This window comes from Rattus norvegicus, chromosome 6 (assembly GCF_021556685.1).
Source record: "Rattus norvegicus strain SHRSP/BbbUtx chromosome 6, alternate assembly SHRSP_T2T, whole genome shotgun sequence".
In the NCBI taxonomy this organism is placed as follows: domain Eukaryota; kingdom Metazoa; phylum Chordata; class Mammalia; order Rodentia; family Muridae; genus Rattus; species Rattus norvegicus.
Window position 1 is genome coordinate 124,040,227 of NC_141539.1, and position 288,358 is coordinate 124,328,584.

Genomic DNA, 288,358 nt, shown 5'->3' on the forward strand with positions numbered 1-288,358 from the left:
GTGGTTAGAGCATAGATTGAGCTTCCAGAGGACCTGGGTTTGATTCCCAGCACCTACATAGCACTCTAGTTCCAGGAGATCTGGTGCCTTCTTCTGACCTCCACAGGCATGTGTATGATACATGTACATACATGCAGGCAAAACACTCATACACATAAAATAGAATGAATAAATCTTTTAAAGACTAAGTGATAGGGCTGGAGAGATAGCTCAGAGGTTAGAGCACTGACTGCTCTTCCAGAGGTCCGGAGTTCAATTCCCAGCACCCGCACGGTGGCTCACAACCATCTGGAATGGGATCTGATGCCATCTTCTGGTGTGTCTGAAGAGAGTGACAGTGGAGTCACATACACACAATAGATAAATCTTTTTTTAAAAAAAAGGACTAAATGTAAGAACTGGGCAGAAAGGGGCTATGCACAGATCCCTTTTTAGCTCAGATGACTGGGGCCCTAGAATTTTGAGGAAGGAAGGGTGTTTAACCACGACTCCCCTCCCACCCTCATCAGCTGCTTCCTCATGAGCCAAGGCTCCTCCCACTGCAGCCGTCCCAGACTGCATTGCTTTGACTGTACCGCCTTCCTCACACTTCTGAACCTTTGTGCACGAACATCCTCCTCCTCATACACCTACCAGCCACACATGGACCCGGCAATCACTAGTTTCCTCAGGGATCTGTGACCGCATCATTCCTGCCAGTTTCTCTGAAGAAACTGCCCAACGCAGTCCTCACACCATCTGCCCACACCTCCCCCACCACACCCTTTCTCTATCGCTAGATGCTAGCACAGTGGGTTGCGCTGTCTGTCCTAAGGTACTGGAACACTTGCTTGAAAGGCAGAGACTTACTCTACTTATCTTTGAGCCGGACCACCCGGCACTCTGTCTCTGTCTTAAGGACAGAAAGTACTTATTGGTTCCTAAGTCCTATTATTTAAGTGACAGTATAAATGAATGAAATAAAATGACAAAAACCAGGGTCGTGTGTGCCTGTGGGTCAGTGTGCCTTTAGAATCAAGTAAGTGCACTAGGGGGAATATGGCTTGTGTAGACACAGAGGTAGACGAGTGGAAAGTGCTTTCTGGAGAGTGAGAAAATACTGTGAGCATTTGGGAAGGAGCACAGGGAGAGATGAGAGGACGATACTTTGGGAAATTACTCTTTTGCCACCAATGGGGGTAGAAAGAGACTACATACAAAGACTGGCACAGCTACTTCCAAGTCACTTTTAGCAAGTGTCAGGGACCTCGGTCACTCTGAGGTCAGTTTCCTTTGTTTCTAAGTGAAGGCAATAGTCTCCTTAAAGACTACTGGAGCTATCAGAGTGTAAGTCTATATACCAAGTATCTGGACTTCTTTGTACTTGGCTTAGAGTAAGGGATTAGGTCAATAGAGGTTCACCATTGGGGAGAGTAAGCAAAGACAAGAATTGCAAGGATAATCTGAGTAACAGACATGAAGGCTCTCATCACAGCTCCCCAGGGGACAGAACTCCTGCTTCCAAAAGTATGGGGGCAGGCAATGGGCACAGTGCAAAATAGCAAGTTTGAGGTCAACCTGATTCTCATAAACCTCAAGGGCAAAGGATGTAGCTCAGTGGTAAAGTGACTGCCTACTATGTACAAGCCCCTGAGTTCAACCTCTAACAACATTGGGGGGGTGGAGGGAGGAGGGAGGGAGGGAAGAGGGAGGAAGAGAAGAAAGGAAAGGAAGAAGGGAGGGGGGAGGGAGGGATGGAGGGAGGAAGGGAAGAAAGAGGGAGGAAGGGAAGGAAGGAAAGGAAGAAGGGAGGGAGGGAGGGAGGAAAGAAGGAAAGGAAGAAGGGAGGGAGGGAGGGAGGGAGGGAGGGAAGGAAAGGAGGGAGGGATGAGAGAGGGAGGAGCACCTGGAGGGCTGAATCAGAAGACAGACTTCCCTGACCATGCACTCATTTCACTAATTCACTTCACAAACAGGCTGCAGTAAAGTGCCCAACTTTATATACAAAGCATATTTCAAACTCCAGCAGCCACAAGCCATGGATCCTCTCTGTATTACCTGTATTTCTGATGCAGCAAGGCCACTTTTTGGGCTGCTTCTTCCAGCAGTTTTTCATCCTGTAGCCACCCCTGAAGGAGACACAGGAGTGAGCATGCTCGTTCTTTACCGTGAGCCACTGCTATGGTCACCGACTTCCGCCCTGGAGGCAAAATGCTGAACAAAAGCTTTGCCTTTGTATATGGCCGTGATGCACGTAATGAACTGAGTGGTTTCTGCTCAGAAGCCAAAGGACTTGCCCTGCCTTCTCCACTCCTCCAAGGGGGTGTCTCAGCTGAGTTTCCAGGCTGGAAACAGCCCTGAGTCAGTTCTGAGCTCAGCGTCAACTCACTGAGAAGGGCAGTCCATCCGGTGCATCACTGAGATGCTCACATCCAGTTTCTCAACAGCCACTTTAGAAAGCAGAGGTTTTAACACTGATAACAAGTCAACTTCATTCCAACATTCATGTTGTCAGTCTCCAAAACCAAAACCAAATCCCTCTCCTCAGACTCATAACCAAACGTGCAGCACAGAAACTGATGCCCTCCGTGTCTGTGAATTTTCAAAGATCAGGGAGACTACAGGGAAGACTGGCACACGAGACGTTCACAAGAGGGAACTGACTGTATAATGCCAGTCCTGCTTAGAACATCCACCGCGTGGGCCATCAGGGTGGCTAAGAGTACAGGAACAAACTGCACATAAAAGGGCCCAATGCTGAAAGAGGTCTTACCACAGGGAGCAAGGCGAATTTCTGAAGAAAATCTTGGGATTCATACTGATCAAAGTCGCCAAAATCAGCTGAATAAAACGATAAACATCCACATGTTAGTTACATTTAATTGGTAAAACACACTTGCACAACAAAAATCAGTAAGTAGTATGGATGATGTGTTTATGTGGTTCAGAAACCAGCTCTGACAGATAACAGAGCTTTAAGTCTTTAAGGTGTCTTTTATAGAACTATACGTGGATTCATGCACGCTGGCTTGGAAAAAATGTCTATGAAGTGAGAAGTCTGCCCTGCAGGTGACTTATGTACAAGTAAGTGTTGAGAAGAAACCAAGTGGGGCCAGGGAGCATGTCCCGTGAATACATATGTTCAGGCGACATACACAGAACTGCACACCAAGGTGACGGAGGTTTGTTACCTCAAGGTGACAGTCCATGCCGGCTAGGATCTGGAGGAACTTTAACACTTTTTCTTTTTCCTTTGTGTTTTATTTTGTTTTGGTACAGGGACCCACTGTGTGGTCTTGACTGGCCTAGAACTGGCTATGTAGAGCAGGCTGGCCTTGAACTCACAGAGATCCACTTCCTTGCTGGGATTAAAGTTATATGGCACTGTGTCCAGCTGAAGTTTTCTTTTGATTATATTCCAGTTTCCATGGTTAAACACCAGTTACCACTTAAAATAATGCACCAGCAGAAATCTCCAGGCAGCAAAGATATACACATAGACATGTGCAATTGATTTTTAAAAATTTATGAAGTAAAACCACTTCTATTATGAGTGAGACTGCTCTACAATTTAGAAGTTATTATTAGAGAAACCAAAGAGATGGGATGTTCTTTAAATATAAGTGAATATAATTTCATCAAAATTATTGATAGAAAAGTCATCCCTCCCAAAATTAAGTTCAAATTAAATCTTGGAACGAAATGAACACTTAGCATGTTACATGCTTAGATATATGTACATGTAAGTGTATGTTTGCTCCTTTGACACGTTACATAACTCGTCTTTCAGAGATGTCCACAAGTCTCGCATTTCACTGAAGTGATCCAGAGTCTCCCTACAGTCTCCAGATAAAAACCTAGTGTTCTGTTAATACATAAAATATTACAGCGATTCATGTAGAAAATCAGTTACTTACAGGATCCTATACTGTTTCTGTTTTAGCCAGCACCTTCCTCTGACAGAGCCCTCCTTCACATGCATGGCTTACCTTGAACAGCTAAGCCAGCCAGCTGAATGGCTTGCTCCAATGTGCAGGGAAGGTTTCCTTCCAGAACATCCTTCTTCAGCTGCAGGTAATACTGGTACCTGTTTTAAAGGATGAGTTTATGAAACCCACATAACTATAATCTCCAGCCAAGACTCACTCACTGCACTTTACCATAGTTTAGTGTGGGACCGGAAACTGTCAGGTAAAAGTGTAGCCGTGGGTATTTTCAAAAAGTGGAAAGAGAGCCACAAACAACATAAGCACACCATTTATCCCTTACTTTAACTATTTCAAAGTCTAAACAAGGGATCAGGGATGTGGCTCTGGGGTAAATGCTTGCTTAGCATGTGTGAGCCTGGCTTGATCTTCAGCAAGCCACATCCCCTCTGGGAAAACTGAGGTCAAAGTCCTCTCTAGAGGAGCTCCTCATTTGTCTTCTGCCTGTAAAACAGTCCTGGCTAACCAATCTATTCCTCACAGTAAGGAAAACACGCACTCCGTGACCAATCTTTACTCTTACGCCTCTCACTTGTAACTTGGGAGTAAAAGACTTTAGGTGGGTAGCTCTGTAAAATTTAAGGCGAATAATTCTTGATGATTCAGATCAGGCTATTGTTAAGTTTTCAAAGTACAATCCTAAAAATAACAATTCTAAGAGAATTTAATATTCTGTAACAGAGGTCCTGAGTTCAATTCCCAGCAACCACATGGTTTCCTCTTCTGCCCTCTCAGTGTCAAGGGGGCCAAGGTGTAAATTCTAGCTCTCAGATTTAGGATTGGGCAAGTCAGAGTTTGTAGATTTGCATGTTATTATCAATAAAATGAAGGGGCTGAAAAAGCCCTTACCAGCACTGGACATGTCCCAGTCCAGCAAGGGATTATCACCAATGCATTTCCAGTCAAGCAGCATCTCTCTATCAGGATAAACTCCAGAGTCAAAACATGATGCTTCCTTCTACTCCCTGAATAGGTCAGTGCTAGGGCCTGTCATTGTTTGTTCTACAGAACTGTTCTAGACACTGGAGATAGTGTGAGGTTTGGTCTAGTGACTCTGCCAATGAAAATTAGAATGCCATCTCTATGTTTGTTCTTTGAGCAGTCCAAGCGCAGACTGTATCTGAGTTCCCCAGAATTCATATGCTTTCTTATGGCAGGCTTTCAGCTTGGCTTTAAGTCTCTGCCCTTGGTAACCAAACGACCTGATCAACACTCCATCTACTCAAATAAAATGAATTTAGATCCAGCTTTCCCCTTCTACCAGCTAGCAGACAACATGCGTTTTTAGCAATCAGTGAATTGAATAGAATACTGGTAATTCTGGGGTATCAAAGGGAGGAAACCTGCAACTTTCTAAAAGGCTTTCAAAAACCAAAAGAGATGGTATTTACGGAGGTATATCTAGTGGGCATGTGCCACGAACTCCTCATTATTCTAGACTCTTTCCTAATATCAAGTAAAAACCTTGGAATGCAGCATCCTAATGCATAGAACAAACTAACTGGGGCTTGCTTCTTACCTTAGCTTTGAGCAGGATTTATTATAGAATATATGCTACAAATTGTTCATTGCGACTTCAATATTCTTTATGTAAAAAACCCATGTGGAAATTTCCTTGTAAATGACATACCAGGAAAGTGCCACATTTACAGATGTGTACTTCAGAATGGTGAGGCAAGATAAGTCTCTTCCCATTAACACTCAAACAGGCTGTTACAATACTGTTATAAGTAACAAAAAGTGGACTAGTGTAGTGACCAAGGGATTACATACTAGCAATTCATGAACTTGTAAAACTTCAATCTATCCGGTCATCATTTATTACCCTCAAAATTTACTATCTTTTGCCAACAACAATCCCCCTAAGGTCTTGTCATGTGCGTGAGTTTTCTGCTGCCTGGTTTTTGCTTGCCATTTCCCTGATGAGTCCTTTTGTGTTTCGGATTTCTGTTCAATGCCTTTTTTTTTTAATGTTTTTTTTTTTTTTTTAGAGGGGAGAAGAGCATTGTTTTCTAAGTGTGGGGGGGGGGGGGGACTAAGCCCAGAGCTTCACTACTGCTTTAACAATGAACTGTATCTACAGCCCTGACTGTTTTTTAAGACCTTTTTGAGGTATAACTGCCATGGAATAATCTGCTCCAACCTACATTTTGTCATATAAAAAACACATGACGTCACTGCTACAGGGTAAAGAGCCTGAGTACCAAGCGCCTGTAAGAGTTCCTTTGCCAGAACACTCTGTCCCCATAACTGGCTGAAAGAAAACAGGAAAACAGGTCTACAGCACTCCTGACACACAGGCTTATAGGACAGTCTAGACACTGTCAGAAATAGCAGAACAAAGTAACACTAGAGATAATCTGATGGCGAGAGGCAAGCGCAGGAACCCAAGCAACAGAAACCAAGACTACATGGCATCATCGGAGCCCAATTCTCCCACCAAAATAAACATGGAATATCCAAACACACTAGAAAAGCAAGATCTAGTTTCAAAATCATATTTGATCATGATGCTGGAGGACTTCAAGAAAGACGTGAAGAACTCCCTTAGAGAAACACAGGAAAACATTAATAAACAAGTAGAAGCCTACAGAGAGGAATCGCAAAAATCCCTGAAAGAATTCTAGGAAAACACAATCAAACAGTGGAAGGAATTAAAAATGGAAATAGAAGCAATCAAGAAAGAACACATGGAAACAACCCTGGATATAGAAAACCAAAAGAAGAGACAAGGAGCTGTAGATACAAGCTTCACCAACAGAATACAAGAGATGGAAGAGAGAATCTCAGGAGCAGAAGATTCCATAGAAATCATTGACTCAACTGTCAAAGATAATGTAAAGCAGAAAAAGCTACTGGTCCAAAACATACAGGAAATCCAGGACTCAATGAGAAGATCAAACCTAAGGATAATAGGTATAGAAGAGAGTGAAGACTCCCAGCTCAAAGGACCAGTAAATATCTTCAACAAAATCATAGAAGAAAACTTCCCTAACCTAAAAAAAGAGATACCCATAGGCATACAAGAAGCCTACAGAACTCCAAATAGATTGGACCAGAAAAGAAACACCTCCCGTCACATAATAGTCAAAACACCAAACGCACAAAATAAAGAAAGAATATTAAAAGCAGTAAGGGAAAAAGGTCAAGTAACATATAGAGGCAGACCTATCAGAATCACACCAGACTTTTCGCCAGAAACTAAGAAGGCCAGAAGATCCTGGACTGATGTCATACAGACCCTAAGAGAACACAAATGCCAGCCCAGGTTACTGTATCCTGCAAAACTCTCAATTAACATAGATGGAGAAACCAAGATATTCCATGACAAAACCAAATTTACACAGTATCTTTCTACAAATCCAGCACTACAAAGGATAATAAATGGTAAAGCCCAACATAAGGAGGCAAGCTATACCCTAGAAGAAGCAAGAAACTAATCGTCTTGGCAACAAAACAAAGAGAAGAAAAGCACACAAACATAACCTCACATCCAAATATGAATATAACAGGAAGCAATAATCACTATTCCTTAATATCTCTCAACATCAGTGGCCTCAACTCCCCAATAAAAAGACATAGATTAACAAACTGGATACGCAACGAGGACCCTGCATTCTGCTGCCTACAGGAAACACACCTCAGAGACAAAGACAGACACTACCTCAGAGTGAAAGGCTGGAAAACAACTTTCCAAGAAAATGGTCAGAAGAAGCAAGTTGGAGTAACCATTCTAATATCAAATAAAATCAATTTTCAATTAAAAGTCATCAAAAAAGATAAGGAAGGACACTTCATATTCATCAAAGAAAAAATCCACCAAGAAGAACTCTCAATCCTAAATATCTATGCCCCAAATACAAGGGCACCTACATACGTAAAAGAAACCTTACTAAAGCTCAAAACACACATTGCACCTCACACAATAATAGTGGGAGATTTCAACTCCCCACTCTCATCAATGGACAGATCATGGAAACAGAAATTAAACAGAGACGTAGACAGACTAAGAGAAGTCATGAGCCAAATGGACTTAACGGATATTTATAGAACATTCTATCCTAAAGCAAAAGGATATACCTTCTTCTCAGCTCCTCATGGTACTTTCTCCAAAATTGACCATATAGTTGGTCAAAAAACCGGCCTCAACAGGTAAAGAAAGATAGAAATAAAGATAGAAAGATAATAATAATCCTATCAGACCACCGCGGCCTAAAACTGATCTTCAATAACAATAAGGGAAGAATGCCCACATATACGTGGAAATTGAACAATGCTCTACTCAATGATAACCTAGTCAAGGAAGAAATAAAGAAAGAAATTAAAAACTTTTTAGAATTTAATGAAAATTAAGGTACAACATACCCAAACTTATGGGACACAATGAAAGCTGTGCTAAGAGGAAAACTCATAGCGCTGAGTGCCTGCAGAAAGAAACAGGAAAGAGCATATGTCAGCAGCTTGACAGCACACCTAAAAGCTCTAGAACAAAAAGAAGCAAATACACCCAGGAGGAGTAGAAGGCAGGAAATAATCAAACTCAGAGCTGAAATCAACCAAGTAGAAACAAAAAGGACCATAGAAAGAATCAACAGAACCAAAAGTTGGTTCTTTGAGAAAATCAACAAGATAGATAAACCCTTAGACAGACTAACGAGAGGACCCAGAGAGTGTGTCCAAATTAACAAAATCAGAAATGAAAAGGGAGACATAACTACAGATTCAGAGGAAATTCAAAAAATCATCAGATCTTACTATAAAAGCCTATATTCAACAAAACTTGAAAATCTACAGGGAATGGACAATTTCCTAGACCAATACCAGGTACCGAAGTTAAATCAGGAACAGATAAACCAGTTAAACAACCCCATAACTCCTAAGGAAATAGAAGCAGTCATTAAAGGTCTCCCAACCAAAAAGAGCCCAGGTCCAGACGGGTTTAGTGCAGAATTCTATCAAACCTTCATAGAAGACCTCTTATCAATATTATCCAAACTATTCCACAAAATTGAAACAGATGGATCACTCCCGAATTTCTTCTATGAAGCCACAATTACTCTTATACCTAAACCACACAAAGACCCAACAAAGAAAGAGAACTTCAGACCAATTTCCCTTATGAATATCGACGCAAAAATACTCAATAAAATTCTGGCAAACCGAATCCAAGAGCACATCAAAACAATCATCCACCATGATCAAGTAGGCTTCATCCCAGGCATGCAGGGATGGTTTAATATACGGAAAACCATCAACGTGATCCATTATATAAACAAACTGAAAGAACAAAACCACATGATCATTTCATTAGATGCTGAGAAAGCATTTGACAAAATTCAACACCCCTTCATGATAAAAGTCCTGGAAAGAATAGGAATTCAAGGCCCATACCTAAACATAGTAAAAGCCATATACAGCAAACCAGTTGCTCACATTAAACTAAATGGAGAGAAACTCGAAGCAATCCCACTAAAATCAGGGACTAAACAAGGCTGCCCACTCTCTTCCTACTTATTCAATATAGTTCTTGAAGTTTTAGCCAGAGCAATCAGACAACAAAAGGAGGTCAAGGGGATACAGATCAGAAAAGAAGAAGTCAAAATATCACTATTTGCAGATGATATGATAGTTTATTTAAGTGATCCCAAAAGTTCCACCAGAGAACTACTAAAGCTGATAAACAACTTCAGCAAAGTGGCTGGGTATAAAATTAACTCAAATAAATCAGTAGCCTTCCTCTACACAAAAGAGAAACAAGCCGAGAAAGAAATTAGGGGAACGACACCCTTCATAATAGACCCAAATAATATAAAGTACCTCGGTGTGACTTTAACCAAGCAAGTAAAAGATCTGTACAATAAGAACTTCAAGACACTGAAGAAAGAAATTGAAGAAGACCTCAGAAGATGGAAAGATCTCCCATGCTCATGGATTGGCAGGATTAATATAATAAAAATGGCCATTTTACCAAAAGCGATCTACAGATTCAATGCAATCCCCATCAAAATACCAATCCAATTCTTCAAAGAGTTAGACAGAACAATTTGCAAATTCATCTGGAATAACAAAAAACCCAGGATAGCTAAAGCTATCCTCAACAATAAAAGGACTTCAGGGGGAATCACTATCCCTGAACTCAAGCAGTATTACAGAGCAATAGTGATAAAAACTGCATGGTATTGGTACAGAGACAGACAGATAGACCAATGGAACAGAATTGAAGACCCAGAAATGAACCCACACACCTACGGTCACTTGATTTTTGACAAAGGAGTCAAAACCATCCAATGGAAAAAAGATAGCATTTTCAGCAAATGGTGCTGGTTCAACTGGAGGTCAACATGTAGAAGAATGCAGATTGATCCATGCTTATCACCCTGTACAAAGCTTAAGTCCAAGTGGATCAAGGACCTCCACATCAAACCAGACACACTCAAACTAATAGAAGAAAAACTAGGGAAGCATCTGGAACACATGGGCACTGGAAAAAATTTCCTGAACAAAACACCAATGGCTTATGCTCTAAGATCAGGAATGGACAAATGGGATCTCATAAAACTGCAAAGCTTCTGTAAGGCAAAGGACACTGTGGTTAGGACAAAACGGCAACCAACAGATTGGGAAAAGATCTTTACCAATCCTACAACAGATAGAGGCCTTATATCCAAAATATACAAAGAACTCAAGAAGTTAGACCGCAGGGAGACAAATAACCCTATTAAAAAATGGGGTTCAGAGCTAAACAAAGAATTCACAGCTGAGGAATGCCGAATGGCTGAGAAACACCTAAAGAAATGTTCAACATCTTTAGTCATAAGGGAAATGCAAATCAAAACAACCCTGAGATTTCACCTCACACCAGTGAGAATGGCTAAGATCAAAAACTCAGGTGACAGCACATGCTGGCGAGGATGCGGAGAAAGAGGAACACTCCTCCATTGTTGGTGGGATTGCAGACTGGTACAACCATTCTGGAAATCAGTCTGGAGGTTCCTCAGAAAATTGGACATTGAACTGCCTGAGGATCCAGCTATACCTCTCTTGGGCATATACCCAAAAGATGCCCCAACATATAAAATGGACACGTGCTCCACTATGTTCATCGCAGCCTTATTTATAATAGCCAGAAGCTGGAAAGAACCCAGATGCCCTTCAACAGAGGAATGGATACAGAAAATGTGGTACATCTACACAGTGGAGTACTACTCAGCTATCAAAAACAACGGCTTTATGAAATTCGTAGGCAAATGGTTGGAACTGGAAAATATCATCCTGAGTGAGCTAACCCAATCACAGAAAGACATACATGGTATGCACTCACTGATAAGTGGCTATTAGCCCTAATGCTTGAACTACCCTAGATGCCTAGAACAAATGAAACTCAAGACGGATGATCAAAATGTGAATGCTTCACTCCTTCTCTAAAAGGGGAACAAGAATACCCTTGGCAGGGGAGAGAGAGGCAAAGATTAAAACAGAGACTGAAGGAACACCCATTCAGAGCCTGCCCCACATGTGGCCCATACATATACAGCCACCCAATTAGACAAGATGGATGAAGCAAAGAAGTGCAGACCGACAGGAGCCGGATGTAGATCTCTCCTGAGAGACACAGCCAGAATACAGCAAATACAGAGGCGAATGCCAGCAGCAAACCACTGAACTGAGAATAGGACCCCCGTTGAAGGAATCAGAGAAAGAACTGGAAGAGCTTGAAGGGGCTCGAGGCCCCATATGTACAACAATGCCAAGCAATCAGAGCTTCCAGGGACTAAGCCACTACCTAAAGACTATACATGGACTGACCCTGGACTCTGACCTCATAGGTAGCAATGAATATTCTAGTAAGATCACCAGTGGAAGGGGAAGCCCTGGGTCCTGCCAAGACTGAACCCCCAGTGAACTAGACTGTTGGGGGGAGGGCGGCAATGGGGGGAGGGTTGGGAGGGGAACACCCATAAGGAAGGGGAGGGGGGAGGGGGATGTTTGCCCGGAAACCAAAGAATTATTATTATTAAATAAATTTTAAAAAAATAAAAAAATAAAAATAAAAACACATTATTTAAAAAAAAAAAAAAAGAGTTCCTTTGCATGAACCGTAATCCTCCTCCCTTCCTCCTTCCTAGAAACCAATGCTCTGCTTCCTGACTCTATGGCTGAGACCTAGAACCTGTCCAGATGTCTTACACTATGATGGGACCTAGTAAGTGGGAAGGAGATGCTGAGGGCAACAGGATGTAAGAGAAGAACCAGGCTTTGCGTTGTAGAGCTGTCACAAGTCTGCACGGTTGACCAAGAGCCTCATTTCAGATCTGGAAAGCTTCTTATTGATACTCATGACCATACTTCTAACTGATAGAACTTCTTATTGATTGCTCCTGATCAGGGAGCAGTCTGCTGGCTGAATCCAATCACCCCATTCCCTTTCATGCCCTTCTATGTATGGCTCATGCCTTTGTGAAGTAAGGTCTGAGCTCTATTCTAACAATGGCTCTCCACTGGTCTCCTGCCACTTCCAATAGAATCACAAGTTCTGTTTGTTTGTTTGTTTGTTTGTTTTTAATCTGTAATCTATCAGCTAATGTGTATGGTCTTTGTAAGATACAAATTGGATCATTCCGCACGATTAAAATTTGAAAAAGCCTTACTCACTGTACCATGTCTTTATGATTAGTACACGCCTGGTTTTTAAACATCTTTTCTCCTCTCCAGTATTACCCAAGACTTGCTTTTTCACCTGCTTTCCACAAGCCATTCCCAACTTGAAAATTTCTTCTAAAGCCTGTCAAGAAGTCAGCTCTTTCCCTTCCTAAGTCACATTCTCCATGCCCTGCCCCTAGGAACCTGGAACTTTAAATCATATGTTTGTCCCCATAGGATGCTGCGACTACTTATGTATATGAACTGCCAGTTCCACCAGAAGGCAATTCCTCCAAGATCAGATTCAAGGGACTACCCAACAGCTCTTAGATCACAGAATGTCTTTAGTAAATGTTTCAATGAGTGAAGCAGCCAGCTAGTATTTTTCCTCCTGGCTTCCACTTACTCTCTCCGATATTTACAATTTGGACCTGTTCCACAGTCAGTCTGCGCCCATCCCTACTAGCTGACCCTTGCTGCTTCCGTTTCCTGGTGTCTTCTGAAAATTACCTGGCAGATTCAAACAGCATTCCTCAAGCATGAGGCAGCAGCAATTCTTACTATCTGCAGGGCACTGCAGCTTTCAAATGGAAGGCAAAGCCAAGGAAAACATGAGCTTGAGATGTAGAAGGGAGATAAGACAGGAACACAAGTGACCATCATGGAGGCTGTGATACCAACCACCTCCCAGACGGATCTACAAGCAAGTCCGAGGACAGCATGGCCTGGGGCATCCCGGGGCTTCACTGAGTCAGGGGAATATGACTGGAGTGTGAGAGCGAGAGGGGACAGAGACAAAAGGTACATGAAAGGAGAAACAAAACCATGTAAGGGAACAAAGGGGACTGACAGGATGGGAAGGGACACAAAGTGGACACTAGGGGGCCGGGAAGGAGCATGACCAGGGGCATTCTCCAGCACAGGAAAGGGCCTTATATAACCAGGAGGATGAAACAAAGCAAGAATTCTTAGTCTCTCCCAGCCCTCTTCTACCCTTATACCCCTGAAGTGTGTTTACTAGCTAACACTCTGCCCATACACATCTTCCTTCTCTGTGTCCCCTCCGACCCCCATGGCCAACCCATCTACAGAATACAGCTTCTAGGGGAATAATTCTAAGAACCTGGCCAGCTCCTTGAGGAGAGAACACAGAGTTTAAGACTACACATTTTTAATCTCCACTCTCCCATTTCCTCATTACAAGGAACCAGAAACAAAACAAAAACATTAGAGAGGGTATCCCAGGAGTGCACGGCCCAGATGAACGTGATCGTCTTCCCTGGGCCTTTGGGCCATAATTCGGTCTGACACACCACATTCCAGAACCTCTTAGTAATCCAGGGACTAAACAGTGTGGGCCAAAGGGCAAAGTTGGTTGCAGGCCTTTATCTCGGGGACCTTTGACCCCAGCTCCGCTCTTCTGACCTCTCCAGATGACTTTCTATCACAGGCAGCAGGGAACTCCTCACCTGGTGATCTCCTGCTGCAGCTGGGAAACAGAGGGCACATAAAACACCACTCCAAAGTAGACGGTGGGCTCCAGCGCGTGCTTGTCCAGCTGCTTCTTCAGGGGTTTCTCCAAATCCACCCAGCGACGCTGATTCTGCTTGTTGTAGTACCAGAGGCTGAAGTACGTGATCTGGAAGGAAGGGAGGTCACTGAAGCAGGCAGTCATGCAGAGAACATCCCAAGGATCTCCACCCCCACCCCAAAGACCGGGGACCGAGTGGCAATGGTCTCCTGTGCCTTTCAGAGGGGACAATAGCCAAGACTTACAGGAAAAATAAAAAGAGGCAATGCTAAGCTCTACATAGGGAATAGGATTTAGGAAATGGAGGTGGGAAAAAAATTGTTCCCATTACCAAATCATTGACGTTACCATTATTAAAACGTATTAAGGAGTGTGTGCGTAGGGTTGAGGATTTAGCTCAGTGGTAGAGCGCTTGCCTAAGAAGTGCAAGGCCCTGGGTTTGGTCCCAGCTCCGAAAAAAAGAACAAAAAAAAAAAAAAAAAAAAAGGAGTGTGTGCACGTGCTCACCTGTGTGCACCAGTGTAGAGTTCCGTGGACAAGGTTTAGGAGTTGGTTCTTTGTACAAAAGGGTTCTTGGGAATAAAACTCAGGTCCTCTGGCTTGCATGACCAAATCATTGAAGAAATTTTACTCCCTGGCTGTGGTAGCAGCCTTATAACTAATATGACTTTAAAAGCCCTCAGGAGTGCTCTACCCAGAATAATTCTAAACCGTATGCTAATCCAGCTTTTCCCTATTCTGGGATTTGGCCTCTATAAATAAAACTACTTCATGTAAACGCCAGAATTTTAGTAACAGATGCAATCACAGCTCTTTCTTGCCCCTCAAAGTCCATTAGATAAAAATTCAAAGCAACTGGGATATTTAAATTAATTGTTTAATATGAAGAATGAACTTTGAATTAAAGAACAGAATGTGGCGATATCTCTCTCTCTCTCTCTCTCTCTCTCTCTCTCTCTCTCTCTCTCTCTCTCTCTCGTGTGTGTGTGTGTGTGTTATGTTCATTCTCTCTCACACAAACATACGCCCGACATGAAAAGTTACACTTAGTGCAATAAAGTGACCTAGGTAGGTTACTATGTCAGAGGCTGAAGCTTTGGACCAGAGCCAGGCATGGGGGCACATGCTTGTGACTCCAGTACCTGGAAGGCTAAGGCAACAGGCTGCTACAGGTTCAAGGCCAGGGCTATCTGTATACCAAGATTCTGTCTTACCCTGAGTCCAAACACACACACACACACACACACACAGACACAGACACACACACGTACACAGACATACACACACACAGACACAGACACACACACGTACACAGACACACACACACACAGACACAGACACACACACGTACACAGACACACACACACACAGACATACACACACACAGACACAGACACACACACGTACACAGACACACACACACACACACAAACACACACACACACACACACACACACACACACACACACACACACACAGTCTGCATTTGCTGTACAATAGAACTACTAAGGTAAATGGATAGCAGCCCTGGCCTGGTCAACCTGAATGGCTATGACAGCAGGCAGCAGGTTATGATATGGCTGCCCCTAGCCACTGACAATTTATCTTAAAATCAATTCACAGATCAAGGCCATTGGAAAACCACTGCTCCGCTATTCTAGACTCTAGAGCAACTGTCAAACAGGAGCTTGTGCAGTGAAGACATATTTGTGCTGTACAACAGCAGCCCCCGCCACAGGTGGCACCTGAGTGCCTGGAGTGGCTCGTGCCACCGGAAACTGCGCTTTTCAGTGTCACTCCATTTCAGCCCTCTCAAATGAAACAGTTACTGTTATCATAATGGATGGTTAGCACCGTGGCATAAGTCAAACTTAAAAATATCTGGGCTATTTTATTTGACCTGAAAAACTTATTAAAACAAAAATAAACTTTAAGCCAGGCAAGGTGCTGAATGCCTGTAATCTCGGTATTTCGAGGTTGAGGCAAGAAGCCTGCAGGGAGTTCAGGACCCATCTTGGCTGTGCTGTGAGTTGAAGGCCATCCTGGTGGGATACACAGTGCAAGCTGCCTCAAAAATTTAAAAAATAAGCAAGTAAGCTAATTAATTAATTAAAGCTGAGCATGGTAGCTCAGGCCTGTAATCTCAGCATTCAGAAGGCAGAAGCAGGACTGTGCCTCGGCTGTAAAGCGAGACCCAGGCTCAAGAAGAACTTTTGCTGGGCTAGAGAGGTGGCTGTGCATTGAAGAGTACTTGCTGCTCTTGCATGGGACCCAGGCTGTATTACCAGAACCCACATGGTAGCGCACAAGCCTCTAAATTCCAGTTTCAGGGAATCCCATGTCCTCTTCTGATCTCGGAGGGCACCAGGCAAGTGCATGGTGCTCTGCACATGTGCAGGCAAAATGCTCACACACATAAAATAAAGTAAGTTTAACAATTTAGGAATGTTTGGTTTTCCTGGATATTCACAATATTTATCTTGTTATTTTTTAATATTTTTAATTTATTTATTCTTTTACGTTATGAGTACACTGTTGCTGTCTTCAGACACACCAGAAGAGGGCATCAGATTCCACTACAGATGGCTGTGAGCCACCATGTGGTTGCTGGGAATTGAACTCAGGACATTTTGGAAGAGCAGTGGGTTCTTAACCACTGAGCCACCTCTCCAGCCCTATCTTATCATTTTTACAAAGGAAAAACTAATTTTTTAATGCCAGGCTATCACCATATACAAGCAGAAAGTTCATACTGTCCCATTATTTCTACAAACTAGAATACTGTAGGAATTCAAGAGGTTTGGTTGAATGAAGACTCTTCTTCCTGTCACCCAAGACATTGCAAACAAATAGTACAGTTTGATCTCGCAGATCTAGTTGTCCAAGAACCACAGAGATACTGCGTAGATGCCAAAGCGAGCGTCTCTCCAAGTACTGTCGGCAGCCCACCCCTACCAGAATTACTTAGAATGCTTTTGGGACCCTAAAAGGCTATTAAGTTCCTGGGTAAATCTTACACCATTACAGACTCCCAAGCATTACAGCACACCATACTGTCCCTCCAACATTACATAGGCAGCTGTGCACACAAACTATAATTTAGCCACCCAGGTAACACCTGAAGTCCAGCACTGCTGTAGGGGAAGAAAAAGGATCACAAACTGGAGCCAAGTCTGAGCTACTCAAGAGTTCCAGGCCAGCCTGAGCTCCAGAGGAAGAGCTCCCCAGCCCCAGCCCCAGTCCCAGCCCCGGCCTCCAACACACACCTACCCTTAAAAAGCTGCATGAATATCATTTTTTTTAATTCATGAACTTTAATAAGTCAAAAGTCCAGAACCATTGCTGTTTTCTGTAGCCCATGTACATCATTTACGAGAAAGCAACTACTGTTCTGCCTTCAACAATTTACCGAACAGAAAAACCTAGCGTAGCAGGCATGGCCTGATGCTTCTAATCCAGAGTTCTGGTTCAGTCTAGCAGGCAGATGATAGCTGGGAACCGGAAGAAATCAGTCTGACCTGTTTCTGTGAGTCACAACTCCAGCACAGGAGATGGATGGGGACTATATGAATGCACAATGCTATAAGAAGAACATTATATTTGTCTTTAATATTTTAATTAAATTTATTTTCATATAACATATTATGGTCATACCCCTCCCTATTTATGAGGGATGACTTAGTTTTGCCAACTCTGCCAAATGCCAATGAAAAATTGGTTCCTTCTTCCAAAATATCTTTCCTACTTATAATTTCAAGAATTTAGATGAAAGATGGATACAGTACTTTTTAATGCACGTATGGTGACTCCATCTCCCATCCTAAGACCCTCACTTTGGAGTGCACATAAGCCAGGCCTCATCTCTTATGCACACTACTTGTAGGCATTATTTATTCTTTTTTTTCCACGTGGAAGAGGTTTATTGAGGGTGACAGAGACAGAAGGGGGAGAGAGAGAAAGAAAGAGAAGCAGAGAAAGGGCTAGTCTATATTTACATCTATTTTTGTTTGAGAAAGGGTCCCACTATGCAACTCAAGATGACCTCAAATTTACTCTGTAGCCCAGGTTGGCCTCAAACTCACAACCCTCCAACCTCTACTTTGCAAGTCAAACATTTTTCCTATGCTGATATTAAGCTTAGGATAGACATGCTCTAGGACTGAAAACTGTTTGGATAATGGAAGAATATTTGCCCTTGGACTGAAGAGATGGTCATTGGTTAAGAAGACTGACTGGGTGCTCTTCTGGATGACCCAGGTTTAATTCCAAGAACCCACACAGCAGCTCACAACCATCTATTAACTCCAGTTCCACGGGGATCTGACGCCCTCTTCTGGCCTTTGCATGCACTGCATGCACATAACACAAAGACATAAATGAAGACAAAACACCTATGTACATAAAATAATAAAATTAATTTATTTTTAAAAATTAAGTGTGCCATCTCTTAGCCAGGCATGGTGGCACACATGGGAGGCAAAGGCTTGCTGATCTCTTGAGTTCAAGGCAAGCCTGTTCTACATATTAAATCCCAAAAATCCTGACTCAAAACAACCTCCTTAACCACATCCCCCAAATCCAAAACAGCATACCACCTCTTACAACTAAAATTAGAGGATCTTAAATTTATCCTGTGTGCATTACTTTACCCTTTAAATACAGCTGGACTTGGCTACTTCCTTGGCTATAAAATTTAAATAGTGGCCATATGCCTACAATTCCAGCACTCAGGAAGCAATAGGATATGGGTTCAAGACCAGTTTGGGCTACATAATGAGCTTCAGGTTAAGTTGGGCACAGTGAGAACTTGTCTCAAAATAACAAAAACAGTAGCAAAAGGAGAGGTAGGGAAATTTATAAATAGTTCCAGAGATTAGCAATGATATTTAGGAAAGTGATAAGCTGTACTTATTCTTCAACAAAGTTCATTACCCTGAGTTTCGTTTCCCAGAGACAGAAGAATGACTTGTTCTCTATCACACTTTACAAGACGCAAATTAACTACAGTTTCTTCATCTGTGACTACAAGCAGATTTTTCCCAAAGCCAAATACTCACTCTTTTTGGCTGCCTACCCTTATTTATGAGTTTTTGGAAAGCTTTGTCTGACCTCAGCATAGGAACTAACTATATTTTCTCTGAGGAACTGTGCCTCAGGGCGGGTAAGGAGCAGACCCCACCTCTGTTCCAGGAGCTGTGTCAACCAGCTCTTAACCAAGCGACCGCCTCAGCAAGCCTCAGTTTCCTCTTAGGGAAAGTAATGATCAGGAGTGAAGGAATGATCTGCCTTCCTCAGAAGGGCATGAAGAACACCACCATGTGACTTGCCAACTGTTCTTCATCACTGGCTCTGTTCGTGTCCCTTGCATTCCTGGTGCCCACCCTCCAAGAACTTTCTGGATAAGAACCTTTCCTTAATAGGAAACTCATTCAGGTGCTTACTCCTCCTGCCTGTGCTTACAAGTGAGCACCCATGGAAAACTCATTCTGATAGAAATCTCTCAAACACTGAATTTTCTGGAATCCTTACATAAATGTACAGTGATCATTAACTAGATTTCTATGAAGCTTTTACAGGGTCAGATATTTCACATTATCTTTTTCTTTTCTAGTTTATCACACACCCCCAAAAAGTCACAATAACCTTCAAAAATATTTGATGGCTTCTTTCATTGCTGTTTAAAAATTATCCCTGCCACTCTCCTAAATTTGTAGCTAACTGTCTGCTGTGTAACTAGAGTCAAAACAAAGTTAAATAGGGCTTGGCTTCTTTCCAGACAATATGGTTGCCTTGCTCTAAGTGAACAGACGCCAGCTGCTCCAGGCAGGTCCAACCCTAACAGACTGCCTAATTCCTGGGTCATCTCTTGTCTAATTATTTTAAGACTCTTTTTGATTGTACTCTATTTTTAAAATAGACCAGAGAGATACACAAATTAGCTGGAGGGTTTTTAAAGCCACTAGTGTATTATGTTTAATAAAAGTTAATCCCATGTAAAATTGCAAATATAATTTTATCTCAGTGCCTTTCTTCAACCTGCTGAAGTTAGAAGGCTTTCATCAGGACAGAGATGAGAGGAGAGAGCCCAAGATAAAGTCTACCAGGAGCAGAGATCATCTAACAAAAGTGGTTAACAAGCTCTAAGCTAATTCAAGCCCCAAGCTGACCTCCACACTGAGTCTGCCATAAATAATAAAGTATGGAACCTCTTCCTTTGGCAGATGGCAGTGGTCATATTGCCTCAACACAGCTCGTCCCTTTCCTTTCTGTTCAGCTTTTCTTCATTTTCTTCTCACTTTAATCAAATTACATATTCATTATTTTAAAGGCAATAGTACAATATATAATATCAAAACATTATCACATATAAATGAAGACTCAGGAAGGTAACAAATCTAATTATACTAGATGTATCAAACTGAAGTTCAAGTAATTGAAACTCTTTGTGTCCAAGTTCCTTCTACTGTGGCTTTAACATTTAAGCATAGTGGGAAAAGCCAACTCTGGAGACTTATTGCAATGAAGTTCAGGGAATGAACAGGACTACTGCCCACCTGGAGAAACCACTCTCATTTTTCCCATTCATAATCCCAAACAAACACTAGGAAGCACGTGATTACTGTAAACAGAATAATTTTAAAACTAGATTCTTGTGCATGAGAATTTAACTCCATGGTAAAGACCTTGCCTAGCAAGTTCTATCCGGGCACTAAAAATGAGAGAAAGGAAAAAAAAAGACATTTTTTCATGCTGGGAATGCAGCTAAGTTGTAAATCACTGTCCTAGCACAGAACAGGCTACGGGTTTGAGTCCTGACATCACCCATTAACTATAAAAATAAAACAAGTCTGCCAATATTTCTTAGATGTCCTGGATTTATATACGCCTTCAGCTCACTTTGACTGATCATCCCCTAGCTGTCAAGTACTATCCTGGGTGCTAGTATATAGCACTGAAGCAGAGAACACAGTTTCTGTTCTCCCAGGGCTGAGTCTTGGGTCCTGGGAGTGCTAAAAAAAAAAAGCACCATAGACCATACGCTGGTCAAGGTGCACTCTAGAACAGTGGATTTTAAGACTAAAATACCAACATGTTTCTAAAGAGGAAACTAGGATTAAATAGAAAATATTAATATGTATAAACATTTTATTGCCAAAAGATGATAGTCATTTGGGTTAGGACTCTCAGAACGAGGGCAAGCAGGAGCTTCTCGTTCTTTGACCATTAACTAGATTGTTCTACCACAGGGTCTTTCCTGTATCACAGACCAGTAAATGGGCCACAGATTTTTTTTTATTTAAATCTTATAAATTTGAGATGTGTTGGGCCTGTTTAGCAGCCTAACTCAAATGTATATGTGTTCTTCAAGATTCATTTTTGTATCTTATGTGCATGGGTGTTTGCTGGTGTGTGTGTACTGCATAGGTGCCTGATGCGAGCAAGCCAGAAGAGGCTCCTCTGGGACTGTAGTTACAGGGGTTGGGAGCTGCCACGGGGATGCTAAGAAAGCACACTGGAGTCCTCTGAAGTGCAGCGAGCGAGCATTCTTAACCATGGTGCCATCTCTGATAATATTCCTTACGACCACACGTGCTGCATGCGAGGCATGACGCACACCTGTAATACCAGTACTTGGGAGGTACAGGCAAGAGGATCGGGAACTCAAGGCTACTTTCTTAGCTACACACTAAGTTCAAGGCCAGCCTGGGCTACATGAGACCCTGTCTCAGAAACCAAACGGACAGGGCTAGCAAATGACCATGGGGTAAAGTCGCTTGCCTCGAAGCCTAGCAAAGTTCAGTCACTGACATCAACAAAGTAGAGGGAGAGACCCAACTGCCCCCTGCAAGCAAGCTATGGCAAGCACATACCCCACAAATGAATACACACATGAAGTAAATAATGTAAACAAAGGCGATCCTTTTTTTTTTTTGTTATTTTACCACCCAAACATAAACTCACTTCAAAAGGCCAATCAGTCATTAAGCACACAGAGCCAAGTATGTAACTATTTAAATAGTATCTGTGAATACGAAGTGTGAGGAAAAGAAAATTAAAGTTATTTGCAGCATAATATACATCAAACCTGGCAAGAAAAGAGATGTTTGGTGATCCGCTGTTCAAAAGCAGTGTACCTCCAAACTGACATCTTTTCTCTCCCAGTTGCCCTTAATATGTTATCACAATCAATACATTTACAAGATGAAAAGAAACCAGAAAAGCCAGAAGCAAGCTAACTGAACACTGACACGGTGAGTGTTAGTGTGTTGTCAGCCAACAAGTGCTCATCTGTGGCCACTTACTCTGGGTTCCAGTCAGCATATGTAAAGCTCCAAGCACGGCTTTGTACACAGCCAGTGACCCTAAAAGCTACCTTTCAGGAATGCAACGCAAAATCCGTCTCGCACCCAAACTCCACCTTGTTCAGTGGTACAAAGTTCAAGTCGTTGAAAATGCACACAACATTGAGATCGACTAGTCGAGTTGGAGTCTGAGCAATCTAAAGGGTACATAAATGAGTCGAACGTGGTGATGCATGTCTACAACAGCAGCACCTACAAGGCTGTGCAGGAGATGGCAAGTTCAAGGCCAACCTGTCCTGCAAAAAAAGGCCCTACTCAGAAAACAGAGAGAAACAGACAAGAGCACAAAAACGAAAAGAAAATGAAAAGAATCTCTGTCCCCAGTATGGTATTACTTGAATATTTTCTTAGCCTGCTTATTATTCAAAATGACTCCTCTGCCCACCTGTAATGAACACTGTAATAAACACTTTCTAGGGGATCTCACTTGGTAATGAAGAGAAAGCCACAAAAACTCTTGTGATCATTTATAATTTACATACTAACTGTTCTTTAGGATGTGGGACACCATTTCTGCTACTGAAATTAGCATTTTTTGGCATAAATTTCAATAGCCTCTGGATATTTTACTAGTCCGTTAGAAGGTAAGTGAGGATTAGGAATGGCATACGTCTGTAATCCCAGCAATCACCAGCCTGAGACAGAAGGATCTGGAGTTCTCAGCTAGCCTGGCCCTACACAGTTAACTTCTGTCTCAGAACAAACACTGGCCCTTGGAGATGGCTCAACAGGTAAAGACACTATTGCCGAGCTTGATAACCACCCAAGTTCAATGCCCAGGACCACGTGGTAGAAGGAAAGAGCCAATATGCACACATGCACGTACGCACGCACGTATGCACGTACGGACGCACAGAAATAGATGTTAAACAAAAAAGTTTAAACAAGCAAAAGGGCTGAGAGTCTGGAATTTCAGCCTTTAGTAGGCAAGGTGCCCAGAATTGGAGGCTAGCCTGGATGAGTTCTAGGCCAGCCTGGGCTACAGAGTAAGATCCCATCTGAAAACTCCAAAACTTAAATTAAACAAGTGAGCCAGGAAGCAGCTGGGAGCAACGGTACAGGACTAGTCTGCTCAAAGCATGTGTCTAACCCCCAACACCAAAGCAGCAACGGAAAGGAGAAAGGTTAGATAAAGACAATCTGGTCAACAGTTGCGAGTGCACAAGTTGTTTGAAGAACACAGTAACAAAGTATCTGCTAACCCATTGCACCCTGAGGAAACAATGAGACCCTGTTGTTAGAAGAGAAAACAGCAGGCGGAGGTTGGGAGCACATCTGACCAGGATGGAGTAGAAGGCTCAGTAGACTGCCCAGGCACTCGATTAATGTTTACATGACGTGTGAGTCACCAGTTCAGACACTGAAGATTTGTCACAAACTCACTGTCCAGATGGACACAAAAATGATGCCCGGGAGGGAAGTGATTTACAATCCTCCAGTGAGGATTCCCAGTCACAACACCCCCTACCCCCCATCTCTCTCTCTCTCTCTCTCTCTCTCTCTCTCTCTCTCTCTCTCTCTCTCTCTCTTTTCCCTCCCTCCCTCCCTCCCTCCCTCCCTCCCTCCCTCCCTCTCTCCCTCTCTCCCAACTCCCTCATCCAGGAGCTGTCACCTTAGCAGTAAGTTGCCCTATCAGGAAAGGAAGCTGATAGCATACCCTGACTTGGAGGCTGGCCTCCATTCATTCCAGGCAATCCTGGCTACAGAATGAGATCCCCTCACAAAACCCTAATAAATAGGGCTGTGGGGAGCTGGCTCAGTAGTTAAGGGAACTATACTAGCTGCTCTTCCAGAGGCCTGGGGTCCACTCCCAGAACACACAGCTCACAGCTGTGTGTAACTCCTGTTCCAAAGGATCCAGTAGCCTCTTCTGGCCCCCTGTTCTGCACACAAGTGGCACACAGACATGCATGGAGGCAAAACATCCAGACATGAAACAACTGAGATAAATAAATCTTTAAGATAAGCAAGAAAGAAACTGGGACTATGGGAACACAGGTTGGAGAAATGTGTTCCGTTGGTCTACAGACTACAGTCTACAGCCATCGACAACTGGTCTCAAAATAACCACATGAGACTCTGAAGGTTCACACGGAAACGTCAAATGTTTGAGGGGATGGAAATGCGAAGGGTCTTGACTACATCTTTCCACGTTATGTATGCATGTGGAAATACTCTAATCCAAAAATGTGTATCAGTTTTTAAAGAAGGTCAGGAGGTTCAGGCAAGAGGCTTGAGGGGTAAGGGTTAATCTGGGATACACAGTGAGATACACTTCAGGGACAAGGACAGAACTGAGTGAGCAACCCCACCCCTCCCCCATTCCCACACTCACCCCTAACCTTGGGAACTCAACTCTGGCCGCCCTGGTGAGCAAATACATGCTTGGCTACATAGAGAGCAGAGACTCTACCACTGGGGCATGCTAACGGCAGTAGACGAGGTCACTTTCGTTGTCTGGAACCCCAGTACTGAAGCACACGTCCTTTATAATGTCGGCCCTTTGCCTTTCGGTCTTTGAGGCAGTATCTCAAGTCTCCAGGCTACTAGGTCTTCCAAGAAGCGCTCGACCTTCTGATCTCGCCTCTGCCTCTCAAGGGCTGGGCTTACAGATGGGAGCCACCATGGTCAGTTTTATGCCTTGTTAGGGACTGAACCTGGGGTCTTTTGTGTGTCAGACGAGTACTCTAACAGTTGAGCTACACATAAGAGCCTTTAAATTTATTAAACATTAAACTAAAGTTGCATAACGCTCTTATCATCTAAGTAAATAGGCTCCTAATCCGATAATAACTTGTGCGACTCTGTGTTTAGGAATGCGTGCACATAGCCATGTCGACACATATGACTCTTACTGACTCGCCTGCTTCTTCCTTATCAAGATCAAGAGAAAAGCGACAGGATGGGCTGGAGAATTAGCTTGTAAACTTTGCCCACCGGTGCTGATGGTCTGAGTGGTGGAGAGAAGTTGTACCCTGACCCCCACACATTCACCGGGACACATGTATGCCCACATGCATACACGATGAATTTAAAAATCATTGAAAGTAAAAAGAACTCTAAAAATCCTTTGACCTTTGGCTTTTGGAAAGCTCCTCAGATAAAGAGATCAATCTAAAACTACATTTCCTCCAGAAGGTCAGCAAAATACTTATCTTTTTTATACCACAGTCTTATCCATTAGATAAAGATGTACCTGAGTTCAATTCTCAACGATTCAGCCTAAAACATTTGTATGTGGTGTACTTTTTCTTTATCATGTTTTGGTTATTTTTAGAGTCCACATGAAAGCCGGCAGGAAAAGAGAAAGGCATGTGAAATTCCCACGTCTTCTCAGATTCCAGGGGAGGTAAGGGTGGTGGATATCTGGAATACCCTGACAGGCTGACTGAAGATGGCATACTCCCAAGCCAGGAGCGCGTCCTAGTGCGGTGGGGAAGCTGACTCTGCCAGAATCAGAAACGTCCCTCGAAGCCAGAAGAACTAGAGTGCTCCTCATTTTCCAGAAGAAGCCCCAAAGTGAAAGTGAAATAAAAGTGCCATACGGCTCTTCCTGGAGTGATCCATGCTCCCATAAGTAACCTTTCACCTGCACTCTATAAGCAAGTCCAATAAATTCAGTGGCATCATCAATAAATAAGTCACAGGAGCTAGAAAGATGGTTCAGTGGTTTAGAGTGAGCTGGATTCCTAGCACCCAAATGGTGGCTCACAACCATGATTAACTCCAGTGCCAGGGGACCCCACCCCCTCTTCTGATCTCTGTGGGTACTAGACACACATGTGGTAACATACATACATGTAGGCAAAACACACACAAGTATAAAATAAAATTAACCTAAAAAATCTTTTTAAATAAGTAAGTAGATGGTGAGCTGGGCATGGTGGCCCGCCCACATGCTCCCAGCTACTTCAGAGGCTGAGGCAGGAAGACAGCAAGTGTGAGACAAGCCTGAGTGAGATAGAAAATAGAGCAAATGTGCAAAACCCAAATAGGGTAGAGAAGAGGAGGAAAGAGGGATAGAAGGAGAAAGAAAAGGAGATGCAAAGAAAAAGGAAAGAAAAGGGAGGAAGGGAGGAAAGGAGGGAGAAAGGCAGAGAGGGAGATAAGGAGGGTGAAAGAAAGATGGAGGAAAGGAAGAAGGGAGAAAGGAAGAGAGGAAGGGAGGGAGGGAAGGAGGGAGAAAGAGAGGGAGAAAGGAAGACAGGAAGAAAGGAAGAGAGGGAGAAAGGGAGAGGGAGAAAGGGAGGGGGAGAAAGGGAGGGAGAGAGAAAGAAAGAGAGGAAGGGAAGAAAGTGCTTTTATAACTAAGTACAAAGCTTTAGAAATGTCCCCCACTCTCCAGGAAGTAAAATCAAGGTGCGGAACAAAGCTACATAATGAACTGCAATCATACTTAAGTGCAAACAAACATTCTAAGTGTAAAACCATCTTGAGGCTTAAATTAAAAAGGATATTTATTCAGGAATGATATACAACAAGGTGTCAGGCACGATTTTAGATGCCAGAAATACATCAGAGAATAGCAATCCTGTGCCAATGGAGTTTACATGTTAAAATATAAAATGTTGATGTCTGTGACGAAGTGTTAGTTACAACACATTTCAGGAAAATCTATAATAAATCACAACCTTGTAAACAAATGCCCTAAGCCAGGAGTAAAACTGTGAGAGGTAAGATTTTGTGTGCACTATCCCATCTTCAAAAACGTGCTCTGAGGATGGTTCTAGAGGCTGCTGAGCATTTAACTCAGCCTCAGGAGTGCAGTCATGCACACAGGCATGCACACAGGCATGCACACAGGCATGCACACATGGAGTAACCAAAGGACATTTTTCCCTAAAGCACCTACAGACAGGATCACATGCTCAAGCATACATGCACGCACGCACACACACACACACACACACACACACACACACACACACACATACACACACACCAGCCCCCTTTCACAACTGCCCTGTATCCTGACTGGGGGTTTTAAAACTTTGAAAAAACTCTAAGCAAATATAAATTTAAGTCACACAAGGACCCTAAAATCAAGGCAAGATAGACAAGAAATAGGTTTGCGATAAACCTAGTTAAAGTCCATGGTAGTGGGGTTGGGGATTTAGCTCAGTGGTAGAGCGCTTGCCTAGCAAGCGCAAGGCCCTGGGTTCAGTCCCCAGCTCCGGAAAAAAAAAGAAAAAAGAAAAAAAAAAGTCCATGGTAGTGTGAAAAAATGAGATACTATCATTAAATATAAATTTTTCTAAAAGGCATACTCTAAAGAGAGTGATATAAACTGAATCCAGTATTTCATGGCCTAGGACTTGGCCTGAGCCTAATGAAAACTGACTCCATGTTTAAAGTTCTGCTGGTAGGCAACGGGAAAGGACACTGTACGAAGGGCTTTATCAGCTGAATGGAAGCAGTGATAGCAGCCGCTTCAATATTGTAGAAACGTGCACACCGTGTGACTACCAGTGGCTGCCAAGAGAGGATTCTATAAACGAAGAAACTAATCCAAAGAGAACTCAGCCGCCCGCCACATCGTGGGCCACAGAGGCACAGCACAGGCACCACAAACAAACATGAAAGGTGAGGTGGCTCCTGTGGTCCCTCACGCCTGGGATTCAAGCGCCAAGGAGGCTGAGGCAGGTTGTTTCAGGTTCTTGGCCAAACCTGGTGAGACTGAAAAGATAGTAAGTCTGATGAGTTTCCTAACACCGAGGGCCCTGGCTCGAGGTCACACAATAATAGTAAAATCTCAAACCACCACCACTATTTACCCCAGTGTGAAAAGCCTATAGATTAATAGTAATTTAATATTAGCAAGTGACAAGAACCGGTATCTAATCGGACCAGCCTGCAGACTGTCTCTGGAACTTTATTGCTTAAACACCCTCTCACGAGGCAAACTGATACACTGGTCCTCAGAAAGGGACTTTCCCCACTCAAAAGAACCTGGCTGGAAGGCAGTGGGATTCCCCCTATGAAGACGAAAACCTATCATTTTCCAGGCGATATCTTTTCCAGTAGGCTCTGCCTCCTCCCAGCTGGCTTCCTTTGGGGCTGGAGGTGATCACAGCCTGGCTCTTAAGAGCACAAAAACATGGGGCTCTTGGCAGTTCCGTGTCTCATTACATGTCACCGAACTGTCCTGGTTTTCTGTATCATTCTGATTAAACTGGGTAATCCTTACTTGTCTTGGGTTATGACTGTTATGGTTTGTTAAAAGTGTTGTCTGTTTGATTTCTTGAAGACAGGGCTGTAGCTCGGGCAGGCCTCAAACTTACATTTGAGATCCTAGGCTCTGCCAGTGCCTGACTGAGACAGATGCAGATACTCACAGCCAACCACTGCACTGAGCCTAGGGACCCCAATGGAAGAGTTAGGGAAAGGACTAAAGGAGCTGAAGAGGATTTCAACCCCAGAGGAACAACAACAGTGTCAATTAGCCAGAGCCCTCAGAGCTCCCCAGGACTAACCCATCAAACAGAGAGTACACATGAGTCGGTCCATGGCTCCCACTACATATGTAGCAGAGGATGGCCTTATCTGGCATCGATGGGAGGGGAGGCACTTGGTCCTGAGGACTCGATGCCCCACCATGAAAGGATGCTATAGGGGTGAGATGGGAGTGGGAGGGTGGGTGGGTGAGCACAGTTTTAGAGGCAAAGGGGGGGGGATTTTCAGAGGGAAGGGGGACATTTAAAATGTAAATAAATAATTAATAAAAAAAATGTTTTGAGATTCTTCTGCCCCAGCCTCCTGAGTAAAATACTAATGGATGCTAAAGTCCCTGACTCTAGCTTATGTGGCATTACTGGGAAGCCCTTACTATTGTATTACGGAAGCAAAATGGTATTTAAGTAAGCAAAAGGAGTAATTTCTTCCTGCAGCTTAGAACTGATAGCAGCCAAGCTCTTCACCCAAATCTACAACAATAATTCTAGGTTTGCGTCGTGGGAGCCTGGCAAGAGATACCAATACACTGGCAGTTCTTGCTTGAATCACACACATGCTGAATACACACAATCTCGGAACAGGTGTTACCCCACTCAGCTTATTTCTGAACAGTCATTCGGAAAGGTTAGGCCTGGTGATCGAGCCATCTGTTTACACATTACAGAGCAGACCTTCTCCAGCTTTACAAGCTAAAGTTTGCTAAACTTTCTAACTGTGACTGCTGTTGAATGCTGAGACAGCGGATGATCTTCCCAAATACAAGACCTCATTCCCCTAAGAATTATGCCTGCTCTCTCCGTGCACTCTGCTCTTGTGTTAAAATTGGCCTCAGAGACCAATCATGTGGTACGCTGCTTCAACCCCAACACTCTAGAGGCCAGGCAGGAGAAGCAATTCAGTCAGTTCCAGGCCAGCCTGAGCTACATGAGATTGTCTCTCGAAAATGGTAATAATTCTGAAGGAGGAGGAAGAGAAGGAGGTAGAAGAGGAGGAAGAGGAGGAAGGGGAGGAAGAAACTTGGGCTGAGGGCATAACCATAGCTGAATAAAGTTGCTGGAATCCTCAGGCTGAGCCTCTAAAAAAAGATGGCAATTTCCCTGGGCTGCTGCCACTTTCTTAAACATTCATTTATTTTATGTGTACTAGACTCTTGCCTGCAGAGTGCATGTTTATACACTATGTCCATGCCTGGTGCCCACAGAGGCCGTACAGTTGACTGTGAGCCCCCATTGTGGGTGCCAGGAATTGAACCCAGTTCCTTTGCAAAAGTAGTCAGTTCTCTGAACCGCTGAGCCACATCTCCAGCCCTGAGTTTCTTGACTAACAGAGGGGGAAAAAAGGAAGAAAGAAACAATGCTGGCCAGCAGTTCTTCTTGAGTTTAACCTTATGCTCTGGTTACAAAAATAAAGGCAGCGGTAGTCCTTAAGGAGCTGATTCTCTGGGGCTGTAGGGCGCACCTGGTGTAACTGGATAAAATTTGTGGGGAAACAAAAAAGCAAAATGGGGGTTTGGGGAACTAAAGAAGTGCACATGAGGGCAATCATGGGGGTCCAGTGACCCAGCTTGTTTTTCTTTTGGTTCGGTTTGTTTTTTCTCCAATCCATTAGATCTCCTCCAAGGCTCTCTCCTCTGCTGTTCAACTTCCTCCAATTCTCCTGGGAGAGCCTTACCTCCCTCCTGGCTATGCCTCCCGGCTAGACTGAGATCCCCAGGCCTCGTTCCTTCAGCAGAAATCTCCTGCCAGGCCCTCCGAAAAGCATACCTACCTACCTCTCCGTTCAGCGTCTCCGGTTAGACCAAGTAGTACCAACCGGCACCTCAAACCCAGTATTTAGTTCCCAAGCTGAACCCAGCTCTGTCATCTTTCCTCTCTTAATTACAGTCCCCAAAATCTACTGATAACCTGAGTACCAACCCCAGCTCCGGGCTAACTCCTCCCAGCAGCTGCTTCTTTGGTCCTAAATATCCCCAGCTTCCACCCCACTTCTCTCCACCAGCAAATGCAGGTGGCTACTTTCTGCCCCTGAACCACTTTTTAATCATCCTTGGGAGGACTGGCTGAGGCAAAAAAAAAAAAAAAAAAAAAAAAAAAAAAAAAAAAAAAAAAAACTTTGGTTTTAAAAGTCTATCTTATATTTAGATCATCAAGGTAGGTCTAAATCTTTTAAAAGACAACAAAATGCCTTTGTTACTTTTATTCAAACAGTGATTCGAAGCCTGATAAGACCCTAGCTCTAGCCCTGATGTCACAGATCAGATAGCGTTTTTGCCTAAGGAGCTTTACCTCTGCTGTTCCTCCCTCCCTACTCCTATTAGAGAAAGCATCATACCTGCCTTCCAGCTGGTCTCAACACTGGGATAAGCTACTGGTGGTTACATCTGAATACCTATGGCTGGCACTTACAGGTTTCCAATACTAAATAATCAACTGATTTTTTTTTCCTACAGCAAAGTTTATCTACTCCTGACATTTTATGAAGTGCAATATTTATGTGTGATTCCCAGCTGGCAACATAAAATGAGTCATTTAAGACCTGGTTTCAAGGAGCCAAACATGGGGAGGGTCCCACATTTAGAAATCTTTTAACAGGCCTTACAAAAGATTTTAAATTTAGGACTTCCCGGGGATATTTAAGGACTCCACAACTTTCTACTCAGTAACTGAGGATTTCCCAGGGCACAAGTTCCTATGATTACTGTGATAGATGAGAATTGGTGATTATGGGGGCTGGGGATTTAGCTCAGTGGTAGAGCGCTTACCTAGGAAGCGCAAGGCCCTGGGTTCGGTCCCCAGCTCCGAAAAAAAAAGAATTGGTGATTATGGTGAAACGTGTGAGAAGAGGCACCACTGTTAATCACAGTTCTGATGGAGAAACTGGGGCTCAGACCTCTCCAAGTAACGTGCCTAAGGCTATAGAACTAGTTGGTGAGAAAAGCAATTTTCAACCTTCAGGCAGTATGACTCTTGGCCCACGGAAAATAGAAAATGTTGTAAGGATGAATAAATACATACATGCATGCATGAAGACTGATCTGAACGACCAGAAATTGGGATTTAATAATTGAGAACTTGGATAACGCAAAATACATGCACATTTTATTCTCCACAGCCTTTATGAGAGACATAAGGTACAAACGCGTTCAAAAGCTACACTGTAAATTCTTTTAGGAGCATCCCCATGGGGTAATAATACTTTTGCTCTGATCTCTTCCTTCCTCACTGGGAGGTGGGCTTTCAGGCTCATCATCCTGCAGTCACGGACAGGAAGTACATGCTTCTGGTGTCTGGTTGACTAGAATACACAGCCACCATGAGGTAAGGAGTGAAGACAAGCCAGAAAAACCTGCAGCCTCCCTTTGCAGCTTACCTCTCTCAGCTCCAGGCGTTGGGCCACAGCTTCTAGGCTCTCCTGGCCAGTGCTCTCCACGGACAGAGTGAACTCCACAAACTCATTATTGAGCAGCTGGATCCGTGCAACCAGGCAGCTCTTGCTGGACACAGTGTAGCGCCGGGTGCGTTTCAATTTCAACCCAAATGGCAGTGGCATCTTCTCCCTTCAACAGTGGAAGGGCCAGGAAGGACCAATCCAGCAGTTATAGTGCCAAGCAAAAGCGACCCTCCAGTCAAAACAAACTCTAGTCATCCAACAGCCGCTGCTGCCATTAAAAAGCAACCGAGTCTCCAACGACCAAGCGATGGGAGCATCCACGCCAGCGCTGAGGAAAGACGAAAGTAAAAATAGGTGGAACTGAGTATAAAGAGTAACTTTTGCCTCTCCGCTGGAATAAGAAGGCTCTAACAAGAGCAGGGAGGTGGCAGGAAAGTCTATCACGAGGGCTGGGGGTGGGGCAGAGGGTCAGACCCCACCCCTTATTCTACCTCGCCTCTAGTGATAGCAGCCCTGGCTTGTTAGAATTAAATGAGATAATGCCCAGCACGTCTATTAACTAACTACAAAGCATTACTGCTCATCTTGCTAGTTTGGAGATATGGTTTTCTTTTCACAGACAATTCTTTTTGAGTTTCCTAGTATTCTGGTGTCTTCACTTACTGTTAAGTGCACAAGAAAACTAGTCCTTTAAGCAAATTAACTCTGAACTCCAAGTAGGGAGAATAATCCCCTCTGCCTAACATATGGCAACTGTGAGGCTCAACGGGGATAAAGTGCTTAACAAGCATTTCTAAAGTCCCTTATGGTTCATTATTAACATCAGTACAAAGATTTGTGTATAAACAAGTTATAAGCACCCTACTGATACTAGTTCTCGAACCATATAATACCAGTTCTAAAAAGCGTGCTTGAACTCCTCTCCTGAGCAGGGACACCTAAGGAAGCTGTGGGCGCTCACCTACAGAAAAGGGCCAAGCCTTAAACATCATCCTGGTTAAAGAGGACAGGCAAGGCTGGGCAAGCCCATGAAGCCAAGGGCAGCAGGGGGCCGCTGCTCGCAAGTCCTTTCCCCTGGGAGAAAAGCACAAGCGGAGTTGCCTAGCCAACAGGGAATGTCAGAGGCCCCGGAACCCTCCGCCTGCTGCCGCGTTTCCGGGCGGACGTGCTCCGAAAGGACCTGCCCCCACTGTGATCCGATGAGGGAGGACTTAAAGGGCCGGCGTTGGTCCTACAGGCAGGGAGAGATTGGGCGCGCATTTTGAGGCCGTATCCACATAACAGCACCCCCCTCCCCCAAAACACACTACTTTTTTTGTTGTTGTTGTTCTTTTTTTCGGAGCTGGGGACCGAACCCAGGGCCTTGCGCTTCCTAGGCAAGCGCTCTACCACTGAGCTAAATCCCCAACCCCAACACACTACTTTTTAACCATGCTTGTTGATAGTAACTTCTGCGGTGAATGAACTGGGGACGAACAACAACTCGGGATGTATGTCAACTAAAAATATTTTCCCCTTAACAATTTGACAAAAATCTCAGCTATTTCCATCCCTCACATTGCCACCATTCTCACCTCTGCCCCTTCCTCCGTGGATAAATCTTTAGCTGGGCTGGATCCTAGCCGATTACCTATTTGGGTGCGAGACTGCGTGATGGGACAATCCGTCCCTAAGCCTCACAGGACAAACCGAACGCAGGCCTCAACCGAAACAGCTTTCTTGGTTTCACACTAATAAGGACCTAACTATTTTGTATCTCCCTGGCTTTCTCTATCAGTCCCAGTATTCCTTTCTGTCCTGCTCACAGTCTGAGACTCAACCACAGAGGTCATGGGCACCCGGCTTGTGGAATGGCTGAGCTAGAAAATGAGGTTTAGTTATGACCCTAGACTGCCAAACTTAACGTCTTGGGATTCCATTCCACAAATGTACTCTGCCTCTCTGAGCACAAGGCTGTAATGAGCATCTTAGGAAATCTAAGACGAACCCTAAGCCGTCTCTGTCGTTAAGGAGATTGCAGGCATCTATAATTATATTCAGAGCTGTATCACTAATAGGGACATGGTCAAGGTTCCTAAAATTTTTGTTTTGCTTTTTTGGAGCTCTCTAGTGAGAGCTCCCCCTCTCTTTCCAGAAAGACAAGTTTAAAAAACTCGGGGATGAAGAAGGCCAGGGCGAGCAAAAGGGGAAGCCTATAGCACTATGTTAGTAATTGCTGGATGCCTTACTTGGTTAAAAGCCCTATTCCATAGAAGGAATTGGAGGTGTGGGGATGGGGTGGGAGTGTACTATAATAAAATAGAGTCTGTCGCAATATTTTTCAATATTCTTTGCTGTTTCTAGAGTATAAACAATGGAGCAAAACTGAAAAAAAAATCAAGAAAATGAAAATACTTTTAAAAACTTCAACAAGCTTTTAACCATAAGATACACTAATAGTGCTTCCCTAGACCTAAACAACAACGAAAGTGTAGAATACCAAGTATTGTCTCATAAGCCTGTAGGTTTCAGACTTCAAACCGTGGCAACTGAAACAGCAAGGTATATTTAAAAAGTTCTGCATGTCCAAAGGGAAGACATCTGATTTATATACTGTCAAATGTGTTAATTTCTTCACTATAAAGATGGAATTATGCCTTCAACACAGTATACTATACTATATAACTTAATTATTAACCTAAGTTCTGATTAGGCAAACTCAAAATTCCAGTTGTTGCTGAGATTTGGAATGTTTTACAGCATTGGGGAGGAGGAAAAACCAATGTTTTCTCTTTTTTATTTTGGCAACTGTTATAATTTGATTGTTATATTTGCATGCATTTTTCTCCTAAGAATGTCTGGTTTCTTGATTATTCGTATAAAGCCGACTGTGGCAATGCTTGATTAATATATATCTCAATGATGCCATAAATTATGTTTGCATATTACAGCCAAGAGGTAGAAATTTAAAATACTCTGGCGAGGATAGATTTAGGTGCCAACAAGTAAATGAAATGGAGTATTAAGAGCCTTTAAAAAGAAAAAAAGGGAACAATTTCTCTACAAAACCGTTCCATTATAGAATAAGGAAAGATACATATTAAATTCTGCTTCACAAGTTTACAAAAGGTGGTCTGCACTGTTATCGAGTCCATTTTTCTTAGCCATATTCCCTTCCAAAGATTTCCAACGTTTACCTTAACGCTGAGTCTCACCAGATACCACACTCAAGTCACTCACCACTTGTTCATGGAACACCGCACTATTCCTTTAACACTAAATAATCAATAAAAACAAAGTGTCTGACATTTTTAGAACGTCTATATCTTAGTGCCTTAAATCAATCCTATGTCTCTCGCAGAACATTTGTACATTGATAATCTATAATTAAATGGCCTACAAACAAAACAACTATTTTCAGTGTTAAACTGTTGTCTTGCTCAAAACTAAAAAAGAAAGAAAAAGGAAAACATCGGCTAGTAACTATTACACATACTGCAGTGGTACACTGGAGCTCATAAAGATTCAGAACGTGTTTTCTAACATTCTCTATTATCGTAAGGCTTTCTTGGCCGCGGGGGCTGGGGATAGGACAAGCATGCTCAGAGCAGCCAATCTAAACAGGGTTTGCAGAAATCACAAGTTGGAATTTGCAGATCCAAGAATTCTTCCTCCAGGAGTAAAGACGCCCTGCTCCAAAACCGAAACAAGGAGTTGCCAAACAGATCTTCGTTTTTTGTCCCTTGTTGCCAAAGTTATACAGCAACCTTCATACTCCACATATTCCGAGAGGCACAAATATGCCCAAGATTTCAAACCATGATCCAGAATTAAGCCGCAGCCATCCGCGGAGGAGTCCGGAATAGAAGTTCCAGACTCTTTTTAGAAATGACTAGGAGATCAGAGCAAGCCTGGCAAGGGAAGACTTTGCTCTTTGTTACGCCCCTGCTCCAGTCCCCCGCGCCTCACCTGCTCGGGCTCCCGCCTGGTCGGGGCCGCGCTCCGGCTCTGCGTCCCGCCTCCCTGGGTTCCGCGCGGCCGCCGCGGCCGCTAGCGCTCGCCCGCTCGTGTCCCGGACCCGCGCGCCGACCGCACGCTTTGCCCACACCAGCCGGGCGGCGACAGCACTCGCTGGGGGAGCTCGGGGGCCGGGGCCGGAGCTGCGGGGCCCGCGTCCCTCCCCTTGGGCCGGGCGCGCGGATCCGGGGAGGCGGCGGCGCGTGACCTCAGAGAGTTGGAATGCGGGCGGCAGGGCGCGGGGGAGGCCGGACAGCTGCGGCCGGCCGCCGGGGAGGGGGCGCGCCGCTGCTGTTTTTAACCGTGTGACCAGTTATTTTAAGTTTCCAAATAAAGCAGAGCTTTGAAGAAAAGAAAAAAAAATGAGGTGAAGGGGAGGTTATTTTGAGTCCAGGTAGAAAGGGTCGGTTGCATTATTAGGTGGTGGTCTGTCAAGTAACTGGGTTACTGGAGTACTCTTGTACACTGCTGGAGATCATTCAAAACTTTCTGCACCCCACCCCACCCCCTTCCAGTGCCTGCTCCTCTGTAGGAACTCTAAACTTAAAGAGAGGTGGGAAGCTGACCCAAATGGGGAGTGGGCTGAAGGTGCTGCTCCCCAGAATCCACTCTATAGGGATCTAGATCTCCCCTAAATGTCTGATAGCTCAGCTTTACCTTGGGGAACCACCCGGAAGGACTACTGCCAAGAGGTAACCATGCAAGTAGCGCTGAGAGAACTGAGGAGCTGCCCCACCAGGACTCCAGAGGATTAAGACCTCCTCGGGAACATGGTCCCCCAAGGAGAGCTGTAAGCATACTCAGTGCAGAATAGAGCTATTGAGGATGGAGGCTCTGGAGTCAGATTGTTGAGATTCAAACCCCAGCTCCAACTCTTACTGGCACATTCCTAGCCTCTGTGTGCTTGGGTCCTCTCCTATAAGCTGGGAATGAGGATCACTATCCAGTAAACGTGAGTAAAATATATGTGAAGCGTTTCCTCCATTCTAGGCCTCGATGCTGATGCTTATTATACGGTATTTTTGTTAACCCTCATCGTGGGCACCTGGCTTCATCTCCTCAGGGTTCTTTCCCTTTGTGCTACTCCCATGGTTACCTCTCCCTCGGGTTTGTCAGTCCTTCCCAGTGATTGCCCAAGGTGAAATTCAGCTACCAGACCTCTATGGGTGGTCTAGAATGCCTCCTTGGCCACTGTCACTGCTCTCTTCTCTCCAGCATGCCCTCTGCCCCCATCAAAGAGGGGACAGCCAGGGCATCCAGACCCCTTCCCATTGATGTCAGCCCTCCATGTCTCTCCGACTCAATCCAGAGCTCTACTTCCAAGACAGAAAAAGTTCTAGCCACCCTGTGGCTGCCGCTCTTGGCAGGAATATTATAAATTGTTTCGTGGAGGCTTCATTTATACCTCTTAGAATTCCGAGGGCAGTACTGGGCAGACAGTAGGCACTAAATAAAAACGTGTTAATTGAATTGGGAAGAAAATGAAAGAATTTTAAAAATAGAAAATGATCATAAAACCCAAGTGGTGCTTTAGACAACAGAGTTGAACTTCTTCACAGTCCACAGATGTCATTTACCAACCATGCACTTAAGCTCTATTTTCCCTCATTCATGTTAATTTGGCAGAAACATCCCCATAGCATGGCATGAGGACAAATGATTAGGTATGAGTTATTTCTGAATACTTCCTACAAAAGGGGGCGAGGTGACTTATATGGTTTAACCCCAACATTTACAACAAGATTGTTAAGTGAAAGTCTCCCCCTGCCCTGCCTGTTAAACACTCAGCTTTTCTGGAGGTAGTTACTTGGTTCCTATGTATCCTTACAGACTATTATACACACACACACACACACACACACACACACACACACACGCCTACATCTTATTGCCCAGAAAGTGGTGCATCACACACACTTCTATGATTGAAAGTAATTCTTACTGAATTATACAGTTAGAAAGAGGACTAGAGAGATGACTCAGCAGGTAAGAACAAGGGCTCTTCTTTCAGAGGACCTGTGTTCAGTTCCTAGCTCCCATTTTAGGTGGCTCACAACCACCTGTGATGCCAGCTGCAACACCTCTAGCCTCTCCCTAGCCCTGCACTTTGTGCGCACATACCCTCCTCTCCCGTGCACACATATACACAGAGTTAAAAATAAGTCTTCAACAGAACTGTAGAAAGAAAGCTCTGACCTAAAATGACATTAGACGAAGCGACAAGCAGGAAGGACACGGGTTTGGGTGATCCACTGCTGAGTGTCTAGAGATTTGTTTTTATGCACGTTTGTCTATGTGTGGGCCGTGTGTGCACACAAGTGCAAATGTCTTTGGAGGCTGGAAAAAAAGACACTGGACTCCCTACAGCAGGCCCAGTGTGGGCACTGGGAATCCAGCATGGGTCCTTTGCAGAAAGCAGTGCACACTCTTTATGACAGCCATGCCTCCAGCTCCCCCTCCTCAAATAGTATTTTCATAGGAGTTAAGTTAATCTGCTTTGGTATCTTGGTGAACATCCTTCTCATCCTCCAGTATAAATTACCATTCACTGTAAGATCCTGACTGTAGGAATTGCTTCACCTGTGCACTAGGCCTGAGACCTCCACAACTTTAGGAATGATGATTTTAAAGATCACTTCTCCTGGACCTCATAGAAATACTACAACAATGGTGTCTCACTCATAGTAAGAGTGACTGACATAAAAATAATCTCCAATACTTAAGGGTTCTTTGAAAACAATTTTTATCTATTGTTATTGGTGGTGGTCGGGAGCCATGTTGCATGTGTGGAGGTCAGAGGACAACTGTGTGGAGTTGGTTCTCTCCTTCTGCCTTTGCTTGGGTTCTGGAGACTGAATTCCGGTATCCAGACTTGCGTCACAAGAGGCAAATGCTTTTACTCCAAGGCCCCCAGCATAGAGACATTCTGATCCAAAGGCGGACATGCCATTTGATGGTCAGTACTGAAGAGAAACGTCTGTTCACTCTGTTTGTGTTAGAAGCCAGGTGTTGCATGGAGAAAGATAAAATGCATGCCCTGCCCTCTCGGGGACTCGTCTGTGAACAATAGGTGAAGATATGATTTTAGGTAAGGAAGGAAATGTACACAAGGGTATAACCCTAATGGATTGATAGGGCCTGGTTAATCATTCTGAGAACCCTCTGTTTGAATCTGGAAAGACAAATATGAGGTCAGTACGAGGAAAAGAAAAGCATTCCAGGCTGGAAAACCCCACCACCTCTAGCCCCCTCCTTCCACACAGAGTAGTAACACACACACACACACACACACACACACACACACACACACACAGTGGACATAAACATAAAAGCCTACTGAGGCACAGGGGTACCATTGTTAAGAGAACGTAAGGCTCTGTAGAGCCAGGGCTGGCGCTTGGGCCCTGCTAACTTCATGACCAGTGTTCTTTTTCAGTTCTCTCCTCTATTTGGAAGGCAGCCAGGAACCCTCTTAGTTGGCACTGTAGTTCATTGTGATCTGGCTTTCATACTGTCCCTTCGGAGAAAAATATGCCATTTGTCATGAGGCGGTTTATTCTTTTGTAAGACTAATCCTTCAGCCCTTCAAGGATGTGGATTGTGAAGCTCCATGTCACAGAGAAGCTCCTTGAACAGCCTCCTCCAACCCCTAAGTGCCATTGGCTTAGTGGGGTACTCTATGGCTCTGACCCCTCTTCATCTGAGATCTGAGTGTGTTTGAGTTCTCAAACAGCCTGCACTTCCCTGTTCCATAATTACAAACCGGTTGTCTAAAAGAGAACCCCATCAACCCTGTCTTCAGTACTTTAAATAAATTCCTTCTTATGAATAAAAAGAAAGAAAGGCTCTTGCTATGTAGCCATGCTGGTCTTAAATTCATGATGCTTTTGCCCCAGCTTCCCAAGTGCTGGAGCTATAGGCATGTGCCACAGTGCCTGCGCGCCCCTCTCTCTCTCTCTCTCTCTCTCTCTCTCTCTCTCTCCCTCTCTCTCTCTCTCTCCTCTCTCTCTCTCTCTCTCTCTCTCTCTCTCTCTCTCTCTCTCTCTCTCTGTGTGTGTGTGTGTGTGTGTGCCAGAAGTGAGTGCTGATATCTTCTTCAATTGTTCTCAATCTTATTTCCGAGGCTGAGCCTCTCACTGGACCCAGTTTGCTCATGTGCCTGGACTAGCTGACCAGCAAGCCCTACGTATCCTACGTCCAATCTCCCAATTCTGGGATTACAGGCACAAAACACACCATGCCTGGCTTCTTCATGGGGGTGCTAGGGTTATTCAGGTCTTAATGTACAAACACCTTTCTGACTGAGCCATCTCTCCAGGCCTCTGGATATCTTTTTAATGAAAATGCTCTTGGCTCTTTTTCACACAGGATGTTTCCAATAGTAACTAAATTGTTGGATGCCGACCTGTTTAAGGTGCAATGATGGTAAAAACATGTTCCTGTTCTTGGCTGTGGAATGGTGGATAAAGGAATAGAAAAGAAAACTTACCCGGCTTTGGAACTGTGAGATGAGCATAGAGACTTGGTCCTGCTCATCTGTGCGCCCCGGCTCCAAACGCAGTGTCTCGCTCGGTGCAGGCATTTAATTTTTAATCAACAGGCATAATGCTGCTGCGAGCCAGGCACAGCTCGAAATGCCCTGCAAATATTAACTTACCTCCACCTTATAAGAAATTTTTGAATGGGGAAGCCTGTTATATCTGTGCCACAGATGAGGAAACCTAGGCATGAAGAAAAGAAGCTTCTTGCCTAAGGCCTCAGAGAGTGGCAGAGTCGCACTTGAACCCAGACATCCTGGCCCCAGGGTCCCCGTTCTCTGTCACCTGCTCCTCCCTTTCTCATCAATGTTTCACGACTCTAGGGCCTCGGAATTTACCCAAGAGAAATGCTTTTGCAAATCAAGCCTTTGATTTCTTTTAACCTACAAGTATTTGAGAAATGTTTATTATGAGACTACCATTCTGAAAGAACTTCCATAGAAATATAAAAGGTGCGTGGTACTCAGGCCATCATTTTGCTAGGGAGGACGAGCGCATACATTGATAGTCACAGTAGAAAACCTAAGATATCATATCCATTTCCTCATAGATACCAGAAGAACTGTCACAGGTCAAGGGGCCTACGGCAGCCGGATCCCGGGTAGCCCTGTGATTTCTACTCTTCTACAATCCCTGGGAGTGTAGATTACTTAATTAATGGATATGGTGAGGACAAGGGATTATGGAGATATAAAAAAGGTCCTAACTCGGTTAAGCCCAACTGAATGAGACGTAAATCCTTAACAGAGGAACCAGGGTGTGTTTGGGGGTGGGGGTGGAGGCGGGGGAAGCACATCTTTATAAATTAAGAGGGCAGCCATATTGATGAGGCTCTTGGCATGGAACAAGAGCACAGCTTCTAGTCTGTAGCTGGCAAAAAAGATGGAGCCTTTGCTCCTAAGGGTCCCATGAAATCATTTCCTGCTAATGAGCCTGGAATGAAATTCTTCCTTAGTCAAGTTCCAGATGAAAATTCAGCCTGTCTGCCACCTCCGCGGAAGACTGCTGAGACTCTGAGCTTAAGACCCAAGGAAGCTGTGCTTGCATTGCTAGATGGATTGATAGAAAGTGCAGGAAAAGACATATGTGTGTCCTAAATTGCTACCTGTGGCCTCTGGTTATGCAGCAGGAGCTGGCTAGTAGAAACTAGTTCTTAAGAAGCTAGGCATAATCCACCCCTTCCTTGTCAGTTGGGACAGGGTGGCAGATGGGAAAGCTGGCCCTGGGACTATGAGAGTGGGACCACTGGCCCTGTCCCTCACCAGCTGAAACACTCAGGAGAGCTGGCCCTGGATGTGGGTGTTGTTGGTCAGCACAGCGTGAGATCAGATACCTCTCAGGCCCAGATCCAGAGCTTTGAATTGGCCTACTCCAAAACCTACCCCATCAATGAACTGCTGGAGGGTATGAAGGAACTAGTCCTACAGACCCAAAACTAGAGTCTCCATGACACAAGGCAACAACAGGATAGCTGAGAGGAGTCCGGGTGAGGTCCCAATACTGAGAGAGTAGCAGAAGCCAGAGGCCTTGTACTAAACCAATGAGTTATTCCAATGAACATTTACAAGCAAATAAATGGAATACAATGGGACACAATACAGCTTCTAAATGAGATTTTTTTCCCCTCTGGGGGGAGGTTGCAAGGGTGGAGGGCAGGTATGAGGGGATGGGGAGATGGGGTATATGATGTGAAATTCACAAGAACCAATAAAGATTTTTTTTTTAAAGAAGAATATGGGCATAGTTGGTGCATGTCTGAAATCCCAGCACCTCGGAGGCTGAGGCAGACAGAACAGGAATCTGAGTACAAACATTGTGGCCCTGCCACAAAGCTAACACTGAAATCAAAACCAAAACATACCTCCAAACCACTCAGAGACTTGGAGGAATGTGGGGAGAATGGAAACTTTTCTGGATGTCTCTTCTAGAAAAGGATTCTTCCATGTTTCTCATGGTTAGGAACAGGGAGAATTAAAGAAATCTAGTGTAGAAATAAATCTGAGTTGCAGGCAATAAAGATGAATTTACACTGAAAATGCTGGATTCAGGAGAAAATGAAGCAGACACAGTTATCTAAATTTTGGGAGTGGGTTTCAGGGAGAACATGTTAGAGATGGGAGTGTCAGTCATTGTTAGCATGGAGATGATAGCATGAGGTAAGTGAGGGGTTGACCTCTTGTCTCTATTGTGTGTCAAGTATGCTAAAGAACTTTCAAATCTGTTAAAGTCACTTCAATCGACAAATTCTTTCAATTTGCATTGTGAGCATGCCTTCCGATGTTCATTTTCTTATAAGCCAGCAATGTTAGGGTTTGAACAATTTGAACAACTATTAGCAGTCATTGAACTCTCCCTTGCTGCTCTGGATGCCTTAAATGAAGGAGTCTAACAAACAGCCAGACTGCTCCTAGATCAGCACCGACAGTCCACAGACACCTTGAAACATTTACACGAAGCCTGCAGTCCGGACGGATCGTCCCAGCTCCTGAAGGCTCGGCTCCAACAAGGGGCTGTTGGGAAGATTCTGTACCTGATAGTTTGTGATCTCGAGCCTTGAAGAACTTCAAACAAACCTGCAATTATTTCTTCCTAGGCCAGAGGGCAGGCTCCTCTCCTTGTGGTCTAGCAGAGAGATAGCTGTAATTGGTGCTAAGAGGCAAAGCTGTGATTAGTCCAACATATGGCTGGGCTTGGCCAAAACAAATAGCTGTGATTAATCCAAACATCCCATTGTGAGTCTGCTTATACAGACTGTTCAGGCCTGGGGGACACTCTCAGGAGCAGCTTTCCCTGTGGTTACAACAGTGGGCTTAACAAGAGGCTTCTCTCAAGCTCTCTTTTCTGACCCACTTTCAGCCCTGTGGGCCCAAAGAGAGGCAACAGATAGAAGAGGGAGGGAGCTGTTTAAGAGTGGCCAGGGTAAGGTAAGAAGCTGAGAGGGGCAAGGAGAGGCTCAGAGCTGAGAGTAGAAAGCAATGAAGTGCCAGAGAAGAGAACCTGCAGGTCCTGGTCACAGGGCCAAGTGTGCCAGGCACCTGGCTGAGAGCTGTATAATCGGCTGCCACTATGGACGGAGAAATCCCAATACTTAGGACCCGTAGGAAGCTGCAATCCCAGATGAGACTGAGAGCTGCAACCCCAACTTCTAGGCCCAAGGAGCTCTAATACATTCAGGGCTGGGACCCAGTATCCGAGGCCCGCAAACCGACTCTAACGCTAGAGGGCCCCACTTCCCACTCACACTGGCAACATTACAGAGTGTTGTAACACTAGAGGGTGGTAGTGCCACTCTTGTTACCTGCAACTGGCAGCCCTCAGGAGGCAGAGGCAGGCTGATCACTGGGTTCAAGGCCAGCATGGCTTTAAGAACAAGTTTCAGGCCAGGGCTACACTGAGAAACCCTGTCTCAAAAAACAAAACAAAAAAAATCCCTCTAGGATTAAAGTAAGGTCATGATGCATGGGTTCTGAATATTGCCCCCCCCCTCACCAAGTGTAATAATAGTTTTTTTCTAGAAAATAATCTTTTTACTGTCATTTGACAATATATATCAATCCCATAATGATACTTGAGGTTAGACTTGAACTCAGATCAAGGCTATACATTACTTCATCCTGATTACCTGTGGAATAAAATTTGCAAATGAGAAACCATGAAAGGGAAGAAGAATGGCTCCCCAGGCCTAGAAAGAGCAAGGTGAAACCAGGTAACCTGTAGGCCATTGTCCTCTGCGCGACCAGCAGTGGTCGCCAGAGCACAGGTTCCGGACCCCGCCCCCTGCCCGGGACTGCGCGCGCATGCGTGTGCACACACGCATGCGCGTTGGCTCCCACTTGCACGGGGGCGCCAGCAGGGGCGGGGACGCGCACGGCGGAGGCGGAGCGGCGGCCTAGGGGGGCAGGCTGCAGGGTGGCAGCCCGCGGCGGGTTCCAGGTAACCGAGGCGCCGCGCAGTGTTGACCTGGCCGCCCGCCGCCGAGCCATGGAAATCGGCACCGAGATCAGCCGCAAGATCCGGGTGAGGCCCGCGTTGGCGGGCGCTGGGCATGGCGGGCAGGCGGTTGCCAGGAGTAACGGGGCGGGTGGGCCCGGCCTGCCGCGTCTTCTCCTCGCGGGCCGCCTCTGACTGAGCGCAGGCGCGGCGGTCGGCTCCCGGGACGGCGGCGGGTCCTTGAGAGCCACAGGGGCGGCGGCTGTAGAAAGCACGGCGCGCGGGGAACGGGAGGCGGGCATCCCCTCCCCCTCCTCCCGGGGGCGCGGAGCTGCCCTCTCACTGTCGCGGTTTTCTCTCTCCCTCAGAGTGCCATTAAGGGGAAATTACAAGAATTAGGAGCTTACGTGGGTAAGTTGATTCTCGTCATTCGCCTCAATATAATGTAGGGCTTGTAGCTGACTTGTGTCTGAGTGACTCTGCCCAAAGCCCTTTGGGTGGTCTACCTTGAAATCCCTGGTTTCCTCTACTGTCGTTTCATTGAACCATCTATAGCAGCATCCCCGAGTTCCCTTCCCCCATCTCCCGTCTAAGACGTTATTCTGAAATAGTCTAGCCTTTCCCCCCTTCTGAAGCTGTCTGGTTTTTTTTGTTGTTGTTGTTGGTGGTGGGTTTTTTTGACCCATGTTTGTCCGAATCTTGTACTGTTTTTCCTGTTGTTACTTTCGTCATGACCTTTGAGATCTTTTCTCTCTCTCATTTTGGATATGAACGTTAGTTGCTTCTGGCATTTGCTACAGAGCTGGTTCAGTAAGTTTTATGTTTTATGGGTTTGTTTTTTTTTTAATGTTCTTCCTACTCGAACCTGACAGTGGTGATTTCATTTGCCCCTCTCCCCCAGGCCTCCCAGAATGAGTGTGTTAACTCTGGGTTAGGCAGTGTTTAGCTGTTACACATATAAAGTAAAAATCGCCATTAAAATGTAAATGATGATATCCCAGTTGTACAAATAGAAACAAAGGCTTTGAGTAGTTGAATAGGGTTGGGGGTAGAGGCCTGTCTGACTCCACTCATGGTGGCTTGAGGTGTAAATTATGGGTACCTTAAGGTAGTAATTCAGGCCTGAGACCCTTACTGACTTCTGGAGTCAAATTTGTTTTCATAATAGTTAGATAATTCGACATGATACTATGTTTACACTTGGATTGTATGAAGTGAACTTAAAAGGTCACACCAGAGTTTACTAGAACTCTTGGTCAAATTGTAGTTAGTTTTTTTTTTTTTTAAAGTCAGTTCCATCTACAGTGTTATCAGTGAGACAGATAAAATAATGTTTTTAAAACTGGCTTCTCAGCTGTGAGGCCATGCCTTTAGTCCCAGAATTCTGGAGGCAGAGGCAGGAGTGTCTCTGTGAGTTCAAGGCCAGCTTACAGTCTACAGAGTAAAGCAGTTTACACACACACACACACACACACACACACACACACACACACACACACACTGAGCTGATACCATTGTTTTAAGAAAAGGCATTAGTGATTGCCAAGTAAGGTAGCTGCTATGAAGTGTCAATCTGTCACAGACTATTGTCATTTGGGACAAAGGGACCTCAGTTGAATAAATGCCACTGCAAGATTGGTCTGTGGGATTGATTGACATGGGAGGGTCCAGTTTACTCTGCCTGGTATCCTGGTTTGGTGTTGCTGGGTGCTTTAGGAAAGCAGGAAAAGTAGGCCAGTGAGCAGCACTTCTCCATGGTCTCTGCATCCCTTCCTGCCTCCAGGTTCCTGCCTCGTGTTCCTGACCTAATCTCCCTAGATGATGGACCATATGCTATAAGATGAAATAAACCTTTTGGTCACAGTGTTTTATCACAGTAGTAGAAAACTTTTTACATTCTAAACTGTGATAAATTGGTTTCGTGAACTTATAGGCCTGAAAAAAAGCCAATAGTTTTTATTGCCAATGACAAGTTGAACTTTCAAATGAAAATTAAAACTTTGAAAGTTTGGGTTTACCTCTGTGAACTTGAGAGCTTACCAGAACTGAAAGATTTTGTGGTGAAATTATGGAGGCACTAACAGTGTGACTTCATGTAATGAAATACCTTGGTTCACCAGTGAGCTAGCACCTTCTAAGTGACCACCACACATTACATTATGCAAAGGTAAAAGGCAATAAAGGTTGTATAGGTAGATTTTCTTGTAACAGTACAGAGAGTTAGGTGGTGTTATATTAAATTCCGTACCGCTAATAAACCACAGCGTGAATTTCAGTGTAGTGTCATAGGATATCCACGAGCTCTAGAGAGGCTGTTAAATACTCCAAGTACATATTTATGGGACTAGATTTTCTTTACATTCCTCAATATTAAACAACCTTATCACAGATTAAATGCAAAAGACAGATTAGAGTTCATTTGTCTTCTGGACATGATTCCAAGGCGATTTATGGAGTAGGAAGCAAGGCCATCCTCAAAACTACGCTTTTTGTTTGGGAAACTTTAGCCTCTAGAAAACCATCAACTTAATATAATTAAGCTATTAGCCTATAATCTGTACATTGATAATTAAATCCTTTACAAATTCTCCATTTTAGATTACATGGTTAATATTAGTAGGTACAGTTCACATCATCAGAAGGAGCCTGAGACTGAAGACGCTAAGAATTACTAGTTCATACACGACAGTTGGTAGGTGGGCAGGTGTTTTCAGGATTGATGCAAAACTCCTCGTGGATATGAAAAATAAAGCTGAACCAGAATTTTATTAGTTTTAATTGCTTTTTTCTTTAATGCTTAGTGGGTTCCTGCTGTGAGAGATGCATTGCACGTGTACAACTGTGTTAGTGATGGCCAGTGTGAAGTTCAGGTGTGTTATTAAGATACATTCAGGACTGCCACTGAAGTTCAGAAATTCCAAAAAAGATTTTTTAGTTTGTAAAAGATTCCCTTGTGTTTCTTTCTGAAAATACTGCTGGGATGGGTGGCAGTATTACTACTCTTTATAAATAAATGAAATATGGAGAGAGCTACATTAGTGGCTGTCAGCAGGTTGATGATTGGGACCTTAAGTTTGGGGTTCTTGGTGCTTCTGTTAAACTTTATGAAAATACTTAACTGAAGAATAGCTGAGAGCCAGAGCCTCTGTGGAATGCCAGGGAGTCTTCACATTCCATCAGCTTCTTCCCTTCTGCTGCTTTTCAAACTTTTCTTCTATGGGTACCCCTTTTCTTCTTCCTCTTTACTTAAACCTAGGACCCTCGTAAACTCTTAGCACCATTGCACTCCCAAATTGGAAATTCCTTAAGATTAACAGTTTCATGTTGGGTTCTAGAGGAAAGCCTGCAGTTTAATATCCATAATTTGAGCTAACAAATGTCATTCTTCAACTCTGAAGTAAAGCAAAGTCTTTTGTTTATGCTTAAGTTAGTTACCTTATTTGCAGATGGTATATTTCACTGTCCAGAACACGATAGCTTTTGTTTTTAGAGATGGGGTCTTATACTGGGTCACTCACTCCAGCTGACCTGCTACAAAGCTGTGCCAGCCTCAAGCTGCTCCTCCTGTTTCAGTCTCCTGGGTGCTGGGGTTACAGTCAACGCCCCTGCTGGTAGTCACAGTTTCTCATATTTCTTTATGCTTAAAAAGAATCCCAGAGTTCTGGAAGGTTAAGCAAACAATCCCTCAATAAATATTTGAGTATTTTTCAAAGTGGAGTACAAAGAAGAACCTCCTTGCAGGCGAAATAGTTAGTGGTGTAGCTGTGACAATTCAGTTTTCATTCATGTGCTTGAGATGAGAGCTTCTCTGAACCTTCTCAGTGATTACTGTTGTCTTCTATCCCCAGTAGGCTAATTTGAATGTATTTCAGAGACCTCTCTGACTCTGGAAGAATATTTTATGACCAGATGCTAATTTTGCACTAGATTCTTAATTATCATTGCATTGTCTACTGAGAAGACAACTTGTGAATTTTAAAGGCTTTGCTGAGAAATGATTGATAGTTTATATTGCACATATGTGTGTTTTTATATAAGTGTATTTGGCATATCTTGATGTGTATCCTCTTAAAACCATCACCAGTCAATTTGATAAATCTTCTGGACTTGGTATAGCTCATTAGAGACTGCCTAACATTATACACAAGATCCCTTGCTTGAATCACTAGCATCTCTTTAAAAAAAAATAAATAAAAAAAAAAGAACTGAACATATTTATTCATACTTCTTCCTAAATTTACATAGTTACTCTGGCTTTGTAACCTGTTCTTAATGCCTTTCCTTGTCCCCGTTCTATACCAAGACAATCACTGATCTTATAAAACTTTAGAGTTATAAATTGATATAGTGACAGCAGTCATTTCATTGGTACTGTGAAAGAAAAATTACCTGTATCTCAGCAGTCTTATCTGTTTACCCTGAGTTACTAGTGTTGGATCACGGTATGATATATAAATAAAGATTAGCTTATGTATTACAAGTACATTGGGAGCTTTTGTTGAAACTTTAGCAAAACAAAGATTGAGCACTTGTTACTTCATTTTCTCACTTACTGCATGCTTCCTCGAAGTACTGCCTTCTCTTTTGGTCCAGCTTCTGTAAGAGTTTGGAATCTTTACCTTTTCTTTTTAAAAATGATTTATTACTTTTATGTGCACTAGCATGCATGTCTGTATTAGGGTGTTGGATCCCATGGAACTAGAGTTACAGACGGTTGTGAGTTGCCATGTGTGTGCTAAGAATTCAACCCAGGGCTTCTGTAAGAACAGCCAGTGCTCTTAACAGTTGAGCCATTTCTTTAGCTCCTAGATGTTTTTCCCTTGAAACAAATTTCTGGCAGATGAACCTTTCTGTTCATGTAGAAATTATGAATATTTTAGATACTAAGGAAATTTTCATAAAGATGTGTTTGAAGCTGGGTGTGGAGTTGTATGTCAATATCTCAGTATTTGGGAGGACATAGGGAGGAAGATCATGAGTTTTAAGATTACCCCCTTGGGATAGAGGCAGACACACACACACACACACCTACACACACCCCGACTTTTCTCAAAAAGAAATTAGATTTCCTCATGACTTTGCTTCCTTATTAAAATGTCCTTGGGCTTTTTACCTGCAGTTACGTGTAGGGTTGCCACTGTCAGGATGAATGAAGTTGAGTTGCCATTTAACTGTTCTCCATCCTTTGGTCTTTGGTATTAATAACTGAACTCTTGATATTATACCTGCTATAGAGTTTTGTGTAGTTTTAGTGTATGTGGTGTTGCTAGAAGTTTATAACACGGAGTAAAGTAAATAACCTTAACTGAGTAGAAAGAAGTGTATTCTCTAAGTGACATGAATACTGTTTTGAACAGAAAACTAAACAATGCAATCAGTTATTGGGGACTTCTAGAAGTGTCTGAAATTGAAGGACATTAAAAAGATTTCTTTCAAAAAACCAGTACATTTCCCCAATTGATTTCATGACCCAGTATGCCTAGTTTTATAACTAGAAATGAATCAGTTTTTTTCCAATTCCTGGCCTTCTAAAAGTGGAAGTACTTGTGGGGTAAAGGGGAAAATGGTAGCTGAGCTTTCTTCTCCAGCCTCTGTTGGAGTGAAGTTTGAGCTATCAAAGCTACTTCTCTGTTTTCAAGCACAATGATTTTGAGCAAAAACAAATATTGAGAAGACATTTAAAAATTTGGTATACTTTTCCTTTTAAATAGATGAAGAACTTCCTGATTACATTATGGTGATGGTGGCCAACAAGAAAAGTCAGGACCAAATGACAGAGGACCTGTCCCTGTTTCTAGGGAACAACACAATTCGATTCACCGTATGGTATGTTTCTGAATATCTGTGCCTTGGAGCAAAGCCAGAGTTGGTATTCTGTCTAGAAAGAGATGTTCTGTAGTCCGTGAGGTTCGTTGTGGAGAGGCTGGCTGTGAGCTGTAAAGCACAGCCTCTGGAGGCTTCTCCATCTGTAAATGGGACTTGTAAATCATCTGCATATATAATTGTGAGGATAACCTAGCCATTGCATACAGAGTGCAAGCAGATATGCCTGTACCATAGGAGCCCTTGATGTATGTTAGCCATTTTTACATCTGTCACCTTCTACAGTTCATCATTGCCACTAGCGCCATGCACAGCAAGCACAACCACTTACAGTGAACATCACATTTTGAGCTAGGCTGGCTTTTCCCCTTTATGGGGAAGATTTTTTTCTTTTCGTTTTGTTTTTATTTTAAGCCATTTTTCTTTTCCTGACACATGCATGTGCTCATTTGACAAACATCTCAGTCACTTTCACAGTTTGGAATTTGAGCAACTTGATTTTTGCATATAAAAATGACTCATGATTTGTACTACCCTTTATCAAACCACATGTGTCCTTAGGTGAGAAGAAGCGAAAGAAAGCTTGAGTTTAAGAAGGCCAGCTCGGTTGTCAGGCTTAAGGCAGAGTGAGAAAGGGGAAGGATCATGATATGGCTGACACAGATAGAAATACTCATCAGAGGGCCCACAGACTACAGACCCATCAGCTACAGGGAAAGCTGATGGGGCAGGGCTGAGTGAGCACTTAGCCTGGTTAGTTTGACTTGGAGGCACTGAGGGAATAGTGTCTGCTCATGCCTTGACTCCTAAAGACAGTCTTCATAGTCTCTTTGGCAACTGCATATGGCCAAACTACTTTGAAAATCTGAGCAGAATTTACTGCTTTATATTGCTCAGTTTTGGAGACATTATCAAGAGTACAGTGATCTTACATTGTGGATGTATACCCTACTTAATATAGTTCTCAAATGCTCATGGTGTTTTTGATTGAAGAAATTATACTATGGTTGTGAACACTTCTATTTTAAAGTCATCTCTGGTCTAAGACTTTGTTTCGTTTATAAGCATTGTTGTGAGCTGGCCTTTGGTTAAACCTTTAGATCACTTTGAGTTTTCAGTTCAGCTAATCTAAACCAGAAGAGTGACCTGGTAGGTTCTTTTTCACATGACTTAATGGACTGTGTAAGAAAGTTCGTAAACCAGTATTCCATTTGCTGAATCAAAATGAGTTTCTCATCTTGCTACAAATGCAGTTTCACATGTATAGTTGCAATGAATCATTTCTTCACTTTGGTACTTTCACCAGTGTTTATGAGTGTTCAACAGACGATAGCAATTTTTACTTGTTTTTTGTTAGTATATGTATGTGTTTGCATATGTAAATACACAAGATGTGCACGCATGCATGTGTATGTGTGTTTTATATTTGTAGGCCTGATTTGACATTGGTGTCTTGCTGGAACACGTTCCACTTTGTTTGTTGAGAGGGGGTCTCTCACTGAATCCAGAGCTTACTAGTTACTTTTAGTTTATCTAGACAGCTTGTCCCAAGATCCTGCCTTATGAGTGCTGGTATTACAGGTGGCTTCCAACGCCCAGCTTTTTTATGGGATTTGGGAATCAACTCTGAACCTAGTCACATCTGAACCTAGTGTGTAAAGTCGTGTTGTCACATGTCTGTCATCCTACGTCCTTCTCTTCTTCTCCCAGCCCAGCCCTGTTCTGGTGTTTTTTGCTATCAGTTTTATAACTTAACACTGAGGTCTCCCCACTCCATCCTTTTTTTCGGGGGGGGGGAACCCTGAAATAATTGTGTTGACGAGAAAACATGTTAATGGAGCCTAAATAGAACAATAGAAAACTCTGGTGTGTTTTGGGAAGATGGCTGTGCAAAATTGCCTTCTATGTAGCTATTAAGAAGAGTTATGTTAAAGCAAAGTTGTATCCTGTTTGCTTAATTTTGAAAATAAGAGTTATAGTAAAATTGGACAGCATGTTTTGAAATTCTTTTACTAACTTTATTCATCTTTCATTGGTACATTGTCCAAGAAGCCATTAGCTTCGGTATTAGGGTGTGTAGACGAGGAGTTGACTGTGTGCTTAGCATGTGTACACAGTCCTTAGTTTAACCCTGTAGGAAAGGTCAGGAAAGACGGCAGGGAAAGAGAGAACACACACACACACACACACACACACACACACACACACACACACACACACACACACACACACACACACACACACCCCAGCTGTAATAAACAGTATTATATGTTTGAGATACTTTTCTTATTTTACCATACGCTGTTTTGATCTTCAGTTATTAGGGAGCAAGGTGACATTTTTTAAATCAAGACTTGTCAGGGACTGGAGAGATGGCTCAGAGGTTAAGAGCACTGACTGCTCTTCCAGAGGTCCTGGGTTCAAATCCCAGCAACAACATGGTGACTCACAACCACCTGTAATGGGATCCGATGCCCTTTTCTGGTGTGTTTGAAGACAGTGACAGTGTACCCACATACATGAAATAAATAAATCTTTAAAAAAAAAAAAGACTTGTCAGGTGATGTTTTTGTCTTTTTTTTCTTTGGTTCTGGTTTTGGCAGTTGAACCCAGGGCCTTGTAAGTGTTTATTTCTAACATTCTGGATCTGACAACACAGTGTAATCCTAGCTATCTGGGAGGCTGAGATAAGAGGTTCACAAGTTAAAGGCCAGCCTAGTCAACTTAGACCCTGTCTCAAAAAGTAACAAGAGAGCCATTATAGTGTGTATCAGTGATATTAGAGTGCTTGTACGGTTTACATAAGGCCATAAGTTCAATTTCTAGTAATTTAGCTGCTATGCTGCTGAGCCGTCTTCCTTACCTGGGAGGGCAGTGGAAGTGGTGCTGCTGCTGCTGCTGCTGCTGCTGTTGCTGCTGCTGTTTCTTCTCCTCCTTTTTCTTCCTCTTCCAGAGGATAAATATTGAAAAAGTTGCTTTTTTTTATTCTTTGGTATTCATGTAAGGCCTTTTAAAGAAAAAGTAATGTGTGATTGGAAAGTTTGGTTTAATATCATTAAATGCTTTTGAAAGAGCTAATCTAGATGTAATGTCAACAGATTTAGAGTGGCAATTGGAATACAATTTTTGTTAAGGTGTTTTGTTTGTTTGTTTGTTTGTTTTTTAGGCTCCATGGTGTATTAGATAAACTTCGTTCTGTTACAACTGGTAAGATATATAAAATTGATAGCTTTCTGAAATCTCTGCTTGTTACAGCGTGTGATCCTTTATAAAGTTATTCATTTATGCTGTAGTGGAAGAGCATTGGTAACTTTAGAATTAGTGGTTCATTTAAATGTAAAGAGAGCTGTGATTTGACAGTACTGAGCAACAGTGTCATGTACCAAAGGAAGCAATCATAAATGTGCACAGGCTTTAACCTTAAAGATACCTCACTGCGTTATAATTGAAAGTTATCTAAAGGTCTGGTGATAATAAACTAGGTAAACTATTATGGTGTGTAAGAATACCATTCAGCTACTAAAAGCAATGTGGAATGAGATGAGTGCACACGCACAATAAGTAACCTAGTATTTAAAACATAAGTGAATACTCTTGCAATATAATGATAATAATTGACTGTTGAGGGTCTTCTTATTTAAAAATCCCATGCCCATACTCTCAAGTGCCTTTTAACCCCTAGTGCTTAAAATCTATTTTAAAATCTCTTAATAAACTCCAGCTCTGCTATTAAACTATCAGATTTGAGGAACTAGAGCTATAACTCCATTGATACAGTGCTTGCCTAGCAAGCAAAAAGCCCCACGCTTAGTCCCTGTCATTGAAAAACTGCAAAAGTGGTACTTGCTCAGCATCCTGATACTCCAGAGGTGGAGCCAGGAGAATCAGAAGTTCAAGGTCATCCTTTCTAGTATTCAGTCAGCCTGGGCTTCATGAAACTCGTTTTTGCCTTTTTAAAAACAACAACAAAAACCAAAAAACAGACCTTGGAGTTATTAATTAAAAGAAAATCCTTTCTATATTAAATATATTGCTTTTGAATTATTGGTGAGGGGGAGGAGAGATAAGGAAAAAATTACCAGAATCATGTGTTTTCTTTTGCAGAGCCCTCTAGTCTAAAGTCTCCTGATACCAGCATCTTTGATAGTAACGTGCCTTCAAACAAGAGCAGTTTTAGTCGGGGAGATGAGAGAAGGCATGAAGCTGCCATTCCTCCCCTTGCCGTTTCTAGCTCTAGACCTGAGAAAAGGGATTCCAGAGTTTCTACAAGTTCACAGGAGCACAAATCCACTAACGTCAGGTAAAAGTCCAGTGCCTACTACAGCCAGATGGGTGTATAAATCCATTAGTTCCTATTTTCAGCAATTTTTGGAAATAAATAATCATGGACTAGTTATTCCTTGTCATTTATTATTACAAAATACCTGATTTGACATGTTAGAGGAAGAAAAGGAAGAGGAGGAGGAGGAGGAAGAAGAGGAGGAGGAGGAGGAAGAAGAAGAAGAGGAGGAAACTTGTTTTTGGTTCAAAGTTCAGAGGGCTCTTAGTTCATCCCAGCAGCAGACTATAGAGTCATGGTAGCAAAACCATATGAAAGAGATTCCTAACATTGTAGTGGATGAGGGAGCAGAGAAAATGAAACCAGAACCTGGGTTGGATATTATCAGCAATGGTCTGTTCCTACACACTAGTGACTGTGTTGGCCAGTTGGGCTCTACCTCCTAAAAGGATCCGTAGCCTTGAAATGAGCATAGTGAGCTAGGGATCAAGTATTGAATACATGAGCAAGTATGGAACATATCCTTTTTTTAAAATGTGTATAGGTGTTTTACCTGCATGTTTGTGAATCCTATGCATATCTGGTGCCTCTAGTGGCCAGAAAAAGGAATAGGATCCTTGGTGCTGGAGTCACCATTTGGGTACTGGGATCAAACTCATATCCTCTGGAAGAGTAACTAATGCTCTGGCCATCTCCTTAGCCTCCTTCCAATTCAGACCATACCCAATTGTGAGCAAGTTTTTGAATAAGCTAATGGTGATCAGAATGTGCTTTTTTTTTATTTGACATTTAGTAAATAAAAATTTAAAGTATGAGGGCTGGGTGTGGTAGTATAAACCTTTAAATTTTTTTCACTTGATGTATATGGATGTCTGTATTTGTGCACCATGTCTTGTAGCACCCATGGAGTTCTCCACAGGTCTTTGGAGCCTCCGGAACTGAAGTTATGTATAGCTATTAGTTGTTGTGTGAGTACTGGGAATGAAACCTGGATTATCTGGAAGAGTAGCCAGTTCTCAAAATCACTGAGCCCTCTAGCCCTAGTACAGGCCTTTAATCCCAGAACTTGGAGGTAGAGGTAGGTGGATGTATGTCAAGCCAGCCAGAGCTACATAGTGAGACCCTATTTCCAAAAAAATAAAACTTAAAAGAATGACTATAATTTGAAAGTAGTGAATATTTTAAAAACTCTACACTTCCTCATTAGAAATTTTTTTGAATAAATATTCTTTGAAGATTAGCGGATAATAATAGTTTTGGCATAATGCTGTGCTTTTCTTCATTTATAGACATTCATATGATGATGGAGCTTCCACCAGGCTAATGTCAACAGTGAAACCTTTGAGGGAGCCAGCACCCTCTGAAGATGTGATTGATATCAAGCCAGAACCAGATGATCTCATTGATGAAGACCTCAATTTTGTGCAGGAGAATTCCTTATCTCAGAAAAAACCTACAGTGACACTTACATACGGTTCTTCTCGCCCTTCTATAGAAATTTATCGACCACCTGCAAGTAGAAATGCAGACACTGGTACTCATTTAAACAGGCCGCAACTTCAGCAGCAGCAAAGCAGTACCCATACTGCCAAGCAGCTGGATGGACAGAGCAGCCAGGTGTATGAAGCAGGACGGTTGTGTGAACCAGAAGTACTTGGCAGCGTAGAAGATACTTATAGCCCTTTCTTCAGAAACAACTTGGATAAAATGAATATTGAGGTTTGTATAGATGTATGTAGATTCTGGCTTGCTAGGCTAGAGATTGGCAGTTGCAGATTCCAAATATAACTTGTGTAACTAAACACGTTGTGTGTTTCTCTTAAACAGTTCCTCTCAGACTGGCTCTCTAAAGAGGTTTTTATGTCCTGCACATGTGCCTCGTGACTTTGGCATTTGGAGTTAGCTTTTCTTTTTGGTATCTATGTAGGGTGTCAGTTTTAGGTTTAAGCAACCACATAACTCACTTTCAATAGTTCCCTTAACAGTGCTCTGTGCAACTGTTAAAAAAATAAATTTAGGGCTGGAGAGACGGCTCAATGGTTAAGAGGCACCGACTGCTCTTCCAGAGGTCTTGAGTTCAAATCCCAGCAACTACGTGGTGGCTCACAACCACGATCTCTGTAATGAGATCTGATGCCCTCTTCTGGTGTGTCTGAAGACAGCGACAGTGTACTTACATATATGAATAAATAAGTCTTTTTAAACATTTTTTTAATTTATTTTTTAGAATTTTAGAATTTAAAAAGTTTTTTTTGAGTTAGCTATTTCAGGAGGCATTTTCATTTTTTATAAGAAAGCCACTCCTTTCAGTTCTTAAGTTCATCTTAAAATAAAAACAAATATTCTTGTGATAGAACTTCATTTTCAATGCAAGGTAAGCTTAAATTTATCTCGTTGTAGGAGGAAAACTTTCGGAAGAGAAAGTTGCCTGTGGTAAGTTCAGTTGTTAAAGTAAAAAGATTTAGCCATGATGGAGAAGAGGAGGAAGAAGATGAGGATTATGGGACCCGGGTAGGAAGCTTGTCCAGCAGTGTGTCAGTACCAGCAAAACCTGAGAGGAGGTATGTGACCATAGCAGTAAATTAATCTTAAACTGCTTGATGTAGCTACAGGGTTTTCGTCTGTTTCTTTGACAGTGCTGGGGAAGAAACATGGGTGCTGTGCATGCTGATAGTAGATAAGTGCTCTGGTACTAAGCTGTCGACAGCATCACCTGGGTTTTGGAATAGGGCTTGCTTAAAATTGGAGAGAATTGCAGAGACTACTAGAAATTAGTGAGAGAAAATGTTAATACAGAGTCATCTTTGAAAAAGCTAATTGATATGTTCTAAAAACTATAACTGCTGTGTTTAAAACAGGCTATATAGTAACGACATAATAGGTAATAAAGAACTGAAATTTAAAACATTATAAAAATACCTTTTTTTAAAACTCTTTTAGACCTTCTCTTCCACCTTCTAAACAAGCTAACAAGAATCTAATTTTGAAGGCTATCTCTGAAGCTCAAGAGTCTGTAACAAAAACAACTAACTATCCTGCAGGTAATTTCAATGTAGTATGTTTGTACTGGTAAAAGATTGCTTCTTTAAGTTAAGCATGCTTGTCTTAATGTGTAAAGATTCCTATTAAGTAATAAAACCAGCATGGTTTTAAAAGATTTTACCAGTTTGAGAAACTGTCATAGCAGTTCTTTGAGCATAATAAAATCTTCACATGCATAAACTTGATAATGTCCACAAATTATAAAGGGAATTTTGACAAAAGTGAGACTTTCATATTAATACCATTTAATTCCATATTGTATATGTACTTATGTATAAAAGGAACAAAATTGGATAATAGTTCCTACGGTAGAGAAATGCTGTGCTGGGCAGAGTGAACTCACACATGGCCTTATGCATGCTCAGAAAGCCTTGTTCCCCTGAACCACGTCCCCAGACCCAAGAAAGACATGTTTAAAACTGCTATATGAATACACCAGTCTCTTTTCCTTTGGTGGAATCTAGTAATAAAATGCCAGGCAGAGAATTGTTATGTTCTTACCCTAATTAAAATAGAAGCTCTGAAATTGTTTGATGTCAAATTTTGAGGTGTCGAGTCTTTATAACAAAATTTTCTTATTGAATGCTCATTCTAAACTGGGAGTGGTGAGTGGTTTGTGTTGCTATTACATTCTGTGCACCTTTTCATCTGCTGGAGCCAGTGAAACATTCTGTGGTACTCAGCTGATAGGAATTACCAGCTCTGAAATTATCTTCAAGTTTTTTTTTTTTTAAATGGATTTATTTATTATATAGGAGTACACTGTAGCTGTCTTCAGACACACCAGGAGCACGCATCAGATCTTATTACAGATGGTTGTGAGCCACCATGTGGTTGCTGGGAATTGAACTCAGGACCTCTGGAAGAGCAGTCAGTGCTCTTAACCACTGAGCCATTTCTCCAGCCCTTCAAGTTTTTACTATGAATTTGGTGGATGTTCTCACAGTATTCTTCTGTTTGCCCTTTGTCACACATCATGGTTTCTTGAATTGAAGTGAACAATTTTTGGTACTTATCTACCTTCTTCTCATCTCTCATTTACCCTTGAATTAAATAGATTTTAGCATATAGAATAAAGAAGATTAGGGAAAAGCCTGCACCTGCTCTAACAGTTTACCTCTTTACACTCACTCTTCTGATACAGCAGTTGCTTAGAATAAGAATTTTAAAGGATTTCCATGATCTTGAAACTTTGCTTTTTTAATTTTATGTTTATGAGGTTTTTGTACTTGCATGGAGGGCAGAAGAGAACACTGAATCCTCTGGAATTAGAGTTACTGATGGTTGTGAGCCACCATGTGGATGCTGGGATAGAACCTTTCTTCCTCTGGAAGAACAGCTATTGCAGAATTAATGTGCCTTCCCACTGAGAAATCATTCTAAGTACTCACAGATTAATAAAGGACATTGGTTCTGGCTAGTGCCAAAAGGAAACCAACCATGAACAGAAAAATGTACCCGTTACAGCTATGCTTTAGGCGCTCACCCTTAAATCATTGGAGGCCCATTTGGCAGCATATTACTGAGCAAATCTCTGGGGTGGGAGTTGGCGGTTGTTCTATTTTGTTTTATTTGAAACATGTTTTTTCTTTGTTGCTCTTGCTGTCCTGGAGCTCACTGGCCTCAAACTCAAAGAGATCATCTTCTTGTCTCTGCCTCCCAAGTGCTAAGATTCAAGGTGTGCACCACTACACCCCTTCTCTTAGTGAAAAAATTGTAATAGAAACATGTTCATAGCAAACCTAAATGTGAATTATGTTAGTGCTGTATAAACTGTCCTCTCTACAGTGTCTAACTTTAGTTAGCTGGTGACACTAAGTCTTTCTAACTTTAGTTAGCTAGTGACACTAAGTCTTAAGCTATGTCAGTGGCAACATTGCTTGAACTAAAGTCTCTGTGTGACTTATTTCCCAAGCAAGTTTAGTATCCCTCTGTGACATTTCAAGAGATAACATTGAACCTGGTTCTGTGTGCTGTGATCCTAGCACTTGGGAAACAGAGGCAAGAGATTAAGATCATTTTGAACTTAGTAGTAAAAGAATTTTTAAAAAGTTGCATTTAAACAATTCATTTTTTGCCTACTTAAGTTACAGTTTGGATCGCTTGTGAGACCATGGATCACTGCATCTGCTTATTTCATACATGACAGACATACACACACTCCAGTGTGTGTGTGCGCTTTTGTTTGTTTTGGGCTTTTAAAGTAGACAATCATTATGTGGTCCAGTCTGGCCCAGAACTTGCTGCAGTTCCACTGTGCTAGCCTCCTGAGTGCCAAGATTCAAGCTTTAGATGCTGCCTATACACAAGTAAGGCAAATAAGTTGAAGGTCTTTCTTGAGAACATTGTAAGAAAAACAGTAGTTCTTTTGTTTTGAATATCTTAAGTGTACTGAGCCCGAGGATGGGATTTGTATTTAACATGTGATGTTAACCACAGAGTTATGGAATTGTAACCATGGGTGTATTTCCTTTCTTTTGCTTTATGTAAAGTTCCACAGAAACAGACACTTCCAGTTGCTCCTAGAACTCGAACTTCTCAAGAAGAAGTGCTCGCAGAAATGGTCCAGGGGCAAAACAGGGCCCCCAGAATAAGCCCCCCAGTTAAAGAAGAGGAAGCAAAAGGAGATAATGCAGAAAAAATTGAAGGTAAGAGCTAAGCATCTCATCTTACACCTTACCCACGGGGTTCTAACCCTTTTCAGACAGATCGTGCTGGGCACTGGTTAGAGTGTGAAGAAAGCCGTGCCTGAGGTGCCCCAGGGACAGTTGCGCTGCCATGTGAATGCTGAGAACTGATCTCGAGTCAAACCACAAGTGCTCCTGACTGCCGAGCCATCCCGCTCGCCTCACCCCCACCTCCAGGGCTTTAAAAAAAAGACACGGGTTCCCCTTGTTCTTACACAGTTTTGTTTACCTGTTTTCTTCTCTTAGCTTGCCTACTTCTTACAATGGCTCACTCTTTCCTGAGCTGATCTGACTAGAGTGATTTTTGTCTAACCTGGCAAATGGTCTGGGTTTATCCTCCTTCTAAAAGTTTTAATTTGTATGTTCTCCTTTACTATTAGTTTCTAAAATCTCACTATGACAATGCTAATCAGTCACGTCAGTCATTTTGTAGATGGGTTTTTTTTTTATATATCATTTATTTGGAAATCTGTACTTTTCTTGGTAGGGACATATTTTTTGATAATTTTACTCTTCTTGTTTTTATTGTCTGTCAAGTGGCTTTGCTTTCTTTGGATTTTGTTTTTGAAAGAGAGTTTCACAATTTCACGTTGGAATTGAAGCAGCTGCTTAGCCTTGGCTGAGCTTGAATCTGGCTACCCTCATGCTTTGCCCTCACCTCTGAGTGCTAAGGTCACAGGTGTGCATCCCCGGGCCCAGCTCTGTGTTTAGACTTGTCTTGTTTTACACCTTAACAGGTGTCCTTCATCTGTGATTGCATTGCTCTCAGGAAAGCCATTGTAAGTTGTAGAGTGGCAGGAAGTTGAAAATACATTTAAATACCTTCTCTGCCTTTATAGCTTATTAGCGTCTTGTATTGCAGAGTACCAGTGCTGACTCTGATCAGTCGGCTGTATTTTTTTTTGTATTTACTCCTCTTTCTTCCCCCAACTTCTTCAAGATCCAACACCCAGCTCCCAGCCTCTCCCACCTTTGTGTCCTTATTTCCTCTTCTTGTCAGTAGCCCAATAGTTATGATCATGCTGTGGTATGCTAAAAGATGTCAGATCTCCACCACTAATAGATGTGGGTGCCCTACCAGTGACTTTCTTCAGAAACCATTAACCTGTCAGTAGCTCTTCAGCTATGAGTGTGGGCTTATGAACTGCTCCCTGTTGTTTCAGGATGGTGATTGTATTAATCCTGTGCACTCAGCCACAGCCGCATTATGAGTCCATGACCAGCAAACAGTTTTGTCCTGGTCTTTGTCTTCAGAATATAGAGAATTCACCAATTACCTCTGCCACTATCCTTCTAATCTAAGCCACTGTTTGTGATCTGGTCTAAGCCACTTCCCTAGATTATTGGGACAATGGCCTTCTAAATTGGTGTACTTTAAACCCTGCCTTCTTTCTCATTCTCTTTACATTTTTTAAATATTAAATTTAGATAATTTTGTATTCTTTCTTTAATTATTTATGTGAATACACTGTCACTGTCTTCAGACACACCAGAAGAGGGCAACGAATCCCATTACAGATGGTTGTGAGCCACCTTGTGGTTGCTGGAAATTGAATTCAGGACCTCTGGAAGAGCAGTCAGTGCTCTTAACTGCTGAGCCATCTCTCCAGCCCAATTTCTTATTCTTTTGAACAGAAATCTGACTCCTTCTCCACTCAGAACCCCCTGGTGGTCCCTATCACACTCTCAGTAATCATCAGTGTCTTCCCTGGTCTCTTCAGGTACCTTCTTGTCACTCCCCTCTAGTACTCTGTTCCACCTAGACCCCTATGTGTGTGTGTCTCTTTTGTACTTGTACATCTTCATTCTCAACCCTCCCCAAATTCCTTTTCTCCATCAAATAGATGAAAACTGAACCATTATTAAACTTTAAGTCTGTCCTTAGGAAGTTCATTTAAGGCTTTTTGTGTCTGCAGCCAGTATTTGTTGGTATATTTTCTGCTTTTCTGGGGTTGTCGAAACCTTACCTATCCTTAAATCATTGATATTTTAAGTGCACAATATTTGTGGTCACTTTAGAGTATGTACACTGAGTGTCTTATGTATAAATGATATCATACATAGTATTAACACAGTAATTTAAGGGTGATAGGATAAAAATTTAAATATTACTAATTTAACTGAAGTCTCGATATTTTCTTTGATATTTCATTGAATAATTTGCAAACCAGTGCTATATATTTTTTTAATTTTTTATTAGATATATTTCTTTACTTACATTTCAAATGTTATTCCCTTTCCCGGTTTCCTGTCCATAAGCCCCGATCCCCTCCCCCTCCCCCTCCCCTCCCCCTCCCCCACACGGGTATTCCCCCCATACATCCCCCTTACAGTTCCCCCCTCCCCCCCTATTCCCCTGCACTGGGGGTCCAACCTTGGCAGGACCAAGGGCTTCCCCTTCCACTGGTGCCCCAACAAGGCTATTCTCTGCTATATATGCAGTTGGAGCCCTGGATCGTCTTTGGGTAGTGGTTTAGCTCCTGGAAGCTCTGGTTGGTTGGCATTGTTGTTCTTATGGGGTTGCAAGCTCCTTCAACTCTTTCAGTCCTTTCTCTTAATTCCCCCAAAGGGGGTCCTGTTCTCAGTTCAGTGGTTTGCTGCTAGCATTGACCTCTGTATTGGACATGCTCTGGATGTGTCTCTCAGGAGAGATCTATATCCGGTCCCTTTCAGCATGCATTTTTTTAGCTTCATCAATCTTATCTAGTTTTGGTGGCTGTATATATACATATGGGCCACATGTGGGGCAGGCTCTGAGTGGCCGTACCAGTGCTATATTTTAAGATTTATTCACTTTCGTGTGCTTTTTTTTTTTTTAATGGTCTCTCCAAGAGGAAAAACTATATGTGCATATACAAATGTTAAATTTGTGATGGGGTTATATTCTAATAAACCCATGTCTTTTGTTTTTGTTTTCCCGATACTGGTCTCACTATATAGCTCTGACTGTCTTGGGATTCATTATGTAGACCATTTCTGACCTCAAACTCTCAGAGATCCCACCTGCTTCTGCCTCTGCCTACCCAGTGCTGGAATTAAAGGTGTGCCACTATTCCTAGCTAAACCCATGTCTTTTGAAAACGTTAATCATAAATTCCACCTCGATGTCAGGCATGGTGGTGCATGCCTGTAATACCAGATTCTTTTTTTTTTTTTTTTTTTTTTCCGTAAAGTATAGACTAGAGTTTATTCAGGGCATGGGGAGGGGAGTCAAGAGGGTGGTAGAGGCAGAGAAAGGCAGGGAAAAAGAGAGAGTAGAGAAGTAGAGGCTGGCCATGAGCACATGGAGAGAGAGAGGGGAAGGATGAGAGGACAGAGCAGGAGCAGGAAGGCAAGAGCAAGAGCATAATACCAGATTCTTAAGAGGCTAAAGTAAGAGAAGTGCAAATTCAGGGCCTACCTGGGCCATTTAAGATTATCTCAGAATAGAAAGTGAAATTACTGGGGTTATATCTCAGTAGAGTACCTGCATCAGTCCTACATACCCAAAACAAAAATAGCCTAGCTTGTAACCTGCTGAGATAGCAACATTATTCAATTTTAGATGGTCAGACTTATCTGACAGAAGGTCTCTTCTCAGAGTAGCTTAGGGTAACACACAGGAATGACTGCCTACTTTTGGGATCAGATGCTTTCAAATCTGTGTCTTGATGCTACAGCTGCCCAAATAAGAGTTATCTTATACTTGTCACTAGCCTATGTTAATGGTCACAGCACAGTGTATTCTGAGTGTGTCACTCTCACACCATGTAAAGTTGAGTGATCTGAAGCCATTAAAAATCATAAGACAGGTGCTCCTGTACTCGTTGTGCATTATACTAGACAGGAAGCATTGTGGAAGATTATTAGTAAAGAGGAGTATTAAGTTTTGGAGAAAGGAAAATCACATTTACCAATTTAGAAGGTAAGCATCAAAATGTTTTGTATTAGTGTAGTATTATAGGCAGTTTCATATCTACAAACAATTGGTATTTGAAGTGGTATTGTGTGTATAATGCATATATGTATAAAACAGTAATTAAACTGCATGGAGTTTTGTAACTGCTTTGTTTAATGGACACATAGAAACAAACACAGTAACATAGTGATTATGAAGTTGTTAGTATTAAATCCAAGCCTTGCCCCTTCCTAGCTGATACAAACCTTTCTTTGCCCTAATTTCCTGGTCTGTAAATAGGTGTAACAACAGTCTTACCTACTTCAACATTATAGTCAAGTTTTGTCTGTTGATGGATCTTCCATGGGACTCTGGATGGTTCTCAGTTTTGCATGTAAAGTTGGCATGAACACCATAAGCAATGCAGGGGTCATCTGCTATACTGTTGAGTCCCATGTGATTTGTTCTGTTAGACCACTGTTGTCTTGTCTTCTGGGTAGTTTGCTGCCCTGTGGTGAACCAACTGATTTGCAGACAGTGCTTAATTGAGGATATGCTATTGTTAACATCGACTCTGAATGAATGTTTGTTATGTGATCTTAAATTATATTTGAATTCAAAGCCTTGTGAGTTTTGTATACCGTCTATTTGAATTAAGATTTAAGGAATTGGAATAATTTATAGGTGATAGGGACATTTATAAAGATAAATATACACACAGGGCTTTTTTATTTGTTTGTTTTGTTGTTGTTATAGACAGGGTTTCTCTGTATAGCCCTGGCTGTCCTAGAACTCACCCAGTAGAGCAGGCTGGCCTTGATCTCAGATCCACCTGATGAAAGGCCTGTGTCCTCCACCGCACTCTTTTGTTGCAGGCAGGTACTTTGCCCTTAAGCCACACTGCCAATCTACACCATTGTAGATGAGTGCAGCTGAAGTTCGTTACTGTGTAAATGTTTTTTTAAGAGATTTGTCTATGATCATGAGTCCATTCGTCTTCTCTGCCTTCTCCCTGCAAAGACAAGACCAGTGCAGGACTATCATCTGCTAATATCAGAGGAATGAGATTTAAAATAAAGCAACTCAAAATAATATGAAACTCCAAAATTATAGCTTAGTGGACAACAGGGTGAACATACTTGCTTAGTTTATGGAGTAGCTCTTCGGGATTCCCAACACATGAAGTAAATAATAGAAAGTTCTCTGGGTGTCATGTGCCTCTGCTCAGCCAATCAGAAGTCAGGATTATTTTGTGTAATAATAGAGTTTTCTTTGCAGAGAAGCTGTTGAGTAGGTAGGACTTACAGGACCAAGTGGTGGTTTCAGTGCTCTTAATTGTAGAAGAGAAAATTGGTCTGGTGGGCCTAACTTTTCACAGTATGAATTCTTACTTTAGAATGGTGTCACCTTATCTTTTTAGTTACAGGTTTTAAAATGTCACTAGCACTCTGAAGGCAACATTGAAGATTGCTTTTACTTTTGATGAGATAATTTAACGGGCTATGAAAATGCCAGGAATTTTATGAAAATGTCTTCAAGGTTTTCATCGCCATCTCTACCAGTGTTCCTCTCACCAGAGCCAGCTGACTTAGGCTCTCTGACAAGGGCTTCTTGTTCACTAAATGAACTGGACAATATTTCCCACCTTTTGAGGAAAATAGCAACCGATATCAATGAAATTAAAGGAATGAAAGCAGCTATTTTGACAGTGGAAGCAAATCTTTTTGATTTGAATGTTAGAGTGTCCCAAAATGAAGCAAAAATTTCATCTTTAGAGGTTAAAATGAATGAATATTTAACATCAACATCTGAATGCAGCAGACAGTTGGAAGATTTTGAAGAGAGAATAGAGTTTGAGTCGCAGTCAAAGACTACTGATGTAAAAATAATTGGCTTCCTAACCAATGTTGAGAAAGGTAAACTGTTTTAGGGGCTGATCCTTTGAACTTTGCACACAGTGACTAGCTGTGGTGTAAAGGCAGCTCAGCGTAGACAAGGAAGCTGTGGCTTTCCTTGCTTGGGACTCTGTACAGTTGAACCTGGGTCTAGAGTTTTGGCAGAGCTCTAATGTATTTTGATTGTTTTAAGGTATAGGAGACTGAATGTAGTACGTCTCACATGCTAGGCTAGGCAAGAACTCAACCAGTTAAAACCCTCTTAACAATTTTTTGGGGAACCAGCTGTGTTGGCACATCTTTAATATCAGCAGCACTCAGGAGGTAGACACAGGTAGAGCTCTGTGAGTCCAAAGTTAAACTGATCCATGTAACAGAGTTCCAGGCTAGCAAGGCCTACATAATGAGACTCTGTCTCCAAAAACAGAGGGGTAACAGGGTATTTTGTTTTGGGTTAGAGTTTGGTTAAGTTAACCCTTGATGGTTTCATATGTGTGATCCTTCTGCCTCATCCTCTCAATGCCACACCGTTCCTGGCTTAGGATGATGATTTGAAAAAAAAAAAAAAATGGATGGGCTTTGAGATAAACTTGAGAGGAAATGATTCTCTTTCAAGTACTTCTGTGGTGGTATTCTGCTGTAAAACTTCAGTTTTATCACTGGTTCTGTAACTTATAACATGTTAGTATGTTGACCAACAGAAATATAGCTTAAAGCAGATCTCTGATTTAAGGTCTATTCTCCATGATTATTTTTGCCATGGTAATTGTCAAAGGAATTTTTGCGCATCTGTCTGGAGAACAAAAATACCTTGAAAAGAAGAGCTGGTGAAATGTTAACCTTGGTATACCTTTTAAGTCTTTCAATGATGTACTTGGCAAGGCCTCACCATCTTGTTTGCGTTGTGTAAGCAAAGCCTGTCCTTGCGGAGCCACATATACTAGATACCCTAAGACTAGCAAGCAGGTGACTTACCGAGATTTCAGTATTTGGACCCATACCAGTTCCATCTCCACATACTGTAGTTTGATGCTTTTGTTCTAAATTAGAAATTAGGTACTAAATACCTGTGATTAAGCACAGTGGGAATTACAGTTACAGTAAAATGTGACATGCCTTTTCATAATTTAAGTAGTTTGGAAGGATAGACAATCAGTTCATTGGGTTTTGTTTTACCATATGGATATTAATATTAGTATGGGGCTCAAGAGATGGTACTGTGGTTTAGAGCACTGGCTGATCTTCAAGAAGACCTGGCTTCAACTCCCAGCTTGCAACTGTGTGTAGCTCCAGTTCCAGGGGTCTGACACCATCTCTTGGCCTCTATGGGTATCAGGCACACATACAGTGAACTTAAGTGCTTCAAAACATGGAAAATAAAAAATAAATGTTAAAAAATAATTTTAGAATGATGCTAATGTGAGGACTACATGGCTGTGACATTGTCACTGTTGGTCACCAGGGTTGACTCAGCTCATTTTACTTACTAGGCAGGTGTACCTTTCTTCACTGCTCCACTGTGCATCTTTTCCAAGGCTGCATATTTAGTTGAGCAGCCTTACCTGATAGAGCCCACCTGCTAAAACCCTCTAAACAAGTGCTTGAGAATAGTAGTGTGAGTTTGTATTATGAACAGAATGTTAGAAATGAATTTTAAGTACCCCGTCAACTTAAAAAATAGATATTTATAGATCTAAATGGTTATATCAACAGTTCTCAACCTGTGGGTCATGACCCTTTTCAGGGTCAAACAACCCTTTCGAGTCATATAAGACCATTAGAAAATACATATTTATATTACAGTTCATAAAAGTAGCAAAATTACACTTTGAGATGTAGCAACAAAAATAATTTTATAGTTGAGGGTCACCACAACATGAACTGTATTAAAGGGCCACAGCCTTAGGAAGGTTGAGAGCCATTGATTTACATTTGCACCATGTCACTTGGTGACAGGACATTCTCCTTAGGTGATGTCATCGTTGGGCAAAGAGTCTACTTTGAGAAACTGAGGTAGCTACATTATGACGGGATACAGTGAGCTGCTGCTGAGCAGCTGAGCGTTATTATGAAGCTCGTGGGCAAGCTGATGTGTAGCCTGTAAGGCTCTGGTTGCAGAATTCTGAATGTCATGCATGGTCCCTTGTTTGCATTTGTTCAAGCCATTTTTTTTTTTCAGGAATTTCATGATAGGGTAATTATGGAGTATATTTTGGTTTTGGTTTAAATTCTCATGTGTTTTGCTATTTCCAAAGGTTGGGAGGTTGTGGGGAAAGGGAAGCAGTGTGGGCTAAGTAGTAGTGCTAAGAGTTGAGGAAGAGACTCCATGCCTGCTGTGTAGTCAGTTGTCATCATCTAAAGGACCAGCTCCTGTTTATTCACGCTTTCCTTTTATTTCTGCTGCATTTTCTTCAATCCAAGAAGACTGGCTGCCTCACATGTGGGAACCAGGAGGGACTTTGTTGCCATTTTTGATTTAACAAAAACCCAGCATTTTGTTTAACAGAAGAGATAGACGAGAAGACCATAGAAATAGCATATTATGTTACAGAAGCTTCATTTGTAAGAATGTCAAATAAGTTCATAGGTTTATTTCTGTAAAACAAATGTCAATATTTGTATAAAGCTTAGTGAAGTTTTAAAACTTACATTCTAGGAACTCAACAGAGGCAATTGTTATCCCGACTGCAAATTGATCCAGTAACGGTAGACACAATGGAGCTGAGTCAAGGTGGGTAGTGTTTCCCTTATCACCGAAATGTGGCCGTCTTCTGTTGTCATTCCCATTCCTTACCTCATTTGGTGTGCTGTGCTGTGTCTCTTAGATCCTGCCCTAAGGCAACACAATTAGATGGAGAGAAATACTTTAGGGCCAGGATGTAAGATCTGCATTTCCTTCATGTATGGTGGTCTCACCTCATTCATAAGCTGTCTTTTCCCCATCCTTTCCTCCTTGGCTTTTAGCTGTTCACTTTCCTGCTGTGAGCACCTAGAGTCCCTATTCCACCTTTACCCTATGTTGCTCATGACCGGTCATGGAAGCTTGTGTCCCTAGCTCACCTTCTCCTGTCTCTGCTCTATTTCCAGAGCACCTTCAGCATCCCCTCAGCACCAGTTCAGCCTACCCAGTGTATTGGCCTCACTTTACAATCTTACTCTCAGGGACCACTAACCACTTGTTCTAAAGCTTCTCTGAAGTGTTCTGCACAACCCACATACACGTTAGTTACACAGGCTGCCTCAGGCCTGGAGTGGGGTACTTATTTTTATCTGTGTCTTTGGTTCCCCAAATCTCTGCCAGTCCACATTCAGTAAATTCAGGAAACAATTTGGATACCTGAAACTTTTTTTTTTTTTGACAGTTTTATTCTGTGGGCTCAAGCTGACCTCCAACTTGCTGTCCATCTGTTTTCTCATCCAAGTGCTGGGATTACTAGTATGTGCCACCCTACCTAACACTTCTATTCTTTTGTTTCCCAGGAATCTGCCCTTTGTTGGAAGCTCTGGTCCTTGACTTCTGTCTCTGCTTTCTGCCTCCTAAATCATCCACCCCTCCAACTCCACAGTCAGTGTCTCCCTAGTTCTCTGTCTCAGCATGTGCTTTTGTTCTCAAAGGTTGGCCTCTGTCTATAGCCTAGGTCCTACCCATCTGAATGGGATGGTGTTGCTCCTCCTGCCTTCTGCCTATTGAGTGTTAAGACGCTGCAGCCTTGTGTACAGCCAAGGGTAGTGCCGAAGTCTGTGCCTTGTACCCACTTCATCAGCTGTGGTGCATTCTTTTTCTGTTCCTGTTTTTACCTTCATTCCCAGGTCACTTGAAGCATTAAGTAGTTCTTTTGAGGCTTATGAGTGAGCACAGTCTTTATTCTGTCAGATTTTTTATTTCTGAGAACAATCTTTCTTCATGTTCCTTTGATTTTTTTTTAACATACTGATTTTGTTTCATGTGTGTAATAATTTTTTATTTTCTTTGAGGATGTCAAAAGTGGTTTTGACATTTTCCTTTTCCCTTGGTCTTATTTTCTCTGAGCTGTTGGTTTTGACTTTTATGATAGTGATTTTCCGTTCCTTGATTATCTGTTTTAAAAGAGGATCAGTAAAACGTTGAGTGATATTCTGGATTCCTGATTTAGGACATGTGTGATTGGACTTTTATCTTTTGTTATGGGTTCTGTGTGGAGAACGGTTTGTCAGTCTATGGGGGCACCCTGAGTATTAATGCCAGTTAAGTATCCTTAGTCTGGTCATCTGTGCCAATAAAGGTCTTCCAAACGGTCTTGGTTGTCAGAGCTCAGATAGCTGGGTCCGTAGGAGGGCCGTGCAGGAATTAATCCCCATTACTTCTTATACAGTGTTTGCCTATAGAATTATGTGAGCATTGCTGGCATTTTTGCAACTTACTGAGTCTAAAGCCTCCCTTTCCAAGGGACAGAATCTATAACATGGGTAAAGGTTTTCAGAGCACTGCTGTTGGTTATAGAACTGGATGGCTTATCTCTGAATCTCCAGCAGTGATGGACAAGAGAATACATACCTGGTCATTTTCAAGTCTTCACTGCAGTGATAGGGAGTGGGTGTGGTAAGATTCCAAACAGAGAAAATGGGCACATGGACTTAGGCTTCAGAAATTACTTTTGAAGTAAGTCCGGTAGCATGGCTTGTTTTTAAAGCTCTTCCCAAGGTCCCTCTGTTGCTGGTCCTCAATCTTTGGAGAATATTGTAGTCTAAATTAGATTGCTTTGTTATTGTCTTAGAATCAGTTTCTGCACCTGTTTTTGCTTTTTTACTTTGAAAACATGATTGTTCCTTTGCAATTGTTTTCCTTATGGACATACACCTTTTTGTTTAAAAAGCAAAACCTTCATTGCCATTTTTTTAATGGCTTCAGAAATATCGAGAAAGTGAGTGCTTGAGCTCAGCCCAGGTCTCTACCCAGACAAACTATTACTACTCCCCTCTATGCAGGGATTCCCTGTCACTTAGGACTATAACTAAGCTGAGGTAGGCATGTAGACTAGGGTATATATAGGTACATACTTCTAGTTTCTTTTTCTGTCTGTGTTTGTGTGGCATGCATGTGGCACGCGCATGCGCGCGCGCGCGCGCGCGCGTGTGTGTGTGTGTGTGTGTGTGTGTGTGTGTGTGTGTGTGTGTGTGTGTGTGTGTTTGCATGCGCATGTGGAGGCTTAAAGTTGATGTTAGGAATCATCTTCCCTCATTCTTCCACCTTACTTAGGGTGTTATTGCTGTGCGTAGACACCAAGACCAATGTAAGTTTTATAAAGGACAACACTTCACTGGGGCTGGCTTACAGGTTCAGAGGTTCAGCCCATCATCATCATGGCGGGAGCATGGCAGGAGCAGCTGAGTTCTACACCTTCACCTGAAGGAAGCCAGGAGCAGACTCACATCCTCAGGCAGCTAGGAGGAGGGTCAACAAGGCCACACCTTCTAATAGTGCCACTCACTGGGCCAAGCATATGCAAACCATCACACTACTCATTGAGGCAGGGTTTCAGTTAAACCCAGAGCTTGCTAATACGGCTAGTTGTACTCTGGGATTCCTATCTTCGTGGATCACCAGTCGCACTGGATACATACATGGGTTCTGGGTATCCAAGCTAGCAAGCACTCCAGCCACTGAGCAATCTCCCTGGCCTGAAACCTGGACTCGGTACACCTTTCCCTAAACTTGGGAGCCTGTGACAGTTTCATCCTGTGGTTCTTTCAGCCTTTTATCCTTTTGTTCTCATTGCCTTTCATTCTCCTTTTCCAACCTTTCTTCCTGGCTGCTCCCTAAATGGCTAGCTTTACCTGTGTTTTCCTGTCAACATTATTTTTGTCTGTTCTGTGCCTTGCCATGGTATGAACTAGAGAGAGTAGCTATGTCCCAGAAAGTTTAGAGTGCTAGGAGGGAATGCAGCATTTCTTAGACCAAATTCTGGGCTCTGTTCTAGGTAGCTAGGTACTCAGTCATTGAAGAGCTTTCAGGACATGGGAAGAAAACTGAGTCAGCTTTTTTCTGGGGTGTGGTTTGGGGGGTTGGGAGCCCGGGCTGTCCAGCAGCAGTAGATGACAGTTAAAGTGTGTGTATGTGAGTTCCAGTGCAAACTGTAAATGAAATTCGGTGACTTCAAAATAAACAGGAAGTCAAATAAGCACTGAGCTGTCCCTAATCCTTGTGCTTTTACCTCTCTTCTTACCAGATGTCAAATTTTCAAATCCTTCCTTCTAAAGGTTTTCAAACTAAATAAATCTAAAGTTGAAAATTTCCTATTGGTTGCCCCTCCCTGGACTTTGTACTTCACCTCTTTCCTCTCTAGTTTGCCTTCCCTGCCTGTGGTTGTAGCGGCCCCCTGTGGAGCTCTGGTGGTTGATGGGAGTGTAGAGCATGTACTTTTCCTTTCTCGTGTGTCAGAGGGATGAAGGGAAGAAATTATATTTTTATTAACTTATTTGAGAGGAGGTCTTACTTTGTAGGCCTGGCTGACCTGGGACTCAACTTCGTAGATCAGGGTATTCTTGGATTTAAACATCTCGGCCTCTATCCCGAGTGCTGGGATTAAAGGTGTTATAACCACACCCAGCATGGGAGGAAGATGTTTTAATTTTGTTTTTCTAGAAACCTGTTGATTGTGTTTCTACCCTTCTTAGGAATCTCTTAACGATTTCTAGACCAGAATCCAAAATATTTAGGCATGTGATCCATCCTTCATTTTTTTGGTCTTTCTCACCATTCCCTGTCATATCATCACATGCATCTTTTGAGCCATTCCTCATTTCTCACCTTTTCTCAATGTTCTGTGACGTCTCCTTCCTTGCTCCCTGTGTTTTCTTTGCCTACATTGGCTCTCTGACTCTCTGCTCTCCTCTTAGGAATTCCTTTAGCACTCATTTTACATATTTGACTTCAGCTGACATTTCAGCTGGAGAAGGTACCTGTATTCCACCAGCACCTCTTCATTCCCTTTCTGGGCCTTGCTTTTTTAGAATTGTATGTGTCTAATTTTCTTTTCCTTTTATCTGTGTACCCAGCACAGTCCTTAGTTGCACAGTAAATATCAGTGAATTAATAGCCTGAATTCTGGTCTATTTATTTGTTGGCTTTAAAAGAAACAGTTAACTTCTATCAGTTGTTCGCATACGGATAGGTTGTCATAACCACTCGGAGCTCAGTTCTTGTTACATTTTGTGAAGTAGACAGCCTGTAGATGCTGTAGACGTCTTGAGCTTGTGGTGGCTTGCATTGAAGGTTAGTGACACTTTCGTCTTAAAATTCCCTTTCAAAATAGTTTTCTGTGTATACCTGGTTAGAAATCATGCTGACTGAATTCTTAATAGGCAGTGTTTCCTATAAGTATTACTGTGAAAAATGAACAGAACTCATTTCAGAAAAGTAATTCAACAGTTTTTGAATCATAATTTTAGCAAACATTAAGATTCTTAAATTCTTTCTGATTTTGAAAAAAAAAAAGTAATTGTTGTCCTTTTACTGTGTTTTAATATTCCAACAGATGTGATATAGGAAAACCCTTCTCTGCTGTAGGCAAAGGAAGGCATTTGTAATATACCACTTGAGGAAAGGACATCTCTGAAGAGGTGTTTGGAATAGAATTACAAATAGAATTACTATCCCTGAGTAGAATTAGTAATGATTTTCTTTAAAAGTAGTTATAATTATATAAAGGATTGACATTCTTCTCACTTGTATGATTTTGAGAATAAAAGGTATATTCAGAAGTAAACATTTATGGCCAATTTTTTTGGCTCAGATTACTATGACATGGAATCCATGGTCCATGCAGACACAAGATCATTTATTCTGAAGAAGCCAAAGCTGTCTGAGGAAATAGTAGTGACACCAAACCAGGATTCGGGGATGAAGACTGCAGATGCCCTTCGGGTCCTTTCAGGACACCTTATGCAGACACGGTAGATGGTTTCTTTTTCTTGTGTAGCTACTGTGTGTGACTGTAGTGCAGGTCAGCTCTTAGCTCCCAGCTTCCCTGTCCCTAGCTCTCTCACTGCTAGGCCATCAATAGTTAGCCAAATTCAGCTCTCAGAAATTCGAGTTCATCTTTTTTATTCAGAAATGCATTAAATAGAAATATAAGCTGAGTATAATTTAATTACATTGATAAAAGGGGTGTAGTGTTCTGTTGTGTTTTAAAGGTACACCCAAAGAATTGAACTTTAAAAGCTGGGTAACCCAAATCAGGAAATCCTTCTGCAAGGTGTTAAGAGCTAAGGCTTGTGTGGTTCCTTCCTAAGAAAACAGAGTGTTCAGCAAAGAAACGTGTACAGATGATAAAATTATGTAAAAATAAAGGTGCTGGCCAGGATGCTCTGAGCACTCATTCTAATTGTTCTGTGGTTTGTTTTGGTTTGTTTTGGTTTATTTCCATGTTGATCTTATAAGGATCGAATGGACAATGGAGAGTCTAAGTTGAGAGGATATTGTCATTATCAGTAAGTCAAGGCTAGAAGGTCACTGTGATGCTGCTGCAATTGCTGGCCATGGCCGTTGTGTACTAGGAGTCTATGCATGCTGTAGCAGGACGTCATTCTAAGCCTCTTAGTGAGCCCAGTGCAAAGCAAAGGAGGAACAGTTCTGCTGAGGAGGACTTTAGGAGGTTCAGCATCTTGTGTGTGTTTCCCTAATTCTATGGTATTTTTTATCTGTCTGGCAGAGATCTTGTACAACCAGATAAACCTGCAAGTCCCAAGTTTATAGTGACGCTGGATGGTGTCCCCAGCCCCCCAGGATACATGTCAGATCAAGAGGAGGAGATGTGCTTTGAAGGAATGAAACCCGTAAACCAAACTTCAGCCTCAAACAAGGGACTCAGAGGCCTCCTCCACCCACAGCAGTTGCATTTGCTGAGCAGGCAGCTTGAGGACCCAGATGGTAGCTTTTCCAACGGTGTGTTGAGAGCTCAGACTCTGCCTTCTCAGTCCACTGTCCTTGAGAACAGAGTCTTGGCCTGTGATATCTTGAGTGAATATTGGTTTGAGGCCTCACTTATATTTCTGTCTAGTAGCCTGTTTTCTTCTGTCATACAAAGCCACCAGTTCAATTTCATCCTCTCTCTGTGCTTGTTTCACAGGGTATTCTGTGATGCTAGTGCTAAAGTGAAGTCCAGTTAGTGTGATGCAAAATACCTTTTTTATTGTGTTGCCAAAGGATGAACTATCATTCTTCATGCATTTACCAGCGACAACCTCTCATAGTTAACTTGAGAGAAAATGGGTTTTGATTTTGGTGTTTCTCATACCGTAGTAGGATCTCCTTGGAAGGGATTTCTTACCTAGTTTGGCAGGACACTTTGGAAGTATCAGAGAGACCTCATGTGGCATTTCATGCTGAGAAGTGCTCAGAGGAACTCAGTTCACATAGTGCCTGCCTTAGGAGCCAGTTGTGTTTCCACTGCTCCTCACCTCACAGACACCAGTGCTGGGGTGACCACTGGTCCTTTATTTTCATTTTTTTATTTATATTTATGTGAGCATTTTGCCTGCATATGTGAATGTGTAGCAGTGCACACGTGCCTGCTGCTGTGTCAGATCCCCTGCAGATACAGTTACATGAAGCTCTGAGCTACCACATGGGTGCTGGGAACCGAACCTGGGTCCTCTGCCAGAGCAGCCAGTACTCACAGCCATTGAGCCATCTCTCCAGCTCCACCAATACTTTTCATTTCCAATTTAGATGGTAATTAACTCTCTCCTAAGCAAGAGAGTTAATTACCAACTTTTAATAATGAACAGATTCAAGGAAAAAACAGTAAATTTTCAAATGTTTCCTAAGTAATCATTTTCTTTGCAGAGACTTAAAAAATACATTGATAAATTTTTCTTTATCCACTAAAAATATAGTAAACTAGAATGGATGAGTCCATGAGCAAGAAACACTTGTGAAAGGCTCTTCCTGCTTTGAGTCTACCATGGGGATATATAGTCTTGGTTGTGGAAGGAGTTGCAGTTGTGACCTTAGGTAAAGCAAAAGTTTTAAGGTAAAAACTGCAATAGGCGTACACATTTCCTAACTCGGCATGCTTTGTCTAAAATTAGGAAAGCTTGGTGTCACTGCTCTCAGTAGTCAGTCTGATAGCTTAACACTCAGCTCTGGTAAGACCCATTTCCATTTAAAGGTAAGTTTCCACGCTAGGCCTTGTTGGTATATGGGAAGAAGCAGTGACTGGGTAACATGCCAGTCATGGTTATGCCTATTTTGTGAGTAATGTGGCCACTGTGGAGACGGCTGGGACAAGTAGAGCACTTCTAGGAGTGGGGCTGAACTCTGTAGCAGTGAGAACATGCTGCTGTACACATCCTGGAAGGTGTCTTCGCCTAGTGCAAGCAGGGAGTTGAAGTTTCTCATCTTTGGGTCGGTTATTTGGTGGTGGTGTTTGAGGATCTACGTTAACACACCTCTACTGAACATCATATGGCAGCACGATACAGCTTTCAATACAAATTGAATTTGCCTCTGGAAATTCATATTTGAAGAGTTTTATCATATATGAAGTAAAATGTCAGCATAGGAAAACAGGAGCCATGACTATATATTGTTTCACGTGTTTTTCACTAAGAGAAAGTTGCCTTGTAACATATTCTTCATTATTAATAATAATATTATTTTGAGCAGCCACTTCATTTTTCTGGCTGCATTGCTGTTTGGAATCCAGTCCTTTTTTGTTCTAGGTAATGATGTGTATGTCAGTCTTGTATATGCAGCAGTGGGGCAGTTTCCTCTATAGTGATGGGACAAAGATCTGCTAAGAGTGAGTGTGCAAGGTTCCCCTCCCAATGCTGTTGGGTTTTCTTTAGAAATTTTCAAGGAACTTTTACATTCTACATCTAAAATAAGTTACTTTTTATTTTTCTTATTTTGTTGCATAGGAGACCAAGCCTTTTGGATTCAGAGTAAGCATTCACTGCTGGACTGACTGCTAGTCCTGCTCTTTTAAAGTAGCATAGGAATTTGTATCAGGCATACATACCATGGCCATTACTGAGGTTCCTGTGTGCCCCACATGATGCTCTTTGTGCCAGCTCTCCTGTATGGAGGGCAGACATTGGGTCACTAGAGCACAAACATTGCCTTCTTTATATAATCCGATTCTGAACAAGGTGAGTTTCAGGGATGTTAGATTTTTGCCCAAGATGTCTAGATGAGCTATTAATATGCAAAGCCAGATCTGACTTACCAGAGCTTGGACACCTTGCTGTGTATAGCCAAGTGAAGGTTGGCTTCATAAACAGTGAAACCTACCAATCTGTCTCAGATCAAAAGGCATTGGATTATGGCCTTCACGTATAACTTTATTTGGCATAGATTAGTTTCATGTAGATGTCATAGGAAAGGTTAGAGGTCCCCATTCTCCTGTGTAACAGTACTTAGCATTGTGATTGGACATACTGAGTGCAGACAGTGAACTCCATGGGTGAGGCTTATTTCCAGGTCATAGTCCCAGTCTTGTCTACTTCTGTCACGCAGCGTCTTTCACTCAACCAGACTTCAGTCTTGTTGCTACAAAACCTTCTCTATTATTCTACCCCCATTCCCAAGCCCATAGGCAGTGTCATTTGCTGGCCCATCTGATATAAATCTGTTTTCCCCTTAGATGTCAAGGTGAGTTTAGTGCCCAGACCTTTACTATACTTTAACGATTAGGAATCCTTTCTTATTTGAACACTTGTCTTTTGGCTGGAACATAAAAATTACTCACATTCTTTATCAGCTGTATTTTCAGCTTCATTTTTAAATTTGGCATCTTTCACTTTTGTATTTCAGTTCTGAAGTGAGACTGAAATTTACTTGGGGCTTTATGACAACTCTGGTCTTCTTTCTGCTATCCTTTAGGTTCCATTACTAGGATTGGCCATATATTATTTGGTGTTATTTTGCAGGGCTACAAACATTAAAGAATATAAAATTTTGAGACTCGGGTTCGGGGCAGATTATTGAATAGACCTTGTACTGAAATCTTAATGAACAAAATGGTCTTAATTCCTCTTTGAAGCCGAGATGACTGACCTGAGTGTGGCACAGAAACCAGAAAAACTCCTGGAGCGCTGCAAGTACTGGCCTGCTTGTAAAAATGGGGATGAGTGTGTGTACCATCACCCCATTTCACCTTGCAAGTGAGTAACAATATCCAGTGGTTATTTCCATAGCAGTCTCTACATCTGACAACCTCTCCTACAACTCTCTCTCTACAGCGGTGGCTGTAGAGAGGTTTTATCAGTAAACACGATAGTTGATACATAACCGTGCCTGGAGCTCTTTGATCCTGAAATATCTGGGTCCCTTGGCACATCATATGTTGTAACTATACAGTTAGTATATGTTTGTTCACAGATATCTATTTTATTTAGATTGGAAATAAATTGAGTTATGTGAGTAATGGAAAAATATTCTAGATGTGGGTTAGTTTTCCTTACCAACTGTTTGATTTAATGTAGTGAATTTTGTGAGATCATTTTTGGGTGTCTTGTTTTGTTGGTTCTATGACTGGACTATATCCATGTTTTCACTATAAGTACATGTAGTAGCATAATTAAATATGTAAAAACTATAAGTATGAATCTTACAGTATAGTGCCTAGATCATGAAATATGCTTATTGTTTTAAAATTTAAAATTTGGACATTTGGAGCTATGAGTCAGTGGTTGAGCACTGTCTGCTTTTCCAGGGCACCCAGGTACAATTTCCAGTACCCGCATTGCAGTTCCCACAACTGACTCCAGTTCCAGGGACTTGAACATCCTCACGCAGACATACATGCAAGCAAAGCATCAGTGCACACACACAAAATTATAAAAGGAAGAAAAGTGAAATCTAGGATTATCATCAATTTTGACATTCTGTTAAACTAGAATGATTCAGTCTAATTTATAATGTCTTGCCTTGAGTTGCAACATGTTAGACTTCCTTCAGATCTGAAATACATTTGTGTTCTCTTTTGGTATTTAGCTTCATGTAACAAATGCCCCCGCCCTACTCCTCATCCCCACCACTGAGGACTGAAGCCCGAGTTTCATATGTGTCAGGGAACTATGATCCTAGTCCATTACTACTACTGTGTGTGTATGAGAGACAGGCAGACTAGATGGCACATGTGTGTAGGTGCCTACAGAGGCCAGTAGAGGGCATTGAATCAATCCCCTGAAGCTGGAGGTGCAGGCAGTTAATAGTAGCCACACCGTGTACTGAACTCAGGTCCTCTAGAAGAGCAGCAAGTGCTTGTAAAACCTGAGCTATCTTTCCAGCCATGCATGTTGTTTGTGACATCCCTCTCAAAAGAAAAAACATAAAACAAAAGCAAAACAAACAAACAAACAAAAAAACCCTACTAGTCATTGAGATGCTAAATCTAAATGACTGTCTTTGTTTTGTAGAGCCTTTCCCAACTGTAAATTTGCTGAGAAATGTTTGTTTGTGCATCCAAATTGTAAATATGACGCAAAGTGTACTAAAGCAGATTGTCCCTTCACTCACATGAGTAGAAGAGGTCCAGTACTGACTCCAAAACCAGGTTAGTAACTTTGTGCACTCTTGTAACTGGGTCAAAAACTTAGAACATGACATTTTCTGACTCTATGAAACAACAATAGTTTTAGAAATGATTTTAGCATTTAAAGAACAAATTGCCTTACAGAACTGTGCTATATTTTATCTTCACTGATAAAACTTGTTCTGAATTAAATGGTCCTGACCTCTTTACAAATGCCAGTAGACTGCATTAAAAAATGATGTTGCCAAATAGATTGAGCATTGTTCATTCCGATTCTTGTCAGCAGTGTCGTCACCAGCGCCATCTTCTAATGGCCAGCTCTGCCGTTACTTCCCTGCCTGTAAGAAAATGGAGTGTCCCTTCTACCACCCCAAACACTGTAGGTTTAATACCCAGTGTACAAGACCAGACTGTACGTTTTATCACCCCACTATTACTGTGCCACCAAGACATGCCTTGAAATGGATTCGACCTCAAACCAGGTGAGGATTTAGGTTAGTTTTTAAAACTCTAATGTTAGAATTACATCCTACTGTCTACATTGTTTAGGTGATAAGCACACAAATCTGAGGGAAATTGAATTTTGTTTCTTCCCCTGTTCCTTTAAAATTAATTTAAAAAATCCCTTAGCAAAAATGATTTACTGCACAAACCAAATTTATCCAGTGATGACTTTTTCCACCACATAATCTCCAGATGGGTTCTGATTTTGTGGCACTAATTATTGAAACCAGAGCCTAATGCATACTGGGCAGCCTCTAGCTCCAGCCTTCAGCCTGACTAAAACTTGAGAGAATAAACAGTACAAATGTAACGCCAAGGCCAGCTGGATTGTCTGTGTGTACTGAACACACCAATTAGTCTCAAGTCAGGGACGAGGAGACTGCTTGGTCTCTAAAGTGCTTGCCTCACAAGCTTGAGGATCTGAAATTTGAACCCCAGAACCCATGTAAAAATGTGGGGCATCTTAGTATGTATTCTTAGTATGTTGCCAGAGCTGGCAAGGCAGATCCTTGGGGTCTGCTGGCCAGCCACTCCAACCCTCTTGTTGAGTTCCTGGCCAATGAGAGTCCCTGAATTTAAAAGGGTGCTAGGTAGTCTGGCATTTGAAGTTGACCTCTGGGTTCCACATGTTTGCTCACACATACATTAAAAAAAAAAAGGAATCCCCAGTCAAGTTTTCTTAGACTGAAGTTGTCGGAATTTTTTACTGTGGCCTAGAAGTTAAATTGCATAATTTACTACCTTTTATCTGCTTTACATAATTGAATTATTTAAAGACAAAACTTCTTAACTAATGTATAGTATTTATATGCAAAGCAGTTAATTTAAAAAATTTTGGTTTTATTCAGTGAATGATGCCCTAGTCCTACCTGGCAGAAGATCATGCAGTTTGAAAGCTTCCGTCTTCTGATGAGAGATGTTCTACAGAACTTGTCACGTCTTTGAAATTTAGAATATATTGCTTTCATAATATGAATTTTACTGCCCAACTGAAGTGTCTAATTTTTCAAATTTGTAAGTTTATTAAGTGGTTTCAACCTTTTTTGTTTGTTCGTTTTGACTATGAAAAAGACAGTTTAAAGAAAAGCCAATTCTATTAAACACTGCGGCATGTTTGTACATTGCTGTTGAACATCATTTTTGGTAATGGTGCTGCAGCTTAGGGCTGTGGTGCTGTGGGAGGGCCAGTGTCCTCAGAACTGAAGCACTTTTTACTTTCCCCAAAGATAATGCAGTGTCTGTAACCCAGCGTGGAAACAGTGGCCAGACTTTGAAACTGAGGCAGCTTTGGAACAACTAGTTTAAATTTTCTTTTTAATGTCTGAATGAATTTGCTCCGAGAAGAATAATACAGACTTTTAATTTTGAGTGCTACTTTGGTAGAGTGGACTGAGGTCCCGTGCCTTTCTGAAAGTAAGTAGTGACATGGTCATATAGGGTAAACATAGTTGGAATGACAATGCAAAAATGGATGAACAATTCTTTGAAATGCTCCCATTTACTATTAGCTTATAATTTTTAAATAGTTTTGGAGGGACTACATTATCACAAAATTATACAAAAAGTTTTACAGGCATATGTACAGGAAGTATCAGAAAACAGACTTTGAACTCACAAGAATAAAAATATACATATATATTCCCATATTCTGAAAAATATTGTCAGAAATAACTCCACAGAAAATATACTTATGTTACTACTAAAGATCATTCTTGAAATGTAGAAGTTGAGATTTAAGTGGTATATTTTAAATGACAGAACTATATAATTGCAGAGATAGTAAGGGTAAACTTCACAATAGGATGAACCTTGGCCTACTGTATTATGGAGTTTTATGTGTGGTTTTGAAACTGTTAAGGCAAGATGTGTCATGTTTTAGAATTAAATAACAGACAACTGATTTCAAAAACTTGTTTTAAAAATTAAAGTGTAAAAGGTGGTTAGCAAAGGGGATAATAAAAGTTCAAACATTTTGAGGACCAAATTTAACTGTTAAGATACAATAAAGTCACATCTATAAAAGTCTGTGTTTAACAATGTGAAGCCAGCCTTCTACTGTGGTCATTGCCTTTCCATTGAAAGATAAAAGTATTAGCTAGTTATTCAACCATTTGATAAGCTGGCCTTGACCATGCTCACCCCAGAGGGTCAAGATCAGAAACAGCAGAGAAAGAAGGGTCTAAAGCTGCTTACTGCATAGATTCAAGTGGAATGGTGAATCTTCATTCTGTGAGTGCATTGAATGTAAGGTGTTCATTGCAGCTTTGCTTCTCAGCTGAAGAATTTTGTTTGAAATTGTGTGAATTTCTGGAACTAGGCCTTTAATTATCACTTTCGAAAAGAATATGTATAGATGTTTCCAGTAAAGAACCAGAAACGGGGAATAAGAGCTTAGATGGTTTAGCTTTTTATAAGGAAATAACGTGACAACCTAATTGTTTTCTGTTATTAAACAGTGACTGGAAACACATTTTAAAAGGTTTGTTTTTGAAGGTAGGGTCTCATGTACTGCAGGTTAGCCTCAGATTCACTATGGAGCCATGAATGATTTTGGATTTGAGTCTATGCTTGCACCTGGGATTGTAGACATGCCCCATTTATATGTAGTGCTAGAGGTTGACTCCAGGGCTTTACGAATGCTAGGTGAGCACTGAGCTGTATGTGCCCTAACCCTAATGGTTTGTTTAATTATACGAGTTATAGACAAGCTTACTCTAACCCTAAAGCAGTTACTACTTGTTTTAAATGAAACACTATAAGGAGTCTTCCAGAGAGAAGTAGGCATGAAGGATGGTGATGCAGAGCACTGGAGTAGACTGTGTGCTGTGGCATGCAATTACATAGGAAACAAGTGGGACCACAATAGCTGGTGGCAGTCTTGGGCTAGAAATTCTCATACTGCTGGAACGCACCATAATTTTCTGGGTTTAAAAACTAGAGGGCAGGTTCTCTGACTCGGTAACTTTTCCACAGTTGGTGACTAATCCACAGGTGGCCAGATGATGACTACTTAAAAGTTAGCCTGACCCCCTGGTCTTTAGTCACAGAACTGACCATTGCAGTGACAAAAGACCTGACTTACCAGGCTGGCCACTTTGAAAGACAGAAATAGTGGAAGATATTTTTACTTTATGGTTTACTTGTTTAACATTACAGACTTCTACAGAATTAAAAATATTCTGTAACTAGAAGCTGACAAACTGTCCAGAGGGAAAACCCTAGAACTATATACGATGCTTAAATTTGAAGTATTCTTTTATAGGAATTCTTTAATTTATTGACTGCCATTTTATATAATACAAGTGCGTTCTAAAACTTGGCCAAATTTAGACAGACCATTCAATGTGAGCATTGGAAAAAATTATCATAAGCTTTAAGTTTCTTGCAATTTCTTCATCAGCCTTCAGCTTTAAAACCAACCATGCTCCAAGCACTGCTTAGACAAAACTTCTTTGATGCGATATGTTCATTTCTTGTTTTAATAGTCACAATATTTTTAGCCATAGAAAACATAACAAACCAAACAGGGTTCCAGAAGCCTGAGGGGGTGGGAATCTATGCTACAACAGTAACTCGCATTAAAATAAAAGTGGAAACAGTAGAGCATCCTCAGTGTCTTCACATGTAGAAAAATAAATCTTTATGCAGCAGTCTACTGGATTTTTCATCTTGAGGAAACTTAGCCAGCCTAAACAGCAAAATCTTAAACAGGAAGTCCCAGTCTTTGGCAGCATTAAAGTGGAAGGACTCTGACTGAGTTCTTCAGATGAACCTGGAGTCAGTCATTTTGGAAAATAGCCTTATAGGGTGGCATACATCTAATTAATTTTTCTCAATATAAAACTATAAATTTTTATGCCCAGTATTATTAGTATATGAATTTAATGCTTTTGTTTACACAATAAACAAATGTTTGTTAGTTAGATCATACCTTTAAATATGCAGTATTATCTTTCAGTTAAGTGTTCTCACTATCACAGAACCTTAAGAAAGCTGTACACTTGGAAATGAAGTTCATTGTATCATTTTCTTATTAATGAGGCCATAATTGTGATTCATAATTTTATAGAGATGGCTTCTAAACACAAAAATTGACAGCTCAAAGTGAAAATATAGTACTCATGTACTGCTGACTTTGGATCTATTCCTTAATTCAGGCTATAAGAAGTGTCCTTTGCAGAGGGTACTTTATTAATGAATGGGAAACATTTACCAGGAAAGCTTATATAGGTTCCCTTAAGAAAAATCTTTGTGGGGTTGGGGATTTAGCTCAGTGGTAGAGCGCTTGCCTAGCAAGTGCAAGGCCCTGAGTTCGGTCCCCAGCTCCGAAAAAAAAAATTGGAAACAGATTAGGGCGATGGTTGGGTATTTCTTTCCTTGTACAAGGATGAAATATTTCATTGAACAAACCTTAATAAGAAATATTAGAGGTGAGATTAAGTTGGTTTTTTGTTTGTTTGTTTGTTTGTTTGTTTGTTTAAAGACTGCTGTACCCTAAAAATCTCCTGGGCAAGTCTGCCATTCCACACCCCTCAGTAAGAGGAGGAGGTTGGCTTTACCAAATGCTCAGTCATTCCTTGTAGTGTAATTATCTGGCAGTGTGTGGACTATGGGTTGGTACGCACAGCAAGCATTTTGAACTGTCTGCTGCTGTGTGGATGATTCTGGACATCCCTCCCTGTCACAGTCTTCAGTTAGCACCACTTGACCACACAGTTTGGTTTTGGTTTTTCCGACGTGGAACTGCTCTCTTGAGGTGAGATTTGTTTAGTCTTCTCAGCATCGTAACTTTCAATGAGGCGTGTGTACACATTTCCAGACAAGCAAGCTGCAATCAGAAAAAAGTGAAAGGAGTTTCATCACATTCTAGATTTTTAGAAGATTTTGCCAACTACATCTATAATAACTCCTTTTGGTCTTGTATGAGGTTAATGGCTTTGAAGTTACTAGTTATCTTCTGACAAATGCTAGCTGTGTTCATTGCCACATCTATATAGAGTTATTAAGTCTTTACTAGTACCAGGTCCTCATGCTCTTCCTGGGCTGACAAAGTACTGACCTGCAGTCATCGCCTCCAGCACTGACAACATGTCGATCACCACTGGTAAATCGAATATTTGTCACATGAGGGGAATGACCCAAGAACCTCTTGTGTTTTGCCTAAAGTGGAAACAGACAAAGCTCCCTTAGCAGTTACCTATACAAAAACTCCAATAACAAACTGTGATTCATCACCAGAGTGGGGATTATTGTAAAGTTTACAGGTCTGCATACAACATGGACTATCTTCTTTTCTGTGAAGGATGTGGGGTGGGTGTTGGAATCTGTAATTGATTATAGATTTGATTCATAAAAGTTCATTAGAACTTTCCTACGAGTTTCCAAAGACTATGGGGAAGGTTTGGGTTTTTTGTTTGCTTTTTTTGTTTTGTTTTGGTTTGGTTTGGTTTGGATTTTTGGTTTTTTTGAGACAGGGTCTTAACTATTAGGCTATCCTTGAATTTAGAAATCCACCTGCCTGCCTTGCCCCTCTGCTTCACCTCTCCTGTGCTGGGATCAAAGGTGAGTACCACCATGCCAAACCTGAAAGATCTGTTTCTAGTAGATTTTACTTTGGGTATTAAGGAAGTTTGAAGAAACCCTTAGAAATAAAAATTGCAGTATTTTCATGTTAGAACCGCAATGTTATAAAATACGTGGTTGAAAAAAGGGTGACTCATTTAAAATTCAACTAAAGTAATACAAAATGCTAAAAAGACTTACAAATTTTTCTGGGCATGGAAAGTCATATAATTTAACCATGCCAAAGTCATCTCCTGTCACAAGGCTGATTCCTGAGTGAGACACACAGGCACAGGTGACATCTGCCTTCTCAGCATGTCTGGACCAGATTCCCATAACTTCATCACCTAGAATACTAGATAGAGGGAAAACAAATGCACTATAGATAGCATAAACAGTTTAATCACTAAACAAACTGTATTGCTCTGCCTTCCCAGTGCTAGGTTAAAGGTGTACATCAGTGTTGGCAGTTAAGTAAAAATGCCTTGAAGTCTTCAAGGTCATTACACGTTCTTTTCAAGAACTTGTTGAGCCGTGGAAACTGACTGATAAGAGTATAGGACACTGTTGAGTCAGAAGGGGTCCCAGAATCTGCATGCCATTGTTCTCTAAGAATTTGAGATAGGATGACAAACTCATGTGTCCCCTTGTAGAGTTCAAAAATAAGGCTAACCTACGTTTAGTTTTTGGGTTTGTTTTTGTTTGTTTGTTTTTGTTTTTGAGCTGGTCTTGCCATATATCCCTGAGTAGCCTCAGTTTCATTATGTAAATCAAGCCTGCCTAGAACCTGAAACAACTCTCTCTGCCTCCCACATGCTAGGACAACAAAATTTGAGCCACAATGCCTAAGGCTGTGTTTTCCTGCTTTCTGCTCAAACATGTTGGTGATAGAAAAGCACTCTGCTACTGAGCTTCCTCCCTAGCCAACATTTTCCAACTTTCTAACAAACCTCAAAAGTTGTTTACCTAGTCCAGGTAGCCCACGTGATCCTGTCAATGGCAGCATGATCCACAAGGTGTTTTCCTGAAGGCACTTCATAGACATGCCGTTTATAGCAGCCACTAGAAACCTGTCCTCAAAAACGAGAGGAAGCATTTATTAGACAAAGGCAAAGTACTACCAGCAGACACAGTTTTGTGTGTTATCATGAGAATGCAAAACCATAGTAAAACAATAGGAAAGGAGATGCAGGTGAGCATGGCACATATAGAATGAGCAGTACCAAGGTCTAACACAGCAAAAAAGGCTAGTATCTGGGGCTACTCCTGAATGATGAGTTGGTATCACTTGCACAAAATCTTTTCTAATGGGTATGATAACTATATACATAACCTATAATATGTATATATGTATGTGTATGTATATATATATGTAGTAAAGTTTATCTTCACAAAGAATGAGATACAGAATACAGAAAACATCTACGAGTTGAGTGCTATATTGCTTGGGGCATTCAGTGTGTTCACTAAGGAAGTGTACACACTGGATGCAGTACTGATGTCCTACCTGGAGATGTCTGCTATCTGCAGAGAAGTCCATCTGAATGACAAAGCTTGGAATGTCTTTGCAGTAGCTGATTCTGTTAAGGGTGGGACCCAATGTCAGGTCATAAAAGTCCACCGAGTTCTCACTGGAACCCACTGCCAAATACCGGGAATCTGGACTAAATCTGAACACATAAAATGTAAAAAGAAGGTGTTAGAGCCCATGAAGTTGTATGCTTGTTTTTAAGATCGGAGACTTAACCCTAGCAACTAAAAATCTATTTCTGTTTGATAGAACTTTAAGTTACCTAGAAGGTAACTGATCAAGCATGCAGATTTTTATTTGCCCATTAACATTTAGTACATTTAGTAAAGGTTTTTACATTCTGACTATGTATTAAGTGTTTCTTCCAACTCTAAGTTTAAAATAACTTTCTGTTTTGATATCTTTTTGTTATTTTGAGTTTCTCTGAGTAATACTTCCTGGCTGGCCTACAGTGTGTTCCATAGACCATGCTAACCTCAAAATTAGAGGTCCATCTGTCTCTGCTTCCCAAGTGCAGGGATTAAAGGTGTGTACCACTATGACTAGCTTCAAAAAGACTGTAAAAATTAAAATCCCAGAATTCCTAAGTTAATATACTACATAAGACAGGAAAATGATGTCTTAATATCCAAATAGCCAGATTAGCTCACTTGGGTTGTCAGGGTGAAATGACGACTTCAAGCTGGAGGAGTATTTGTTAAAAGTTAAAATACAAATGTTCTTCCCTGTCAGTTATGAGAAGCAGTAGGAGTTAAAAATGTCCCATAAGTCCTGTTGCATGTAGAGACATGTAAGGGTGAAGGAAAGTCACTGTTAAAAGTTTTATATGCTTGGCTGGGGATTTAGCTCAGTGGTAGAGCGCTTACCTAGGAAGCACAAGGCCCTGGGTTCGGTCCCCAGCTCCGAAAAAAAAAAAAAAAGAACCCCCCCAAAAAAAAGTTTTATATGCTTAAGTTCTTAAGATGTATAAAAGGGTTTTACAGCTGAAAACACCCATTTTTAAGAGACCCGAACCCAATAATCTTATCAATTTGTACAGTGTTTTGAAAGGGTAGCTACTACAAAAACCAGTTTAAGCCCCAAGAAACAAAGGATAAAGAAAGGGAGGGTTAAAGGCCACAGAGACCACGCCGCAGATAAAGGCATGGCTAGGAAGCCTGACATGCTGAGTTCAGAATGTGCTGGGACAGAATGTGGTAGAAAGAGAACCAACTTGTGCAAGTTGTCCTCTGACTTTCGCTTGGGCACCCTGTGGCATGTGCATACCTACATAGTTATTGTATGTATATACATGTTCATACAATAAATGTAATCTTTCAAAGAAGGCTTGGTTAATTTTAATTCTGGGAAATAGATATTCAGAGGGTATTGGCTAAATGAATGAACCAGGAATGCAGATTCAGGGAAGGCCTATGGGGAGGAAGGCCGTGGTTGATCTGTGAAGCCTCTTTAACCTTGGTTTTCAAACTTCTTAATGGCTGCTGGATCTCTTGTATCAGTACAAAATAGTTCTCAGCACAGCGAGTTTACTGCACATGTCTAATACTTGGTATCATAAGATATCATAAGTGATTTTTAATTTAGCAAGGAGAATTAATATAGCCACACCAGCATGCAGCTGATGAACAGGCACTAGGGATGTAGCTCAAGAAACAGAGCATTTGCCTCAAAGGCATGAGGCCACACTGCAAAAATGAGGTATTAGGGGGTTGGGGATTTAGCTCAGTGGTAGAGCGCTTGCCTAGGAAGCGCAAGGCCCTGGGTTCGGTCCCCAGCTCCGGAAAAAAAAAAAAAATGAGGTATTAGCCTGTCCCCGTAATCTGGATGTATGAGCAAGTTTTTAAATATTCACAGTGGTCACTGTAAAAATCAACTAGAAAATCTATTCCATTTGTTGACTAACCTGATATCATGGATTGCACATCGCCTGTCTCTCTTCTTTCCCCATATTTTTAGAGAACTCACAAGTAATATAATAAATTCTCCATTTTTCATTCCAATAGCCACCATGTCGCCTTCGGGGCTGTAACATACTGTCCGAGCAGCATGTCCCAAATTCACTTTGTTTAGCATCTTCTGCATAAGAACCAAGAGTCACAGGAAACAGTTACAATCAAAATCAATTTCCCCCAGACTTCCAAGTAATATCAAGCTAATGCTAGCAGTTGGGGATTTCCACCTCTTAGAAACTGTAACCTCTCGTTAGGAAGTGTTTGTACCTACTTTATCAGCAATGTCCCAGAGTCTCACTGTTCCATCTTCAGCAGCAGAAAGGAAGAAATCCCTGGAAGGATGTGTTGCTAGTCCCCAGATTGGTCCATCCACATGACCATTAACTAAAATGTTACATGCTGCATTTTTCTCCCCAACTTCAATTATTTCCGAATTCCTTGTTCCAACTAGTATCTTGCCCTGAAATACAAAGGGACCAATACATTTAATGCGATACAACAGTTGCATGCTTTGATCTAATCTAGTTGCAAAGCAATCATTAGTTCATGGGAATGATTCTGTTCCTAGAGCCACACAACTGCAACATCGCTAGGCTACTACACAGTGTAGTCTATGCTGGAGACAACTCTATGATGCCTTACACCCTTCAGTGTCACAGTTCCGATAATGTTAGGACCTCCAGAATGGAAAATAAGTGCACTGAGACACGGGGAGAAAGAATTCCAATTTTTACTTAAGTTAGTGAACTGCTAGGTGTGGTGGCATCCACCTGTAATAGCAACACCCAGAAGGCTGAGGCATGACTGCAAGTTCCAGGCCAGTGTGGACTACACAGTAGAACTTGTCTCAACAGTAGAAAGTTGAAAGTAAACTAAACCGGGATTTCAGTATACAGACAGGATAACACTACATCTGATTTATAGACACCGTCCAAGTGCATGACAGTCTTCACAGAGACATATGGGATTTCGTTGCTTTAAAGAGAAGCAGAGTAGGGGAAACTAAGGGAAAGAAAGCCTTCAGGCATCTGATTGATTTTTTTCTAACTGCAAATCAAGAATTGGATGCACTTAAACCCCTGCTCCAGTTCATCAGAAAGACTTCTTTCTCTCCTCCCCCGCCCCTTTATATTTATTTTTATTGGGGGGGGGAGTTGAGGATTCTCTGTGTCCCCTTGGCTGTCCTGGTACTCAGACCAGGCTGACCTCAAACTAAAGGTGGTGCCCAGCTAGTAAGACTTTCTAAAAACAGACAATAATCCTTTTCTGAGAGACAGCTAAATTCGAGTGTACAGCAGCTGAGATGACTAATGAGTGCACGTCTTTAATTCCAGCACCTAGGAAGCAAAGGCAAGACCAAAATGGGTGATCTTTGAGTTTAACTTCATCAGTATTCATCCCTCACCCATTAACAAACAGTGCATCTCACAAGCCACCTTACAATAGCAGTACAAAGGGATACTTTTAAATGTAGGAGAAGTAAACCAGGTCATTCAAAAACCTTTACATTTTTCATTTTGAAACTTTAAGGGGCTAGGGAGATGTTTGGCACTTTAGGGCACCTGCTGATCTTAGAGGACCTAGGTTTGGTTTCACAGCTCACAACCATCTCTAACTACAATTCCAGGGGATCAGACTCACCTTCTGACATCTATAGGCCTGCTTACAGTACACATGTACGTAACAACACCCATACACACAGAACAAACACATCTTAAAACAACAGCTCTGCCTAACCTTGAACCTGGTTCTAAGTTGAGCAATGTACTATTAAAAACTCTCCAATCCTAAGACTGGGAGTCCCCTTCTCAATCAACCAGTTCTGTTTGATTCACACTGGCTTGCCCAGACATTCTTTCCTGCATTGCACATCAAGCTCCTGGTCACACAGGAATGGAGGTCTCTAAGGGAGGAATTCCTCAGGCTAAGCCAGTAGAATCATGGAAATCTGCTCTTGCTGGAGATACATGGAGAGAGCTGCTCTAATTAAAAATGAGTAATTAAAAAAAATAAAAGAGGCCGTCTGACTCAGATGTCTGCACTGAATTCCCCTCTCCTAACTGGACTACCTAGTTGGGCCTCAGTGGAAGAGGATGATGCACTTAGGCCTGTGGCAACTGGATGTCCCAGGATGGGGTGCTACCCAAGGAGGCTTTCCCTTTTCTGAGGAAAGGGGGAGGAGGTATTGGGGGAAAGGATTTCTAAACATGGGGCTGGGAGGAGAGGAGGGTATCAGGATGTAAGGTGAATAGAGTAGATAAATATAAATGAGTGAGAGGCATACTGGAGGAAAGGATTTATGTAGGACTGGGAGGAGAAGAGGGGTGGGGGAAATCAGGATGTAAAGTGAATAAATAAAGCAGTCATTGGTGAGGATTTTCAACCCTATCTTACCATAGATCAATCAGCAGATTCAAGACAATACAGAGGTTTAAGCAGTGTTTAGACACAAGTTTTCAGTATCAGTAAGCAGCAAATAACAGCACCCTATGTATCACTAAGTCACAAAGCGGAGAGGTCACGGCTGCTCTCTATTTTCTGCTGCAGAGCACTGGCTCAAGGAACACCTTACTTTGCCTCTGCACACAGACCGAACACAATCTGTGACTTGTCCCGTCTCAAGCCTGAAGGCCCGGCATCGCCGCAGTTCCTGATCCCACAGTTTAACCGCACCTCCTTCCTTTGACCTAGGTATATGAAAACAAAACCCAAATAAGGATTTATAGTAGACCCCTACAATAATTTTCATTTTAAACACTTAGTTGTCAGAGTATTTTAAACACCTTATTTATAATTTCTAGTATTCTAAATTTTCAGGCAATTTAAGGATGTGTACTGTATTTTACTCAATACATGTATGTATACACACACACAACACACTCAGTTCAGTTTATTTTGTGAAATACTCATTTTCTTCTGACACAAACATAATTTTACATAATTATGTAAACATAATGTCCACCATACATTACAGTGCATTTCTCATAATAGCTCTCCACTAAGAAAATGAACATTTTCTAATGATTGTGTATATGTGCACATACCATGGGGTGATATGGAGGTCGGAGGACAACTCTGGAATCTGTTGCCCCCTTTACCTGGGGATTAAACTCATTCCCACTAAATGCATGCATGGTAAAATCTTAACCTGCTATTACAGCAGCCCAACCAAACCATTTTTAACATTAGAAAGTTAACTAAAATGCAAAGCAAGAAAGAGGATAGAGGCTGTGACACAGAATTTACTCTAAGGGACAAAGGACAGCACATTTCTACAGTTACTACGCTATCCTGCTGAAACGTCATAAAGGCTATGAATGAGTGAAGGTGAGGTGGAGTGGGAAGTACTTGTTTTTGGAGTACTATATAAAGGACAAAGTAGAGTGACATGGATTTTCTCTCGAAAGAACTGAAAAGGGCTGGAGAGATGGCTCAGTGGTTAAGAGCACTGACTGCTCTTCCAGAGGTCCTGAGTTCAATTCCCAGCAACCACATGGTGGCTCACAACCATCTGTAAGGAGATCTGATGCCCTCTTCTGGTGTGTCTGAGGACAGCGACAGTGTACTCATATATAATAAATAAATCTTAAAAAATAAAATAAATACTTTAAAAAAAAAGAACTGAAAACTAATTCCTTCATTTTGTTTGCTGTAGAAGAAAACATACTTTTCCATGAACTGGGCTCCAGCCTTCAGGGAGAGACTGTACTTTGCATTTGCTGTGTGTCATTTTCTAGTTTGCAGATGACTACACTGGTAGCAAATGGATTTTATCTTTTGGGAGCAAGAAGCAGTATCTGAGACAGTCACACTATGTGACTGTGGCAACTGCCTTGTTTAGAAAGGCTGGCCTGGAACTCAGAGATCTGCCTGCCACTGCTTCCCAGGTGCACCACCACACTCAGCATTAATTTGACTTTTGAGAGATTCTTAAATTATGTGCGTGCATGTCTCTGTGTAGGGGTCTGTGCGTGTAAGAGTGTAGGTGTGAACTCAGGCCCTCCTCAAAGAGTACATGCTAATAACTGCTGAGCTGTCTCTCCAGACCCTCCCTCCTTCCTTCCTTTCTCCCCACCCCCCTCTAATTTTTAGTGTGTGTGTGGGGTCACAGGCCACTTGTGCACCTCTATTACCTCCATAATAGGCTTGCCTTTCCACCTCTTTCTTTGCAGATGATCTTAGCAAGCTGGCTGGGCTTCTCCCATGGAGGAGTGTTGGGATTACAAATGCTTGTGCTACTAGGTCTGGCTTTTCCAGGTTTTATGTTGCTTCTAGGGTTGGCCCTCAGGTCATCAGGCACATAGAGCAAGCACTTTTACTCCCTGAGCCCTCACCTCAACCCACATACCAATTTTAAGTATCTGGTTATGGTTAAGGTATTTGAGAGTAACTTGAAGGGTTCTCTTCACACGTTTGAGGTCTTCCCAAGGCTGTCTCCAGCACTCTCTCACTCCTCTCTCATATAGCTACAGAAGTCTTACAGTTAGGAGACAACAGGGGATCAAGATGCAACCCAGGCTCTATGGTAAAGATTTCCCTTCATGTCCTGTCAACCATACTGATGCAAGCACATAAGGATTTGAGACACCATTCTTAATCAGAGGGACAACTGCATATGCCTGTCTCAGACAAATAAGAGCTCTGCCTGCAGTTCAGGTGTGTCTAAATGTCCAATAGTGAGTGGGCTGGCAAGATGGTACAGTGGGCACGGGCACTCTAAGCCTGATGATGTGAGTTTGACCTCAGGAATGAATGCACACAGTGGAAGGAGAGAACCCATTCCCACAGGCTGTCCTTTGGTTTCTATTCATGGGCTGGGGTACATACTTTCTCCATCCCTTCCCACATAATAAATGTAAAAATTAAATGAAAAATAAAATGCAAAATAAGCGAATTAAGACAAGGATTCAGAGAATCCGAAGAATCTACATAGACAGCAATGAAGGAGAAGTACATGAGTATTTTAGCCTGTGCAGCCTAGAAGGAAGAGCCTCGAATACCTAACTAAGCCTTGGGTAGACAGCAAATGTGTAAACAGTCAGCGAGGATAGGAAAAAGGACTCACGGCCTTTCTTTGCCACCGGTCACAATCAGTCCATCTCGCAGGGTGGTGTACATGGCAAACACAGGCCCATTGTGTGCTCTAGCCACCACTCTACACAATATGTGATCTTTCCACACACAGACATCACCACTGATGGTACCTGTAAACGTCAAGTTATTCTGAAAAGGAGTGGGGAAGGGGGGAGACAAACTCATCAAAAGTTCAAAGAGAGGTCGCACAGATGTCATCCTCTATGTGGGTGGAATGCTAGTTCGGCTGTTTTGACAAAGCACATGCAAAGGATGGTGGGAGATACTGGACCCAGGGCAGGAGGCTGAAGTAACCAGAAGGCTTAGTCTCTGGAGGCTCTTTCCATTTTCAAGTCTGTCCTTTAGTAGTGAGATTAGCCTTGGATACATCTCTCCTAAAATACTGTAGCTCTGGCTTGCACTGTTCTTTCTATAGGTGCCTTTGGCTGTTCAGTAACTGAGTCAAAGGTCACTAAACACCAGGAGTAAAAAACAAGGGGCAGTTAGGAATGGGATGAAAATAACGTGAGTTTGATAAGGATTTTTCTTTATAGAAAGTAAATCTATCTACAGCAGAGTTAGGACCTCACTAACTCCTGCAGAGGTAGGAAAGTCACTACTCAGTGCCACTCTACACTTAGAGCATGCTTCAGCTGGGAACACTGGCATTCTCCCTCCCTTCTCTTCCCCCCTTCTCTTCCCCATCCCTAGCCCAGAAGCATCACATGACTCCATGTATGTCTGTAGCTTCATGTTTTCATGTATAGTAACAGATTTGAGAAAAGCTTAAACTGAACACAAACTTTATCTTCTAAGGAGACAGTCTGTCCACACTACTTCACATACTAAAATGCTTTTCATCTGTATTAGCTGTCAAGTTTGTTTGTTTGTTTTGACCAAAAATGGATACTTGGCTACAAAGTAATTTTATAAATGAAGAAAGTTCATCTGCACCAGCAGATGCCAGGATCATTCCAACCTGGGATTTTTCTTTTTCTAGAAACAAGTGATTGCTCTTATATTAAAAATATACAAGAAGTTCCATTTGTTTGTTTGGTATTGTTAGTTTTTTTAAATTGTGTTCAACTTTTCTAACCTTGTAACTTCCTTTTTTTTTTGTAACTTCCTTTCTTAAAATATATAATGCCTGCATATTTTTTAAAAGTCTACTTAGTTTTCTGTGGAACCAAAGAGTCTGCGAAGCCTAGCCAGGGCAGGGAATTAATGGAGAGACAGGGATTATAAAGATTATAAACGGCAGACACAGGTGGACGGAATGACAGAAAGCAAGAGGCTCTTGAACACTCACTCCACTAAGGGCGGGACTGCGCTCTCTGCTCTCAGCTCTGTGCTCCCCTGAATCAGTGGCCCAGAGCACTTCCAGCACGAGATGAACAGAGGTTCCAGGACAGAGCAAAGGAAACTTTACATCCAAATGTGCCCTGAAACCACCTGAATGTGGTTTCCTATTTCCCTCCTTTTCCTGATGACACACGTGAGGTGCACCAGGAAGCACTAGGAGACTCCACTTTGTCACTTGCAGAGGTGACAAGCACACAGCCAATGAAGCCTTGGAGGACAGGAATGATCCAAGGATGCAAATGTGTCACAGTAATGACCTCATTCACTTTCTGCCACTCCTTAATGGTTAAAAGGATCCGCTTTTAAGAGATGATTTATGTCCTGGACTGGGACTTGTAGTGATTGTCAGGTTATAGTTCCCAATCAATATTCATGCTGTTTATGAATGTATGGCAAGACACATTCAAGATCACACATCACACAGCACTTTAACAGACATACTGCACCAAATGCAACAGCGAGCATCGTCTGCATCCGGGCATCCTCCAGGGTGCTCAGAAGCCCCTTTTTGCTGAGAAGAGCCCTTCCTGCCAGGGTCCAGAACTTCACGTGCTTTATACCCACAGAGACAAACTGGGTATCTGAATCTGGTCGAAATTCTGCTACAAAAATACGTTGGTTGTGCCCACCTCTGCTGGCAATTTTGGCCCCTGGTACAGAAGACACAACAAAATTTTCCAGGTTAATATAAAAACTAAGCTAATTAACAGGACTTAACAGTTTCCTCAAATTGCATAGTTTAAAACAAAACATTACTTAACAATCACATGACCTATAATCATAGTACATACATCTTCATAGTGCCCACATATTTTATAGGCTACTCTGTGACAATTTAGATGACATTAGGACCATAAAATTTTCTGTATGGCTCCATTAATTCCTCATTATAGAAATTAAGTATTCTGTCTAGAGTGTGTTGAAAGAATTTATGCTGTTGTTACTCTCAATCCTGGCACTCTCTGGCGGCAGAAGCAGGTGGATCTCTGTGAGTCTGAAGCCAGCTAGTATCTATGCAGTAAATTCCAAGGCATCCAGGACTACACAGTGAGACCCTGTCTCGAAAAGGCATGTATGTATCTTTTCACCATTTAAGGGCTGTAGTTGAGTGGCAGATCCACCTGTGTAGTATTTGTCCTGTGCGTATGTGTGTCTTTTCACAGGTAAGGGATATGGTTTGGAGGCAGGTCATCTGTGCAGTATGTCTGTGTATATATGTAGGGTGTGTGTGATTATGTATATATGTACAAGTGTGTCTGAATATGTGTATATGTATTTTATATGTTCATGGGTATATATATGTGCGCATGTGTGCGTGTGTATCTTTTTATGGATAAGGGATGTAGTTCAGTGGCAGATGTACCATGTGCCAGGCTCTGGGTTGGATATTAATACATTTTTATGTGAGTAAACTGTGGCTGTCTTCAGACACACCAGAAGAGAGCATCAGATCCCATTACAGATGGTTGTGAGCCATCCTGTGGTTGCAGGGCCTCTGGAAGAGTGGTCCATGCTCTTAACCGCTGAGCCATCTCTCCAGCCCCTACATTTTTAAAGACAGGGTCCCATTTATATATTTTAGGTTTGCCTTCAATTTGATATATAGCTCAGGCTGGCTTCAAATTCATGTCAATCCTCTTGCCTTATCCCCTGAGTGCTGGGATTCCAGGCAAGTGCCTCTATGCCTCGAAAATTTCATTTTTTATTAAAGTACCTCAGAACTAAACCAATCATTACCAAAAGCACATAGTTTCTTACCAAAGGGAAATCATAGCAAGTAATTTTAAATACTAACTGGGTTTTACTGAGTTTATGGCTACAGGGCTTTTTAAAGGTGACAATACAGTGCTACCACCTATGTGCTATGTGTTTTATAGAACTATAACAAAAAATGGTTTCAATCACCAACTTAAGACAAATGCTAAAACATAGCTTTCATATTGCCTAATATTCTTGTGGTTTGCTCTTGTTGTTTTGAATTACATAAATGAAAGGCATCCTACCTTCCTGCCATCTCCAAATGGTAACAGTGTGCTCTGGGTCTAGCCCTACAGACAGCAGCAGCTTCCCAGTAGCACTGAAGCTGACAGAACACACGCCCTTTGAATGGGAGCATCTTAGTATAGACAATGTCTGCTTGTTCACTGCATCCCAGATGTGGACAGATGGGGCTGTAGCTGCACAAAGATAAAATCCAAGAGTTACAACCATCTCCATGTCTCCACTTCTGACTCCAGCATATGCCCACCTCAGAAACATGGAGATAACTATGTACATAAAGGGATGTAGTTTCCAATAGCTCAAAACTGAAGCTAAATTTTAAAAAGGGAAACAAAAAGAAAAGGATAGGGAAAAATACAGAATCCTTCAGGATACATTATAAATGGCACTCTTAAGAAAAGAGCACTTAGAGAAAAAAACAGGCAATATTACAGAGCTTGTCAAAGCAACTTGTGCATCTAAGTATAGAGAGACAGCAGGCTTAGTACACACAAGGCTCCGGAGTGAAAATTAAGGTTTTTTCCCCAATCTTCACAGAGGTTCTATTGAAACTACACGCATTTAACACAGTGCATATGTTATGATACATACAGGTAAAGAACACTGATATCCTCGGAAAGCACCAGATGAATACATCATGTCCATAAGAAATTTAACCGTGTATATGGGAATCTGGGAAAAGGCTGCACACACTTAAAAATAAGTACTTTAAAAGCACTATACCACTGGATAGATTACACTGAGACTTGTAAAGCGGTGTGCCTCATCTGCTACGCTAAGGTCCTCTGTGCCCCTTCCTGTCCCTCCTGGGAAATGTGCCAAGAGTTTCATGTCCCTGAGGTGTGTTTCCTGTATGCAACTAAACGCTGGGTCCTCTTTACGTACCCAGTCTGTTAGTCTATGTCTTTTTATTGGGGAAATGATCCATTGATGTTAAGAAATACTAGGGAATAGTGATTATTGTTTCCCGTTGTTTTTGTTGTTAGAGGTGGAATTATGTTTGTGTCTCTTCTTTTACGTTTGTTGCAAGAAGATTACTTTCTTGCTTTTTCTAGAGTGTAGCTTCCCTCCTTATGTTGGAGTTTTCCATCTATTATCTACTGTAGAACTGGATTTATAGAAAGATATTGTGTAAATTTGGTTTTGTCATGAAATATCTTGGTTTCTCCATCTATGTTGAAAGTTTTGCTGGATACAGTAACCTGGGCTGGCATTTGTGTCCTCTTAGGATCTGCATGACATCTCTCCAGGATCTTCTGGCTTTCATAGTCTCTGGTGAGAAGTCTGGTGTGATTCTGATAGGTCTGCCTTTATAAGTTACTTAACCTTTCTCCCTTACTGCTTTTAATAGTCTTTCTTTGTTTTGTGCATTTGCTGTTTTGACTATTATCTGACGGGAGGAATTTCTCTTCTGGTCCAATCTACTTGGAGTTCTGTAGGTTTCTTGTATGTTTATGGGCATCTCTTTCTTTAGGTTAGGGAAATTTTCTTCTATAATTTTGTTGAAGATATTTACTGGTTCTTTGAGCTGGGATTCTTCACTCTCTTCTATACCTATTATCCTTAGGTTTGATCTTCTTATTGTGTCCCAGATTTCCTTGATGTTTTGGGTTAGGACTTTTTGCACTTTACATTATCTTTGACTGTTGTGTCGATGTTTTCTATGGTGTCTTCTGCCCCTGAGATTCTCTCTTCTATCTCTTGTATTCTGTTGGTGATGCTCGCATCTATGACTCCTGATCTCTTCCCTGGGTTTTCTATCTCCAGGGTTGTCTCCCTTTGCAATTTCTTTATTGTTTCTATTTCCTTTTTTTTTTTTTTTTTTTTTTTTTGCTATTTCCATTTTTAAATCCTGGATGGTTTGTTCAATTCCTTCACCTGTTTGGTTGTGTTTTCCTGTAAATCTTTAAGGGATTTTTGTGTTTCCTCTTTAAGATCTTCTACTTGTTTGTCCATGTTTTCCTGTATTTAAGGGAGTTATTTATGTCCTTCTTAGAGTCCTCTATCATCATCATGAGATGCGATTTTTAAATCCAAGTCTTGCTTTTCTGGTGTGTTGGGATATCTAGTATTTGCTTTGGTAGGAGAACTGGGCTCTGATGATGTCAAGTAGTCTTGGTTTCTGTTGCTTAGATTCCTGCATTTGCCTCTCGCCATCAGGTTATCTCTGGCGTTAGCTGGTCTTGCTGTCTCTGACAGTGGCTTGACCCTCCTATAAGCCTGTGTGTCAGCACTCCTGGAGACTGGCTTTCTCCCAGCAGGATCTGGGTACTGAGCGTTGTGGGACTTGGTGAGCTCTGGGTGCAGGCAGAAACCAGAAAGGTCCTGTACCAGACTGCTCCTGGGTTTGTGTGTCCTGAGGGCTCCAGGAGTGTCACTCAGAGCAGAACAGTTGGTCTTATCTCTGCTCTCAAGTGTGTCATCACTCCTGTGAGACCGGCTTTCAGCTCTGGGCGCAGGAAGAGACCAGAAGGTTCCTGCCTCTGACTGCTCCTAGGTTCCTGTGTCCAGAGGGCTCTAGGCAGGTTCCTCTTGGGCCAGGAATGTGAGCAGAAATGATGGTCTCCCCTGAGTTCTCAGGCTTGTCTGCACTTCTGAGAGTCCAGCTTTCTTTCCCCCACGGGATTTGGGTACAGAGAGCTGTGAGACCAGGTCAGCTCTGGACACAGGCAGAAAACGGCATATAAGCACTCTTATGAACAATCAACATACTAAAGTGCTTTGCTCAAATTAAAAACTGTGAAGATTGAAAAGCATTTAAGAAGATAAGCTTCCTGGAATTATTTTATATAGGAGGAAATTCTGGTCTTTAAAAAATAAATTCTGATAAATTTGGACATTTTACACCAATCTAAGAACCCTTCAAATAAAGCAGTTAAAATAAGAGATGGGCAGCTTTTGTTTGGTTTATCCAACTGTAAAACATGGAAATATAAAAGCTTTACAATTAATAAGATGAATTACTTATATGTGAGAACTCTGGGGACTGGAATATTTGTCTGTTGGCAGAATGCTTGCTTAGTATGCATACAGCATAGACTCTGACCCATGGGATGACATAAACCAGGTGTGCTAGCATACTTCTATCTTTGAAGGACTCAGAGGTGTGGACTCGAGAATGAGAAATCCAAAGTCTTCCTCATATAAATATGGAAATTAAGGCTAGCCTGGGATATATCAGCTCTTGTCTTAAAGGGGGGAAGCGAGGGAAAATTTATCAATTATTTGAGCATTGAATTGAATCCCTCAATCATTAAAGTCAAAGCAGAAGGCAGTGAGCAAGCCTGCAAGATGGCTCAGCAGGAAAACGTGCCTGCCACAGCACAGAGCCATCGTAGAGAGAAAGGGAGCACTGAGCCCAGCTCATTGTCCTCTGACCTCCGCATGCATGCCAGGACACAAGAACACATCCAAACAAACAAACAGATAAATATAATGTTTAAAGTTTAAAAAAGAGAAGTCACACTTCAAATTGATAAGGAATATAAGATGGCTTGAATTAAAAGTATAAATACAGTAACTGCTATTACGATGGTATTGTTTTCTGAAAATGGCAAATATTAAACCTTTACAAAGGGTACCTCTGGGATAACCACATACTAGTTGCCAAAATACAATGGGGTAGACAATGAATTTTCAATAAATTATTAGTAAATATACTACAAATAAAAGAGTTCCATTTGTCTAAAATTCAGATAGCAAGTCATTTTCAACTGGATTACAAAACGTGTGCGTGTGTGTATGTGCATGTGTGTGCACACATGTGCGTGTATATGTACACGTGAGCACACAAGTGTGTCTGGAGGGCAGAGGTGTTAGGTTCTCCAGTGAGTTACAGGTAAATGTAAGTTGCCTGATCCAGATGATGGGAACTGAACTCAGGTTCTTTACAGAACAGTGAGTACTCTTAGCCTTCGAGCCTCCTCTCTAGCACCTTCTAACAAGTTTCAGGTCTCGCAGCGAGATCATCAACCCATTTTGATTTTTTCTTAAAAGTGGATCTACAGTGTCCAAAGCAACAGCAACAAGTGAGCAGACTGACCATCGTGACACAGTAAATGCTGTTGGGCTGGACTCCTGCACTGTGTACTCAAACACTGAGTTCTGTGCCCCAAGACCAGGTTGCAGTCTGCATACTGTATTGACCAAGTGCTGCAAAGAATGCTCCCTACTAACCACTGATTGGATAAGAAAAGGCCAGAGCCTGTGACTGGGCAGGAGAGAGAAAGGTGTGACTTGAGATACATAGGAGGTCTCAGGTAGGGACCACACGAGAAGTAAGAAGACAGGGGAAGGAGAGGGTCGTCAGGAGGCAGGAAGGTCCATGAGGATGGACCATGAGCTCTGTGGCCAAGAGAAAACCACCCTGAGGACACACATGGAGCAGAGCAAACAAAGCAAGAGTCAATTGGCAAGTAACACTGGGCCTATGGCTGGGCCTAAGGCTGTTAATAAAAATACCATGTTTCTGTGTCTTTTATTTGGGAGCTAGAGTGGGGCAGAACTCTCATAAAATTACTTCTATAAAATGCTATACAACAAGCCTCTATGTAGCACTTGCTTATAACTGTGAAGTCGCCATTGTGGAACTATATACTTGTGCACACTGCGGAGCTGTCCGATCTAGTCTCAGATAGGTATGAATGTAACTACCCCACTGTGCTGAGTTATTACCAGCGCTACTGTAGACGACACACAGAGCATGGCTGTGCTTTATTTATGGGTAAAGAAATCCGAATTCCATATGATTCTTGTTATCATGAGTTTTCTGATTTTTTTTCTCAACTCTGAATTGGCTTCAATAAGAAAAAGAAAGAAAACAAAACAACTATCTTCAGCTCAGGAGCTGAGCAAAGTGCTTCACACAAACAAGTGCCAGGCTAGATTTGCCCCAGGGTGCCAGACAGCTAATTCCTATTGTTAAGTAGACAAGGAAGCAAGTCCTACCTTGCTGTGCTGAATAGATTACGAGTGGACTAGTCAAAGCCCAGAATCATACTGCTCTCTAATGAAGAACACAGAAATCTCTGGGGAACATTTTCTTACTAAGCTGATAATACTTAATGTATTACAAAAATGAAAATAGAGTTGAAAAGCCTAGATATTACAGTATATAACACGTTGGACATATAAAAATAGGTATACATTATTAATTTAATTGCTTTCTTAAGTTTATGAAGCCATGGTCAAATTGGCTTTAAAAATTACTTTTGGGGCTGGAGAGATGGCTCAGCGGTTAAGAGCACTGAACTGTTCTTCCAGAGGTCATGAGTTCAATTCCCAGCAACCACATGGTGGCTCACAACCATCTGTAAAGAGATCTGATGCCCTCTTCTGGTGTATCTGAAGACAGCTACAGTGTACTTATATATAATAAATAAATAAATCTTTAAAAAAAAAAATTACTTTTAAACATTTATATGTTTTGTTGCTCTAATATGTTCAACAGCAGAAATAGCTTATAAATTAATAAATTTTGTATTAGCTATATGATATGAACAATTTGTGTGATGACCACATATATTTTTGAAAAATCTTCAGCATAGCTGCAGGCACACTTGAGAGGTCAAAACACCTATGAGTATGAGTGTGTGTGTGTGTGTGTTTGTGGGGGGGGTTGTGTACTCACACTCAGGCATACGCATGAGCAGTTGTGTGTGGAGGTTAGAGGGCCACCTGGCCTCACTCTGCTGCAGGTACTAAGCCACCTTATTTTTGAGGCTGGAGCTTGCCCATTAGGCTTTGCTGTCTGATGAGCAAACCCAGGGTTCATCCTGCTGCTGGGAAATAAGTGTGTGCTCACAGGCCTGGTATTTTCCCATGGGGTCTTGAACTTGGGACTCAGTTTGTGAGGCAGGCACTCTACTGACTCAGCTATCTTCCCAGTCCCTACACCATTGTAAACAATGCTGTTATTACTGCAGATTGAAAGTGATGTTGTTTGTTATTCGTATTCTGTAAGCTGCGTGTGGTGCAGTAAGATGCTTGCTTAGGCTCTAGGGGAGAAATGATACCTGCACGTACCAGTGTATAACTAAACCAGAAAGTATTCGGTTTTCCTTACCTGACATGTCTGCAGAATCACCTATAATGATGAATAAGTAGAAAAAAAAAAGGTTATCTATAATGATAAGGATAATAGCAGTAAGGTTATAAAACACAATCGTAATTTTTACATTATGTAAATAATAAAGTATCTTATACAAAATTAGGCTATTACATAGAGCCGAGTGGACTGAAAGAAGGCACTCTCTTCCATTATCTACATATATATTAATATTTTACGAATGACTTTTCATCCTTTCTTTGGGTATATACAATGAGCCATATGTAATTAATTGATATAATGAATCATAATAATTTTAAAGTAATATAATGTGACCCTTTGGGTTTATAACATCCATTGCTAAGTGTGCTTGGGAAGTTTGATCCATCTATGCCTATAGGAAAGAAGTGGGCCTGAGGAACAAGGCAGGAAGGGTTATTAAATAACCCAGGAAGACAGAGGGCTTCTTCATTGTAACCAAAGACATTCTTTAACTGCTGCACTTCACTACCCTATCTTCTGAGGCAAACAACTGCCATATTGGGGGATTCAGCTGTGCCCACTTGGAAGACAGCACCACAGCTGGGCATGGTGACTGTCTGCATCCCTCATGGTATGGTGGGGACGGCCATGAACCTGACCCGAGGATCCAGCCACTACACCACCCACTCTGCAACTAGGCCCTAAGAGCACATGGCCTTGTGGAGGGGCTACAGGATTTAGGCTGAGGAAGTCTAGGGGATGAGGTTGGATCTATGCAGCTATGCAAACACAGTTATCCCTGACAGATAGACTGTGAGGTGTGGCCCCCAAAGGGCCTGTAGGAAACCCCTGGTCCACACTTTGTAAGTAATCCCAAGAATAGTCCCTCAGAGTGAACCTTGGTGAAATGGTACCTTGGTTTGTGTTTGGGACCTTAAGAGGAGGGACAAATGTTGCTTATGACTCCCCCTGGTAAAGACTTGTAGAAATAATATTCAAAAAAGAAAAATGTATGTGTATGTTCATATTTACAGTGGAAATGCCTACGAGTAAAGCTTAAAGGAATGACAGTGGCTAGCAAGAAGAGAGTAGGGAATGTTGTAAGCTGAAGGGACGTGAGGGTTTTCTACGTCAACCAAGTCTCACACTCACCAATGTGAAACAGTGATTTCAAGGATAAACTGATAGCATAGCATACAGGTATATTTATCAGGAATCTGAGGAAAGTATTTGACTGCCATTTTTAGCTCTGAACATACTCTAATAATCACCAACTGGTGAAAAGATCTGACCCTGTGTCCCATGAAGAAAGGTTGATAGAATGGGGGAGTCTGTCCTGGGATAAGGGAATGGGTTACAGGTAAAAGCTGCAGCATTACAGTCTGAACGAGTAGTCACCATTAAAGATGCAATTATCAAATTAACTATGTTATAGCCTTTCAAAGCCTGTGTGCGCACATGCACACACGTGTGTTTAAGTGTATATATGTGTGCAGGGAAACATGTGGAGGTGAGAGGTTAACCTCCAGTCAGTATCTCTCCTTTTTAGACACCAATCACTTTTTTCTTTTTCTTTTTTCTTCCTCTTTTTTTTTTTTTTTTTTTTTGTTCTTTTTTTCGGAGCTGGTGACCGAACCCAGGGCCTTGCGCTTCCTAGGCAAGCGCTCTACCACTGAGCTAAATCCCCAACCTCCCCCCCCTTTTTTTTTTAAAGAAAAGGGCTCTTAATGGCCTGGAGCTTGACTAGTAGACTAGGCTAGATGGCCAGTAAATTCCAAGGACCCACTGGCCTGCATTCCCTGTGCCTTGATTACAAGTGTATGCCCACCATGTGTGACTTTTTTTAAAAACATGGTTTTCAGAATTGAGCTCAAGTTTTTATCAGTATGCAGCAAGTATCTGCTAAACCATGCCCCAGACCCCCAGTTTGGTGTTTTTGGAGGGGTTGTGTTGTCTGTACCTGGAAGGACTGGTAGAAATTTGGAACTCACTGGACTTTGGGGCCATATAGCATAGCTTCTCCTCGGTGGAAGCACTCATGCACAGCTGCTCTGGGATGAATGTCTGTGTGCCTCGAAAGCTCCTATGACGTCATCTAATCTCAACTACAGTGTTAGGCGGTGGGACATGCGGGAATGATTAGGTCATGAAGGTGGGCCCTCATAATGAAGTTCAGATAAGTGGAGAGAAAAGCAGAAAGACAATATGGATATAACAACATCTGTAACCCAGGGAGAGGCCTTCACCACAATCCAATCATGCAGACGCCTTTAGCTTTAGCTTCCAATTTCCAAAACAGTGAGACTGTGTTACTTGTTTCTTTCAAGGCACCTACTTCAGGTACTTGTTCTAGTAGCCAAAACTGGCTAAGACATGTACCTCAGCATGGAATCCCTGAATCCCATCCCCCACCCCCCATGAAAGCTGACTACTTCCTGGTCCTCCTTTATGAGTGTGCATACTGAGTGTACAATGTGCACCCAGACTGACATACTCTGAGAAGAGGCGCAGGCAGGCAGGCCCAAAGGTAAGTTCAAAACCATTTTATAGAGAATTCTGGGATTACCAAGACTCGAGACATAGTCCAGTACAGAGAAGGCTTCCACTGGAAAGCAATCTCATTGCTCCATGCATATCCCACTCCTACAGAATACAGCTGGGAGATCTAGAAAATAATCCTTCTTAAAGAAAAACTAGGAGGGGGTTGGGGATTTAGCTCAGTGGTAGAGCGCTTGCCTAGCATGTGCAAGGTCCTGGGTTCGGTCCCCAGCTCTGGGGGAAAAAAAAAAGAAAAACTAGAAGTCACTGAGAAAACAACTGTCTCCGAAGATGGAAGGCAAAGTCAGGGCAATGAGTGATTAGATTGTCTGTGTGCTCAAGGACAAGGCCGATGAGCTAGAAATCTCAGAGACACCAATTCTGTCGGATGTGAAGGGCCCTTTATAAGCAGGCTTTCTAAGTAAAAGTACTCAAGTACTTAATTAGCATAAGGCTGTGGGGTTCAATGCTCCTTCCACTAACTCTCAAGTGTGAGGATTAAAGGCTGAGCCATCAGGCTTGGCCCATGATCTGTCCATGTAACAGCTAGTGCCCCACTCATGTCTGCAGCCCCAGCTCTAGGTGGGGTGGACACAGGACGGTTGTGGGGCTTCCAGCCTAGACAAGAATGCAAAATCCCAGGTTCAGAGAGAGATGTTTCTCAAAGAAATAGACGCAAAGGATTACAGAGTAGAACACTCTGCTGGCCTCTTCATGAACACAGACACACATACACATGCACACACACACACAAACAATAAAGAAGAAATGTATAATGATACATATACACGACAGTGTCATAACAAAATCACTTTGTAGATTGACTTGAAAACTAATTTTTTTAAAGTAAACTCTACAGAAGGGAAAATAAAGGGTTCTGTGTGGCCTAGTTATAGAAGCAGACAACCCAGACAAGAAATCCCTGACCGACTAACTCAGTATTTATATGGACACTTAAATGAAGACACCAGGAAAGCAAGTCAAGTGTGTGTGGCAATTATGACTCGCTGAGACCCAACAAACACGGTATTTCAGTAATGTTTACTGCAAGTAGACTGGACTGCCCACATCTGTAATGCAGTTTCATGGTAATCTCTGACTGCCAATCTAAAATACCTGCCCTCCTGCTCACTGAGTCAGAAGCACTGAAGATTTTGACAGAAGTTAAAAATAAATCATAGGACATTTCAAACCATTAGTGAATCTGATCAATACTAATGCCAAACAAACACTTTTTTTTTAATTTTTTTTCCAAACAAACACTTTAAAATGCAGTGTGAACCAGACCTGCATTCTCCCTCACCTAGACTAACCTTTGCTGAACAAGGGCTCTGTCCCCATTGGTCTAGTTAATTTCTTAGCTCCCCTTCTTATCCTTGCTCTGAGTTTTATATACTATTGAATGCAACCATTTGGTTGACCATAAATCCCGGATAAAGCTAAAGGCATACATACTATTACATGATAGTCTTCGTTTCGAATGGTCTAAGCAAACTCAGATAACCACAGTTAAGGAATGGAGAGCTACCTGGCAGCAAGCATAAGTTAATCGGCCTAGGTTCTGTACACACACATGTATTCCAAGCAATACACAATTTAATACACTTATTTTTCCCTGGGGGTATGAAATTATTAGCACAAAATAAATGTTTCAAACTATTTCTTCTTGAAATATAGAAACATACCTACTTGGCCAGTTGCCACTATGTTGATAAACTTGGGGTGCTGATTTACAGTGAGGCACAGAATATCATCATTATGCTCTTGATAAAAACTCTGAGTCCCTACAAAAGAGTAAGAGAATTAACTGTGAAGACTTTAAGACGCAGCGGTCACATTCACTTACTTAACACAGTAAACTAATCCATTTGTTCATTCAAGTAGTATTTTGAGCAGTTACCACGTAAGCGATTACTATCAGAAGGATGACAATGGGTCAGTAATCTTTTTTTTTTTTTTTTTTGGTTCTTTTTTTTTTCGGAGCTGGGGACCGAACCCAGGGCCTTGCGCTTCCTAGGTAAGCGCTCTACCACTGAGCTAAATCCCCAGCCCCTGAGCTAAATCCCCAGCCCTGAGTCAGTAATCTTGAAGGGACAGAACGCTGACAAGAATAAACCAGACAAGCTGAAGACACCGTGTGCCACAGAGACTGGTAAACAGAGGCTGGGGAGTACCTAACTGCACACAGGTGCTTCATGTGTGTCAAGTGGGTGGTCATGAAAGCCTGCAATATGGACGCAAAGGTAAGCAAGTACTAAAATCATGGAAGACTTTGAATCCTTGCTGTGATCCTCCCTTTCTGGTTTTGTAAACAAACAAAGCTCTATTAGGGTTACAGAGGAAACAAAAGTAAATTTTCCACTTATTGACCTCAGTGATGTTCGTATTCACATTTATCTTGTAAGCAGTGTTTCTGATCAGTTCTGACAGCGGTGGACACCCTTCAAGGCTCCACAGCAGTCCATGAAGAGGGTAACAAGTAAAACAGGAAGTAAATGACTCTGGGGAAAGAAGTCAGGACCGCAGGCTGCACACAGGTAAGAGAGGCATGTGTGTCGCAGGTCCAACCTCAACACTTACATTACCACAAGTAAATTACTCACACCTGCAAGCCCTAGAGGCAGGGGGATCTCTGGGTTTGAGTCTGAGGTAAGTCTAGGAATCCCCAGAGATGACAATAGGAGGGGAAAGTGAGTTTGAGGCTGACCTGGGCTGTACAGTGAGCACCAGGCCAGACTGTACAATATAGGGAGGACTCGTGTCCAACAAAATAAAACCAAGCAGATAATCTTCTCAAATTAGAACATGTTTTGTGTTTTCCAGTGAGAAGAACAAACAGCTAATTGTGGGCTGCGGGTTAAACTGATGGATACAAGCTAGCAGGGACTCTTAGGACTCTGAACATTGCATTGTGTCCCCAAACTGATGAGAAACACTCAAAACCAAAGTAGGGCCTCCTCTCCTATGTCCTCCGTCTCAAAGTCATCACCAATCAGAAACCTTAGAATAAACACAAGTGTCACGTGTTTCGTCATTTAGCTCCCTCTTGGTTGTCCTACTTTACTTTTGCCCATTTTCCCAACAGATACAGAAAATCTCAATGAGAGAGGATTGATTTTCTTAGTACTTTTTAAAACACACACTATAAGAGGTGAGTTGCTACTGATTTATTGCATCCCTGGTGAACACTTTACTTTAGGGAGCCAAAGCACAGGGACCATATTACCATTAGCACTGACCAAGGGACAGGGATTGTGATCCACACAGTCTATCTGCCCTATATCACTCCGAGGGAAACCAGAAGGGTTGGAACTGGATAACTGTAACTGTTGTTACTCCAAACTGTAGGCTTTATGAAGTTTATAACTACATATAATAAAGCAAAATTACCACTTGAGCTCACCATGGTAGTCATCATATGATACCATGAGAACCTCGCCTGCTCTTTATCATACAGATCAAGTAAACAAATATTTTTTCTCATTTTTAGATTATACTCAGGGTACTCAGTACAGCCGCAGGGAAGCAGCCTCCTTAGTGCTCTTAGCTGTCCACAGCCTTGGGAAAACCACCTGCTTTACCCCCACCGCAGCCTACATTATCTAACAAGCCCCTCTCAGCAGTTATCCGGAGCCTTCACTCCTATTAGAGCCCTGTGGAGACTTGGCATTATGAAATATTCTTCTGCTGGATCATACTCTCTTAAGACTAAAATATTAGAGGGCACAGTGGCACAGGGCTCAGGAAGCTGGGCAGAAAAATGGCTACTGAGGTTAGCCTGTGCTACACAGATAGTTAATCTTGACTATATAATGTTATCTCAAAACAGAAACAACTATAATATGAAATATTTTTTTTTATTTTAGATGATTTCTCTTATACATTTAAAATAGTATTTGTTATCCTGGTTTCCCTTCAGAACATACAAATCTTTCATCTTTTAAAAACAGTATTTGAAGCTAGGTGTTGTGGTATATACTGCCAGCAGAGGAAGGCAGATCTCTGTGAGTTTAGTTATAGGCCAGCCAAGTATAATAGGAAGCTCTGGGCTAGCCAAAGCTACAAACTGAGACCCTACCTCAAAAAACCCCCACAATTCTAGAGCTATATAAGACTCTGTTCTGAAAACAAAACAAAACAAAAACCCCAAAAAGTTAAATTAAGTAAAAATACTATTCGTAGGTTTAACAAATAATTTTAAGCTGCTAAATCAAAAGTTCTATATTAAAAAGAGTTATGTGTGCAGAGAATTAGGATGACCTACCTGTGGCAACATTGTGCAGAATTCCAACAGAGGCGGTGTGATAAATTATATCATCACCGTCATTTAAGTAGTGCACATTGTTCCTGCAGTCTCTGCCCCGATAGCCAAAAGCGAGCTCCAACACAAGGTCCTGTAACAGTGTCAAAATGAACATTACGTCCGTCCTCAGCCTAAATGTGATGCAGAGATGATTTTCTCTCAAAGAAGAATGTGCTTTAGGTATTTTATAAACGTTTAACCCAAAATTAAACATTTAAATGTTTCTTTAGCCTCTCATGATTTCATGTATGTATGTATGTATATATATGTGCATATGCATATATACACACATATATACATGAGTGTCTGTATGCATTCTTTGCACAGTTTGATTATCTCCCCCCTCCCTCGCATCTCCTTCCCACTCCCCCCTTCCTCCCACTGACCTCTTCTTCCCCTAAGGTCCCCTCCTACTTTGCTGTCCTTTGGTGCCCTCTGTCTTTGCCTGTTGCTGTTTGCTTGTGCATGGGTAGTGGTTACTTACTCAAGAAAGGGACACGTACCAGGACTTGCACCCCTGAGGGACAAGATTTCATACACACACACACACACACACACACACACACACACACACACACACACACACATGCTGTACACAGCTGCTCAGGGAGAGGGCTTCTGAGCACCTACCCTATTCATGGTGCAGTGTTGGTGGGCCCAGTCTTATACAGTGACCACCACTGCAGTGACTTTGTGGGTGCAACAGCCATTAGACATATGTTTTTATGTAAAATGCCTTCAGTAATACAAACCCACATTCCAGATTTTTTTTTAAAGATTTATTTATTTTATTTTATGTACAGCATTCTGCCTGCATATGTGACTGCAGGCCAGAAGAAGGCACCAGATCTCATTACAGATGGTTGTGAGCCACCATATGGTTGCTGGGAATTGAACTCATGACCTCTGGAAGAGCAGTCAGTGCTCTTAACCACTGAGCCATCTCTCCAGCCCCCAGATTTTTTAATATAAACTTATAGGAAGGAGAGGGGACTCGCACAGTCCCCTCATTACAGGGGAGTATTTAAGTTTCCTGTGTTGAACATTGACACAGTTCTTATGTCCAAAGGAATGGTGCAGTTTGTGTTCACCATCCCTCTAAGTGCTTGGTCTACATACATCAGATAAGTGACGTGTGAACTAGAGACTCAGGAGAAACCCCAGTGGTTTCTAACAACTAATGGTTAAGTCCCAACAGAGTCTCCTAGAGCTAGAAGCATTCGTCCTCCTTGCCTTTTGAGTGGTGGGAGAGCGCTACAATGGTTCCTGCTTCCCACAGATGTCTACCTTTCTCATGCTCGACCTACATGTTTGCTTGTTTGCTGATGACGGCAGCATTATGAAATGCCTGTGAAAAGGTGTGTTGATCGAAGAGATATGGAGAAACAACCTCCATCTGTTAAACGTCTCATGTGAGGTAAAAAGTCCCTGAAATAGCACACTCACTCTAACTCACTAACTAGAAGACACCACACCAAGGTGTCGTGCTTCCCTAGGCCACAACAGCACTCATATACATTTACATTCTTCAAGATACGGATCAATCCAGGTCATTATCTATGCAAGAATAAAAAACTCATTTGAGGGGCTGGGGATTTAGCTCAGTGGTAGAGCGCTTACCTAGGAAGCGCAAGGCCCTGGGTTCGGTCCCCAGCTCCGAAAAAAAGAACCAAAAAAAAAAAAAAAAAAAAACTCATTTGAAATTAAGAGATGCAGAGGATATTAATCCAAATTTTAAACTTGAGTAAGAATTAAGCAACCAACTTTTACAACCAGCCAAGCAAAGATGACTCAGTATACCTGGTTTCAGAGAAGGAAGCGTGGAAATACTGGGAAGTTTGTTCCCTTACCTCTATGGGTCTCTTCTTCTTGCCTACATTGTTTGACTGAAGTTTCTCGGGCTGTGGTGGGGCCCTACTCACTGGAGGCCTGGAACAGAGGGGTGGGAAGGCAGAAAGGCAGATCACACTGGGTCTCCCAACCCTGCCCTCCAGAAATGTCACCCTCCCCAAAGTGAGCTCACTCTCATTCTACTAGATTGTGCTCTCTCTCTCTGTCTTTGTAACTTCTGATGCAGAAAGAAACATTTTTATTCATTTTTTTACTTTACTATCTTTGGTCTATATCTCATAATGTAAATAACATGAGAATAGGCAAATATCAGAATGTTAGTTTGACATACTCAAAACATTTCTGGATGGGCGCAGTATCGTCAAAGCCTGAATACTGGTCTAAAGCATCCCTTACGACTTACGTAGCAGATATAGAAAACATTCTCGTGCACTTTCTACACTGTTGGTAACGTATGTGTCCCTCCATGCTCCTCCATGCCCTTTACCCATCCGCTTCCTGAATTCCTCACGGTGACTGCAGCATCAGCATCAGATGCTCAGGAATTCAAGAAGAGCTTTTACAGTCACAGAGCAATGTGAACCATACAACACCCCATCAGAGGTCACTACCACAACTACTGTCCCCAAATTGCCCTCTTCCCTAATCTGTTTATGGAATATTTATCACCTTTCCTTACATAATGGCTTCTACTAAAATGTTCCTACTCCAACAGGGCACAGATTCACATTCTGAATTATTTAATTGTGAAGGCCTTCAGGAAGTGGATGAGTTTATTGGGGTGGCAGAGACGGGTGTGGGATAAGAGAAGGAAGGAGGAGAGAGAGAGAGAGAGAGAGGAGCAAAACTTTTCATTTTTAAAAAGCCATTTACTAGTCCATCTTAACCGTTATGTGAATATTTTACAATCTGAACACTGAATCTACATCATGCATTAACTTCTTCAATTTATAACTAAGTTAGAAATGATACTCATTAATTTTATAAAAATGTTCAACACTTAATAATTTATTAAAGCCATATAGATTACAAAATTACTGTCAAATTACATATCTGCAAAGCTAAAAGAAGTGTTGTATCTTCTAAAAAAATATTTAGCTGAGTGTGTGTGTGTGTGTGTGTGTGTGTGTGTGTGTATTGGTACATGTCTGAGTGCATGTATGTGCACCACATGCATGCAAGAGCCCACAGAGGTCATAAGAGATGTCAGATGTCCTAGAACGAGAATTAAGGATGTCTGTGAGTCACTACAGAGTTTGGGGAACTGAACGCAGCCAGTCCTCTGCAAGAACAGCCAGTGTTCTTAACCACTGAGCCATCTCTCCAGCCCCAGTGTTGCATATTAAACATTCATTCTAAATAAATGCAGACTGTTGGAGAGCTGGCGTGAAGTAGCATGATGGCCTAGCATAAGCAAAGACTACAATCATCCTGAGTACTGGAAAACAGTGTGAAATAAATGCATATATGCACACAGAGCACGAAATAGTATATACTGAGCAAGACCGACTGGTGTCAAAAATATCAAGAGCAAGTTAGAGAAAGGACTGAAGGAGCTGAAGGGGTTTGCAACCCCATAAGAACAACAATACCAACCAACCAGAGCTCCAGGGACTAAACCACTACCCAAAGACTACAAATGGACTGATCCATGGCTCCAGCTGCATACGTAGCAGAGGATGGCCTTGTTGGGCACCAATGGAAGAAGAAACCCTTGGTCCTGCCAACGCTCAATACCACAGTGTAGGGAAATGTCAGGACGGGGAGGCGGGAAGGGGGAATGGTTGGGGAGGGGGAACAACACCCTCATAGAAGGGGGATGGAGATAGGATAGGAGGCTAATGGATGGGAAACCGGAAAACGGGATATTTGAAATGTAAATAAAAAATATCCAATAAAAAAAGAATATAAAAAAAGAAAAAAATCAAGAACATATAAGTTTCCAAGTTATCATAGAAATGTAAATTTCAAACCTTCATATTTGTGAATGTTCATAAGTAAAAACAGAATTAAATGTAAGAATATTCCCACTAGGAGTAATTCAAAGAAGATAGAAAACTTGACTTTTCTTCCAAGTCAATGTTGTTGGTAAACTTTATTCAAATTGTATCTGATAGCTTTAATTCTAATTCCATTAGCAAGTGTTATCTATATAACTGTGTGTAACAAGCATATTTTGATTTTTATAAGAGTTATTTACATACATCATATTACTGCCTAAAATGAAAATATTTGATTTGTAAAACTATACAATTTGGATACATAAAATTTTAGTAATAGAGTGACTTATGTAAGTCAAATAGTTAAGATGCCATTCCTTCAGAGGGAGAAAAGGTAGAAACAGGTAAAGAACAAAGCGCCATTTATGGCAAATAGGAGAGATGATAAAAACACAAAACCCAGCCCTGTAAACACAGCAAAGGGAGGGTTACCTGGATCCTCTTCTCAGCAGCAAAGGAAAGTGGAGAAGGATTATCACATATATTTGAATTTAAAACATAACAGTATCTCTCATAATGAAATATTGCTAGTTCTAGCACAGATAAACTATATTTCTTACATTAAAGTCTTGTTTGTAGTTTATTATTGCAGTATAAGAAAAGCCTAAATTATTCCATTAATGGCATATGAAGACATAAGAATTCAGAATGTTCTGTGATAAATTTTAGAGTGTCATTCAAGCAAAGCGTTTAATCTTACCTTGTTCCTAAGAAAGGAATAGAGACCCTTAGCCAGGTACTACTGGGACCGCTTTTAAGGGAGCTATGTACTGAGACCATCATTCAGATCTAATTAGGTCCTCCAGGTACCAACTCAAGCCAAGAGACTTGGTCATTCAGGGCAAGTGTGAGACTTGGCTGCCAAAGAAGGACCATTAGAAAGAAAACTGCCAACTGAGTGTGGCGGTGCTTGTCTATAACGTCAGCACTCTCTGGGAAGCTGAGGCAAGAGGATTGCTCAAGGGTAGCCTAAGCAACACGATTAGTATCAGGGCAGCCAGAGCCACAGAGCAAAACACTGTCTCCAAAGAGCAGCACCTCTCACTCCCATCCCAAAAGGAATAGCTCCCTGAATAGGAGAGCAAGGCTTGGTAGGTGACCGAAACCCCAGCATCTGGGCAGCGGAGGAGAAGGTCCCTCAAATGTCATCCAGCTCTGGCTGGACTTCAGATTCTCAGAACAGCGAAATCAAATGACATGAACACAAGGGTCTGAGTGCAGCTGTTTTGGAACACTTGGTAGGACGAGGGTAGTAATGGCAACAAAATCCCTAACAGAACTGAGAGGATCACAGAAGTCTCCCTCACCCTTTCCTGGCAGATGGTCATCTAGGCACAGGGCACTCGCACTTGTGACAGCAATTACATCTCTACTGAGCTTCCTGTTTTCTAAACCAGGGATTCCTATATAACTGAGTGCTCCAGAGCAGCCTTCCAACTTCGCTTCGCTCTGCTTCCTGCTTCAGTGCCCCTTTAACATGGAGCTGAGTACTAAACACAGTACTGTACATACAGGCCTAAGCTTATGTCTAGGGAAGAGTATGTGGGCCTCTTCAGAGATCAAAGCCACACTCTGGACTCATCTGTGCACATATTATTCTGTTGAAAATGCATAATGAATCTCTCAGATGATTTCTGCTGTCGAACTACTCAAGATGTCTGAACAATCTAGTCTCAAATGCACTTCAAGTCCTTATCACTTCTCTAGAATTCATGATCTTTTTCTACTTCTAAAACTGACGGTCCATGCTGTCTTTCTAGAATCGCTCTGAGGACATGTTCATCTCATTGGCGGTAGCTGCAAGCGGCACTCCGACTAAACTTCTTATCCATGTAATATTGTTAAACATAAAGGTACCATGTTTATCCTATTTTAATATTTTTAAATGAATGAGCATACTAAACTTCATTAAACAGAACATATATCAACTAACCAGATAATCTTTTCAGTCTAAGAAAAGTCATTTGTATAACTAACTCGCAATGTAGGGTTACCACATTTCATTTTCTAATTATTTTTGGCAAGTGCAACCAAATGCTTTATTAAAAAGGTAGTGCCTTGACATACTAAGGATCAAAACAGAATACTAAACATTTTAACAAAACATGTTCCTTAATAAAACACTTACCTTACTACCCCCTGTCTTTGAGCGGAAGAGAAGTAGGGAACACATAGGAAACTGATGGTGAGTCCATAAGACACTGAGCAAGCAGAATAAAATAAAATCTAAAGAACACTAAGAAAACACAGCTTCTAATTTTATAACATTTTGGATATTTTAATTAAGATACTAGAAATCTTATTAAAGGTTAACCACCTTAGATACAAAATATGTGTTATAAAATATTATTGACAAAGAAAGTCATATATCACTGTTAAAATCATTTAGAAAAATAATCACAAAGTATTGACTAACTATAATAGTAATCAACTGTCATAGGAAGTATTTCCATAATGTGTACGATTCCACAAGTAACGAGCATTTTATGGCTAACATTAACTATGAGACAACTATTTAAATAAACTGTCAAAGGAAGTAACTCTTTATCTCCTTCTACTTTATCATTTCTGTGAAAAGAGGACTCTTCTGAGCCACACCGCTGACTTCTGTTTCAGCATTTTCTAAAGAATTTAGCAGGACTGACGTCAACCACAGAAAATGAGAACAAAATGTGAAAAAAAAAACCCATAAATTCAGAAATAACTCTGAGAAGTTAGCTGTAAAAAAAAAAATCCAAACTAGAACTGAGCACAGTAGCTTACACCTATAGCCAGACACAGAAGCAGGAAGTTTGCACATGAGGAAAGCCAGGGGGTACTCTACACAGCGGGTTCCAGGCCTGACTGGGCCACAAAGCCAGACCTTGTCTCAGGAAAAGTAACTAACAGCAATGGTGACAGTGATGACAGCACTAAACACTTCTCCCAAAGAGGAAACATTTCCTCTGTGCACCACTTGGATTGCTTCACCACTAAGGAGGACATCTGCTCTACTGTGAAAATAATGGCTTCTAGAGTAAAGTTAGGTTATATAACAAACTGATCTGATGAATGATGAAATTTCTTTGAAAAATATTAATATAACTTATGAAAAAGATTATGATACTTTTTACTTTTCATTACTTGGAGCTAGAATTTCCGTTAAAAAATACTAATAATAATTATTCAAGCATTCAATTAAAAAAACCCACATTTGTTTGTTTACAGGTTTTCCTATAATTAATAAATATTCAGGTCGTACTCATTATTTTGTGAACGTTTAATTTCAGAATTAGTATTTTAGGTTACTCTTTCTTTCTTGTATGAGACAGAGCTCTCACTCTGTAGCCCTGGCTGGCCTGGAACTTGCTTTGTACAACAGGCTGCCCTGGTATTCATGGAGATCTGCCTCTGCCTCCCTGGACTACAGATGTGCGCCATCATGCCTAGCCTAGTCTATATTTCATTAAGTGAGACTGTGTAGTGGTCTATGTCTTAATTCTTGATATTTAACTTAATTTATTTAATTGTGGATTATTTTATTTAGACCTTGAAATAATCTACAGATAGAGATTATAGCTCTCATTCTGCCAGTGAAGACAGCTTAAGATCAGATGAATATTTCTTCAAGGTCACACAACTGGTAAATGACAGAAATGGGTATTTCAGCCTTTTGACTGGCTCCAAGTATAGGTATTCAGCACTAGACACTGTCTTCTAGCAAGCTGCCTCACCCTGGAATCTTAGCACAAGTATTCAGATCACAGTGTGAACAATTTCCTAAAAGTGCTTTTGCACTTTGCCTCTTCACACACAGCAAATGCACGCAGTCTCACACTGCTGTAGATGACCGCCCACCACTGTTACAGTATTTTATGGACCAACTCAGCACACGAAGCAGTGGGTCCTCAGAGTGCCTGTCTGTCTCCTTATTAGACCCATGTTTCACTTGTTTGTTTTCCTTTTCCATCAAATGCAAACTTCTTATAATAAAGTTTCCCTCAATACAGCCTTCTCCAGAAGTCGCTGTTGTTCCACCCACGGCCACCTCTGTTTCTCATCGTTTCTGGATACAGTTTTTTATTATTTCAGCCTTTCACCTGTACAGTGTATGCCATAGGCTTATTTTGTTCTGTTTGTGATTCTGAGGATATGGCCCAGGCCCTCAAGCATGCTGGCAAGTGCTCTATCACCAGGCCTCACCCCCAAACCCCTAATGTCTCTTCGCTGTTCTACATCCTTCACTTGGATAGCATTAAGCAAACTCTCTTCTCAACGCAGATGTTACTAAAAACTTCTCGGCTGGGCTGGTGAGGAGCCCATGTGCTCGCCTTCCAAGCATGAGGACCTTAAGTTCAATCTTCAGAACCCACGTTTTTAAAAAAAGATGAAGAAGATGAATAGCTTCTAAGAAACAAGATCAAACAGGCAAAGTCTGCTTCCAACCTCCACAGCCACACTCACACAAGCATGTTCTTGTATGCGTGCACAGGAACACACACAGAAGTTTTCTTTTCATAAAATTATTCGGGGCTGGGGATTTAGCTCAGTGGTAGAGCGCTTACCTAGGGAGCGCAAGGCCCTGGGTTCGGTCCCCAGCTCCGAAAAAAAGAACCAAAAAAAAAAAATTATTCTGAATACTGGTTCCATATCAAGAACAGTAGTTTCCACTACAAGGCTACACTTCAACCTGTCTTTTTGGAAAGAATTTTTAAACAACAGCAACCTTTAACGACACATAGACAGGGCTTTTCAAGATGTCACACCTCTCTCTCTTCCCCAGTCTATCACACACACTTATAAAAGTCTGAAAATAAGATTAATCCAACCACAGTACCTTTATATATTGATGTAACATTCCCTAACTCCTTGTAAAGACAGTGTCAACCAAAAATACAAAGGACAATTTCTAACAGTGGCTCACAACTGTATAAAGCAACACTGCTATTAACATCTACAGAAAATCCATTAGATAAAACTCAAAAGTTTTATGTCTTTTTCTCTTTTCTATCTTTTCCTTCATCAGACTTTAAACTTTACTATTACCTTTCATCAACTGAGGGCTCTTTCTGTTGCAAATGAGGCTTGACTCCAAACATTGGGCGGATATTAGTTGATAAGGCTCTGATGGTGTAGCTAATTTCATTCTCTCTTGTAACATCGCTGTCATAGCCTGTCATTAAGATATAAGTGCTATCAAATGATAAGCTGATCAATTACATTCTTATAAATTCATCGTCTTCCAACAATATAAGATAAATTGTTAAGGGCACATTACTAATATGCAACTAGAAAAATTAATGTGAAGAATATTTAATATGTAATGATATCTACTAATTATCACTAACTGTATATTAGTGCAAGATACAGAAAATGAGTTTAATTATCTCATTTTTACTAAAAATACTATATACATAAGTGTACAATACATTACTATGCACCCTCAACTGTTAAGTGTGAATGGTTAAATTATTCATCCAGGCTGTGTTTTCATAATTACTGCCATTACTGGTACATTAAGAAAATCAAAATTGCCTTAAAATATAAAGCTCAACTTCATAAAGGCTTTTAATAGCACTTACTTAAAATATGATTGGCTGTTTTACAGATGATGAATATCTCAGTCATCAATGCATGCCAGTCACAAAAACAATTCTGCTGTAAAACTGGCCCAAACACTAATAACAACTGTTCAAGCATGATTATTATTTTTAACTTCTGTAGTTTGAATCTTGGAGCTACCTTCTCTCTCTCTCTCTCTCTCTCTCTCTCTCTCTGTCTGTGTGTGTTTATGTGTGTGTGTGTGTGTGTGAGTGTGTATGTGTGTGTGAGTGTGTGTGTGAGTGTGTGTGTGTGTATGTGTGTGTGTGAGTGTGTGTAAGTGTCCTTAACTGAAATACCTCCATCTTCTTCAGAATCTGTATCAGACTCTTCACTGTCACAGTTCTTCTTTTCCCGATGTCTCTCCACTTCACTTGTCCATACCATTAAGGACATATCTGCTCCTCCCAGGGTAACCAGCATGCTGTCATCGTAAGTCCAGCGAACATTTGTGACGTGTGTGCTGTGAGCCACATACTTCTTAAACTTTCCAAATTTTCCCTGAAGAAAAAGTGAATTCAAACATTCTTTCTCAAGTCTAGTACTGACACTTTCGTCTTTAAAGTCTGAGTAAATACATAATGCATATAATAAGTACACACATACAATTACATTTTCCTTCAACTCGGTTGTGCTTTCTTAGGTAAGTACTACATTCACACAGTATACAGTCGCTTCCCCCTCTCTTCTCCCCTTCCTCGCTTTTATCCTTTAGTGTTCCATATCTGCTAGACAGGCAGATGGCACTCTATTGTAGAACTACATTCTCTAGAACTCTATGTCTCTTTTAAATACCAAGAGAACTGTACGTTATCTACCCTGGGAAGTTTAGTTGTGTAAGTAAATTTTAGATCAATAACCACAAGTAGGTTTTAAGTGAACATCTTTTCAAAGTTGTTAAATAAAGTTTCTCATATTAACAAAGCATAGTGATCTGGGAGATGGTTCAGCATGTCAAGGTGCAGCTGTCAAGTTGAATGATTTGAGTGTGATCTCTAGAAGCCATACTGGAGGAGAGGACCAACTTCAGCAAGTGAACTCTGACTGCCATGTGCCATAGCATATAGTGCTCACACACATACATGTGTGCACATACCCCCTCCACACACATATGTGCCAGGGCATATAATGCTCACACACATACATGTGTGTATATACTCCCCCACACGCATGTGCCAGGGCATATAGTGCTCACACACATGTGTGTACATAACCCCCCACCCCACACACATGTGCCAGGGCATATAGTGTTCACACACATATATATGTGTGCCCATACTGCCCCTCCTCCCCAATAAATAAGTAAGAGAAAATGTGTGAATTCTCTTGGAGGGGAGACAATCAAGATTAGGGGTCTGATGCGAAGGTTGAGTAGAAAACAGTACAACACCAAGCCCAAGTTTAATTCTCAGAAACACTTTGTGGAAGGAGAGACCCGAGTCTCTCAAGTTGTCCTCTGGCCTCCATATGTATGCAGGCCATAGGCACATATACTTCTCCCCAAAAACAAATGAATAAAAGACCTTTTGTTGTTAACGAGGAGGAATCTGTCCTCAAGGCACAGAGTTTTTCTAAGATTATGTGGGTGTTGCTACAGAGTCTCCCTCCTTCGTCCCTTCCATTAGGGATCAAACAGGCTAGGTACATTCCATACTTAATATAAACTGATCTTTTGAGTGGCTGAGTTCCCAGTAAGAAGTTTAAAACCCAATTGTCACCTCAGTGAGTATCTGAAGATGCTAACGAGGGCACCTGAGGCCATCACGAGCTCCATGGTATCATCTTAGCACCCACTTCAACCTGTCCATGTTCATATTGATGCCAGATTACAGTATGGAACTTAGTTTGTGACAGTTAGAAGTCAATGCACTGGTACTATGTACACAGGTTTTACTTCTGTGGGAAGCAGAAGCCTAATGTACAATAGTGTGAATAAAGGTCAGTAAGTTAAACGATCAAACTGCACAGACTAGGATATATAGCACTGTAAGGAATCGTAGTATCCGGTTTCAGAAAAACAACTAACATTGACTCAGTGTTATTTAATTTTATAGGTATTTAACTGTTTATTATTTAATTTTCTTTTCTGATGTAAACCCTATATCTAAAAAGCTTATATTGACTCTTAAAGTTATATAGTAAAGTTATATTTATCTAATAATTAATTATAAAATTATATTGATAAAAGGAATGCTGAGGAGGGATATTGATTTATTTAATAATGAAAAAACTGTACAATATGACATATAAACCAAGGCACAGTTTAGTAAACTACAACACTTATTTATATATGATGGCAAGAATAGGGAACACAATTCCCAACCCCTGGCCATACAACACTGCATACGATCTGTGCATTGCTAGTACTAAAGCAATGGAATTCATAGTCCCTCCACCATTTCATTACAGAACCACTATATAAGTTAAAGAGAAACACATACTTTAGCTGGGTATCTGAACAGCTTCACGAATCCCAAGTCATCCCCTGTAGCTAGGACCATTTTGTCACTGGTGAGGCAAGAGGCGGTTACATCTGTGACTTCTCCAATTATTGGCCAAATTCCCTCACAACATAAACCAAGAACACTTGTCCATGTCGCCCAACTAATTTTTTCCACCTAAAAATATTTAAAAACAACTGTTGTAAGATTCTAACCTTTAATACGCCAAGTCTAAGTATTTTTCCATCACAGTGAAAGTAAACCTGTAACAGGGAAACTGCTAAGCCCTTAGCTGGCTTTACAGCTCCCCGGCCCCACTGCCTGCAGATTCCAGCACAGTATCATTTAGGGCATGCTTACGACACACATACTGTATGTCCTAGCTGCTGAGCTAAGTCCTAAGTCAAACTGCTGCTTCTCACAGACTACCCCAAAGCCAGGCTTACGGGGATTCTGAGTCCCTATGAATGCATTATAAACACGCTTTTCACTCAGCCTGCAAGAAGTCTGACAGCCCCTTACTAAACCTCTTCCATGTTGTCTGCTGAGCATCTCTTCCTAGGTCATAGCAAACAGACATTAGTGATATTATCAGACACAAGACAGACAATGCTTCTTGTCCTTTCAGGACAGCGATTCAAGTGCAGCTAAGTATTCAAGTTTTTATATTTCTTTTCTTTTCTTTTTTTTTTTGAGACAAACTCTCACTATGTGGCCTAGAACTCACTACATAGACCAGCTTGGCTTTGAACTCATAAGAGATCTAGTTGGTGGAATTAAAGGCCTACACCATGAGGCCCAGATTCCTTCTTTTTAAAAGTATCTCTTTTTCTTTACCATCTATTTCTCTTTCTGGTCCAGTAATATAAACTTGCCCGAATTAGTTTTCAAATACTGTGAGAATGAATGACCACCACACATAGATGAAAGACAGGAAGGGGGCCTCAGTTTTCCAACCACTGTCAATGACACAAACATCATGACAAATATCACCATCTTCCTACCTCCACACTGGGGATGGTTTGTTTTTTCCCTCTGGGAGCTTCGAAGAATAGCTGTTCTTTAGCACCAGTGTTGACCTGTAAAAGCTTTCCTTAAAAGAAAATTTTAAAATTACAGACATATTGAAGACACATGAATACAAATATCATTCCTCTTAACTCTAATACCCAGAAAGAAAACAAAACATAACATGTGATAAACACTTCACAGGATGATCAGAACTTGTAATTCCCTAGGGAGAGCTGGAATGTTCTAGTCCAGCGACAAATTTTCCTGGGCTAGCTTTAATCCCCTAAATTGTGAGTTACTACTCACTCCACATGAGACCTACCTAGTAAGTCCTCTAGGACAGTCAGAGGCTTAGTACCCACCAAGCCAAAGAATAAGGATGTCAGCCAACAGCATCTGAGGCCTAAAGTGTGGATTCCCTCTGCACAACCTGCCTAGCTGACAGACACACCAATGTACTTTTCTCCTGAAATTTTTTTCTCTTCTTTCTTATCACAACCACAGTTTCTCTCCTGTACAAACCTCCCTTCCCTTCCACCTCCCACCTCCCCTCCCCTCCTGCCTCATCCACTTCTGCATTTCTCTTTAAAAATGGCAGGTGTTCCCATGGCTATCAACCAGCCATGGCATATCAAGTTGCAGCAAGACTAGGTACCTGCTCTCCTATTAAAGCTAGACAGTCTAGTAGGTGGAAAGTGGCCCAAAGGCAGGCAGCAGAGTCAGAGACAGCTCCTGCTCCCACTGTTAGGATTCCCATAAGAAGATCATACTACACAACTGTAACACATGTGCAGAGGGCAGGCTCCCTAGTTGGCAGTGAGTCCCTTTAAATCCATACACCTATGGACACTAGATTTTGGACAAAGAAGCCAAAATTATAATATGAAAATAAGAAAGCATCTTCAGTAAGTGGCACTGGCCTAATGATGCACCTTTGAAATGTCTTGATTTACAATTTTCCTTGTTTAATGATTATGAAAACTTCCTGTAACTTACTATCTTGGAACATGGGATTTGGGGTGCCCCGGGTCCATGTTCCCAGGCCATGGTCACTCATCTTTGGCTCCAGAATAAGCTGTGCTTTACTCCCTGCCTGTGAAGTGACAGCTCTATCTCTACATGGGTATTTGTGTTCTGTTTACATCTTTACAGGCAAACTCAGTTTAAGGCCTGTATTTTGAGCCATTCAAGAGACTGAGAGAAGGCAGAAGACTCATAAGTTCAGGGACTGCCTGGACTGCAGGGTGAATTCAAGGACTGAGCGAGACCCTGTCTAAAAGTGAAAGAGAAGAAATAGATAGAGGTAGCTCAGTGGTAAGAGCACTCTCATGGCTGTGCAAAGCCCTAGGCCAGTCTCTGCTCTAGTGGATATATTAACATCACTACATTCTCAATCTCGGTTTAATTAAATAATTTCATTCATGAAAGGCTTATTTTTATGTAGATAGATATATTAGTTGGTGTTCACACTGAAAAGAAACTTAAAACATTTTTTGTTGTGAAAACTGCTTCCTTAAATTATATAAGTATAAATACAGTTTAAGGATATTTGAAAAACCTTAACTTATAATATGAAATTTAAAAAGTTAAAAATATCTATTAAAGTGAAAGCATTTAAAATATTTAACATCTGTCCAAAATTTTCAAACATTGTTATATGCTATGCATTCTGCAAAAAGTACTCATTAAATAATATGCCATAAAATTATGATAACTTTTAGAAAAATATGATATATTAAATAATGCAAGAAGTGATTTTGAAATCTTTACAATTCTATTTCCAAATTTGAAATGTGTGAGGTTTATCTGACAAAAATCAGATGGCTATGGCTAAATTTTTTTCTTGTATAAAATTTAGATTACTTTAAAATTAACAATGTATCATGGCCCATGCTCTGAAAGTCTGAACTTGTACAGGGTCCACCCTGAGCTGAATCCCATCTGCTGCTCTGCAGAGCTGTACTAGAGCACACTAGAGAGGCTCTCAGCAGCGTCTTACCTCTGCTGTCCCAGTCGATGTGGGTGATGTAGCTTGTTGCTCCTTTGCAAACTCCCACTCGCTTGCTACTTGTCACGTTGTATATATCAACGAAGCTGTCATGGGACGCCACAGCGAGGTATTTCCCAGAACCTACGACAGAAACGTCTGTCTACATCTCCTATCTCAGGGAGGAGTTTCTGACTCTGCAACTAGAAGTAACTTGGTATTTTTTGAGGGAAGTCTTAAGTATTTCATAAGCTGTAGTATAATCAGGCCCATATGTTGATATCAAATAATAATATAATTCTTCAAGAACATTAATAACAAAAAATGAAGTACATTTTCTTAGTGTAACACATTAGATTAGTAGACAACAAAATGTAAAGAGTAATGTAGGACCTAATTTTGATACAATCAATCCTTCCCCCCAAAATCCTGCTAAATATAGAGGGAAATAGACCAAAATCAACATTTTGTCTTATCATTCATAATTCCTATACTATAGTGGGCTCTGTAGTAGACAATGAATCAAAGAAATCTATGACAAAAAACTTACATAGTTTCAAAAGCATTCCTATATAAAATAGTTATTTGGCCCCTTTTATTTACAAACATGAAAACTAAAGTCCACCAGACCCAAGTTATTTGGAAAATTAATGGCATACAGACTAAGATTAAACAGACATTGGCGCTTGGCAAGTTCGGGCTTTTATACTGCACCTGCTGCCTTGTCAGAAAGTAAAACTCTTTAGAGGCTGGAGAGATGGTCAGTGCAAAGAGCGTTTGCTACACAAACATGAGGCCTGATGTTTTAAGATCCTCATACCCATGTGTAAAGCTGGGCAGGCTACACCCTGTGACCCCCGCACTGTGGGTAGGATGGGAGGACTGGTGAGCTGGCTGTCTACCCGAGCTTCAGGCTCAGTCTCAAAGGAGTAAGATGGATGATAACTGAGCAGGACGCCTAACCGTCTCTGAGTTCACACACACATACCACACACGGAAATCTCAATCAATCATATTCTCTCTCTCTCTCTCTCTCTCTCTCTCTCTCTCTCTCTCACACACACACACACACAGAGAGAGAGAGAGAGAGAGAGAGAGAGAGAGAGAGAGAGACAGGCAGAGACAAAGAAAGTATGGTCTAAGGTAAAATAAACTAGAAAACAATTACCTATTGATACATTTACTCACTGATGCTAATACTCAAGTACAATTTCAGTGCAGTCTCACCAGGTGAAAACTGGATGTCTGAAATAACATCTTTTCTGTGGTGAAAGGACACAAGATCCTCTAGAGTGTCTGCGTTGGCCATCAAGAAGCTTCCATCATTGAGTCCTACAGCCAAAGCTTTGCCATCAGGGGAAAAGCAGCAGCACCGCCCACCTGAAAGAGAAGAGAAGCATCAGGGAATTTCCATCACGTATACATGTTTAAAGTATGTGCTTTAAGGACCTTTAATTATGAACAGGAACTTGTATGTATTATGGCCTCAAATAAACATGAAAAAGAAGTCAAGATGTTCTGTTGAAATAAACTGGCTTCTACACTTAACAAAAATGGACCGTTAAATAACAGAAAGGCGGTGAAAAAGAGAATTTAACCAATAAAAAGCCAATGACTTAAGCGAAGACTGGGGGTGAGGGGTGGGAGGTGAGTTCTATTCTACCAAAATTTTAAAAGTGAGGTCATCTTCGTAAAAATGCTTCAGAAATTAAAAAGGACGCTAGGCAATCATTACTGTAAGCTAGAAAGATCTGTTTCAAAACTACACATGAGTAATATTAGTATTGTTTATTACTACTGATATTGCCCATTTCAAAAGAAGTCAGACCTACACTGATGAAAAAAGAGATAATAATGCGCTTCTGCCGACAGCAAGATATAGGGCAAGCTGAGGCAGCCCTAACGCTTTCAGTATTAGCATGTAAGCTGAGGGGTGGAGTGAGGCAGTTACAGAATGAAAAGCTGACACAACTGGGAATAAGTAATCAACTATTAAGCAGACACTGATAATAAAGAATCTAGGAATGACTGCTGCAACCTGAGAGTCAGGAGACAGTGAGGACAGATGGCAGCAGTGGAAGGCACAGAAATAGACGCGTATGCAGACAGAATTGGTGGGGAGACGAGAAAGAGGAAAGTAAAGATCACACATCTTCCTCAGTAGTGATGTCATTTACTGAGATGAGGGATGCCTAAAAGAAACTCAATGGAAGGCATGATGAAAGCTATCTGATATATTAATACTTCTCAGAAGGACAGGCTAGAGGTACAAACATGGGAGATGATAGTATGTAGTGGTTACAAACAAAAATCAGGATAGAATTATTACCAGCCAGCTTCTAAACCATAACATAGTAAAAATGGCCATCCTAACAAAGGCAATCTACAGATTCAATGCACCCCCATCAAAATCCCCACACAATTCTTCAAAGACATGGAAAGAACAATTGTCAAATTCATCTGGAAAGGCAAAAAACCCAGAATAACAAAAACAATTTGTAGTAATAAAAGAACGGCTGGGGGAAATCACCATCCCTGACCTCAAGCTCTACTACAGACCAATAGTGATAAAACCTGCATGGTATTGGTACAGAGACAGACATATTGATCAATGAGATAGAATTGAAGACACAGAAATAAAACCACATATTTATGCACACTTGATCTTTGAAAAAGTAGTAAAAAATAAATGATGGAAAAAAAGAGAGCATCTTCAATAAATGGTGCTGGTCTAACTGGCCGTCTGTAGAAAAATGAAAATAGACTCATATTTGCACCATGCACAAAGCTCAAGTCCAAGTAGATCAAGGACCTCAACATAAAACCAGATACACTCAATCTAATAGAAGAGAAAGTGGGAAAGAACCTTAAACTCATAGGCACAGAGGGAAATTTCCTAAACAGAACTCCAGTGGCTCAAGCTCTAAGATCAAGAACTGATAAATGGGACCTCATGAAACTGGAAAGCTTCTGTAAGGCAAAGGATGAAGTCAGTAAGACAAATCGGCATCCTACAGATTGGGACAAAATCTTTACTAACCCACATCCGATAGAGGGCTAATATCCAAAATATATATAAAGAACCCAAGAAGTTAATCACAAAAAATCCAAACAACCCAGTCAAAAAATGGGGTTTAGAACTAAACTGAGAATTCACAACAGAGGAATCTCGAATGGCTGAGAAGCACCTAACAAATTGCTCAAAGTCCTTAGTGATCAGAGAAATGCAAATCTAAATGATCCTGAGAATCCACCTCACACCAGTGAGAATGAGATCAAAACCTCAGGTGACAGCACATGTTGGCGAGGATGTGGAGAAAGAGGAACACTGCTCCATTGCAGGTGGGACTGCGAACTGGTACAACGACTCTGGAAATCAATTTGGAGGTTCCTCTGGAAATTGGAAATAGACCTACCAAAAGACCCAGAAATATCACTCTTGGGAATATACCCAAAAGATGCCCACCATGACACAGGGGCATGCGTTCCACTGTGTTCATAGCAACCTTATTTGTGATAGCCAGAAGCTGAAAACAACCCAGATGTCCCACAACAGAAGAATGGATACAGAAAATGTGGTTCATTTACACAATGGAGTACTACTCAGCTATTAAGAACGAGGACATCCTGAGTTTTGCAGGCAAATGAATGGAACTAGAAAATATCATCAAGATTGAGGTAACTCAGTATATGTGCTGCCGAAGCGAGCACGATTGAGGTAACTCAGACCCCAAAGGACATGCATGGGATGTTCTCATTAATAAGTGGATATTACCACCCCCCCCCCCCAAAAAAAACCCAGTACAGTCAGTCTACAGAACTCAAAAAAGTCAACAAGCTGAAGGGCCCAAGTAAGGACACCTCAGTCCCACTTGGGAGGGAGAAGATAGCAACCACAAGGGGGAGGGGGTGAGGGAAAGGGGATAAGGGTGGGGGAGAGGAGAACATGATGTGATATTGGGTGGGGGGAAAGGACTGAAGCCCTGAGGGCCAGCAGAAAGAATGGAAACAGATGACCTAGGGAGGAAGGAGGTTGGGAGGACCCTTCAGAATGTACCAGAGACCTGGGAGGTGAGAAACTCTCCGGACTCAATAGGGGGACCCTAGATGAAATGCCCTACAGTCGGGAGGGGAAACTTGCTGAGCCCACCTCCAGCAGAAAGACAGGGCAGACAGAAAGAAAGTGAGGGATGGAGTTGCTATCCCACAGTCAAAACTCTGACCCATAATTCTTCCTGTCTGAAAGAACTTCAGGAATGGAAATGGAGAAGATCCTGAGGGAAAGAAGGTCCAGTGACAGGCCCAAAGTGGGATCTAGCTCAAGGAGAGGCCCCAAAGACCTGACACTATTACTGAGTCTATGGGGCACTCACACAAAGGGGCCTATCATGCCTGCTCTCCAAAAGACCCAACAAGCAGCTGAAACAGTTAGATGCAGATGTGCACCCAACCAATGAACAGAAGCTGCTGACCCCTGTGGTTGAATTAGGGAAAAGCTGGAAGAAGCTGAGGAGGAGGCCAACCCTGTAGGAGGACCAGCAGTCTCAATTAACGTGGACCCCCAAGATCTCTCAGACACTGATCACCAACCAGGCAGCATACACCAGCTGAGATGAGGCCCCCAACACATATACAGCAGAGGACTCCCAGGTCTGGGTTCAGTCAGAGAAGATGCACCTAACCCTCAAGAGACTGGAAGCCCTAGAGGTCTGGTGGGATGGCTGGGGTGGGGACATCCTTGTGGAGCAGTGGGGGGTGTAGGATATGGAACAGTCAGAGGCTGGACCGGGAGGGGAATAAAATGTAGAGTGTAAAAATAAACAAACAAACAAATAAATAAATATTCTAAATTGATTATAATTAAAAATAAAACCACAGGATACACAAGCTGTTGTTTTGATTTTTTTGTTGTTGAGATGGGGTCTTACTGCATGGCTCAGGCTGGCCTGAAAGTTGAAATCATATTCTACAGAGATTACAGCTGGGTATAGGCATGCCAGCAAAAGAAACTGATAATGGAACTTTCCAATGTGCCACTTAAAAAGTAAGTGCAAAAGGCTGGTAAGTATTCAGGATATATTTACTTCTCAAACTTCAATAATATAAACATTAAGTCATATTGTATATTTAAATTCTGCTTATTCTTTGATTGCCAAGAAATTGAGTTATTTGCCAAAAATTTTTCTTATATATCCAATTTATAACAGTGTCTCATATCTAACTCAGCATAACATCAACAATATTCTTTTTCAATTTTTAATATTTTATTTATTTATATTCCCATTGTTACTCCTCTTGGTCCCCCCTCCCACGGTTCCTCATCCCATTCCTCCTCCCCCTTGCCTCTGAGTGGGTGCCCCACATCCCCCACCCCTCAGCCTCCCCCTCCCCTGGGGCCTCCCCCTTCCCTGGGGCCTTAGGTCTTTTGAGGATTAAGTGCATCTTCTCCCACTAAGGCCTGACCAGGCAGACCTCTGCTATCTTTGTGCCAGGGGCCTTGGATGAGCCTGTGCATGCTCTAGGTTGATCCCTGGGGTTTGGGTAAGTTGAGACTGATGATCTTCTAAGACCTGACACTATTACTGATGCTATGATGTGTTTACAGTCAGGAGCTAGTGTGGCTGTCCCAAGAGGCTCTACCAGCAGCTGACTGAGACAGATCCAGATACTTACAGCCAATCCATTGGACTGAGGTTGGGGACCAGTATGGTTCAATTAGGAGAAGGACATCAATAATCTTATTAGCCTAAGCAGTTGTCATGCATACCACCAGAAATGATGGCTGACACCCTTAATCTCAACACTCAGGAGGCAGCGGCTGGCAGAGGTCTGTGAATTTGAGACTAGCATTGTCTATATATACAGAATTCAAGGCCAGCTAGGAAGATATAGTGATATTTTGTCTCAAAAAAAGAAAACTTCACACATATCCTTCAAATTATAAAAACCAACTTTCCCTCTTGACCTAATGTTAAATAAAGTAAGCATAACTAAGTAAGAGCATTTAGACCCTGAAGGACAGAGTCACAAGTTTTGCCTATAACCTAATACAAGGAGTGACACCCAGGGGGAGCCACTAGCACTGGCAGAGAGGTTTTCAATTTTAACACAGAATGAAAGCCACATATTCAGGAAACATAAAGCAGATGAACCCAAGTAAACCCAGACACATGCTCAAAGCTGTTAACCTATAGAGCTGTAAGGAAAGCTAAAGAATAATACCAACTCTACACCAAGAGCTCCAGAAGCAATTATAAGAATGAAAAACTGAATCAACTACCAAAATAAGTTTACACTGTTAGACAGGTGAGGGCAGTGCTTCATTCTAATTGGAATTACACTGTTAAAAGAGAAGTTAAGCAATAGTAATAAAACCGAATACATTCACCCTGCCTTGGCTCTCTTCTAGGATCCTATCCTTGGAATGTCACAGGTTCAGCCCAAGGAAGATGAGAGAATTTCCCATAATCCTTTGCAAGAGACATTCTATGGCTATTGCAAATGTCAGAAGACTGCTGTAAGAGCTTAATCTTTGTTGAACTCTGAGAGCCTCTTACCCTTCTTCAGTTTCCGGACTGCCAACATACAATGACTAGGAGAGAGATCCCATATTCTTAAGGTCTTATCATCACTTACAGTAGCACAGATGGGCAGATAAGGATGTGTGGCCAAACCCCACACCTCTCCTTCCATGTGTCCCTATAAAGAAAACACAGTTAATCTCAGTGTAATCTGAAAATACATGATCAGAGGAGGAGCTCTGCAGACTCGCTCACCAATGAAACTGAAAAAGACCTCTAAGTTCAGTAAAGCCTTGACAAGGTTTCAAGGAGACCAAAGAAATGAAAGAAATTTTACTAAGGAAAACCTAGTGGACTTTGTTAAAATAGTGATGGTGCGTGTACTGGAACCCACTCCCTCTTCCCTGTCACAACTCAACTACGTGGAAACCAAAACAGACTCCTGCAATCAACAACACCTGGCTTTATCCCCAACCCCTGGCTGGAGGGCCAGGTTCTGAGGACAGCATATCACCCGACCCTCGACCACTTCTACCATATGCATTTACCCCTAAAGTCTCCCCCACCCAGATGCCCTCCCTGTCCCAGTACTCAACTCCAGAGACCTGACTTTGCCTCTGGGCAAACTGACTGGCTATGTTTTAGATTGTCATGCAATCAGAGATTACCAAACTCTCCCGTCTCCTTTCCTAACAGCCTTCACTGGCTTCTCTCAAGTACCTGTAAAGATGACTGTTTTCTGCATTCTGCTAGGAAGCCAGTTTCTTTAAGATTAGGAGCCTTTTTCTTCCTGCTCCAACCATGAGGCACTACTTCCCAAGTCATTTTATGAAGCCAATACCACCACCAGGAAAAAAAAATACAAAGCAACAGCCCTAACCAGGGGGCACTAACACATTATCTAACAGAAGTCAGCATATGTAAATTCAACCACACAAGGCAAATAAATTAACATAATAACTGCCACAGGATGAAAATCAAATACCATGATCCTTCCAATAAACAAGCAAACAAAAAGCATACAACAAATTCCTCCTGGACCAGGATTAAACCACTTAATGAACCAGGGATTAAACCATGATTCTCCATCTTGTAAAGAACATTTGTGAAAAACCTACACTTCCATTATGAAAAATCTCATGCCTATACTACCATTAGTCAGGAAGCTGAGGCAGGAAGACAGCTGCAGGTTCAAGGTCAGCCTCATCTGCAGAGTGAGTTCCAGGCAAGCCAGGATGACCAACAAAACCACGTCTTAAAATAAGGGAAGGAGGGAAGGAGAAAGGAAGAGAGAAGAGGAGGGGGAAAGGAAAAGAAGAAGGAAAGGAGGAAGGGAGGATCCTTTACTTAATGATGGCTTTCCTCAGACAGGGAACAAACCCAATAACATCTGTTCTCACTGCTTACATTCGATGTTACACTGGAAGCTTCAGCAGGGCAACTAGCCAAGTAAAGGAAGTAACCACTATGCAGAACTGACATGGGGAAGTGGATCAATTATTTATAGATGACATGATCTTACATATAAAAATTAGTAAAGAATCTGCTGCAAAACTTTTAGAATACATGAAATTAGCGAGTTTATAGGTCCTTGTTTCCATTATAGGATATGTACAAAATCAACTGTACTATGTACTAGCAAAAAACAATCCAAAAATAAAATTGAGAAAATATTGTTTAAAATAACATCAAAAAATAGGAACAAGCTTAACAACGTAAGACTATACGGTGAAAACCACAAAACCTTGCTCCCAGTAAGTTAGAGATCACGATGACTAGAGCGCTATCCCAGCCACGAGAACTTGATACCCTAGGACGACTGCGCCACAGTCAGCACCGCTACAACACTGCTGTCCTTCGACGTCATGGTGGTGACTACACCCTCCACACTTTTCAGTTAGACTAAGTTTGTGTTTCATATATTTTTATCCTGTAGAGGTTCCCAGCATTTTCTTCCTTCTTCCTTTACCTTCTAGGCGTTTTTGTAAAAGCCTGTGTTCTGTGCAAAAATCCTATCAAAATATGGATTATAATCATAACAAAGCGCAGTTTATCTAGATCTTTTACATCTTTAGTTAAAATTTCATAATTTTCTTAGTGTAGGTTTTACATATTTTAACTATAAAATTCCTGATCACTAGAATAAGCAGTGGGAAGGATCGAACAGTAAAAGTGCACGTCCTCAAACCTGACAATCTGGCTCTGATTTCCAAGAATTCATGGCAGAAGAAGAAAACTTAATCCCCCCCCCAACTTGTCCTCTGACTTCTACACATGCCAAGGCATGTGCACTGCTCCCCCAAAACCATGAATACATGTAAACAAATAATGAAAAATGAAAATACTGGTTATTGTATAGTTTACTTTATGAGTAATATTGTATGTAATATTTTGTTCATATTGCTACTAGAATGAAATACCATTGCTTTCTATATGTTCATTTTTAAAATCATCACGTTATAGAGACCCTCTATCAGTTTTAACAATTTTTCAATTTGTTATCTCAATATTCAAGGTATACAGCTATGTCTGAAATTACTACTGTTTTTCTACTCATTTCTAACAATTAAACCTTTACTTGATTTCTTTCACAGGCTCACTAAGCTTTCACATACACATTTAGACAATAGCTAAGGCAAGGTATCGTGAATCCTAAAGCCAGGAAGCTAAAAGACAATCCAATCTCACCACATAAGAAACAGAACACAGTAAGACAGGTGTGACTCAGTGGTACAGTAAGTGTTCAGCACACATGAGGCCCAGCATCATTTTTTTAAAAAGATATATTGAGAACAGTTTTAATTAAGAGTCCATTAGGACAGCATCCACACTAGGGTACTAGGAAACAACCTGAAAGCCAACATAAATACCAAGATGAAACTAGATATTTTACCAACCAGAAGCCCCCAGGGACTGTACTCAAAGAACCTGGCAATCACACACTGCCAATAACATCAAGACAAGGTTTAAGAATTTTAACCAACCAAGTGGGTCTTTTGTCTTCCACACCTAGCTGACAAGAGCTTGGTGCCCATGCTGAGGCAAAGCTCCTCAAATCTCTTCTGACTTTGAGTGCAGTTCACTATACAAATATTTTAGTGCTCAAATAAAGTCTATTCAGTTTAATTCATCTAGAATGTCCTCTCTTTTAAGACAGCATTTTCATTTATTCTTTGAGAGTGCCATACATATATACAATGTATTTTAATCAGGTTTACCCCTCCTCGAGCTCTTCTCAGATCACCACCCCACCCAAATTTTTTTATCATTTGTGATTTCTAAAACTTTTCTTATGACATTTAAAAAGTAATTCTTCTGTATTCATCCCTAGAAGGGTATTTGTAGTAATAATGTATGGGACCTCATAGATGTATAAATTACAGTGACTAGACAGATGTGTAGAGTATGCATACCCTATGGAGAGGATCGTAAAGGGCCAATCTCACACACCACACACACACACACACACACACACACACACACACACACACACACACACACACACACACACCCCAGAAACTCCTTTTATTTTAAGGGCATATTATGTAAGTGAAATTAACAAGTTACCACTAGTTTGCCCCTTCACAATCTCACTGACAGGGTATTAACAATAAAGCACTAAATAAAGCATGGATGGCACTCTATCTGTGTGTGCTCTTTGGGGTCCTAACAGGAATGAAGCAGATAATTAAAGAGGAGGCAGAAGTGGAAGCAAGGGCAAGGGGATCTCCATAAATTTGAGGCCAGCCTGATCTACTTATTAGCAAGTTCCAAATCAGCAGAGCACAATGTGACTCTGTCTTTAAAAAGTTTATTTCTGAATTTTTATTAGCTTCTCACTGATGTTTTCAGTAATACACTTTTGGTCTGCAGTCATACTATCCTTTTCATCTCTGTAAGCTATAAAACTTACACTTAACTGAAGAGTCTCAAATGACCTATGTTTAGCAAATGGGCTCCAAAAGTAAAACTAAACATGAAATGAATGTCTGGGTCAAATGCATTATAACTAGTTTTTGTCTCATTGACTTCATAAGTAGTGATAGAATTTTACCTAAGTATTGGCACTAATTATACAAGAGAACATGTGTATTCATTACTGGTTTTGTCTAGTACATTTTTCTCAATGTACATTAGCATTGTGACATATTTCCCTCACTCATCTCGCATTGCTTTCCCAGTGTCAGTTTTGCTTCTCATGAATGAAAACATGAACCATAAAGAAGAAGAGTGCACATTCACATTTCAAGTACCTGGACCAGCAGAGTGACTGGGCCACTTTTATCCACTTCCAATATCTCACCGTTCTTTGTGCCAACCAGAATATGACCATGTCCTAATGATATGGCACGTATAGATGGGTTATCTTCCAAGAGCAGACCTGGAATGTTAGATGGAAAAGTTCTTGAAGATGAGAAGTTAAGATAATTCAAGACTATGTATTTTTCCACTGATAGTATTTGATAGTAAAAACTCACATTATAAAGTTCTATCTATATTTTAGAAATTCTAATAATACTGTACTTACTTCAATCATTCAATTTGTTAATCTTAGAGCATAACAACATATAATTGTGTTCTACCCAGACCCACACTACCATTTCAATAACTACATCTTTGCCCCTACATTAGTAAATCTTCATCTTCTTCCTGTTCCCCTTAGGTTATGTATAACATCCAAGTCAGGAACTCTAACTCAGCATAAGATAGGTCCCTTTGTCCAGTGTGTCCCAGGCAGGCCTCAGTAACATATCAGTAAGCCTGGCAACAGATCTTATGTGAGGAGGTTATTAGGAAGGGAGAATTTGAGAAATGAATTAAATTTCTGAAGGGGGAAGTGAGGATGAAGTCACAAAGAATAAAGTGTTTCAGATTTGAAATGTCGTACAGCCTGTATGAACAATCCGCAGGAAAAAAAGCGTGCAGAAAGGCCTTGAGTTTGGAGAGAGTGGCACAGTCCCTGAAAGGAAGAAATGCACTGAAAGAAAAGACAAGGAAGGACGTGTGAGGTTAGAGTGGAGGCCGGCACAGTTCCCTCCTTCCATGGTGGGTTCCAGGGACTGAAATCAGATTGTCAGGCTTGTTCAGTAAGCCAAATGCTGCCTGAAAAAAATATCTCCTAGATGCTGATAAGTATGAGAGCTAAAAGTTAAGAGTATCACGGTGAGTTAGTACTTCATCAAATATTTCAGAGAAAGAAGGATGACGACTCTGGTAGCATGTAATTGATTTCTATTTAATTCTGATGGTCATCAAGAAGGCAAAATATGTGTTCCACCTCAGTGATCAAGCATATTAATGAATAATTAGTATTTTCTTGAACAACAGACTAATATGAAACCACCTTTAGATCCTGGGGCTAAATCAGCTCTTTTTATAGCATAAGTCTTGAGACATCTTTCAAAGGAATCATCCCAAAGGGCTACCACGCCATCTTTTCCTCCAGTTACAAATCCCTGTGAAAACAAAGGGTTCCAGTTAGTAAAGATCAAATACATCAAAACCAATTAGCTGCTTTATATTAAAAACCTATAGAGAAAGGAGTGCAGCCAAAAGATTAAGAATGACAGTAAGAGCCTCTATCATAGTTTCCAAACATCAACACAGAATCTATAAAGGTATCTATGTGATGCTAAAGGCACCAAAAGACCAGGTTCTATAGTGGGTGCTGAGGGACACCTGCCACTTCCACACTTTCAGCAATCACACGTCCTTCTAAAGCCTCCCACTTTACCTTGAAAAGAAGGAACGGAACAGCACTGAGTAGGATGTAATAATACAGATAGCACTTAGCATAATGTTGACACACAGCAGTGCTTAACAGAGTAAACTTTTAGTTTCCATTCCTTTATAATAATTTCTGTGTGTGTGAATGAGGGGGGAGGGGGATAGAGGAAGGGGAGGAGGAAATTAAGGGAGGAGGAGAAGGAGAGAGGGAAGGAGAGAGAGAGGGAGGGGAGGAAGAGAGAGAGAGAGAGAGAGAGAGAGAGACAGACAGACAGACAGACAGACAGACAGACAGAGAATATTGTGTGTGTTTCTCTAAGGCCAGAAGACAACTCTCCTTCACTGCCTGTTCCAGGGACTGAACCTGAGTGGCCAGGCCTGTGCAGCCAGTATTATACATGCTGAGGGAGCCTTTCCTTCCCCCCTTTCTCTTTCTTTTCCTCTCTTCTTTCTTTCTCTTTCTTTTCATTTGCTTTTTATTTTAAGAGGGTCTCATGTAGTTCAGGCTGGCTTTGAGCTAGCTGTGCATACAAATACGATGGTCATCCCTTCACCTTCTGAGTGCTGGGGTCACAGGGATGTGCCACTGTGTTGTTTAAGGTGTGCCTTAAAGCAGCATATCTATTTCATATCATATTTAGGGATTTGGAAAGAAAGAACATAACAGACTATGGTCGGGTCCTTAGGTTACTTACTTTCTCCAATGCGTGCATACTGAACACGGGCCCATCATGGGCTTTAACTGTTTTTACAAGAAAGACATCTCTCCAGATGCATACATCTCCTGTGGATGTTCCAGAAAAAGCCATCTCTTCAGTCCATCCATACACTGCACACATCATTGTGTCATTTTTCCCCAGAGTGCCGACGTAGCCTTTTCTTCCAATTAGCCCTCCCCCTGTGCCATAAGAAATAAATGGGAAAGTACTGCTTTCAAAATGTCCAGCGACAAAGCATAGTTCCATTCCTACTGATTGACAAAAAGACAGTAACAGTATAGAATATTAAAAAGAAAATTACAAAGCTATCAATCAACTTGGGGAATGCTTTATATCATGGATCTTAGGCTATATCTTATCAGATAAATAACAAAAACTAAGTTTTAGTCAGTTGTTAGAATTTTTAATAATACTTGTCAAAAATTTTATAACTTATTTAAGGATAGAAGAAGTTTTTAAAAGACCAATACAAGTCCACACCAAGAGCCTGTGAGCCTCCCAGGAGGTCTGCAGTAATCAAAGACATAGGTGAGAATTTGCCCAAATACTTATGCTAGCTGGGAACCCCCACCCCACCCCACCCCAGCTCAACTACCCTTCCTACCTTCTTCTGGGTAGCTTCCTACCTAGGCCATATCAGTGCCCAGATACCCTCCCACATGCCACGGCCTGCTTGCCTCCTAGGAGATCCTCAGTAACCAAAGATACAGAGTCTGGCTGACACAGGGCCCACCCGCCCAGCTCCACCTTCCTCTGGTATGTTTCTCCACCCAAGTCAGATTAGCAGGCCCTATACCTTCCCATCCCCTACAGCCTGCCTACCTCCCAGGAGGTCAGCAGTAACCATGGACATAGGAAGCCTACTCTTACCACAGACACAGAGGCCTAGCCTAACCAGGGACAGCAATAATGCCTGCCTCCAAGGAGACCAGCTTTATCTGCCTCCAAGGAGGCCTGCTCCAAGGAGGACACCCAGGCCACTTAGCACCAGAGGTAATGAGATGGCCAGAGGCAAGCATAGGATAAGTGACAGAACCCAATACAATCTGGCACCACCAGGATACAGTTCACCTACCACAGCAAGCCCTGGATAGTCCAAAAAGCAAGATAATGACTTAAAATTCCATCTCATGAAGAGGATAGAGCCCTTTAATGAGGATATAAAGAACTCCCTTAAAGAAATACATGAAAGGGGTTGGGGATTTAGCTCAGTGGTAGAGCACTTGCCTAGCAAGGGCAAGGCCCTGGGTTCGGTCCCCAGCTCCGAAAAAAAAAAAAAAAGAAATACATGAAAACACAGGTAAATAGGTAGAAGCCCTTAAAGAAGAAACAAATAAATTTCTTAAAGACATACAGGAAAATATAATCAAGCAGGTGAAGGAATTGAACAAAACAGTCCAAGACCTAAAAAATGGAAATAGAAACAATAAAGAAAACACATGAAGGCATGAATAAAAAAAACAAATGAAGGCAACCCTGGAGATGGACAACATAGGATAGAATACAAGAGATAGGAAGAGAGAATCTCAGACGAAGATACCATAGAAAATATGGATACATTGTCAAAGAAAATACAAACTGGGAAAAAGCTCCTAACCCAAAATATCCAGGAAATTCAAGTCACAATGAAAAGATCAAAACTAAGAATAATAGGAATAGAAGAGGTTGAAGAATTCTAGCTCAAAGGACCAGAAAATATCTTCAACAAAATCATAGAAGAAAACTTCCGTAACCTAAAGAAAGAGATGGCCATAAATGTATAAGAAGCCTATAGAATACCAAATAGATTGGACCAGGAAAGAAAATTCTCTCATCACATAATAATCAAAACACTAAATGCACAGAACAAAGAAAGAATATTTAAAGCTGTAAGGCAAAAAGGCCAGGTAACATATAAAGGCAGATCTATCAGAATTATACCAGACTTCTCAACAGAGACTCTAAAAGCAAGAAGATCCTAGATGGATGTCATCTAAGAGAATACAAATGGCAGCCCAGGATGCTATACCCAGCAAAACTCTCAATCACCATAGATGGAGAAACTCAACAGAGACACAGCGAAACTAATAGAAGTTAGGAGCCAAATGGATTTAACAGATATCTACAGAACATTTCACCCCAAAACAAGAGAATACACCTTTTTCTCAGCACCTCACCGAACCTTCTCCAAAACTGATCACATAATCCAACATAAAACAAGCCTTAACAGATACACGAAGATGAGATAATCCCATTCATTCAGACAGATCACCACGGACAAAGGTTAGACCTCAATAACAACAAAAACAACAGAAAGCCACATACTCATGGAAGCTGAACAGCTCTCTGCTCAATGACAACTTGGTCAGGGAAGAAATAAAGAAATCAGGGACTTTATAGAATTCAATGAAAATGAAGACACATCATACTCAAACTTTCAGGACACAACAAAAGCAGTGTTAGAGGAAAAATCATAAGTGTCTTCATAAAGAAATTGGGAAGATTCTATAAATGCAATTTACCAGCACACCTGAGAGCGCTAGAACAAAGAGAAAGAAGTACAGGCACCCAAGGAGTGGACGCAGGGAACAGTCAGACTCAGAGCCGAAATCAACCAAACCAAGAGCTGGTTCTTTGAGAAAATCAACTAGATAAACCTTTAGCCAAACTAACTACAGGGCACAGAGACAGTGTCCAAATTAACAAAATTAGAAATGAAAATGAAGTGATAACAACAGAAACTGAGGAAATTCAAAAAATCATCAGAAATTACTACAAAAGTCTACACTCTTCAAAACTGGGAAATCTAGATGAAATGGATGATTTTCTAGACAGATACCACATACCAAAGTTAAATCAAGATCAGATAACTATCTAAACGGTCTCATAATCCCTAAGGAAATAGAAGAAGCCATTAAAAAACTTCCAGCCAAAGAGAGAGAGAGAGAGAGAGAGAGAGAGAGAGAGAGAGAGAGAGAGAGAGACCGACCGACCGACCAGGACCACATGATTTTAGTACAGAATTCTACCAGACCTTCAAACAAGAGCTAATACCAATACTCCTCTGTTGAAGGAAATACTGAAAAGGGATGCACCATCCCATGCTAGCACCAGTAGTCTCTGGCCCCATTAGTCTCGCTGCCTCTATGGCTAACCCCATGTAGTGACCACCCATCTTGCGGTTCAAAAATCCCTGTAACTTGGTAAAATCAAAACTCGAGAGACTTGTAATTTATCAGTCAGATTTATATCAGTAAATTCTCAACCCACAAAATGCCCCAAAGAACTCAAGAGTCAATTGATATAAGCTGTCCACTTAGAGTGGACAAATTGTCCTGTCATAATCCATCCCTCAAATGATATTCATAGCTACCTGTGGCTATTTAAAGCCACACAGATCTGGGCCATCCTTCTCTTCCTCCATCTTCCTTCCTTCCCTCCTCCCTCCTATCTCTCCCACCTCTCAATAACTCTCAGCCTGCCCTCCTTTCTACTGGCGCTAGCCGTGTCTTTCACCTATCCTCACCTGCTTACAGACCGCCACCTACACTCCTCAAACTATTCTAAGAAATAGAAACAGAAGGAACACTACCTAATTCATTCTATGAAGCCACAGGTACTCTGATACCTAAGCCAAACAAAGACCCAACAAAGAAATCGAACTTTAAATCAATTTCCCTTATGAATATCAATGTAAAATATTCAATAAAATTCTCGCAAACTGAATACAAGAACACATCAAAACCATTATTCAGTACAATCAAGTTGGCTTCACCCCAGGGATGCAGAGATGGTTCAATATGTGAAAACCCATCAACATAATACACTATATAAACAAACTCAAGGAAAAAGCCATCTGATAATCTCATTAAATGCTAAAAAGGCCTTTAATAAAATACAATACCCTTTCATGTTAAAAGTCTTGGAAAGATCAGAAATTCATGGCCTATACCTAAACATAATAAAAGTAATATATAGCAAAGCAACAGCCAACATCAAATTAAATGGAGAGAAACTAGAAGCAATCCCACTAAAATCTGGGATAAGACAAGGTTGCCCACTCTCTCCCTTCTATTCAATATAGTAGTTGAAGTTCTAGCCGGAGCAATTAGACAACAAAAGGAGATCAAGGGGATATGAATTGGAAAGGAAGAAGTCAAAGCATCACTATTTGTAGATAATATGGTAGTATATATAAGTGACCCCAAAAGTCCCCCCAGAGAACTCCTACAGCTCATAAACAACCTCAGCAAAGTGGCAGAATTAACTCAAATAATCAGTAACCTTCCTTTCACAAATGATAAATGGGCTGAGAAAGAAATTAGGGAAACAACACCGTCCACAATAGCCACAAACAGTATAAAATATCTTGGTGTAAGTCTTATCACGCAAGTGAAAGATCTGTATGACAAGAACTACAAATGGCCAACCAGTGACTGGCCTAACCTGGGATCCTGGGATCCGTCTCATGGGTGGGCACCAACCAAGGCCTGACACTATTACTGATGCTATGATATGCTTACAGACAGGAGCCTGGCATGCCTGTCCCCTGAAAGGCCCAACAAGCAGCTGACTGAGACAGAAGCAGATACTAACACCCAAGCACTGAACTGACCCCTATGGTTGAATTAGGGGATGGATTAAAGAAGCTGAAGGGGAGAGTGACCTCCTAGGAAGACCAGCAGTCTCAACTTACCCAGACCCCAGGGAGTTCCCAGAGACTGAGCCACCAACCAGTAGCTCAGAAGGGTCAGTCCAAGACCCCTGACACAAATATAGCAGAGGTCTACCTGGTCAGGCCTTAGTGGGAGAAGCTGCACTTAATCCTTGAGAGACTAGAGGCCCCAGGGAAGGGAAAGGTCTAGTCGGGGGAAGCACCCTCTTGGAGGCAAGGGGGAATGAGATAACGAATTGTGGGAGGGGGCAACAGTGGGAATGTAAATGAATAATAAAAATTGGGGGGGAAAAGACCAATACAATGACCACTCATATATTTGCTATAAAAAATACACAAACAACTGATAGATCATACCCATCCTTCTACAATCTGCTGACATCCCCAAGATATTGCCAGAGTTATACACATCGATCTATACTTCTAGAAATCTAATTTTCAGAACTCTATCATTTCTTTATATAAACAACCTATAGTTATTAATTTTCCCATTATTGAGTTTTTACATTGCTTGTAAGTTTTGTTAATAAGAGTACCTTCCTTTAAACAGGTTTATAAGGACTTCTCTGCAAGTGTACAGGTTTCTCAGGGCATGACCAGAAGCTGTTCTAAGGTACTGTGTGAACGAGACAGTGTACAAATAAAAAACATATCAACACTTTTTTCCATCAATTCTCCAGAGTTACTATAGCAGCCTACGCATCTGCTAACAGTAAAAACAGCCCCTGGTTCACCACTGTCAGGAACACTAGGCACCATCAGACAGGAATGTAAAATACCAAGTGGATTTTACTGCAGTATTAATTTTCATGCATTAGGGTTGATAACTTTGCACAAATTTCCTATCATCTTGTCCATTCATCATTTATTGATATCATCTACACATTTTCCCAACTGAACTCATCCACTGATTTACTCAAGAAACACATCCACACCCTAGTCACGGCATAAAGAACAGAGCTAAGGGCAAATCAGATGACAAAGCTCTGCTTCCGTGGAGCCCCATGGTAGGAGATATTCAGCAAATATAAGAACCAAGTAAGGGGCTGGGGACTTAGCTCAGTGGTGGAGCGCTTACCTAGGAAGCGCAAGGCCCTGGGTTCGGTCCCCAGCTCCGAAAAGAAGAACCAAAAAAAAAAAAAAAAAAGAACCAAGTAAAACACTGTGTTACTTTAGTGATGGTTGAGGCTTTTAAAAATAAAAGCCTAAAAAGAAAATGGGAAGTTGGAAGAGTCCGTTTTCAGGAGAGTGGGCCACATCCTGTTCTTATTCCACAAGGCCATGTCACTTCTGCCCTTAGAAGTTTTCAGTGGTTCTCTGCCTATAACACTTCATGGTATAGAATTCAAAAACACAGGGAGAGACTGATTAACTCATAACATGGAATTCCTAAAGTCTAAATGTGAGATAGAATGGCATGAAAATCAATTTTTACATCATCCTTATGGTATGTCCTTCAATACAGCCTAAAACTATGCATGTAAGGGGTTAGGTGATACTTAGTTTAAGGAAATAGGTAATTATGTTCACTTGCCTAATGAATTCTGTGGATCTGACCATTGAAAATGAGGTAGACAGAAAATACACATGAAATCTTAACATATATCCATTTATGATTCAAGGCTATTAGATATCTAGAAAAACTTTTTTAAATTAGATATATTTCTTTACTTACATTTCAAATGTTATTCCCTTTCCAGGTTTCCTGTCCATAAGCCCCCATCCCCTTCCCTCCCACTAGTAAAACTTTTTTTTCTTATTTTTTTATTGGATATATATTTTTTTACATTTCAAATTTTATCCCCTTTCCCTGTTTCTGGTCCATAAACCCCCTATCCCATACCCTCTCCCCCTTACCCTCTTGTATGAGGGTATTCCTCCACCCAACAACCCCCCTCCCACCCATCCCCCACCCGTCATTCCCCTACACTGGCACCAAAGGCTTCTTCTCCTCCCACTGGTGCCCAACAAGGCCATCCTCTGCTACATATGCAACTGGAGTCATGGGTCTGTCCATGTGTACTCTTTGGATGGTGGTTTATTCATGAAAGCTCTGGTTGGTTGGTATTGTTGTTCTTATGAGATTGCAAACCCCTTCAGTTCCTTCAATCCTTTCTCTAACTCCTACAACGGGGACCCCATTCGCAGTTCAATGGTTGGCTTTGAGCATTCACCTCTGTATTTGTCATGCTCTGGCAGAGCCTCTAACGAGACAGCTATATCAGTCTCCTGTCAGCATGCACTTCTTGTCTTCATCAATATTGTCTGGGTTTGTTGGCTGTATGTATATGGGCTGGATCCAGGTGGGGAAGTCTCTGAATGGCCATTCTTTCCGTCTCTGCTCCAAACTTTGTCTCCATATCTCCTCCTATGAATATTTTTGTTCCCCCATTAAAGGAGTGAATCATCCGCACTTTGGTCGTCCTTCGTCTTGAGCTTAATGTGGTCTGTGGATTGTATCATGGGTAATCTGAGCTTTGGAATAATATCCACTTATCATTGAGTGCAAACCATGTGTGACTGGGTTACCTTACTCAGGATGATATTTTCTAGTTCCATCCATTTGCCTATGAATTTCATAAAGTCATTGTTTTTAAAAAGCTGAGTAGTACGCCATTGTGTAGATACACCACCTTTTCTGTATCCATTTCTCTGTTGAAGGACATCTGGGTTCTTTTCAGCTTCTGGTTACTATAAATAAGACTCCTATGAACATAGTGGAGCATGTATCCTTGTTATATGTTGGAGCATCTTTTGGGTATAAGCCCAGAAGTAGTATATCTGGGTCCTCAGGTAGTACTATGCCCAGTTTTCTGAGGAAGTTCAGACTGATTTCCAGAGTGGTTATACCAGCTTGCAATTCCACCAATAATGGAGGAGTGTTCTTCTTTCTCCATATCCTCGCCAGCATCTGTTGTCACCTGAATGTTTGATCTTAACCATTCTGCCTGGTGTGAGGTGGAATTTCAGGGTTGTTTTGATTTGGATTTACCTCATGACTAAGGATGTTGAACATTTCTTTAGGTACTTCTCAGCCATTTGATATTCCTCAGCTAAGAATTCTTTGTTTAGCTGTGTACCCCAATTTTTAATACGGTTATTTGATTCACTGGAGTCTAACTTCTTGAGTTCTTTATATATATTGGATATTGGCCCTCTATCAAATATAGAATTGGTAAAGAACTTTTCCCAATCTGTTGGTTGCCGTTTTGACCTAATGACAGTGTCCTTTGCCTTACTGAAGCTTTGCAATTTTATGAAGTCCCATTTGTTGATTCTTGACCTTAGCGAATAAGCCATTGGTGTTCTGTTCAGGTAATTTTCCCCAGTGCCCAGGTGTCCAAGGCTCTTCCCCACTTTTTCTTCTATCCGTTTGAGTATATATATATGGTATTACATGGAGGTCACTTGGACTTGAGCTTTGTACAGGGTAATAAGAATGGATCGATTTGCATTCTTCTACAGGCTGACCTCCAATTGAACCAGCACCACTTTTTGAAAATGCTATCTTTTTTCCCACTGGATGTTTTTAGCTCCTTTGTCAAAGATCAAGTGACCATAGGTATATGGGTTCATTTCTGGGTCTTCAATTCTATTCTATTGATCTATGTACCTATATCTGTACCAATACTATACAGTTTTTATCTCTATTGCTGTGTAATACAGCTTGAGGTCTGGGATGGTGATTCCCCCAGAAGTTCTTTAATTGTTGAGGATAGTTTTTTGCTATCCTGGGTTTTTGGTTATTCCAAATGAATTTGCGAATTGCTCTTTCTAACTCTGAAGAATTTAGTTGGAATTTTGATGGGGATTGCATTGAATCTGTAGATTGCTTTCAGGAAGATGGCCATTTTTACAACATTAATCTGGCCAATCTATGAGCATTGGAGATCTTTTAATCTTCTGAGATCTTCTTCATTTTCTTTCTTCAGAGACTTGAAATTCTTGTCATACATATCTTTACTTGCTTGGTTGGAGTCACACCAAGGTATTTTATCTTATTTGTGACTATTGTGAAGGGTGTCATTTCCCTAATTACTTTTTCAGCCTGTTTAGCCTTTGAGTAGGGGAAGGCTACTGATTTGGTTGAGGTAATTTTCTATCCAGCCACTTTGCTAAAGTTGTTTATCAGGCTTAGTAGGTCTATGGTGGAACTTTTGGGGTCACTTAAGTATACTATCGTACCATCTGCAAATAGTGATATTTTGACTTCTTCCTTTCCCATTTGTAACCCTTTGACCTCCTTTTGTTGTCTGATTGCTCTGCCTAGGACTTCTGTCTAGTCCCTGATTTTAGTGGGATTGCTTCAAGTTTCTCTCCATTTAGTTTAATGTTGGCTACTGGTTTGCTGTATATTGCTTTTACTATGTTTAGGTATGGACCTTGAATTCATTCGTGATCTTTCCAAGACTTTTAACATGAAGGGGTGTTGAATTTTGTCAAATGCTTTCTCAGCATCTAATGAGATGATCATGTGGCTTTTTTTTCCTTTGAGTTTGTTTATATAGTGGATTACACTGATGGATTTCTGTATATTGAACCATCCCTGCATCCCTGGAATGAAGTGTACTTGATCATGATGGATGATTGTTTTGATGTGTTCTTGGATTTGGTTTGCGAGAATTTTATTGAGTATTTTTGTGTCAATATTCATAAGGGAAATTGGTCTGAAGTTCTCTTCAAGTTTCTTTGTTGGGTCTTTGTGGGGCTTAGGTATAAGCATAATTATGGCTTCATAGAAAGAATTGGGTAGGGTTCCTTCTCTTTCTATTTTGTGAAATAGTTTGGACAGTATTGGTATTAGGTCTTCTATGAAGGTCTCATAGAATTCTCCACTAAACACATCTGGTCCTGAACTTGTTTTGGTTCAGAGAATTTTAATAATTGCTTCTATTTCCTTAGGAGTTAGGGACTGTGTGGATGGTTTATCTGATCCTAACTTAACTTTGGTACCTGGTATCTGTCTAGAAAATTGTTCATTTCATTCAGATTGTCCAGTTTTGTTGAATATAGGCATTTGTAGAGGATCGGATGATTCTTTGAATTTCCTCAGATTCTGTTGTTATGTCTCCCTTTTCATTTCTGATTTTGTTAATTTGGATACTCTCTCTGTGCCCTCTGGTTAGTGTAGCTAAGGGTTTATCTATCCTGTTGATTTTCTCAAAGAACCAACTCCTGATTTTGTTGATTCTTTGTATAGTTCTTTTTGTTTCTACTTGGTTGATTTCGGCCCTGAGTTTGATTATTTCCTGCCATCAATTCCTATTGAGTGTATTTACTTCTTTTTGTTCTAGAGCTTTTAGGTGTACTGTCAAGCTGCTAGTGTATGCTCTCTCCAGCTTCTTTTTGCTTAACACTGCTTTCATTGTGTCCCAAAAGTCTGGGTATGTTGTGCCTTCATTTTCACTAAATTCTAAAAAGTCTATAATTTCTTTATTTCTTCCATGACAAAGTTATCATTGAGTAAAGTGTTGTTCAACTTCCATGTGTATGCGGGCTTTCTGTCATTTTTTGTTGTGATTGAAGACCAACCTTAGCTCTTGGTGATCTGATAGGATGCATGGGATTATTTCAATCTTCTTGTATCTGTTGAGTCCTGTTTTATGACTGATTATATGATCAATTTTGGAGAAGTCATCATGAGGTGCTGAGAATAAGGTATGTTCTCTTGTTTTAGAAGGAAATGTTCTATAGACATCTGTTAAATCCATTTGGTTCATAACCTCTGTTACTTTTTCTATGTGTCTGTTTAGTTTCTGTTTCCATGATCTGTCCACTGTAGAGATTGGGGTGTGAAATCTCCCACTATTATTGTGTGAGTTGCAATGTGTGATTTGAGCTTTAGTAAGGTTTCTTCTATGAATATAGGTGCCCTTGCATTTGGAGCACAGATATTCAGGATTGAGAGTTCATCTTGGTGGATTTTTTCCTTTGATGAGTATGAAGTATCTGTTTTGATAAATTTTGGTTGAAAGTTGATTTTATTTGATATTAGAATGGCTACTCCAGCTTGCTTCTTGGGACCATTCCCTTGGAAAATTCTTTTCCAGCCTTTTACTGGGGTAATGATTGTCTTTGTCACTGAGATGTGTTTCCTGTATGCAGCAAAATGCTGGGTCCTCTTTCTGTATCCAGTCTGCTAGTCTATGTCTTTTTATTGGGGAATTGAGTCCATTGATGTTAAGAGATATTAAGTAATTGTTGTTTCCTATTATTTTTGTTGTTAGTGGTGCAATCATGCTTGTGTGGCTCTCTTCTTTTGGGTTTGTTGCAAGAAGATTACTTTCTTGCTTTTTCTAGAGTGTAGCTTCCCTCCTTATGTTGGAGTTTTCCATCTATTATCTACTGTAGGGCTGGATTTGTGGAAAGATATTGTGTAAATTTGGTTTTGTCATGAAATATCTTGGTTTCTCCATCTATGTTGAGAGTTTTGCTGGATATAGTAGCCTGGGCTGGCATTTGTGTTCTCTTAGGGTCTGTTTGACCTCTCTCCAGGATCTTCTGGCTTTCATAGTCTCTGGTGAGAAGTCTGGTGTAATTCTGATAGGCCTGCCTTTATATGTTACTTGACATTTTTCACTTACTGCTTTTAATATTCTTTCTTTGTTTTGTGCATTTGGTGTTTTGACTATTATCTGATGGGAGGAATTTCTCTTCTGGTCCAATCTACTTGGAGTTCTGTAGGTTTCTTGTATGTTTATGGGCATCTCTTTCTTTAGGTTAGGGAAATTTTCTTCTATAATTTTGTTGAAGATATTTACTGGTTCTTTGAGCTGGGATTCTTCACTCTCTTCTATACCTATTATCCTTAGGTTTGATCTTCTTATTGTGTCCCAGATTTCCTTGATGTTTTGGGTTAGGAGCTTTTTGCACTTTACATTATCTTTGACTGTTGTGTCGATGTTTTCTATGGTATCTTCTGCCCCTGAGATTCTCTCTTCTATCTCTTGTATAGTGTTGGTGATGCTTGCCTCTATGACTCCTGATCTCTTCCCTGGGTTTTCTATCTCCAAGGTTGTCTCCCTTTGCAATTTCTTTATTGTTTCTATTTCCATTTTTAAATCCTAGGTAGTTTTGTTCAATTCCTTCACCTGTTTGGTTGTGTTTTCCTGTAATTCTTTAAGGGATTTTTGTGTTTCCTCTTTAAGGGCTTCTACTTGTTTATCTGTGTTGTCCTGTATTTTTTTAAGGAAGTTATTTATGTCCTTCTTAGAGTCCTCTATCATCATCATGAGATGTGATTTTAAATCCAGATCTTGCTTCTCTGGTGTGTTGGGATATCTAGTATTTGCTTTGGTGGGAGAACTGGGCTCTGATGATGCCAAGTAGTCTTGGTTTCTGTTGCTTAGGTTCCTGTGTTTGCCTCTCGCCATCTGGTTGTCTCTGGTGTTAGCTGGTCTTGCTGTCTCTGACAATGGTTTGACCCTCCTATAAGCCTGTGTGTCAGCTCTCCTGGAGACTGGCTTTCTCCCAGTAGGATCTGGGTACTGAGAGCTGTGGGACCAGTCAGCTTTGGGCACAGGTAGAAACCAGAAGGGTCCTGTCCCAGACTATTCCTGGATTCCTGTGTCCTGAGGGCTCTAGACGGGTTTCTCTTGGGCCAGGAATGTGAGCAGAAGTGGTGGTCTCCCCTAAGCTCTCAGGATTGTCCACACTTCTGAGAGTCCAGCTCTCTCCCCCGTGAGATTTGGGTACAGAGAGCTGTAGGACCTGGTCAGCATTTGGTGCAGGCAAAAACTGGAAGGGTCCTGTCCCAGACTGCTCCTGGGTTCTTGTGTCTTGAGGGTTCCAGTTGGGTCCCTCCAAGCAGAAGTGATGGTCTGACCTTTGTTCTCAGGTGTGTCAAAGCTCCTAGAGACTGGCTTTCAGCTCTGGGTTTAGGCATATACTGTAAGGATCCTGCCCCTGACTGCTCCTACATTCCTGTGTCCGAAGGGCTCTAAGTGGTTCCTCTTGGGCCAGAGATGTGAGCAGAAGTAGTGGTCTCTCTTGAGCTCTCAGGATTGCCCTCACTTCTGAGAGTTCAGCTTTCTCCCCCATGGAATTTGGGTACAGAGACTATCTAGAAAAACTTAAGGAAAATTTTTACTAAATTGCAATTGTGTGTGTGTGTATGTGTGTGTGTGTGTGTGTGTGTGTGTGTGTGTGTGTGTGTGTGTGTGTGGTTTTTCAAGACAGAATTTCTCTGTGTAATAGCCCTAGCTATCCTGGACTAGCTTTGTAGACAAGGCAGACCTGGAACTCCCAAAGATCCACCTGCCTCTGCCTTCCAAGTGTTGGGATTAAAAGTGGCACCATGCTCCAGCTGCCCAGCTCAACTGCACATATTTTCAAGGTATGTACATCTCATGTTCTTTTTCTTCTTTTCTTCTTCTCTTTCTCCTTCTTACTTTTCTCTTTCTTCATCCTCTTCCTTCTCTTACTCTTCTTCCTTCTCCTCCTCTTCCTCCTTTTCTTTTTAGTTGAAGGGCGTCTGTTACAAGTTTCTGCTTTGTTTTTTACACACACACACACACACACACACACACACACACACACACACACACACACACACACACACACACCCTGTATGCACCTCATGCATGCAATGCTCACAAGGTCCAGTAGAGGGCACTGGATCCCCTACCAGCGAGTGGCCATGTGGGTGCCTGGTAATAAACCTGGGTCCTTGGAAGGCCAGGGGCTCTCAATCACTGAGCCCTATCTCCTGCAGCCTAGTATTTACTTTCTTTAAATCTCTTATTTCAAACAAATATATAGGTTGTGGTGGTGGTGTGTGTGTGTGTTCTAAATGTTACTTAGTAGGCATTTTCAATTCCAAATGACTGATACAGTCAAATGAAATGCTTGCTTACATTTATAGGAATGAAACCACGGTTGAATTGTACTTTGTAACTATAAACACTGTAAGCTCCTGAGTCTGGCACAGCATTCAATACAAATCTGAAACATAAGTTCATGTCCCACATAATTCACAACTCAATACTCATGTGAACTAGGGAATGCCATCACAAAGTTTGTTCTTTTCTGATGTTTAACATCTCATGATTAAGACCTATGATCCCCTCCCATCCAAAAGCTTATCTTGGATAATCTTATGTTTACAGGAAGATTTAGTATTTCTGCACAGTCCTCTATCCAGTTGCCATTATCCCTTTATCAAGACTAAGAAATCTCCATCATTTACACAGTGTCCTTAATTGAACCTCAGGTCACGTTCAGATTTCAGTTTTTCTAAAAATTCTCCTTGTCTATCCCAAGATCCAGTCTAGTATACCACACTGTACTTAGCTAAATTATTTTAAAGGTAATGCTTTCTAGAATTTCAAAGAAGTAAAAAGAAACATCTCCTTACCTGCTCTACGCCAAAATTTCATGTGTTTAATCCCAGCTGTAATTAGTTTATCAGGCACATAGGGGTTCATTTTCACAACAAAAATCTTATCTTTACTGCCTCTGAAACAAACCAAAATGTTTTAGCTCTGTGGATAACCCATCCCAGAACAACCCACATCCTATCTGAAGTCTTCTACCTACTGGATAATTGTTTCCTGCTGGTATCTGACATTCAGGCTGTGGAATCATTTATTTGTACTTTTGTTGCTATTTAAATATGTTAACTCTGCTCAGCAGATTCTCCAGACAGTAGAAAACATGAACATAGAACTTCAGTTAGATAGTACCCATGAGCCCTGCTGGATATTGAACAGGGAATGCTATGTGTGGAATGCTATGTGACAAGAAAGGGTTTAAAAATTTTGAAGTAGGAATTAGTAACAATTTAACATATCATTCAATATTCCTTTTATTACATTTATTTATTTCAGAGGAGAAGTAATCATTGAGTGTCAGACACGGGGGACAGCCTGCAGGGATCACTTCTCTCCTTCTACCATGTCATAGGTCTAGTGATCAAGCTAAAGTTACACTCGGTGTCTTTGGACATCATCTATACACTTCATAAAAAGCATTCATATTTTTAAGTACTTTAGCATCTCAATCTGAGGAATAACAAACTTAAAATGTAGTCTCTGGCACCATTAACTACTTTCCCCTTCAAGCACTGTTAATATTTTATTATAAAATAAATGTTCATTTTAGAAAACATAGAAATGAAGAAAATATTAGAAAAACATACATTTATACATACACACACATATGTATGTCTTTTTTCAATTACATGTGTGAGCATTTGGCCATGCTTCCCAGTTGGTATATAACAGCATTTAATGGAAGTCATTGTTTGAGAATGGCAAATTGAAATAGTAATTTCCAATTTCCTATTATAGGCAAATTTAAAAAATAGGTTCACAAGGGCTAAGCTTACAAAGAAATAATAAAATAATTTATTATTTGGTTTGATTATATTTATTTAATTGTAATAAAAGCTGTAATTACTTAAAAAAGAAAAACCTCACATACTAGCTTGACTTCAAAACAGCGAAGTACATGGTAACATTAGTGTTTTGCCGACATGGGAAGTATTCTCCCTACCTTGCCACTGAAAGTTTCTCCCCTTTCTTCCAATCCCACAATACAATGGTGTGGCTGTCATCTATTCCAACTGAAGCTAGGCGTTTCCCATCAGCTGTGACAACCAAAAAGATGAGATTCCAATTTAATTTCATTCAGTCAAACCCATCTAAAGTGTTTTCTAGAGCCACACGTTCTCATTTGAATAGGACCTCCACCCCAAGGCTCTTGTGGCATGCTGGATGCTTGCCCCCAGGTGATGCAAACTGGTAGACTAGTTAAGAGATGGACCTGGTATGGAGATTCAATGTTGGCTGCTCTGCTCTAAGAAAGGTATAATGCTGGAGGGGGTGGGGTTGTTCCTAAAGCTCTAGCCTGTCTGTGGAATCCACTGCTCAACAGGGCTGACTTGTCTGGATGCAGTGGGAAAGGCTGCACCTAATCTTGCAGAGACTTAATGTGCCAGGGTGGGGAAGATTCAGGGGGCCCCCACCTTCTCAGAGGAGAAGGGGAGGGGAGCAGCATTTGGGATGTAAATAAATACATAAAAAGAAAGCTATAATGCTCTTTCAGGAAGAGTTAGCTCTATTGTAATGGTTGCTATAATAAAAACAAGTTAGACCCCTAAACCTCTCTGGCTTCCTGTCTCACCGTGTTATATCTTCCTTTTACACTTAACTCCCGCCATGATGCTATCTGTCACACTGTGATACAAGCAAGGAGAATCTCGCCACAAGCAGAACCAATGGAGCCTCCTGACTTGAACTTTTAATTTCCATAACTGTGAGTTAACCAGATCTCTGTTTTTATTAGTACCCACCTCAGGTGTGATTTTATAGCAACAGAAAGTAGACTAATATGCTAGAGCACTATATTGAAAACTTTAAAAAGTAATGATAAATGTTAGACAATATGCATTCATCCATGAAAAGAGAATTTAGAAGAGAGTGAGGATACTGGTTTTTATAAAGTTTTAGAGTGTGTGTGTGTGTGTAAGTCAGAAGACACTCTATGAAGGTGGTTCTCTCCATCTACCTTTATATGCGCACAAAGGATTGAACTCAGGTTGTCAGACTCATGAAGCAAGTGATTTTATCCACAGAGCCATCTTCCAAGTTAGGAATTCCGATGGGTTTTTGATTCACTGTCACACTCAAGTTACTTTATGTATTCAGGAGATTGGGAGGAAGGAAGGATGGAATGCTGAATGTATAAAATGATGGCTATTGTACGTACCCCGTGTGGTGAGTATTACTTAATACATGTTTGTGTAAGAACATCATACTAGGGCCTCAAGGACAGCCCAATGGTAGAGCACTTCTTTGGTGTATGTAAAGCCTTGGCATCCACTACTGGCACCACACACATAAATCACCCTATACCCCATCAACATAAATAAGTCAATTAAAACAATTAAAACAAATCCAAAATCTTCATTAATTAAATGAGAAAAATCAGGAAAGGAAGGGGAAATGCATCTATTTCAACTAAATTCACTGTAAGAACTTTACTGTGACATAAAAATTCAGTGACTGAAGTTCATCAAAGAAAATGCATCTACATTACAACATGCTATCATTAACATGACTGCTTTTAGTGTAGACCAAGTTTCAGTTGTCACTGTTAGCAAACAGCAAGTAATGGCTATATTAAATATTGAAGCCAATGACTACTGTAACAGTGACAGACACGCATGTGTCTACAGGTTATGAGGGTCACAGTGTGAGAAGAACCTTTTCCACTCTGCCTCACTTTTGCAACCCTTAATCAGTTGCTCAGTGCTACCACTGATGGTTTTATTGTTGACCCTTGCAGTCTGCTTTACATTTTTTTGATTCTTGACTATTAGTACTCTTGACTATGTGTGTGTGTATATGCCTCCCCCCAAATCTCATTTATGAATAACTGACTTTGGCTAGGGCAGCAAAAACACCAATTCATGGCATACATATCTTCAATAATGACACTGTCTCCCAATGCACACAGCAGCTTTTACTGCAGGCATATCTGCAGTTGCTACACTGACAGCATGAACTGAAATTGTAAGATCCACTAAAACTGCTACTTAATAAGGACATCTAAAAAGCACTCCTAGTCACCCTAAACATCTTAAAAGTTTACTCTGAAGCTACAGAAGATCAGTATCAAGGTTTATTCACAGGGAAGGGACATATTACAGGAGCACCTGTGATGGTTTTAGGTGTTTTGCAGAAAACCATTTTTATGCTACATTATCATGGACATTTTTAAAAGACTTCATGGCTATAGTCATTACACTGTAATTATAAACAAGCCAGAAGACCAAGTTCCACCATTAGCTTGCTCACAACAGTATGCACACTTGACAAACTCTGCGAAGCCAAATGGCAAGCTTAGCTAGCATGGATTCACAAGTTATGTTCCCTCTGAAGTTTGAACATTCTTACTGAGACAGAGAGCCTCACCTGAGAAATCCACAGCACAGATGCCATATTGGTGGTAGCCCTTTAATATAGACAATGGTTTAATGGTTTCTGTGTCCCAGACGTGAATTGAGGGATCTCTACCAACCTGATAAAGATATAATTATAAAAGGCATTGTAAACAATTATTTTTATATCTGCTAAAAGGAAACAAAATGCTTATATAATCTTTACTTGTCATAGAAACTTATCAAGTTAAAAACAAAAAGCAGGTAATAAGCACCGTATTTTTCATTAACATTTCTTCCAATTCTAATGAGACAGAAGAGAGCAGAGTGAAGAGATAGAGAAGGAAAATGATACAAACTAATGGAAATGAAACACATCACCATTTTATTCACATACACTTAGTACCCACTAATTTGCTAACTAAAAACAGTCTGAAGATGTTATTAATTAAGAGGGTTGAATTAAGAGGGTTGAGGTTGTGGCTTACGGGCACAGCACATGTTTAGTACATATGGAGTCCCATGTTGAATACCCAGGGCAAAACAAAAACAGATAATAAAGCTAGGCACAGTGTCTCTCTATATATTATAGAACTATATATGACTCATTCTCCTTCTATAATTCATTAAAGAAGATAATAGATGATTACTAAGACCCTATTGTTGGCAGAGTTCCTGTGAAGAGCGCTTTAAGTATTATGACATTTAGATAACTTCTGCAAACTCCTTAGAAGAACAGGACATTTCAAATAAGAACATATGGCCTCATGAGAATAAAACAGCTTTCAAGGAAAGACGTCACGAAACAGATAATACACAATAGAGCTGTGACTTCAGAAAGTCTTGGATGAAGAGAAGCAATCAAGATTATTCTAGATTACAATACTGGTAAAACCAAAAATTCAGAAAGGGTCAAAGCAGTAAGCATGGACATGAGACCAAAGTGGACAACAGCATTCTGGCATTAGTCATTTTTTACACCATTAATACAGTTTTTATTGATATACATAATCTAAAATAGTGGGGTCATAACATTTTTACATGTGTATAATACACTTTTAAACACACTGCCCCTCCTAGAAGAAACTTCAAACGCACTCTCATACCCCTTACCCCATCCCTTTAACTTTACGCTATAGCTTGGATCTGAAGGGCCCTCATATGTTAGAGTTGATCTCTAGCCCATGGCTGTAATCAGGAATGGCAAACCTTTAAGACATAGAGCCTAGTGGGAGGAGGCTCAGTCATTTGTAGTGTCACCTCAAAGGCCCATTCCTATTTGTCTGCTTCACAGCCAGCACGGCTGAGCAGTTTCCCCCATCATGTGTCCCCTAATGTGCCACCTCACCATGGGCTCAAAGGCAACAAGGCCACATGACCACTGAAACCCCTGAAGCTGAGAAGCAAGGTAAATCTGTCCTCTTTGTTTCCTTCAGACATTTTGCCATAGCAACAAACATGAGACTAACCAGTGGTTTATGATGCTCCCTTACACACAAGTAATCTACAATTTTCAATTATTGCTCTGGAACTATGTAATTAACTATAAAGGTACATATATCATGATTATATATAAAGCAGTTCCTGAAAAAACAATGGTAGAGGACAAGTATACTTTTATACAAGAGAAACAGCACTGACCCGGCCAATGGCTCATTAAGCCATCCACCTAACATTCCTAGAGATCTTTAAGTTTTACCTCTGACGGTTTACAGCATGACTCCTGCCTAATACTCCAGTTTCCTTCATTTTCACCACTGTTTCTTCCTAATTTTGTGACTTGTCATTTAAATATAACCCTTCAAGAGTCCCCCTTTAAATACCCTGGTTCTTCTTTTGACATTTTTGTCTGAAACAAGTTTCTTTCCATTTCAATGATTAAATCCACAAAGTCTCCCAAGCCTCTTTGATTTCTTTTTTTTTTTTATTTAGAGAATACTTTATTAGTTTTTGTAATCAAACCCACGTATATAAGACCTTACATATTTAATACAGTGTGTTACCCCTGTACAAATGGAAAAAACTTAAGTTCAACATTTCTGGACCAATATGGCTGTTACTTTCTGTACAGTGCCAACTCAACACAGTAAACGGGGATACTTTTTTCGAAAGTTGACAGCACAGGTAAAGTTTCAAAAAATTCAAATTATATATCTGTATATATATATTTATATTTATATAAAAAGACCAATAATAGCAGTGTGTTATGCATCAACAGCAGCAACAGCTTTTCCAGGTTCTGCAGTCATCTGAACAAAACTGTAGAGACATCCAGCACACTCCATTAAAAAAAAAAAAGTAAAAAAACAAAACCCGAGAAAACAGCACAGTTCTGTTACTCTTGTGGTACCTGGCACCATTTTTTTTTAAATTAGCTTCTCAATCATCATCTGGAAAGAAAACATTCTGAGCAACATCATTAAAAACAGCTCTGATAAAGCACGGTCACTACTACGTATCATAAAGCAGGTACAAGCTATTTTATATCCACAGAGGTATGATACAGTACTGTCCTACATCTATAATACTAGAGGATACAATTTAAAAGGCATTATTTGAGACTTGATTCTACTTTTCCAGCAGAGGGCCCAAAGGATGGTGTGACACAGCTTTGTAAAGAAACATACTCTAGACAGGATTTCCTTTCACTAGTGGCACACTTCTAAGGATTCATTCTCTCCATGAATGTCAGCTAAAACCGTTATTAAAAAAATGAAATATCCCTAGAACAAAACCGTATAACCACCGGATTCACATGAAGATGACCTAGTGGAGACAAGCTGGACCTCACCTTACCAACAAGCTATCAAATCTGTTATGTTTAAACAGTGAGACCTCCAAGGAAGGAGATGCCAAGTAGTGCTTCAAAGCTTCGGACCACAATCAAACACAGCATCCTTTTCAACAGAAGCAGAAGCTCATCTGAATATGCTCATGGATGCTGACATCAACATTTAATCATCTCCTCACTCATCCAGGAAGAGGGGGAGATCAGTTACTACTGTACTTTAATGTGTTCAACCAAATCACCATATTACAAAAATAGCAAGCTGCCATAATAAAAAATAAGGCTCCTCTATCCAGCACCAGATAGCATCATTTTACTTTCAAGCCTAGAAATTGCACACTTGTATATAAACCAACCGAAGATGAGGATTGAGAGTTCATCTTGGTGGATTTTTCCTTTGATGAATATGAAGTGTCCTTCCTTATCTTTTTTGATGACTTTTAATTGAAAATTGATTTTATTTGATATTAGAATGGCTACTCCAGCTTGCTTCTTCTGACCATTTGCTTGGAAAGTTGTTTTCCAGCCTTTCACTCTGAGGTAGTGTCTGTCTTTGTCTCTGAGGTGTGTTTCCTGTAGGCAGCAGAATGCAGGGTCCTCATTGCGTATCCAGTTTGTTAATCTATGTCTTTTTATTGGGGAGTTGAGGCCATTGATATTGAGAGATATTAAGGAATAGTGATTATTGCTTCCTGTTATATTCATATTTGGATGTGAGGTTATGTTTGTGTGCTTTCATTCTCCTTGTTTTGTTGCCAAGACGATTAGTTTCTTGCTTCTTCTAGGGTATAGCTTGCCTCCTTATGTTGGGCTTTACCCTTTATTATCCTTTGTAGTGCTGGATTTATAGAAAGATATTGTGTAAATTTGGTTTTGTCATGGAATATCTTGGTTTCTCCATCTATGTTAATTGAGAGTTTTGCAGGATACAGTAACCTGGGCTGGCATTTGTGTTCTCTTGGGGTCTGTATGACATCTGTCCAGGATCTTCTGGCCTTCATAGTTTCTGGCGAAAAGTCTGGTGTGATTCTGATAGGTCTGCCTTTATATGTTACTTGACCTTTTTCCCTTACTGCTTTTAATATTCTTTCTTTATTTTGTGCGTTTGGTGTTTTGACAATTATGTGACGGGAGGTGTTTCTTTTCTGGTCCAATCTATTTGGAGTTCTGTAGGCTTCTTGTATGCCTATGGGTATCTCTTTTTTTAGGTTAGGGAAGTTTTCTTCTATGATTTTGTTGAAGATATTTACTGGTCCTTTGAGCTGGGAGTCTTCACTCTCTTCTATACCTATTATCCTTAGGTTTGATCTTCTCATTGAGTCCTGGATTTCCTGTATGTTTTGGACCAGTAGCTTTTTCCGCTTTACATTATCTTTGACAGTTGAGTCAATGATTTCTATGGAATCTTCTGCTCCCGAGATTCTCTCTTCCATCTCTTGTATTCTGTTGGTGAAGCTTGTATCTACAGCTCCTTGTCTTTTCTTTTGATTTTCTATGTCCAGGGTTGTTTCCATGTGTTCTTTCTTGATTGCTTCTATTTCCATTTTTAATTCCTTCAACTGTTTGATTGTGTTTTCCTGGAATTCTTTCAGGGATTTTTGCGATTCCTCTCTGTAGGCTTCTACTTGTTCTCTAAGGGAGTTCTTTATGTCTTTCTTGAAGTCCTCCAGCATCATGATCAAATATGATTTTGAAACTAGATTTCTGGTGTGTTTGGATATTCAGTGTTTGCTTTGGTGGGAGAATTGGGCTCCGATGATGCCATGTAGTCTTGGTTTCTGTTGCTTGGGTTCCTGCGCTTGCCTCTCGCCATCAGATTATCTCTAGTGTTACTTTGTTCTGCTATTTCTGACTGTGGCTAGACTGTCCTATAAGCCTGTGTGTCAGGAGTGCTGTAGACCTGTTTTCCTGTTTTCTTTCAGCCAGTTATGGGGACAGAGTGTTCTGCTTTCGGGCGTGTAGTTTTTCCTCTCTACAGGTCTTCAGCTGTTCCTGTGGGCCTGTGTCTTGAGTTCACCAGGCAGGTTTCTTGCAGGGGAAAAGTTGGTCCTACCTGTGGTTCCAAGGCTCAAGTTTGCTCGTGGGGCTGCCTAAGTCCTCTCCGCGGCGGCAGCAACCGGGAAGATCTGCGCCGCTCTTTCCGGGAGCCTCCGTGCACCAGGGTTCCAGATGGCGTTTGGTGTTTTCCTCTGGCGTCTGGATGTGCACAGAGTGCAGTCTCTTCTGGTTTCCCAGGCGTGTCTGCTTCTCTGAAGGTTCAGCTCTCCCTCCCACGGGATTTGGGTGCAGAGAACTGTTTATCCGGTCTGTTTCCTTCAGGTTCCGGCGGTGTCTCAGGCGCAGGGGTCCTGCCGCTCCTGGGCCCTCCCCTACGGGAACCCAGAGGCCTTATACAGTTGCCTCTTGGGCCAGGGATGTGGGCAGGGGTGGGCAGTGTTGGTGGTCTCCTCCGCTCTGCAGCCTCAGGAGTGCCCACCTGATCAGGCGGTGAGGTCTCTCTCCCACGGGGTTTGGGAGCAGAGAGTTTGATTTCTTTTTATGCACTCAATACCGACATTTTCAGTTCCATGTTGATCACTTCAAACATCTCATCTGCAGTGATGATGGATGTTAGGGACTGACATTCACGGAGAAGTTATTTACTTTACAGATTCTATTCCACAGCCCTAAAAACTCTGGTTTATTTAACAACCATCATAATTCCTTAAGTTAGGTACCAATTGTATCCTTAGTTTAAAGATGAGGAAACAGAGGCACAGAATTTGACATAGACAATAAATAAAGGCTCTTTGATTTAAACACCAAATTCCGTCTGGCTGATAATAGCACATAGCACTAAAGAAGCAGGACTGGGACATCTCATTTCAGGGATACAGGCACACATTGGTCAGTGTTCTATCACGGTGACAAAGCACTGGAGATAATCAACTTATTTTGACTCATGGTTTTCAAGATTTCATTCCATGGTTGCTTGTCATGTTTGCCTTTGGGTATCAAATATTTTCAAAGTTTGGGATAAAAGTAAAGTAAACAAACATTAAGAAGCTACTAAAGTTCTTAAATACAGTAAGAATCTACAGACAATATTTTGCCTCCTTCTTTATGAATACCCACATAGAGAGGTGTTCATTACAAAATTTCAGAACCTATGCCATTGCAAACCTGGTAGGTACTGCAATTGAAAAATAAGACATAGTCATTCTGTGTTTTCCTGTTTCCTGTTTGTCAAGTAATTACTTATATTGCTTTAGTGACTCAACCTAAAAAAATCAGGTTTAGGGGCTGGAGAGATGGCTCAACAGTCAAGAGCACTTACTGCTCTGCCAAATGACCCAGGTCCACTCAATGGCTCACATCATCTATAATTCTAGTACCAGGGTATCTTATACTCTTTTCTAGCCTCCATGAGTACAGCATGCACATGGTACACAGAAATATATGCAGGCAAGACATCTATACACATAAAAATAAAAATAAATCTCAAAGTAAGGTTTTGTAAAGGTTTCCTATCTGACTTATTGTTTCATGGCCTTTTAAGGGAACTTACCTGGCCTGTTGCCACATAGTCTTTCAAAGGATGAATAGCCAGACACAGGATATCATCATCATGACCCAAGTAAAAACGCTGAGTGTTCTGTTGTCTATTATATATGACACCCACTGCTGCTACATGGTACACAATTTCACCAATTTGAGTGTAGAAAAGATTGCTTCGACAGTCATAACCTCTGTAACTAATGCAGAAAACAAATCATGCGCAACACATTTTAATCTTTTATCTGATCAATATCTAGCAGAGAGATGTATGTATCATTGGGATCATCTAATTTTCAGTTTTAAAAGAACTGAATAATTAAAAAATACCAGCTTCTTAGAATCTACATACTATTGTGAGTTTCTCAGATTACAGATAGCTAAATCTAGGCTAAGGTATTGAGTGAGAAAAAAAAATCAGGTCTAGAAAAGGAATTTCTGGTATTCTAACAATTTCAAAAACACTATCACATTTGTTTTCTACAGAGTAAAGCCACTTCTTTTTATACATAATCAGATAAGGAAAGAATATATGTTTGTATTCGGGTATTTCTGGAAGTAAATATTATTTATAGGGCAAGGGACTGACAGGGCACAGGGAGAGGAAGAAAAGAGACAGGAGGATTTCAAACAGCACTTTTCTATGCACATTGCTGAGCTGTGACTATGTAACACAGGTTTCCACAGTAACTGTAAGCAGCAATTAGAAGACACAGATCTTCAAATGGTGAAAACAATCCCATCAATGACAACCTTGCTTTGTGCTTCAAAGAAGTCCAACTCACATAACACAGTGGAACAAAAATGCCATCTATTTTAACACTAGAAAAGAAATCCTTTTTAAAAAGAGTTATCCTACTTGTGTGTGTATCTGTCGCACATGTGCAGGCGCTTTTGGAGGCCACCTGATGTAGCTTCTAGGAATGGAACTTAGGTCCCATGGAAGAGCAGCAAACCTTCCTAACCACAGAGCTATCTCTCTAGTCCTGGAAACACTTTTCATAAATTCTTTTCAAATTCTGAGAAGGCATCACCACTCTGGTGAGAAAATGTGTGCTGAGTGAGAGTAGCGGTTGCTGCTGCACCCCTGAACTGAGAGGCCCGTACGTCATGTGCTCAAGGACTCCAGAAACCAGTAACAACGAGATGGACATCAAATCCTAACTACTCAGGCAAGGGTATTAAGTGCAAACGCAAATTCAAACACACGAATGAAGACAGTATTTTGTACCCATGAATGAAGTGTAATCGAATACTATTTCCTGGAGCACGTTCTCTTCGTTTAGAAGTAGCACTTTTCTGCTTCTCTTTGCATTGTTCTTTGAGTTGAGGTAGATCTTCTTTGTAAACCTTAAAAATATATGCAGAAATACGATCAAGGTAAGAATTAATAAAGATGCTCATATACGTAATATAACTTTCATATGCTGATAAGAGAACACTTGGAATTTAGTGCTCCAAGACCTTTCTATGAGTCATATGGAAACATTAAAGGGGAATGTGGCAGTCTCCTGTAACAAACAGTATAGACAGGCAAACAGAACACTGGCTTACTTAGTACATCAAGAATTTAATATAAAAGAGCACTTTATGCACGTGTGCTATGATGATCAAAGGGGAAACGAAAGGGTTACCAATACTGGACAAATTAAAGTCATAAAAATTCACAATAGATATAAGTAGTGGGAATCAAGATGAAGAAACTGGACTTTGGGAGACTAAGTCACAGGTTAATAGGACATTACCTGCCGGTGGTAAGTAAGCTGTGTCTCTTGCTCAATCTCAGAATCTAGTTCCGGAACATCAGACAGATCTGAATCTGATTCATCGCTGTTGGACTCAGTCAGACTTTCTGTAAACGTTTAAAAAACAAAGTGTCATTTGTTTAAAGGCATTGTTGAAAGTATTGTTTACTTTCAATACAACAGTGGAAAACTATTGACTAAGAGAGGACTGTCAGCTTGACATGTAAACAAGCCATAACAGTTAAATGAAATGACCTATCCAAGTGACACTGACGTCAGTAAACTACACTACAGATTATCTAACCATCCACGCACTGAAACACAACAGCTCCTTTAAATCCCCACACTGCCTCCCCAATGGCTGCTACACTAAATTTAAGTGTCCGTGCAGATATAATTGAATATAACTTACAATCAGCATGAAAAACAGCTATAAATTCTACATACAACAGATGAATGGACATTTTCTTGATTTCTTACAGGGCATTAAAAACCTTGGAACCCATATCTCCAAGATGTTGGTAGAACTATTATTTCACTCATTTGACAAATTAAACTCCCACCCAAATTCGTCGTATAGCATGCTCCACGACCCCAACTTTGAAGATATGCATCTACTCTAATGGGACAGCTCTGCTGGCTGAGAAGCCTCAATGGTAAAGTTGCTAGTGTGGAGATATGGATGGGGAGCTGTTCGTGCTTACCTTGCGGTGCTATGTGAAGAGCATCTTTTAATTTTCTCTCAGGAATAAATTTCCACTGAAAGACAGAGTGATCCGCTCCACCAATAGAAATAACCCACTGGTAATCATGTGACCATCTGACATTAGTTACATGAGCTGAATGGCCAATGTATTTTCTGAACTTGGCCCCTATAACAAAAATATATCTTTAAATTGATAAAGGGCAACACACACACACACACACACACACACACACACACACACACACACTCTCTCCCCATTTTAAACAACAACCACTTTATCCAAACTATTACAACATCACAAAATGACCAGAAGAGAAAATGATCTTAAAATTAGTTAAAAGAACAAATGGATGAACTGAAGGGTTCAAATATTTCCTTTGCTTATTTTATCATATAGTTTGGTAGGAACTACAAAAACTGTGAGATATATGCAGTTTGGACACAGGACTTGTACGAAGAGAGCTAGATGGGACCCAAAAGCCAACTCCCAGATGACTAGCTTTCATAATAGCAGGAGGTGCATACATGCTGCCAAGGGACGCAAGCTCAACCATCCTACCAGCTGTGACACCTATGAACTACAACAATGATAATCAAGGACGATACTCCCTCAAGGTGTAATGATGACACATATTTTGGTGGTAACCAGCAGCTGTATAACGGGACTCAAGGCTTGCTCAGCAGGAGAGGAATCATGAGTAGTACCTAGGCAACTACCAAAGGCCACTGAGGTCCAGATTTCAGAGGAGAACATACTGTTGCCTCACCTAGACTCCTAACTTTAGTCTAATTACTTATTCCTACACCCACAGACAAGGGTAGCTCCTAATCTTTATCGAAGAATCTTTTTTGTATCCAAGATTATTACAGAAAGTCATGACTGGTCAAAATGTGGGGAGCCCAGTCCCAACTGATAACATCTGTAACACCTAAGGCTTGGGGATGTTATAAATGAACCGTAAGAACTCTGGAAGTCTTCTGCAAGATAGAATATTCTAGATATGACAGGGAAGTTTCACCCATGAAGTCTCAACAAAATGGCTGCTAAAATAAGACCTGAACAATGACAGCACTAGTTGGCATGCCAAAGTAAATGGGGGGGGGGAGGGGGATGAATATAGTCTCAGTCCTAGAGAGGTACAGGCAAATGTACAAACTACTGAGGGAGGGAGGACCAGCCTTCCTCACAGATGAGCACTCTAAAGCTCAGCCAACCCCAAAAGGTCAGCCAGGAAAAATACAAAAAAGCAACACTGAATTAGCGTTGTGTATTTATATATTTATTTGCAGATACATTGTAGATATGTATGTGTAATTTGAAAGGGGAGTCATGAGAGGTGTGGGAGGGAGAAAAAAAGAGGAGGAAATTATGTAATTAATTTTTATTAAATAAAAAAGTAAAAAACATAGAAAAACAAACTGTTAGGTGGTAGGTGTGCTGGTTCACACCTGGCTCCAAGGAAGGCTAAGGTGGGAAAAATCACAAGTTTGAGGCCTGCCTGAGCAACTTTGTGAGACATTACCTGGGGTAATGTTGTGAGACAAACGGGCTGGGGTATATGTAGTTTACTAACATGTGTCAGTCTCTGGTTTTGATCCCCATTAGCATACACACACACACACACACACACAAAATAAAGCAAAATGTATGGCACATGCACACACACACACACACACACACACACACACACACACACACACACACGGAAATAGATAAAAAGATTCCATTGTCAAAGAACATACATGGGTTCAACCTAAGTAGCAGATGTACAGCTTGGTCTTCATGTGGGTCCCAAATAACTGGAGTGAGGGCTATCCCAAAAGCTGTTGCCTGTATGTGGAATATGTTCTTCTAGCTGGGCTGCCTTGTTTGGCCTCAGTGGGAGATCAGGATGCACCCAGCCTCGTGGAGACTTGAAGGGCCAGTGTGTTGGGGGGATATCCCGGGGGCCCCCACCCCCTCAGAAGAGAAGGAGAGGGAGGATGAGGAAGGGACTGTGGGAAGGGGTGACCAAGAGGGGGGCAGTGAGTGGAATATAAAGTAATTAAGTAAAAAAAATAATAACAATAATAAAACATTTTTTTAAAGATTTGGTTGTATAGAAATTAAGAACTAGTAGATAAAAGACATTAAAAAAATAAAAAAGAGGCCAAGCATGGTAACACACACCTGTAATCCCTATATTTAGGAGGTAAAGACTGGCAGATCCAGAACTTAGGTCTAGCCTTTTCAACTATACTAAGTTTGAGGCTAGCCTGGGATTCATGAAACCATCTATTAGAAAAATAAAAGGGAAAAGGAGAGAAGAAAAAGACTGGTTGCATATTGAAAGATGATAGCTGAAAATTATAAATATTATAATTTGAACTTATTGAAATATGTAAACATGGGCTGGAGAGATGGCTCAGCGGTTTAGAGCACTGACTGCGCTTCCAGAGGTCCTGAGTTCAATTCCCAGCAACTACATGGTGGCTCACAACCATCTGTCATGAGGTCTGATGCCCTCTTCTGGTGTACTCACATAAAATAAATCTTTAAAAAAAAAAGTAAACATTTCAACAAAAGAAGCAACCATATAGAAAGAAGAATACACAGGGAATACATAAACCTGCCCCGAAAACATCTGAAAATAAAGCTCAGTCTCATTAGGAAAGATTTTAATGAGACCACAAAACATGACCATTTACAGTATCTACATTCACCAAAATTAGAAGAAAGTTTGGTGAGGCGAGTGCCGAAGAGGCTGTGAGTCCTCGGGTATTGATGACATTTTCTAACTATTCTGACGGGCTGGAGAGATGGCTCAGCGGTTAAGAGCACCGACTGCTCTTCCAGAGGTCCTGAGTTCAAATCCCAGCAACCACATGGTGGCTCACAACCATCTGTAAAGAGATCACCCTCTTCTGGTGTGTCTGAAGACAGCTACAGTGTACTGATATATAATAAATAAATAAAATCTTAGAAAGCAAACTGACATCTTTTTATAATGTTCAACTCCATATTCTCTTTCATATGATAGACCTCTTGGAGAAACTTGCATGTGTTAACAAAAGATTAGAAATGGCTCCAATGTCAACTAATGGAAAAGTAAATGCATAAACTATAACAGACACTTACAGTGTAATTAGTTCATGGCAATGAAAAACGACCCAAACTATATGTGGAACAATACAGATGAGTCTTCAAGGAATAGCATGTATGATGCCTGGTGACTCACGTGTCTTGTGGTAGAAGACTAGAAGCAGGCTTCACTAGCTAGAAGCACAGCCAGCCTTTACTCACAGACTCAGAATAAATTCAAGAATAATCTTTGGCAAAAAATTTCATAACTAGAAAAATAAATGTAACAGGACAGTAATTTTTGAATTGACAAAATAAAATCGTTCATCAATTAGTATATACTCTAAAATAATAGCTCATAATTTATTTAGACTATATAAAAGCATAACTAACATCTTTTATGACAGGGTAAATAAAATATTAGAAAAAAGGTACCTTTTCTTAAACATGGATATCGGAATAATTTTACAACTCCATAGTCATCAGCTGTAACTAAAACCTGGCCAACATAGTTTCCATCTACTGAGTTTATATCATTGATGTCAGAATACTTGGGCCAAATTCCATTGACTTCAAGGCCTGCAACACACGTCCATGAAGCCCAGTGCATGCCTTTTACTTCTTCTTTGCTTGTCACTTCCTTTCCTCCTAAAAGTAAAAGAGTCTTCAGTTAACTAATTACTTTGCTTGACTCTTTTCACTCAAATGTCCATTTTATACCTTATACCTAAGTTAGAGAAGAAGACATGAACAGACAGGTAAGTGTGGATTAGGAGAGAAAACAAAATTAAATACTACAACATTAGGTAGTCTGAACATAATTACCAATTCAGCAGGCTCATTCCCATGGAAAACAGAACTGAAACTCACTAAATTCATGATATAGATTAGTGACACCTGAGTGAGCAAAGAATGTCTTTCTTCAGAGGTGATTAGGGGCTTGGCTCTGAGGAAGCTAAGACTGCATTGGGGTGAATGAGGCCTTCCCTTCTGGCAACTCCTAGCCTGAGCTCTCCTACATCTATGAGGCCCTCATCCTCAGGACAACACTGAGAGGACTGCTCCCTGTACAGCTGCTGCTCCATCAGAGGAGAAGGAAGTGGAAGCAGAGAAGGAATCTAAGGGGTCTCTTGACAGCATGGGCTTTGGTCTTCTCTTCAATGTGTTCGATAAACACCCAAAGAAGGAAGAGAAAAGGGAGGGAAGGAGGGAGGAAGGAAGGGAAGGCTTGAGAGAGAAAGAGGGGTAGAAGAGAAGGAAGGGAAGACAGAAAGGGGTGGAATGGAAAGAAGGAAGGAAGGAAGGAAGGAAGGAAAGAAGGAAGGAAGGAAGGAAAGAAGGAAGGAAGGAAAGAAGGAAGGAAAGAAGGAAGGAAAGAAGGAAGGAAGGAAAGAAGGAAAGAAGGAAAGAAGGAAGGAAAGAAGGAAGGAAGGAAAGAAGGAAGGAAAGAAGGAAGGAAAGGAGGAAGGAAGGAAGGAAAGGAGGAAGGAAGGAAAGAAGGAAGGAAGGAAGGAAAGAAGGAAGGGAGGAAGGAAGGAAAGAGGGAAGGAAGGAAGGAAAGAGGGAAGGAAGGAAGGAAGGAAGGAAAGGAGGAAGGAAGGAAAGAAGGATAGAAGGAAGGAAGGAAGGAAGGAAGGAAGGAAAGGAGGAAGGAAGGAAGGAAGGAAGGAAAGGAGGAAGGAAGGAAGGAAGGAAAGGAGGAAGGAAGGAAGGAAGGAAGGAAGGAAGGGAGGAAGGAAGGAAAGAAGGAAGGGAGGAAGGAAGGAAGGAAAGGAGGGAGGAAGGAAGGAAGGAAAGAAGGAAGGGAGGAAGGAAGGAAAGAAGAAAGGAAGGAAGGAAAGAAGGAAAGAAGGAAGGAAGGAAAGAAGGAAAGGAGGAAGGAAGGAAAGAAGGAAAGAAGGAAGGAAGGAAGGAAGGAAGGAAGGAAAGAAGGAAAGAAGGAAAGAAGGAAGGAAGGAAAGGAGGAAGGAAGGAAAGAAGGAAAGAAGGAAAGGAGGAAGGAAGGAAAGAAGGAAAGAAGGAAGGAAGGAAGGAAAGAAGGAAAGAAGGAAGGAAGGAAAGAAGGAAGGAAGGAAAGAAGGAAAGAAGGAAGGAAGGAAAGGAGGAAGGAAGGAAAGAAGGAAAGAAGGAAAGGAGGAAGGAAGGAAAGAAGGAAAGAAGGAAGGAAGGAAGGAAAGAAGGAAAGAAGGAAGGAAGGAAGGAAGGAAGGAAGGAAGGAAGGAAGGAAGGACAAATGCTCTAACAAAGAGGAAACACTAAAAAAGGACTAAAATGGAATGATCAGTGAACGGTGATACACTCTGCTAGGTAAGAGGACTTTAGGACTCAGTAAATCTTCGCTGTAAGTCACCAATGAAAAGCTTGGGGGACAATCATGGACTGTCTTATGCAAGTAGTCTCGTTAAATAAGTTTTTAATGAGAGATTAATTTACAAAGCACCACATTAGATAGAGGTATGGAAGGTCATTTTTAGAGGTGTGGAGTTTTAACTAAGAAGGGTTTGGACTGCTGGTTTCTAAGAGCTGAGAGGGGCACAGTGATGGGAAAATGTTGTCCAGGGGGCACTAAGTTCCAGGTGTGTAGGATGAGTTCTAAGTGTCCTTTCTGAAAGTACAGCACAGTAACTGTTATTCCTCAGTTTTAAACTGTGTGTTTAAAATTGCTAAGAAAGATCTTGAATATTTCTACTTCACATGAAAATTAAAATAACTGTATTAGGTGACAGGCATACCAATCAGTGTGATTGTGGTAATTATTTTATAATGTCCAATATATGTACATTAAAGGCTGGGTATGTGGCATTTGCCTTTAATCCCAGCACTAAATTTGAGACCAGCATGGTCTACATAGCCAGTTCTAGTCTAGCCAGAGAACATGAGACCTTATCTCAAATTTCAAAAAACTCACATTGTATATTTTAAACATTGAATTTTGATGTCAATTACAATTCAATACTCTGGTGGGGAAAAACTCTAAAGATATCTGTCTTATGGAAAAGACCATGGTGCCTGAAATAGCTCAGATTACTCTACCTATAATCAAATACTTTACAATTTACTGTTATTGAGAGTTGAAATACTACTGCTATTATAAGTCTATGATCTATATGCAATGTGCGAGGGAAGTTTACCTGGCATCTTGTAGAGAAGTCGTTTCCCACTGCCGTCATTTGTCTGTAAGTATTTACTGTCTGAAGACCAATCCAAATGAGTGATGAAGCTAAGGGAACCGACGCATTCACCCACTTTTTTGTAACGCTGAGCAACTCCATAGATGTCAACTGAGCTGTCATTGCAGCCAACCGCAAGGTAAGTGCCATCTGGAGAATATTTCAGCTCATGGATTGCTTCTTTCCTGTCTTTAATATGTACAACTTCAGTCATATCTCTGTAAAAAGAGGAAAGACTGTCTGAGCAAAAGTCCCAACAGAATTTTAAAATTTCTCCAAGCACAGAGGTTCCATCAAGTATGCACAAACTGACATACATGTACGGTAAGTGGTATCTACTTAGGAGTAGTTATTCTGCTGACGAGAAATAAATAGAAAAAAAAAAGGATGATGCAGTACGTGGTGACAGCACCTGCCAGCATAAAGTCCTGAATTTGAACCTCAGCACTGAAAAAAAAAGTACAAGAGAAAAATGTTAAATTTCAGTGCATAAATAAGCTCATTTAAAGTTCCCTATAGCTCCCTACTAAATTTCTGTATTCAAATAATAAAAGATTTAGCCATATTTTTTAGTGATAAAAGTTCTTTGTAAATACTGAATTTGTGAAATATTCTTAAACAGCATAATTTTCAAACACATTTCATAATGAGCAAATGTGCAAAGTGATATTTGGGAAATTAGCAAAGTAAGAAAGAATGCAGCATTCTGGCAATATATGTCAATATCTATCTTATATAACCACCTAGGTTGTTTTAATTCATTTTTCCACACTAGTGGATTTTATTTCAAATGTTCCCCTTTCTTGGCGATCTCCTTTTGTAGCCCAGGCTGGCCTCAAACTTCCAATCCTTCTGCTCTACCTCCCAAGCAACTGAATAACTGGCACACACCCCCATGCTCAACTTATTTAAAAAAAAAAACAGAGCGGAGTTCAGCCATTTTTTCTAGGATGCCTTAAAATTAACTTCCAAAATAGCATGGGTATTGGTAACAGGCATAAAAACAGATGAACGCTTCAGTTTAACCCAATTGAGTTTTCAAACTTTTACAACTAGAAGAACAGGAAGGACAGAGATGCAGGTGAGATGGGAAGAGGATGGAGAGACGACCACCTCTCACGGCAGCTGTCTCTCCATGTGAACTCTGCGTCTACCACTTGGAATACTCCAGTTTAGCAATCTCAGAAGCAGGGGCATGTTTCCCGGTTTTTTAATTTGCTAAACGGAGGTTAGAGAAAATGTTAAATTCTTTAAAAGGCAGTGAACACTTATGGGGCTTTAGTACTAAGTTATCAAACTTAAATTGACCTTGCATGACAGACATAAAACAACTGTGATAATATATGCTAACTGCCCAAAAGGAGTATACAAAAGTGCAAGAAAGAATGAGATGTGGGCTAAGGCTGGACTGAAAGCAGGACAAAGCCGTAGCAGGGTAAATCTATGAGCATAAGGCATGAGACACCGGCTGAGTCTGAAAGAGGAGAGCCATAATATGACACAGTACATACAAGTATGGAAGCATGTAGTGGTGGTCTGTCTGAAGAATGGGGGACAACATAATGTGCACACAGCAACCAGTGGGAGGAGCAGAAATAGTAAGAAACAGTGAAGGCAGAGAGAGAGGCAGACAGAGTCCAGGCTTGCAGAGTGCAATTTTGGGAACTACTAACTAAAGTATTCCACAAACAAGCTTAAGCCCATCCTCACAACCTGGGCGGGAAAGTGGGGGGATGGCATCATGCAAGCAAGTTCATCTTGCCAATGTCAAGGAGTCAGTGCCAAGGTCTGGTTGAAACCTCTAAATAACTCCATAGGCTTAATCTATTTGTGAAATTCTGGGAACTATGCAGGTAATGCCAATTCAGGTTAAACTGGATCAATATGTCAGCTCTGTAGTAAGATGGCTGTAGTTATGTCAAGCTGACTCCACACAGAAAGAACAACAGTTTTAGAAACAAGAATAGTGATACAATAATGTAGATGTATTTAATAGCACTGGACATCTACACTTATTAAAATAAAAAATGAAAAGTATATAAAAACAGTTTTAAAAGAAAAATTACAACCCATCCCACTGTAAAACCCTACTGTTATTTTTTACACTGGGAGTCAAACCCAGAGCCTTGTACATGCTGGACAAGCACCCTACTATTTAACTGTGGCCCTAATAAGTAATTAATTATAGTCACTAAGTTAGGTAGGATGGCCTTGAACTCACTCAAGCCCAGGGAAACTTTCAATTCATAATCCTCCTGCTTCAGTCTCCGTAATAATTAGGATTATAAGTCTGTACCATCAAGTCCAATTATGAAGAAATTTTGTATAGAGTATAGAAAACCAGATCAGAGAGCTGGACACTGCGCACCATGTCAAGGATTACCAACTTCAGCCTAAGGAGCAGAAAGCCTTTGTTGGAAAGAGGATGAATGCAGACAAATGAGTCTGACAAGGAAGTCTCTACGATAAAGCTGGAAGTGATCTGGAAACTTCTTCCCTGCTGTAGCTTCCACCATGCCAGGGGCACTGTGCAGGGTGCTAGAGGAGAAAGGCATCATCAGTGGTCTCACACAATCACTCACAGATGAAGGAGGGCACAGAGGGCCCTGCCACACTGCTGAGCCACTGCTACTGACGTGTGTGTTGGAGAGAGGGAGCTAACGTCAGTTATGTAACCACTAATCGCCCCACTGCACTCTAGCAGTGTTCCAAACATCATCACATAGAAGGCCCGAGCTACTCTCACCAGTCACAAAAGGAAGCTAACTGCTGAGTGTGGGAAAGGGACGTACAGAGATGACGAAGGCTTGATGGAGGACGCTAACGAGAGTGACCAGAATGCATTATACATGTGTATGAACTTGCCAGAGTACAGATTTAATTAATGAAACGTCATGGATTTCGATCACAGCAGTCGGGGATGGTAAGGAGGGCTGCTCCACTCTATTCCAGGAGTGAGGAGATGAAAAAGCCCACACAGGAGTCTAACGGTGGAGTGGAAGGAAGAAAACTAACTTGACGGCTTCTGTGGAAGTGACTTAGACAAGCGAGACAAAGTAAAAGTGAATAAAGCATGTCTGCCCTGGGCTACTGGGTAGAGGAGTCCTGAGCTGGAGAAGGAAGACAGGTTTCATAAGCATGCTGTGTGAGTGAGCTGTGGCTCTAAGTACTGCTTTCAATGGCTGCACAGGGTAGAACTCAGTGTGTCTACCTACAATTCAACATCAACTGCCAACAGCTTTAACTTGTTTAAGACAAGACCTCCCTCTGTGGCCTTGGCTGGCCTGGAACTCACTAGGCAAGCCAGACTGGCTTCAAACCTAGCAATTTGACTGCCTCTGTTTCCTGACTGCTGGGATTAAAGGCATGTGCCACTGTGTCCAACCTTTTAATAAATTCCTTAAGCATTTATTAACTACACAAATGAAAGGTCAAAGCATAAAGAGACAAACAAGGAAACAAACACCTGCTCAGACACTTCTCCGAGCCCTGAGGCTGCTTAACAGCAAAGGACCAGGACTGAAAACAATTCTGTGCACAGGAGTCAGGGTCCCAGACTGTCACTCAGCCCAGCCAGCACTGTACTAAGCACTAAGCACTCTCTTTTTAAATAAAAGGTTTCTTGTGTGTGTGTGTGTGTGTGTGTGTGTGTGTGTGTGTGTGTGTGTGTGTGTGTGTGTAAACAAGTCAAATGTGAGTTCTGGGAGCCAAACTCAGTTCCTCTGCCAGAACAGTAGCTCTCCTGATCACTGAGGCAGCTCTCCAGCCTGCTTGCCAAGCATTCTTAATGCCCCAAGATAAAAGTTCTTGAGTTTAACTGTCCAACAAAACTATTTTTATAAGTATATTCATTTAATGAAACTAAACTTTGGAGCACATATAAGAAGAGGGAAAGAGAGGATAGGTGGTTAAGAGCAATATGCTAACAAGACAAGAACTCAGTGTTTCTGCCTCCACTAACCCCATACCTCACTCTAAGGACAGTGAGTGACCCATCCTTCATTCCAAGGGCGAGGTGGACTCCGTCGGCATTGACAGCGGCACATCGGATTGGCTCGTCCATATTACATCTCGCTATTAGAGCATGATCTACAAGGCTCCAAATCCTGTACAATTTAATCAAAAATGAAAATAATTAACTTATGCTGTAAAAATAATCTCTATAAGAATTTTTCAGTTAAAATAATCTGGTTTAAAGGAAGACATTTGCCTCTATGAAAACAGCAATATTATTATGATTAAAATGAAACAGTATCATAATTTATTTTTGTTTTTAAAATAATACAGCAGGAATGGAAAAATGGTTCCAAAGGTAAAAGTGTTTGCAGCTCAATCCCCAAAACCCATAATGGAAGGAGAGAACCAGCCTCTTAAAGTGGTCCTGACTTCCATACATGTCACGGCATTCATGAGCCCACACTCTCACTCTCACAAAGGCAGGAACAATTGTTTTTAAATATAAAAACAAACTGACATCACTATGACTCAATTGTTAATCTGAAATAGGTTAGTAACCTCTACCCCATAAAAATATCTATTACCTTAAATTATATATGTAAGACTGGCCATGATATTATATGTCTTTAATCCCAGCATTGGAGAGGCAGGCAGATCTCTGAGTTGGTGGCCAGCCTGATCTATAGGCAAGTTCCAGGTCAGCCAGAGTTACATAGTAAGGACTTATCTCAAAAAAAGTATATATGTAGGCTTTCGAATAGAGTACTTAAATGTTCAAATTCAGAAGCTATTCCAGACTATAATATTAAGTAAGATAACTTGAAAAGACCTATCATTTGAAAAACAAGGATTATGATTTCAGGTAACTTAAACGCAGGAAAAAATAATGAAGATCTAACGCATTCAAATAAGTTATAATAAAACTTTACATCAAAACTTGTAGACTTGAGAGCTAGAAAGATGTCTCAGTAGTTAGAAGACAGTCTAGGTCTTTCAGAGGAGTTGAGTTAAGGTCCCAGCACATACACAGGCAGCTTGAAACCAGCTGTAACTTCAACTCCAAGGGATCCAATACCCTCTTCTCACAGCCAATGGAATTCAGTGCACATATAGCATCCACATGCACACACACATAGAAATAAATATTAAAATAATAAACTGTCACCATGTTAATACAGTGATGAAACTCAGGGACATAGCAGAAATATGTAGCTACATATGTTATAAAACAAAAGCTCTAATTTAGTGAATAAGCATCTGTTTCAAGAGGTTAGAAAAAGATCAATGAAGAAAAATAGATTTTTTTTTACAATGATCTTATAGGTGATAGGTGTTATCTTTTTAAAAACTTGAAACTGTTTTATAGAAAAATAATTTTGTATACTAATTTTATATTCTTTTATAGCCATGGTATTCTCTAATTTTACATTTATCTTCTATTTTTGTATATGTGTTTGAGCTCATGGGTATCGAAGGAAGCCAAGAAATACCTTTAGATACAGTTAGTTGTGACTTGCCCAGTGTGGAGGCTGGGAACTAAATTCTCAGTCCACTGAGAGAACAGCAAGCACTCTTAACCACTGAGCTAGCTCTCCAGTTGCATTAATCCCCTTTTAATTTCATGAATTCATCTGCATTTTCTGTGGCTGTGTCTACACACAGAGTCATGTTGCCTAGGCATAAGAGCTGTTTTTCTCATCAGTCTCCTTCACACTCTCAAGCTGCTGCCCAGGCGCCTCTCTCTGGCCGTTCGGTGCTGATGTACCCTGCCTTTCCTGACCTCAGAGCTTCAGTGTTGCAACACTAATGGCAGCATTTGCTAAAGTCCTTGTTCTGTAGCACAAGTGTCAGCAAACACATCCTCTGAGACAAAGCCATGGCTGCATGTTTTTATGGAGTGAGAACTAAGGATGACTTTTACAAATTTTAATTGTTGAAAATCATAAAAGAATAAAAATTTTAAAAAATATACCAAGTTCAGATTCCATGTCTATAAACAGAGTTTTATAGGCACACCGCAGACATACTCATTTGTTTACACACTTCCTGCAGCTTACTCACATCAGAGGCAGATTTTAGTACAAATATTATATGTATTTGTTTGTGTGTATGTGTACGAATGCCTGAGCACGAAGGCAGGTCAGAGGCATTCATAATCCACTGAAGGTGTACGGTCACAAATACACTCTCAGTTGGAAAGTACTAATTCTTACAGTCTGAATTGGAGATTTCATGGTACCTTATTTTGTTTACCTAAGAAATGATGTACTTACCTGACTGAACGATCATCACTTCCGGTTACAGCCAAAGGCTTAGTAGGGTGAACAGCAAGCGCCCAAAGTTCACCTTCGCAATGCCCTTGCATAATTAGGAAAGGTTTATTTCTTTCATGCACAACAATTTCAAAAATTTCACTGTCCTGTGTTCCCACTAAAATGTGGTCACCTCGCCAACAAACACTCCTCACAGATAAACCTGGTAAAAAGCACATTAGTTCCAATATTGTACTTAACATCAGTGCTACAATGATAAAATATACACTTAATTGGAAATTAACTTTTGTATCTTTTATATCTTAGTTGTAAGAGAGTACAAAAGTCTAAATATACATTCCCACTGTCTTCAATTGTTTGTATTCCTTGCCATATGGAACAATAGACTCTTTTTCATATACATAATTTCTACCCATCCTTTAGATTACTTTTCCCTTCTCCTTTGCTGGGCAATTCTTAGAGTCATACTGTGTTTGTAGATAAAGTCTCACAAGCACTTAACAATGGTGAGTTCTCAGAACCTGCCTTTAAAGATGTGCATTTTCTAATTTTTTCTCTAACAACCTGACTTCTCACTGTATTTCATTTCTTAAATCTGATCATCAATATATTTAAAGGACAATAATTCACTTTTACTTTATCTTCATTTTTCACAGTTCCTGTTGACCCTTATGAAATAACATTCCCATTTTTTATTTATATAACATTGTCAATATAAAGACACCACAGACCTCATAATATTCTCTTGAGAATAAAGCAAAAGTGAATAGCATTATTTTGTAAGCTTCGAAATAATGCTCATAAAAAACTAATGAAAACAGAGTAGAAACTGACATCTAAAAGCTTATCATATACTGAGTTTTCTAAACAATTCATTAATTTATCTAATACTAGGAGATATTTGTAGTGATCTTAATTTACAGATAAAGCTAAACAATCAGACCAGAGATAGCTACATCTCTCTCCAGTAACACAAATATAAATATATTATAAACAAATATGATCTAAATGTGTTGCTTCCAATTTTAGACTTATAATTCAATGACATTAGTGACTAATAATTACTATTATGTTACATTGAGAACCTATTTTATTATGTCTATCTTTAAATCCCACAATTGCTGAAAAAGTAAGTTTTGAATAAAGGAAAAGTGACTTAAATCATTTTTAACAAAAATTCACCAATTTTCAATATATTTTATTTGCACAATTATTTGGCAAATAGTTCTACTTAGCATTGTAACAGTAAAATATTTTCAAAATCCACAGTTTAAAAGAGTAAATGTTTATTAAATGTTTCTGTAGATTTTATTATAACAGGCATTAGACACACAAAGGGTCTTTGTCACAATAGCACAAACTGTATCAGCCAAAGTCCTCCAGAGGGAACATACAGAAAACATACGTGTGCACTAAGAGACACCCACTGGCTTATTTACAATTTGCTAAGTGTAACTCATTCATGTGATTACCTTTGTATCCCTGTTCTGTTTCCCTGAGATCAATCACAGTAATTGGTTTAAAAGTTAAATCCCAAAGACGAATACAGCCATCTCTGCCTCCAGTAGCAAAGCCTTCTTCACAAGCATTCATACTAAAAATCCCTGCCTAGGTAAAGGTAGAAAATGACTTATAAACATGAACCTCTTAAGACCGTCTACTAAATAAAGGCAAAAATCAATCCAGCAGTACTTTCTTATGAAAAAGAAATAATTAATAAACCAGAAAACACATCAAAAACACCTAAAATATATCATTAGCAAGTCAATATATAATTGGGGTGGTATTTAATAATATGTGCATAACACAAAAGAAACTTAAATGCTATATATTGCATATAAAATTCTAAAAGGCAAAACTCTAGACATAATAAATAAATGCAAAATGTCAAAATGCTCATGTGACTTTGAGCTGTAAGACCTTTTCATACATGATAAAGAAAACCATAAACCATAAGGGAAAAACCTTTCCTTTTTTATGTGTAAGTGCAGTACTAGGGATTGAACACAGGAATCTAATGCTAGGCTAGCGTTCTATTCCCAGCCACCTCCCTGGCCTTTAAATGCAATGTATATACTGAAAAAATATTTGTCTCTAATATACACATGAGCAAAAAACCCAGTACAATCAACCAAAGAAGAATAAAACGCAAAAAGAATAATTAATAAAAAAGAAAAATTCAAGGAAATTAACGTTTTTCTTCCAGATGATAAGCAAAAATTTACAACACTTCACATTCTATACAGAAAAATGTTACAGAAAAAACTAGTATCTTTATATATTAAAGGATAAAATAGAAACTATCATAATTTTGTGAAAAAAATACTGCTATTTTTGTTTCCAAACATTTTTCATAGAGCAAGTCATTCATAAATGGTTCTTTAGGACATCAGTACTTTCCACTTGAAAATCTCTCCTAACCTCCTACTTGTTGGAGGAGTGACGATTCAATTGCTAAACAGCTTGAATTTAAAATCACATGAAACATTTAACAATACATTTTTGTGAGTTAATTATATGAAAATCTCATGAATTAAAAAAAAAATCCAGGGACTAGAGAGATAGTGCAGTGGTTCAGATCATTGGCTGGTCTTCCAGGGAATCTGGATTTAATTCCTATCTCCTATGTGAAGGCTCACACTGGTGTGTAACCACAATTCCAGGGGATCCTACGCCTTCTCATGGCCTCTAAAGGTACTAGGCACACACATGGTGCACAGATACACATACAAGCAAAAACACCCATAGGCACAAAGTAATCATTTAGCCAACTAAAAAATGAAATCCTCTCCCCTGGCTTAATGAGTCTATTTTTTCCCCCACATGTTCCCAAACTGCCTACTGGCTAAGCTGGCCTTAACAACACTAGCTTTACTTTACTGCAGCTAGTCTAGAAAACTCTATGACTAAAGTCAACCAGCTTTACTCAGCACTATTCTAAAAAAATACACTGTTATAACAAAGGTTTTAACAAGATAATTACACTAATTTAATAAATATGTATGAGTCTAATTGCATAGTTCTTAATTGAAATCTAAAAAATAATCTGTTAGAATAACATTTTTACAAAGAAACTGAACTGACTACAGATAGGGTATATTAGTTTGTTTTAAGTAAGTGAAGTGGTAAACAGCTAAAAGTATTTAAATTATTCAAATATACTTACAGTATGGGCTCCTTGTATTGTTCGTATAAGATTGATTCCTTTCCAAACATATATATCGCCATTGAGTGCACCAGAATATGTTAATTCGTCCCGAGCACAGGCTAGGCACAATATTGTCTGAAGGTCACCTGTTTTACCAAAAACTCCTCGTTTTGGGGTCAGAGCATTTCCACACAAACTCCAGAACTAAAACGTATACATTATAAGCATATTATCAAATAATGCTTATAAAACCAAGTCATATATTTTCAATAATTCAATACTATACTATGGTAGTAGACTAGAAATTACCTAAGTAGTTGTCTTATGCTAAAATAGCATTCAGTGCTTATATCCTCACCCTAGGGTTGTCACAGCTGTTTTAGCAGATTAGTCACTAGTTTCAATCTTTATCTGTAAGAGTAAGGAATCTGAGCTAACATTTTCCTTAAAGCTATTTTTAGCGGGAAGAGGGATGACAGTGGAGGGCAAAGAAATGTGTGGAGGAGGAATAATTAACATGAAAGATGTCTGAAAAAGCCATATGGAAACACACTATTGTATAAGCTTCCTGAGAGAGAGAGAGAGAGAGAGAGAGAGAGAGAGAGAGAGAGAGAGAGTGTGTGTGAGTGTGTGTGTGTGTGTGTGTGTGTGTGTGTGTGTGTGTGTGTGTGTGTGTACTTTTTCACATAAAAGAGTTAAACTGGTCACCCTTCACAGGGGATAATATTCCTCCCAGAAGCCAAAGGATGCTAAGTAGAAAGCCTGGTGCCAAGCATAATTATTCTTGAGTTATTGTTCAGATGGGTCTTAGATATCCCCAAACCACTCCTTCTGGTTGCCCACCAGAACTGGATAGTAAGACTCTATTGCTTAGACACAAGTCACACAGAAATCAGGTTGATACTAACCAGGAAGTTTTCTCTCTGCTTGTTACCTTTCATGGCATCAGGAAGTGTTACATAGACCTCTGGGAAGGGAAAGCCATCAGTTTTGCCCAGCTGTGAACCCTGTGACTATAATAACGGCCAGCATGCCTTGAGTGCAATAGTGTCATGGATGTTAAAGAGTTAACCAATCACTTTTTGATTTAAGGCTTGCCTCACAAGAGGAAACAAATGCCTAGTGCTGTTAATCTGACCACACACCTATGACTAGAGAGCTCACAGGACAAGGCCCTAGAATAAGCCTACTAATATTATTTTGCCAAATGGACATTGTACCAAACTGCCATCTAGATGTGTATCTTCATGCACATAAATTAGTGCAGACATTATCAAATAAATAGTATCTTTGTGCAGTGATGACAGTAAACACAGACACTATCACTGTGCAGACAATCAGTGTCTGTGGACTGCTCAAAGACAAATGGGACATCTACAACACCCTAAGCCTTGGGAATCAATGTAGAAAGGGGGAAAGATATAAGCCAGAGGGCAGGGAGGATAGGATGGAAACAGTGACTTCTGGAAATAATAGGGTGCTGAACTAACTCTGAAACTCACAGCAGCTGTGGCTGTATGCTTAGCTAAGACCTGCAACCAAGCCAGTCAACGTTCTAGCATGGAGAATGCAGGGACTCGGGAGCCCCTCTTCTTACTGTTTATGGCTTCCAATGGAGGGAGAGTCAGGGTTGTTTTGTATTGTTCTGTAATGGCATGGGTACCAGTAGTTCAACCATGCGTCAGTGGATAGCCTCACCCCTGATTATATGGGCACCACAAATTGGTCCCATGGGATTATTAAAAAAAAAAGAAACCAGACAAGAGTGGGAGTAGTTGGAGTGGAGGGGGATGAATCTGGGAGAGGAGTGGAAGTGAATACGATCAAGGGGTGTGTGTGTGTGTGTGTGTGTGTGTGTGTGTGTGCACACGTATGAAATTCTCAAAGAATGAATAAAAAGAATATTTCAAAAAAAGCTGTTTTCAAAAACTTCTGTATACAATTTAGGCAAAAAGTTGGGAGTGAGTTAGAAATGCAAATGAAGACAAAGTCTGGGAAGATGGCTCAAGGGAAGGTCATTTGCCTCGCATGGACAAGGTCTTGGTTTCAATCTCCAGTACCGGAAAGGGAGTGAAAAAAAGCACACAGCACCATATACTCAGGAAAATGAACCAAATGTTATGTCAAATCTGATGCAAAAGGTTAAGATGGAGGAGAGGTCAGAAAGAAAGAATATATGTTGCTCTCATGGGTAGTCTCAACCTGACTAACAGCTTTGTAAAACTGAAAAATGAGAATGCATTACAAATAATCTATTCATCTGGGGGAAGATAAATTCAAGCAAGATTTGCCACAGTCAGCCTTATTACTATGAATAGTGTTTAGTAAATTTTTATAGTTTGTACAGAAAAAAATCTAAACATAAAAGGGCAGGGATTTATATATGGAAAAATTCTAAATAAAGAAATTGGGCCCCCAAAATATTATTTTTTTGTAAATTACCATGTAATATATTTTTAATAATATTATATCCTTAAATTTAAAGTTTGAAGCCTCACAGAACTAAAACTTGGGACACTTATCTATTCACATAACTAGTGAATACTTTAATGTATGAAATTCTATGACTTTTAAACCCAAAAGCACCATCTATAATTTATATTCACAAGAATAGTTGGCCTTGTCCTTTTGCCCAGTCCCAATCCGATGCTATTATTTCTCTCCTGGCTCTGTGAATCTCAGTGTTGGCCCCGTTAGACCCACCTGGGGAGATTTACAATTCCTGAACACTCGCTGAGATGAAATGAGATCAGATCTTTGAGGAATAAAGTCTAGGTTTACAAATGCCTTTGAGCTAAGTCTTCTGTTCTAGAATCCAGTTCACCCCTGTCAAATAGAATGGCAGTGAACATGCAAATCTCTCTTCCGTCTCTACACATATACGTGTATATATAAATAAATTCATGTGTGCTAGATATACATATGCATGGTTTCCAATACAGTGGACCCCAGAAACATATGGCTCGTGAGTATTTGAAATATGACTAATGACTGAATAAATAAATTTTAAATTTCATTTTATTTGAGTTTACATTTAAATTCTTAATGTCCTAGTGTCTACTGCACTTGACAGTTCAAATTCAGATCATCTTTGAGACTTAGTTTCCTCGATAATATTATTGGCATAAAACTACTACCTTACTAGCCATTGCCACTATCAAAGGAAATGTAATTCATAATATAGTTTGATCTCAGAAGATCAATTCTTAAAATAAATAAAAATAAGTTTTAGCTTTATTTACAAGGTAAGTAATAAGAACTCTTTATATTTAATTTAGATATTATATTACATAATATATGATTATAATATATAAACTAAACATTATATATGTCTAATACACAGTTGGTAAATTAATATACACAAATATACACATATCTCAAGTACTATATCAAGAATTATCTCAAATAAAGACAAAGATCTCCATCTTCCCAGTGTTTAAAATATATGCCTAAAGCCTCGTGGGGTGAGTGAAGGAAATACAGATAAGCTGGTCAGAAAACAGATTCTTACTCACTAGGAATTAACTGTTTCAGGAGCAACTGTATAAGAGGAACAGAAAAGGAACAAGTATTTGACGTTTGCACCAGGCATCAGTGACTTAAAGTTAACTATAAAAATACTGTTTGGTTGTTATCTCTTAGAAGCCTGTTCTTTCTAAAGAGAGACAGACAGAGTGGACCTGGAGAGGAGGGGAGGTGGGGAAGAAAGGGAGAAGAGGGGGATTTAATGAGGATACACTGCATGAGGAAGGAATGAATTATCGACACTGACTCTATAGGCTTCAAGACCTAACTATATAGTAAAGCAAGTACACAGTAATTATCGAGGTAAAAATATCACTTGACCATGAACAGCATCTGAACATATGCTGCTAGGAGGACAGTAAGAGCTGTCATAGCTTCAAAATGTGAAGAAAACAGACAAACACACCCTCCAAGTGTTGAAGTGACTCCCGAGGCTAAGTGTGCAGGAAGTAGCGGTGGTGACTGTCCACGCTGCTTCCGTGAGACGGCATTATCTCCGCAGATGAGAACTCTTAGACGTTTGATTCCCTGTTCACAGTGGATTCTACCTCATTAGACTGGTTCCTTGTGGACGTTACTCATGACTTCCTTTAAAAACTTATACTTTATAGTGTCTCAAATACCTACAACAAGCACTTGCTAGACAAGACATGAGTAATAAAAACCTGACATTTAAAAACAAGTCCTGTTCGAATTCTGTAACTATCCTAATGCTAATGGTGCAATGAATATGTAGCTACAGATGACCGAAAATGACTGCTACATTTGTACCTTGATGTGTTTAACACCGCAGCTGACGAGCTTATTTGGCTGGTACAAATCCCAAGAAATATCAAATATCTGTAAATAAATCAGATCAATGGTTAAAATACTTTCAGTATCTCTTAAGAACCCTGCACAAACAATGAAGTGGGCTAAGCCCTTACCTATCAGAAACTATATATGACACCCTCAATAATAATAAAAATCCAACATTTCAAAATCTTATAAGGAAAAGTAAGTATGGCCATAAGGAATAAAAGCAATTTATTATTTTGGTTAACTTTATAGAGAACTAATAAAATTTAATATGCATTTCTTTTTAATTTTTAAAGAATACTTTGACCCAAGAAGGAAACATGAATGGATCAACAGAACTAGAATATTAGGTTAAGGCCTGAGAATTTTTACAGAGGCAAAACACCAAATGGTGCGGCAATACATAATTTTAAATGTACATGAGCAGCATCGTGTTTCCCTCAATACAATATCTATGCAACATACTATTAAACCAAACCAAACAGGTCATGTAATTTTAAGGTTGATATCTGAAAAATTTATGTTTTCATATGTACAACTCTTCAAATAGTAAAAAATAAGTATGTGTAGTCTTTATGTTTAAAAATGAAAAAAGTATATTTTTTACTGAAGCAAACATAGAGATAAATTCGGAACTTATGCTGTAAACAGTGGATCATGTGTTTTAGTGCTAGGTAGATAAGCTATCTCCCATTTTTATTAGATTGTATTTATGTGTATGTATATGTAGGCACCCTCACCTGCTGAGCCATCTCGCCAGTCCACAATCTAAGATTTTATGGGTATTTATAACTGTAATTTAAGCTGTACTTTCAAAGTTTTATTAATGTTTCACATTGGAAGATCCCCTATCTAAAGTATGCAAACCAATAGTTCTTGTATGTTCACAGAATTGTTGAACTGTAACTACACTAGGTTTTAGAAAATTGTTATCGCCTAAGAAATTCATTCTACATTTCCCTTCCCGTCCTCTCCTCTCTCCTATAATTGCATGATTTTTTACAAATTGTGTTAACTTTTATTACCTAGGCCTATGTGACAATGACAAGACACAGAAGACCCTGTGAACTCTCAGCCAGTCTTTTTCTGCAAAGTATTTATTAGAAAGCCAAAAAGAGGATACTCACTCTGTCTGTGTGACCAGGAGCCATAGACAGCATTTTCCCCCTTTTCCAGTCCCAAACACAAACTGCATTCTTTGAATCGAGTCCAACTGAAACTAAGCGCTGGATTTTGTCCAAGAAATTCAGACGGGAATAAAAAGACAACTCAAATAACTACCAAATTATAAATAGCAAATAAGTTCTACATGTAACATCAAAATATATGCATTCACATTTCAGACACCCTTTAAGGCACATAGATGTATTCATCCCATTAATATTTGTACATGCATTAGTTTTTCATACTAAGTAAAAAAAAAAAAGAAGAAGACTATCAGTTTAGGAATACCCGGGAAGAATCCTAGTCAAACTCCAGACAAAAGCTAAAACTTCTAGATGAACCGTAAACACATCTTTTAAAATGTACCACTGTGGTGAGAATGAAAAAAAAATTGAGAACAAAACAAAGGATCCTTGGTGAGCATCGTGGAGGGAGGAAACATTTACTATGGCATAAAGCAGGGAGAGCTTGGTTACCAGGTGCTTTGGGTTCATGTGTTTGTGGTTTGTTCCTAGAGAGGAGTAAGAGAGAAAGTCTAGGGGATCTACCCAAGATGGGGCTGGACTGGCTAAAGGAATAGCTCCTCAGAATAGGAACGATGACAAGTAATTCCTTCTCAAAGAATGGGTAATTGTGGGAGAAGAAGAAACTCTTCATGAACATCTGAAAGCCCAGGCAGCCCTCACACTGTTGTGACCTGAGTTTACCCTGGTCATGAACCCTCAAGTGGGGGGTCCATTTCCGAGGTCTGGCCTATTTTCAGGAAATATTAGTAGCATGGCACAGGCAATACAAATCAAATACAGGGTAATGTGGCTTTTACTCAACCCTTTAAAGATTCCTACAGGCAGAAATCCAAGTAAGAGCAAGCTACAGAGTGACAACAAACTGGACCCTTCAGCACAAACCCAGGAGGCCAGAAGTGAAAATAAGCAGGTCTTAACAATTAGCAAAATACACAGCACTGAGCTTAGATAAACAGTATAAAATGATCTTAACACACACACACACACACAAAAAAAAATAAAATAAAATTAAGGGTTCAAAATATCCACCTAAGAACAAAGAATAGGAAAGTATAAAAATATCCAAAGATGCACAGAGAAATGAAAAGTAGATGAGATGAAGCTAAAAACTCCTTCGAAGAGCAGAATAAATGAGGAAGAGACTGGAAGACACAGTTGACATGAGTTAACATGGAAGATGGAATTCTAGCCAAGAAGAGACTTCGCAATCTGAATTTGACCGCTGCTTTGACATACAGAAAATTGTACAAAAATATATGAAACACACATTTTAACGGTAACCAAAGTACTTTCCAGTCACAAGGATGTGAATTCACATTCACAAGAATATGAATTATGAAAAAGGGGAGAGACAAAATAAAGTGAGTTCAACAACCGACTGAATTTCACTTAGAAGACAACTTCTATATTGGACTACATAAAGGTAGAATCCTAGATTTGTTGTTGTTTTTTAAACTGGCAAAGGCCTGGCGTTCAGAAGCTAAGAAGGCTAATATGTAGGACACAGATAAAGCTGAAGAAACTCTGTCCACAGTGAGACTTGAGAACACCATCCTTCCCGTGTATAGGGCAATAAACCCAAGAAGATGAAAAGAAGAAACTCCAGAAAAAGAGCAATTAATGGGGGAAATAAAGGCAAACAAGTTTGAGAATGTAAGTGATCTGCACTATCTCAAATTACCAAAGCTACAATGAAGGTCTGTCTGGGAAGCTCCTGGGGATTATTAAAGCCCCCAGGATGGTAATAGCTTAGCACAGAACTTAAAACAATCACCCCAGAAGAAATGCTACTATAGGTCTCCACAACTTCCTACTGTAAATGAAAATAGACTCATATTTGCACCATGCACAAAGTTCAAGTCCAAGTGGATCAAGGACCTCAACATAAAACCAGATACACTCAATCTAATAGAAGAGAAAGTGGGAAAGAGCCTTGAACTCATAGGCACAGAGGGAAATTTCCTAAACAGAACTCCAGTGGCTCAAGCTCTAAGATCAAGAATTGATAAATGGGACCTCATGAAACTGGAAAGCTTCTGTAAGGCAAAGGACATAGTTAATAAGACAAATCAGCATCCTACAGATTGGGACAAAATCTTTACTAACCCACATCCTATAGAGGGCTAATATCCAAAATATATAAAGAACCCAAGAAGCTAACCACAAAACACCAAACAACCCAGTCAAAAAATGGGGTTTAGAACTAAACTGAGAATTCACAACAGAGGAATCTCGAATGGCTGAGAAGCACCTAACAAAATGCTCAAAGTCCTTAGTGATCAGAGAAATGCAAATCTAAATGATCCTGAGAATCCACCTCACACCAGTGAGAATGAGATCAAAACCTCAGGTGACAGCACATGTTGGCGAGGATGTGGAGAAAGAGGAACATTCCTCCATTGCAGGTGGGACTGCGAACTGGTACAACGACTCTGGAAATCAATTTGGAGGTACCTCAGGAAATGGGAAATAGACCTACCTAAACACTCAGAAATACCACTCTTGGGAATACACCTAAAGGATCCCCCAGTTCCATTATGTTCATAGTGGCCTTATTTGTGATAGCCAGGAGCTGGAAACAACCCAGATGTCCCATGACAAAAGAATGGATACAGAAAATGTGGTTCGTTTACACAATGGAATACTACTCAGCTATTAAGAACAAGGACATCTGAGTTTTGCAGGCAAATCAAAGGAATTAGAAAATATCATCCTGATTGAGGTAGCTCAGACCTCAAAGGACATGCATGCTATGTTCTCACTAATAAATGGATATTAGCACACACACCCCCAAAGTATAGAATACCCAAGATACAGTCCACAGAACTCAACAAAGTCAACAAGCTGAAGGACCCAAGTAAGGATGCCTCAGTTCCACTTGGGAGGGAGAAGATAGCAACCACAAGGGGGAGGGAGAGAGGAACAGGAGAGGGAAAAGGGATGAGTGTGGAGGGAGAGGAGAACATTATCTGATATTGGGTGGGGGGAAAGGACTGAAGCCCTGAGGGCCAGCAGAAAGAATGGAAACAGATGACCTAGGGAGGAAGGAGGTTGGGAGGACCCTTCAGAATGTACCAGAGACCTGGGAGGTGAGAAACTCTCAGGACTCAAGTTGGGGGGTACCCTAGATGAAATGCCCTACAGTCGGAAGAGGGAACTTGCTGAGCCCACCTCCAGCAGAAAGACAGGGCAGACAGAAAGAAAGTGAGGGATGGAGTTGCTATCCCACAGTCAAAACTCTGACCCATAATTCTTCCTGTCTGAAAGAACTTCAGGAATTGAAATGGAGAAGATCCTGAGGGAAAGAAGGTTCAGCAACAGGCCCAAAGTGGGATCCAGCTCAAGGGGAGGCCCCAAGACCTGACACCATTACTGAGTCTATGGGGCATTCACAAAAAGAGACCTATCATGACTGCCCTCCAAAAGACCAAACGAGCAGCTGAAAGAGTCAGATGCAGATGTGCACCCAACCAATGAACAGAAGCTGCTGACCCCTGTGGTTGAATTAGGGAAAAGCTGGAGGGAGCTGAGGAGGAGGCCAACCCTGTAGGAGGACCAGCAGTCTCTATTAACCTGGACCCCTTAGATCTCTCTGATCCTGGATCACCAACCAGGCAGCATACACCAGCTGAGATGAGGGCCCCCCCACATACAGCAGAGGACTCCCGGGTCTGGGTTCAGGCAGAGAAGATGCACCTAACAACCAGAAGACTGGAGGACCCAGGAAGTTTAGAGGTCTGGTGGGGTGAGTAGGTGGGGACATTCTTGTGGAGACCTGGGGGAGTAGGCGGTATGAGATGTGGAACTTTTGAGGGCGGGGGGGGGGGAGGGGAGCGAGGGTGAAGTGGGAGGGGAATAAAATCTGGAGTGTAAAAATCAATCAATTAATTAATTAGGTTTTTACAAAGACAGAATTTAATGACTCATTAGAAAAATGTTCAAATGTTTTAAAGGAGTCTCTATAATAAATTGTTTTAAGTATTATATAACATATACAATGTCCAGCATCTAATGAAAATTATTAGCAGATGAAGGAACATGAAAATGTGACCAACTGTGAGAGTGTCAGTCAACAGAAACATCCAGAAATGATGAAGGTGTTAAAATGAGAACAAATATGGAACAAAAGTGCTGAGCTAGGGTCATTGGGAAAGTACTCGTCTGTTGCACAGCAGGAAGATCTGAGCTTGGTCCCCAGCACTCACACAGAGGGAAAAAAACAGTGTACGGCAGCAAATAACTGCTAACCCAGTGCCAAGGAGGCAGAGACAGGAATCCCTGGGTTCTCTGGCCAACTAGACTAGCCAAATCTGTGAGCTTCAGGTCCAGTGATAGACCTTGTCTGAAAAGATAAGATACCAGTAGCTAAAACAGAGACTATGCAGGCCTCAAAGCTTAAATTATTAACTACTGATGTTACACAAATTTTACCAGTGCTTGACTTGGCACATGAATTGACAGCAGGTTGAACAGCATGCTTTACTACACAGGAGACTTTGGGTACTTCTGTAAAACCTCTCTTCTTACCCTATGTTGTTACCCACTAAAAGGGGATAATTAAAGTACTTCATAAGGATAATATGAGCACTAACATATTACATATAAAGGAGTTAGAGGAGTATCTGCATATAGTTAATGTTGTACAAATGCATGATACCTTCATCACACTCTTACTTTACCATAAGCCGTAATTAGCTTTACACATTCATATAATTTGTTCAAATGAAACACGCCACCTAGTGTCCAGTCAGAAAAGCTTTGACTGGGTATAATTAAGATAAACCAAATGGGCTCAATTCTAGTATGGAGTCGTGTGGTCTCATTATTTTGGAAGAATAAACCATTTCGTTATTATGAAGAAAACTTATAAATGTCATAGAAGATGTAGGGCTTAATGGAGTGATACTGGTCTTATTATACTAGACTCAATATAAGTTAAGATCTGGAAGAAAATAAAATTCAAGAATCATGCACTTAAGGCCTATTTAGAGAGTAAGACAACTAAAAGGTCCTGGAAGAAACACCTACTCTCTAGGCACATAGTAATATGCAAAATGACCTTTGTTTTGATCATGTACCTAAAGACAAAAGTAAACTGATACATTTCATTTGTGTCAGCTCACGGGCTTTTTATGAAATTTGACTTAAAAGCTACCTCATCCTTAGCTCATTCTAGAAATGAACAGTTTTAACTCTAACCATGTGTTGTTAGAAATAACTGTGGGCTGCGGAGATGGCACAGGCGTGAAGTGCTTGCTGCATAAACCTGAGGGCGTAAGTTCAGATTCCCAGCACCAAGGTAAGGAGCTGAGCAGTAAGGCACAGATCTGTAAGCCCAGCCCCACTAGGCAGACACAGGTGGCTCCAGGGCCTCACTAGCCTCACTAGCCAGTCAGAAGAGCCGAAAATTCGAGCTATAGGTTTACTCCTTCCTCCTCCCATTGCTACAGAATCTTCAGTCTCTATTTGTTATGGGTTTCTATAAACAGACTTTTCAGGCCCTAATTATCTTCAAGAAGTCCGGCCACTAGCATTAATATGTATATTCACCTCAGTGAGGAGAAAGCCTTTGGGAAAAAACGCCTTGCAACCTTGAAGGAAGCTCATCAATTGGATAAATCCTGAAAGTTTACCTATGCTTTCAAATCTAGCAGAAAATGAAAACATTAGACCATATTTCCTACTCAATACCTTATAAGGAGTTTATAAACAGGTATGTTAGTTCCAATATATTTTTCAAATTATAACATTAAAATAATTTCCTTATCTTAAATTTCCAGGAGCTCCTTACATTAACTGCACTTGTTAAAGGATGAATTCCTTTTGCGATATAAACAACTACCTATGTTACAGTTTGTGAGGCAGTAAAGCATCACTGTTAAAAACGCGAGCTTTGCAGTCTGACAGACCTGGTTCCCGCTCTGGTTCCCCTCACTAGCATTAACCTGAGACAAGTTATTCAACCTTTCTCAGGCTCAGTTTATTTTCCTGCAAAATAGAGATAATAATAGACTCTATTTCACAGGGTTGTCACAAGGATTGAGTGAGAAAATGCAGACTTAGGGGAATGCACGCCCAGTACATAGTGTGACCTCTGTATCTCTATGGATTTCTAAGTCTAAAACCTTAATGAAAACATGATGACAAAATACAATTATTCATGATTTCTCATGGAAAGAGCTCAAAGTAAGCAAGGCTGAGTGCTTTCAAGCAGTAAAAGCTACAGAAGTGGTTTCTCCTTAGAAGAGACATCTCAGCAATACAATCCACATTCTATTTAAAGGGGGAAACTAAAAGTTAAGAAGAAATTATATCTAAAGAATATTTATTGACTATTACAGTAAAAAAAATCTTAAATTTCACAAAACCTTATGTGTAAAGGAATTCTAAACTAATTGTGTAGATTTTTTTTCATTGTGTTTTACACAATTCTGATGTTGGAAAGATTATTCTTTCTTTTAAGAAGGTAAATGAAGTTTAATAGGACATAAAATACTTGAAAGATAATAGCAAACATGGGTCATAAATTGAGTTTTCACAGTTGCTAATCGCCATTAAACCTAAAAGCACATTTTTAGAGAGGCCCCAGTGAAGTCTCCACAGATCCCTTACCAGAAAGTCACGGGAATCTGTGCTACCCAAAGGCACTGTGCCTCGGACTGATGTAACGTTCCTACTGAGTGTCATTTTCTTTAGGGTACGACCCTAAAGTCTATTTTGATAGAATCTAGATTTACAACAATTATAAAAAGCAGGTAAATAAATTTTTCTGAAAGTTATAATTATTTTAAAGTCTAACTTAGACACAAAATATTTACCAATCACAAATTAACCATACCACTCTTAAAATACGCTTTAGTCAGAACAGCTTCTATACAGTTAGAGGATAATTTGGAAAGTGATTGGCCAATGGGATGATAACAAAGATCATAGTTTTGATCTTTGATTTTGTATTGATTTGTCTCATTTTCAATAAAAATATAATTATAAGACAAAAATTTTAAAGAGACTGAAAGTTAAAATATATACAGCTCTTCTTAGAGAAACTTAATTTTCCTAAGGTATCTTCCATACACCCTAAACACCTTACCCAGAAAACAGTCAGATACAATTTTCTGTAACAATCAGATAATAGTCCAGTGAATAAAAATTTCTTTGCCTTTTAGAATAATTTCACTGAGAAAATTCTTGGTAATGATGAAATCAATACCCTTGTTTTATTTTTGTTAACTATGTTGTCCACCCATCCTATTTATACTTCAACATATATGAATAACAAGTACTTTATCAGTTGTTTTTCAATTCTATATTATAAACTTGTAATGATTTCATTTTTAAATTATTATTATTATTATTATTAGTAGTAGTAGTAGTAGTAGTAGTAGTAGTAGTAGTAGTGTTTTACCTGCATGTATGTTTTTGTGAGGGCGCTGGGTCTCCTAGAACTGGAGTTAAAGAACGTTGTGAGCTGCCATCTGGGTACTGGGAACTGAACCCAGGTCCTCTGGAAGAGCAGACAGTGCTCTCAACTCTGAGCCATCTCTCCACACCCTTATAATGATTTCCTTAGCAAGCATTTTAAAGTCAAAATTTATATAAAGGAGGAAAATTATCACATACCTGTCCATCCAAGTCAAATGCTAAACAAGCTATACCATGTGTATGAACGTCCTTCAGAACCGACACAGTCTGGACCGTGTAAGAATCCCAAACACAGATGTAAGGCTCTTTCCCAACTTGTCCTGTTGCTACCAAAACGCGCTCAGGATGCAGTGCGAGACTAAAAAATAAAGAATGAATGAATGAATGAATAAATAAATAAATAGTAAGACTTGAAAATTGATTATAAACTTTTATAGCATTTGCTATAGATATTTGTATTTACAAATGTCAACATTAGACTCTGCTTATCTTAAATAATTTGTATTTAGAAGTAATTTCTATAAAATTATTGCTAAGAATTAATAATAATATACTAAAAGGTTAATGATAAACTAATTATAGACTCCATAAACTCCATGGACATAGTGTGCATAAACTTCTCAAGAAGAAGATCAACACAAAAGATCAACAGAACTACAGCACACATTTTTAGCAACTTATCAAATGCTGTTTTTTCACTTGGTATTTATGTTGCAGGCTTTCTTTTCTATCAGACCATTTCTTTTATTGACTAATATTGAACTAAATCCAGAGGCTGGGGAGAAGGCTCTATGGTAAAGCACTTTCCATGAGAACACAGACTGAAGAGCATACTCCCGGAACCACTAGATATCATGCAGGCATGGCAGACCATCTGTATTTCAAACCTTGGAAGCAGAGGATCCCCAAAGCAAGCTGGTGAGCAAAAGCAGGCATATCAAAGAGCTCTGCATGTGACTGAGAAACAGGCCTCACTGAATGGTATTAGTGTGATCAAGGATGATTCCCAAGCATCAACCTTGGGCTTCCATGTACACTCATACCTACAGGCACATGTACCTCACACATATGCCAACAGAACATGCATATACAAACACACATATAAATCATATACACGTATATGAAAATGAAAAAATAGCTAAATCTTAATGTCCAAGGTAGCATTTGGTAGCACTTATACTGCAACACTCTGCAATAAATTACAAATCTCACTAAAAAAACAGCAATGTCATATGAAATTTGCAGAAAATGGTCAACAGGTCTAAAAGCTAGACAAAAATTGAACAATTAGTAAGGACTGTGCACATACATCTGTAAAAGGCAGAAAACAAAAATGAAATTCTACTTGATAAAAGTTTCTACGAATGAGTTTAAAATATCAGATTTGCCTTTAAACAAAAAGATTCAACTGTATTTCTGTACCCTAGCAGCGAATACCTGAAAAAATAAAGAAAGTCAAAATTATAGTAGCATCAAAAAGAGCAAATACAATCATGAACCCCAACTACAAGTCATTTTAAAGGGTCTAAACAGAGGATAAAATACATCAATTCTAGGCTTGAAAGAATGTAATATGGTAATGCTCTTTAAATTGAATCCCTGTCAAAGGATCAGGCATAATTAAATAAAAATAACACAGAAAATTGGATCCCGTAAATATTATTTGTGAGACTGTAAAATTATACAGCCAGTTTAAAAACAGTTTAGCAGAGTTACTATAGGATGCAACAAATCTATTTCTAGATTCATTCCTAAAAGGAGTAAAACATATGTCCACATGAGAACCATATACAAACGCTCATGCCAAAATTATTATTCATAACAGTAAAAAGTGACAGCTCAAATGTTCATCAATGGAATGGAGAAAAAAGAAATAAAGTGCTAATAGCATGTTGCAAGCGAGATGAACTCTGAAATGTAACACAACACAGAAGGAAACATAAACATTAGGACCATGTACTCTGTGTACTCATTTACATAAAATGTCTGGAATAAGCAACTCTTATGTGACTGACTTTTCTTGGGAAACAACACACAAATGTGTATTCACCCCCAAAAGGAAACCTACAACAGAATGTCCAACCTGGGGAACTGAAGTTTTTATTTGGGACAATAACAGTACTGTGGATGATAAGTCAGCTAGAACAAGGATGACACAAGAGCATCTGCACCACTGAAAAGCCCACCCCAACACTGGTGACAACTCACAAAGGTTTCAACCTTGCTCTCTACACAACTTACTGTAGCAGCTAAGAATATCCCTCTAGCTCAGCTAGTCTCCTTCATCAATCTTTTACTCCTTTTTATGCTCTGGCAATGGGCCTTCAAGAATCTTCCAAGTTTCTGTTTTCCTAGACATATTTATATATATGATCATTAGTCTTGTGAGGCTCCCCTTCCCTTCGAGAAGGAGTTTTTGATTCTGAGGAAAATGCTATACAACAAAGAGCCATGCCAGGATCAGAGACCACATTTAACAGCACCCTTCCCTACCCTCCATCAATGTTAATGGGTTCTCCAAAAGAGCCTTTGACTTCCCTCCAGTGAGATTGACCAGTCTATAGTAAGAGACATGAACTCCCTACTGTGAAGCAGGTCTTAAAGCCAATCAAGAGAGTGGTTAGTTACCTCCATACAAAGGAGCTGATTTGAATAAAAACAGACCCCAAGGGCTCTTGGATTTAAACCTGGTCTCCAGGGAGTGTCACTATTTGGAAGAATTAGGAGGTGAAGCCTCCTTGGAGTTGGAGTGGCCTTTGGTAAAGGAAATGTGTCATCAGGAATGAGTTTGAGGTTTCAGAAGCACAAGCCAGGCCCAGAGGCTCTTGCCCTTCCTACAGCATGTGGATCCAGGTGTAGAACTCTCAGCTCTCTCTAGGATCATGTCTGCATGCCACCATGCTCTCCAGCATGATGACAATGGACTAAATCTCTGAAACTCTAAGCCCCAAATTTAATGCTTTCCTTCGTAAGAGTTGCTGTGGCCTTGGTGTCTCCTCATAGTAATAAAACTCTGACTGACACACACAGTTTTGCCACTACTGCACCAGTGAACACATCTTGTCTGGAAGTTCAGTGTTGTAGCAAACAGGGTCTAGCATTATAAAACAATGTAAAAGAGTTGCCCTTTTACCACATCTGTACCAGCATTTGTTATCATTTGTTTTTCTTTTTCTTCTTTTTGTTCTTTTTTTTTTTTCTGGAGCTGGGGACCGAACCCAGGGCCTTGCGCTTCCTAGGCAAGCGCTCTACCACTGAGCTAAATCCCCAACCCCTCTTTTTCTTCTTTTTAATCTACATCATTCTTGGATAAGATGGAATCTTAAAGTAGTTTTTTAAAGTTACTATTTTTAAAAATATAATGTAAATATATCATTTTCCTCCCTTTGCTTTCCTTCTCTCAACTCCTTCTATGCACGTCCTTGTGTTGCAGAATATTTGATCACATTGTGAACCCCAAGATTGTGTTATTTACTGAAAAAGAAAAACTGTTTCTAGTTGTGGCACACACCTTTAATCCCTCTGAATTGAATACAGACATGCCCTTAGCACACACCTTTAATCCCAAACAATGAAAGTAAAGTTAGTTTATAGAAGGAAGCACCCGTGTTTGTAATTAATTAGATGTCTGAGTGGCAGACAAAGTAATGAATCAGAGAAAGATTTGACAGAATAGGATACGCCTAACTATCAAGAGAGGCGCGAAGAAAAGCTACTTAAGAGAGCAGTGCAGAGAAAAAGAGAAAGGCAATTTTACCTGGACAACTGCAGAAAAGAAGAAACTATATTTGGGTGAAGATATAATGGGCCAGAGAATGAGAAGGAACCAGATGATTAGAACAGATTGCCAGAGTTTGAAACCAGTCACAGCAAGGGGGTCAGAGGCCCGGGAGAGAAGCCAGATTGAACCAGAGAGGAGTTTTGAACCAGAACAGCTGAACTGACCAGTCAGCCAGAGTTCAGAAAGAACAAGGAAGGAGTAAGCTTACTCAGCAGTAAGTCTCAAAGGCTGAAAACAGGACAGACCCAGATTAGACTGTAAGAAGGCTAGAAGTTTCCAGGACTAGGACTAGGTTAGCGGACTGAGGCAGTAAGGTATGGAGATAACAATTGCTTCAGGAGAATAAAAGATACTTTTCCACCCTTGTTCTCTCTCAAATTCTTAGCCTTTTTTTCTTTGTTATTAAATACATATATTCCTTAATATATGAATACAACCTTCTCAGTCTGTATAATTTTACCTATATGTATGTGATCTCAGGGTTGACCACTTGGTATAGATAACCAATTGGAAGACTCTTCCCTGGACAAAACTATTTATCCTACTTTCAGCATTCCCCAGTCTCCACAGTTCTTTGTCTAGGATTGAGTCCCTACAGGCTTCCTCCCTCCACTTAGCATGTCCACTGATGTCATCCTTATTCAGTTTTGTCTAGACAGCCATGTTGATAAGATTTAATAGGTACAGCCTCTCTGATATAGAAGCCCTCTTCTGATTTGTTGGTCAGAGCTGTCCAAGAGACTCCCAAAACATTACAGCCTATTGCAGTTGCCCTTGGTTGCCTCCTAGAAGTGGAAGAAGGTTAAGTCCCTATTGCTAAAGACACTATTGTACTTTGGATAAAACCCAGAGGTCCTGAGCTGGATCTGATCTGAAAGTCTCCTTTCTGGGGACTAGTTTTCATAGTATCAGGAGGCATCGTGCAAGTTTTCAAGACTGGTTGGGAAGCAACCAATCGTCCTACCCACCTGTGATAGCTATGTGTCATAATCTTCAGCATTGGCAATAGAGAAATACGTATGTTGGCAGTGACTAACAGCTACTTAAACATAAGGTAGGTCTGTTCAACAAGAGGAAAGTATACACAATACTAGAAATGTTATGTAGTTTTAACCCACAGAGCACTGATGGCTAAGGATGTTGAATACTTTTAAGTGTTTATTAGCAATTTGCATGTCATTTTTTCCAAGTTCTGTTCCATTCCACAGCCCATTTTAAAAACTGGGTTGTTTTCTTGGTGATTAGTTTTGTTGATGTTGTTGTTGTTTAGTTATCTGTACATTTTAGACACTAAACCTCTACCACATGTATAGCTAGCAATTTATCCATCTGAAGTTGTACTTTGTGAAGATCAGTGGTAAGGTCTAGGTTCATTTTTCTGAATGTTGAAATCCAGGTTTCCCAGGACTACTTGTTGAAGATGCTGTCTTTCCTCTGATGTATAGTTTTGACATCTCTATCAAAAGATCTAGTAACCATAGTTATGATGACCCATATGTGTCTGGTTTTTTTGTTTTAAATTTATTTAATATTTAATAAAAATTCTTTGGTTTCCGGGCAAACAACCCCCTCCCCCCTCCCCTTCCTTATGGGTGTTCCCCTCCCAACCCTCCCCCCATTGCCGCCCTCACCCAACAGTCTAGTTCACTGGGGTTTCAGTCTTAGCAGGACCCAGGGCTTCCCCTTCCACTGGTGCTCTTACTAGGATATTCATTGCTACCTATGAGGTCAGAGTCCAGGGTCAGTCCATGTATAGTCTTTAGGCAGTGGCTTAGTCCCTGGAAGCTCTGGTTGCTTGGCATTGTTGTACATATGGGGTCTCAAGCCCCTTCAAGCTCTTCCAGTTCTTTCTCTGATTCCTTCAACGGGGGTCCTGTTCTCAGTTCAGTGGTTTGCTGCTGGTATTCGCCTATGTATTTGCTGTATTCTGGCTGTGTCTCTCAGGAGCGATCTACATCTGGCTCCTGTCAGTCTGCACTTCTTTGCTTCATCCATCTTGTCTAATTGGGTGGCTGTATATGTATGGATCACATGTGGGGCAGGCTCTGAATGGGGTTCCTTCAGTCTCTGTTTTAATCTTTGCCTCTCTCTTCCGTGCCAAGGGTATTCTTGTTCCCCTTTTAAAGAAGGAGTGAAGCATTCACATTTTGATCATCCGTCTTGAGTTTCATTTGTTCTAGGCATCTAGGGTAATTCAAGCATTTGGGCTAATAGCCACTTATCAATGAGTGCATACCATGTATGTCTTTCTGTGATTGGGTTAGCTCACTCAGGATGATATTTTCCAGTTCCAACCATTTGCCTACGAATTTCATAAAGCTGTTGTTTTTGATAGCTGAGTAATATTCCATTGTGTAGATGTACCACATTTTCTGTATCCATTCCTCTGTTGAAGGGCATCTGGGTTCTTTCCAGCTTCTGGCTATTATAAATAAGGCTGCGATGAACATAGTGGAGCACATGTCTTTTTTATATGTTGGGGCATCTTTTGGGTATATGCCCAAGAGAGGTATAGCTGGATCCTCAGGCAGTTCAATGTCCAATTTTCTGAGGAACCTCCAACTGATTTCCAGAATGGTTGTACCAGTCTGCAATCCCACCAACAATGGAGGAGTGTTCCTCTTTCTCTGCATCCTCGCCAGCATCTGCTGTCACCTGAGTTTTTGATCTTAGCCATTCTCACTGGTGTGAGGTGAAATCTCAGGGTTGTTTTGATTTGCATTTCCCTTATGACTAAAGATGTTGAACATTTCTTTAGGTGTTTCTCAGCCATTCGGCATTCCTCAGCTGTGAATTCTTTGTTTAGCTCCGAACCCCATTTTTTAATAGGGTTATTTGTCTCCCTTCGGTCTAACTTCTTGAGTTCTTTCTATATTTTGGATATAAGGCCTCTATCTGTTGTAGGATTGGTAAAGATCTTTTCCCAATCTGTTGGTTGCCGTTTTGTCCTAACCACAGTGTCCTTTGCCTTACAGAAGCTTTGCAGTTTTATGAGATCCCATTTGTCGATTCTTGATCTTAGAGCATAAGCCATTGGTGTTTTGTTCAGGAAATTTTTTCCAGTGCCCATGTGTTCCAGATGCTTCCCTAGTTTTTCTTCTATTAGTTTGAGTGTATCAGGTTTGATGTGGAGGTCCTTGATCCACTTGGACTTAAGCTTTGTACAGGGTGATAAGCATGGATCAATCTGCATTCTTCTACATGTTGACCTCCAGTTGAACCAGCACCATTTGCTGAAAATGCTATCTTTTTTCCATTGAATGGTTTTGGCTCCTTTGTCAAAAATCAAGTGACCATAGGTGTGTGGGTTCATTTCTGGGTCTTCAATTCTATTCCATTGGTCTATCTGTCTGTCTCTGTACCAATACCATGCAGTTTTTATCACTATTGCTCTGTAATACTGCTTGAGTTCAGGGATAGTGATTCCCCCTGAAGTCCTTTTATTGTTGAGGATAGTTTTAGCTATCCTGGGTTTTTTGTTATTCCAGATGAATTTGCAAATTGTTCTGTCTAACTCTTTGAAGAATTGGATTGAAATTTTGATGGGGATTGCATTGAATCTGTAGATCGCTTTTGGTAAAATGGCCATTTTTACTATATTAATCCTGCCAATCCATGAGCATGGGAGATCTTTCCATCTTCTGAGGTCTTCTTCAATTTCTTTCTTCAGTGTCTTGAAGTTCTTATTGTACAGATCTTTTACTTGCTTGGTTAAAGTCACACCAAGGTACTTTATATTATTTGGGTCTATTATGAAGGGTGTCGTTTCCCTAATTTCTTTCTCGGCTTGTTTCTCTTTTGTGTAGAGGAAGGCAACTGATTTATTTGAGTTAATTTTATACCCAGCCACTTTGCTGAAGTTGTTTATCAGCTTTAGTAGTTCTCTGGTGGAACTTTTGGGATCACCTAAATAAACTATCATATCATCTGCAAATAGTGATATTTTGACTTCTTCTTTTCCGATCTGTATCCCCTTGACCTCCTTTTGTTGTCTGATTGCTCTGGCTAGAACTTCAAGAACTATATTGAATAAGTAGGGAGAGAGTGGGCAGCCTTGTTTAGTCCCTAATTTTAGTGGGATTGCTTCAAGTTTCTCTCCATTTAGTTTAATGTTAGCAACTGGTTTGCTGTATATGGCTTTTACTATGTTTAGGTATGGGCCTTGAATTCCTATTCTTTCCAGGACTTTTATCATGAAGGGGTGTTGAATTTTGTCAAATGCTTTCTCAGCATCTAATGAAATGATCATGTGGTTCTGTTCTTTCAGTTTGTTTATATAATGGATCACGTTGATGGTTTTCCGTATATTAAACCATCCCTGCATGCCTGGGATGAAGCCTACTTGATCATGGTGGATGATTGTTTTGATGTGCTCTTGGATTCGGTTTGCCAGAATTTTATTGAGTATTTTTGCGTCGATATTCATAAGGGAAATTGGTCTGAAGTTCTCTTTCTTTGATGGGTCTTTGTGTGGTTTAGGTATAAGAGTAATTGTGGCTTCATAGAAGGAATTCAGGAGTGATCCATCTGTTTCAATTTTGTGGAATAGTTTGGATAACATTGGTATGAGGTCTTCTATGAAGGTTTGATAGAATTCTGCACTAAACCCGTCTGGACCTGGGCTCTTTTTGGTTGGGAGACCTTTAATGACTGCTTCTATTTCCTTAGGAGTTATGGGGTTGTTTAACTGGTTTATCTGTTCCTGATTTAACTTCGGTACCTGGTATTTGTCTAGGAAATTGTCCATTTCCTGTAGATTTTCAAGTTTTGTTGAATATAGGCTTTTATAGTAAGATCTGATGATTTTTTGAATTTCCTCTGAATCTGTAGTTATGTCTCCCTTTTCATTTCTGATTTTGTTAATTTGGGCACACTCTCTGGGTCCTCTCGTTAGTCTCGCTAAGGGTTTATCTATCTTGTTGATTTTCTCAAAGAACCAACTTTTGGTTCTGTTGATTCTTTCTATGGTCCTTTTTGTTTCTACTTGGTTGATTTCAGCTCTGAGTTTGATTATTTCCTGCCTTCTACTCCTCCTGGGTGTATTTGCTTCTTTTTGTTCTAGAGCTTTTAGGTGTGCTGTCAAGCTGCTGACATATGCTCTTTCCTGTTTCTTTCTGCAGGCACTCAGCGCTACGAGTTTTCCTCTTAGCACAGCTTTCATTGTGTCCCATAAGTTTGGGTATGTTGTACCTTCATTTTCATTAAATTCTAAAAAGTTTTTAATTTCTTTCTTTATTTCTTCCTTGACCAGGTTATTATTGAGTAGAGCATTGTTCAATTTCCACGTATATGTGGGCATTCTTCCCTTATTGTTATTGAAGACCAGTTTTAGGCCGTGGTGGTCCGATAGCACGCATGGGATTATTTCTATCTTTCTGTACCTGTTGAGGCCCGTTTTTTGACAAACTATATGGTCAATTTTGGAGAAAGTACCATGAGGAGCTGAGAAGAAGGTATATCCTTTTGCTTTAGGATAGAATGTTCTATAAATATCCGTTAAGTCCATTTGGCTCATGACTTCTCTTAGTCTGTCTACGTCTCTGTTTAATTTCTGTTTCCATGATCTGTCCATTGATGAGAGTGGGGAGTTGAAATCTCCCACTATTATTGTGTGAGGTGCAATGTGTGTTTTGAGCTTTAGTAAGGTTTCTTTTACGTATGTAGGTGCCCTTGTATTTGGGGCATAGATATTTAGGATTGAGAGTTCATCTTGGTGGATATGTGTCTGTTTTTAAACCAGTACAATGCTAGCATTACCACCATAGGTGTGTAACATGATTTAAAACTAGGTATGGCAATGCTTCCTATGAGGCATTTTGTTCAGGACTGGTTTGGCTACTCTTGGTCTTTTGTGCCTCTGCACACATTGTGACATTGTTCGTATGTGAAGAAAGGTCCTGGTATTCTTATTGGAGTTGATGGAATCAGTGTGTTAATTTTGCATTTTGTCACTTTGCTGCAAGTATCCCTCAGTTCTAAGGGGTTTTGGTGGAGTCCTCATGGTCTTTTATAGAGAGAATCCTATCACCTGACAGCAGGGACACTTGGCCTTCTTTCCCCCTTGCATCCTTTTTATTCTCTTGTCTTATTGCTCTAGCTAAGACCTGAAGCAGTTTATTGCTTGGATCAGGAGTCTAATTCCATTCTCACTCCTTACATGATCCCATCAGCCTGTGAGACTGCCTCTATCATCACCCTTCTCTTTTCTAGTGGAATCCTCATTCTGGCCAGCATCCACCTTCAGTGAGTACCAAGACTACTTCATTAGCCTTCTGACCACCACCTTCTTTTTTTTTTATTGCTCTCTTTAGAGTTGTTCAATATAGCCTGGATGATTTTTTTAAGGAATTTTTTTCATTTAATTTTTACTGGGACTTGTGAGTCTTTCCCTACCACCACCCCCTGGTCTTCCCCCACCCACCATCCTTGGGGGGTGAGGGTGAGGGTGAGGGTGGGGGTTCAGAAGCCCTGTGAGTACATATAGTGAATAAGCACACTTTGGCCAGTTATCAGGAGGCAGATCAACTTTACTTATTTTTTCCTTGCTCCACCATCTCCCTTTATCCTTTTTTATTAATCATTCCATTCATTTACATCTCAAATGATATTCCACTTCCCAGTTACTCCTTCCACTAACTCCTATCCCATGATAGCATACTTCCTGGTTACCCCTCCACTCAACTTTACTTACAGTAATTCAAGGCATATAACGTTTTGGAGAGCTGAGGGTCAGAACATCCAGAATGGGCATAGGCTGGGTGCTTAGGGTACCTGGAGTGCCTCGTTAGCATGGGGAAGCATCTCAGGTGCTGGCTGAACAGGTTCTTATTAGGAGAAAGGAAATTGATCCTGTAATCTAATTGAGGCTACGTGACATGTGGGGGCTTAAGATTCCCCAGACAAGGTCAAAGAAGAAGTGCAGAGGCCATGTACTATCCGGTCATCATAGATTTCGTTAGCAGAGTTTTCCCACAGGGAGTAGGGCATGCAATAGACAGTGAGTGGTGATCAGACAGAGGACAACTTTGTGGAGTCTGTTCTCTACTTCTACTTTTGCTTGGCTTCTGGGGATCAAACTCAGGCCATCAGGCTTGTATGACAAGCAGCTTTAATTGTTGAGTCATCTCATTGGCCCCAGAGTAATTTCTTAGAACGACATAAATCTGACCTTACTATCCACTTGGTAAAACTCTCCAACAGCTTCCCATTCATCTAGAATAAAATCCTACCTGGATGGAGTCCCTCAGGATGTTCTCAAGCCTTAACCTATACCATTTCCCCTCTTGTCCATTCTAGTCACATACTCCTTCCTGTCCCATAAAAAGGTCAAGATAATTGTACTTTTTAAGTTTTAGTCTAGAACAATCTCCAAAATCTTTGCCTCACTCATCCTTTAGGGCAAACATATCAGTTCTAACGACTCACGGTCATTTCAATATGTTCTATACATTATCCCAATGCATTTACAATAATGATCAACTATCTAAAATCACTTTTGAATATGTATGATCTTACTCTTTCCACTAAAATCTATATGCCAACCAATAGGGCAGAGACTCTGTGTGTGTGTGTGTGTGTGTGTGTGTGTGTGTGTGTGTGTGACCACACACCTTTTTTTATTCATTTCTAACCTAAGTACCTAAAGCAATGATTAGTCCTTGTAGTTATTAAATCAATATTTGTTAACTGAATTCCCAAAGAAGCCACCAAAGTTAAAAAGAAGTTTTGAATAAATTAATCCTCAACAAAGAAAAGCCCTAATGGAATGTTTTCATTACATCCTTTAGAGCAGCAAAAACTTAAACACCACCTAACAGAACAGGGATTTTTCTTTATCATATTACGAAAAGCTTCTGTTATAATATTAGGCAAAAACATACTCTATTCATTACATATAATATTATGTCAACTGCTCAATACTGCATGTACCAAAAAAGCTCACAAAGTGAATAATCTAGAAATAAAATAATAATAATAATAATAATAATAATAATAATAATAATAAAATAATCTATAATATGGTGATATTTCTAGATTACAAGATTGTGGGTAAATTTTTTCTGTAGCCTTCAGCTTTCTATAGTAAGTATTACTAATTTAAAATAGCAATAAAACTATAAGAGAAAACAGAATATCTTTCATAATCCCTATTATGTTGATTTCAAATTTCTACATAGTCTTTTAAAAATACAGCTATCAAAAATACCCTTTGTAAAGGCTTAGCTTCTCAATCTAGAACCCAAATTCCAGATAAGATTTCTACTATGAGATCTCATGTTTTATGCATTAAACACATTGTCCATTAGATAACAATTAGCAAAGTCTCACTCAACCAAATGTAAACTCTCGTGTTAGTCATCACCTATGTTATAAGACTTAGACTAACCTTATTCTTTCCACTCTAGGTTGGAATTAAACCCTGGTCCTTAATGAATCATATTGGCTATAGATGATAACCACTGAAGTGGTTAGACCTGATGACATCACTAATAGTTAAGTTAAACACTATGACAAGCATACTTAGTAAAAACTGCCTGTGCTGTGGCAGTCCCAACCATGTAGTGAAATGAGTATGAAACACTACCTTTACACTAGGGGCAGTATCTAGTATTGTTGGTCCTGATAAAGTATTTGTAAAGGACCCAAAGAAATAAAAAAGGAACAAATGCCTTCTGTAGTTGGAAGTTATGATGATATACAATTTCCAGACAAATTTTCCCTCTCTCTTCTCTCCTTGCCTGTTCTCCCTCTTGCTCATTCTCCCCTTCCTCCTGCTGGTCCTCATCCTCTCCCCCTCTACCTGCTTCCTGGCTGTCCTAAAGTAAGCAGCTTCCTCTGCCACTTACACTGCACCATGATATTCTCCCTCAGGCCCTCTGCAAAAAAAGACCATCCAACCTTCAACTGAAATCTGTAAAACCATAAGCAAAAATACAGATTTCTTCCTTTTAAATTCCATTTCTCAGGTACTGTGTCACAGCTATGGAGAGCTGACTCATAGTGTAAGACAGCAAGTTCCAGGATGGTCTCAGAAAAAGAAGAAAAAAAGGAAAGGAAAGGAAAGAAAAAAAGAAAGAAAGGAACCTGTATTTCTCCCAAGTTTTCAGGTAATGTTCCTGCTGCTAATCTGAAGTCCATACTGTAAGAATCTAAGGCTGACAGGCACATGCCATTGTTTGGTTCATTGTTTTAAATAAATCTTAAAGGGTGCTAGGTTTTTGTATTAATAATAACCCATTTTGACTGCTTCCTGGACCACCTTCCCCTTATCTTTTGAACATAATGGTCTTCAGGGCAGGTCTTGTAAATGTAAGGTAACAACCACAAGACAGCTAGCACCTTGACTAGTGGGACACACGGTTGGTTATATTTGATGTCCCCATAACCTCACTTTCCCTTCTCTCCTCTGGCCACATTTTTGTTACTCTATTCTTCATCTCCCCTGTATCTGAATATTGCAACACAACAGAAATCCATTTTCAGATCCATTCTCTGTCTTTACTTGCTACCTAGGTGACGACTTCATTGAGATTCATGGCTTTACTACTTACATACTGGTAACACCCGTTTATACTAGCCTTACCAGACTGCTTCCTTGAGTTACAGACACACATGTCCTGCTGCCTAATTTAGAACTCTACTCATTTGTCTATGAGGTTATGGGTCCCGCGTCTGCTCCGCCACAGGGCTCACAGCTCAGGGAGGCAAGACGAGGAAGTTTGACAGTGCTTTGTACTTACCCCACGCTGGGTGGGTGTCAGGCTGTAAGGAAGCCCCTGGGACACCACTCCGGGGTTGGGGAAGAATAGCCTGAGGTCTGGGAAACAGCCAGGGCTGGTTTGGGGACCCCAAGCCTACAAGGAGGCAGGGACCATCTGGTTCTCAGGCTCCTGGAAGAGCTGAGAATGGAGTGGCAGCCCACGGGCTGGATCTAGCCTGGGGCTGAGGGGAAAAGAAAAGAGCTCCAGCTGGTCCCTGAGCGGGTGGGGGGATCTTTGGCTTGACTGTGGCTTAGTGTTGGCCATGGCTGGAAGGGCAGAGAGGCCTTCTACAGGAGATTAGACGGTGGCTTTATAGGCAAAGGCCTTCTCCTTGGCTCCCCACAGCTCCCCGATGAAAAGAGGCAGTTCCATGGTTTTAAGGCATTTATTGTCATGGTAGAAGGTGAATGAGTAAAACCAGACGCCACTTCTCAGGGTGGGCCTGAGATTAAATCCCTTTTGTAGGGAAGAGTGTCTGGGAAGGAAAGTTTATTGGTTCGGCCTTTAGGTACCTCAGTAAAATGAAGATCTGTCTTGAGCCTATGTGACCACAGGTCCTCTACCAGTGGAAGGGCTTGGGGCATTGCCCTTATGTGACTGATGACCACAAATCTATGGAGGGCTGTGGCTAGTGAAGGGGCCTGGTGCCTGGGAGTCAGGCCTTAGCTTAAACAGAATCCAGGCTGCCTTTCATGCTCCCACAAGGTTTCTCAATGGAACTCTTCTAACACAGGGCTTCTGATTTCTCCCTTCCTCCCTAAACAGAAAATGTTTGCCACAATCTTTCCCAACTCAATAGCTGCTAACTCTACTTCTCCAAATGTTCTGATCAAAGTTCCTATGATCATTATTGTCTTTTCTCTTATAATTTGCATATGATTCATTAGTCAATTATGCTGTTCCCATCTTTAAAATAAACCCAGAATCCTGCCTTTCTCACTGCTTTCCCTGTTGCTTCTCCCAATATCTCATGACTCGTTCAAGCCAGCAACACTCCTGGAGTGAAACACAACAGTCCCCTGAGTGGCTTCCCTACCTCCCTACTGCCTCTCTTCTGAATATAGAAGCCCCCGTGACTTTGTCATTCTCTAACCCAATACCTTCATTAAATAGTTGTCTTCGTCAGTGTTCCATTGCTGTGAAGAGACACTATAACCATGGTAACTCTCATAAAAGAAAGCACTTAATTGTAGTTTGTTTACACTTTCAGATGGTTTAGTCCATTTTCAGCAGGGCAGGAAGCATGGCAGCACACAGGCAGACATAGTGCTGGAGAAGTAGCTAAAGAGTTCTATATCTAGATCCAAAGGCAGGAGGAAGAAATAGATACTGGGTCTAGCTTGAGATTCTAAACCTCAAAGCCCACCTCCAGTGACCCACTTCCTTCAATAAGGCCACATCTACTCCTACAAGACCACACCTCCTATTCCCTCACGAGCAGTACCACTCCCTGATGACTAAGCATGTAAATCAATGAGCCTATGGGGGCCATGCTTATTCAAACAATTACAACTGTTAAAACAACTTCCAGTCTCAGAGAGCAGGCCACTCAGCGAGGTCCTACATACTGATCCATCTCATCTTTACCTCACTAAACCCATGTTCAGAATACTCTAGCCACAACAATTCTTACTGTTCCTCAAATCCTTTAGGACTCCTACTTCAGAGCTTCCATAGAGAAGAGTCCTTCTGCATAGACTATCCTTTACTCAGATTGCCTGACCTCTCAATCTCATATTATCATAACAGTGAGGTCTCCTTTCCACCCTATCAGAGCACCTACCTAAAATATTAGTCCTGTTTCTTTCTCCTTAGCTACACACACACACACACACACACACACACACACACACACACACACACACCAATAAAATACTATTAGTCATAAAGAGGATATGATAGTTTGAACAAAAATGGCTCTCACAGGTTCATAGGGGTCAGTACTATTAGGAGGTGTGGCCTTATTGGAGGAAGTGTGTCACTGGGGGATGGGCTTTGAAGTCTCAGAAGCTCAACTAGGCCTAGTGACTGACAGTCTTTTCCTGTTGCCTGCAGACCCAGATGTAGAATTCTCGGCAACCTCTCCACCTCATGTCTGCCTGCTTGCTGTCATGCTTTTTGCCATAACAATAATGGACTAAGCCTTTGAACTATAAGCCAGCCCCAATTAAATGTCTTCCTTTATAAGAGGTGGCAAGGTCATGGTGTCTCTTCACAGCAATAAACCCTAAGACAGAGGACAAAATCCTATCATTTTGATAACATGGATGGAACTTGAGATCAACTGCTAAGTGAAATAAAACAACGACAGATCGTACTCCTATATGAAGTTGATTCTTTTTTCATACATTTTGCAAGTAGGCTGGCTGGTACAAGAGATGGAGAAACACAGGCAGAAGGGAAGGATGGAAAAAGGATGACCTGTGAGTCCTAAGAGCACAGCAGGCTGGTTACAGTTAATGGAAATGGTCTCTGTATTTCATAAAACTAGAAGATTTTTTTTAATGTTTTCACCAAAAAGAGATGATAAAGGTTTAAGAACAGAAATGTTTTTATACAGACTTAAACATTAATCAATATATACACATATCAAAGTTTGTACAATTTTTAGTTTTATGTGTCAACTTTTAAATTTTTGGAAAAGTATTTTAAAAAGGTGGACATGGACAAATGTGTCAAGTGGTGACAAAAATTAAAAAAGATGTGAGCTGACACCTAGCCACTGGATTTGAAAATGTGTAAGTCATTGGTGACCCTGAGAGAAATGACTACAGCCAAGCAGAACCAAAGGTAAATAAATGCGAGAGGGGGCAGTGAAAGTAGTAAAGCAGCCTTCCAATGTTCTGTAATAACACAAGAGCACGACATACGGGAGTACAGTACACAATACTGAGTCCCAGAACATTGAAGCTGAGTCTTTAAGGAAAATAGGAGGAAATAAGTCTTCTGAGGAATAGATGGAATTAATTTTTAAAACATTTCAAGTTCTAGTTCTACAAAATGTGTAACATGAAAACATACCAAAATAATTATACCCATCCATGATCCTTCCTGGTATACATGATTTGAAACCTTTTGATAATATCCATTACTTTGAAGAATAAATGTTGGTGGGCAATAAAGAGCAAGAAAACATAATTTCAAAGCTATCAGATCCTTTGGGCAAACCAGTTAGCAGAAGTTTTGAAATACAAACCAGGCCTTTGATAAGCACCTTACCCTAAATACAGAACTTGCAATATAGTTTAACAGTCTAAAAACTGTTGCAAATACCTAACAGAGAAATTGAAACAACAGAACTTGAAACACAGGCATACAGGGGAGTACACACATGGAAAAACATCCTGTATTATTTTGGCATTGAAGTTCACTTCTAAGTACAAACGAGTTATTGGAATAATTAGCAATAAAAGAATAATAAGTAGAGAAGTGTAGAAGACACAGATAAGGGCAAAAGGCCCACAAATATAAGGATGTAATAAACGGTTATATCATACAGAACCGCCTTGAGCCATCCTAGATGGCAGTAAAATTATAGAAGCACCAAACAAATAACAGACTATTCAAACTTTACAACCAACAAAGCACTTACAGTTTTAAAACCAAGTGATAATTACTGGTTCACTTTGGAACAGTCTTAGCCTAAAGTTATATTTCACCAACAAACTGCAAGTAAATTTTAAGTAGATATGGAAATAAAACTGATGAAAATATTTTCATTAAGGCTAATATCATAACCTGGTTTTCTACCATATGTTAGATGTATGAATGCTGTAGCCTCTGTTGTGAAATAACTGAGAAATTACTAGAATCATTTCTATGCTTACAGGTTAAGCCGTGAATTAAAAAAAAAACAGGTTTTAATCTTTGACTATTTTATTTCACAAGAATAATTTGTCATTCCTATCTAAAATACAATTTCCAAAGTACTTTGATTTCTCAATTATATTCTTAGTATTCTATTAAATTTGTTCCACCATCTTTAATACACTGCCTGGTTTAGATTTTACTGCCCACAACAACTTTTCAGGAGATCTTTTTGAATTGTCATAAATTATATAATAATGTGTCATTTGTATTAAATCACAGACATGTAGAGTATGTTTGCAATGTGAAAGTGTTTTGAGATGCATGTATGGGTTGCACAACTTTTACAGAAGGCAAAAGTACAATCTTCCTTACAGTTTACTCAAAGAAAATGTAAAAATCACAGTTGGTGATATAAAAATCATAGCTCAGTGATCCAGAGCTTAACTATTTGAGAGGCCCATGAGTTCAATATGCAGTAGGACCAAAAATAAATAAATAAATAAAAATAAAAAATTCAAGCAGTGAGGCATATAATACTAGCTACTGCTAGAAGAATGAAGACATAATTTACCTCCCCTCAAGTAAACCCATCAAGTTCTGCACATCAGGACCTCCATATCCTTCACACCCTCACCACTTACTTAATTTAGCCTAATACTATCCGGAAGGAGGCTGCTACCCAAAGCTATTCATGTAGTTTTATAAAGCTAGAGACCCAATCCGTAGAGAAGGACAGACATGGCAGGACAGAGGGAAAATAAAAGAAGATGAGATTAACTCTGTTCTTGGGGTGAATAATAAGATTGACAATTGCTATAACTTCTGTTTACATTAGTGATTTTGGACTTTCACTAGGGCTCAAGCCCTGACCGCCACCACAACAGAAAATTCCTAAACTGAGAAAAATAAAACTGCTTGTCAGACTCCTTTCCAAAACCTGGACTCTGGAAAACCTTGACTGCAATGTCTAATAAACGAGTGAAAGATAATAAAAGCTCCCGCCACACCTTCCGTTCTTTACAAATGTAAATTCTGCTTACTTTTACTTTGCTCAACACTATCACAACTTCTGCTTGCCCGAAACCCCCTTCCCCCTTGTATATGTACAGAGGGCCAAAATAACACAACCGCGTGGAGTTTCAGCACTAGAACGTCTTGCTTACACTGCATCAAACCACTATACAGATTTTGAAGTGTCTGATTTGAAACATCCAGGAAGACATAAATAAGCCTGTTCACAGAATAGTCAAGAACTCAGAAGCAACAACACAAGCACACTCTCAAATTTCTCTGTAATACATTCACTTTGATAGAAGACAGAAATGTGCTTGAGGCAATAATCAATTCAAACGCTCCTAACTTGAAAGTTCTACTGAAATGTTGAAAACTACCCTTTCTGTGTACAGCTTACGAAACATCGCGGCCGACGTGAAGACTCAGATCAATAAAGAGCGAACTACACACACCCTGTGATTGAAATTATTAATAGGAAAGCAAGCCTAAGATTCCTCTGATGATGATAAACAGAATCGGAAATCAGAGTGGGGTTATTTCTCATAAAAGACATACCCTCAAAGTGCCTTCCAGCGTGCGAATTAAGGGTAACACCTGAGTTTCTTTGCTCTCTACTGATAATTGCTGTTAGTGAAATCTGAACTAATAACTGTGGCCAAGAGTTGAGTACTGCAGAGTTAGGGTTGGTCTTCTGTTAAGTATTTCCTATCCCTAGCTAAATAAGATTTCCTATAAACAAGAACCAATCGCGGGGTCTGAAATCCTGATTTTCATGGAACGGAAAAGGTCACAAATCCATTAAAGCGAATGGCCTGCGGAGCGTCCTTAGGATCCCAAGGAGGCTCCCCTAGAATAGGGAGATGCGGAAAGCGGAGTGGTAAGTGAGTGGGCTCGGAACAAGATAGATGTACATTGCTTTCCTGGGTAATGCTCCTTTGCGGGAACGGTCACGACTTCCAGAAGGACAGGCAGCTGCAAACTCGGCAGGGGTGACAGCGGTCTCCATCCCCCCCCCACCCCCCGCCTCCCGGAGCCCGTACCTGATGATGTCGTCGCTGTGGCCGCGGTAGAACTTCTGCCGATGCTCCCGCGGGCTATACACGACGCCGACCCCCGCCACGAAGTACACGATCTCCTTGGCCGCGGTGTAGTAGAGGTTGTTGCGGCACTGGTGGCCCCGGTAGCCGTACACCCACTCGAGCCGCAGGTGGCAGCTCGGGGCGCTCCGAGCCGCCATGTCCGTGCGCCCACCCGTCGCTGCGGCTCGGGCCCGCGATCGCCGCCGGGGCCGGGTGACGAAAGCTCTCCCGCTGGCGGCCGGGACGCTCCTCTAAGCCGAGCCCGGCAGGTGCATCTCGCTTGCGTGGCCGCCGTCGTCGCCTCAGCCCACGGGCGGGAGGAAAAGCCTCGCCTCACCAAACATGCTGAGGGCCGCGAGCGCCGCCGGCCGTCCGGGAGCCTCGCGCGTCTGGGAGCTCGCCGTGTCCCCTAAGCCCAGTGCCTAGGCTAGGAGACAGCCAAGCTAAGAGGGGGGACGGGGACGCGCCTCCAGCCTGCTCCTTCTCAGCCGGCTCCGCGCACCGGACTCCCTGCCCGGGTCACCTGCGGCGCTCAGGTCCAGCCGCTATCTCGCCTCCACAGCCCGGCGGTGCCGCGCCGCGCGCTCCCGAGCCCAGCTGAGCGGCGGGAGGGCGGAGACGCGCGGCCCCGCCCCCAACGCTCACGTCCCTCCCCTCCCCGTGCGCTCGCCCCGCCTCTCTCAGGTAGCCCGGTCCCTCCGAGAGTTGAGCATAATGTGGGAGCTCTCTGCTCACCACCAGACTGTTGCTAACCCGTAGGCCTCCCTTCCAAGATCTAAGCAGCCCATTCCCACCCTCGCGAGACCTGGATTACCCGCCCCCCCACACACACACACAACACCCAGACCCTCAGATTTTGATTCCTGTTGCTAGGTTTCCTTGCTCGGGAATCTCTGGGGAATCCTGCATGCCCTTTTACAGGGACCTCAGGTATTTCATATGCTTGTGAATTAACACCAGAATGTTAACCTCATTCTTTAATCGCATCCCCCAAACCTTATGTGTGGTTTTGTGCTTATCGTGGTGCTCTCCGATCCAGAAATTTGACAAGAATAAAACCTGACCTCCCAAATGTACTTTTGATACATTATAGATACAATGTCCTACCTAATATAGTCCTGGATTTGTTTCTACTGTTGCTGAACAGGCCTCCAACTCATGATCCTCCTGTTTTTGCCTCTTGAATGCTGAGATTACAAATGCGCATCACTGCCCCTACCAAAACCACCAACCCCACCTTGCCTGGCCCATCTTTTGGTTGCTGTTTCGGATAGCAGCAATTATCTCTTAATTAAAATAGAGAAGGGCATGTTTTAGGGTAATTGCGAAATCAGATGTTCTAATATAATTGTGATCAGGTAGATTGAGCCTGAAAGAGATGTTGACTATGTAAATTCAAGCAATACACTTAGGAAAAAAATATGTGTTGCAGTACATCTGTGAAATATTAATCACGAACTACATATAATTTTTATGAGGCAGGGTGTAGAAGAATAAGAATGTCTTTCTGTACAGAGTTTTTTTTTAACACAGTGTCTTACAGATCCCATGATACATATTTAAGAACTTCAGATTAACAATAGATTTAAATAATTTACTTTCCCAGTATCATATTTTCCATTGCAATTTTTAATGACCCAAGGGTAGAGTTTGAAGCAAAAACATTCTTAATTAAGCCATCCTCAAATGACGACTTAAGACAGAAGACTGAGGCACAGCGGTCGCTAGAAAATGAACCACTCACGAATACTCAAGAGAGGAAAGAAAATCTGATCAGTGCTCTATGCAATGATAGCAGCATCGTGACAGAGAGGCCAGTCAAGCCTTTACCCTGGATCAGGTGTTACCACTTTCTGAAAGTCATGCAAATATAATGTGTCAACCAGACCCCCAGATATGGATCAACAAGTAGATAACTGGACCTTTGAAATAAAAGAAAATCCTTTGGTAATCTGTCTTCTGAAATGCAAAGTCCTAGTGGGATGCTGTCTATTACAAATAGGTAAAGTGTATTCTAATATTCAAATAACTCCATTGAGTTATTTGTCCTTTCTGCTCAAGTGTCGGTATCCTCCAGCCTATAAAGGAAACATAAGGTCAGCAATGGGCTGATGCCTTAGAATGTAAGGCGCTTGCTGCCCACAAGTACCAGAACTGAGCCTCAAATCCCCAGGCCCCCCATAAAAAGCTGAAGCTAGGGAGGCAGAGATAGGTGTGATCTGGGGGTTCACTGACCATAAAGCCCAGCTTAAAAGACTGAGGCCCAGGTTCAGTGAAAGACTGGGCTAGCAAAATGGTTCAGTAGGTAAAGGGTTTTGTCACTGTGTCTGACAACCATAGTTTGATCCCTGAGAACCCTGTATTATGAAGAAGCAAGCCTCACAAGTTGTCCTCTGATTCCCACTTGCACATGTGACCCCCGATAGTCACAAAAAATAAATGTGGTTTGAAAATTCTAATAAAATACATAGAGAAAGACACTCACAACATCGACCTCTGGCCTCTACTCATACGTGCAAAGGCATGTCCACATGCATGTGTACATACACACACACATAGACACATGAAGTAAAGCATGTGAACACATGGGTTGCTGAAATTTGTGGTATTGGAGCTAGTGACTTAAGGCAGTCATAAATTATGTTTTAATTTCTACAACCACGCCTCTGGTCACTTTTATTTGTATACAGAAACTAACACAGATGTTGCTTACTTCTACCTCAATCATAAAATACAAAACAAAATATTATATACTTACAATAGGACACCTCTTGTTTTTATCTGAAAACAATCATTTCCCTATACCTGTACTATATTATTGTATTAGTCAGAATTTATGTAGTTGAACATGCATTTATGTAGTTGTACATGATTGAAATTTATTCCAACTGCCTTAAGATTAAAGAGAATCATAATGTCTCGAAAGACTGAAAAGCACACAATACACTTGAAAGTTAGGATGCCAAGCATTAGAATCGGAACCAGGTCATTCGAGTTAACCCAGATTTACCTGGTGTTTCTTCAATTGCCGGACAAGCAAAATAATTGCCAACAGTTCCATTTATAGACCAATCCCCTTAGCTTGGAATCCCCGTAGAAATAGCTTTAATTGGGGGGGAGGGAGGCTGCTCCTAGAAACTAGTATATATCCACTTCATGGTCTCTAATTCGTTGACTTGAGTTGTGGATTCCCCCGCCCCCCCTAGAAGCCACAGAGTAGTGCCAGCTGGGTCAAAGCCACCGAAAGAGAGAATGGGAAAGACCAAGCCTTCCAGTGGTATTGGCAGGTTAAGAAGCGGGTGGGTAGGGCTGGAGAGATGGCTCAGTGGTTAAGAGCACTGACTGCTCTCCCAGAGATCCTGAGTTCAAATCCCAGCAACCACATAGTGACTCACAACCATCTGTAATGGGATCTGATGCTCTCTTCTGGTGTGTCTGAGCTACACTACACACACACACACACACACACACACATATATGTATATATATATATGATAAATAAATGTTTTTTTCCTTTTTAAAGAAGGGATGGATGCCACTAGCAATCCTCAGGGCTGACTTGGATACTCTATCGTCCCCCATCTGCATCTACTAAACCAAAGACACCTGCAATTTAATTAAAAAACAGGTGTAAATAAATGCAGCTCTGGGACAAGGCTCCTTCTAAACCAAACTGGCACTCAAAATTCCTCCTGTGAAGGAGAGCCAGATGTCAGACTGGCAAAAACAACAGATGTCCCCTGCCTGAGAACAATGATTCCACAAGCCTATTAGATTCCATCCAAAGCTTTTAAAAATTGTCATATAACCCAAATAATATAAGTCCCATACCAAATTATCTTTTCCTGCACATCTGCACACCTTAACCATCACCTCTTTTTATAGTAAATAAAAAAAAAAGTCAGTATTACCATAGTTATGCAGATTGGCAGGATGAATTTCCTTTTGATCCTCAAGGCTTCCCACCTCCCAAACATGGCTACCAAGTCCTCACTGACTCCCGTTCCTATCTGTGCATCAACATTCACTCCAGCCCACGACTGCCATAGCTCAGTACGAATTCCAATGACCTCCTCTTTGGAGTCTGAATTCTCTAGTGCTTGAATTACTTGTTGAGAGGAAATTCTGTGTCTGGAAACTTAGAATGGCCTTCTTCAGCTCAGCGATTCCCCACCTAGAATTCATCCCAAATTAATAGCGAAGAGTGGAGAAGCCTGGTGTGGTAGTGCACAGTTAGCCCAGCACTTAGGGGGCAGAGTCAGGCAGATCTCTGTGAATTTGAGAGCAGCCTGGTCTCCAAAGCGAGTCCAGAACAGCCAGGACTGTTACACATTGAATCCCTGTCTCGACAACCCAGTAAAACTAAAAATAAAATTTTATTACAGTGCTTGCCTAGCCCTTACTAAGCTCAGCATTACAAAAAAAAAAAAGATAAAAGTATTTACTATAATGCATGCTAGGAAAATAACAATGTAGAATCCAAAATGCCTACCTAACCGGAAGGAGAATTATAAGCAAACCCATCCAGCCGACATGGCAAAAATATTATAAAAATCACTGGAAAAATATTCTGATACATTCTGGCAATATCGACAACTTTCTATAATAGAATGCATAAAATTTTTAAGCAGAAATGTGTGTGTGTGTGTGTGTGTGTGTGTGTGTGTGTGTGTGTGTGTGTGTGTGTGAAATGAGCCCAGTTATATAATGACAACTGGAACAAAAGATACCAACGCGTTAAGATGTGTGATATGGGTAATTTAAAAACCTATTCTGGGTACGTTTTGTGAGAGCCTTTAAAAATACATGAAGCAAGAGAACCTTATTTTCCAGAAGTTTTCACGAGACGAGAATTGTGTTTGTTTGTGGAAAGACCTGAACAGGTGCTTGGCCCAGAAAAGGAGAATGCTAAAGGATCCGGATGTGGGCAGAAAAAGTCGGTGTGAGGGATGAGGATGAATTGGTACCTCCAGGAAGATGAGGGTGGATGAAGACAGAGAGATGACGAATCCACTACTCACTCATGAAATGTTGGGTAGATTTCTTTCTTTACTTTAATGGAAGAAAGGCAGCTTCCCCTCTGAGTGGTTGTGTGGGAAGCAATGTCACATGAAAAGATCCTTAACTTGTCGGAAAGGGACCAGAGGAAACCAAGGACTATAATAAGAAAATAAACTTGGAGTTCAAGCCATGCTAAACTTTCTTATTCTTGGGGAATTGCCATGCAACATCTTATTTTATTTTTAAAACATTGTCAGCAGTCTCGATCTTTTTGTAAGTTAAAAGCTGAATTCAGAGGGACAGGACTCCAGCAGCCTGGGCTCCTTTGTGGCACTCTCCACATTCTGTACTTCTCTGGGAGGAGCAGGCGGGCGCTTCAGCAGAACCCAGGTGCCTTTCTTCTGATGGTTTTCCTTCGCCGATTTCAGGGGCCTGTCAAAGCTCTCAGGGTACTCAACGGGTTCAGTCTGCACATTAATTCTCTTGGCAGGTTCTCTTGCCCTGAACTGGCTTGTTTACGATGTTGCCCACGACATGCCCCACGATGTGGACGCCTCCTGTTTTGCCATTTTCCTTTTTGAACAGTGCTAACTCCCTTGGTGTCTGCATGTATGTGGACAAAGGAACAGTTCATGTTTCCTAAGCATCCTGGAGAACAACACATCGTGGGCGCTTCTGCACTTGCCTCTTGTGTTCATCATTTTGGCGAGTGACTGAAAGATGACTATAAAGGCCAAAAGCTTATTTTTTTAAGACGTTCAGATATTTTATTTAGTTGTATTTTATGAGTATGTGGGTTTTCTCTGCATGTGTGTCTGTGTTCCACATGCACACATTGCATATATTAGCCAGAAATGGGTATCGAAGCCCATGGAACCCTGTGGCTATTAGCTGAGGTGTGGGTGCTGAGAATCGAATCCTGGTCCTCTGGAAGAGCAGCCAGGTCTCTTAACCACTGAACCATCTCTCCATGTCCAATTCGACATCATAGTTACAGTTCATGTGAGTGTGTACCTATGTGGTGGGTGTTCATATTCATGAGTGTACACGGGTCTATGCATGTGCCCCTGTGGATATCAGAAGGCAATGTTGGGAATCATTCCTCGGAATTCATCTTCCTCTTCTTGAGGCTCGATCTTTGAAGTTCACCCCTGGGTAGGTCTGGGTGGATGTTTAGAAAGTCCCAGGGATCTGCCTGTCTCTGGCTCCACAGTACTGGGACGACAAGCACACAGCCAACACACTCAGCTTTTGTTGTTGCTATTGTTGTCAGTTTGGTCTTGTTTCCACATGGATCCCAGGAATCGAACTCTGAACTTAGATCTAAGACAAACATTTTACTGATTGAACCAACTCCTCAGATATTCAGACGCCATGTTGTGGCCATGTTTGGAACTGTAACAAAAGTTATAGAAAACAAACTAGGCAAATCAGAGTGGTGTATAAAATAAAGCATCAACGTGGCGCCACCCCAAACTTCCAACCTGTTTTTGTGGACTCAGCCCCCGCTACTTCCTCTCTGTTCGGAGCTAACCCTGATGTCCAGTCATCCTACATTAACGATCATCCCCCTGGTACAGCTGTATGCTGGTTTGTAGTCTGAACTATCCATCACCAACCTGGTAGACCCCTATTGGATTTGAAGCCTAGTCCTGACGTGGTTTGTATGCCATCCTGTTAGGGGGTGAAACCGCGTTTCCCAGTACCTAGTAATCACAAGTCGAGGCCCTAACTGTTACTTCTCCAGAATTTGACCTTACTTGGAAAAGATTTTATGGTAGATATAAAGGCTCACCCCAGAGTAGGGTAAATCCAACGAGCCTGGGATCTCTACACAAAAGGAACTTTGAATGTAGAAACTCACAGGTGGAGAATGTAAGAAAGGCAGAGGTGAGCTAAAGAATGCCAAGGGATTCTGACACCCATCGGAAGCTAGCAGACAGGCGGGGAAGGAGTCAAACCATCTCCTTCGGCACATTCCTCAAAAAGGAACTGATCGTTCAGGCAGCTTGTTCTCCTGTCTTCCAGGACAGGAGTGTCAGTACCCACCCCGGGTGGTGTACCTTGAGATCAACCTAACAACACGTGAGAACTCTTCGCCCAGTGAGTTAACAGTACACTTTCAGGCCCACAAATGGTTACACTCACACAATTAAGCTGAAGGGTTGGAAGATGCGGTAGCTGTGAATACTGGAATAGACTCAGAAAGTCGTCGCGTATTGTGGTTCTCTGCCATTATTGCCGAATTACTTCAAGTCGCTTTACATTTCTAATTCCTTCACGAACATCACCAAAAGCTCTATCCTTGAAAAGCAGTTCACAGAAGGGAAAAAGGCTAAGAACCTCCACCGTAATCATCACTAAACAGAAATGGAGTGTTCGTGTGTGAATCAAGAGGTCTGGTACTGTGGGGGAGTATCTAGAATCTAGCATACACACTATATTTTAAACGATTTATGTTCAGAAAAATAAAGCACACACGCACAACCCTTTAACAACAAAGAAAAATATAAACGCGCAATACACCGTAAATAAGAAGTTACAGTAGGAATATGGGTTGGATTTGAATTATTTTTTGTTTCTCAGACTGAGTCTCAGCTGTCCTCTAGCTGTCCTCCAGCTCTCTGCGTAGATGAGGTTGTCCTCGAACTCTTGATCCCCCTACTTCTGTCTCCTAAGTGTTAGGATTACAGAAATTGGCCTCCACACCCAGCTTTGAACATGCTTTTATTAAAAGAGATTTTTCTGCTCTGTATTCATTGTCAAGCCTTACTACATTAAAGAAATGGATGCAGAAAAGATATGCCAAATAGATTTCCCATAAGATGTACCAAGTGAGTGTAAGCCTTGAGCTAGTTTTTAAGCCAGTTTTGATACAGGAAGAAATTTTCTGCAAAGGCAAAATGCAGATACTCCAGACACTACCCATCTAGGAAGAGAGAGAGCATTTGTTCTGATGACATAGCCACTGTGGGAGGAAAACCCCCACCTAAAAGCCTTAAAGGTTGAACCAAAAGAGCCCAGCACCTCCTCCCATCCCCACCACAACCTTGTTATGAGCAGCAAACACCAAGCCCACTACTGAGGACCAGGAGGTGTCTAGAGAAGACCCTCTGTCCCACTACAATAAAGTCTCTACAGGGAAGAACTATAGTGTGAATTTTGGTTTCTTAAAAAAGCCAGTTCCATTATGTAAATGTTTTTGTCTTAATCCCAGGTGTGGGATAAGGGGCTGCTTCAGATTGTCCTCAGCTACTAACAGTGATTGCCTCGTGCTCTAGGAGGGGCGTGATTTTTGCCAGCTGTGGATCATTTATGATTGGCATTCTCGGGACTCTTGAGAGGATATTAAATATAAGAGCCTCCAGAGCACCTGTGGTGACTGCTGCCCCCATCCCCCGTCATGGTGCCTCACCCTGCTGCTGGTCCCCGAGGCTGTGTTTGCAATTGCTGGATTGATTGCTGGATGGTTTTGGTTGGAGATATCCAGATGATGGAGATTGGACTTGCTCCAAGGAACTCGGAGTCCCTAATCAGCAGGAAATAGTCTAAAGAGGTCTATGTCTCCTTTCCCCCCTAACCTTTTTTCTCTCCTACCAAGTGTTGGGGGGAGGGGTGTTGAAAGGGATTGGAGTGGAATAAGAGTTGAAAGGGTGGTAAATAATAGAACCCAATAAAGTAGCCCCCCCAAAAAATATGCCAACAAGTAAAAAAAAAGTAGCATTCAACAGAAACACGGGGATTATTCTAGAAATAAGCTTATAGCAGGCCAGGCACAATTCCATGAGCAAAGTGACTGTGGCTCACCACTGGGGGAATGTCTTCATGGCACGCTGACAACAGCACCAGTCATGCTCGAAGTCACTTTCACTATTACTAAAGTCACTGAAGCCCTGGGAGAAAAGGAGCGCCTGGGAGGGTATGCATTTTCACAGTGACAGTTACATTCCTCATTCTCTAGTATTCCTCTGCCTTCCTTTTCTGCTATAGGCTAAATAATTATAAGACACACAGAGCAAAGGGGGGAAATGTCGATAACTAAAGCAGTGAATCAAATCAGAATACAGGCACTGATGGTTAATTTCATGTTTCAGCTTAACTGGATAACAGTTGCTCGCATGGCAAATGGAATAGATCTGGATGTATCTGGAAGGATGTTTCTGGAAGAGATGAGTATAGGGATTGGTAAATTGGGGTAATGAGCACCCTTACCAATACCGATGGGCACTGTCAATCTTCTCAAGGCTTCAAGTCAAGTCCAAAAGCAAAGGATGGGCAAGTTGGAGCTTGACTTTGGCTAATGTGTTCTTGTTCCAGATTAGGTATTTGTGCTCCCAGGAGTTGGCCTGATAATTACACATTGGCTCCCATGTTCGCAGTTCTTTGCGCTGGGGCTGGAATCATGGCACTGAGCCTCCTTGAAGATAACAGACTAGGACATTCATCTTCATAAGGACACACAATAAACCACTACAATTCTCTTTCTATATATACACTGGCGGTTCTCTTTCTCTGGGGGAAACCTATGGAGGACCTTAAAATAACTATGACTAATGTTTAAAAGAATCTGGCAGAAACATGGAGAACATGCACAAGTAATAAGAGATTTCTGTAGAGGTAGGAGCTATAAAAAACTTTTAGAAATAAAGATACAACATCAGAGATGAATGATTCCTTTAATGTTTTACATTTTTACTGTGTGTGTCTGTCTGTCTATCACCAGAAGACTCACTATGTGGCTTTCTGGAATGGAACTCAGGTCACCAGGCTTGATGTCAGTAGACTTTTCCTGCTACACTAGAACCCTAGCCCAGGAATTTCTTTAATATATCACATCAGCAGACTGACACCACTGTAGAAATGATAAGTGACTTTAAACGACAGCAATGAAATGGTCCAAACTTAAAAAGACAAAGTAAGAAGGGAAGTGGAAAAGAAAAACAGAGCATTTAAAAGCTGTGTGAGAACTCTAAACAGAAGCAAAGACATAAAGATCCAAGAAGCTCAGAAAATCTCAAGAAGGATATGAGATAGATAGATAGATAGATAGATAGATAGATAGATAGATAGATAGATAGATAAGATAGAGGGATAGTGATGGAGGGAGAGATGGATAGAGAGAGAGATAGATACCTCCTTGGCATATCATGGCCATTCCACTGAAAGAAGTTTGAAGGAAAACAATTACATTTATAAGAACAAAGATTGTAAAATTCCACAGAAGCCAGGGGCATGGATTACTCAGAACTGGAGTTACAGATGGTAGTGAACAACCACCTGGGTTTTGGGAACCAAACCTGGGTTGTCTGTAAGAGCAACAAGTGCTTTTAACCACTGAACCATCTTTCCAATTTCCCCTTTACTTTTAAGATATCGGATTGGCAAATACAATATGAAAAATTACCATATTTTTATTTTTTTACCCATTTCTCTTGGTTCCTCAATATTGAGATTATCACATTTCCTTGGCCATCGGCCTCCATTCTCTCAAACACACACACACACACACACACACACACACACACACATACACACACATGTATATATGTATGCATGTGAGAAAATATTCATGTGTGTGTATGTATATGTATTACTGCATTTGGTCATTTTTTGTGTCCATCTTTGTTTAATTATCCTGAATATATGCCATAATTACCAAAATAATGAATTCAACATTATCATTATCCATATTATTCTTCATTATTTAGTCTATGAATCTCATAAAATTTTTTCAATTAATACTTGTTATAGGAGAAAAGTTAAATTTTAATCTAGCTTCTACACCTTGCACTTGGGTTTTATGCCCCTTTTGTTCTGCAATTGTTCTGTCTTTATCTTCCATCACCGTGATGATTTCAAGACTCCAGACCATCTTTTTGCACCTTGTTCCTCATTTGATCTTTCTCATTACTAAACTCAGGGTAAACATGTCTGACAGTAATACAAGAGACAATGTGTGTCCTCAGTGAAGTGTATCAAGAGACTCATAACTGTTTGTTCTAATATTGGCCTTATTGACTTTGTTCACTTGGTTAAGAGTGTCTGCCAGGGATGCTGGCCAGGATGTGGAAAAAGATGAACACTCCTCCATTGTTGGTGGGACTGCAGACTGGTACAACCATTCTGGAAATCAGTCTGGAGGTTCCTCAGAAAATTGGACATTGAACTGCCTGAGGATCCAGCTATACCTCTCTTGGGCATATACCCAAAAGATGCCCCAACATATAAAAAAGACACGTGCTCCACTATGTTCATCGCAGCCTTATTTATAATAGCCAGAAGCTGGAAAGAACCCAGATGCCCTTCAACAGAGGAATGGATACAGAAAATGTGGTACATCTACACATTGGAATATTACTCAGCTATCAAAAACAATGACTTTATGAAATTCATAGGCAAATGGCTGGAACTGGAAAATATCATCCTGAGTGAGCTAACCCAATCACAGAAAGACATACATGGTATGCACTCACTGATAAGTGGCTATTAGCCCAAATGCTTGAATTACCCTAGATGCCTAGAACAAATGAAACTCAAGACGGATGATCAAAATGTGAATGCTTCACTCCTTCTCTAAAAGGGGAACAAGAATACCCTTGGCAGGGAAGAGAGAGGCAAAGATTAAAACAGAGAATGAAGGAACACCCATTCAGAGCCTGCCCCACATGTGGCCCATACTTATACAGCCACCCAATTAGACAAGATGGATGAAGCAAAGAAGTGCAGACCGACAGGAGGCGGATGTAGATCGCTCCTGAGAGACACAGCCAGAATACAGCAAATACAGAGGCGAATGCCAGCAGCAAACCACTGAACTGAGAATAGGACCCCCGTTGAAGGAATCAGAGAAAGAACTGGAAGAGCTTGAAGGGGCTCGAGACCCCATATGTACAACAATACCAAGCAACCAGAGCTTCCAGGGACTAAGCCACTACCTAAAGACTATACATGGACTGACCCTGGACTCTGACCTCATAGGTAGCATTGAATATCCTAGTAAGATCACCAGCGTAAGGGGAAGCCCTGGGTCCTGCTAAGACTGAACCCCCAGTGAACTAGACTGTTGGGGGGAGGGCGGCAATGGGGGGAGGGTGGGGAGGGGAACACCGATAAGGAAGGGAAGGGGGGAGGGGGATGTTTGCCCAGAAACCGGGAAAGGGAATAACACTCGAAATGTATATAAGAAATACTCAAGTTGGGGCTGGGGATTTAGCTCAGTGGTAGAGCGCTTACCTAGGAAGCTCAAGGCCCTGGGTTCGGTCCCCAGCCCCGAATAAAAAGAACCAAAAAAAAAAAAAAAAAAAAAAAAGAAATACTCAAGTTAATAAAAAAAAAAAAGAGTGTCTGCCAGGTTTTTCTACTGTAAAACAATAATTAATTAGTATCATGTGGAAGAATTAATCAGAGATTTTAATATCAATTCTTTATTATCATTGGAATGGATATTAATTGATAATAACTACAGACTGTAATCTTTCCACAGATGATAGCCAAAAAGAATATTTGAACTATAATACAAAGATTACAAACTACTGATTTACAGCATCATTATTTTGTTTTCTGATTGAATTATAAAATGCATGTGTCAATACTCTCTATCTACCCCTGTGTCTTAGTTATGGTTTATATTGCTACAATAAAATAACATGACTAGAAAGCAAGTTAAAGAGGAAAGGGTTTATTTGGCTTACATTTTCATATCATAGTCCCCTTACTAAAGGAAATCAGGACAGGAACTCAAGCAAGGCTGGAACCTGGAGGCAGTAACAGATGGAGAAGCCATGGAGGGGTGCTGCTTACTGGCTTGCTCAACACGGCTTGCTCAGCCTGCTTTCCCGTAGATGCTAGGACCACCAGCCTAGAGTGGCTGCACTCATAATGGGTTGGGTCATCCCCCATGAATTACTAGTTAAGAAACTACTCTACTGGCCTACCTATAGCCTTATCTTATGGAACATTTTCTCAATTGAGGCTCCCTTCTCTCCAGTGACTCCATCCTGTGCTAAGTTGGCATGACACCTGCTGGAATGCTGTGGATCTCGATAAACTCCACAGGAAACCTTGGGCTAATGATAAATCTCATTTAGTAAAAAACCTGCCTTGCATACATGAGCCCTAGATTCAGTCTTCGAGGCTTAAAAAAATTCCATAATTTATTAAGGATGCTTAGAATAACAATCTCAGGGTTAATGAATTTAACAAATATACACTGGGTGATAAGCTATTTACCATGCTTCCCTCTAAAGACAAGGGACACAACAGTGACCAAAACAGACAAAAATCCTTACTTCATGAAAGTTACGTTCCAGGGTATAAAACAGATAATAGATACGTCTGTGAAGAAAAGCAAAGAAGAAGGAACTAAGTAGTGTAGAAATATTAAAATCTGTATGATGGTTGGGAAATGATCATGAAGCCACACGTCTCAGTAGCTAATAACATCTATTTCTTTCTTCTGCACACTGCAATTAGCAGTTGTGCTATGGCTTGGCTGTGGTCTGCTCCACTTCTCATTCCATCAAGGGAGCTAACGAGCACATTTGTCCCATTCTTAAGTCATTAATGACAGCAAGTCATATCCAATGTCAATGCAAGCAGGAAAGAATGATAGTACTCTCTGGGGAGGGCAGGTCATATTGCACATAGGTTAGGATTTTTTACCTTCATGAAGGGAAGAAACAGGCATATGACTGGAGACAATAGTACAATTCACTGAGATCCTGTAGGAAAAGGAATCATATGCAATGTGTTATCCTAGGAAGATATGCAGAGACATTTACTTACCCCAGATAAGACACAAGCAGACCTAAAAACAAATGAAGAACAAAACGATTCCGCTGAAGTTCAGATGTCTTGGTCACTGTTCTATTGTTGTGGAGAGACACCATGACCAAGGCAACTTTTATAAAGGAAAGCATTTCATTGGGAGCTTGCTTACAGTTTCAGAGGTTTAGTTCATTAGCATCATGGCAGGCAGCAGGCATAGCAGGCATGGTGCAGAGAAGTAGTTAGAGCTACGTATTGATCCTTAGGCAGAGAGAGGGAGGGAGGGAGAACGAAAGGGAGAGGGGGGTGGAGAGAGAGAGAGAGAGAGAGAGAGAGAGAGAGAGAGAGAGAGAGAGGGAGACTGTATCTGACAAGGACCTAGAGAGACTCCTCCAACAAGGCCACACCTCCTAATCCTTCTAATCCTTTCAAAGAGTTCCATTCCCTGGTGATTAAGCATTCAAATCCAAGAGCCTATAGGGGCCATTCTTATTCAAACCCCCACTTAATGAACCAATGAGCTCCTTGGAAATTGCTTCCAGAAGCATGAATGAAAGGTTACTTACAGCAGCACTGAGGACTCAGAAGCAGCCACATGACAGAAGTTTCCCACCTTGGCGTAAGTGAGCACTAGGGAGACTCACTCACTGAGGCTCTGCCTTCATTCAGCATCCAATCTCCTATATGCTCACTCACTCTAGCAACCCGCCCCACCCCTCACCCCCCTAGGCCACAGGCATCGAGAGAGCAGCAGGAAGGAAGCCAGAAAAGCTTCTTCCTCCACCCTGTTGTCTATGGGGAACTGCTAATAGCTCTTTACTATAGCTTGCATTCCACTGTATTGTTTTGATGACTGTACTGTTGTTTCTCAGGGTAAGGAATGTTGAAGGTCACAAAGATAATCAATGCCTCAAAGTGGCAATGATCACTGCAGTCCTTAATCTTGATTTCCAATGTGACAGGATTTGCAATCACTTTGGAGATAAACCCTCTAAGAGAGGTTTACCTAAATATGGGTGGTACCAAACCCAGGGACTATAATCTGGGAGTATATAAAAAAGAGAAAGCAAGTTGAATACATCCATTCATCTCTGTTTCCTAACCACAGATGCAATGTCATCAGCCACTAGGACTTCCATACCAGGCTGGACTGTATCCCCTCAAACCATGAGCCCAAATAAAGACTGCCTTTGTTAAACAGTTTTTGTCAGACCAACAGGGAAAGTAACTAACGTGGAAATATTGTACAGAGGAGAGGAGTGTTGCTGTGACCATGTGGTTCTTAGGTTTTTAGAACTAGTTTGTAGGAGGAATTCAGAAGAGTTTAGAGCTATGGGCTCCAGAGACCATTGGATGCCATAAGCAGAGATTGATGGGCCATTCTCGTAAGGATTTAGAAGAACAGAATTCTGAGAGAGGTGAGGTCAGTGGTGGGCTTGGGTCATAGGGTTTCAAAGGACAACACAAAACCCATTGGGAATTAAACTAGGACCATTCATGTTACCGCTTGCCAGAGGATCTGACTAGCATTGAGGCTATGGAATAGTCACTGCTCGTTTGCTCTTACCCAGGTTTACAGTGAAAGAGAAGAACAAATTGTTCAGGAAAAGGAGTGAGAGCAAACTTAAATTAGTTATCAAGGTGGCTGGTGGGGCGTGTGTGTGTGTGTGTGTGTGTTGTGCAGGTACAAGTGTATGCTTGTATTTGCATATGTACAGAGGCCAGAGGCCAACTTTAAATGTTGTTCCTCAGGAATCACCCTATTTGTTCTGTTAAGACAGGTTTTCTCACCGAAACCTGAGGCTCGCTGACTAGGCTAAGTTGTCTGGCAGCAAGTCTCCAGGAATGTGTCTTCATCTTTCCAGATCTGACATTATAAGTGACCCATAACTGGCATGAAGTGTATTACTGGATAGAAAACTATTTATTCAACAAGAAGTTATTGAGTCCCTAGGGCATGTCAAACACTAGGCACTGAAGATACAACAAAGTCTCTATTCTTGGTGTTTACATTCTGAGGAAGAGAAGGCAGGGGATGGAAATGGATAGCAATATGTTCAAAAAATACATATACAATATAGAAGACAGCAAGAAAGCAAACCTGAGGCTGATAACTTTCCACTTGACTATTATTTTAATAGCCAACCAAGGACCTATGTCAAATTCAAATATAGAAAGAGAAAAATGGAGATTCAGTGTCAAGGAAAAAGTTGAGATTGTGGGTTGGGAAGGCAATTCCTGGTTGTCAGCTGGCTACATCTGGAATGAACTGCAATCCAGAAATGGAGGGTATACCTGTTGTCCAGATCTTGAGGCTGGAAGACATAAGCTTCTGACTTGGATCTTGACATGAGATGACATGTCCAGATCTTGAGGCATAGTGGCCATGAAAAGTTTAGGCCCAGGCAAAGTAGTACACACCTTTAATCTCAAGAGACTGAGACAAGCAGATCTCTGAATTCAAGGCCGGCCTGGGAAAGAGCAAAACCAGGTGTGGTGGTGGTGCACATCTTTAATCTGGGCCTTACCTTATGTAGGAGGTGTACATAAGAACATGGAAGAAGGAAGACTCTCCTCCTCCTCCTCCTCCTCTTCTTCCTCCTCCTCTTCTTCCTCCTCCTCCTCCTCCTCTTCCTCCTCCTCCTCCTCTTCCTCCTCCTCTTCCTCCTCCTCCTCCTCCTCTTCCTCCTCTTCTTCCTCCTCCTCTTCCTCCTCCTCTTCTTCCTCCTCTTCTTCTTCCTCCTCTTCCTCCTCCTCCTTCTCCTCTTCTTCCTCCTCCTCTTCCTCCTCCTCTTCTTCCTCCTCTTCTTCTTCCTCCTCTTCCTCCTCCTCCTCCTCTTCTTCCTCCTCCTCTTCCTCCTCCTCCTCCTCGATAGCTTGCACTTGCCAGCACATCTGTTGGAACCTACTCTTTAGGATTCCAGTTCATACAGAAGGTCAGCTGAAACAACTAGCCTCATGGGACTGAGCCACTGCTAGATTCTTGGACTTCCCATTCACAGCTGCCCATTGTTGGGCTTGTTGGACTGCGGACTGTAAGTCATTCCAATATATTCCCTTAATACTTAAAGGGCAACATAGTGCTGGAGAGATGGCTCAGTGGTTAAGAGCACTGGCTGCTCTTCCAGAGGTCCTGAGTTCAATTTCCAGCAACCACATGGTAGCTCACAACCATCTGTACTGAGATCTGATGCCCTCTTCTGGTGTGTGAGAAGACAGCGACAGTGTACTTACATATAATAAATAATTTTTTTTTGTTTTTTTTAGAAAAGGGCAACGCAAACCATTTGTCTCCACTGAAGGACCAGGCCTGATTTCAAAAAAGGCCATAAGACAGCAGTTCTAGGAACAGACCATAAAATCCACAACAGGATCATAAAACCCCCTCCCAAAGAACAGCCTGGGGAAAACCACAAAAATGGGGAAATATCTTATCTCAGAATGGGCCATTTGCCCTGGAAAGCCCTATTTCACCACATGGTTGAAAGTTCATGACATAAGAATGCAGAACGCTGTCCACCTGTGACCCCCTAGTACCCACCAATGAAATTTTAGATTACCTAATACTTCTAGACTGTCCCCTCAAACCCCCAACACACACCCCTTCCCTATAAGAAGGCCTGCATGCCTTAGTCTGGGGTCACCATTTCAAAGAATGGTTGACTCCTGCATGCTGGTTGTTTCGGCAGAATAGACACTTTTTGTCTCTTCATACTGAGTCTGGGGTCTTCCTTCAGTGATTTTTAGATGCTTACAATATATAGAAACACTCTATAAGTCCGGTGACCCTAGAGAACCCTGACTAACACAGAAGTAGAGGGCTCTTGTCCTAGTTTGACTTGGAGAGGGAAGGGTTATTTGGCTTCTAGATCCCAGGTCATGGTCTACTGAGAGAAGCTACAGCAGAAACTCAGGGCTGTAGTACAACCAATTTAAGCTTATCCCTGACTAGTTTACAAATACATGAGGCTCAGACTATGGCTATTTTATTTGGCTTTGACAACTACTGAGGGGTGACCCCTAATCTACTCTTCTAACAGCTGGTCCCACTACCTCCCCAGTGGTGTACTCCAGATGCTTGCTGTTTTCCTGACCATGTGCTCATCATCCATCTTCAGGCAGCTTCCTCCTCTCCTCTCCTTCTTCATCCTTCTCCCCTTCATTTCTCCTCCTCCAAACAGGTCACCCCAAACCCACCAACCTCTAATCCCTCCAGTAATTGTCTGTAGACAATTTTATTTAACCAATAGTTTTAAGTCAAGGAACAGGGTTTGCACAACAAAAGCTTGTAAACAGGAGAAGTCGACGGGAGGCCTAGGCCTTCCGGTATAGAATTTAGCATTACAGTACATAGCCACAGACCAAACCTTAACTCAAAGCAGGAACTCAACCCAGGTCATGGAAAAGTGCTGCTTACGCTCCTTCCTCTTGGTTTGTTTGCTCAGCCTGCTTTCTTGTAGCTCCCTGCTTAAACTGTCCTTAACTGCTTGCTTAGGGATAACCCCAACCACAGTGAGCTGGGCTTTCCTACATCAACCATTAATCCAGAAAGCGTCTCCACAGATTTGTCTGTAGGCAGCGTGATGCACGCACCTTCTCAATTAAGGATCCTTTCCCCCCAAATGACTCTAGTTTGTGTCAAGAGGATGAGAATTTGCCACCATCAGGAACAGAAAAATCTCTGAGGTGACTAGGAGGAATTCTTGCTAAATTCATTTAACAGGATTCCTGATGAAGGTAAGGTTGGATGATCAGACTACCTGGACGATGGTGGAAAAGGAAGGATTGATAAGATATGAAGGGTAGTTAAATCTAATGATTGTGATCCCCTAAGATCCAAGTTAGCTGTGTAATTGTACTCTGTAGGGATGAACACAGAAACCCAAGGTAAGGACCAAGTAGAGGAAAGGCTTAGAGATATCTAATTAAGTTTGGTAAAAGAGAGGCAGGCACAGCATCGCTACCTGTAATCCCAGCACTTAGGAAACAGAGCAAGCACATCAGGAGCTTCAGGACCAATGTTGGCTCCACAGCTCAGGGCCGGCTGGAGATATATAGGGCTCTGTTTCAAAAAAATAAAGTTTGATACTGGAAAGAATTTTTAATGATCAAGCCTCGAAGAAAAATGTGGCATGGGAATGAAATGATGATGCTGATGGTTTGATCCTGGGCCTGGCCAGTGAAGCGACATTTCAATGGGAGAGCTTTGTAAAGCAGGGCAGGAGGAGGTCTGGACAAAAGTACCACAGCAACAACTGCCCAATGCTCTTGCTAAGTTCAGTAAGGTGCAGCAAGGGGACTGACTCTGAGTGTGGGGCCCCATACACTCAGAGAAGTAGCCCAAGCTAGAACCTGCGAGTCCAGAGAGGAAGTTTGGATTTGGTGGTGCGAAAGCATTTTGGAACTTGTTTTTTGAAAGAGCAGTGTTAGCATTCCTTCTAGTCTCCACCCCATTGTTACCTGGCAACAGCCAGGTATGCCTCACTCACTATAAAGGGGGCTGTTTGCCCTCTCCTCACTCTCTTATTCTCTTACTTTCTGCCCCTTCTCCTTCTCTCCCCCTCTCTCACCACTTGTTTTTAGCCAGCCTCCTCTGTTCTCTCCTCTTCCTCCTCCTCTTCCTCCTCCTCTTCTTCCTCCTCCTCTTCTTCCTCTTCTTCCTCCTCCTCCTCTTCCTCCTCCTCCTCCTCCTTCTTCTTCTCCCCTCTCTCTCTCTCTCTCTCTCTCTCTCTCTCTCTCTCTCTCTCTCTCTCTCTCTCTCTCTGCTTTTCTCTGTCTCTACTCCCTCAACTCATGTCCTAAATAAACTCTATCCCACACTATATCCGCATGGCTGGTGCCCAGGGGGAAGAGATACCTCAGCATGGTCCCTCAGAGGCACCCCTTCCACCTCACCATACCTCCCTTCTACCAACCAACCAGTACTCTAGCCAAATTAAAGATACCTTTTTTTTCCCCCGGAGCTGGGGACTGAACCCAGGGCCTTGCGCTTGCTAGGCAAGGGCTCTACCACTGAGCTAAATCCCCAACCCCTAAAGATACCTTCTTATTCATCATCGTCCCCCGACACCTGCCATGATTCTTTGTGGAAGACCAAAGGTAGATGTGTAAGAACTACATTACTACGCTTTTTAAAGGTACTTATATTTTGCATTTCAAATATTTAAACCGTGATTGCCTATGTGGGTAGCATGTAAGGAGATACTGTTGTTTTATTAAGAGAGCACTACATATTTTATCATTGTTGCTATTACTGAGAACATGTTGAGGGACTCCAGTGCTCTTTCACCTCAAGTTCACTCCTATTAGAATAAGATGGGGGCCAGAAGCTGCTTGTTGTATAGACAGAATTTATACCAACAGCGTTCTAATCCTACTCCCTTTGCTGAAAATTAATTCATTTTCAGACTGTAGAATATGATTTGCTGAGTACAAGAAGCCTGACAGGAAAAGCAATTGAACGAATCATCTCTCTTTATGTACTTAATTTAGAGTTGCTCAGGCTGCCGTGTGTGGTCTGAATCACAACGACCTGATGAGTATCCCTAAGAGCACCTAGTTGGATCACCTTGGTGAATGTGTAATTGCCTGTGAAATTCAGAGCTAAGAGAGCAAACTTAGAATCGAAGGGGATGGTTATTAATTGTATTTTCAGTCTTTTTAAAAAATCCTTTCCAAAATAACAGGTGGTGGCTTCGTTGGAGGGATGCAGGGGTGGATCTTGGCAGATGGTCAGCAATTTGAGACTGATGTAATACAGCTTCCTTGTAGAAAATTGAGGTTTTTAGTTTCGTGGAAGTGATTAGTTTTGCAGGACGTCTACATTTGGGGTCTGCTACAGTTGAAGAAGAGCTTTAAGAGAATGTTACATTACCAAAAAGAAAAAAAAATTACTCAATTTTTAGAATTCCAGTAACATTGGCAGGAAATTGCTGAAATCCAAATAAATAAGGCATTTGGTTAATAAGTGTCAGTGTTAGCTCCTTAGATGTGACAGGCATACTGTGGCAACATAAGATATTGACCGTGGGGTGAGCTGGGTGAGGACTACATTGAACTCAGCATTATTTTAAAATGAAAACTCCCATTATTCTGAAATTTTTTAAAAAAATGTGTATATGACTGAAGTGAGGACACACAGGTTAGGGGCACTTCCTGTTCTTTTAGAGGACACATGTTGTATTTCCTGCACCCACATGGAGGCTCTCAAGACTGGATAGCTCGTGTTCCAGAAACTACATGCTTTCTCCACAGGCACTCCTCACAAACATGGTGGACAGACATACACGCAAGCAAAGCACTCATACACATAAACTAAACATAACCTTAAAGAATTTAAATACATACATGTACTGTGGAGGACCATACCTTTAACCACAACAGTCTAGAGGCTGAGGCAGAACTGGTCATTCCACAGTCAGTTTGGGTTATAAGGGTTGAGCGTCATTTACACAGAAATCTTATATTATATCCAAAAAAAAAAAAAAAAAGGGCTGGACTGCTGAAGCTGTCCAGGGCCAACACTTGCCTTCCTGAAGCCATGACCTTCACACAGACTACCTCACTAGGACCTTTTCACAAAGTACATCTCTAGAGTCACTCCTAGCGAAACCCAAATGAACCAGTATTAGTCATCACTGAAAAACTTATAATCTTTATCATTAGTCACTCCCAAGATGCAAAACATCTAGAAGGATCGCTTAGAAAAGAAATATTCACAAATCCATTCCTTAGTTCTGAAATTTATACTTTGGTTTGACATCTGCAAAAGCTATCTGGATTAAATGTCTGATTCATAATTCTCCAGTGGTTTCGGAAGACTGCAAAAGGTCTGTCTTTATCGATTGTTTTCTGTGAAAGAAAATTTAGACACTCTCAGAACTGGTCTCTTTACTATTTAGATATATTTTTTTTCCTTCTGTCTTCCATCATGGTAGGAAAGATGCAGGGGGATGATCTAGGAAGCCTCCTCCAGACTCACCCTAGCCACATTTCTGTTTCACTGGCTCTTGTTGTTAGATATTTGCCACCTCTGTAAATGCGTAGAGGAGAGTCAGGTAGCACCTGAAGAAACACTCTGGGCTGGGGATTTAGCTCAGTGATTTCAAGGTTAGATTCTCTGCCTATGTCCCTAGCACATGCCAAAATCCTGGACTCAGTCAATCTTCAGCAGGGAAAGAATAAAAGCAAGCAAAGCCAAAAGCAATTGTGCATATGAGAACATTCGACAGATGACACATGACCGTAAATGGTGTTTCAAAAGTTTATTGGTTGTATCTGGTGTCAAATGCCTGTAAGCCTGGGCGCTTGGAAGGCCGCACTGCAGGTTAGCCCAGGATACATAGCAAGATCCTGATATCAAAAGAAAACAACCCAAACCAAAGGAAAATAAAAAAGCACAACAACAATGGATCCCCTTTTCATACATTATCTACTTTGGAAGAAATGCCATCAATCTGTAAATTTAGGATTAAAATTCAACAGCCTGCTGTCACAAATTATAGTCTCACCTCCCTAACTCCAAGCAACTTGAGGCAAAGAATTTCCCTTTTTGGAGACTATCTCAGCTTCTCACCTGTAAAATGACTGTATTGGACCAAGCAATCTCTCAAATCCCCTGCAATTTGAACACTGACGTGAGACAGAAAAATACTGTAGGGTTTTTGGATTTAGGGCACCGGAGAAGTTGTTTCCGCATTTATGTTTCTAGGGTCAGAAATATGAGAGCTGTAGGAATGCGCGAAAGCTGGGAGTGAGAAAGGAGACAGAACCGGGATCAATTTATGTGTTTTGGTTTTTTTCCCCACTTACTGGGTAAGCAACCAGACGGTTGCTAGGCAACTGCATCTCTTGTAAGCACGGAGGACCCCCATCCGAGGTGTCTAAGTTATTACCTGTTTGTTTAAAAGACATGGTGGCTTTTCAAAGTTAATGTAATCTGCTGTCTTTAAAAGCACACCTCTTTTGCTGCCAGTTCTTTGCAAACTCTCTAGCTGAGATCGGCTCACGGCGGCTTTTCTGGCCCCTGTTTTCAGGCGCGCTGCGGACACCTCCGACCAGGCCCCGCCGCTGCGCGTTGCTCGGCAGAGCCCGACGCCTCCCGCTCTCAGCTCCCGGACCCCGCCCACCCCAGGCCGGGTTCTGGGCACAGGACCTTTGAGCTCGTTGAGCGCTCTCCCGGACCACCATGGGCTCAGAGATGGAGCCACTGTTCCGGGCCTGGAGCTATTTTAGACGCAGGAAGTTCCAGCTCTGCGCCGATCTATGCACGCAGATGCTGGAGAAGTCCCCTTATGACCAGGTACCTGCTGGCCCCAGGCAGTCTGTGGATCCTCTTGCTAAGGCCGTGGGCTCTGGGGGATCCCTCTATCCCCCGGGGGAGGCCCGGGAGGAGGGCCCAAGACAAGGTTGCCTGTGTGGTCCGCACAGGCACCTGGAGCGAGATTATTTGGAGTCCTGGACTGCGGGTCCCTGCCCTATGCACCCCCTGGGGATCCTGAGTTCTGTGCCTCGACAGCTCCTGCTATAAACCAGCACAACTGTTCCAGAATTAGTTACATTTAACTGGACTGTGTTAAGTTTGTAAGGGGCTTTGATGATTCATTGGTCATTCACTGGTCACACTCTTAACTTCGTTGATTTCTAAAAAGGAAAAATATATTTGAAGTATTTGAGATGCAGCCTCCTTTAAATACAACCGTCTTTTGGTTCAAATGATGAAGCATGCGATCTTCTACCTTATCTTTAGACCTCTGTCCAAGTGTGAAGGGGTTTTTGTTTCTGAGTCATGAATTCAATTTGAGGCAAGATAGAGGAATGAGAATATAGAGGAGGGAAGGATATGTTTATTTTTAAAGAAACTACATGGGCAAGAGAAACTTAGGGAAGGATAAGAGAGATAAGACAGAAGAGGAAATGATATCCTTGATTAGAAGAAAATTTTACAGTTCAACATGAAGGTGTACTCCGGTCCTTACAGCAAGAGGATCAGTAGTTCAAAGCTATGCTCAGCTAAGTAGAGAGTTCAAGGCCAGCCTGGTGAGAGCTAAAAGAGAACCTGTCAAAAGAGGAGGGGGGGGGAGGGAGAGAGAGAGAGAGAGAGAGAGAGAGAGAGAGAGAGAGAGAGAGAGAGAGAGATTGAAAGAGAGAGAGGCAAAAGGAAATGTAGTACAGTAATAGTCTGTATAATGAATGAAATAGTCAGTAATGAATGGGTGAGGTACCATGTCATTGATCAAATAGCTCCTGTGATCAAATTGCCTCTGGAAGAGACACGAAGAAAAACAGGAGATTAAGAGTAGAGTTGTGGCAGTACCGCAGGGCTTCAAGCACATGCAGAATGTACGTACCTCCACAGACCCTGGTTTTCCTGCTTTCCCTCTAGTGGTGTTGCCTTGGAGTTGTTAGGGGAAAAAGGGAGAGTTAGAAAAGCAGGTGGCTGAGAGTGAAGGTTGTTGCTGGGTTTTGCTGCTGTCTCAGCAGATGGATGGAGGATACTCAGGAGGTGTGCGTGTCCTGCAGAACAGATATTAGTGGTGATGCTAATAATGTTCCTATTATTCATGCCCATTAACGGACTGTGTGTCTGCAGACAAGTATTTTTTTTTTAAGAGTGTTGCTTGGTGCATTGATCCTACAAATGCTGCTAAAGACATTTCCTGCATAAGACAGCCCAGCATATTTTGGAACAATAAGACAGTATAAAATCTCTTTACCATTGTTACAGGGGGAGTTTGTTAAGACCTTTTTTTGATGTACTAGACATTGTTCTAGGCTCAATGCTTCTCAGGAACTTTCATGTTGTTTTCATTGAGTTGGGATAGTTTCCCCAGAACAGAGTTGCTCTCTGGAAGTCTCCTCATTAAATACCAGCAGGGAATGAATACTCCCTTCTTAGAGATCCATAATGTACCCCCAAAGGTTCTCAGTAGTTCAGAAGAAAATAAACCTGATTTTGTCCAATTTTCTTTATCAGTTTAGAAACGTAATGAATTTTGTTTTTTTGCCCCTAGGCCAAAAGTCAATTATATTTCTTATTATCCCTAGGAGATACTGCTTAAAAGCGCTCTTACAACTGGGCAAGCCCCTCTGATTTGAGGCCAGGCGACATTAGTACTGACTATACTTTTGAGTTGAGACTTTATTTGTGCTAGATTTCGTGACGAGGGGTCTTTGTGTTCATTTCAGTGACCTTTCATCGATGATGAATGACTTCCCAGACATAGTCATAGGAAGTAGATATTTTTTCTGATGCTTAGAATAAACTTGAAAAGTAGGTAACCAAAATAACAGACTTGGTTCAGAGAATTTTATTGTGTCATCTTATTATCTTCGACTACTGGTAGGGGTTGGTGCTGTTTCCCGCATCTTATACATCCAGGACTCTGAAATGTGTCCAAAAGATACAAGGCTAGCAAGCACATTAGCTGCCAGGAAACCCTTCGAAAACTACATCTGAACTTTCCCCTGTATATTTTCTTACGTGCCTTCTCTCTCTACCCGAAAAATTTTAGCTGGTGTAGGAATTTAACACATTTAGGTGGCTGGGTTCAAAAGTCCAGATTCTTATTTAGCCCACTAATAAAACCTGTTTGATCTGGAGGGGAAACAGAAGGAAAATTTCCCTCCATTATTTGGGGAAGATACCATTTTTAAAAACTAATGGGAAAAGAAGCAGTGCCTTTATTATGTACCGTGAAGAAGGAGTGTAAGTTTTTTTTTCCAGGAAAAATGAGAAAACAAATGAAGTGTTTTGTTTACGGCTATGTATTTTCAGCTAAACAAGATAAATGGGTCTTTAATGTGGTCTCTTGTATTGATCCTGTTATTCTGCCTTACCTCTGGTCCTCTTGGAAGATTTAGACGTGTGTGTGTGTGTGTGTGTGTGTGTGTGTGTGTGTGTGTGTGTGTGTGTGTGACTGAGTGGTTTGGATAATGAGGATACATAACGCAGACACGGGATCCCACTGGGGAATACTGCTGTTGGCACTCCAGAGGGATTAGCGTACTTAAGAGCATCACGGAAAGAGATCTTATTGGGTCTAGCTGGTTTCATCACCCTGTTTGTGGGTTTGTGATAAGATTCATAATGTGGTATGTGATTTTTAATACCAGGGAGGCTTGTTCTTATTTCTTATTTCTTGATATGACAGGGGTTATATTCAGATTGAGTAAATATGTCTTAATTAGGGTTTTTATGGCTATGATAAGAACACTGTGACCAAAAGCAAACTGGGATGGAAGGGGTTTATTTGGCTCACGTTTGTAGTCTATCATGAAGGGCGGCCAGGGCAGAAACTCAAGGCAGGAACTGAAGCAGAGGCCATGGAGGAGTCCTGCTTACTGCTCCTCCTCATGGCTGTCGTCGACTGCTTTCTGAAACACCCCAGAACCACCTGCCCAAAGTTAGCAATGCCCACAGTGATCTGCGCCGTCCCACAGCAATCATTAATGTAAAAAAAAAAAAAAGAGCCACAGGCTTGCCCACAAGCCACATGCTGTTATGGTTCTCTCTTAACTGACTCTAGCTTGTGGTAAGGTGACAAAACCCTAGTATTTCTTGAGCTTTCTTTTTATCTTTTTTTTTCCCCCCGGAGCTGGGGACCAAACCCACAGCCTTGCGCTTGCTAGGCAAGCGCTCTACCACTGAGCCAAATCCTCAACCCCCTTTCTTGAGCTTTCTTATTTCAGAATCTTTTCTATGTATTTCAGTTGCCATTCCTGGGCTACCAAACCGATTTTAGTGTGAATGAGTTTCTTTGGAGCGGTGCCAGACTGATGCATAGTGGGACAAAGAAATACAAATGTTTCTTCTGTGTGGCATAGGTTCATTCTGGCTCCTGCCTGACTCTCTCCTCAAACACAAGTCAGAATTTTTGCTTTTTAAAATAATATTTTTTCACTTTGGTTTTGTTTAATTTTTTTCCCTCCAAATAAATAAGGGAATTTTGGTAAAGTGATTTGATATTTGTTCTCCCCCAACCCCCCAAGATAAGGTTTCTCTGTATAGCTTGATCATCCTAGAACTCACTCTGTAGACCAGGCTCAAACTCAGACTCCTCTGCCTCTGCTTCCCAAATGCTAGGATTAAAGGCTTGCACCACTACCACCTGGGTCTTGTGAATCCTTTTCCCAGACTCAGTGTGAGTCAGAGACAAACAGAAGGGGAGGTCCCTAGGCTTGTAGGATGTTGAGGTTGAATCTATCAAGAGTAAAGGCAGAGAGACAAAGGGTTCATTTATTATGCTTCCCTTCCTTTTGAAAAAAAAAATATTAAGAATGACCAATGCAGAAAGAAACATTGTCCTTTTTTCTTTTTTTAAATTGTGGCTAAAAAGGGGTCGAGAAGCGATTGGATGTAAAAGGAGAGGATAGAAAGCCACCCTTACAGAGCCCTGTGACCTAGAGGAGGGCTGGCTTCCCTGGTTCCTGCTGATTATCCTGATTAGTTGCTCAATCTGATTACTATTCTTTGCGGTCCATATGTCAGATTAATGGCTTTCCAAGCAGGGCTGAGTGTGTAGCTCGCATTTCATACAACGTGGGGCTTTTAGAGAAGACACTGTGTCTTCATGAACTGGGTAGGCTTCTGAAGGTGGTTGTATTTTTGTACATTTTTTTTTTTTTGGTTCTTTTTTTTCGGAGCTGGGGACCGAACCCAGGGCCTTGTGCTTCCTAGGCAAGCGCTCTACCACTGAGCTAAATCCCCAACCCCATTTTTGTACATTTTTAGGAGGGGGGAAGAGGGTTTTCTACTTTGCTATCTCCTCTCCTGTCCCGATGTTTCAGAGAGGAAGGCAAATGGTTTGAAGGTGGAGATCAGGCTCCATGCCACTGGCTTAGATGAGCGATTTCGAGTTGTCCTTAACGGGAGTGTGGGCAGTTGCTTCAGGCAAGGATAGGATGATACGCCCACCCCTCCCCCACAAACATGTCTTTCTGTCCAATTACCTAATTTGTTTCCTCTTTGGGGCCATGGAGACTTAGCGAGACTTCATCCTTTGGTTCTGTCTGTACATTGCCAGGCACTTTGTTGCATGGATTTCTGTCCCACCAAATTACACAGATTGTGTTGCTTTGTGGCTTCTTGGTCTCTTGACCTCCTAACCTTTTGAAACCCACCACCCATCTTGGTCCGTCCACAGGCTTCCTTCCGACCATTACTAAAATCCAAATAACGATGCTTCGGTTTTAGATCTAGGGAGGCTCATTAGCCAGAGTAAATGTTGGTGATAATTAGGAAGTTGTGTTCAGAAGTATCTGGAGAATCATTTCCCTGAAGTAATAGCAACAACTTAAGAGAAACTTATCCCCCCCCACCCCGAGAGGAAGGAAAGAGGTTGTGTTAGATACTCCTCTTGTTGCTGTGACCAAAATGCCTGACAAGCAATTTAAAGGAGGAAGTGTTTACCTTGGCTTACAGTTGTAGGGAATACAGTCCATCGTGGTCAGGAGAGCATGGCAGCTGGGGGAGGAGGCTAGCCAATCACATTGCTTCTTAAGCCACCAAGCAGAAAGTAGTAAATGTTCACTTATTGTCAGCCAGTTTTCTTCTCTGTGTGTAGTCTGGAACCCCAGCCCATGGGGCCAACCATATCTAGGATGGGACTTCTCCACCTCACGTTACCTAATTCCGAAAATTGCACACAGATATGTCCAGAGAATGTGTCTCCAAGGTGATCCTGTCAAGTTCACTACCAATTTAAACTATCACAGAGGCAGACTGCTGGAGTTGGCGTTGACTCTGAAGAGCACTGCTGGGTCTGGAAGTGGCTCTCTGTGTCTGAGTCTTCTTATCTGCCTTGAAGGGAAGCACAGAAGAGAGTGTGAGTTTGATCCCTTAGAGCCTGGAGCGAGTACTGAATCCTGAAAGGGTCCTGGAGGTCAGTTGGCACTTGTGTGCGAAGCTTATCCTTTGGGGACCTTATATCTCACAGTGAAAGAGCTCCAAAAAGAGCAAGGTCTTATGATTAGCCCCAGAACTACCCTGAAAGGAGCATTCGTACTTTTCTCTGAGAGGTACAAAAGGCTGCATGACCTGTTTGCTCAGGACTCGGCACCTGAATCATTTCTTTAGGAGCAAGCCCAGGGCTTCCGACTCTAAAGCAAGGTCTGGTATTGTCTACCCATCTGTGTGGCTGCCCAGAGAAGTAATTCAGTAGACTAAGTGAGTCTAACGTGTGGTTCCCTATCTAGAGAAATTATTATAAGCACACAAAAAGGTAATTTATAGAGACTCCAAGTCAAAGCTTGCAGTGGTTTTTTTTTTTCTTTTTAAATTAAAGTACTGCCCTAACTTTAAATTAAAATTAAAAATTCTTTCCCTTCATGGCTATGCTCCTGACAGGCCTCAAGTAAGCCACGCCTGTCTCTCTGCACCCTCTGTTTTCCTCCCTTGCTGTAGTCTCACACACTCGGCACAGTGCACACCCTCCCCTCAGGGTGCCCAGGTTCGAATACTGCCTCCACAGAACTAATGAATATGGTATTTATTTAGTGAAAATGGTAATATACCTATATGTCAAGGAGTTATGTGAAGGTTTTCACTGATATGTGGTTAATAACCAAAACTATTAGCTCTTGTTTCTGAAAAATCCCACGCAGAGAGACCCTTACTCAAGTCTTGGGAAATCGCGGACCCCAGACACAGAGAGACCATTTTGGATGTAATAAGCAAAGGCGAGGTTTATTACAGAGACCTATTATAGAGATCTCCGGGCCGACACGTATCCCGCGCAGGAGACAGAGGTGTCGGCCCCGAAACTCAAAAGTCAGAGGGTTATATAGAGAAGGCTAGGGGGTTTTGGCGTGCTTACATACAATTGGCTCATTTAAACATAGCAGTGAGAACAAAGCAGAAAGAGTACGTGTTAGAAGTCAGGGGCTTATCAGGGTCTGGAGGATGGCCCTGAGTGAGCTGGGGGGAGATGTCTTTCTGCCAGACGTCCCATGAATCAGTCCCATTAACTCAGGCTGGTTCCTGCATTCCTTTTCTTTATGGCTTGTCAGTCCTGCCTGGACAGTGTTTCCTGTGCTCCTTTATCTTTATGGCCTGCTAGTCCTGGCTGCAGGGCTTAGCCCTGGGTCTGTGGCCTTTTGGGGTTTATTCTTTTAATTTTTATATTTCCAAACCTAGAATTCGTATAATTCTCTTTTCAGTTTCTATATAGCTAGTATTGAACCAAACGCACAGGAAGAAGTCTTCAGAGAAATATAGTATTTATTTGGGAATAAGCAAGAGGAATTTCAGTAGGGAGCACACGTGACATTGAAACCATGGGATGAAGAGAAGGCAAAATGAGTAATATTACATAAGTTGTTTTGAACCAGTAATCCTTGGCCACAGGATTAATAACAAGGGCATTCAAGGATCTGGAACAACTGTGGTTATCAGTCCAAGGTTGAATGGAGAGTTTCAGGGATAGAAATTGAGGTAAAGGTTTCAGCGTGAGTTTTCTTTGACGGTTGGCTGAGGGTACACTTCCTCTTTATGATTGCTCTCATGAGGAAATGTGCTCATGAGATACATCCCCCACCATGCTTGATTCCCATCACATCTCGGCACGAGCAACTTCATTTTGATTCTGACCACTTTTGTCCTAGAGATATTTGCCTATGAGATCCCGTTATCTTGTATGTTTCTGAAAGGATTGTGTGGATAGTCTAGACATCAATTGTGAGTTCTGTGTCCAGAGAAAGGGCGGTGGGCTGATGTAGAAACAGTTCATGAATCAGCGTCATTCACAAGGTACAGATACCCTGCCCTTTCCCAGGCTCCCATCTTATTCCCGTGCCTCCTGCTTTACCCTCTCCCCTCCACCTAAGTCATCTGAGATTTGTCCACGGGTACAGCATCTCACACTTTGTGTTGTGGTTTATTTAGTTCTGTAGATTCCCCTGTAGAGTGCTGGTAGCATCTTGGCGGGTGCCAGGACTGCCAGGAACAGACTGTGGAATGAACACGTTCTCTGTCTCACACCGTTTTAGGCCTCGCCTCTGTTTTCAGTCCACATTTCCCACCCGTGTAACCAGCCCCCGCTCTCTGTCACCCTACACTCCAGGCCTCTCATTTTGTTCTCTGACCTCCTTATTGTTTTCTCCCTGCTCGTCACCTGCACAGCCCCACATACATTCCCAGGGGTTGGAGGAATAAGACAGAGAGATCACTGTCCTTCATCAGTGAGCAGAAGCCCTGGAGGCTTGAATCAGTGGTTTTCTTTTGGGCCCCTGGAGGAATCTAACTACTGCTGGGAGAATAGCAAGCATCCATCCTTTGCGTTGTGTTACGGTTTCTGTTTTCTTTAGCTGTTTGCTTCTCCTCGTCAAACATTGTCTGCAGTTACCTGTTGGTCTTTCCCACTCAGTGCTATATTGATCCTGTCCCATAGCTGTTCTGAACTTGATGTAGGCTTTTACTTCTTGGGGTTTTAGTCATTATGCTGGTGCATCCTTAGCCTACACTGTACCACTGAGCTGAACAGCCTCTCACCTGAACACTACTCTTCAGCCTGCTTTGTTATTTCTAGCATTTGGGAAAATTTAAATTCCCAATAAGCAGACAAGAAAGTGCTCGTGGGTCACTGAAACATTTGTCCAACCACGTTGGTCGAATCTCTCATTGCTGGTACCAAAAACTAACCAGAAGTAACTCCTTGGGGGAATGGTTTATTCTGCTTCATGGTTCAGAGGAAGGCAGTGCACCATGGCGGAGAAGACATGCTGGCAGGAGTTACTGGTCTGTGGCACTAAGAATCAGAGAAGGACAGTGCCAGTGTTCAGCTGGCTTTCTCTTTTCCCTCTCGTATTTAGTCTTGGACCCCACCCCCAAGGGGGTGCTGCCTGTGTTAGTGTGTGTCCTCCCGCCAGAGCTGAACCTTTTTGGAAAGGTTCTCACAGATGGACCCAAAGGTGTGCTTCACTAATGCCCTAGATGTTTCATAGTTCAGTCAAGTTGCCTATCTTAATTAGTCATCACAGTGACCTCAAATGAATTAGTTAATAATTCTAAATCTGCCTCCTTTTCTGTAAATGGATAGTAATTCTTGAGTCATTTAAAGCATCGTTATAACCTTCAAATGAGATCATGAGCCCCACACACAAGAGAAATAACAGGAAGGCTTGTTTCTCGGATCTGCCATCCCATCCCCTCTGTCTCTCATTGCTGATGTCTGAGCCATGCTTTCAGCACCGCCTTCAGATCCTTCACACATGCACTGGATTGCAAGCCCTAGGTACCTCTGTGCTCTCTGGTTGCCATTCTGTGCTTGGTTTAGGACATTGTAAGGTACTCTCTAAATTACACTCTCTGGGATGTTCACTGTTCAATCTGGCTTAGCCCCTAACCATGCACCATGCTACAGAAGTCATGGATCTATCCTAAGCTTGCCCTGTGCTTGTACAGATCATTTTCTCTGTAAAATATCCATAGTGTTCCTTTCAGATTTTAGAGAAAGCAAGGACCAACCCTCTTTCTGGTCCTTAGCACTCTCCCAGTAGAACATGGTGTAGGTTAAAGCGCTCAACATATGCTGCTGCCTAAACATGTAAGTGTAGATATTTGTTGTAAGACCCGGTTTGACTGATGGGTTTCTATTTAACTTGAAAAGAGAAGTCTCAAATCACATCTGTTAGCACCTGGCACTAATGTGCATAGTTGTAAACATTTCTACTACTAGAACATTGCAGTTAGAATTATTATTATTATTTTGTTTCTTTGGTTTTTTCTTGGGCGGGGCCAGGGCTTCTCTGGGTAGCTCTGGCAATCCTGGAACTCACTCAGTAGACCAGGCTGACCTTAAACTCAGAGATCCACCAGCCTCTGCCTGCTAGTGCTGGGATTAAAGGCGTGCACCACTACCTAGCTAGAATTAATTTATTATCAGCCACTAATCTCATTATAGTTATGTGGAATAAAAGATGTAGATTATTTGGATTTTCTTTTTTTTTTTCTTTTTTTTCGGAGCTGGGGACTGAACCCAGGGCCTTGCGCTTGCTAGGCAAGCGCTCTACCACTGAGCTAAATCCCCAACCCTTATTTGGATTTTCCTTCTGCTCTTTCAGTGATTAAAGTCTAACTGTCTTATTTTCAGATATAAGGAAATAGTTCCTTGGTATAGTTACAATTAAGTTCTGAGTTATAGGGTTTTTCATAAATAATGGTTATTAAAATAATTGTTTCTAATTATCACTTCATTTTCCTTTTGTATTCACACACACACACACACACACACACATATACACAAAATTTGTGAGGGGGGCAGTTTATTTTGATAGCCAGAAAACAGCTTTTGAATCAAACTCAGTTCCTCAAGCTTATTGGCCTTTATACACTGAGCCACCTCATGGGCCTTGTATTGACTTCTTGAAACAAGTAAGCGAGAGACCTTTTCTTTGTACTCTGAATAAGGTTAATTAGAATTTTCTGATGACAGAAAATCGCATTCTCCTGTGTATATTACATTTTATGTACCTGTGAGGGCACTTCTGGAGGAAGAGTCCAATTACTATCTGCAGGTCTGGGGACGTGGGTAGAGACCCTCTGTGCAAGCATGAAGTCCTGCATTCGGATCCCCTTGAAGTAGAGGCTTGCTGCGACAGTACATGCGGGTAACCCTGGCACTAGGGTGGGGAGGGGCAGAGGCAGGTGTTGACCAGCCACTCTAGCTGACTTGCAAACTCTAGGTTGAGTGAGGGACCTTGTCTCAAAAGGCAGATGAAGAATGATTAAAGAAGACATTCAAAGCCGACCTTTCTCCCCCTGCCATGTGCACACGGGCAAATGAACCCTCCTGTGCACACCCATGCATACACTACACATGTGCACATGCACATTTAATATTTGGATTTTTATTGAAAAATACTCATTAAGGCTTCAGAAATTGCATGTTAAAAATGTTTACAACCTTCCTAACGCTTTCCAGGACCCAGCTCCGGACTTGGCAGTGTCTCAGGTAAAGTTAGCTGCAAGCTGTGGTTTAGAGAGTAGCTTAGTTGCTGTTGCTTATTTGCTACTGACGATTAGAAATCCTGCTGTATATCCGCTCATAGTATTAGAAACTTAGCTGCATCTTCCAGCTGTCCTGTTCTTTATTGTATAAACTTTCTTATTCCCAGAGCTTTGATTTACATGACTAGCCTTGTAGAGCTGAGGTGAACTGCTTATTAAGGCTTGGGGCTTCAGTGACAATTGCCAAGATTGGCTAGGATGACGAGAAGAAACAATGTGGCAGAATCAGACTTAAGAGGGAGCCCCAAGGATATTCAGAACTGTGATGGACTACACTGGTCCCACCCTGCGTGCTTTCTAACAGACTTGGTGACTCTAACGGGGAGGACAACACTGTCCCAGTGAAGAAGGAAGGAAGATTAGGACAATAACTACCCAGAAGGACTGAAAGGACTAAAAGGGCTAAAAGGACTCTTGTCCAGTCCAGGGAAGGTTAAGGTGGAGTTAGTAGCAAATCAGAGAGCTTAGCTGTTACTACGCATGTTTGCCCTGCCCAATGAGATACAGTGCTAGCTGTAGTATGTAAGTGAGTGATTTGGACTTCACACAAGTTACCTCTGAGTTAGACCTGTCCTCCACCTCCCACTAGTCCAGCTGTGAGGCATCGTGGAGTAATCTATTGATGAGATTACCACCCTTGTGATGACGTCATCTCTTGGAGTAATCTATTGATGAGATTATCACCCTTGTGATGACGTCATCTCTTGATAGTGCCACTAGCTGGAGAGAAGACTTCTGTACAAAAGCATCTGGAGGGGTTGAGGATTTAGCTCAGTGGTAGAGCTCTTGCCTAGCAAGCTCAAGGCCCTGGGTTCAGTCCTCAGCTCCAAAAAAAAAAAAAAAAAAAGCATCTGGAGATATTTTATAACCAAACCCTAGAAAGGCTTCACAATAACAATATATTTTGTCTAAAATTTCATTCTACAGGCAGAATGTCAAGTTAACACTACCAGTTTTTATGATAACCAAAACTATATCAGAAAGATTATTCTTGGTTGACTTACTCTATTAATCAAAAAATATTTCTCACATTGGCCTTGGATTATATATTCTTGTTACATTAAGAACAGAATGGTAAAAACACATTTTCTGCAGCTGGTTGAGTCCCTATTTCATAAGTGAAATTGGATTCACCATACAAAAGGTAGAACACACAGCCAGCCCTTTCTTAATGTCGGCCAGCAGGTCCGTGCCTGAAGGACAGTGCTTTAGAGACTTATCTCAGTAGAGGAATAGAGTAGGTGGCCCTGGTAGGTTGGCTGTGCTCCAGTGGAGGAACCCACCCACCATGAACAGGGAAAAGAGACGAGAAAAGAACATACGGTCAGGAGGGGAGGGTCTGCGAGAAAGTGACTGTGGTCACATGCATTGTGTGACATTATCTAAGAATCGCAGAAAAGATAAGCAGGGAAATGGACCAGCATGAAGAACACTCATTTAGATTGGGAGAAACTGTTTATAGAACTCGTAATACAAATGCCGTCACTCATATAAGCAACTTTTTAAAAAGCTGGACGTAGCCTTAAAACAAATTTATAGTGTTATTCAGGTTTAAGGGAAAATTAGAGATTACTGTGTGTGCTTGATCATGCTTCTTTTTTTAAAAAAATATATAGAGGATTTTAGGACTATAAAACATATTCGGCTTATTTCCAAAAAAAAATTTTTTTTAAGCCAAAGCCCCATCTGCTGTTTTCATTAAAATCTCAAGAACTGTTCACATTGCTAGGAGTGGTTTTTTTGAACACACTCTGCTGTATAATCAAGCAGTGATATGTGATTTTTCAAGGTCATTTTTGGTTAGAACATAAAAAAATGAGGATTATTTTTTTCTGAAAGATTGATGGTATCTTAACTCCAATAATGGTTTGAGTATGTATTCTAGTTTGATATCTGTTGCTGTGATAAACACCATGACCAAAAGCAACTTGGGAAGGAAAGGGCTTATTTCATCTTGTACTTCTGGGTCACAGTTCATCATTGAGGGAAGCCAAGGAAGGAACTCAGGACAGGAACCTGCAGGCAGGATCTGAAGCAGAGCCCAGAGAGGGATGCTACTCACTGGCTTGCTCTCCGTGGCTTGCTCAATTGTTTTCTTCTACAACCCAGGACTACCTGCCTAGGGAAGGCACTGCCTATAGGGTGCTAGGGTGGCCATATAAATTATTAATCAAGAAATTACCTCCACAGACATGCCCATGCCCATAGACCAGTAATCACCACAGTTGACCCTTTATCAGCTTGAATCACAAACATATAATGCCCAATCATAACCTTTTTTTCTTGTTTATCCTACGATCTCATGTTAATATCACAATATAAAATGTAGTTTAACTTTAAAAATTACACAGTATTTTAAAATTTCCAACACTTCCAAGGTCTACAGTCTCTTTCAAAAGCTCAGTCTATTGCCTGTAACATATACTTCCTTATTCTAAGAGGAAGGAAGGAACCAGTCCACAGTAACAACCAGATTAAAGTAAGAGCAAACGCCAACAGTGTAAATCACTCAGCATCCATCCTCTAGAATTCACTCATGATCGTCAGGGCTGCACAGGTCTTCGGTGACCCCACCTCTGTAGCTTTGCAACCACTAACTAGCACACACAGCTTTTCTCATAGGCTCTGGCTGGCTCTACTCTATGTCCCAAGGTCTCCAATATGCCGGGGCCCCCACTGCAGACTAAGGCTGCATCTTTACAAAGCCTCTCCTGGCCTCTCTTCAGGGAGACCAGAGTCCTGCCATCAGTGCCAACCCCAGATACTCCATGACTCCTTTATGCCTTTAAAACTAGGACAATGTGTAAGACTCCACGTCACCAAGTTTGGCTACCAGCGTGAGATGCTGCCTTTGCCCTCATGGACCACAGCTTCTGGGTTGGACCCTGAAAAAGTGTTCTGCAGAAGATTTCACCTCCATGATGCTGTTCTCATGTTAATCACAACTGATTTTCAGCCCCAGGTGACCAGCATATATTGTCCTACTAAAAGGAGGTTTTCCATTCCACAGATTCTGAATCCAAATATATCACACAAACAACCCGGGTGAGAGTATTTGAACTGACTCAACATCACTTTAAATTTCACGAGCCAGGCCTTCATTACCTCCCTTTCACCCAGCATTATTGTCCAACCTTCCGCAGAACGGCCCGTTAACCTCTAAGAACTCAATGATTTTTCGGTGCAAACTTTCAAAAGCTTTCACAGTCCTACCTGAAAAACAATCCGAGGCATAAAATCAACACTGTCAGATCTTTCATAAAGACTGAATTCATCGAGAATGAAATAGGTGCTCCTACCCGACTTCTGTACGTATGTGTTTATTGGGGCAGGGGAGAATGATGGATTCACTTCCCTAGTTTTGATTAGTTCAGCATAGATAATTCACACCATCTTATCACTCAAGAGGTGAGTAGGGGCTAGATATCTAGCGTAACAGATTTGACTATAAAATAGTAACAACTCAAAACTAGTTAAAATACGTTCATGGATGTTTAATGGCTAACTCCGTAAATTATGCCTATTATAAAAACTTGGCGTTTAAAAAGTTTGATTTGTTATGGATATGGTGTACATGCCTATAATTCCAGCACTCAGAAGGCTAAATCAGGGGTCATCCTAGAGTTCAAGGCCATTCTGGGCTACATACCCCTGTTGGGGGCAGGGAAGGGGTTGGGGTGGGTGAGGGAGGGAGGGACGCAGATTGGCTGAGAAAGATATAAGTTAATTCAAATCAAGGTCCATAAGCTTCACTGGCTCCTTGTTAGCAGAATCAAAACTCCTAAATCTCACTGGGCACATGTACCCTCTAACTGGTCTCTTAGTCTAGACAAGTTCTCCAGCATTTCAACAACTATTGTGAGTTTCCAAACACACTGTGAGCCCATTTTCTTCTGGCCACAGAGCCAAAGCTTTCATTATTAGTATTATAATCATTGTTCTGAGACGACATTTTGTATTATAGACTTAAGGTTTTTGTATAGTCAAGGGGGAAGTCATAAGTGCGGGAACTGTAGACATAAACCACTATCCTGGCTTTTCTGTTCCCCTCCCTCTCCCCCTTTTTTATTTCTTTTTCCTTCTTTCAACAGTATTCTGTAAAGCCTATGTTTTTTCTATCACACGCTGCTGTGCTTTGTGGTTTAATCCATTAGATGATGGTGCATTAAGGAATCTTAGGATCCATGTTATCATCTTGTTTCCTACTAGAGCTAGCCTGAGTTCTTCAATAAAAAGGCCAACTGGATAAAGTTCCATAGACGTCGGGACTTCAGACTTTCTCTGGCTCTCATCTTTGTCTACTTGGCTCCCTTGGTTTCCTTCAGCCTTTTGTATACCTGGATTCCTGGCGTGTGGAGCCTCAGGCCCTCCCTAGATTTCCCTGCCTCTCTTCCTTGCAGGCTGCAGAGTTAGGTCTATCTGCCACTCCCAGACTTGAAGTCTTCTCAGATCATGTAAGGGCCACTGAGCTTCATCACGCCCGGCTTTTATTCTGGGGGAAAAAAAAGCATAAAAGTCAAGTTTTTCAGTGAAGCAATCTCATGTGTTTGACAGGAAAGCTAAATGCATACACTTTCACAGTGCCCTTCTCAGGCTCCAGCAAAGCCAATGCTGCTTTCAGACTAGATCCTTTAATTTCCTTTCTCCGTCCTCTTCAGCAGGTTTTTCTCCTAACTACATCACAAAATTGCAGGGCTTGAGTAGCGACTTGAGCTCCAGAGAAATGTTAGCTAATGGATGTTAGCTTACGTCAACTGACATTCCCTGAACTCCTGATTATGTATGAAAAACTAAAGGTCTAGAAATCTCAGGAGTGCACAAGGTTGAAATGCTTGTATTCTGGGGAACGGGTACACACATGCCAAGATGATCACAATATTTGTCAAATATGGTAAGTGTAGAAGACCAGAAGAAGACAGGGAAGACCGGAAGGAAGGCCAGATGCCTAGAGGTTGGAGACCGGGGAGAACTTCCTGGAAGTCAGCGTCCTGAGGCAGGGTGCCTGGCTCTGGTAAACTGTATAAGCTCCCTAATGTTATTTTACCGAATGCTTGCTTTGTCCGTACTTTTTTAGGCGGCTTGGATTTTGAAAGCGCGAGCGCTGACAGAAATGGTGTACGTAGATGAAATTGACGTGGACCAGGAAGGGATTGCTGAGATGACCCTGGATGAAAATGCTATTGCTCAGGTCCCACGTAAGTCAGCTAAGGGGTGTGCCGTGGGGGAGGGATGTGTGCGTATATCTCCTTATAGTCTTGTAAGCACATGTGAGAGCGCCTTGGAGTCCCGGTCAGGGTCCTGATTAGAGAGTAGCTGTAAGATACGGCTTTGCTGGCGATTTATTAGTTGGTAAGATCTTCTTTTTCTTGTTGACCTGCTAAAATATATAAATTCTAGACATAACCTTTTACTTGGAGATATCTGTATGAAAAATAATTAACTTTTGGGTCTAGAACCATTGATTTAAACTTTAAAGCATGCCAGATTTGAATCCTAACACGTGCTCTGCTAATAGGATAATTCCCCGAGCCTTCCACAAATGTCTTGTACTGTACTCACGCGCCTTATACAGTCCTTGTGAAGAGGACAGCACACATCACATGATAGTGCACAGGAGGGAATCTGTGTCAGCTGTTGTTGTTTATACGCCTCTAGGGAAAACGCATGGGGCTTGTCTTTGTGATTGAACATCTTACTCATGTGACTCTTCTTAGCCTCAGAATATAAACTGTCCGACGCTCTGAATAAAGTTGGGTATTGCGTCAGACTTTAGTCTACCTCTCTTCTAGTCCCCACCCTCCCAGGTTCATGCCACCAAACAGAGCAGTAAAAACTCACTGAAGATGAGTCTCAGACACATTTCCTCAGCACAGTTCCTATTAGTGATGCCTTCTTTCCCAGCCCAGTACAAGCCTGAAAATTAGATTACTGAGTTTCTAAAAATTCATAAATAATACATAAATTGATTATCATCCCATCTTGTAGGCCCTGGCACATCTTTGAAGCTCCCTGGCACTAACCAGACAGGAGGACCGACTCAAGCTGTCAGGTCTGAATTTTAGTTTCATTCCTGTTTTCAAATCCTGACCAGACCGTATCCTTACTTGATCTTGTTGTTATAACAACTGTTGATCTCCACAGGCCAATCACTCAAGCTGGAAGACCCATAACGGGCTTCCTTAGGCCCAGCACACAGAGTGGAAGACCGGGTACAATGGAGCAGGCCATCAGAACACCCAGAACGGCCTACACAGCACGACCTATCACCAGCTCATCTGGAAGATTCGTCAGACTGGGGACTGTGAGTCCTGTCAATTTCCCCAGAGCCTTGTACTAGCCAAGTGACTTCATGCTTCACTGGTATTGTAGGGGGAAATTATGTGGAAATATTGAAGTAATGCTTGCTGCTTTATGATTTCTACAATCCATTACAGTCTTTATGCATAAGAAACTCTGTTTATGTTTCAAGAGAAGGTTTTCAATTTCTTGTTCTCTTTCTTTCCTCTCACAGGCTTCCATGCTTACAAGTCCCGATGGACCATTTATAAATTTATCCAGACTGAATTTAACAAAATATTCCCAGAAACCTAAGTTGGCAAAGGTATGTGCTTCAAAAGATTCTAAGTTATGAAGTAATGACAGAGGACAAAACAATGTGACGATTTTAGTTAGTGTAACCTGTAAATAGAGATTTTAGTTAGTGTAACCTGAAAATAGAGATTTTAGTAAGTGTAACCTATAAAAAGTCTCTTTGTCTTGAATTAGGTATAATTGATGAGAAATAAGTACATATGTAATTATTATAGGAAAATCTTCCCTCCTGGGTAACAACAATAATTGTACAACAAAGAAAGCAGAGAGACAGTATCATCTTTGTGGAATGAAGCTTGATGTTGTGTTTGTTTCCCAGTTTGGACTATTTCTAGAAAAATAATTTCAGCTCTTGTGTGATCTAAGGAATGTCAAAAGGATGGGAAATATCTGACTTACTAAGTAGACTCTCAGTATTACCCAGCCAGCCAGCAGCCAGCATAGCAACTACCTTAATTCTCATCACTCAGCATATTCCCTTAACTTAAAGAAAATTAGGGGCAGAGAGAGCAGGTGGATGAAGGAGTCGAACAGAGGAGAATAGAAAGAAGGAGAAGAAACTACAGGAATTAAAAAATATAAAGGAAGATGTTCAGGTCTTTTCCAGTATGGAGGCCTAGGGAGCAGGAGGCCTTAGGAGATACAAAGTGCTTGCCTCACAAGGATGAAGGTCTGAGTTTGCTCCCAGGGGTAACATAAAAATGCTGACCATGGGCCAGTCAGATGGCTCAGTGGGAACAGCTGCATACCGACCGGCAACACCGATGACCCAGACTCAGTCCCTGGACACACAGTAGAAGGATAGAACTGACTTCCCTAGGTTATCCTCTGGCCTTTTCACATGTGCTGTGACATGCATGTGTATGTATGCATACATGCATGTGTTCATGCACACGTAAGTAAAGTGATAGTCAATTATCACCTAGGCATAATTTAGAATCTGATAGGAAGAAACCTTGTCTCAAAAAAAATCAAAGCCAATCAACCAAACAAACAAAAACAATCAAGCAGAAAATTCTATTTAACATTTATATTCCATGTCATTTCAAAAGGCATACCCAATTTCTCATGTGTCAAAGTTAAGAAATAATCTTTATAATATAGAGTATGCAAATTGGGTGAAACATTGGTGACAATCATATATATTCAGAAAATAAAGTAAACTTACTCTGTCTTGGTCTAATAAAATGATGTATATAACATGAAGAAAAAGCTGTTCATCTCTTTGAACTTCCCAGTTTATTATCTGTAAAAACAAGAGCTTTGAGTTTTCAGATGACAACTGTTCAGATAAAACTCAGTGCACTTTGGTGTTTTCCCTTCCCAGGCTTTATTTGAATATATTTTCCACCATGAAAACGATGTTAAGATGGTAAGTGATGAAGTCACTTTCTTCTCTCTCATTCTTATTCTCCAGGCTTCTGGGCTTCAGATTTTGGAATGTTCTACTTCTTTCCTTAAAAACAAATGGAATTATTAAAAACTAGAGGAGCCAAAAGTTTCAGTTTCAGTGAAGACATTCGTATAAACGAGTTATGAGTTCGTTATGGCTGGTTCGTAGATCATGCAGCTCTTGTTAGAGGCAAGATGACTGAGAATGCCGAGTGCCTGTTAAAAGGCATTCTTTATGCTGACAGTGTTGCTGGTCCATCCTTCTTCAGACCGCAGCTTACTAGCACACATTTCTGCCTTCTGCCCCTCTTGCCCATGAAGGTTTAAAATACACAAAGGTAGAAGGAATAGCATAAAGAGTCCACGATGCTCACCACCAAGCTTTATCAATAGTCAGTTTTCATGGTAACTTCTCAGTAATGAATTTTGAGGCTGTACACTTTCAACTTTCCAAATTTATTTCAGTTTATATAAGCTAGTATGTAAATGAGAAGAAATCTCACAAAGTTGTTCAAGTCAAATGAAGTCAATTCTATACTTTGGTTTTGTTTTTTTTTTTTTTTTGGTTCTTTTTTTCGGAGCTGGGGACCGAACCCAGGGCCTTGCGCTTCCTAGGTAAGCGCTCTACCACTGAGCTAAATCCCCAGCCCCTGGTTTTGTTTTTTTAAGACAGGATTTTTCTGTCTAACCCTAGCTGTCCTGGAACTCACTCTGTAGACCAGGCTGGCTTCAAACTCAGAGATCTCCCTGGCTCTGCCTCCAGGGTGCTGAGATTAAAGAGCCACCACCACTCAGCCTCCCACTTTCTTACTAATCCAGGAAAAAGTCATGTCGAGTATTCAGGAAAATCCTTTCCTCAGTTGTGTGTCAGGCACAACTCAGTGTACAGGAAGTGCTAACAAAAACGTGATGCTGCAGCTGCTTCTGTAAGCTGTCCAATCAAATTGGGTAAATAAAAGGGACGGGAACGGTCCCTGCATGTGGAGGTGCACATCCATGACCGCAGCTCTCGAGAGGCTGAAGTAGGAGAATCATGAGTTTGACACTCGTCCTAGCTACAGAGTAAGGTCACATGCAAAAGACAGAAAGAGTCGATTGCCAAACTGAACGTAGCCAAGGGAAGACTTAGAGGGTGGTCCATGCTGGCAAATATCCACCACGTGAGCAGGGTTTCAAGAACTGAGGCAGAATAAATGGAGAGACCCTGAACAAAGGATGGGATGAGTGCTAAGTAAGATGTACCTTTAAACATGAGAGCACCAAAGAGATGGTTTAAGGAAGTGACTGCACTTGATGGTAGGCTTGATGTGGTGGGCAAAGGGAGGAAGCAGCCATCAGAGCACCACCCGAGCGTGCTGTGAGGACCACAGCTTTGCTCACGGGCACAGGATGTGAGAGCAGCCCATCGCTTTATAAAGCTGCATAATTGACTCAAAGAAGGCTCTCTCTGTGGAGACATCATTGCATGCTCTGAGGAGTAGCGTGTGTGTGTGCATCTAAGAGCCTAGGCTGGGTATGGAGAATGTGGGGCTCACCTATGTTGGAGAAGTCAAGTGTGTGGTCACAAAGGGACTAGCAGAGGTCAGCTTGCCAAGAAGCCATGCATGTTTCTGTAAACAGAAGCCAGGGGTTTCACTTACTCTACAGCCCATAGAGGCTTTCTGTGGGATTATATATACTGCTGCTTGAATTCTACTCCTTTATACAGATGAGCAAATCTCTAATTACTAAGTTGTCACTGAGCTCTTTTAAAAAGGTTGTCTTTGATTTTGTTTTCTGAAACAGGATCTCACTCTATAGCCCAGACTGCTCTTAGACCCTCACTCCTCCTGCCTTTGCTCCAAGTACGAGGGTGACATGTGCGAGCCGTCACATCTGGCTTTATGCTCCTGGTGTTTTTTAAAGATTAATTCATTTCCCGAGCATGCCAGCCACTCTTCCAGTTCTGAGATCCAGGTCAGAGGGAGGCAGGCCGACCCAAGTCTTTGCTCCTTACATTTATATCAGCAGATTACATTCACATTGGCCTAGAAATACAAATTCAAAGGGGCCTCTCTCTCCTAATTGCCTGTGTTATCTAATAGCAGTGGATGTGTGGGTCTGTGCTACGCTTCCAAAATCAGAATCTCCAGGGGAGTCTGCGACTCTGCTGCTATTAAGAACTCCACAGGCAATGCCAGTGTTTGGTGATTGGGAACTACTGCTATAGAGTATATTCTGAATTATAGAAACACTAGAAAATGTTTATTCAACTGTAGGAAATAGAGTTGAAGACCCTTGGCAACATTTGAAAGCTTGAGTTCCATATAACAACCTCACCAGGGAAGGAAGTTCATTAGAAGTCAGTGATTTAATAGAAAAAATAATAACAAAATGACCTTTAAATACATCTCAGGAACAAAAAATGCAAAAATCTTACTGGCAACCAGAGTTTCTATGTTCACGAGTAATGTCTCAACTATTCAAAACAAGCAGTGCTCAGAGGTAGTGAGACGGTGTAGTAGATACCTTTTTGCTTCATTAAATGACAACTGAGGAAGCCTGTTAGAGGCATTCTTTTAGACACTGGGTTGACTAGTTATTAGAGTTTAAATTAGAGCGAGGGAGATGGTTCAGTAAGGTACCTGTCTCACAAGCATGAGAACCTGAGTCTTATCCTCAGGCCTTACATGCACTTGTTGGTCCTGGGGGCATGCACTGTGTTGGGGAGGGGGAGATGGGCAGACTATTGGGGGCTTGCTGTTCAGTCTGACCTAACATGGATTCATGTATGTGTGTCCATATATGTATGAACATGCATGTACCTGCCACATATATGCCAGAAAAAAACTTTCCAAAAATTCAGATAATCTTTTTTAAATATGGCAATATTTTAAATCACCCTGTAGGTTTATCTGCCCTCTATATAGAAATTGTACATAAGAACCAGGCAGTTTCTTACTTTTGTGATTGCTTCACGAAACTAATCCATGAAGATTGTTAAACTGTGTGTGTGTGTGTGTGTGTGTGTGTGTGTGTGTGTGTGTGTGTGTGTGTGTGATAGCTAACTCTGGAGGAATGGCACTCAGGTTGACCTTTGGCTTCCATATGCACATTTGTATACACACACACACACACACACACACACACACACACACACACACTGTGGATTCTAAGGATCTAAACTCTCAGTCCTCATGCTTGGTCAGAAGAGATTTACCCACAGAGTCATCTCCCCAGCCCTTAGAGGGCTTATTATGAACATAGAAGTGACCTGGTGACAGGCAGTTTGGGGGAAATGGCAGGAATAGATGCAATAGAGATGTATTTTCTTGCTGACCGAAATGTAAAAGAAAAGCCTTGAGAGTGTCATAAATTATTACAAATCATAGATAACGTTGCAAAGGTGCAATTTAGAAAATGGTATGATAACAGGAAGCAGATAGCCAGACACATTTGCTTGATTTGTTCTGTGCTTTCAGCTCTCAAGAAAGTCAGGAAACGTAGCTGTATTTGCCATGATTGTTATAGTACTATACATAGTAGCAAAAATAATTGAAAAACAATATAAATGCTCAGTGCTAGAGAACAAATTTGATAAGTTATAACTAATGGCAGGATGAACTTTTCATGTATCCATTAAAATAAGTTTCCTAAAGTATAAAAATTGCAAATGTTTCTTTTTATATAATGTTAAGTCAAAAGTATCCATTCATTCATAATGGAAATTGAATTGTAGGTAAATACATGCGCACATACACTTAAGACATACTTGGATGTATTTCTTATGTTTTTGGTTGTGAGCCTAGCCTTTAACAGCTTTCTCTAGTCCTTGAATGTATTTCTTGAGAACAGCTTTGAGATTCCTTCATTACATGTATACTGTTGAGTGCTCACAATACATCAGCCACTTGGATCGCAGCAGTATAGAAAGAAGCTTGGCCTCACAGCACTGGGGGCAAGTAGGGCCCATTTTCTATTGGTTTTCAAGCTTTTCATAAGTTTCCTGGTTTAATAGCAAGTTTTGGTTTATATTAGCTATAAATTAAGTATCTTGGTAGATTAAATGCTTGTAATTGTGCCCTCATTCTTTTCCCTGTTAGTCACTCAAGGAGGTAGCTTGTTTTGTTTTCACTTGGTGAGAACTAAGAACTTTTATTTCCTGTTTGCACTTATGAGATGACAAGCGTATTCCTTAAACAAATAATTACTGAAGCCCTTGCATTGATCCTAGGATTGACTGCAGGAATACTGAGGAGGACAGATGCCTGCGCCTGTTCTCTGCTCACCAGCGCCCATTCTCTCTCTCTCTCTCTCTCTCTCTCTCTCTCTCTCTCTCTCTCTCTCCCTCCCTCCCTCCCTCTCCTCTCTCTCACTCTTTGTCTCTCTCTGTCTGTCTCTGTCTCTCTGTCTCTCTGTCTCTTTCTCTCTCCCTCCCTCCCTCTCCTCTCTCTCACTCTTTGTCTATCTCTGTCTGTCTCTGTCTCTCTGTCTCTCTGTCTGTCTCTGTCTCTCTGTCTCTCTGTCTCTCTGTCTCTCTCTCTCTCTCTCTCTCTCTCTCTCTCTCACACACACACACACACACACACACACATGCATAGTGCTCAGTGGATCAGATGCCAACATTAAAATGTCATCTTAGATTTTTATTGCAAATGTTATTTTCCAAAAGGATTTAGATAATGAGCAGTGCAAACTGGGCATTAAAAAGTATTTTGCAACTTTAACTATAAAGTGAATTGGGGGGGGTGTCTCCAGTTTTTTACCATACTAATGAAGTCAGAGCTGCTTTAATATGCACTATTTTGGATGACCTTCAAATTTTTCAAAAGAAAGTATTTTGCATAAATACAGGGGATATTATAGGTAAATACCAAGACTGTGAAGTGGCATTTAAATGTTAAGAAAGTGAAATTGATCTTTGATGTGACAACTGTATTTCTGTCTCTGTGTTCCTACTTGGGGAGCATTATTGACAAATCTAAAGTGACATGCGGGTCAGACATTTTTTCTTTCTGCTAACAGGGAGAATGCTAGAGCAATTAACAGTACTATAAAGTTGCATTTTCAATGTTAAGAATAAAACAGTCAGTCATGTGAGATGGCTCAGTAGGTAAAGTCACCCGCCACCAAGCCCAAGGTCCAGAGTTCAGTCCCTAAGCCTTACATGGTAGAAGTGGAGAACTGAGTCCTGCAAGCTGACCTCTGACCTCCACATGTGCACTGTAGCGTGCTCACATATACGAGACATGCATGGGTACAGTTAAGTTGATCTGAAGAGGACTGTATTTATTCTTTTATTATTGTTACCTATGTGTATATATTTGAGTTTTTAGTAACATTCTCTCTGTGTGTTTTTGGATGGTATTTGGCAGTAATACACGTGGGTTGATGATCTGGGATCTTTATTTCCATATGCTCTTTAATTTCAACATCTTGAAGTTGTCATAACTGTAACCAGAGTTTCAAAAGTTTTTAGTGTTTGGACATGTCCACAGACTACATTGTTCATATTTGCCAAAGTTCCTTCTACAGTTGGACTTCAATAAACCTGTGGCTTTAAAAAGTGACACTTGATGACTTTATATTAAATACATATTATTAATAGTAAATGATATTTAATATAGCTTTTAGAATATTATTTTAAAATAATTGTTCATTTCTATGGCTGTGAAGGAACACCGTGACCGTGGAAACTCTCATAAAAGACAGCATTTAGTTGGAGCTGGCTTACAGTTTCAGAGGTTCAGTCCATTAGCATCATGGCAGGAAGTGTGGCAGCACACAGGGAGACAGGTGCTGGAGAGGAAGCTGAGAGTTTTGCATTTGGATCAGCCAGCAGCAAGAAGAGAGAGAGAGATTAGGCCTGGCTTGGACCATTGAAACCCCAAACCCTACCCCCATGACACATTTCCTTAACAAGGCCACACCTCCTAATCCTCCTCAAGTAGTTCCACTCCCTGATGATCAAGCGTTCTGATCTATGAGCATGGATGCTATGGGGGCATCTGTATTCAAACCACCACACTCACTTGTTTTCATATGTACATAATGTATTCTGATTATTCCCTCTTCTCTCCCTCTCATTCCTGTCAGCCTTCTCTCATCTCTACAGCCCTTTTGCTAGATTCATGACGTGTGTGTGTGTGTGTGTGTGTGTGTGTGTGTGTGTGTGTGTGTGTGTGAGTGATCTATTTCTTTTACCCCAGACTCTCTTTGTAATTACTGGGGTCAGACTCCCCACTGGCATCTGATAGGGGTTACCAGTGGGTATACAGCTGAGGCAATGACTCTCTCTCCCTCCCTCTGTCAGTAGTGAATAGTTCAGCAATGAGGAATAGGGTCCCCTGAAATACATTCATCCATACCTGGCTGTCGCTGTTTGTGTTCTTGTACAGACAGAGCAAGGTATCTGCAGCTACTGTGAGGCTGTGATTGCAAGGACTGTGTCTTGCCCAGACATGGCCTTTGCAGCCCTTTTCCCTGTCTTACAGTTCTTCCCCATATCCATCCTTTCCACAATGTTCCCTGAGCCTTAGAAACCATGCATATATATATATATATATATATATATAATTTGTACATCATGTTTCTCAGCACTCTTTGTAGCCATCAGATTCTGTATTTACCACTATTCACTGGAAAAAGAGGCTTCCCTGATTAAGGCTGAGAGTAGCATTTATTGTAAGTACATGAAGAGTCTTCTGAGATATGGCTGTAGGCTGCCCAGAGAGGGTCCCAAGGAGTGGGGCTAGAGGGTAGCAGTCCTTCTGAGATCTGCAGCATGTGCTGTGTGCCCAGGGGAATGGCTGGTGCAGGTTCCAGAGAATGACTGCCTTGGAGCTGCAAGGATTCTTCAATGTAATTAGATTCTTAGATGAGATAGCTCAGTCCAAAAGGTGCTTGCCGTGCAAGCATGAGTATCTGAGTTCAGCCCCTATGACCAATATATAAAAGGCTCGGCATGGAGACCCAGGCTTATAAGTCCAATGCTGGGGAATCCCTGGAGTACTTGCTGGCCACAGTCTAGTCTGCTTGACAAGTTTCAATGAGCTACTCTGCAAAAAAATGAGGTGGATGGCATCTGCAGAATGACAACCAGGTCTGTCCTCTGACTTCCACATGTACTTATATAAACAGAGATACATAAATTCACACACATACACACACACACACACACACACACAGACACACACACACACAGAGAGAGAGAGAGAGAGAGAGAGAGAGAGAGAGAGAGAGAGAGAGAGAGAGAGAATTTAGAATTTTAAAGAAATACAGGTCTTATACTACTACATAAAATACTTTAAATGCTAGTAGCTCTGGACTGTGAGTAGGAATTATTTGGTTCTTAAACTCTTTCCACACCAGTCAGAAGCAAGGGCTCTGGTTAATAACCTACGTAAGTCATCCCTGAGCGCCTCTTGTGAGCACAGTGACATTGCAGAACAGTGGAGATGGAAAGACAGTGTAGTAGTTACTTTTTGTGGCTGTGACAAAACACTATGACTGAGGCAACCCACGGGAGAAACAGTTTATTTTGGCTTATGGTTCCAGAGGAGTGGAGTGTGTGATGGTTGATGGGCAGTAGCAAGCAAGCATGTCAGGTAGAATGGGATGCTGGGAACTCTTACCCTGACCTCAAGCATAGAGCAGAGGGAGCAATTGGAAATGGCATGAATCTTTAAAATCTCAAAGCCAGCCCTAGTGACAGCTTCCTCCAACAATGCCACACCTTCTAAACCTCCTCAAACAGTGCCGCCAACTGGGGACATGAGCCTATGGGAACAGTCTCATTCAACTGACCCCAAAGGTCTCCCCTGGGGGTCACAGGGGCCTTCTGGAGTCATCGGAAGTGTTCTTGTCTACTTCAGCCCAAGCCTCCTGTAAAGAACTGCTAAGATAAGACCTTTTCCTCCCATTTTTATTGTCTCGGCAATGTATATGTACAGTAATGGGAGTAACAGTAACCTCTGGTTCCTCTACCAGACTTGATTCAGGACTGTATCTGAGGGCAAACTCAGCCATATACCTCTTATAAGCACTGAGTCCAACCTTAGGAAGTCAGGGTACATAAGAAACAGTTGAACAGAAGCTTTTTCTAAAAACATAGAAGGTCTGTTTATATTAAACATGGTGGTGAATGTGATCTATTTGCTGGGAAAGGTCCTAAGAATGAATCAAAGTTACTATGTGTAGACGTTTACAATGCCAGCCTGAACAGAGCCCTCTGAAAACACGTTTCCAGAGAAAATGCTGCCAGAAGTCCCACTTCTCTCTTATTTTTTGTCTTTACTTTTATTCTGGCTAGAGGGGGAAAAGAAAAACAAGCACACGACAGTATAATCATCTGTGGCTTGCTTTTCATTGCCATGGCATTCAAGCAGAGATGTTGATCTTTTTTAGGTCCATTAGAGGCTCAGCATGGTGAGCCATTCCTAGATAAGTAGTTTGCATATTTAGAGGTCTCCCCTGGAGCAGGAGAGATGGAGAACACAAGGAAAAGTAATTAATTTTTGCAAGAGGAGGCTGAGGGGACTTTTCTGGCACTCATTTCAGAAGAGAGCCGATGTTAAGGAGGACAGTAATAGGGGCTGCATCCTTGAGATAATAGGACCGCACGTCTGAGTGTTCATTAGTGCAACTGCTGGCTACCGTGGGTATGTTAACACTGACTCCAGAGTGAGAGAGTTCCAACAGTGAGAAGACAAGAATTACAAATCAGAATTCTCATTTAACTAATAACTAATAATTCTGTTCTTGTAGTCTTTATTGAACGTTTGGATTTCTGTGAACTTCAAATTGTTCTTTTTCTCCTTTGTCAAAAGGTTTTCTACTTCCTCTCCATAAGAATCCTAATTCTTGATTAGTTATCTCTTCTGTGACCATGTGAAAACACTGGAAAGAAAAAGATAAAACCATATGGGATTGTGGCAGAAAGATGGCTCAGGGGTGAAGAGCTGCTGCTCTTGCTGATGACTTTAGTTTCTGTGCCCAGCAGCCATACCTGGAAGTGCACAATGACCTGTAACTCCAAGGCCGGGAATCTGATGTCTCTGACCCCTGTAGGTGCGCGCACACAGGCACACACACACACACACACACACACACACACACACACACACACACACACACAGAGAGAGAGAGAGAGATATCCTTCAAAGAAGATGAGATATGAAGAAAATATTTTAATTACTAGAAGGTAAAGCAGTCCCAGGGTCATTGAGCTGTGGTCCTCGAAGGCAGCGGTTACCCAAATCTTCTTTGACTCTTCTCTGCCATCCCATTCTCCAGAATTTTTTTTTCTTGTTCTGAATTCACATCTGGACTCCTCAGCATGGAGGTTACAGGTACATGGCACCACACCCAGCTTTTCATAGGGGCTGGGATCTGTGTTCATGTCTTCATGCCTGCATAGCAAGCACTTTACCCACTGAAGTTCTTAAGCAAGCCGGCAGTGTCTAGCTCCTCCTCCGGTGTGACTAGAAACTGAACCTAGGGTGGGCCGTGCTTCTGAAGCAACTACTCCACCCTAAGCAATGGCTCCTGCCCTTCCAAACCCCCTTTCTCACGCCTTCCTCCCTCCCTGTCTTTTTCTGCATCTACCTTTAAAATGGGGACTTCTAGTAGATTCATACAGAAAGCTTGACACCACTAAATTTTAGGCATTCTTAATCTTTAGAGGATAGATACAAAGTAGGAAGAGAGTAAAAATCCTAGCGTTTAGAATTTCAGCTTTGTGCCTTGTATACTAAAATTGTATTCTGATATGTTGTGTGTCTGCTTGCCCTGGATCGAGGTCTCCAATCTGTGCTGTCAGCCCTCTGGCCTGGAACTGATTATTTAGGGGAAATTGCTGGGGCCATCTGGAAACTTGGGCAACTTGAGTTTCTATCTAATGTCTAATGTGTGTTTGGATGGATGCTAATTATCTGGTTTATTTCATTATTCCCCTTCCTGCCTGTTTGCTGTTAGAGAAGCAAATCATAATTGAGAATGAATTGTTTTCAAAGGCTTTGGACTTGGCGTCCCTTTCCACGGAGTATTCTCAGTACAAGGACTGGTGGTGGAAGGTGCAGATTGGAAAATGTTACTACAGGTAAAGTCTTCATTAGCTGTGAAAGTCTTAAAAGTGGAAATATTTTTGCATCAAATATGAGAATGGAATAAAAACCCTTTCCTCAGGAAGCAGTGACAACTTGGGCTTATTTCAGCAGTTTCTGAACAGTCACATGACAGCACTGAGCGCCCTGAGAACTCACACAAGGGAGCAGAAGCCGGAGCCCGGGTCATGACAGACCTGGGACTAGAACTCAGTGTGTTCCTGACAGTAAGTCCTCCTGGCGCTCAGTTCCTCACTCTCACAAAGGCCTCGCATCTGTAGGACACGCTAAACATAGGAGCCCACTTGTCTGCCTTGCCTCACCTCACAGGACTCATGACAGCTGGAGGTGGCTGCTCAGTCGAGAGAGGTTGGGCCTCGCCAATGTGAAGCTCGTGGTCCAAATTCATAGAGCTGACGGGATACAGCAAGAATTTCAGCCCCATTTCCTGGCTCTGATCCTCTTATTAATACTTTATTTAGTTAAGACAGAGTGTCACTATGTAGCCAAGGCTTGCCTTGCTCTCATGATCCTCCTGCCTCAGACTTTGGAGTGCCAGGACTACCATCAGTCGACCACAGTCAGCTCCTTGTTCTTCTAGGACCTGGGTATTTGTAAATGTGCTTAATGCTTAAGTATATCCGAAAGAAAACAGACAGCGAAGTCGTAACTCGTTTTATGAATATTAGCGACAAGTACAGTCTGAGACTTGCTGCCGATGTGCAGATACTTTTCAGAACCAGTGGGACAGATGGAAAATGTGAGCACTCACGTGCTATCATGGTAAATTGGCTTTATTATTACACATCAAGCTTGGCTCCGGTTATCGTGAGCAGCCATCGACGTTTCTAGACCAGCTGCGAGGAAAAGGAAGAAAATGGACTAAAAGCGTGCTTGTCGATGCTGTGGAAATTAAGATTACTTTCCGTTTAGACATCTCACATAAAACTCTGAATTATTTTTTTCTCACTCACAAATTGAAAAGTGTTTTATACTAGAAGATAGTATGAGATCATTATAACATTAAAATCTGATGAGTTTAATTCTTTTTTTCCCCCCTCCCCTTCCTTATGGGTGTTCCCCTCCCAACCCTCCCCCCATTGCCGCCCTCCCCCCAACAGTCTAGTTCACTGGGGGTTCAGTCTTAGCAGGACCCAGGGCTTCCCCTTCCACTGGTGCTCTTACTAGGATATTCATTGCTACCTATGGGGTCAGAGTCCAGGGTCAGTCCATGTATAGTCTTTAGGTAGTGGCTTAGTCCCTGGAAGCTCTGGTTGCTTGGCATTGTTGTACATATGGGGTCTCGAGCCCCTTCAAGCTCTTCCAGTTCTTTCTCTGATTCCTTCAATAGGGGTCCTATTCTCAGTTCAGTGGTTTGCTGCTGGCATTCGCCTCTGTATTTGCTGTATTCTGGCTGTGTCTCTCAGGAGCGATCTACATCCGGTTCCTGTCGGTCTGCATTTCTTTGCTTCATCCATCTTGTCTAATTGGGTGGCTGTATATGTATGGGCCACATGTGGGGCAGGCTCTGAATGGGTGTTCCTTCAGTCTCTGTTTTAATCTTTGCCTCCCTATTCCCTGCCAAGGGTATTCTTGTTCCCCTTTTAAAGAAGGAGTGAAGCATTCACATTTTGATCATCCGTCTTGAGTTTCGTTTGTTCTAGGCATCTAGGGCAATTCAAGCATTAGGGCTAATAGCCACTTATCAGTGAATGAGTTTAATTCTTGAAGACAGTTTTAACGTCTTGAGCTTCCGTACAAACGCTTCAGACACGGTTAGTAATGAGAGGAAAGGGTACCTCAGACTCTTTCTGCTGCCCACACAGATGATGAGGCTGATGTGCCGTCTCTCAAGTGAGAGCGTTTCATCATATTACAGAGGTGCTCTGCTCTCCAGAACACCTCTGCTGGGTATTCTGTTCCCGCTTTGGTTCGTTCATCCACTTAGCCAATATTTAACGAGCAGCTACTGTGAGGTGGGATGCTAAAGATTGGTTAGATCGTCCACACTTTCAAATACCGAGCCAGACAACAGGACGTGTCGTGGTGATTGCCATTATTATGAAAGCAAGAGCCAGCGGCACATGAGAGCCCAGAGGAAGACATCATACATCTATGACATCAGCTGGAAGAGCAAAGGTGCCTTGTTAGGGAATGCAGTTAGGGGATGAAGTTGCCTCAGCCTCCTCATCCCACACCCAAGTTCTACTGACCCTCCTCTGCACTCCCGACCCTCTCCAGCACCCTAATGCTGGACATTTTATTGTCATTCCCTCAGCGTTCTCAACCTTCCTCATGCCGAGACCCTTTAATCCACTCCTTCATGTTGTGGGGACCCCAACCACACAGTTACTTCCATTGCTACCTCATAACTATAATTTTGCTACTGTTATTAATCATAATGTAAATATCTGATATGTAGGTTATCTGATCTGTGACCCCTGTTAAAGGATCATTTTACTGCCAGAGGGGTCATGACCACATAAGAACCACTGATTCACTTCTAGGCATTTTAATATTTGTTGTTGAGTTCTCACAGTGACTTCTTCCCTGGGGTTTCTGCCTCTAGTCTCTCATCAAACCTTCCTGAGTATGTCTAGGGGAACTGTGCACAGACAGCTGCGGTTAGGTTCCTGATGGTTCTCCGTGTGGGTTGTTACGAGTAGTGCAGTCCCATGCTGTTGTCTCAGTCTCCCTGCTTCCCACCTCTCTCACTATTCACTGTGTTCATAACTCTCATTGTTATGTCCTTCTCGGTTAAACTAGATAACTTAGCCTGTCCCTAACATGCTGTCCACCTTCCTGCCTGTGTGCTGATGACGTTGTAGCTCCTAGAGCCTTGGACAACACAGCACAAACCTTATCTGCCTGTGGAATTCCCATCCACGATTTTCGTGACTCACTCCGGTGTCTAAGTGATCTCGCTGACCTTTGTTCACTTTCCAGTAGCTGCTAGTGTATCAGTGCTTGAATCTGGCATCTTGAAAAATGATCAGAGCTGTTCTTCCCAGCCTTTCCATGAAATTAGTACAACAAAGCACACTCTAAATATGTTTCTGTTTATTTTTCAAAATATAACATCTAAGCAGCTTTTAGAGTGCTAGGAATGCATAGTTGGTAAGAAGCATAGCTGGTCGACCAAGGGCAAGTTGAATGAAAGCCGTTGTGTGTTTCAGTGACTGTCCTGGTGGTGACAAAGCTCCCTGGACCACAGAGGTGGACGCTGACATCAGGGCCGCGACTTAGGCCTGTTCCAGATTCACAGAGGAGGCAGTCCACTAAGGGCAAAGGAAAACAAGATTTGTAGAAGAATGATGATTTAGCTATAGAATGCAAGTGGCGCTTGTTTTCACCAAAATGGCGTAAAGGGTGCTGGGAGTGTCTCAGGGAAGGAGATGTTTGCAAGGAAATGCCATCTTCCAGTTCTCCCCGTGAAGTGGCGGCTCCACATTTATTCAGGTCACTTGCCATATGTGCTGGTCGTAAGCTTTCACGGTGGTGAACTGATGTGACCTCGCTGACAGACAGCTCTCGTCCTACTGCAACCAGGCTGCAGTCTTTACACCGTGAGAAGCATAGCGAGCTCATGACTGCGGGAGACAGGCAGCTTTGCCAGCTTTGTTAACATACACGTGACTATCGGCAGGTACAGCATCGCCTGCTTTGCTCTGTGCTTGCTCTAGGACAAGCCGTGTCTGTTCATATCCTCAGGGCGTGAAACAAATGCTGGAGCGTTGGTTCTTCAATTGAATGGCTAACTTTTTGAATGGCTCTTTCTAGGTTAGGAATGTACCGTGAAGCAGAGAAACAGTTCAAATCAGCCCTGAAGCAGCAGGAAATGGTAGATACATTTCTCTATCTGGCAAAAGTAAGTAAATATTCTTAATTTGAGTGAAAACTGTCTTAAGGTGCTGGCCATTGCATGGGGGAAAGTTGCCAGTTCCTTCTAGAATATTTGGCAAGTCAATACATTCAGAGTTACTTTTTATAGCAAGTGAAAGATAACATATGGATAGTGCCCACAGCACAAGGAGTTGATGGCTGTGGAAAAAGCAGAAAATCCCTTCGACAGATTGCTCGGTAGGATAAAAGAAAGCAGCACAGACTCACCACCCTGTGGGCAACCGGGAGGCATTGTCTGCAGTCTATTTTGTTCCAACCCTGAGCAGGTTGTAGAGAACAGGACCCCTCTGTTTTCAGAACAGGATCTCTCTCTATAGTCCAGACATACTTTGAACTCAGCATCCTCCTGCCTCAGACTTCAGGGTAGCTGAGATTTCAGGCCTGTGCTATCAAACCCTGCTCTAAGAACGGGCCATTTCATAGACTGTTCTGTGGGGCATTAGTTACTCACTCAGCCTCAAGTCTTATTTCTTTTTTATTGTGTATGATTCAGTAGGGGACATTGCAGCAGGTTTATTAGTAAAGACAGATTAATTTAATCTGTGCAGTAACTACAGGATATGTTTTCCACTTTTCTTTGTGCTGCTAAGGAAGATGAGACTGTAAGGGGTCATGTTTTCAGTGCCACTGGGCTTCTAACAGCAAGTCCATTGTGCCACATAGTGTCACCTGTTGGTCTGGTGCAAGGGCCACCTAGAGTTTTCAATACAGATAGGACATTCCTAAACTGAATGTCTGAAATCTGAAACGGTCCTGAATCTGAATTTATTGAATGCCAATGTGATGTTACAATTTCACCTGATTTAAATCTCACACCTGATATCATCGGGTGTGTCACAGTTAAAACACAGGTGCACTAAAGTTATTGTGTAAAACTGCCTTACATGTAGATGGAAAAAAATCAGCCAGAGGTCTGGAGAGCTGGTTCAGCAGTTGAAGCACTTGTCTCTCTTCCAGAGGACCCAGGCCTGAGACCCAACAACCACTTGATGGCTCACAACCATCTGAACTCCAGTTCCAAGAACCTTCTTCTGGTCTCCAAGGTTACCAGGCACACACATGATGTGCAGACATACACATAAAACAAAAATAGGAACAAAGAAATAAACTCCAATGAATCTCATGTTTACACTTGGGTTCCATTCCCAAGGTGTCTGGTTATTCATATCCACATACTCCAGAATACCCCCGAAATCAGAAATTAAGAGTACTTCTGGGGTAAAATATTTCAGAGAAGGGAAATTCTACCTTATCCAACCTTATTGGAATCAAAACACTTCCTGAGTCTTATCACGGACACTTTGAAAGAAAAGACTTAATAAAGTGGCAGTTTATCTTGAATTATCTGCAAAAGATTTCCAAGAAGTGTGCTTTGCAACTTGATGTGTGGCCTGGGGGTGGGGGAGTGGGAGTGGGAGGGTCAACACCCAGACGGGGGGGGGGGGGCTTCCCCTTCTAAGGGGAATGGGGTTGGACTTGAATGATGGGGTGCTGGGAGGGGAGGAAGGCTTGTAAAGTGAAAAAAATTGAATAACAACAACAACAACAACAAAGAAGTGATCTTTGAGCAGAAGGAACGAGCATAAGAGCTGGAAGGGAGGGGGTAGGCTGTGAACTGCTGTCCTCTGGGCATGACCGGCCATTGCTATCAGGATCTTACAGCAGTCAGGGGTACCTGTATAAGAGCAAGCTTAAAATCAGTCAATCGTTGGTGGAAGAAGGGACCTTCGTCCTGCTGAACTTTGGCTGCTGTAGGGAAGAGAGAGTCTTCCTTCAGCTGTGTGTCCATCCATTGGTGAGCCCAGCAGGCTACAATAGGTAGCTCGGAACCCTTTCCTTGCACATTACCCCCGTTGAACTCAATGGGCCAAGAAACAAAACAAAAAGATATGAGTATCAGGAAAGGACTTCCGGGGAGGGTTGGTGTGGGCAGGAGCGAGATACTCCCAAACCCTTTTTTGTTGTCACCCAGTCTGTGTGACAATAATAAACCCACAGTAAAGATTCCTTGGGATGATAAACTTTATGTACACCATGTGCAGATAAACTGCAAAGTCATTATTAGAATCTAATTATATTCATGGAAAATTCTTACTGTAATTTCTGGGAGACAATTCGTTTCTAATCAATAACTAAATTTTGTCATGGAAATGCTATTATTTTAACAACCCATAATCTTATTGAAGTACATCTTGCTTTTAGGTTTATATCATATTGGATCAACCTGTGACTGCTTTAAATCTATTCAAACAAGGCTTAGATAAGTTTCCAGGAGAGGTGACCCTGCTTTGTGGAATTGCCAGGATCTACGAGGTAAGGTTCACATTATTTTAAAAGTTGGTATGAAATTGAGGTTATGTGCTACTTTAAAAAGCTCATAGGCCCTTGGGGTGCTAGTAGAAAGCACAGTTTATAAAATTAAGATCGTTGGCCATGATTCAGCAGTATAAGGAGAGATTTTGCTGTGTGTTGTTTAATTCAACTTGGTTTTTATAATAAAATATTTTAGACACCCAGAGGTCAATGATACAAGCCAGGAATTTAACTTATTTCTCCTGTATGGGTAGCCTGTTATCTCAGCACACTTAAATCCTTTCCCATATCTGTAACATCAAATATCAGTTTTTCCCATTTCATATGGCTTGAGCTTTCCACTAGCCTATTCGTCCAGCCTCTTCCCAGTCTCATACTAGCTACACTTCCCTAGTTTTCTAGTGGCGCCTGGTAGATGTGCCTTATCGGGATTGCCTTCACAGTTTGAGCTCTTACTTATTCTTACCAGTTTTAGATTCATGTTCTCAGATACCGTAGAAAGTTCCCATTGAGCTCTCTTCCCAGCTAGTTCCTGTAGTATCACAGTGACCCCAAGGATGGGTCAGGCAGTCCTACCCCTGCTTTCCCCTTACAGCTGAAAACTTTTCTGTCTGCTCTGCCATGTTGATCTTAAAGCTGATGCCTTAAGAACTGTTTTCCTTTCATAGTCCTCGCTGGCCTAACAACTAGGATTTTTAGTTACTATTTGATTGATGGGGATGGGTAGGCACATAGGCTGCCTCTCTCCATTCTCAAGTATGACATAACTCATCATTTTTTCATTCTTCTTTGTCCTCCAGTGGATATTTTGTGATTACTTCCAGAAAGAGGCTGTGCTGGTAGTTACCAAGCCAGGCTAAAATTCAGTGCTTTAGGAAGACTCCCAAAACACAGCATGCAACGGGCTCCCAAGGAGCCTTGTGTTAGTGTGAAAAAGATACAAAACAAAATCAGTAAAGGGAAAAGGCTACTGGGCAAAGTTCAGAGGGATGAGCTTCCAAAAGGCCTCTGCTGGTGGAGTTTACATGACCCTGCTTGCAGAGATGGAAATGAACACCTGTTTATCCTAGCTCGGGCATCAATGACAGACAAAGGATGGATGACACCAACATCCACACTGGGGAACCAGTGGGTTTTATTGGGGTTACCTACAGGAGTCTAGGTGAAGGGTTACTTACAGGGACAGGAATGACTCAAAGACTGTTGCATGACCACGGCCCACAGCAGCATGGGTGTAGCTCACGAAGGCTGGAAACCTAGAGTCTACTGTCAGCCTGCAGCCAGGCAGCTCAACAGGTTGGAGACCTGTTGGTTGGGCTCTTCCAAGATATCTCAGCTGATCTTTGCTTTTCTTAGGCAGCTGGACTGGTGTTTGCTTGCCTGACTCATTGCCTGAGTCTCTCCTAGGCAGCTCAGCTTGTCTAAGAGTGCTACTCAGCAAGCAGCCTTTACAGTGTATATATGTTCCAGGAAGGAGGAAGCTAATGCATTTGGTCAGTTTCAGGGACTTCCTGAAGCCTTTGAATTGTTTCCTTCTTGAGCTTAATAAGCTTCCCTGCAGGATAAAATGTTTCATCTCTGTTGAGAACATCCTGTGTCTTAATGAGCTTCGCTGCAGAGTAGAGTCACAACACAAGGAGCACACTTAATTCTCCCAGCAACAAGTTGTGACAGCTCCTGCAGACTGTTGTCTACCAGGAATCTTATCAGAGACTGTGTGGACACCACATGCCGATCATGTGCCAGGTTTTTCAGACTCTTGTACAATTACCAGGTATCAGCAGAAGCCACATGGTACAAACAGTGTCACATTAGCAAGGTACTCTTGTCATCTGGGGAAAGTTTATATGAGATTAGGAATCAGCTGAGTTCCCCAGTGCATACCTCTCTAAGAATAGCAGTCTCAGGTCTTCTGTTAACTCTTTCCTGCATACATGTATTCCTAGGTATATCTGTGAGTGGATGTACTACTATGAATGGATGTACTACTATGAATAAAATGTAATTTCTGTTTGACAGTGGTGAGTAGGAATGTATTACTTTATAAGATAGTTTGATAGTAGCCACTCTAAGTTTTAAGACTTTGTCCATAGATTCTCTTAAATATATTTTTATAAATAAAATAATCATCTATATATGTAGTTTTTGATATTTGACTTTAAAGGTTTCTTAGAACTTTTAATATGATATTAGGCAAGCACATCCCTATTTTTTATGAATTCATTGGAAGACACTAACTTGTAATATTGGTTTAAAAAAGTGGAAGAGATTGAGGGTTGGTATGTCTAGGCAATGGCATGTGAATGACTTTTGTTTTCTTAGACTTTCCATATTTTTCAAATTTCGTATGAGGAACATGAATTCTGTGTCTTGTTTGGTTTTCTTTCTTTCTTTCTTTTTTTAAAGATTTATTTATTTTTATGTATGTGAGTACACTATAGCTATCTTCAGACACACCAGAAGAGGGCATTGGACCCCACTACAGATGGTCGTGAGCCACCATGTGGTTGCTGGGAATTGAACTCGGGACCTCTGAAAGAGCATTCTGTGCTCTTAACCGCTGAGCCATCTCTCCATCCCTGGTTTTATTTCTTGAAACAGGGACCAGACTGGCCTTGAACTTACAATGTAGGACAAGTTGCCTTTGAACATGGGGTGATACTCTCCCTCAGCCTCTCTAGTCTGGGGATACAGGGATAGGCTACTATACCCTACCAAGGAATTACATTTTGAATGAAAATAAATACTTTTCAAATTGTCTAAAAAAAGTTTTCTTTTTGAAACATAACTTTACTACATACATACAAAGAAGACTTTGACCCATCCAAAGAAACACTGCCAATATTTTTTTATCTTTACTTGGGACCTTAAATAAATGGAATATGAATAGATCTTTGACCAAGATGCTTAAAAAGAAAACAAAATAGAGTCACCTTCTAAAGCTGGGGGAATTCTTGCTGCTGCCAATGGTGGTGACCTTTGGGTGGTGATTAGACCATTGGACCTGTTCTTTGCATCTCCCAGACCCTTTATCCCTCTCTTTTTGACAGAAGATGCTGGCAGAGAGAGCTAGGAAACTGTTATCATCTTTATGTGCAGTTGCTTTTCAGAAGAATTCCATCTCCGCCTGTTTGTTGCAGACACTGTTGCTCAAGCTGGGAGGAGCCATGGCTCTGGAACAGATTGGTGTTTTCCCTTTGCGTCAGGCTCCCTGGAGTGCTGGGATTGCCCCTGTGTACCTCCATTCCCAGTGGTCCTATAGATTACAGTTTTTCAGCAGCTACATTCTGCCCTTCGTTCCTCAGTGGAGTCTGCAGCAGTGGGAGAAAGATAGGGAGAGGAAAGCAGCCCACCGGCGGCGGAGGTGACAGCGTAGGCTAGAAACGGTTACATGGGGTATCGCCCCCTTGGCATTACAATTAATTTCCTTTCCTTACACACCAAAGCAAGACTTCTGGAGGATTCCTTTTCTCTGTGTAACAGTGGTTTGAGAGGCAATTAGCCAAGTCCTTAGTTTGCAGCTACACTGCGTTCGTCTCTGAGGACTTCGCTTTTCTCTGGGGGTCTCTTCTGTTTCTTTGTTCGTTTCCTGTTGTGCGATCATTTTGCTGTGGGTCTGGGTGCTCCGTTTTGCGCTGAACACGTCAAACTGCCTCGACTTCCCTGTGTTTCTTACAGACACTTGCTTAGGTCATGGTTTTTGTTTGTTTATTTGTTTGTTTGTTGTTGAATTTTTTGATGCTTTTGATTCTTTTTAAGGCATTTTAATAGAAGGGCCCTCATTTCAAGTGTTCTTGGCTGGAAATGTTATTCTTATGCCCTTTCCACTTTATTGTGTGTGAAAATCGCCTTGGGCATCTGTGTGAGAGGGGTAGGGCTGGCCTCTTTCCTGCTGCAGTTTAAGTCCTGGAAAGCAGGACACAGGCTTTTATGTTCACACACACACTTTGGCTTCTCAGAGCAGAACCATGCCAGTGTTCATGTTCTTCCTCAGTTTGCAATTTTACTTCAAATGATTCAACTGTAGGTGTAGTTCATGCTTCACGAATTGGCTCAGAAATAACCACTTTAAAAGTCACTAATATTAAGTGTATTACACTCTGAAGGTGATATTTATATGTATGGAAATGTTATTTTAAGGATATGTTATTAAAGTCTATTTTAGAACTATTATGATTTAACCAGTTCTGATTCAGGAACAAATTTAAGGAACAAAAGAGAGTCCATATGAAAATTTGGGATGTGACAAACACTGGCTGTTATGTCAGTTGGGTTATTAGATTATTAATTAAATAGTTTAAAAATAGAGCAAATATTTCTTGCACTAAAGAATTATTTTAGCCATATTTAAATTGTGTGCCTAGTTGTATACATGTACGTACACGTGTGTGAAGCCAGTGGTCAACCTTACCGTCAATCCTTAGCAGCCATCAACCTGGCTAATGCTAGACTGACTGGCTAACACGCCCTGGGCATCCACCTCCTCAGCCCTTGCACTGCACTCCTTTGCACCATGTTTGCCTTTTCCATGTGGTTTGTGGGGATTGAACTCAGGACCTCAGTGTTCTGCAACAAGAATTTTACTGAGCAAGCCACCTCTAAAGTCTCAGATTTTAAAAAGAGTTAAAGCCTCAAAACATGACACTATTCTAGTTTCATTCTTGTTGCTATGATAAAATATCCTGACAAAAACAACTTAGGGAAGAAGTCGTTCAGTTTACAATCCCAGTTTCAAACTCATCACCAAGGGGAAGTCAAGGCAGGAAGTCAAGCAGCTACCTATAAGAAAAAGCAGAGAACAAACACAGCTTTGCTTGCTCCATCTACCTTTCTTCTTTTTTACTGGTAAGGACCCATGCCTAGGGAATGATGCTTCCCACAGTGGACTGGGTTATCCCTATAGCAATAGTCTACACAGACATCCCATGATAACCCGATCTAGATAATTCCTACTATTTGTATAAATTAGAATGAGAAAAATCTTTTTTTTTAAATTTAGTTATTTTTATGTTTATGAGTATTCTTGTCTGCAGCTAAGTCTGTACATCACGGTTCATAATTGATGCACATGGACAGAAAAGGGTTTCAGATCCTCTTGTGAGCCATCATCTGGGTGCTGGGAATGGAACTCATGGCCTCCAGTGCTCTTTCTTACATGAAGAGAATCTTGTTAAATAATACCAATTCATAAAGCCACAACAGCAGACTGATATTTGAAAACTTTCTTTCCTATAAAGATTTCCTCCATATCAAAGCCAAGCATAGTGGTGCACACCTTTAATTCCCAGCACTGGGAAGCTAAAGACAGGAGGAACTCTGTGATCCCCCCCCCAAAAAAAATTCTATATAAAAATTAAAATTTAATTAAGATCAAACTAGAAGGTTGAAATATTAACAGTGCAAATGCCTGTCAAGTCTGGGACAGGTGACAGGTGACACGTGACTGTCAGGTAGGCATGGTGGTCCTCACAGGATATCACCTCTTGATCTTGAGCTCCACAGCCTCCCAGACAGAGCTGAATATTCTCCTGTTCATTATAAACCACCCTGCATCTGCTGTTCGATTGTAGCCGCACAGAATGCCAGTAAGAAAGGGCAAAAGGCAGGCTAGCTCAGAAAATAGATAAAGGTCACAAGTTGGCAGCTCACAGAGACGCACGTATGATGTCTCATATATTAAATGCCCAGTGCCCGTCAGAATTAAACGCTAAACCAGCCATGCGCCACCTTCCCCTTGATTGGATTGGCGGAGGTGAAGAACTTCCACAGAACCGAGGCTGTCAAGGGCATGAGAAAGCAGACTCAGCGTGCGCACACTGTGTGGAAGCGTGTGTTGCTGCTGCCCACCTGGAATCGTTTACGTTTACCGAGACTGCAAACCGGGTTGCAAACCTGGGTCTTCTTTGGGTGTTTTTTTTTTTCTTTTTTCTTTCTTTCTTTTTTTTTTCTTTTTTTTCGGAGCTGGGGACCGAACCCAGGGCCTTGTGCTTGCTAGGCAAGCGCTCTACCTCTGAGATAAATCCCCAACCCCCTTTGGGTGGTTTTACTTCTGGGAATTTTCCACCATGGTGTGCAGATTTTATACCCTGCTCTTTTTGTTAAAAATGCAAAGAAACCAGGGCTCACCCAAAGGGCCTGGGTAATTTGTGATTTATGTGACAATGAAACACCACTGTGTATAAAGAAAAACAATAATGCAAATGTCTGTTTTGGTCAGAAAGTGCCGAAACATACAGTCCCGGCACCAGGGTGGTAGTGCCCTGAATTTCCAGAACTTGATGGCCACCATTTTTTAAAAAACAAGAGCAATAGAGGGAGTCACCCAGCATTGACATCTGGACACAGCCAAATGTGTACACAAATAGTCCACGCAAGACAGAACACGTGCTCTGGTTGGCAGTGACACTTCACCGAGAAAGAGCAGTGCATTAGTGGGCGTAACTGGGACTCCAGGCCAGTGAGCTGCCTTGTGTCAAATCCAAAGTGGCTGGTGCTTGAAGAACGACAGCTAAAGTTGACCCTCAGCCCCCATGTGCATGTCCATACATGTGCATGTAATGCATCTCTACACATAATACACATACAGTACTATACATGCACACACACACAGGCATAGAGACACAGGAAGCCCATTTTCACATTTAAACATCTCTGACCTCCTCATAGCATGTTTCCTTTCATTACCGTGAAGTCACTGTGCAGAGTAACGGGTTTCATCATGCCATGCTCACGTGTTTATATCATGAACTTTGATCTTACCACCCTGGGATTTACCATTTACCATTCTCTTATGTTTTGCCTCCTCCTTCCTGATAATTGTCTTTCTTCTCTTCTGTTTCAAGTCTTTTCTTTCTAAGTACAGAGAGAAACATGCCTGTCTTTCAGGGCCTGGCTTTTTTTCCTTAACATGATGATCTCCACTTCTACTTCTTTTCCTGCAAACGGCATAATTTTGTCTTCTTAACAGCTAAATAATATTCCATTGCATTTATATATACCACAGTTTCTTTTGATCCTTGTAGCCAAATAGCAGCTGTTGTGTAGTTTTTCTCATCTGCAGCTCTTGTGAGAACCTGGCAATTATTCCAATTAGCCAACAGGGTGAACATGGTAATTATCTCTCATCGTTGCCTGAAAGCTTTTGTTGACACCTGCTGGTTAGAGACAGGAAGCACAGGCATCAACATTGCAAAAGCTGTCAGGAGCTTGGAAGCCAATCCTGGGCAGTGGTGGGGAGCACTTTTAAGGAGCATTGCAGAAGACCTTAACTGTCTTCATCTCAAGGAGATGAGAAGTAGATAAGGCCACAGATGTGTGCATGGCCTGAGATGCTCATTCTGTCCCATGTGCCTGTCAAGGCTGTACATCATATTCCACAAACGTGGGATTATTAATAAAATTTAAAAGTAAAGCACCAAGTGCACAGACAGTACTGTTTTGAGAAACCTGGACAAGGATGACCAAGTGAAAAGAGGACTTGGAAGAATTTGACTCCACATGTGAAAGAACTTATTTTACATATTCTTTTACATGTATATAGTATGCAAATGTGGTCTGGGGGCACCATCCTGGTCTAGAGAATCTTTTTTTTTTTTTTTTTTTTTTTTTTTTTGCTGCTGGCATTCGCCTATGTATTTGCTGTATTCTTTTTTTTCTTTTGAGAATCTTGTATCTAAAACAAGTCCTGTTTTAAAACAAGTCCTTGTATCTAAAACAAGTCCTGCTAAAAGAAGCACTGTGTGGTGATCCAAACCTAACATAAATAAGAGTCCTCCCATGAAAAGAACAAGTGTGTGGGTGACAGTGACTGTCACGTGACTTGAGAGGCAGAAGAGATCTGTGCGAAGTTAGACATAAGCAAAGTTTCATTGAGGATGGACTGGTCCATGAGGTAGATTTAAGCGGTGGTGACCTTTATTAATTACATTTGTTGAGCCAGATGTGCTGACATTTGCCTGTAGTCCAGCTATTAAGGACGCTGAGAGAGAGGGTTAGCTCAAGCCCAGAGTGGGCAACACAGTAAGATTATACCTCAAATTTTAATAAAATTAGTGTTAGATCCCAAGCCCACTAGCTGTTCCACCGTGAAACTCAGGCCACACCCCTCTCAGCTCTGGGACAGAGCTGACAAAGTGACCTAAATGACAGGGAATTCAGTCCCCTCCCTTCCACTGCTGCTGTGAGCAAGCCCAGCCTCCCCTCCCCACAGTCCCTAGGACAACCATCAATCCTGTAGTTTACCTAGTGCCTTTCTTTCTTGTGTCTCCTGGAATGCAGGGCAGGCCAGCTTAGGTCTCAAGCAGTGGAGCTTGCCCACCCCATCCCACTCCAAGAACCTGTTAAGAGTCAGAAACCACCTTTGTCCTTGGAAACTGAAGGTTCTTTTCCTCAGGCCCCTCGGCGTACTGTGCATGTTGGGCATTTCTCCTCATGGAGCTCCCTTGGGGAAACTAAAGGCCTCCCTTTAGTAGTGCATTACACTGCCTCTGGATGGTGCAGTCTCTCCTGATGCTCTCCCAAGAGTGACTTTGCCTCAACTGTCCCTCGTCACCATGACGTCTCCCCTACTAAAGGTCATCTAAAGGCTCATTTGTGTTGGCTTCTTTCTGCAAACCTGGCTTTTGTAAGTCAGAGCAATAGAGACCTTCATTTGTGATCACCATTTTTACAGATGTATACAGTAAGTACAGAGGGTCTTTGGGTTTTACCTACTATGTATTTCTAAACTTGGTCTGGGTTGCTTCCGTTTCTTTCCTAGACCTGATCTTCTGTCTTGTTCTCCACATCTGGATGCCTTACAGTCAGCCACAGGTGATCTCTTAGACACGATGCAGTATGGTGGTGATGTGCCTCTGTTTCTAATCCCTGATGCTCTCTCCACTTTGCATGAAGTCCGATGCTCTCCCCATAGCCTCTGAAGGCCCTGCTGCCGCTCTGGTGTCCTGGGCACTGCCCCTTCCAGACTCACTTGGAGGTGTTTCTCCTGAGTGTTCTCACTGTAGGCTTGTGTAGTCGGTCTCTGCCAAGTGAGGCTGTCCCTACAGATGCTGGCTTCGACACCACATTTCATTTGCCTCTCTGTCAGACAGGGCCTCTTCCAAGGTGACCATTAACAGGCAACCCTGCCTCCCTTGCTCTCCACTCACCCTACTCTGTTTCTTACATTGCTCATCCGTCCCTGACATTGTGTCTCATACTGACTCATTTGTTTGTCTTCTCCACCAGCTGTCACCTCCTTGGGGACGATGACTTCATGCTTTCCTTCATATTTTGTCCCTACCATCTAGAATAGCATCTGACATATGGTAGACTCGAAATAAATATTTGTTGAATGAATGAACTTAAATCGGTCTGGAAAAAAGAAAGAAGCAGATCCTTGTCCAGTGTTACTAAAACGTTGCTCTTCTCTCTGGTTGGGGAACAGGAAATGAACAACAGTTCGTCCGCAGCAGAATACTACAAAGAGGTTCTCAAACAAGACAATACTCATGTGGAAGCCATTGCCTGCATTGGAAGCAACCACTTTTATTCTGACCAGCCAGAGGTTGCCCTCCGGTTTTACAGGTGGGCCTTACATTGCATCCACAGGAAAAGTTGTTGAAACAGTGAGGTTTCAAGGAAAATGCAGACAAATTATGCAGTCTCCATAGGCCACAAGCGTATGGTTCTAGGAATGCATCTCTTGGCTGCTTTCTGAGGATTCAAGGGGTACTCGGTACTTGGGGTGTGTGGGCTGGCACCCTGGAGAAACCTGCATGGCCAAGTTCTCAGTTCAGGGTGGGTGCTTACTAGTCATCAAGAAACAGCAAAAGCTAAATAGCCACTTAAACTATTTCTCTTTGTCACTGCCTCTTAAAACCACAATACCTAAAGATGGTGAGGCCGAAGCGGGAAGGGACTGGCAGCTACTCTGTGTTCAGGACCCTGAGGAAGACTTAAAGCAGGGTCACCTGCTTTGTGAGGTATTTCAGCTTTTTCCAAGTCTTAAGACAATTTGGTCCTGTTTAAGCACATTTTATTCCGAATGTGGTTTCTAAAATGCATTTTCAAACATCCACTCTTTATTTCTGTCAATGCCTAGGAGGGTGTATGTACCAGGCCATATTTGTGGAGGGCGAAAGATGTGAGTCCCGGGGATCAAAAGCAGGCCATCAGGCTTGGAGACAGGCACCTTTACCCACTAAGCCATCCCTCTGGCCCTGAGGTTCACTTTTACCCTGTGATTTCAGCCCTTGTAATACATAGGGGTAGATTGACAGCTGACAAGTCCTTCCCAAACACATGCTGGGAACATAAAATACAGAGATGCCATCCAGTGCACATGCAGCTGGCTGTACTCTCCATCCCAAAGTGGGTCATGGGCTTCTCACAGCGCTGAGCTGGCTTCTCCTTTGTGCGTCTGAACTGTGGGATTAATTGACATGTAGAAGCAAAGTGGGGCTCCTGAGCTGCCGTGGGAAAGCTAGTAGGGGGCACAGAGAGCCACCTGTAGGGACATCTCCTGTGGCAGAGGCCCACTGGCTCCCATGTACCATGCAGCACAGACAGCAGAGTCCAGGGCGCAACTGCAGGCCTAGTGGTAAATGGGGAGCACGTTCCTCAGGGCTGGAGCAGGCCTCAGGGAACTCCCTGAAGGCACTGAGGCTTCTGAAGTAACACGTGCAAACTTTACTCTTTATGACCATTTTACTTTCTTTCTAATAAATCTTTTGGAATACAATCAAATAAATACTTGTCTGATCTTATAAACATTTCCTGATATGCTTGTGTTAAAGGTCATAAATGAATTCATTTCTAACTTTTAAAAAAATGTTTCCATTTATAAAGTTAGTCTGATAGCAAATGTTGTGTTCCTCCTTGGAAAGGCGCCTCTTGCAGATGGGAGTTTACAACTGCCAGCTTTTCAACAACCTGGGGCTGTGCTGCTTCTATGCCCAGCAGTACGACATGACTCTGACCTCATTCGAGCGCGCCCTTTCCCTGGCCGAGAACGAGGAAGAGGCAGCTGACGTCTGGTACAACCTGGGGCACATTGCAGTGGTATGTAGTGTGTGTGTGTGTGTGTGTGTGTGTGTGTGTGTGTGTGTGTGTGTGTGTGTGCGCGTGCGCGCGCGCGTGTGTGTGTGCCTGTGTGTGTGTGTGTGTGCCTGTGTGTGTGTGTGTGTGTGTGTGTGTGTGTGTGCGTTTCCCATTACAGATAAAGTTACCGTATGCTCCTGTGAGGAAATCCTCAGATACTGTAAGTCCAACAGACAATTTAGAGGTTTGTGGGAGTCTTGTATATCCTCAAGGTAAATCCATGCATGGAGCACGCTTCGCTGCTGTGCTTGGCGTTTCTTCTCTCCGTGTACCTAGGAAGTGTACCATGCAAAATGAAGGAGGCTGTGGCAGTGGGAAGGCTGTGGCCTCATGTGTATAAATATGTGCTTTTCTTTGCAGGGAATAGGAGACACAAACCTGGCCCACCAGTGCTTCAGGCTGGCCCTGGTCCACAACAACCACCATGCTGAGGCCTACAACAACCTAGCCGTGCTGGAGATGCGGAAGGGTCACATTGAACAGGTCAGAAAACTGCCACTGTCACAGCAGACAGTTGGCTTCCTTCAAAGGAAAGCATAGCTGTCGTTGTGTGTTATGCTCTAGAATGTTATGTGTAGCTCTAGAGTCTTACAGGCCTGGGCCTGAATCCCAGCTCTGTCAAGTACTAGCTGTGTGGCCTTGGCCAAGTCACTTCACCTCTCTGAGGCTAGAATTAGACATTTGACTTAATGGGAATAATGTACACCCCCTTGGCTTCATTGCCTGCAATGCACCATCTCCCATCTATAGTTTAGCTGTTCCTGTCAACACCCTAGTGGCTACCTTTCCAACCAGTCTTTTCTTCTTTCTGCTCTCTGCATCCCTGGCACCCACATTATATGTCAGCCTTGTTAGCCCTAGCTCACCATGTTCTCTACCCCATGTTCCTCTCTTACCTAAACTATCCCAGGTGCCTCTGAGCTGGTCTTCCTTCTGGGACACTTTACTAACTGAGCTATGGCCCCTGCCCCCCAACACCAGGGAAGCTACTGAATGACTTAATAGTGAGTGAGTGAGTGAGTGAGTGAGTGAGTGAGTGAAGCAGTAGCAGTAGAGGAATTGTAATCCAACAACACAGATGGGCTGATCACATCCAAAGACATTCTAGATCAGTGTGATCTGGCCGGAATGCAGATTCACTAGTACACACCTTTAATCCTTTAGTCCAAACATTTAATTGAGGGGCAGACAAGGTGACAAATCAGAGAAAGATTTGGCAGAATGAGTCAGAGATAGGATGCACCCAACACTTAGGAGAAAAGCTATTTAAGAGCAGCGAAGGTAGAGTTAGTTCAGTCAACTGGGGTCAGTGCAGTAACTGCACTGTGGGGATGAGTTTGTTCCTGAGTTCATACAGGTCAGTGCAGGTCAACTGAAGCCAGATAAAAGGATGATTAGAACAAATTGCCTGAGTTAGTTTGAAGCCAAGCAGAGCAATTCCATGAAAAGCAGAGAGAAGCCAGATTGAATCAGTCAGCTTAGGAGTTTGAGCCAGAAAGGCTGAGTTGAAGCAGCCAGCCAGAGTTCTAAGTAAGGGTGAGCATCTTCATCAGTGAGCCCCTGAGATGACAGATTTACTTTTACAGCAGCACACCCTCCTCTGGGTTTTGTTATAAGACAGCATTACCTTATTACTGCTTTGCTGAAGTCCTCCAATTCCATCTACTTGCATTGGGACTAAAACCCAGGCTTCCTGCTATGGCCTGCATGGCTCCTATATTCTGGTCTCTATGAGACCACATCCCTGTGATCTTTCCTCACTGGCTTCAGGTGCATGAGCTATCCTGCTGCCCTACAGACAGACACACAGTGATTTGTCTCCCTTCAGGTCTTTGCCCCTGGATCTTCCCATGACGAGTTTCTTAAGTGCCATCTCCTTACAAAGACTATCCAACATCAGTCTAAACAAAAGCCCTCGAGGCACAAAAGCTCTCAGGCCCAGCACACTGCAGGGTGTGTTCTCATTTTACCAGATAATGAGTGGTGTGAGGAGAATGCAGGCTGTTTGAAAGAGAAACCTCTTGTGTTATGTAACTTCTTTATTCTGTGCCCCAGAAACAGCACTGGCACATAGGAAGTCTAAGTCAGTGTTCCTGGAGGGGCTGGGGAGACGGCTCAGTCAGTAAAGTCTCATGCAAGCATGAGAATCCAGGTTCACATCTCCAGCCCACCATTGCAGCATGCATCTGTAACTTCAACACTGTGAGGCTGTGTGTGTGTGTGTGTGTGTGTGTGTGTGTGTGTGTGTGTGTGTGTGTGTGTATGAGTGTGCTTGGGCTCAAGAATGTACACATTCCACGGCACACATGTAGAGGTCAGAAGACATGCGGGAGCTGGTTCTCTCCTTCCTTCTGTTTACCCTCTGGGTTCTGGGTATCAAGCTCAAGTTACCAGGTAGCAAGTGTCCTTCCCTGTGGAGCCATCTTGCCAGTCCACTGATTTCAAGTGTGTTTAAAAGTTTAATATTCATATTAATATTGATATGAATCAGTTTAATATTAATAGAAAAATCTAGTTTCTACTGTATTATATGTCCTCTTTTTTCCATTTCTAAAAAAACGAATGAAATTGTCCTCAAGGTCATGGATACAAGTTTACAGTTTGGGGAGAGGTGTCCAGTGGCTTCATATGAATGGTGGTGCACATATGCGCATCTCCTCTTACTCCATAGTCTGCAAAACACGATCCTGTGAAATGTAATCTTAATGTTATGCTTTGAGCTGGCTCGTTTTATGTCAGCTTGACATAAGCTAGAGTCATATGAAAGGAGGGAACCTCAGTTAATACCTCTAGATGATCAGCTGTGGGGCGTCTTCTTCATTAATGATTGAAGGGAGGAGGCTCAGTCCATTGTGTGTGGTGCCATCCCCGGGCTGAGCAAGCCATGGGGAGCAAGCCAGTAAGCAGAGTCTGTGCATGGCGTCTGCATCAGCTCCTACCACCAGGTTTCTACCCAGCTTGAGTTCCTACCTATTTCCTTCAGTGATGGACTAGGATTTGAAGTGTAAGCCAACTAAACCCTTTCCTCCCCAGTTTGCTTTTGGTCATGGCGTTTTATCCCAGCAATAGCAACCCTACCTAGGACAGTACTTTAAAAAGGCTTGTCACTTCTTGTTGTTATTTCAGTTAGCAAACCGAGCAGCAGGATAGCAAGTACTTGCTGGCTCTCACCCTCTACAGAACTCTGCACTTGGACATGTGTTGGTTTTAAGTCATTATTAGGAAATACATACTCAGAGCTTCCAAGTTGATCACCACCAAGAAGACTTGTTTTAAGTATTGAGAAGGTTATATTTCAAACTGTGTATCATACTGAAGTGCACACTTTATGAAGAGAGGTTCTCAAATAACATCTACTCTAAAATTTCAGTTCTCTTATTTCCTCTCTTGATGTGTGTGTTGCTACTATAATTTCGCTGGTGTGTCTGTAGGAAGCTGTGTTCATTACGTCATTATACTTTTGAGAATGTCATCTGTATTCCCACGGGATCATTTCAAGGTCCCGTCCCAGGGTTTTGCTGTAACTTAAAGGACTCAGATGCAGTGCTGATACGCGCACTCTCTCTTCTTCCCCGCAGGCACGCGCACTCTTACAAACCGCATCGTCCTTGGCACCCCATATGTATGAGCCACATTTTAATTTTGCAACCGTCTCTGATAAGGTATTTTTTCTTTATTAGTCATCTGACACATTCTTGATCTTTCTTGGTTTAAAAAAATACAGATTGAATACAACATTTTAAACCTTATCTTTCTGAACAGAAGGTTGATTTTTTTTTTAATCTGAAAGAAATGACTTTTTAAAAATTGTTATCACAAATATCTTCACTTCAGGAGATTATGTAATAAACTTTATCACTGGGTATTGACTAAAACACCAGTATAAATTGCAGAAGAAATCTCTACGTTTTAAAATATCACACTTAATCACTAAAGAAACACTTGTTAGATAATTCCTGGTTCAGGAAGGATTTATGGTTGACTTTTACAGCCAGGGGACCCTGTGTGTCTTCTGTGGATCAGATTTCCACCACACCTTTCCCAAGGTTGTCATGCATTAGCAATCATGGACGCTGTTTGGTTGTGAGCATTATGGGGGAAGGTATCTGCTAATATTTTGTTGCCAGTTAGTTACTGTCCAGGGGCCAACTGGAAGACTGAGCTGGTTTTGTTTTTATTTTTCTTGAGACCAGCCTTAGCTGTTCTAGAACTCACTCTGTAAACCAGGCCAGTCTCACACTCTCAGAGATCCTCCTGCCTCTGCCTCCTAAAGGCATAGGCCACCATGCTTGCTGGGTGAGCTGCTTAAATAAGACGTGAACAAGCCAGGGCATGTCTCTGCCTTACCATGGAAAGCAAGTGTGTCTTGAGGATTAATAAACAGTTCAAAATGTTTGTGGTGGAAATATAGGGTCTTAATGACTAAAGGCATAAACACAGTATTTTTATAGCATGAATATAAAACTATCCACACATGTCTGTTTTGAAAATAGGAGAAGAAATGTTCAACATCTTTAGTCATAAGAAAAATGCAAATCAAAACAACCTTGAGATTTCACCTCACACCAGTGAGAATGGCTAAGATCAAAAATTCAGCTGACAGCAAATGCTGGTGAGGATGTGGAGAAAGAGGAACACTCCTCCATTGTTGGTGGGATTGCAGACTGGTACAACCATTCTGGAAATCAGTATGGAGGTTCCTCAGAAAATTGGACATTGAACTACCTGAGGACCCAGCTATACCTCTCTTGGGCATATACCCAAAAGATGCCCCAACATATAACAAAGACACATGCTCCACTATGTTCATAGCAGCCTTATTTATAATAGCCAGAAGCTGGAAAGAACCCAGATGCCCTTCAACAGAGGAATGGATACAGAAAATGTGGTACATCTACACAATGGAATATTACTCAGCTATCAAAAACAATGCCTTTATGAAATTCGTAGGCAAGTGGATGGAACTGGAAAATATCATCCTGAGTGAGGTAACCCAATCACAGAAAAACACACATGGTATGCACTCATTGATAAGTGGCTATTAGCCCAAATGCTTGAATTGCCCTAGATGCATAGAACACATGAAACTCAAGACGGATGACTAAAATGCGAATGCTTCACTCCTTCTTTAAAAGGGGAACAAGAATACCCTTGGCAGGGAATAGGGAGGCAAAGTTTAGAACAGAGACAGAAGGAACACCCATTCAGAGCCTGCCCCACGTGTGGCCCATACATATACAGCCACCCAATTAGACAAGATGGATGAAGCAAAGAAGTGCAGGCCGACAGGAACCGGGTATAGATCTCTCCTGAGAGACATAGCCAGAATACAGCAAATACATAGGTGAATGCCAGCAGCAAACCACTGAACTGAGAATGGGACCCCCGTTGAAGGAATCTGAGAAAGGACTGGAAGAGCTTGAAGGGACTTGAGACCCCATATGAACAACAATGCCAAGCAACCAGAGCTTCCAGGGACTAAGCCACTACCCAAAGACTATACATGGACTGACCCTAGGCTCCAACCTCATAGGTAGCAATGAATATCCTAGTAAGAGCACCAGTGGAAGGGGAAGCCCTTGGTCCTGCCAAGACTGAACCCCCAGTGAACGTGATTGTTGAGGGGAGGGCAGTAATGGGGGGAGGATGGGGAGGGGAACACCGATAGAGAAGGGGAGGGGGATGTTGGCCCGGAAACCAGGAAGGGGAATAACAATCGAGATGTAAATAAGAAATACTCGTTAATAAAGATAAAAAAAAAACAAGAAGAAGAAGAAGAAAATAGGAGAAGCTCTCGTCTTACAATTTTAAGGACAGTTGCTAAGTGCCAGTTCCTACTGGAGGTGCTATACCTGTCTTCTGGAATTCTCTCCAAAACCCCAGTCATGTTTTTCACTTGAGCCTCTCTGTACTAGGCCCTGTGGCCCCATAGAAGATGTAGCAATGAAGGAAACAGACGTTAACTTGTACCTCATGCTGCTTGCATTCTTGTGGAACCTGAGACTCACAGAGGTTACGCAACATCTGTAGAACCTGGGAATGGAGATACAAGTCTGTAAAATGCTAGACACTGGAGACACTAGTTCAAAGCTAGGCCAGCAAGAACCAGTCTCAACTCACCCCAAACAGCCGGGGTCTTTAGCAGCTACTCCAAAGGTCCAGGAATTTGGTTCCCAGCATTCAAGTCTGGCAGCGCCCAATTGCCAGTAACTCCAGCTCCAGGAGCTTCTGCATCACTGGCTTTGACAGCACCTGCACTCACGTACACAGAACCACACTCACTTACACCTACACATAATGAAAAGTA

General features: G+C 41.5%; 4 protein-coding genes across 39 annotated transcripts in view; 2 read left to right on the forward strand and 2 right to left on the reverse strand.

Moving 5' to 3' along the window:
• The window catches only part of Ptpn21 (protein tyrosine phosphatase, non-receptor type 21), a 65,180-nt gene extending 28,655 nt beyond the window's left edge, over positions 1-36,525 (reverse strand). The window contains exons 1-6 of one of the 3 annotated variants that reach the window (XM_087552214.1): positions 36,291-36,525; positions 32,322-32,670; positions 14,075-14,244; positions 3,969-4,066; positions 2,753-2,820; positions 2,038-2,108 (exon numbers count right to left, since the gene is read on the reverse strand). Coding sequence is in view for 2 of the 3 variants with exons in the window: in NM_133545.2 (NP_598229.2) it covers positions 2,038-2,108; positions 2,753-2,820; positions 3,969-4,066; positions 14,075-14,244; positions 32,322-32,501 (587 nt within the window). In the remaining variant the exon portion in view is untranslated. 3 annotated transcript variants of the gene reach the window in all.
• An 8,223-nt stretch (positions 36,526-44,748) lies between these two features.
• On the forward strand, positions 44,749-82,476 carry Zc3h14 (zinc finger CCCH type containing 14). 14 transcript variants are annotated; one of them, NM_001434217.1, is made up of 17 exons: positions 44,776-44,893; positions 45,175-45,217; positions 47,608-47,676; positions 50,518-50,632; positions 53,796-53,836; positions 54,734-54,929; positions 56,198-56,627; positions 57,309-57,469; positions 57,849-57,949; positions 60,443-60,598; positions 69,066-69,140; positions 74,182-74,341; positions 75,100-75,332; positions 78,436-78,556; positions 79,814-79,950; positions 80,213-80,411; positions 81,282-82,476. In NM_001434217.1, the coding sequence occupies exons 4-17, from the start codon at positions 50,541-50,543 to the stop codon at positions 81,286-81,288; spliced, it is 2,109 nt and encodes a 702-aa protein (NP_001421146.1). In that variant the 5' UTR covers positions 44,776-44,893; positions 45,175-45,217; positions 47,608-47,676; positions 50,518-50,540; the 3' UTR covers positions 81,289-82,476. The 14 variants fall into 14 exon arrangements, 11 of the variants coding, with proteins under 11 accessions (NP_001421146.1, NP_001421147.1, NP_001029123.2 ...); NM_001434218.1 differs by having other exon boundaries at positions 80,216-80,411; NM_001033951.2 differs by lacking the exon at positions 47,608-47,676.
• Positions 81,731-213,484, reverse strand: Eml5 (EMAP like 5). Of its 9 annotated transcripts, NM_001003402.2 has the most exon segments (44): positions 84,998-85,261; positions 85,493-85,593; positions 86,197-86,350; positions 86,962-87,065; positions 87,503-87,665; positions 89,430-89,602; positions 89,750-89,938; positions 92,051-92,165; positions 94,544-94,701; positions 96,355-96,563; positions 97,917-98,090; positions 103,979-103,999; positions 108,166-108,264; positions 110,745-110,874; positions 112,634-112,712; positions 115,067-115,075; positions 116,763-116,777; positions 119,660-119,786; positions 120,514-120,715; positions 122,656-122,832; positions 123,660-123,748; positions 125,666-125,797; positions 126,881-127,033; positions 132,211-132,352; positions 136,428-136,555; positions 137,519-137,630; positions 138,597-138,799; positions 152,630-152,730; positions 153,769-153,862; positions 156,192-156,297; positions 162,493-162,679; positions 163,711-163,829; positions 164,225-164,331; positions 164,929-165,096; positions 168,427-168,639; positions 171,123-171,379; positions 175,130-175,267; positions 177,392-177,593; positions 178,864-178,999; positions 180,558-180,743; positions 184,836-184,904; positions 185,990-186,088; positions 193,673-193,832; positions 212,881-213,456. In NM_001003402.2, coding segments are annotated over 44 exon segments (5,934 nt in total). In that variant the 5' UTR covers positions 213,078-213,456; the 3' UTR covers positions 84,998-85,224.
• Positions 213,485-235,778: 22,294 nt separating this feature from the next.
• Positions 235,779-288,358, forward strand: part of Ttc8 (tetratricopeptide repeat domain 8) — a 54,221-nt gene continuing 1,641 nt past the window's right edge. Inside the window, exons 1-14 of one of the 13 annotated variants that reach the window (NM_001399499.1) lie at positions 235,781-235,987; positions 246,606-246,635; positions 251,766-251,886; positions 252,677-252,740; positions 252,833-252,992; positions 253,203-253,292; positions 254,610-254,654; positions 264,667-264,752; positions 268,537-268,624; positions 270,862-270,972; positions 280,397-280,536; positions 281,838-282,012; positions 282,412-282,534; positions 285,630-285,713. In NM_001399499.1, coding sequence (NP_001386428.1) covers positions 235,874-235,987; positions 246,606-246,635; positions 251,766-251,886; positions 252,677-252,740; positions 252,833-252,992; positions 253,203-253,292; positions 254,610-254,654; positions 264,667-264,752; positions 268,537-268,624; positions 270,862-270,972; positions 280,397-280,536; positions 281,838-282,012; positions 282,412-282,534; positions 285,630-285,713 — 1,431 coding nt within the window. In that variant the 5' untranslated portion in view covers positions 235,781-235,873. Of the gene's footprint in view, positions 236,012-246,605; positions 246,636-251,765; positions 252,041-252,676; positions 252,741-252,832; positions 252,993-253,202; positions 253,293-254,609; positions 254,655-264,630; positions 264,753-268,536; positions 268,625-269,549; positions 270,017-270,861; positions 270,973-280,396; positions 280,537-281,837; positions 282,013-282,411; positions 282,535-285,629; positions 285,714-288,358 lie in introns of those variants that run through there. The other 12 variants (XM_087552883.1, NM_001399497.1, XM_087552882.1 and 9 more) reach the window with 12 other exon arrangements.

Coding starts and splice junctions, on each gene's coding strand:
- Eml5 (XM_087554155.1), bottom strand. CDS start 213,077: ATGGCGGCTCGGAGCGCCCCGAGCTGCCACCTGCGGCTCGAGTGGGTG. Junction 175,268..177,391: donor AGTGATGATCGTTCAGTCAG/GTAAGTACATCA, acceptor TAAATTGTACAG/GATTTGGAGCCTTGTAGATC. Junction 138,800..152,629: donor GAAATTTTGGCGTAGAGCAG/GTAAGGAGATGT, acceptor CTTATGGCACAG/GGGGAGGGCTAATTGGAAGA.
- Zc3h14 (NM_001033951.2), top strand. CDS start 44,858: ATGGAAATCGGCACCGAGATCAGCCGCAAGATCCGG. Junction 44,894..45,174: donor AGATCAGCCGCAAGATCCGG/GTGAGGCCCGCG, acceptor TCTCTCCCTCAG/AGTGCCATTAAGGGGAAATT. Junction 45,218..50,517: donor AGAATTAGGAGCTTACGTGG/GTAAGTTGATTC, acceptor CCTTTTAAATAG/ATGAAGAACTTCCTGATTAC.